General features: G+C 45.9%; 4 protein-coding genes and 1 long non-coding RNA gene across 5 annotated transcripts; 2 read left to right on the top strand and 3 right to left on the bottom strand.

Moving 5' to 3' along the window:
• Positions 1-19185: 19185 nt before the first annotated feature.
• On the bottom strand, positions 19186-76184 carry LOC135917256 (hepatocyte growth factor receptor-like). The gene is made up of 19 exons (XM_070539436.1): positions 75036-76184; positions 71010-71138; positions 59221-59369; positions 53732-53923; positions 52706-52817; positions 49042-49311; positions 47239-47375; positions 44579-44773; positions 43800-43911; positions 43150-43419; positions 42268-42423; positions 39298-39547; positions 38005-38151; positions 26138-26224; positions 24950-25134; positions 22367-22476; positions 21959-22121; positions 21705-21841; positions 19186-21426 (listed from the first exon to the last, which is right to left on the bottom strand). The coding sequence occupies exons 1-19, from the start codon at positions 76182-76184 to the stop codon at positions 21219-21221; spliced, it is 4158 nt and encodes a 1385-aa protein (XP_070395537.1). The 3' UTR covers positions 19186-21218.
• Positions 76185-89080: 12896 nt separating this feature from the next.
• On the bottom strand, positions 89081-155979 carry LOC139046727 (hepatocyte growth factor receptor-like). The gene is made up of 19 exons (XM_070539435.1): positions 155919-155979; positions 150813-151945; positions 148951-149130; positions 130277-130425; positions 128005-128143; positions 115021-115290; positions 113219-113355; positions 110443-110637; positions 109644-109755; positions 103387-103656; positions 102640-102795; positions 99573-99819; positions 98298-98444; positions 95972-96058; positions 94785-94969; positions 92214-92323; positions 91806-91968; positions 91553-91689; positions 89081-91274 (listed from the first exon to the last, which is right to left on the bottom strand). Exons 1-19 carry the CDS (start codon positions 155977-155979, stop codon positions 91067-91069), a joined length of 4086 nt encoding a protein of 1361 aa, XP_070395536.1. The 3' UTR covers positions 89081-91066.
• A 10625-nt stretch (positions 155980-166604) lies between these two features.
• LOC135917262 (peroxisome assembly protein 10-B-like) lies at positions 166605-168346 on the bottom strand. Its single transcript, XM_065450810.2, has one exon. The coding sequence runs from the start codon at positions 168156-168158 to the stop codon at positions 167355-167357; it is 804 nt and encodes a 267-aa protein (XP_065306882.2). The 5' UTR covers positions 168159-168346; the 3' UTR covers positions 166605-167354.
• A 1935-nt stretch (positions 168347-170281) lies between these two features.
• Positions 170282-178526, top strand: LOC139059968 (uncharacterized). The gene is made up of 3 exons (XR_011514534.1): positions 170282-170986; positions 171118-171413; positions 178417-178526. It is a non-coding gene; the product is annotated as an uncharacterized lncRNA (long non-coding RNA).
• A 12598-nt stretch (positions 178527-191124) lies between these two features.
• mof (males absent on the first) lies at positions 191125-212435 on the top strand. The gene is made up of 9 exons (XM_065450811.2): positions 191125-191359; positions 191461-191538; positions 191647-191816; positions 191892-191945; positions 192024-192188; positions 194931-195020; positions 199009-199243; positions 206894-207044; positions 212022-212435. Exons 1-9 carry the CDS (start codon positions 191170-191172, stop codon positions 212239-212241), a joined length of 1353 nt encoding a protein of 450 aa, XP_065306883.1. The 5' UTR covers positions 191125-191169; the 3' UTR covers positions 212242-212435.
• Positions 212436-219746: the final 7311 nt, after the last annotated feature.

Genomic DNA, 219746 nt, shown 5'->3' with positions numbered 1-219746 from the left:
GCGCCACTACTGGAAGAACCGGCATTATTGGTCCACTCAAGGATGTTCGCACTGAGTCTGCCATTTTATTTAAATGCAATTCACAGTGACCTGCTACCCTTAATGCCTTTAGAAAATTCAACTGTGGAGGAACTAATGTTAGAAACATCTTTAGTGTTGGCAAATTGGATGAAGCTGTAAGTGAAGTGCAGGCAGAAAGGGAATCTGTTATATTAACCACACTTATTGCACTCGAAAGGAGTTTCCGAAGCGCTAAAGTCATCGCTAAAATCTCAGCTTCAAAAACGTGAGTGAAATCTGGCAGTCTTCAGGAGAATGACCAGCCAAGCGCAAGCGAGAAAATGCCTACACCCGCCTTTTCGTTGTTCACTGAAGTGTCTGTAGCTATTATGTTATTTGTTTGTATGTGTGCAAGGTAATCTTGCAACAGGTTATTAAAAACGTGACTGACGGAAACTTACGGTTTAAGTGGAAAATGTTATCGAATTCTATCCTAATATTATGATTTGATTCAGCTGATGGAATTGCTTCTCTAATGTTCGCATTCAGACAATCTAATTGTTTTCGTACAAATACAATTTGTGGGGTGTGAAAACAAGGCCAATGAGTAGGAAATAAGGAATTTGAATAATTAAAAAAGGTATGTTCAGATCGTCTCAGCGGCAAGCTGTAAAATTTCGGAAATGTTTCAATTGTTAAGATGCGAAATCTGCAGGGCAATGTTAATGGGTGCACTTCTTGATAACATTAATAGCCACAACAAACCTGAGGAGTCCCAAATACAGGCGCAGGGCTTCACGCTCCAAAAGAACCACAGGCTTTGTTTTATAAGCAGGGCCACCTGCGAACAATACAGACCCGGATTCGGATATTGGGCGCATGCACATTTCAATATTTATTTGCAAGGAATCCCTACATAGTCCATATTGTCGGTTACTCATCCTGCACAGAATATCTAAAGCACGTTGTGCCTTACACACTACACTTTCTATGTGTGGACTCCAGTTGAGTTTTCTATCACATGTGATTCCCAAATGTTTTAGAGATGCCACCTGTGGAATGGGTTCTTGCTTATAATATATAGAAATGGAAATGGGATGCGTGAATGTGAACTTGTAGGATTGTGTTTCACCTTCATTTAATGGCATGCGGACTGTCTGAAGCCATGCCTCAAGCATGCTCATGTATCTTTTATTTTTCGTATAGCGTGTAAATGTCAGTGTTCCCCGCGGAGAGTGCAATGTCACCTACATACACACTGGAAAAATATTTTTTTCTGGTTTTACGGCAAATATGCTGGTAATGTGTGACCGAACGCTTTTCTGTAAATGAAGAATGATCATTTCAATAGAACGGACAGCCCTAAAGAGACCGTAATACAACATACGAGTGATTCCGCATCTAGAAAAAAGAAGACGCTGTATGCTGAATGCGTACTATAACCGTCAAAGTACAGCTGCTTCTTGTATTTCGTCTTACAGCGCATATTCATTGTTTGAAGAATGTGCTATCGGGGACAAAATGGCCCAGGACGCGCGAGCGTGGACGGAATTTTATTGGTGTGCTATCTGCTGGGATCAGCCACGCTATGATCTACGTTTGGAATGTGCGAACGTGACCCACTGTTTCCAGCGGTCTTGAATGCAGAGATGAAATTTGGTCGATGATCGCACTTCCAGGGTACTTTTGTCCTCGATAGTACACAATCGTTAATGCAAATCTCATGAAAGCAGCTCATAGCCGAAGCAGTAGGTCCCCACTGAGAAAATGGTCTTGCCAGCACACTGACATTGCTGAAAAGATAAAACATCTTGCACTTTGTGATTTGAATGCACTGCATAGCATATATACGAACAGATGCAATATTTGAGTTCTCAAGTTGTTTAGATAATAGAAGAAACTTTATTTTTTTCAATCACTCGTCTTGCACTCTTTCCTGGTGAAAGTTGTTCTTGACCCTAAACACCTTGCAAGGATAAACTTGCTGCTGTTAGAAGAAACAAATAGTACTCGTGAATTTCCATTCTAAATGAAAGCAGCAAAAAAGGATAATAACCGAACACAACAAAGCAGTAACTTATGTGTTAGAAAACATGTGCATAGGCCAACATTTTTGGAACAAAGGATTTTGGAACATTTCAACAAAAGTGCTTGTCATCAGGGTAGCAGCCCTTGGCAGCCTTTTTTGCGCTTAGCTTACTGGCCCCCACCCTCATTGGGGTGAAGCTGGTAGATATAATAGTTCAAGAGAAGCCGAAGCGCTAAAGGCAGGAAGGGGGTGCTTAGCAGTCGTGATCATGATGGAGCGGGTAGGGTCACTGCTGCCAGATCTTGCAAAGAGTAGGGGTTACCAAAACAGAAAACGATGTACACATGGAAGCAATCAATATTCCAGTAGACATAGCCTTCCCGGATGTCAAAATAGGAATGAAGGTTAACTGTTTGCACGTTTCGAAAAAGCAACGAAGAATTAAGAAAAATGAATTTCGGATCATGATGCATCTGGTTAAGCTCAGTGGAAATTATAAACAAAGGCTCCTTATGAATACACATTTTGTTGAAAGCCGATGAAGAAAACATATACTGACCAAATCTTACAAAATAAGAACATCGAAATTGTACTGTGTATGACAATAGAACAGTAAAGAACAGCTTGTGAAAAAAAAATGGGACGAGTAATACGATAACCAGGTGCAGAATTGTGAGAAGTTGAGCGCTGTTTATATTCATGCCGCTGTTGATGGCTTCACATTCTTGTATTCCTGTGGAACCTTCTCTTACTTGAACAAGAAAATGGGTCATTTTTAAAGAAGTCTAAGTTCAAATGCTGTTCACAGATTGAGCATCAATATGATAGAAGAAAATGCTATGGGCAGTTCTCCTACGTGGGCATTTAAGTTCAAGTTCATTCGCATTTTCTTGCGTGCATGATAACAGCATTAGAGATGTTATTATATTCGGTGGTTCCTTAGTCGTGACACTGTCATGGGGACCACCTAATACTATACATATAGAACAATTAATTTAAGCTGGAGAACATATGCAACTGAAGAATAGTGCAGAGCATGAAATTATTTAAAATAGTAAATTCAAAAACTGAAGAACAAACTCATTGAATAAAGCGGTGCTGCAAAAAGTGAAAGCTAGATTGATGGTTCCAGAAACAAGAGAAACACATACATTTTACACGATTTACACATTTATACGAAAGAAACAGGTAATATAGATAAAACATGAATGTCAGAGTAAATAATTAGTGCAATTCTTTGTATAACATTCCTAATAGATACTTCTTGTGGAGGTATAGAACGATTATTTATTTCGTATGGTATTGAATTGCAAAACGATGTCCCAGGGAACGCAGCATATAATTTTCCGTAGTTTGCTCAAACATGAGGAAGTAATAAATTATCGCTTGCAGAAAACCTGGTAATGCTAGTATTTTTGAGGAAATAATTTGGAAAAGCCGAGGTTAAGTTGTCATAACGTTAAGCTTGCAGATGAATAATGATAGCGTTTGTTTCAACAATACTGTTAGTGACGGAATATTCAGGTTCCGTACAAGGATTTAGGGTGCGTAAAACATTATTAAAAGATATTAGTTAGAATGCTTTTTTTTAAAGGCGCTGAACGGGTCTACTTGACAGTAATAAATGTTACCCCAAAACGATATACATAACAGCGATGGCTATAAATGTAGGAGTAATATATTCAAGGAATAATGTGTCTCTGAAAATAGTTACGGTGTTTACTGATTACATGAATGTCCAAAGAATCTTTCTGTATTCGTGAACGAGCGTGCAGATTATATCTTAAATGCTCGTCTAAAGTAACGCCCAAATACTTGGTGCTGTTAGTAGTCGGTATTCTTGTCCTATCGTGAGCGCCACGGGAGCCACTTTTATTAATTGTGCATGAAATATTACAAATGTAGTTTTTGATGGATTAATGCGCAGATAGTTATTCTTGCACCAAACACTGAAATTATTTAAATCAGCATTGAGTTTTTCTTGCAATACCATGATATTTTTGTGAGATGAGTATATAATTGTATCATCAGCATATAGTAAGCAGTAAGTGTGGCGAAGTGCTAGTCGCAAGTCATTGACAAATAATACAAAAAGAAGAGGGCCTAGCACAGATCTCTGAGGTACTCCTTAGTTAGTAATCTTGGCACTGGAAACGCTATTATCGACAACGAGAACATGCAACCTGTATTTAGGTAACTTTTTATAAGATTCAAAGCTGCAACAGTAATTCCGTAAGTCTTGAGCCTATGAAAGATAATGGTGTGATTAATAGTGTCAAAAGCTTAGTAAGGTCAATAAAAACTGGTCCGAATAGGATTCCATCATCAATAGAAGTTTAATTTGGTCCATGAAATTAATGAGTGCCAGTTCAGTTGACAACCCTGGATGGAAGCCAAACTTAAGGGGCGAGAGTAAGTCGAACATTTATAAGTATGACATTAGGCATTGGTACAGAAGCTTTTCAATTACTTTGCTAAAAAATGAAAGGATGCAGAATGGGCAGTTTTTATTTATACATTCGCGGTCACCATTCTTGAAAGCGGGAGTTATCCTCCCGTTTTTAGGGAGGCTGGCAACGTACCAGTCTTAAACATTTTATTGATGATGTTAGCAAGAACAGGTGAAACTCTATCGTTAAATAATTTTATTCTTGAAGGGTGAAGGGAATATAAACCCGCCCAGGTTGCTTTAAGTGATGATATGACAGAATCAACTTCTGCACTAGAAGCTGTGTGCAAGTAAAAAGAATAGAGGCAGCGCGACAAATGGGGAAATTAGAGGATGTGGTCTGGTAATAATAATAGCGACTCGCTGGAAAGGCGTATTGATTATTGGCTTGTTTCCAAGAGGTACACGTCCTACTTGGTGTTTTGGGACAGTCCTCTGACAAGTGTCTTATGATTTCATGAACCGGGTAACATCTGCTTGGACGCCATGCCAGTAGAATTCTTCAGAGACCCTGTCGGCCGTTCTCTTTGTCCCTCTATGACCAGAGAGGATCCCTTCATGCGCTATCTTCAGGACAGAACACCGAATATCTCTTCGAACAACAAGCTGCTCGATTTCCCTTTTTGTCGCAGATTTATAACGCCGGAAGAAGATATCATTCAGTAGTATAAATGTGGCAGTGGCAGATCGCGTGGTTTTGGTCTTTCCCAGTGGCGTCCTCCCTCTCGTGATCGTCTTAGTTGGTGCTGTTCCTTCCTGATTCAAGTATGCACCATCTAGCCCAAATGAATGTGGTCTTGCCCACATCCGCGAAGCAACCACTGAGATTTCGATCATCCTTCTGCAACTTTGCTAATGCATCGGGAGTGATGTCTAGCGGGTTCACAAGGGCTACTGGCAGCCTTTTTGTGAGAGAATGTGACGCACCAACTATAGTAGTATCTACAACTGGTAGATTTTCTCCTGGTGGTGCGGCCCGCCCTCAGTACTTTCTCTGCAATATATTGCGGTAGGTTCCGTCATCGCATCTATGTGTCCAGGTAACTCGAGAGAGGGGCAAGCACCGTTAACCAGAACACCAGAACCAGAGCCCCAGAACCCAGAACAACATCATACAATGGGCGCCCCGTGCATACGGCACGTACAGTGCTTCTAAATAATGGACCGTCAAGTTGGACTTCACCTTCAGGAAGGTATTGTGCGCAACTATCTGATAAATAGAGAATGTGCGTCTCCCCAGTAAAATTGTTGGCTGGCACAAGAGCGCGCTTTACTACGACAGTGTCGCTATCGGTATCTCTAAACACAGTTACAGGTTGTCCTTCTAGACGTCTTTTTGGTGTCGGCATTCCTTCTGTTCGTAGTTTTGGTCCAACGGTGCTTCCCGCACTTGACCCAACCTTTTCAGAACTGCTGGTTTCAGTGTTTGCATCATGTGTGCGCTCCTCTTGTCGCCTACCTCCTTCGGTTGGTTGACCGGGTTCAGAAAGAGAACACAAAGCCTCGTTGCGGTCCTTGGGGTTTTTGGTAAAGCCTTCCGATCCATTTCCATGCTTCTTCCCTTTCCAACCGGTCGCAGCGTTAGATCCGCTAGTCCTAGACCAGCAGGCTGATGGCTTGTGTACTCGCTTGTTGCATATGAAGTAATGGGGCTTCTCTTGACCCTTTGATGGCTCATAAGCTTACGTATCACTTTTCACATACATATTTTCTTTTCGACGTCTAGCCAGATTTGTCAGGCCTTGCGCTTCGAGATGGTGATCCGCTGTTTCCGTCAGCCTGTTAAGACCTTTGCAACCTGGCTCCTTCAGAAAGATGGTAAGGTTCTGGTCACATCGCAAGAATTGTTCGAAGGCAACCTTGTTCCTCAAGACGTGATACGTCTTTTTAGTTTTGGCCAACTCTTGCCTGTGATCAAAATACCCAAGCAACCTGCCTGAAAAGTGGTGACCTGTTTCGCCATTGTCTGGCCAATGCCTCCTTTACTAGATGCCCGCCGCGTTGCTCACTTTCCCATTGTAGCGGTGGTTCCCTTAGTTGAAGTTAGTTCAGCATAAATTCCGTGAGGTGGCGCTCGTTGCCTTTTCAACTTCCGGCAGATGTGGCAGCGGCGGCTGAATGCATCCGCCAGCGCGTTAAATGCGCGGGCGTCTGTCAGCGAGCGTTATAGCGGGCCTCCGAGACGGTGACAGATGCCACGTTAATCTCAGAGGCCGCAGGAAGTGATTTGCAAGTTGCAGGCGTTCGCCATGAAAGGCGCTTGTTGCCTTTTCGAGGAGGAAAGAAAAGGGAGAGGGCCCGGAATCGAGCTACCGGACAACGCGGCAGGCATCATCATCATCATCATTTATTATCCCTTAAGGGCCCTATTGGGCATTACATAAGGGGGGGGTTAACAAGAGAAGTATTCACGTGGTCATATAATTATAAAGCGAAATAAAAAGACAGACAGGCAAAGTAACGTTATACATTGTTATGGAACCGTGGTTGAAGGCAAAGACGCAAAGAACACACAAGCAGTTGAGCTCCGCATATGTTTGCAACTGAATAAAAAGGTTGCAATACAATTCAATATAAAATTCAATTCAATACAATATTCAATTCAATACAAAAATGCAATTCAATACACATATATATATACACAAGTCAAAGCAGAAAATGTGACATATGTTATGTCCCATCTTAAGGAAGAAACCACAAAGTGAAATACGCGTTGGATATATGAAAAAAGCAGGAAATGTTTACCGATTATGAGTTTATTTGGCAAAGTGAGCCGATATGAGCTGCCTGAATTTTGAGTTGTCACGTTCATTGACTAATGGTTCTGAAATCGAGTTCCATTCTTCAATCGCCAATGATAAGAAAGACTTATTAAATGTGTTTGTCGAACCAGTTATGCGTTGTATACTCATAGAATTGAAAAGACGTCGTGATGTCCGTATGGGTGGCACTAAAAGGGTGGTTCTCAGGTCAGGGCGATTATAGTATAGATTTTGAAACAGGCATAGCCGTGAAATTTTCCTTCGATGAGCTAACGACTCAAGATTAATGGATGATTTAATGGCACTAATGCTAACCCATCTATTATATTCGGAAACGATGAAACGAGCAGCCCGATTCTGAATGCTTTCGAGTGATTCGATTAGATATTGCTGGTGAGGACTCCATATTGAGCTGGCATATTCAAGTTTCGGCCTAACGTACGCCTCATAGGCGAGTTTTCTGATATAACAGGGGGATAAAGAAAGGGCACGCTTAATGAAACCAAGTGTTTTGGATGTCTCTGCCACTAATTTCGTGATGTGTTCAGACCAGTTGAGTTTGTCAGTGATAACAACACCTAAGTATCGATACGATTCAACACGTGATATGGCAGTGGAGTTTAACGAGTATGAAAAGTTGAAGGTGGAAAGCTTTCGAGATACTTGCATGCTCTTGCATTTGGATATGTTTAGATTCATCAGCCAGGTGGTGCACCAAGTTTCTATTATATCAAGGTCTTTCTGGCATCTAGTAAAGGAGGCATTGGTCTGGCTTAGCCTATCGAAACTTGGTTCGATAGCCCTCTTCCGTAAATCGAAACCTCTGGAGCAATGTTGCCTTAAGCTTAGCAAAATCAGTCGCGTCTTCAATGGACATGCGCCCGACGACAGAGCCTCCCCCGTTAGTCACAAAATAAGAGACAGGGCCCACTTGTCTCTAGGCCACCCTTGGTCTCTGGCCACTCGCTCACACGTTTGAATGTATGCGTCGTGCTCATCCAGAGTTTCATTGAACGCTCGAATTAATTTGCGCGGGCTTCAGAAACCTTGATTATTAACTTCCCGATCATTTGAGTCGGCTGTGACTGCTTGACTTGTCTGTTACAATTCATGTACGCGCAGCCGTTGTTCCAGCAACTAGTGTTCTCCAGCTTGCCGCTCTAATTCTCGTGCATGGCCCTCTTTGGCAGCCTCAGGCTCTTGTGAATGGTGTTCTCTTCCTCTGCTATGCTCTTCGTCCATCTTCTGCTGGAGTGCCCAGCTTGTGAGTCCCAACTCTTTACCGAGACCTATAATTTTTCGCAATCCAACCTCAACCACCGCCCCCGAGAGCAGAGTGATACTCTCAAAGGTGTTACGAGAGTTTAGCCCTGTGGCATACACCAGACAATGTAATCACGTGGACCGTCACGTTTGTTGACGTGTGGTGCGGTGAGAAACGACTCGAAGGCGGCAAAGGGACGGGTTACATAGGCGGACATATAATTCCCACTATTCTCTTACACATAAACAAGTAAGCTCCTCTTGCACAGATTATTTTCTGGCGTATAAAGTCTTACGACGCGGCATACTACGGCGTTCACTTACTCACCCAATAACGAAAGTCCGGGCGTCACGGCACATGCTACCCCCCCCCCCCCCGATTAGTGGTCGCTCAGGTGTGGTAGGAACTTTCGATGACACGCCGGATGCACCGGAGGCGGCTTGGGTAGGCAGTGGCAGGGGCACGGCGACAGCAGCTTGGTTGGTGGCTCATGACTCTGACGCCGGCACTGCGGGAGCACCAGACTCCCGAGTGCACAGAAATTGTAAGATCTCATGACCCGGCCACGCACGAGACACAGGCAGGGCCTCAGTTCGGTGGCTCGCAAGCCATCCGAAGCTGCCCAGCGGTACAACCGGGTAGCCCTCTTGGGACTCCTTCCCAATGCTTCCCGTTCGCCTACTGAGTACCGTTGTTCTGCGGAAGACAACGTACGAGAAGCAAAAGCTACTGTAACGAGCTCGTTTCCGCATTTTTGCTGCAGGATGGCTCCTATGCCAACGTCAGCAGCATCAACCATAACAACAATAGGAAGATGCGGTTGAAACATGCGTACTACCGGGCGTGATGCAAGTACGTCTTCAATCGCCTGAAAGCTGTATTCAGTATCCCGATCCCAGAAAAAACGACTGTCCTTGCCTTAGGAGTTTCCTTAGCGGTTCCACTACGTCGGCATACTGCGTGACGAATTTAGCACAATGTCCCACGAGGCCCGGAAATGAATGTAGAGTCTTTTTGTCCTTCGGCTGTGGTGCCTCCACGATTGCCTGAATTTATCTATCCATCAGTGAAATGCCGTTTCCAGAAATTTTATTTCCTAAGAAAGTTAATTCTGGGACACTGAATACGCACTTGTGGTTAAGCTGCATGCCTGCATTACTCATTCTAGACAGGATGGTTTACAAATTTCTGTCGTGGTCACGTTGTGTGTGACCCCATATAAGAACATCATCAGGGTAGCACAAGGTGCCTGGGCAGTCTTTTAAAACAGATGACATTATGTGCTGGAAAGCGGCTGGCGCAAATGCCAAACAGAAACACACACGCTTGAAGCGAAAGAGACCGTTATGAGTGATAAAAGCTGTAAGCTCACGGCTTTTCTCGGCAAATAAAACGTGATGGTAAGCGGACTGCAAGTCCAACTTACTATAGACAGTAGCACCAGCGAGTCGATGCAACAGTTCGTCAGCTCTCGGCAGCGGAAAGGCGTCGATGATGATAGCCTTGTCGGGGTCTCGGAGATTGACGCAAGGTCGAATGGAATTGCCCTTCTTTCGAACGACGACGAGCGGAGAAATCTACTAGGACGCAAAGACTCGTTCGATGGCACCCGCTGATTCGAGCCGTTGCAGCTCAGCGGAGACTTGCACACGGAGAAGCAGGTGTAAAAAAATTAAATCATGGGGTTTTAAGTGCCAAAAACACTTAATGATTTTAAAGCACGCCATAGTGGAGGACTCCGTAAATTTTGACCACCTGGGGTTCTTTAACGTGCACCTAAATCTAAGTACACGGGTGTTTTCTCATTTCGCCCCCATCGAAATGCGGCCGCCGTGGCCGGGATTCCATCCCGCGACTTCGTGCTCAGCAGCCCAGCACCATAGCCACTGAGCAACCACGGCGGGTGAACCAGAGGTAGAGGACGCAGTTTCGCCGAGACTGGTTGCACTGAAGCTCGGAGACGGACGTCGTGGATGAAGCTCTTTTACAAGTCCCAGTTGTCCTGAGAACAGATGGGCGAACTTTGTTAAAGTGTTGTGCGGAAGAGACGGAGGCTGAACGCTTGGGTCAGCTGGAAGTCCTGATACTTGATGACATGTGAGTGAAGACCCTTGAATGTCAATGCCCAACGCTTGTATTGCGTCTAAACCCAGAAGAGAAGTGCCTTGATTCGGGACGTGAAATGTCACTACTACAGCCTTGTTGCGGTACTTGACGCGCACGGAGAAGCGTCCTCAATGCAGAATTTACTGCTGCGAGTAATTCTTGAGTCGAAGATTCGAAGGAAATATTAGAAAAACTTTGAAATGTTCTTCGTATAGGGAGCTGTTTATCAGCGACACCATAGCTCCTGTGTCCACGAGCAACTAGAGTGTAGTACTCGCAATGAGGACTTCGGCGCGAATTGTTGCCGGACGGGAATTCGGTGCTTGAATTGTAAGCACAAACGGGACTGTAGTGGCTGATTCCGTATCAGCGGTAACGGAAACAAGCTGCGTTCGAGCAGGAGACTGTTGCTGCGTTCGGTTCCTCGAACGCAAACCGAACCGTAATGTCTCACTTTACCGCACGCACGGTAGGTAATGTGCTTTGCCAGACAGGCTGGATCGCATGCGATATGGTGAGGTGAACCACATCGGTAACAATGGGGTGCGAAGTCTCGACTGGCTTCGTAGAGTTCGGGCCAGGCGTCACGTTGGCCGGCCTCTCGAGGACGCGACTGTCCCCCATGGCGTTGATCGCCATATTGAAGGCACCGGGTTGATGGAGAAGGGGGGTAGGGACCGCCATCTTGCGCGCCCGGACGAGCAAAGAGATGGCTGGCGACGCCATCTTCACGTTGCATGGAGACGCGCTGAACAGACGAGCTGTTGAAGACTTGAACTTCCCTGTCAACTTGCTCCACGCTTCGTCCGATTTGCTCGGCTTTCTTGAGCGTGAGGAACGATCCTTCGTAGAGTAGCCTTTCTCGTATTCTTGTTGATGCGACGCCTTGGAGGATTTGGTCGCGAAGGGACTCGTCGTGCCGAGCTCCGAACGCACAAGCAGGCGCTAGCGTTTGCAGCGCGGTGACGAAGCCCTGAAAGGTTTCCCCAGGTAGTTGCTTCCTGTCCAGGAAGATAATGCGGTGCATCAGGGGATTGGTGCTTTCTGCGAAGGGCTGGTCGAAGATGCGAAGAATGTCTTCGAACATAGTAGCCATCGGGTCCGTTTGCGACGCATGGTCGTAGCGGAGACGCTGCCCTTCGAAGCCTAAGTTATTCAGTAATATCTCTTTCTTCCTCTCGTCTTGTAGTGCCTCGCATCCGATCGCCTGGAGAAACGTGCAAAAAGAACGTTTCCATGTGAGCCACGGTACCGAAGGAGTACCGGGTAATGCCAGGAAAGGTGGCATCGGGGGTACCAACGCCATGCTGGGCACCGAGAACAAAGGTGGGGGAGTTGAGGTGGACGACGTCGAAGTAGACGTAGCGTCTTGCATGCCGGAAGTAGAACAGCAGAAGTAGAACGGCAAGGGGTAGCAGAAAGTAAAGTAAGCGGTTTATCTGGACGCCAGTTTGTTGTAGCTTCGACGGGGCGGCCGGACGGAGAATCTACGGCATGAGGCCCAAACGGCAGGGACGCGCAGCGCCGCCAGGAAAAGCCGGACTGCTTCTGTCGGGGACCAGACAAAGAATGATTTTTATTTCCGTAAAGAGAAACGCTGCAGGCAAGTTACAGCGTTTGGCGCTGAGTGGCGCCCTGACGTAAACGACCCAAAACCGAAACCAGTAGCCATCATAGGATACCACACACCTCTAATAATATAACACGCCTTTTTACACAACAAAACACCTCACGTTAGTACCTTATTATCTTCAGTTGTTGTACTGCCTCTCTATTTGACTCTTGAATAATTTATTTCAATTTTTGGTTGAATATTGTACCACTATCCTTTCAGTTTTAACTGTTCTGTCTTTCTTCTTTCTCTACTGCAAAGGCGAGAGCTGTTCTTGAGCATTTTCTGAAATAAATGAAATGAAAAAGATTGTAAAGTGGGTTAGCTAAGAGCTGATATATCTAAATATAACCTCATTTTGTTGGAACATAACCATAACCTCGCAGGAACATGTTGCCCGGGGTGGTAGGGCCTCGATCGGTGAACAAATTTGAAGCCGCCATTGACGACGGCTGACCTCGCTTTTATGGTGAATATCCGTTTCGTAATGTTTGTTCTTCCATCGTTCCATAGATAACCCTTACTCGGGCGAAATTATGTACAAGATAAATAAATAAATAATAGACAGATAAATAAATAAATATAGCTGAAAGCTATGCAACACCGACCAGAAGCCACATTCGAGAGAGTAAAACACTCGGCTGGCTTGTGGGAGACATCAACCACGGAGGTAGTTGTTGTTGAGATACGCGGCCCCGGTTGATAAATATCATAGAGCACAAGCAATCGCCGGTAAGTCTACTTGCCCTGTACGATTGTCCGCAAGTCTCAGTGGGGATGGACACTAATTTCACCAGTTCCCGTTTCGCCGACATATAGACTCGGGCGGTGGTGTTGTTGCGAATGTAACTATCGGGCATGCGAGCCTACATGAGATGTACGAGTGCACATCGGGATGTACGAATGGGAACATCCCTTGTAAACGGTTCGTATACGAGCAGGTAGCCGGAAAAAATCGTTCGTGTCATATACATGACTGCCAAACGGAGGAGCATACTGGTGTGTAGATAGCCCTCCTACTCCGAAACAACATCTGCAGCGATGACAGTGCTGCTGTCAACGTAAGCGCACGACTGATATTCAAATAAGCTTCCTTCTTAGAAGCTTGTCGCCAACTTTTCCCTAAGCTACAAGAAGTTATGTAACATTCTAGCCCCAAAGCAGCAGCAAGCGAAGTAATCTTTGTGCTATCGCTCCAACTGAAACTCAGCAGCGAAAACACAGCAGGATGAGGTATGTGTAGGCTTGCTCTACAGATCGCTTTCCAGATTCTAGCGTTCGTCAGTTCCTCTTTTGTCACGCTTTGCGGAAACCGGTGTCTTTCGTCTATTAGTGTGCTCTTTCTTGGAATCAAGACAGCTCCTAGGCACACCTGCTTTTACTTTCTCAAGCCGTGAAATCCTGTATTCCTTGCCTCCGCTAAACTGCTCTCGCAACGAGTAGTGAGCCAGGACATTCACGTTTTCTTCGGACACTAGCCATGGAGGACGCTTCCCTTCCTTCTGCTGAAAGCGACGACGCCACGATTAATTCTTCTGTCATCGCCACAGAGCTTCAGCTTCCCAGCTTTCCCCCAGAGTCCTCGAGTTATGATTGCGCAAGTAGAGGCCAGTTTTTAACTCCAGCTCAGCACTTCACAGGCATCAAGGTGCCTGCATGTCGTCGCAGGGCTAAACTCCGGCATCGCACTGTCCTACAGCACCTCGAGCCATCGCGACAGATCATGGTCCAGCAGCTCCACTCCGAGCAATTCGGCGACCACTGACCGTCACAACTGCTGCAGTGGTTGCGTCAGTCACTTAGTGAGCACTGCGCAAACGAGAGACAGCTTCCAATTTTTTGTGAGCTGCTCTTGCAACGGCTCCCACAGTCCGCACGCATGGTACAAGCGCGTTTCGACGATATGAGCCTTGATAAACTAGCTGCCGTCTGCTACTGCTCGTATTCGGCCCAACTACCTATCGCCGTTGCGAGAGTCTCAGAGCCTGCAGACGAATTCTCGCGTCTAGAGGAAACAGTGGACAGCCTCAACAGTGCACTGCAGAAGCTGACGCATGGCGGCAATGCTGACGACTAAGTTTGGCGCCACTATTTAGTTGAAGACAGTCACGCAGTGCACCTAAAGGCTTTCACGGCCGTAACCCTGCTGCCCATCACGAGTTGCAAGAAAAGAAAAAGCCGCACTGAGAATAACAATAAGCAATAAAATAAGCTTTAAAATGAATACACACTTCGTAGATATTTGATGCAGGTCGTTAGTGGTTATCAAGATATGCAGGGGATAACAGCGAGAACTATGGTAACCGACTGACTGACGTAACTAAGGCCCACAGGATAAGCTTATCTTATCTACACCGATAATGCAGCACTTATTGTGCAATTAAATCGCCCGCCATGCGCAACAACCGCACTCGACTGAAGTCGCCAACGCAGCGACGCGCCATTTGTTGTTTCAGGACCATGAAAAACAAGGTATTAATCTAAGAATAGCGGCGGTTTACCTCTCGGCAAGCCGTTCATTCACATATGGCAAAAGCAAATGTCACGGAGCCGAAGCCCACGATTGCACAAGTCAAACTGCGCTTGCATGAATATCAGTCACGTCTGGGCCCTTTCGGCACTTACTAAAGTGCGCACAAAACGTCTTGAAGCCGACAGGACGGCAGTGGCTAATCAACGTTCGAGAGTAGCTGCTTCAAAAAAGCAAAAACAAGCAACAATGCAACGTCACATCCTGGGAAAAAGAGTTCTCCTTTCTCACCTACGCTGAGTCCACACTTGCATGGCGACCACGGAGCCCTCAGGGGCGACGTTCAAGTGCTACCATTGGTGCTACAGTGTACTAGAAGTCTTTGTACTTTGTGTGGGCTCACTTGCCTATACTTTCAATGCTCTCCACTGACGCGGCCACTGTCGCCTGCCAGTGCGCCCGCTAGAGGCGCTGCATCAGCTTCGTCCTGAACTCGCCAGTCCTCCCATATGGTCTGCCCGCCAGTTTCCGTCTCGCGTGCGTGGGATTCTTTCTGCTATGCTGCAGTGGCGGTCGGATGTCTGCGACATCGTTCGTTGCTGCCGGCATGTCTTTCGTGTAGTGCCTGTCTCTGCGTATTGCCCACGTTACAGACGTGTGTCCCAGGTAGGTGAAAATGCCTAACCGTCACCGCAACTATTGATCCGCGGCCGGGTGCCGCACGGGGTACAGCCGCGTGAAACCCGCACCGAAGCCGGCCTTGTTCAATGTTCCGAGAGACGAAGAACGAAGAAAGCAGTTGGAATGGAATTTTCACCTTGCAGATAAAGTATTGTACGATACATGTGGCGCTCTGCGAGCTACATTTCGAGCCGCGATACATAACCAGAGAACATGTACATAATCAGACACTATGTGCATGCAGTTGATGGCAAGGGAACACGTACTCCACGTGGAACGCGTCTGATATCGGAAAACGCCATCCCCATGATTCTCCCGAACCTGCCTGACGTCTTCCCATGACCACAACCAGCACATAGAGAAAAGCGACTCGCGGTTGGCATAAGCCGCTGGTTATGTCGCGCGAAAATGTGTAATAAAGGCTAAGTGTGAAGTTTGCAAGCAAACTTTGACAGTGCCAGCCAGTGAGGAGTGCTCAGAAGTCGCCGACTTCACGCGGCCCAGGGATAAGGGAGGGCTATTGTATCCACGTGGGGCACTGTTCTGCTTTGTTGAAGCACTTAAGAAATTCTTCACGAAATGCTTTAGCAAAAGCAAGCATGCACTCTGAAAGCATCTTGGATGTACTGAGTTTGGCAAAGGCCAAGTGCTCGAACCCGATTGGTTGCAGCGTAACACGCGGCTGAACTAACTTCAAGGAAGGAGGTCAGTTTCTACCTGGCTATTCCGCTGCACTTCTTCGTGAAACAAGAATGCAGAAAAGCGAGGCGACAAGGAGACAACGAAATTCCGAAAGATGAGTAGGTAGCTGCGCCAAAGCTATATATGCCACGTGGGTGGGGAGGGGGAGGAGACACGGTGGTTTGGAATGCTGCTTGGCTTCAGCAAGCTGTTCTGCTATGTTTTTACTCATAGCTTGTATTGTAAAGAAATGGCCTTGTAAAGGCGATCATGCACGAATGCCGTAGACAAACCATTTCAGATTGCTTATCCATAATTACTGAACAAATTCGTCTCCGATCCTATGCGAGCGCTTGACAAGTTTACTTTCCTGCAGCCGCGTAATGTGCCACGGCAGTTTAACAATCAAACTCGATGCCCAATAAAAAGAAATGAGCTGGGCAAAAGATTGGGCCAACGCCCATGGCCAGTTAAAAGTAGATGGCTCGATCTCTGACATCTGGGTCGGGCCGAGCTTCAAACAGACGACAGATCCATCGTACGTCGACGGCCGTATTGGGTGTCTCTAGCCGAGCGCAAGATGAGGAAAACATCACCGACACGCTGCAACGTGAGATAATCCGCCCCTCTGCTAGCCCTTGGTCGTCTTTCATCGTTTTCGTCCGAAAGAAAGATGGCTCCGTGTGTTTTTATGTCGATTACCGAGCGCTCAACAAGATTACGCGCAAGGATGCATGCCCTATGCCTCACATTGACGATGCTCTCGATTCTCTGCAAGGTGCCGAGTACTTCTCCAGCGTGGATCTGCGTTCAGGTTACTGGCAAATTACGATGCCCAAAGACCACAAAGAAAGGACTAGGTTTGAGAACCCCAGATTGACTTTACGACTTAAACATCATGCCCTTCGGCCTCTGCAATGCTACCGTAACTTTTGAACTCATGATTGACACTGTTCTGTGCGGCCTCAAGTGGAAAACATGCTTGTGCTATCTGGATGATATCGTTATCTTCTCATCGTAATTTGCCCAGCACCTGCAACGTCTGGACGAGGTTCTCACATGCCGCGCAAACGCTGGTCTTCAGCTGGTCTTCAAAACAATTTGATTATATATCATTGTCAGCAAATGTCAGCGTGTATCGAAACAAGTAGTGCTCCAGCCTAAATGAGAATCAAATTGACCCCTATTATAGAGAACGCATGCTTATGCCATTCTGCATTAGTGCGAAACATTCATATCCGAATCAACACAGTATTTATCCTGTATGCGGTATCTGGACGTTCTCACCGGTTGATCTCGGAGGTAGTGCAGTCAAGGACTATGGCCTACCAAGTATGTGCTGCCGGTTATGTGGTACTGGTTGAGCGGTGTTGGATACGGACCCTTTTCCTGGCATCACTCGAGTATCCCGACCACATCCAATCGCCGTCGCATTCCAATTAGGGTGCGCAAGGGCGCGTCTAACACGTTCCTGGACCTGTCAGACAAGTTGGGGACCCCCGCCTCGTGCGCCGCACGTCGCGATATTGTCTCCATCCCTGCTTGATTATTCCCGAAAGTGCCACGGGAGCCTGGCACGGTTCCAGGTGGTTGATCTCGGTCCCGAGCAAAGATGTTTTGCATCTTTGAAAGGTCGTTCGAAAACAACTCGTCTCCTCCACCTGAGCGATTTCAGGCGGCGAGGCAACAACGAGGCAACGCCGGTTATAAGTCACCCGTAAGTCACCCGTAAGTCACAGTGGAGCCCTTCGAGCGACCCCATCTGCCGACTGTGACGGCACTTGCACGGGTGCCTACCTTTGGAGGAAAATGACGACACCTGAGCGGGCTCGACGATTGGCCGAAAATGACGTGACCCTGAGAGACCGAAGAGGTTAAAAGCGAGAGACAGAGAGAAGAGATATTCATTCCGTCATTTATTCATTTTTTTTTCGTTCTTCTTGCAATGGGCCGCAGTGTCTGATTTGCTACCGGTCGTCAATGACTTTATGACTTTTAATTACTTTGTGTTATTACTGTAAATAATGTAAATACACATTTAGTTTCATGTCAAAATCCTCCTCAACGTCGGCCAACTCCCGCATTCAACGGCAAGATCCAATAGCAGGTATCACAATAAGCAACGCTTATCGTGCTGACACCTACGTACTTCTTTCGATTACGGTGGTCTATACAGGAGTTGAGTCTGCTAGAATATTTTTCGCGGCCATGTGTGATGCGTTTACCATTCGGTGTAACCACCACTACGCGTTATAAACTCCTTACAATCCCCTCCTGCCATGTTCTTCTGGTCGGGTAGTTCAGAGTTGATTCGTCGCGCGACGCTCCGGCAACCACACTCGTTGCGGTGTGTTCTCGTTACAATTCACCTGTGTCCACTGCGGTTCCTGCTCAGCCTGTTTGACGAGGATCAGTGCCCCACGCGTGAACTTGCCTACTAGTTCCTTGGCAATAAGATTCGATACCTGTTACCGAGAGCATACGTGTAACTTGCACACAGTATATAATAAACGCCTCTGCATTTTACTCCACTGCAGTGGAACCTCATCACCACGTACACACCCCCGTCCTGATGTAGTCGTCCTCGAAAGTGGTCTTGGGGATACCGCGGTGGCCTTACTGCTCTCTCTCTCTCTCTGGTTCTTCCAGCGCGTCGCGTACGTTCCAGTGGTGTGCCGTTGTGCTCGACAAACGCCATCCTCTCTGCCTGGCCCACTCAGCGACCTCACGAGGCGTCTGGAGTGGGCAGTGCTCGATCTCCATGCGTGACAAACTACAGCGGTGGAGAATGGTTCCACCTTGTCCCTGTCATGACAGCACCCTTCAGGAATCAAATCTGAATGTGCTGCAGCATTGTGTCGTTGCTAGGGTGGTTTTTCATGGCCATGGCCTCGGTGTTACCCGTTTTTGTTATATCTGATCACTCTTCACGTGGTCGTTCCGCGCGACTTCTAATTGAAGGGGGTGTCTTTTTGTTTGCGGTGAACCAACTTAAAGAGCACGAAGAAGCAAAGTGATCGCTTGCGTGCCCTCGCACCATACGAAACAATTGATTGATTCATTTATTTTCATAAGGGTCGTTTATTTTGCGACAATGAAAATGTTGGTCACTTTTATGGCCAGATATTTGACAGCATGTTGTTAAAAGTGCAGACCAAAATTACATGACTAGATAAACAAAGAAAAGCACACATGTTCGCACACAATGACGAAAGCTTAGCGCCGACAAGGGTGAGTCGATGAGCAACGTAGTGGGAGCGACAATGCATTTTGTACAATGTGACCGACGTGTTCAGAAAAAAAGAGCAAGCAATTTAAGCGCCAGTCACAAACACAGGCAAGGGCTCAGAAACTTACACAATGAATAAGTGAATGGTTAACAATAAAGACAAACCACGCATAGTGAGAACTACCGGTGAGTAAATACGTGGACACGGAAATGAACATGTTAGTGAAGATATGATAACAAAAGCCTGAAAAAAATATGTAAATAACCGTATACAATGCCGCTGTTCGTGAAGAAACGCAGTAAAGCTTTCAGCACTGTTATTTGCATTTGTGAATCATTCCGTGGTCCAAGTACTTCATATTTAAGAGAACGGTTATCAAGACCGCTGAGCGTTGATCTCAAAGCACTCTCTTAGCAATCGTAAAGAGGACGAGTCGTGAGGATGCTCCCATAGGTGACTACATTTTAACGTAAATTATCAGATAAAGGAATACCTACCTCTGCATGCCAATTCCAGTCTAAACAGGTGAATTAAAGGTCCGTGGCTGGGTGGTCACTGGTATGCGCCGAAAATAACAAGCTTGTATCAGTCGTATACAGAAAGCTAGCTATGCCTAGAATTTGTATCAAAGTGAGTGTTTTGCGTAATAAATTTGCATTGTTTCCGACAATATTGCCAAGAGCTATGAATTCCGTGAAGGGAAGAGAGTACAATGGAGTCGATTTTTTGTTAGACCATAATTAACACTGTAACATAGATGTTAAGAACAATATTGTAAGTTTAGACATTGAAGAAAACGTTTTGTGTGAATGCACACCACAAGAACCGGGTTAAACAAGTATAATACCAGATGAAATGCGCCATGCCTACAGAAATACATGACTTATAAATTCAGGCTGTAGTTGAAAAGTAGGCTGTGAGTTCTCTTCGAAAGGCTCTAACTTCGCAAATGCTAAGGATGTTTTCAGGGATACCATTACAAAGCATTACGGCGCGAGAGAGTGCCGGTGAATTGTAAGTGCATGTGTCACCTGAAATTTGTTGGTAGCCGACATGCTGCCAATATGCTTCATGAGGTGCATGTCGCGTGAGGTGGGGACATCGTTTAGAGACGGGAAAAGCAAATCGTTTTTGGCTGTTTGTTATTTCACGAAGCGGAAAGAAGGAATGAAACGTGGACCAGACGCATGTCTTTTTTGTTACCCTGTACTGAGCGAAGGGGTTAAAGGGACAACAAAGAGAAGGAATGCGAAATAAATAGAATCGGTTGCGCACATACGTGATTGTGCACAACGAATCCTCAAATGGCTGTACTGTCCTCTCGACTGGAGGAACTGTACTAATACTTCCTTTGCTTTTCACGCCACCCAGGCGCATGGCCGTGGTCAAGTATTTTCGTTTCTGAAAACGGTTTTCAGTACAACCGGCTTGATGTTGTCCAGAGAAGTCCGCGCTAGACGACGTACCCGTATACGAACAGAAAAGCGAAACATTTATGCGAGATTCTAATGAAGATAGCAATCATGATAACAGAACGTTTGTGTTACACGGTGTTGAAGAGATTGCAGTGAACGAAATGGACAAGCTTGATCAGACGACCAGAAAACGAAGTATGTACATGTAGTGGTCGTGGAAGTGATTTCTACTTCAGCCTGCGTATAATGGATAGCGCCCTTCGTGAAAGATGCGTTCTAGGTGAATATATAGCCTAGAGCAGCGCAGACACAGGATATAGAACGACAAGACACAGGGAGCAGAGCTTTTTGCTTTTGAACTCTTGTTTAGTCCTCTTCCCAAATATGCACTGCCCTTCTGACCTGATCGCTTTGTTGCAGTGTTATAATCCAGTGCACCGAAAATTTCTGCTTTGAACGTAAACGCTGTTTCGTACATTGACGTGCGTTGACAGAAACCCAGTCAACAGAACACGTGGTCTAAATAGGGCTAGATTCTGTCGATGACCCGGCCTCGTCGGCAGGCTCGGGGCGTGGGCAGTTGATGTAAGTCACGTTCAAACCTAGTCGCTTATTTCTCTTCTTCTTTTCGAGGCGGGCGACAAGGTTCGGGATCTCTGTGACGAGCTTTGCGAACGAAGGTCTCTTTTTAGGGTCCTCCTGCCAGCACTTGAGCATAATGTCGTACCTGGGTATATTGAAAAGAAAATTATTGAAACAACTGCAGGCAACATATAAGTATAAAGATGCTACTCAAGAAAGAGCCCTGTAGGAAACGACATGTATGCAAATAACTTAGATTTGGTCCACTAAGGTACTGATCACCGTAGTTTGAGCAGCATCATCGACGGACAGTATAGAAGTACATAACACAAAAAACGCGGGACAACACGTCATCCGTGTTGCTTACTATCTATCAACATTCCTATAGTTAAACTACAATTAAAGTCACGTAAATGAGTTTACAACTCATCGGGGCAGAAGCTTGGTTGCTTCATCCGGCGTCCTTGTTTGAGGAAGTCCACGATGTCCCAGTTGTCCACTTCAGGATAAGGTGTCACTCCGCGAGTTATCAGCTCCCATAAGAGCACTCCGTACGACCACTGCAACAGAAAGAACGCGCGGTATGTTCTGCAACTTTTTTCAGTATGGCTTACGCAAGCTCGGGTCAAAACCGAACGACTCATTGTACACTGCGCTTGTATACGGCGGGCACATACCACGTCGGTCTTGTGACTGTAGATTCCTTTCTCCAAGCTCTCTGGTGCCATCCACTTCACGGGCAGCTTAGTCTTCTTATTATCCCCACTGTAGTAGTCCTTCTCGTAAACATCGCGGGAGAGGCCGAAGTCGGCGACACGGACAATAAAGTCTTCGCTCAGCCTGCAATGGAAGTGCCACTGAACACTCGTGTTTTCATCCGTCAAAAACAAAAATGTCACGGAGAAATTTGAACTCTTCGCAGGAGCCGTACTGAGCAATGAGTCAAAGAACAACCAAGCCGACAGACGAGGAGGGTAGAAAACGACTATGACTAGTGCCTCCAGTATTTTTTGTTTTTTTTCCTCCCTCGTCGCCATGGCTACAATAAAGCTATATCACATGGCACAGTTAGAGTTCTTACTCACATGCAGTTCCGAGCTGCGAGGTCCCTGTGCACGAACTTTGTGTCCGCCAAGTACTTCATACCTTCGGCCACATGGACTCCAAATGTTATCAGTTGTTTTATTGTAGGTGTCTAGAAGTGCGCGAGCAGGAAAAAAGAATTTCAAAAAGAATGACAGAATATAAGTCGCACTTCATCGCAACAAGAAAGGTTCCCAAACTGCTACGTGCACATAAATTTGGGTTTTGTATTTAAGATAGCAATCTCTATATACTTAGCTTTTACGCTGATTTGTGGACCTTGCTGTCTGAATGCTGTTGTTTGTCATATGTGCCTTTAAGGTTTGCGCTCGTAGCTATAGCAAGGTAAAGTTCGTGTTTTGACCGTTGTCGTAATCCTGTCTGAAACCTTGTGTGTATCATGTATAATAATATTTGTTGTGGTGGTTTTACCAACACTTTTAGCCTATCAATTGCCATTTTTTCGATATTGTCAAACAGGGTATCTACATTGCTGCCACCAGGGGGACAGTTATGCGTTAAAATTTGTTTATTACTGATGCCATATAGTTCCACTTCCCACTTTGTTCATTTATCACTGTTGCCCACATTTACGAGTAGGCGTTGGAATGCGTCCACTTCTTCCTGCCTGTTACTTACATCCTTTATCACGTAATAAGCTTGCACTAGGATGCCGATCCTTTCCGCATGGCTTACCTTTTCAGTCATTCATGTCGTTAAACTTTCTCTCACTAGCACGCCTGTTGTTTCGACTAAATTCGTTTATGCATCCGGTTCTCTGACACGTTCTTGGTAATTATACATGCAAGTGGCCACGCAGTGCTAATGATGCGGCAGTGAGTGTTCAAGAGACTGTTGTGAGAGGCTGGCATAACCCGTCACCAATCTTTTGAGTAGTTTTAGTTTAGAAGAACCAAAGTGCAAAATATCGTATGTTTTTGTAGACTACTGTATAATCACCCGAAAAGACAATAACCGTGGGAAAAGATTGAGCGCGGATTGATATCTTGGAAGCAACAGCCATTATTCAGCGAGTGCATATACTAGATGACGCCAAGGCACTGCGCCGCAGCAAACACATGTTTCGCTAAGGAGCGTAGAGATTGGGCTTTGCTAATGCTAGTTAATAAGTGTGCGCACGAAACAGCGATTTATGAGCGAGAGCCACATACAATCGCAGCACCTTATGCGAGGGAGACCTAAACTTGCCATCCCAAGTCGTTTCTGTTGAATATTTATGCGAATAACCTTTAGTATTTATACCGATACCTTCGTAGCACCTACACTGTAATTTACACATGGCAAGCCACATAATATTTCGGAACAATCAAACGGCGACTATACTAAAAGTTAGCTTCATTGAGGCGAACGGACAGCAAAGAGCAGGCGCTTAGGCAGCGTGATTTTCAATTCCCAGCTGTAAAGGCTCGTTGAAGAACCATTAGCTTCTTTTTTTTTACTCTCTCTGTGTTCTGAAAACTTCCATGAGTAGATGCACGTACAGTGCCGTAAAGAGCGTTCCATGTTTATTGGAAATGATCGAACACATTCATACACGTGGCACGTGCTTCCCAAAGGCAAAATAGCGCCAATCTGAGCTGGCTCCTGCACATTATAGCTAAATAGAGCAGCAGCGCAGGGACAGAATTTTAATTTGTCCTGCCCTTGATCTGTCGTGTTCTCTACATTACACCAGCATACATATATATATATATATATATATATATATATATATATATATATATATATATATATATATATATATAGGCAACGCTAAACTACGCCGGCTGTACGACTACATATAGAACACGGCGCCAACCTTCAGCTGTAGCAGTTTCTTCTTCGATGCCCATAAGAGCGAAGTTAGTGGAGGAAACCTCTTTTCGTGGGAATAACTGCTGCTCTCACATATAACTGTGCCTCATGTTTTTTTTTGTAATCTGCACTAGAGCAGGCGTATATTTACTTGATCTAAGCAATGATAACATTATACATCAATAACATAAACGTAATTTCATACGGAGTATGATAACCTACGAGAATGGAGCTAAACGCCGAAGTGTTGTACCCTGAAAAGAATTTTTTCTACAAAGGTTATTAGAGGTCACTCTTCTGCTAGTGTCTGCGGGAGCTAGAAGCATGGCGTTCCAGCCAGCATGGAAACGATGATTAGTACATGTATTTACGTAAACTGCGCCCTTCTGGCTTCAAACGACCTCGTGGCTTTGCAAACCGATTATCTTAAACAAGATATTGCGCTATATTTGTAACAGTTCGCGATGATTATGTCTGCGCACAGAGTCATGTCGCCTTGCTGCATTCAGAAAAACTATGATAGCTCGGATATTTGAAAAATAGAGCATTGTAAGTAATGCCAGAAGAGCGTCTGAAGCCACAAACGCAAATATGAGACAAATGCATCCGTTTTGACAACAACTCGCGTGGTTTTCCAACGATCACAGTGCCAGAGTTCCCTGCAGTGATCTTTACAGGGAACGCTATGCATCGAAAGCAGTTGTCAGCATTCTCTATTGGCGTGCAGACGCTACTGCAAAATGATTGACGAGCAACGAAACAACCCTCACGTTTCTGTCGTCTCGTATGTAGGACAGCAGGTCACCGTATTTCATGAAGGGTGTGATAACCATGAGGCCATCCTCCTTGTCGATGCTCAACCCGATGAGCGGAAGCACATTCACGTGGTGAAAGTCCTTCATGATGAGTGCTTCCTCCAAGAACGCCGTGCTGTCAACTTCACCACCGCGAGAGTCTGCAGCGTCGCGTCAGAGAACATACCCGTCAGTCGGAAGGAATCGACTATACTTTGTGTTGAGTGAGAAAAGTAGGACTTCCATCACAAACAGAACTTTGGAAAGCAGGAGCAAAAATGACGGCCCGCGTACGCTGTTGCTTTCTATACTCAGAACGCCATTAGCGCTGTAAGCCGACGTTGCGTATCATTGGACTTAAAATTTTAAAAATAATAAAAAACTGACACTGCTTTAAGGAGGGCATTGTGTTTTGGACAGCTAATTTCATGTTATGAGCGCTACAGTTAACACAAGAAACAAAGAAAAGTGCAAAATATGTATTTTTTTTTCGACAGGAGAAACACACGAAGGCTTTCAAATTAAAGCAGTTGAGAACAAAGAAAGTGGTGAAATAAAGTTCTATCTTTATTGGCAAGTGAAAACATGAAACTGAGTATGAGAAAGTCTTAGTTTGACACCAGTTTAGTAAAACCTCAAACAATGCGTTTCACCCAACGTTTGCGAACGTTAGCAGACAGAAAATATAATTTCGAAGAGCAGATCTGAAATACTCACGCACATCGTGCATTAGCTATTTAAAAAATGGTTGTATATCTCAGTCGGCAGTTGTTAGTGCTAAGGTTACAAGGCGCATTCACTCGGTCAAAATATTTGTATTTTTTGGATGGCAGGGTCTCCTCTGACTGGAAGTATTTTGATGCCGCATCTCTCTAAAACTGAATATCTCGTTTTATTGGTTAGGCTATTTTGGTGCGTCGAGGCTTACATATCAACCCATACAATGGCAAAAATAAATTATGAAGAGAACTTGAATGTAAAATTTCACCTATGTTCTCCTTAGGTGCACAACTTGCCAAAACATCATACACTATTTGCGATCGCTAGTTTGCTGCGTGTAACAACTGTCCTTCAAATGTACTTTAAACGTTATGTCTATTTAAAACAAGAATATAATGTAAGCAAAACGCTCAGAATGAAAAGTGAAATGACAGGAATACACACTGTTATGCAGAGTTTTCACTGCCACCTCTTGAACTTGACCTTTGTCTTCTTGTTTAATAGTCCCACGGTAGACACAACCGAAGTGACCTTTTGGTGGAGAGAAAATGAATATATGGTTTTTATAACGAAGTAACTTCCGGCATTTAATAACATCTCCAAATGAAATTTATTTTTTGTCAATGAGTCAAAAGTGCCCTGCGCTCAACACTTTTCGTGACCGAATACTGAGTTGTAGATGTAGCAAGCGTTCTTTACCAACTTATAATGTTACATTACTACCGCTTTGAATCAGCGCGAAGTAGGGCCAGACAATGAAATCTTCCTTACCTCAGTAAGGAAGCCTTCATTGCAGTGAGGCTACCTTATGTCACTCTGAAAGGTTCCTTACTGAGGCGCCCTCGGTGAAGGCTTCCTTGGTGCTTCCTTGGTACTTCCTCAGCATAAGAAGCCAAACAATGAAATCTTCCTTACCTCACTAAGGAAGCCTTCATTGGGGTGAGGCTACCTTATGTCACTCTGAAAGCTTCCTTACTGAGGGGCCCTCGGTGAAGGCTTCCTTGGTGCTTCCTCAGCATAAGGTAGCTCCAAAGCTACCTTCATGCGTCCTTACGCCGCTCCTGGCCCTGAACGAGCGCTTCACCTCACTGCTTAACCACGTGGCATTCGCTTGCGCATGCGCACTGTCGCCCACCTGCGGAGAAGCGCGAGCACGGTACGTCTTGCCAGGCATGTTCGTTTCAGTCACGCGTGCGGCATGCAAGCATTGCTAGGCGTTGCTAGGCGTTGCAAGACGCCGGCGTGCCAGCGTTGCTGGAGCACATCAAGTTTTGCACTGTAATGCGCAACTTTTTTTTAACTTTAGTAAACGAAACTAGAAGAAAGCGTCCACACTTCTCTATATTAGCTATTCAATTTAAAGATTGTGCGACGATACAACATTTTTAATAGAATAATGGTGTTCGCGGAAAGATTTGAAGAGATAATCTCGAACCCAGGCACGCGGCAACCGCTCCTTAGGTGAGGACGGGTGAAGGGAGCTTTCAGAGTACGCTTGCTTCCTCCATCGGTCCTTCGCTGTAAGGAGGCCTCACGTAAGGTTAGGAAGCGCTCGAAGGAAAGGAACTAGGGGTTTGCGAATATTCGGAATTTCGAATACGAATCGAATATTTTCCATATTCGAAGCGTATTCGATTCGAGAAATGCATGTTCGGAAATTCACGAATATCCGAGGACGGCCGAATAACGGTGGAAACGGCGAATATTCGGATAGACTGCGAATAATTGAGCAATTAACCAATTGTATGCTTGCTCCGCATTCTCCTAAGAATATTTTTATTAACTGAGAACTTCGCATGATCCGCTCATTATCTGTATGCTCTGTTTCAGTCTATCTGCTTCAGGCATTTGAGACATGATCAGTTTCGGTTTCTTTTTCACCAAGCTTTATAATTCCAATTATTTTGGAATGCCCTATTGCCTTGAAGATTGTAAAGGCAACTCAGGGTTGCCTTTGCAACCCTGAGTTGCCATTATCTGTATGCTCTGTTTCAGTCTATCTGCTTCAGGCATTTGAGACATGATCAGTTTCGGTTTCTTTTTCACCAAGCTTTATAATTCCGATTATTTTTGGAATGCCCCATCGCCTTGAGGGTTGCAAAGGCAACTCAGGGTTTGCTAACATTGATTCAAAATGTATCAAGGCTCTTTGTGCGGAGTGGAAATTTGATGAAGTGGCCAGCCTAGGCATGTTTCTTGATCCGCGCTTTATGGCCACAGTTCATCAGGCATCTGGTCAGATGATCTGGCTGAAAAACCTTGTGACAAGGGAGCTCCAGGAAGCCGTCCTGGAACACCGTGGGGACACCGCCGTGCCAGCGTCGACTTCGTGTCCACTGGTGGCCTCGAGTGTATGGAATGCTTTTGACGATCTAGTGATGAACAAAGAGAAGACACATTTGGCATCTGCCCCTGAGAGGGAAGTTACAGACTACGCGCAAAAGCCTCTTCTCGAAAGGGGCATGAATCCTTGTGAGTGGTGGCAGTCCATTGGCCGCTTCAGGTACCCGCTTTTAAGTGCACTCGCCCAGAAGTACTTGGCGATCCCTGCCACTTCAGTTCCTAGTGAAAGAGTCTTTTCTACCGGTAGAAATGTGACAGTGCATAGAGAGCGTTTACTTTCTGGCCATATTGAGCAGTTAATTTTCCTTCACGACAATCTGTAACAAGCGTTTTACCTGACTGAGGGCATTACCTGAGTCCATTATCTATAATTGAGTACCTCTTTAATTTGAAACAACCTCGTAAAATGCAATGTTATTTTTAAAAGGGTAATAAAGCTATTGTTACCTCTCTTGCAATTTTTTAATACTACACATGTATTCGATATTCGATTCGATATTCGAAGAGAGTTCTTCGCCTTATTCGTATTCGATTCGTAATCGAAAATTTCAATATTCGCACACGCCCAAAAGGAACGTTTTATTGATTGGGCCAAGCTACCTTCATGCGTCCTTACGCCGCTCCTGGCCCTGAACGAGCGCTTCGCCTCACTGCTTAACCACGTGACGTTTGCTTGCGCGTGCGTGCTGTCGCCCACCTTCGGAGAAGCGCAAGCACGGTACGTTTTGCCAGGCACGTTCGTTTCAGTCACGCGTGCGGCATCGAAGCGTTGCTAGGCGTTGCACGACGCCGGCGTGCCAGCGTTGCTGGAGTACATCAAGTTTCGCACTGTAATGCGCAACTTTTTTAAAGTTTAGTAAACAAAACTAGAAGAAAGCGTCCACGCTTCTCTATATTAGCTCATCAACTTAGAGATTGTGCGACGATACAACCTTTTTTATTGAATAATGGTGTTCTGGTGTTCGCCTAAAGCTTTTAAGAGATAATCTCGAACCCAGGCATGGCGGCAACCGCTCCTTACGTGAGGACGGGTGAAGGGAGCTTTCAGAGTATGCTTGCTTCCTCCATCGGTCCTTCGCTGTAAGGAGGCCTCACGTAAGGTTAGGAAGCGCTCGAAGGAAAGGAACGTTTCATTGTTTGGGCCGTAGTGTTGCAAAGATGGGAGCATGCTGCAGGCACCGTCACTTCAAAATCCGGCGCGGGGTATGCACGATAAACTTTCAGCGGACCCTTGCGAAAAGTGACGGATATAATAATACAATTAAATAAAAAGGCCCTAGTTCCGCCCGAAAGGCGAAGCATTGATAGCAATAGTCAAGTATTATGCAATTACATGAAGTAAGCTTTGTTGTTTTATCGGCCATATAGATACAAGTAAACATTCGCTAATTAAATTGCGAGCATGGTTATTCCCGCGTGCACCGGCAAGCATGAAAAGATATCATTCGATGACTGCGAACACTGGTCCTCACAACGCTGGCATGACGAAGAGCGCCTACAGCGAGGAGCGACCACCTCTTGCTGCCTCTCACTTTAGTATGGATGGATGGATACAACTTTCGTGTACGTCCGGCAAGGTTCAACGTGACCTGGGCTCAGGTCTCGCACGGGGGAATGTCAAGGCCCTGCCTGAACGCCGCCTCACGGGCTTGCTGGGCTGCCCACGTGTGGATTCCGAGGTCTGAGCTGCGCAGAGCGGCGGCCCACCTCGACGACAAGGTCTCTGGAGCAACTGCCATGCTTCCTATAACTGCATTGCATTCCCACAGCATTTGTTTGAGTATTGCTGGTCCTTCCTGGCACAATTTGCACGTGTAGTTCTGATGCTTATCTGGGAAGATAGGATCAGGGAAGGTGTTCGTCTGGAGCTGTCTACAGGTGACTGCCTGCCTCCTGTTCAATTTAGGACTCGGAGGCGGGTATATCCTTCTGGCGTTTAGATATGCACTGGTTATATCGTTGTATCTGGTAAGCCTGTCCTTTTCTGTGCGAAGAGTGTTTGCTATCGTGCGAGAGGCTTTGCCCTGTTCGGCGCGGCGGGTCATGTCTCACGTCGTCCGGTATGCCGTCCTGTTTAGGTTCGGGAGCGCGTCGCCTTCAGTGGTGACGTGCGCGGGGAACCATATGATCCTCGAGCTCGGGGTTTTGGATCTGCCCGCTTTGGCAAGAATGGACAGAGCTTCCTTGGAAATTCTACCATTGTCGTATTTCTTTACTGCCGTTTGCGAGTCGCTTAGTACAACTTCGCATTCCTGTCTTGTGGGGGCCAGCGCGATCGCTACTTCCTCCGCTATTTCCGAGTGTTTGGTGTATACACTGCATGCGATTGTGATATTGGAATTTGTGTCTGTGACAACGGCGGTGTATTTTTGGCCGTTCGGATATTCGGCTTAGTTGACAAAGCGCGCGTTTCTCTCCCGGCCGAATGAATGGAGCAGAGCCTCGGCTCTTGCCTTTCTTCTACCTCAGTTGTAATCGGGGTGCACGTTTCTTGGTATGTTTGCCACCGTAATGATGTCTCTGATTTTGTTGTGTATTTGTATTTTCTGACCGTGCTGGTTGTGGTACGTTATGCCGAGCTTGTTCATAATGTATCTTCCCGTCGTGGTGGTCCACAGGCGTTCGAGCTGCGAGATGCGTTGTGCTTCGCCTATTTCTTCCAGGGTGTTGTGTATGCCCAGCTGGGCCAGGAGCTCAGTGCTCATCGATTCCGGGAAGCCCAGGGGTATCTTGTACGTTTTCCTTATGAGCGTGTTGAACTTGTGCTTTTTCGCGACGTACCAGTTGTAGGCGGCTACGTAGGCGATGTGGCTGACAACGAAGGAGTAGATCAGTCGAATGAAGTTTTCTTCCTTCATGCCCGCGTGTCTATTGGTTATCCTCTTCATGAGTCTCGTGGCGCTGGTCACTTTGCCTTCGATCTTCCTCACGGTTTCGCCGTTAGCTCCGTTGGCCTCAATGATCATTCGGAGGATTTTGATCTTGTTTACTTTGGGGATTGCGTTTCCGTCTTGGGTGTACAGGCCGACTTCCTCGTATTGCCGGGGTCCTGTGTAGCTCTTTGGCGGCATGCCTCTGCGCATGGGCCGGTAAAGGAGTAGTTCGGACTTGCTCGGGGAGCATTTGAGGCCCGTTTCTTGGAGGTACTCTTCGACTTTGTGAGTGGCCGTTTGTAGTGCGTTCTTAATTTTCCCGTCACTGCTTTCGGTCCGCCCAAGTTGTTATATCGTCTGCGTATATAGCGTGGCATATTCCTTCGATTTCCCGCAGTTTCCTGGGGAGACCTAGCATGACTAAGTTGAACGGGAGCGGATATATAACTGAGCCCTGGGGGTACTTGCACTTCCCTTGGTCCGTTCTTCGTACTCGAGGTCGCCAAACGTCAGGGTGGCTTTGCGATTGTTCAGAAACTCCCTCACGTCGTTGTAGGCCCTCCCCCCCCCCCCCCCCGTTCAGATTAGTCTTGTTTCAGGATCGACTCGTGAGCAACGTTGTCGAATGCTTTCTCCAGGTCTAGCTCTAGGATGGCTCTGGTGTTTTTTGTCTTGTCGTCAGGGATCTGGTTCTGCAGTTTTAACATTACGTCCTGCGTGGACTGGCGGGACGGGAAGCCTATCATGGTGAGGGGTTAGGCTTTCGTCTCTTCTAGATGGCTGTTGATACGGTTCAGGAAGGCGTGTTGCAAGACCTTACCCACGCACGACGTGAGAGAGATTGGGCGTAAGTTCTCCAAGCTCAATGGCTTTCCGGGCTTGGGTATGAGGATAGCCTTTGACCTCTTCCACTGCTCCGGGATGCGGCCTTCTTTCCAGCACTTGTTGATGTAGCCCGTGAGTTTGGTAACATATTTGTCGTTCAGGTTTCTGAGCGTCTTGTTGTTAACCCTGTCCGGTCCTGGGGCTGACTTGCCGTTGAGTCCTTCGAGTGCCGTTCTGATTTCCGCCTCGCTGAAGTCTTCATCTAACTTGGGACGGGGACTGGCAGTGTACCGGCTGTGCTCGACCATCGGTCGCTGCGGAAGCTACTTGCCGCAGAGTTTCATGACGATTTGCTTCTCGCTCGCCACCCCTTTCTCTTTGTGCAGAAATCTAGGCATGTCGGCTCTTTGCTTGTATTTGCTTTGGGTTTCGCCCACCATGTGCCTCAGCAGTCACCACGTTCTTCCGTTGCGAAGTTGGCCATCAGCGGCGTTTCAGACTTCGTACCACTGTTTCTTGTTCAAGGTTTTGCAATGCTCTTCGATTTGTTTGTTTAGTTCGGCTGTCTGTTTCCTCAGCTTTGGACTGAGCCGCTGGGCTTGCCATCGGGTTTGTATGGATTTCTTAGCTTTCCAGAGGTAACGAGGTGACTCCGTTAGAATTTTAGGAGTGATGGTTTGGGCGGCTTCCCCGACATCTCTGGTCAGGTCCGCGATCCATGTATCAATGTCACCGATCGGCTCATCATTTAGCCTGATATCCCGTTGCTTGCGGAACTTCTCCCAGTCTGTCCATTTGAAGCTTTTGACCGGGGGGGGGGGGGGGGGGGGAGGGGCGGTTTCCTCTCGGGGGATCTTTATCTCGATGATCATGTGGTCGCTACCTAGGTCTTCTAAGGTGTTTCTCCAGGTAGCCCTCCTTAACTGTTTGTCCTTGGTTGTGGTGTAGCCGTATCCCCAGGCATGGCACGGAGCGTTGAAGTCCCCGCCCACTATTACCGGGTTCAGGCCGGAGGGCTCGGCCACCTTTTTGAGCAGGGAGAGAAAACGCTGCCGTTTGTTGGATGGGTTACTGTATATGTTCAGTAGAAAGATGCTATTCGTTTGCATTCTCTTAGGAATAATCTCTGTGATTATAGGCTTCACCTGCGGGCCTTTATATCATGTTCTATGGGTACTAGGCCCTTTCTGATTTGTGTGGCGATGCCCCTATCACTTTGGAATTTAGGGACGAGGGCGCGGTAACCCGGGATGTTGGCCGACAAGCCCACGGTTTCTTGTACCATTATGACATCGGGTTTTGGTTGGTTGATTCTTACGTATTGGTGTAGGGCCGGTTTTTCCCGGCTAGACCTTTGCAGTTACACTGCCAAACCAATAGCTCTCTGTCGTGTCTGGCACCACGACAGGGACGGTGCCCACATCGCACATTCCTCGAGCTTGACCATCCTGGTTGTGAGACCGGATATGGCGTAAGACAGATTGCCTATTGCGATTTGCAGTTCGGTAAGCATGGCTTTTTTCCAAACTCGCCCGTTCGGCGCGGCTGGTGTCTTGGCTTTGCACGGCTCGCTTTTTCGCGGGTGGGGTTGCTTTGTCCTGTTTCTCGCCATTGTTGCTCGGAGCAGGAGTGCTGACGGGAATGGGTCTTGGGGGTTGCGCGGGAGGCGCGACCATTCTTAGTTCACGTACCTCTTGAGTTAGCTGCTGTACCAGGCTCCTGACCATGCCGTTCTCATGGTTTATTTCTGCAATAATCTTATTGTCTATGTTATTTGTGACTCGCGGTTCTGAGGCAGTTACTCTGTAGACCCCGCGCCTTGGCGCGCCCTTGAGCGCGTCTGCCCACCTCACCTTTTCGGGGAGAGCCTAGACCTCCTGAGCGCCTTGGCGGCGTCGGTTGGATCTGGAGCTGGCTCGGCCTGGTCCGGGGGTGCGACTGCGAGCTCTGCTCCTCGACCGGCTGCGCTGGCGGGATCGAGGGGTCCCGGTAACCGACGTCGATCTGGATGTAACCCAGCCTCTGGATCTGGATCTTGGCTCTCCTCTGAATTCCTTGACCACCTCGAGTTCTGCTTCCGCTTCGGCCCTTTTCCTTTCCTATATTCGTTTTTTGATTATACACGAGGTCTTGACGTTTGCTCGACAGGATTTGTCCGCCGTGCGGTGCTCCCCTCCGCACATAGTGGCTGTTTGGGGTACATTGCTGATTGGGGTCTGGATTCTTGGCGCCGCAATCCCTGCAGATCTTGCCCTGGAGATTTGGGAAGACGTCCATATGGTGCCCCAGTCTATCACATTGGTGACAAATGTCGACCTGCTTCCTGTAGAACGAACAGCGAAGCAGAGTGGATCCGTACCTGAGAAGAGTGGGCACTGTTATGCCTTCGAAGGCGATGATGACTGTCGTAGTGTTGCCAAGACACTTCGCTGCTAGGGCTGTCGGGTTCCTGTCGTTGACGATTTTGGAGTTAAAGGCTCTGGAGCCTTTTTCGAGGGGTATGCCTCGGATGACCCCTTTGGCTGCATGATCGGGAGGCGTTTCATACGCGTTGACCTCCTATTGGCGGTCGCCGATCACGATTACTTCGAGCTTCCTGCACTTTACGGCATTGGTGCCACTGATTGTGTTGATAACGACGATGTTTTGATGGGTGTTTGGGCAGACGGTATCTTCGCTGGCGTCTTGATCGGACGCTCCTGCAGCCTGGCATGTGACTGACACAATGCTGACTGCGCCAATCGTTGCGGTGTTGAGGCCGACCTTGGGTCTAGCGACGATCTGGATGTCGTTCCTCGGGAGGGCCGGCATCCTGCTGGCCTTGAGTACCTGTTGTTTTACGTTCCGAGGGCGTCGCGGCGGTTGTCGACCATCTGCCTCACTGGTGCGAGAGTAGGCTTCGTTCTTAGGTGTATCCAGCGATGTGCTGCGGCCGGACAGGGGTTTGGAGCCGATCATGCACCAGCCGGCATCTCCACGGAATTCTTCGGGAGACGTCTCCTCTCCTTCGACGTGGGCCTTCATGCTTGGCGAAAAATTGGTGCGTAGGGCTTGGGTATTGTAAGGCCTGGCGGGCGGTAGCTCGCCTAGGCTCGCCTCCAGGCGTGCGCAGCGTCTTAACGCGGCGTCGGCGTAGCTCGGGCGGAAATGCTTCGTAAGGTAGCGAAAAATCGTTTGCCATCATGAAACTTGATACCAGCCGGCTCCTGGCAGCTTGCTACATACGAAAATAGCTGAGCTAGAAAAATAGCGTTCTGGCTCGCAGTCACTACCCACTACAGCATGTCTCCAAAATTATGATGTTACACGACTCACAAGAATAGATGCGCGGGACCAGTGGCGTAGCAACAGGGGGGGCCGGGGGGCCGTGGGCCCCGGGTGCAAGGTGCCTGTTGGGGGGGTGTCATATACGCCTGAAGACACCCCTCTTTCCGCCGGCTTGACTGAGCGCAAATTGCAAAGAATGCTCCGGCATCCAGTAGCCCGAGCCCATGCACCCGATGCATTGCGCCGCAGAATTGTCGGCTGCAGCTCTATCAACACCCCCCGAAATAATTGCACGAATGTGCGGGCTAAAAAAATTTAATTCGTGAAGTGGTCGCTAAACTACTCGCCTTAGCGGAACGTTTCATGTGGGGTGCGCTCGCGCTGTGCGTTTATGCTGGGAGCAGGAGTCGCTAAACATACAGTGAGGCGTTGTAAGGCGTTGGGGCTCTTGGGTCCCTCTTCTGTTCAGAACGCGCAGCGAAGACGAACAAAGACAGCAGCAAGAGGGCGTTCAACCAGCGCGCCCGGCGCTCGCGTTTACGGCGAAGCGTTCGTTGAAAGCGACGTTCCATAAGTGGGGCCGTCAAAAGTCGCGAATTGGATTCTCTGGATCGTCTTCAGACTCGGTTCGGCCGCAGAGTTTGGCGGCGAATGACTCGACAGGCTGTAGTCACGGGCCCGCCGCGATGTCCGGCTCGCTTTTACTTCCCCTCTTCCGCTCGCTCCGAGAAGCCGCTGCGAAACCTGCCGTTATGTTTCACGCTTTCCTTCTTACCCTCGAAAGTTTCAGAAAACTGTTGCTGTGCGGCTTCATGTCACAAGTACAGTGTCTGTATCAGCTGCACAGAATTTTACAAAAAAAAGGTGAATTTTGTTAGGATATTTCCGATCGAGATTCTATGAAGTTATGTCTTTTTATGATTACTAGGAACTCGGTAGCGCGAAAAATAGGGCAGATAATTAATAACCATATCCTTAATAATCCCGTAATTAGTACTTATAGAGGAAGCACTTCAATTGGAGAATTGAGGACTCAAAGTCATATTATTAACTCAACCAAAACTTCTGAAACAATATCGTTTTGGGTGCTACAACCTACAGTACTTTGGCACTGCAGATGGCGCCCAGTATATGGCAGCAGCGAAAGAAATATGAAATAGTGGACCGGTGACGTTGATCGCTTAGTCCTCTCCACTGCGAGTGCAGACCAACAGTAGTGCAAACTTTCGCTGGCACGGGCTTCATCGCGGCTTTTTCTTTCTTTTTTTATGGTGACGCCAGAAATCGACGCGAAGCGTGCTCTATTCTGTTCCCAATCTTGCGGTGGTACCACAGCTCGGATAATCACATTTGTCCGCATAGCAGCAAATAAAAACAAGGCTTTATTGATCAGAATGAAGAGAACTCGTAATTGTCATAGCATTGGCGCCCGCGCAGTGGGGAGGCAGGTAGCGTTTTCTAATAGGGTGGGGAGATCAGCGTCCCTGACAAGCAATTTAATTTTCGTTTTCGTTCAGGGCTGCACACAGACAAAATACTGCGTGCCATAGTACCTAATACGATTTTTGTGAAGTTGTTGTTGGGAAAGATAGGAATGTCGGGCTTCAATCTTCCAAAAGCAATATTGCCGCTAAAATTGGTAATTAAAACATTATTATAAAGATATCTGTTTTTACTTGTGACGTGAGCCATATTTTCCACGATGCCGCATTTGTATTGGCTGCCAAGCCTTACAGTTTGACAGAAGATGGGCACATGGGCTTATCACACGTTATCAGTCCAGCACCCTGTGTTATTCGGCGCAGGAAAAACAGCGTGTATATTTGCTGCATTCGCGATCTCTGGGAAAGAAAGCGAAGGAGAGGGGGTCCCGGGGAACGTGCGCGGTATCCAAGGTGGCTGTACTGGAGCTGAGACCCGGAAATTGTCGATATCCTCGCCTTCCTCGACTACATCAGGGGGGGGGGGGGGGGTGACAGAAGACCTATGGGCCCCGGGTGCCAGACGACCTAGCTACGCCACTGCGCGGGACACAGAGCGCGTGATGCCACCAGATATCTCGGCTCGCCCTTGGCATTTGCGCGTGTCGCAGATTACCTCCGAGATATGGCGCAGGGGCCGCGTAGGCGCTCAGCGGCGCGCACAGCCACGCGCAGCCACTTCCGGCCAGTGGTAAGAGACGCGCGCTCTCATCGTCAGGCGCGAGCTTGATCACGTGATCTCCAACATTGGGCGCGCATCAAGCCACCATCCTTCTCAGCGTACCCTCGCATGCTTGCCCTCGCACTTACAGCATATGGTGCGCGAGACACTCGTTCTTATCGTAGTTGAACGTTATACCGATCATCACGAACGACGGCGACGGCGAAAACTCGTTTGAACTGTCCACTTATTTCCTACTATTGTAATAAAAACAAAACACACAAGCAGACCATAACGGACCACCTTGATTTTTTAGATAGCTGAATGTGGCAACGACTGCTGTGTTATTCCGTGGGGCAACGTGATTCCATTATATATTTTACTTTATTTCGGTACCTCCTCTTGAATATTATAACATATACCAATTCGTTATGTAATAGAAATAATTTGTTATTATGAGCATGTAGTGGAAAATGAACTGTGCAAAGTTTCATTCGCATCTCCGAGTTCCAGCGAAGCATGCTGCCTAAATTTTATTTCCAATTACAAAAAGATTGGTCAGTGTGAAGAACGCCAGATGGTGTGGCGCTTCGATGGTGTTTCGACCTAGTGTCCGACCAATATGAGTTCACCTGCTGAAAGAGTAGGTCCACCTGTATGATATAAATCACCTTAATTCATAATTTCTCCATCTACAACGCATTATCTTTATCTATCGGAACATACTTTTTTACCTTGCACTAGCCTTTTTTTCTGATTCAGTCGGCGACCTCCACAGAAGGGCAGAGCTACAACGATTCCAGAAATGGCTTTACGTTCTATGAAACAAGAAATGTTACTCAGAAAGTCAGGACTAGATACCTTGCCCGATGACACGACCCAAATGGAGCCGCCCTCGATCGACGAGCAAGTTTTCTCTTTGAAGCATCGTTCTGGTTTCTTCATCTATGTCAAATGGGGCCTCCATCAGTGCTTGTTGGGCGTCAACGTTGCCTTTTCGAACGTAGCCTGTACAAAAAAAATCAGAAAAACAGGATGACAGTTAGCGTTGCGACTGAATAGGACGTAAAAACGAGACATTTTCTTTCGAGCATGTCGTTTGTTTCTGTACTTTTCCTTCTATCTTTGTGTCTCCCCTTATCCTTACTTCAGTGAAGGGTAGCAAACCAGATGTTTCTCTCCCCTTAAAGAAAGGGCGGGGACCCCACCCTTTCTTCCCTTTTTTGGTGCAGATGTTGAAAGGCCGTTGCACAATGTCACTTCAACTGTAGACGTGTTGTATATAAGCAGCACTGAGGCATAAAAATAACAGTTCATAGAGTAACATTTCTGAAGGGTTAAAATGGCATGTAGAAGTACACTTTACAGACAGAATTTCTTTGTTTTTTTGCGTACATGCTTTAATATGATTCTGCTTAAAAAAATGTTCGCGTTAACGTATTTCTGGGTATGAAAATTTCCTCCAGCAATACAATTTTACAGAGCCTCTCCAAATTCATATCACTTAAAAGAACTAGCAAACAACTTTTCTTTTCTTCACACCGTTACTTGTTGCTAGCCTATATATCATTCATGGCCGTGGTGGTGTAAAAGGACGCTCTTTCCGGTCCTGTTCTTACTTCGTATTGTTTGGCGACCTATTGCGCGAGCATAATTTGAACCAAATAACCCGGCAACAAGTATCGATATTACTTTCCTTTATAGTAGGCCCTGATTTCTCTCCTTATAATAATAGCGCATATTTAGCCACTGCAATGTACTACGCATGGTATACCTGACATATTGTCTTGACAAGGAACAAGTGCTGGCTAAAGGTGCAAGCTATGCCCTATATTCGTGAAGGCTGTGTTTGGCCATGCGAAGAGGATTTGTCACGCACAGAAGTTGTAGTTGCCAACGCAAACCCGTTTAATGTGTTAGTTTAAGTGTGTGGGTTTTGTGCTTTCCAACAGACAAAAAGCCCGAAAAAGGCGCCTTTTCCTGTCATGTTCTAACTTCATATTCTTTCGCGTCTGACTACACCACAACACTGATTTCTTTTTTTTTTTGTCTCTTCGAAAGTTGCCTTCTGAGTTTTCGAAAAGTATGGAGTAGCTGGGTTAATCGAGAACCTCCTTTTTGCATATAGAATACTACGGACTCAAGCTCCCTCACGATTGGATGCGTTAGCCAAAGAGTCGCTCTTGTTGTGACGCTGGTCGAAGCTAACGACGTCGCTGGTTTGCCAGGTGCGTTTGTCCCGTTGACGTCGGCGGCGGCACAAGAGGAACCCCACGCCGGCGACCACTGCTGCAAGCGCGGCAGCCACCGTTGAGCCAGCGATGATACCGACGTGAGGACCTGGCTGCTCAGCTGTCATCAGCCTAACGGCACCAACCGGGTAGCTCTGTCCCGCGTAGACCACCTGCTCAAAACAACCGCGCGGGGAGCATTCAGTTTGACTTTGCGCTAAGCGTTAAAAATTAACAAAGCTAAAGTTGTTTGACATTTTCTATAAAAATTGCAGCGGCCACAGGGACCACATTGATGAATCTCCACTAATCTCCACTAGTACTACTGCATTTGTTAATGTAACATCGCTATAAGTCTCTCAAGTATATTAAAGAAAGGTTCCGAGCAATATTTGTAGAAAATTTAATAATGATTTTGTCTTCTAACTGTATATAAGCTCAATTAAACGTTTTCAGATATGTGTTCTATACCAGACAAGGAATATGGAGATGAAAAGCGAATAGCGCAATCTATGCGCAGAGAAGCTTTCACGAAGCGTTAAATTAAATTCCATAAAAGTGTTCTACAACGCGCCACTAATTTTACGTTACAACTCTTATACAGGAAGTTTTGTAGCATAACGCATACATAAAATAAATTCCGGGGTTTTATACGCGCCAAAACGACGGTGTTATAATGAAGCACGCCTAGATGCGGACGCCGGATTAAAGTACGGCAGCTAGCTGGGCCAGTCGGTACAACTGCGCCTTTATTACAGCGCGAACGAACCAACAAGCACAAAGAAGAGAGTCGTAACACGAGCGCTGACTCACGACTGAAAGTTTATTTCTTACAAACACCACATATACAGAAAAACTCGCACACCCGTATACCCGCACAACAGCCATTACCCTCAACCACAACGTGAACCATGATAGAATAACGGTATACACAAGATTGTGAGATTTGCGGGTTCCAAACATCCAGAAAAATCTTTTCTTTGCTGCTTAGCGCAAGTGGCGCCTTGCTGACGCACCTGTCACCACATTAACTTATCGAGTAGGCCTCTGACATGAGGGGGGCTTTTTCATCTTTATTTCTCCAGATTATAAGGGTGTGCAATCAAATGTGGGCGTGTAAGCACATGCTGTGCAATGTGTTGCCAAATGTGACAGACCTGCGTTCTTTATTCTGGAAGGCCGTTGCTGCAATGACAGACTCCGAATTAATTTTGACCACCGAGAGTATTGTAGACGAGTGCTTTTTCATCCCGGCCCCTTCGAACTGCGGTCGCCGCGGCCGGAATATAACCTGCAACCTTCTTACTCAGCAGAATAGCACCATAAACTATGGACCCTTTTCGCGAAGCAGTTTCCTCTAGAGGAACGAGAGGGCGCTTTCGGCGGGGCGCCGCACGTTGCCTCAGCGAAAGCGCGCGAATACGAAACTGTTACCTCTTCTGCGCTGCTTCAGCCGTCGGAAATGCAATTGGGTTTTCGCTAACGCACTGTACTCCGTTCACGGTGAAAAACATGGAGCGGTGGAGTGAAGACGTGCACAGTAAGCTGCAAAAATTGTAAGTGGCATATTCAGGCACGGAATGAATCCGTGCGTCAAAGTTCGCGAAGCGGTGCTATACATAACACCGGGTCCATGCTGTGAGGCAGAGGACGTACGCCTGGGGCTCTCTGCCCCACTCACCCATCCTCCGCCTCAGACCGTACGTGCTCCATGCGCCGAAGCATGCATGGGTGACGGCGACTACACCGACGACACGCGAATGTTCCAAGCTGAACGTTTCGTAAGGGACCACGTAGTAACCTAGTGACTAGCGATAATACGTATTTGCTACAAGCTATTGTTACAGCGTACAGAACATCTACGTTACAAGCCTTGTGTCCAGCAAGAACAAACCCATCCCAACTGAGCACACCCGCGAGCAATCAGGCATAAAATAAACAATCGGATAGTGAACAACCGGGGAACTTTACAGAGTCAGAAGCGTGACAGGCCAATGCTTATAAGTATTGGCTAAATAACGAACAAAACGTTTGACCCACTGATACTGATTTATTTCATAAGCGGAGAGTTAGCATATCTTGAAATACATTTTTAGCCCCGCTTTTATTACAAGCCCCGTATACGCTTATCGCGCCGTTTGGACAAAGCGTCCTGAGCTCCGAAAGTGCTTACGTGTTTTTTGCAGCTGTAGCCAAAGCTTCGCATGTCTAGTACCCTGTCGACGTCTACGATATCCGCCTAAACAGACGTTTGCGGAGGCATCATGTACACCCATTGTAAACACAGAGGCAACGGAGACAGCTGAGGTAACCATTGAACACGTCACCACGTGATAAAATATCACAGCGCCCACGGGATCGCCGTGAAAAGGGTCAATAGCCACCATGCTACCGCGGTGGTTGTAGTGATTACGTTCCGGCCCGACAAATCAGAAAGATACAGAAGCTGCAACCGCACCACCCACATGATCCAAGCGACCGCGGAGTGCACTATCTCAGAGATCAGCATCAGGCTATCAACGGGATCAGCGCTGTTTTGCAATTGCACGTTCTCTAGGGCCGGCCCACCTTACCCGGCGAGATGCGACTGAGAAGGTGCGGCGGCGGCAAGCGGCAGCAGCACTTTTGTTCGCGGGCCTGCAGGCTATTGACTTACTTATACTACCCGAGCCCAGTTTACTGTGCCTAAGCTATTCAGCACCACGGAACCGACATGATATAACAACAGAATATTCACATTCCAAACGCATATTTCTGCGTGCTCATATTTAAGTTCCGTTATATAAAAACAGTCACGACTTTTTGTTGATGATGAATACACTCAGTTACATTAGCAATATGAAGAACAAGATTGTTTGAAAATAAACAAACTGTTCGGAAGATGCTTACTCACTTCTAACGCGCAAGGTGAATCTTGTTCCAGAACGCCAGGCTTCATCTTGCAAACAATTGAGTGCGAGCTGACATTGGTGACATCGCATGCGTCGTCCAAGCCATTCACACGCAAGAAAACCTGCTCATCGTCCATAAAAAGTTCGAAGTGGTTTCCCTAAAACAAAGAACATGTCATCGACACACCCAAATCATCCACTAACAGTAAAATACCATCATCCGGCAATAGCAGTGGAAAAGCACCTATGTGGCACACGTACTCTTTAAATGGCATAAGGCAAGGCAATATATATATATATATATATATATATATATATATATATTAGAGAGAGAGAGGAGTTTTGCTTAGAGCAGTATTGCTGCGAAGCAATACTGCTCTAAGCAAAACTTAAGCAAAACTTAAGCAAAGTTTAGTCAAGGCCGACACTAGTAACTGATCAACGGCTTCAAGTGAAGCATAGAAATTATGGATGACAAAGGAAATTCATAAGGGCTGTGTCTGCTGATACGTTCACGAGCACGTTCGTCGGTAACGACATCAGCAAGTGGTCCAAAAAAAGAAACACTGCAATTGTTCGAAAATCATTTTAACGTCTTTTAGACATTGCAACACAACCTCGTATAGACATTGCGATAGTTACTCTAACTTGGCAACTAAATTCTGCAAAATTACGGGGACGTTTTTGACATTGAGCACGTTCAGAGAGACTGTAAGTGGCTACAACGACGACGACGACATCAAGAACATGGAAATAAGGTGGCACAGCGATGCTAATATTGTCATGCGGACTTAGCCGATACCAGTCAGCCGAATTAAACGGTCATATTGTTACGTGAATACCAGCGGCTTAAAACAAATGCGAACTTAACTAGAATCTCGCACCGTAATTTCAACTGCGAGTTCGCTGGGGTCGACGCCACGTTCCATTTCTGGAAACCTCATAAACTGTGGCTCCGGCTGGTAGACGAAGGTGAAGTGTCCATTGCCGCCGTCGATGGCCTGTGGAAGATGCAGCCCATCCATTTGAAAACTGATCCACACCAGAACCGAGTCATTCAGTCCCTTCAACTCGCTGGGGCTGATAACAGATGACTCCATAAGTGAAGTGCCAGGGCACTGCATCTTGAAGCCTCCCTCTATGGCACGGCATTCCTGTAACGCATGGCATATATGACCAAAACGTTTCAATGGGCATCTCCGATTATACAAACAGCGCGCATGCTACAATATTGAGGTAAGGTGCATCGTTTACCTTGAGCGACCTGTGTGAAGCTGAGATTGGGTTAGACTTAAAACTTGTCACTGGGAGATTGCAGCGAGACATGCAGCGCGTAGGTGACAATTGAAAAAAGACGATATATATATATATATATATATATATACGGAAGAACGGTGGGAGCCACGCAAAAGACATCGCTGGACGCGTTCGGCTCATCTTCGAGGGTGCTTTGGCGAACTTAATCTGCACGAACACCGCTTTCCTTCTATACGCTATACGAAGTACAACGTCACGAACAAAAGCAGCGTTTTACCTTTCTTATGTTCTCTTTCTGCTCTTGGTTCACAGAGGTCACTCGAGTGACGATGGCAGGCTGAGCCACGCTGTCCAAATGGGCGCCCGTCACCTCAAGAGAGAAGTTCCCGCTGCGAACCATCATTGAACCGATGGCGACCATCAGAATCAACGTTGCTAATGCCGCTCACACGTAGAAAGCTGCTTAAGGTTATTTTCAATCAGTTCAACTTAGCTCCGACCTCGTCCAACCTGTACCCACTGTAACCCTATGCCCATAGTAACGGTGTTCAAGGCTTTAACAGAAAGACCACAACTTATGAATGTTGATATGTTACTTTGGTGAATGCTGCCCCATGCACAGCCGACTCATTAACACTTATATGCTGTCTTCCCACCCTTATCTATTATTTTCTGCAGTAATTAATTAGACATTTCAGCCATAGCAGTTTGCTATTAATAAACGTGTCACCTAACTATTGCGTTTTAAAGTCACCTACCACAGGACGGCATCTTATCACTCCAGGAAGAAAGTAGAAGAAATCAGTGTATGGAAAACGCAATGTTTAACAGCACACTCAGACGTTCGCGTTAAAGGCCATAAAGTATGTGCACATATCCCCCAAATGCATTAGAAATGTCTGCCCGTTAAATTTAATTGCAGTATACTTGACGCAAGATGGCCTTAGTTGCCTCTGCACCAGAAAATATGGCCTACGCTGATCAAATTCATCAACATCCCAAATTTCAAAAACAACTTCAGATACAACATCCGCAATTCCCCTGTGTGTCACTTGCCTGAAAGTAGACCGCCTCGGTGTCACGTCGTCGATGATGGGGTCAGGTTTGTAGGTGAACTTGGAGCTCAGGTTTTCTTTTGGAATGAAAGGGACGTCCGTGCCATCTATGGTGAGGACGATCTGCATCTCCTGGTTCAAGTGACTTTTGTTGGCGACGGCGCTCGTTGAGCATTCCAGCGAAGTCGAGTTCATCCTGTCACGTCGTATAGCAGTTAAAAATAGAGTATTGGTTATTACGACATAGCTATATAGAGGCAGAACTGTTTCGTCACCGTGCCACAACGCACGGCTATACACCGAGCGTCCAAAGCTGAACGGGGGTTTAAATAACGTCAAGTAAAACTCTTGCTTGGGCTAGTTGGTTCATGCTTGAATGATTAAAGGCAAGGCGGGAAAGACAAGGACTGAAGGACTGTCGTTTATGTCCTTCTTCAGTCCTTGACTTTCGGCCTTGCCTTTACTCACTAAATAATGAAGCCGACGACGCTCGGTCGCGCCGATCAGCAGCCTCGGGGCCCCCGATCATCGCACGAGAAATTCAAAAATTACTTTAGAGCTGGTCAAATTGGATGATGGAAAACGCCAGCCTAGGCCGACCACGATTTCTGGGGATCGACCGGGTTCGACCGAACTCGCTGGGTTCAACCCAACAAGAAAAAGGCGAAGTCAACGCAAGAAGAAAGGGGACGGCCTCATAGAGTTCATTACGGATAAGGACGCGCATGAGGCCGTCCTACGTGGCCTCCGCAGAGAAACTGCTACCGTATCACCAGCTTCGTTTTTTGCAGGCAAATTTGAGCTTGTTGTTATCACTGAGTCATGATTTGTTTAAATTGTTGGACTTCAAGCGTCCACTAAGTTTTCATTAGGGAAATAATGATTCAATGTATTATTTATTAGGTATATTTCTTAGACCCAAGAGAAAACAGTGAGACGGCCGGACAACGAGTCGCACACCCAAACCTTCAGTAAAGTCTGTCACACGCATTCCATTGGAAGAAGAGACTCACAACGGCAACATCAGGGACCACGCGCCCTTGCGAGAAGTAGATTGCACCGCTTTCGCTAGATGACAGTACCTATGACCTATTTTCTCACTTATGCGTCGTTGTACGTGGTCACGTTTTGTACAGTGACCTTTTACAACCTCTTTCGAAAGCCAGAAGAGTAACAGAAACGCATCGACGACCTTACTTGGGACAATATTGCGTTTAAATTAGCCATGACAGCCGGGTCTTCGCCGTGGAAGAAACTCTTCAGCAGGCCTCACTGGAAATGTTGGCTATAGACTGGTTGTCGCAAAGAGACGTCTAGCTTGCGGCCTACCGCAAGAGATTGTGCCGCCAATAAAAAGAAGGTATAATAACCGCGGAGATAGAGACGAATGGAATGTTGAGAGGCGCTGGGACGAGGAGGTAAGCTAGCCTTATTCTTTGTGGGTGCCGAGAAGCCAAATGAAATTTCTGTCAAAAACCAAGCCTTAGTCTTTCTCTCTCTCTCCTTCTCAATAATTGTGGAATGGATTACTGGTCGTGGCTTTATGTGCTTTGTGTTCCATGAGAATGCCCGAGTTCTTGAACGTCCGAATATTTTTGTCATTCGGGAACCTTATTTATGTTTATATGAAAGCTTAGAACAGCCTATCAGGTACCAGCTGTCACTGCAATTCTGCCAATAAACCAACAAACGCCTTTGGCCTTCCGTCAGCTTAATCGGAAGAAAGAGCGAGCAGCAAAGAAAAAACTTCATCTGAAGAATGCGCCCAATTCATGGTACTCCAGCAGAATAATAAGGCACTGCGCATAATAAAAGAAGAAAAGAAAGTAGGTCAGAGCACAGCATCCTATGTTTCTTTTCGCTGTATCTATTCTATTTTCCGAAGTACATTCGTGTTCAGTATGAGCCAACGGTATTTCTAGAGCGCAGCTCTTAGGCGCCGTTCCGGCGTTGAGCATTGGCGTCCCTCGGCCTCTCTCGCTGTAACCGAGCGAACGAACACCACCAAGGATGAAAGAGTGAACGCGGAGAAAAGCGGGGGGTGAATGACGGCGATAGCGAAGAGAGCGCGAGGAGCAAATCGGAGGAGGAGGCTATGGCGAAAACGAGAGAAGAAAAGCGTAGTGGCGCGCAAGACGTGGTCTGCGGCGACGAATGCTATGAGATGGCGCCAGAGTAGCGCGCATCGGCTGCTCACCGATGACGCAATCGATGAGGCATGCGGCGAGTGCGTCCACCGATACCATATATGGAAACAAAGCGCTGCATGAGCGGAGGTCTGTTTGCGGCGGCTGCTGTGAATCGCGTCCGCGCGTCACTCACGCGCTGCCTCTCGTGATCTCCCAATTAGTGATGCAGTCGCGCCACACTTCACTCCGTTTGCAACGTGCCGCACGAGACAGATTGACCGCGCCAGCCGATATATCGCGAGATGAAAACACGTATAGAGCTGCACTCACATTTTGCAATAGGGAGTATCTTAATAGTCGGTCATATTCTTTTTATAGTCCGCAACAGGGTACTCCTCCAGAGTGTTGTCGTATTACAGTACAGACTGTAGCAGTATTTCTTGGCTAAGAGGCTTTTTTTTTCGCTCGCGTTTTGTAGCAAGTTCGTTTAGATGACACGTGCAGTTCGCGTGCATACCTAGATCGTGCATACCTGTAGATCGTGCATTTGCCTCCACCGATTATCACGCTTCTTTCTGTCCCAGTGTCGACGTTTGTTCCAAAGAGAGTGATGGTAGTTCCTCCAGATGCTGGGCCATACCATGGTTTAACACCAGCGAACGTTGCATTCTGCAAACAGAAACCCCAAAGTGCTGCTTATCTTAGAGTCCTTGTGGTTGAACAATGTAGCTAGCAGAACTAACCGGCAAGAATATTGTTTATTAAAATGTACACGGTTTGCTGTTTACTAATTGTTACCTAATGACGCGGAGTGAACAGCGATAATATGTTTACGGTGAACACAAATTTACGGGAATGCCACTATGATACTTTTATGATCAGACCTTTGCAAGATATAAAACGAAAGCGGGTCATCCTAACATAATCGTTGCAGCTGAGCAATAACGCGTGTTCCTCAACCATCACATGCTAATTAGTATCAAACCTAATTACCTAGTAACACTACATGTATTAAACAGGCGATAAACTGCGGTCAAGTAGTTCGTTAGAAATAGATAACGCTAACACATGCACTAAAAAAAAAAGGAGAGTCGTCCTGGCCATGTTTCGGAACTATCCCTACATAAAGCAGACCCAAATTCATGAATGTATTACAGCATATATGGTGACATACTCGCCGCTGCTCTTCCAGCAGAAAATTAAGAAAAATGTAGTTTGCCTATTTTCCCTGCTGATATTCGATTTCTTTTCCTTTTTCGCGATGGAAATACAGATATAGCTCATATTATAAGGAGTCCACTAGCGGTGTAAAGTGCGTTAGTATTCCTCTCTTAGGTTCAGTGAAAGGGTGTTAAAATGTCGAAGCAACACTTTTCATTCCACAGTCTTTCTAATGAGGCCTCTGCTGGCGAGTGTGAAACCTGTGACATCGAGAGCAGACAAATACACGAGGACTATCTGCTCAATGGCTTGCTGGAACGAACGCAAGCTAATTTCGGTGCATGAGTTTCTCACCTGGTCGCAAAGCGATGCTAATAAAAAAAATGCAATGTTCTCTTATTTTCCTACCCAGGTAATGTTATTTGTGTGTATATGTAAGGAGAGGTCACTCGCATTTAAAATATTTTCGACTGGTAGTATTCTCTGAAGTTTTTTTTTGTTTTGAGTTCGTGCAAAATGGGGGAAATGGAAATTTCACCCAAATGGTCGTACATTAACAGCGATAACGAAGTATCAGACGGCTACGCAAAGTAAGGTTTGTAACCACATTGGCAGTATAAATTGCAAGAAGGATTCGCTTCCTAGCCTAAAACAAGCGCGGTGTCCCTACGGTGAGCACTCGCCAAATATAACTTTTTTTTAACCACCATAGCCTCGACTAAGCACCTTTGCCGGCTCCTACAACTACATGGAAATACATTGTCACGGGTAGAGCTGGGAAAACTAATAGGGAGGAAGGTTTGCGTGTCTGATTGGATGGGGTTAAAAAACCAACTATAGCGGATAGCTGAGGTGTGACGAGCCGATACGACGGTAGATTACTCATTATTGTACACTATTAGTATACCATTATACTGAAAACTTCCGTAGAAACTCAACAATGCGGTATGTTTTGCGTACTATTTTTATGGAACACACGGAAAACTTATATAGAATCCATATATATTCCGTGACAACTTTGCGAAAAGTTTACGGAAAATATGCCGAATGACTGGAGTGACATATGGAACTTTAAAGTACAGCTCGGCTTATAATTAGTTCTATTTATCATACCACCAATGATCAACCAACAAACCAACCAGACGAAAACGGAAAGGAGAATAGGACTACGAACATCCGTTCGGGTAGTGGCCAGTGGGACGTTCGCAGAGGCTCCCTGCTCGGTGTAGCTGCCTAGTTCAGACGTCGGCAAGTAGTCAAACTTGAAGTATCCGCGTCTTCCGAGGTGGCTGGGAGGCAGGTGCAGGCCGTCCATGTGGAAGCTGATGAACGCTGGCACGCGAAACCGGTGCTTCCGCAACTCGGCTTCGGTGATCACTGAGAACTGCAGCAGCGACGTTCCGGGACACAGCATCTTGCGGCCTCCGTCCAATACGCGACATACCTGGATGGCAGTGCGGCAGACGATCGAGACACAATAAACGGAAGCACGTCATTTTTTGTTCTCCCTGTATTCACCGGAGCGCACGCTAACGACACTCGTGCTGAGAGCGATGGGTCGGGCTAAGAATGATTTTAAAATAGTTGCTCACGTTTTTTTTCCCGTTTTTCGTGCTATAGAGGGTGTCCCACATAACTTGATCCAAGAAATGAAGAATGAAAGTCACGTCGGAAGTGTAATGAACCGAATGCATACTATTCGCCATAGCCTATAGTAACTCTAGCCAGTTTTTTTTTTCTTTTCCCCATAACTCAATAATATTTAGGTTTTTTACCCAAATTTTTACTTATTGGCTGAGGACCCCGAGTATCATACGCAGATTTGTAGAGCGCCTTCAGAAACCACCAATCGAGTTGTTTTCTTTACGATACATCTCACGTTGTCCTTTTTTCCTGGTTTCCATGAAAGCCCGCAAAATATGAAAAAAGCCACATGACGGAGCGCTTGCACGGTGGTATCGTGCTAGTCTCAAGCGTGCGTTCGGTGAACAAGGTCGGCTCCCATCGGATGACGGCGGAAATGCACGCGGCTGGCCGGGCGCTGCCGATGAGATAAAGAACGCCCGGTGCCGCTTCCTCGTCGCCAGTCACGATGCAGCCGACCAGCACTAAGTAAATCGTGTGAGCACGAGTGCGAGCGAAGTTTTTCAAATGAGATAGCTAGATCAAAGAACGCAAGCTTTCCCCGTTCTGTCATTACTCCAGTACGCGAAGCCATCTTGCAGAAAGAAAAAATAAGTTCGGAACCAGCACAGCAGGAAAAGAATAAAGACAAGAGACCAGCGCATGTGGTGCCATACTTGCACAAGTTGTCACACAATCTAAACAAAGCTTCCAATAGACATCATCTTAATTATATGTTCAGTGCTCCGTGCAAGCTTTCTTCGATATGTAATCGAATGAAAACGCGAGAAAGGCAGCCGTGCACTACAAATCATAAATCTCCTTTCACTGACTGCAGGCGCAACGTTATCTATCAGATACCGCTGAGCTGTGGAAAGATTTATATAGGGGAAACAGGACTGTGTTTCCATGACAGAGCTCGTCAGCACAGCAGTAACCTAAAGAATGGCTATGGGAGTCATTTAGGAGGACATTGTAAGGAGTGTCCTTGCACTCCCATATTTGAAAACGACTAAATTCATATGGAAAAGAAAAGGGAAGAGGGAAAGGGAAATAATAGGGGCTTATTACATCAGAAAAAAAGGAGATAAATGTGCAAGCACTCCCTCTCTTGCCTTGTCGGAAAAAGAACTAGCTCTTTTTTGCATGAAAGAAGATGATGTAGCTGATATTGCAGATGTGTTTTCGACTGGTGTATGAATGTCTTGCTGGAAAAGGTATAAAATGGTTGGAGAATTTCAAACAGACTTCCAGTTGGTAGTCAGTGCTTGTCTGTGACATTTGTTTCCTTGTGTCCTTGTTTTATTCGCGCCGTACAACGTCAGTTCTAAATACTGAATAACTAACCCTCATGAAGATCTTACTGAGAGATGACAGAAACGGATGAAAAATGAAATAACATAACCTGTAATTGAGTAGTCAGCCTTGCCATAAACAGGAAGAAACAAGAAGAATTTAAACCTAAAGTGAGTAAAACAAGCTTTTTTTTATTCTTCTGCTTCATCTATCAGTAGGCGATGCGCTAGCGCCTAAGATGTCATGACCAGAATGATGACTTACAGAAAGCGTGCATCTAGTAAGACAGCATAGGCGAACGGCAAATGAGACTCAGGAGAAGCACGGTGTAAGAAAGGGAGAGAAATAAACAGGATATGAAAGGCGTGGAGGTTAACTGGAAGAAATGCCTGGTTGCCTGCCTTGAGCTGGGTAAAGGGTAGAATAGATGAGCCATTGAGGGGAAGGCAAGTTCAGGTGCGATAGAAGGAATTGATTGTGTACAGGCGGCAAGGCGCCTGCCAATAGTCTGCAATCGTACTCAACGCGTGCAAAAACACATCAGAGCCAAGGGACGTTTTCTTTTTGTTTTGTTTTTTTAGTAAACGACATTGCCCCCTCTCTCTCTCTCTTTCTATCTCTGTCTCTCTCGCTTATTTGCAACTATTTCATTTTTTATATATTGCGACTGTCAAATGAGGACATGGCAGGCAGACAACATAAAAGTGTTGCATACTGGGTGTCTCAGCGAACACATTGAAATGTTTTTTAAAGATTGCCTGTGCCAGAGACCACAATTCTAGTTTATGAGCTGGTCTTGCGAGCTTGCGAGCAAAACACTGTCTTCGCTACTTAAAACGCTGCTTTTTCTATTTGTTTGATAAGATTTGCAGTGAAACTAGCATGTTAGGAGGCTATGTGTCCTACTGTTATATCAAGAACAACGGCGGCGATAAGATTACTACTGTCGACCACACTGAACGAGCATGCACACGCAAGAGGAGATCTGCATAATTCATTTGAACCTCAAGGAAGGGAAATAAAAACTGAAGGGCAGTAACGAGAAAAGCAAAATTTAGTTGCATTTGCAGCGCATTGTGCCTTCTACAATACTAAAGAAACCATTACTAACTTGAGAGGGAGGCTTGGCAAGCCATAAAAGACGCACAATTTAAGGAAATCTGAGTGGCGACGCGGCCTTCAAGTTCCCGCACCAATTCGCACCATGACGTCATAAGTTTTGACATCCTCTTCTCGGATATAGCCAATTCGCTATTGGTAATGACGGCTTTCATTGCATTCCAGAAGAGCCGAATACAGAACTCAAGAAATTTCCACAACTTCTACTAAGTCACAACTTCCAAAATACGCCCCTCCCCCTCCTTACTATAACATCCATGACGCCCCATTGACGTACTGGCACTGGATTTCGGCACGAAATTTTTTTTAAAGAGGAAAGAAAATGCAAGCTTCACCTTCAATTTGTTCCTCATTAACACACAGTGTATTACGGAAAATTATGAAAATACTCTTTGTAAATAACACGTTAGCATCCTCAGAAACCTTGGTACCTTAGCGCCGGGGTTGCTTAGGCGCCGCTCCCGATTTCAAAATTTCTTTTCGAACACATGCTCTGGCGATGCCCCTCGTTACAGGGACCCAATCGCATCACAGAACAAGAATGGAGCTCTGCCATCCGGAGCTCAGAATATGCACATCAAACTTGGGCTGTCCAGAGAGCCCACGATGCGGCGGTTAGGCTCGGCCTACCAGTCCCCACGTGGGAGCGGCCCGCAGCTCTGCCCTAGGGCAAAGTGCCTCAGGACCTTGCTATTAAAGTTCTTTGTCTGTCTGTCTGTTTGCGCCAGGCTGGATACATAACGCGTAGGGCCAACAGAAAAATGTTTAATACGACTCATAATTTAACCGCGGCCTCTTACCTTCACAAATGTTTCCTTTTTCTTCAAGTTCAAAGAATCCACTCGCACTGTCATCGATGGAGCAGCAGCGCTGTCCAGAAAGTGGCCATTGACCTCCACGGTGAAATTCTCGCTGGAAATCATAAGCTGTTTCAGCGACAGAAAATTTAGTGAAGCGTTTCGCGTGAGGCTTTCTCCTATAATCTCCCAAAGAGTACAAATCTGTCATCTCGGGACGAGATAATGGTTCTGTTGAGTCCCAAAAGCGTTTAAAAGATTTAAGAGGATGTATGTTCGAACAATCAGCTGTCTTTTTTTATTCTTGAACATCAACTATTGCTGCCTAGTTCCAGCATAAATTACTGCGCTAGTGACCACGTTCACGATGTCTTTTGATTAGTGAGAAATTAATTTAGCGATAAGAGATGCACTAGCAAAATTAAGCCTGCACAGCCGCCACCGCTGAGGCGAAGAAAGACGTATGTAACAAGAACGCGTACATTCATGAAAGTTTTCTCAAAGCGGCATCACACTTGCCCAGCATTCAATCACGTGACTTTCAAGACCAAATAAAGCGATGAATAACATGCAGACGCTATTCAGGTAAACATACCAGCCTTCTCCGTTTCTTTTCTCTTCTCCTGCTTGCTTCTTTCGACAGAGTGGCGGAAGAAAAAGCTCACAAACATACTATCGCGCTCGTATATTCTAAGGTCCGACCAATTTAGCGAGCACGTCTCGGTACCTTTGTCAGAATTGTGATTTGCCTTCATTCGGGTCGAAAACGACCATCCGGAAGATGACGCACCCGGCGCCCGCGAATGGTCCAGTCGCGGTGCCTCAAGCAATAGCGCCCTCGTTCGGCGGTCAGTATTTCGATATATATATATCAACACACCTCCCATTTTCTTAATGGAATACTTGTTTCGCGGGCGCCCCCATAAACAATTCGCCTCTTCCCACCAGCATACCCTGCCCTTTCAGGAATCCCTACACTAATCACGGAACAATTCGTTCGCTGTCGGAGTTATTCACAGATACGTATACCTGAAAGTGGCCTTCCGGGGATGAATGTCGTTGATCACGGGATTCGGCTTGTACATAAATGTCGGATGCAGACTGTCCGCTGCGGTGAAAGGAACCTCAACGCCATCGATAGTCAGCGTGACGTTCATCTTTCGATACTCCGAGCTACGGCCCATGGTTCTCGTTGAACAATGGAGAAACTTGTTCTCGACTCTGTGATAACAAACCCACAAAGACGACTCGCTTGTCATTCATTCATTCATTCATTCATTCATTCATTCATTCATTCATTCATTCATTCATTCATTCATTCATTCACAGTTTCATGCAGCGCCGTCAAAAGGGTATATTACATAAATATAGGAGCATACACGGATAAGTGTGCTAATCGAAATAAATGAACAGGAATTTAAGAAATATAAGACCCATGCCTGACGTAAGAACCCTAATCACGCTGAAGGAGAGTATAAAGAAAGCGACACTGTTGAGAACGGTTGTGATATCACTCGTCGATAGGACTCAGATTCACAGTTATAGAGATTGCATTTATTTGGCGCTCATTCAGTGCACTAAGTACATGAGGTAGTGACGAAGCTTTAAAAATGTTTGTGGAATACTCGCGCAAATCTTTTATACATCGTTCTGCGGACTTGCAACAAAGGCAGGATGGCGAAGCCTTGAACGTATCATCTTTCTTTCTTACAGGAAATCTATATCTACTACAATTGTAAAATATGTATATGCCTTGTAGAATATGTTTTCGCAAAGGGAGAGTATCGCATAGGGATACCCGCCGTGGTTGCACACTGGCTATGGTGTTGGGCTGCTGAGCACGAGGTCGCGGCATCGAATCCCGGCCACGGCGGCCGCATTTCGATGGGGGCGAAATGCGAAAACACCCGAGTACTTAGATTTAGGTGCACGTTAAAGAACCCCAGGTGGTCGAAATTTCCGGAGTTCTCCACTACGGCGTGCCTCATAATCAGAAAGTGGTTTTGGCACGTAAAATCAAATCATTTAATTTTTTTCGCTTAGGGATCTCGTAACTGCGCAACTAAGGGCAGGTAATATACTTATTCGTTCTTAAGAACAAATGTTATCAACCTTAAAATATGTTGTCTTACACATTTCAACGCATAAGCAGTATACGCAGTGACAAATCGCGTACAATGTTAACGCCTTGCAAGCTTTCTTAGCGGTGGCTAAAAGCATTTTTAGAAATAATATCTGAAGTATTCAGTTACCTTCGTATCCGGCATTGGCTTCCGCCAATTTTCACTACGTGCTGTGAGCCAACGTCGAGGTTAACTCCTCTCAGGGAAACGTTCGTTCCTCCCGCTATTGGCCCATAATTAGGCGCCACTTCGCTGAACGACACAACCTGAAAAAAAAAAAAAGACCACGGGAAGCTAGTTAGGTGGCTTTGATAACACTTCTGGTGAAGGAAAAACACAGTATACAACAAGTTACGTGATACAATTTGTGTCTAAACGCAACACTGATAATTGCGTCGAGATTAAAGTTTCGTCACGGGCGCCAGCAAGGAGATATACCAACACCGGTGCAAGACGTTTTAGACTGTAACTTGTTTCTATAAGGCGCGCCGATCTTAAACGCGCATGTTGGTCAACTGTCTGTTTACTCAAGGCTACCGAACCTTGTCTACAACACACGACACACACACGCACACACATACACGCAATACACAAGCACACTGGGACAAACACGCAAATGCACGCGCACACACGCCATGAATGATTAGGACCTTATTGCTTTTCTGTTCTCACGTACCATGTATTCGAAGCCAGAGGGAATCGTATGATTTTGCAGAACGTCGTAACGTTTGCCGGCGTTACTGAAAAGATCGCTTACGCTTATCACAATGTCCACTTTCGAGCTGTACTGCACAGGGGGCGTTTTGCATTGAACTCTGAAATAGAAGAGATAAGACACGGCGTCAAGGCTTTTTTTTTTCTCTGAGTAACGAAACCAGAATACTGAGTTACTTTTTCTCTGAGTTTTTTTTTCTCTGAGTTTTTTTTTTCTCTGAGTTCATTTTCGTGATATATAAGGAAATTAACAGCCATAACGACCATCTCGATCTTTCTGATTCCCTTAACACGCTAGCCGAGTGGTGTTCCCAGTGGCAAATGTCTATTAACGTCAATAAATCAGTGGCAATGACAATAACAAGAAAAAAGCAACCCTCTCATTTCACCTATGTCGTTAATGGCACGCCTCTTTCCATGGTTGAGCAACAGAAATATTTAGGAATAACGCTGACATCAAACCTCAATTGGGAAACACACATAACTAATATTACAACTACTGCACTACGAAAGCTATTTTATCTAAAAAGACGCCTAAAGATCGCTCCAACGAACATTAAGCTTCTGGCCTACAAAACATTTGTGAGACCTATTTTAGAATACGCTAACACAGTCTGGTTTCCTTACACAGCAACTAACATAGCTAAACTTGAAGCTGTACAAAGAAAAGCCGCAAGGTTCATTCATAGTAAATATCGTTCTACTGACTCACCTTCACGTCTCTTAGCTTCCTCAGGCCTCAACACATTATCGACGAGAGCGAAACAAGGTCGATTAAAATTTCTGTTTCAAATGCTGCACCATCAGTATAAAATTGATATCACCCGGTACATTTCATATTCGCAATCTAGAATAACACGGCATCAACACGAACATACGCTAACTGAATATTCATTTTCTAATGACGCATTCAGGTACTCATTCTTTCCTCGAGTAATCAGAGAATGGAATGAACTTAACTCATCATTAACAGCGACAAATTCTTTATCCCTGTTCGTTTCACAACTGGAGCTCATCACAAGAGATTATTAATGATTTCTCATGTTTGTTCCCTGTTCTCTTTATGCTAAACTAACAGTGCTTAGAAAAAAATGTATACACTTCTTTGTTTCCAATACTTCACGTTTTTTGCTTTGACTATGATATGCCCCGGTTGTTGTTCATTTTTGTTCTGCTTTGTTTAGTGTTCTGTTGTATAGCTTATCTACCTTATCCTTTGTATTTTGTTGAATATTGTTGCTTTTTCATTCTTTGTGTAACTCGCAATGTATTTATGTCTGGAAAAGAAAGTGTTCATGCCCGTCTGCTAGGCTCTCGGCTGAGAGCGGCAGTATTGTAAAATAAATAAAAAATAAAACATATGTTACTTTGTTATATAACATATAACAAAGTACCATATGTAGGAAAAAAGAGAACATGCAGCTTCCCACCCCTTCCCTTCCCTTTCCTTCGCCGAGAGCGATATCAAAGGGAATGCCTGAATTGATTTCAAGAAGCCGTGCTGGCTGAACACAGACTCCACTGATGGTGTTCTATGATACTAAAATTATAATGGGAAAGCTATTATTGTCCCATATTAGCATGTAACATTCGGATCCACGCACCAGAAATAATTGTTGCATCGAACTAACGCGGTGTTGCTCTCTTGGTGAGCGTATAGACTTACTTTTTTACCGGTGGCCGTTTTTAAACCGGCTATCAATGCAATCAAGTTATCGTTCGGTAAAAGACGCACCTATTGCATCCAAAATTGTTTTAATGCTGCCGAAGGAGCCTTGTCTAATCAGACTGCGCGCGTGACGAGAATACTGATGTAAAATTCTCGAATGTACGAAAAGCACCAAATATTACGTCGGGATGTGCGGGATGGTTGTATAAGGAGTGCAATGGTAGTCGATTCGACCTTCAGTGGCGGCACCGTCAATTTTGGTGCCATTGAATTTTGGTCCGACCAAAGGTTGAGGATTCAACTCTCACCAAAGGTCGTGGGGTTGAAGTGTCTTAACTAAGCTTGCCTGATTTGACACGAGAGGTTGTGGGTTCGACTCCCACCAATGGTCGTAGGTGACACCATTAATTTTGGTGCTACTGAATTTTGGTGCCATAACGCCGGACTGCGAATTTTCTTCCGATGACGCCGGACAACGAATTATTCCGAACCCATGAGACACTTAGGACTATCGCCTTAATATACAGCACTTGCACTTTCCCTGCGGCACGCCAGGCGTCGCACCGTCGAGATCGATGTTAATAATAATATTTGGGCTTTTACGTGCCAAAACCACTTTCTGATTATGAGGCACGCCGTAGTGGAGGACTCCGGAAATTTTGACCACCTGGGGTTCTTTAACGTGCACCTAAATCTAAGCACACGGGTGTTTTCGCATTTCGCCCCATCGAAATGCGGCCGCCGTGGCCGGGATTCGATCCCGCGACCTCGTGCTCAGCAGCCCAACACCATAGCCACTGAGCAACCACGGCGGGTGAGATCGATGTTGCGTCCGCGACAACGTTCGCGCCCTTTCCCTTTGTACTTGCACGCCGTGGTGCTCGCTATGCATGTGAAGTATGTGCACTATACAGTGAAGCGTCACTGTTTCTTTTCTTCCTTTTTCCAATCTCTCAAACAGCGTTGAAATATAGAAGTATAATAACTAAAAGTAAACCTTAAGTAATTAGTAAATCTCCCACCTCTGATGAAACATAAAGTAACAGGCGGTGTTTAATACAAATATATATGTTTTCAGTTATTAGCGTCCCAAATTTCCTCCTCGTAGTACATGCGGATCCAAACAAACATTTCAGCCAGAAAATTGGGCTCAGTATTCTGGTTTCGTTATTGCTTCATGGCTACCATTATGATCATGATCCTCCACCGTATGGAGACAGTGCGAGTTCGGTCACCATAAAGCGATTACATAGGAAGCGAGTGCTCACCTTCGCAGGTAAGTGCACGGTGTCGTGTGAAGCGCATGTTATCCGGAAGTTGCTTTTTTTTTCTCGCATTGAAGCTGTAAGGACTGCGGAAACAGTGCTGGGTTGCCTTCAAGAGGAAGGTTATTTTAATTGCAGAGAGGATCGGCAACCATGCCACCACTTCCCTCCCTATGTGCCCTCCAAATCTCGGGGGACCTTGTTTAACATGCTTTTACGAAGTGCGCCATTTCGAACGCGCTCGATGGCACAGAACTAACCGTCCTGAGATTGTGCAACCGAGGACGTCGACGATTGAAGCAAGAAATACGATGCAAATAAATGTTCTGGCTGAGTTTCCTTCACACGAATTATACGCGGATGCAGCTTTTTTCGCCGTCCCCAAATTTCGTCTTGTATTATATGCGGGTTTTTATTGTATACCGTGTCTCTTTCTTTTTCGTCTCGCCGGTGTACGATGCCGGGCAGTATGCGCATGATGCTCTCTAGACCAAGCATCACATTTTCTTTTTATTCAGTGGGTCATTCGTTCATGAAATCTTTCGTCCAAAGTAAACACTCCTTTGTGGCTAACGAGCATTCCTTGCTTTTCATTTCTTCCTTTTTTTCATTGCCCCCCCCCCCCCAAGAAAAAGGAATTTCTGCGGCGCAAGGAGTTGTCAAGCGGTCAAATTTAGATTTTGTTACATTTTATTCATTTGAGGCAATCCAACCTCATCCTTGCTTTTGTACGCAACATACACTTACTGCTTAGGGTCCCAGTAAACTATGTCACAAGTGTGGTTCCCAATCATGATCTCAATGCTGCTGTAAGGTTTGCGCTCAGGAGAGCCGAAGTTGTCGCCGAGTATCGTGATGATAGTGCCGCCAGAGACAGGTCCGTTCAACGGAGATACCTGAAATGCCATAGAAAATTATTCAGCTAATGTTTTACTATATTTTCTAGTTAGATACATGCAACGGGACAGTATTCTGAAGTGTCGTGGAAAAAAAAAACGACAATTTTCATATCTCGCTTTAGCAATCAGGGCGTAAAAGTAAATTCCCAGCATTGTATACAGACACCTGCGCAGGCAGCTGCCTTCATTGTCCGTTCAGGATCTTGTCCAGGAATGTCCTACAGGACATTGACTGTCCTGCAGAACGGTTCAGCGTTTCTTTAGTAGCGACAGAGCTTGCGGGAGGCCGTTCACCTATCTAGCAGTTATCTTCGTAAGAGAGAAATTGACGTTTTTGGTTGCGCAGTAGCCGTCATGGCTACAAAACGCAAATACGCCAGTTTAACTACTGCCTCGTAGCAATTCTCGGTTGTCACTGCTAGAAGGATGAAACGTATGCTGGGACATCGAGGTGAGGGTGGGAAGGTGTATGAATGGTCTAGTTGGTGAGAGAGGTAGCGAACGGAAATTTTCGTGACCCCTCTGAGATTTGTACCTTGGTCGTTGTGTTGTAGACCCAACGCTTTGACTATTTGGTCAGGCTGTTAATCTGTATTCGCATCAAATATTGTCCTCCTCTTTAACTAACATGCCGAATATTGGTGGCAGTATTGAATGCTTTAACAAAGTAAAAAAAGGCAATTATAACTTCCGCAAGATGAACAAAAAACAAACAAACAAATAAGTAATAGATGCGCCACACTGTCTCGATAGTTCACTAAGGTTACTGTTTGGACATGTTAGTAGGACATGAATGCAGCTTTTTTGCGCACAAGACGAGCATGAAGAAGAGGCTGAGACACACGAGTGCGGTGTGTCTCAGTCTCTTCGTCCTCGTCTTGTGCACAAGAAGCTGCATTCATGATTCAGTAGCCTCAATTACTGCGCTAAGCCGCTTCCCTAAATTGTACCTCTTCACATGGCCTAGCAGCAGCAGTCATATAAACGAATAAATGTTTACATAAGCAATGGTCAAGACTGGCCTTGACTTGAACGCCGATGTGCACTGTTCAGTGACTACCTTCAATTTGTGCGCTCCTGCGAGCGGGCAAATGCACCCTAAGTGGCGATGCAGATTGTTGGTGACATGGTGCAATGCGTACAGTTTTCCGGCCCGCACGGAACAGAATTTGACGGCTGCGCATTCTTGTGTGGGAACTTCGGTTTCAGCAGAGATATATCATGTGTGCAGTTCAGGTACGCAGGAGTTGGGATGCGAGTGCCTAAGAAACGTACAGTGAGATGTCCTAAATCAAGAAAGTCATAAAGCATTCTACAGCTTCCTACATTTAGGTAATATTATTCTGCCCTCTCCATTTAATAACGTAGCGCATTTGCTCCCGGCCAAGATTAAAAAGGATCCAAACTCATGTGTAGTGCATCAAACATAATCTGCCTCGATGACATGGATATCACGCGTTCTTGGATCAGGGATAACTGGACGGGAGAATACGATTGTTGTTTAATCTGTTCTTGTTTGTTTTTAAGGCATCATCTAAATAAATGTTATGTCATTATGTCACGTTTAATGTGACCCAGTAAAATTATTTTATAGAGAATACGCAGTGGTTGCTTAGTGGCTATGGTGTTGGGCTGCTAAGCACGAGGTTGCTGGTTCAAATCCCGGCCGCGGCGACCACATCCCGATGGGGGCGGAATACTAAAACACCCGTGTACTTAGATTTAGGTGAGCAGTAAAGGACCTCAGGCGGAGTAAACTTGCGGAGTCCCCTACTACGGCACGCCTTGTAATCAGATCGGAGTTTGGCACGTACAACCCCATAATTTTATAGAGAGCAATAAGTATTGTGGGGTCTGATGGGGGATTCTCCTCCCGTACTCTTGGGACAAAGGAACGACAACGCAGTAGTGCAAACAATCACAAGGGCGTTTATTGCACCTTTCATAGATCAATGCCTGCTAGCCGAGTTGCTATCCACAAAACATGCCGATGGGCGCGCGACAAATCTAGAAGTCCGACTCACCGCGACCGGAAGCGAGCGAATATGTTCGCTCCATGCTGGATCCCAACGCCTGGTCGTTCGCGTGTATAGTCACGCGAATCGTGGCGCGTTCGAAGGCGGCCACGCGAGGCGGTCTCGCAGATGCATCGGTCGCCGCGCGCGTGGAATGTCCGCGCTGTTCGGCGACCCGCCGGGGAAGAGGGTTGCCGTACGTGCAGCACGTCCGTCCCACTTGCTGTCTCGAAGCCAAGAGAGCAAGCGCCTTCCTTTCGGAACCCAAGTAACCTCGAAGCGGCGCGACGCTCGCGCCATCTCTCGCACCACGCTTGTACCACTCCCACACCGCGTGCGCGGCGAAGCCGCACTACAGGAGACGCGCTATGCGGGAAAAACATCAGGGGAGGCGCGAGGGTCGCGCATCCCCACAGTATAGACCTGTTCCACGCCATGATGTCATCAGGATAGCTGCCCACCGCGAACCTTCTGGTTCTGGCAGGTAGGCGTGACTCTATTGGCCCTAAGCTTTTTTTTCATTATTGAAAGGAAAATGAAAGAAAGGTGTAGCCACATTTTATGGTGACGGCTACTGCTTTGCTCACAGCAGAAATACCAATATATGTAAAAGTATGTAGAACGAAAATTAAAAACCACGTCACAGAGTCACAAATCCACAACGCACTGTCCTATGCATCCACGGACATGTAAATATAAAAGGCAAATACAAGTCGCCCCCCAACGAGTTTGTAAACAAAGTCACACAAGCGGTTGCGATGTAGACGGCGATAAGCATGTGAACAGATGAGGAATTACATAGTTAAAATAATACACGCACAGAATATGACAATCAAAAATGACTTTAAACATATAATACGAAACATTAGGACACGTAATACATCGGCGCTAGTAATTACAAATAAAGAAAGCAAGTTCTAGTTACATTGTGTGTCTATTCAGTGCGATATATAGTACTTGTTAAGGATGCCTGTATCTTCGTAAAAATGTTCGAGTGCATTCAATGCTTTTCACTGTGTTATTTTCAATGGCCATGGGCTCAGCTTCGTGAAGACTCACGATCTGCAGGACTTCAATAAAGTTTTACCCTACCATACCATACCATGGGCTCAGCAATTTTGCGAGTGAAAAAGGCCCGTGAGGATCAATTGAGAGTAGTGCTTGTTCTAGCCGCCGGCTTTGTGTCGCGTGTTTGGAACATTCGAGGAGTAGAAGGCGAACATCCTCATCGTCGTTACCACAGAAGCAAACCGGATAAGAAGCCCGTTTTATTCGATATAGAAATGTTTGGTGTATGCTGTCCCGAGGCGAAGTCGATGAATTAGTGTCTCGGTACTTTTCGAAAGCTGTGCATCCAGCCGGTATTTGAGTTGAGGGTCCAATCCGTACAGAATCGATTCCTTAGTATGTTCATTGAGCCAGGTTGACATGCACAAGTACTTCTTTAGCTCTCTTAATATGCATTGCGTGTCCATTGGTGTTAAAGAGATGAGTTGAATTTCTGTATCCTCATGGGCCTATTTTGCCGACGAGTCCACTAATTCTTTCCCTGCTACACCAGCGCGCCCTGTGACCCACTGTTATATCACTTCATGTTTTCTTTCAGTAACCTGAGTTAAGCTCTTCCGTACTGCGTATGTTATTTGTGCGTGCGGTAGGTTCTCATCAGTATTTTCAACACATGCTAAAGGCGATAAGAAATCTGTACAAATTACCAACTTTTTGAAGTCTCACATGATTTGATAAAATACGTGGCTTGAAGAATTGCCACTAATACCACTATTGCGGGCGACGACATGCGTCCTAGTGGACCTGTATTCTACCTATAAAGATGGTATAACATAAGCAGCAGTTCTAGATGAGATTGCAGATCTACATTCCGTATCATTTAGTCGTACCTACTAAGTACAGGGAGGACCTTTTGAGTCTCTGTCATGGAGATGGGTGGTCCGGCCACCTAGGCATAAACAAATCAAAGGAAAGATTGTTTATGGAATACTACTGGCCTGGCTGGTTCAAAGACGTAGAAAACTTTGTAAGATCATGCGACGCCTGCCAGCACTCAGGTAAACCAGGAGAGACATGGAAAGCTTTACTGAAGGTAGTGCCCTTAATAACAGTGCCCAGGTAGTGCCCTTAATAACAGAGCCTTTCAGACGACTTTTAATAGACACGGTAGGGCCTCTACCGTAAACAAAATCAGGTTACAGGTACTTGTTTACCATGCTGTGTCCGGCTACAAAGTTTCCAGAAGCAATCCCTCTGAAATAGCTCAGCTCCTCAGGAATAGTAGACGCGCTTTTGACAGTGTTTGCACGAGTTGGGTTTCCAGCCGAAATTCAGGCGGATCAAGGGTCAGTATTCACCAGCGCACTGACTTCCACATTCTTGCAAACGTGCGGGGTAAAGTTAATACACAGTTTTGTCTATCACCTTCATTCAAACAGTGTAGAGAGGTGGCATTCAGTGCTTAAGCGAGTTTTGCGTGCGCTCTGTTACGAGCACAAGGAGGACTGGGAGAACTGTCTGCCGGCAACTTTCTTTGCTTTGCGAACAGTTCCACATGAAGCGACAGAGTTCTCGCCAACAGAACTAGTTTTTGGAAGGACACTCCGTTCTCCACTAAGAATGTTAAGAGAGGTGTGGGAGGAAAGAGGAGAGAGTCCTACAGTGGTTGAATACGTGCTAAATCTGCTGGAACGGCTAAGCGCAACCCAAGAACTAGTCGGAAAGAACATGGGAGTAGCTCAAAAGAACGCCAAATTCTGTTACGACAAGAATGCGAGGCTCCGTACGTTTAACGCCGGAGACCAGGTTATGATCCTCAAACCTTCAAGAAAGAACAAGGTTGAAGTTCACTGGGACGGGCCCGTTAAAGTGTTGCACAAACTTTCAGATACTAACTATGCTCTCAAAATGCGCTGAAACTATGCTCTGAAAAACTATTAAATATCACCGCAATTTGATGAAGCCGTATGTAGAGCGGAACGGAGTTGATAACTATACCATCAAAGAGCAGGATGGCACTAGTACCAAGTTTAAGGAGTATAGGGCTACCTCAAACTCCGGAAACGGCCTAGAAGAAGTAGTGAAACATTCGGTAAGCTCGCACGCTCTAAGACCCGAGCAGCTAGAGGACCTAAAAGGGGTGTTAGAGGAATATATCGACAGGTTCAGCGATCGGTCAGGTAGAACCGAAATAATAACGCATGAAATAGAGCTGACGTCGACCGAACCCGTAAGATCAAAGCCTTACAGGGTGTCGCCAAGACAGAGAGAGATTATGGAGGCAGAGATACAGCGCATGCTAGAGTTTGGAGTTATTGAGCCCGCTGAGAGTGACAACACGTCACCGCTAGTACTGGCAGAAACCCCTAACAAAAATCCTCGTCCAAGTGTTGACTACAGGAAGTTAAATGCCATCTCTAGGGATCAGCTGTACCCGATACCCAACATTGAGGAACAAATTGAAAGAGTTAGCGCTGCTAAATACATTTCAACTATAGATCTCATGCGGGGGCACTGGCAAGTTCCCCTTTCAATAGGTGCCAGCCTCTATGCCGCATTCATCTCACCTGTAGGCACTTTTCGCCCTCTCGCACTCAGCTTCGGGCTGAAGAACGCGCCATTTAGCTTCTCTAAGTTAATGGATATTGTCCTAAAAGACTTGCAGGAGTTCGCCTTGTCATATCTGGATGATGTAGCAATTTTTTCGGACAGCTGGGAACAACACGTATCGCACCTCAAACAGGTGTTATCACGGTTGAGGGAAGCCGGCTTAACGAAGAAAGCGGAAAAGTGCAGATTTGGGTGTTCGCAGGTTACTTATCTGGGCCATGTGGTCGGCCAGGGCGTGAGACGGCCGGCCGAGCTGAAAATAGCTACGATTGGAGAATTTTCTCAGCCGCGCACGAAAACAGACCTTCGTTCATTTTTGGGACTTGTGGTGTACTATCAACGGTACATTCCGAATTACTCGCAAATGGCAAGTCCATTACTGGACGCCCTCCGAAAGGGAGCACCGAGTAGCGTACACTGGGATAAGGACAAAAAGAACGCTTTCCAAAGTTTGAAAACACTGTTGGTTTCTCGTCCTGTGCTTCGCGCGCCAGACTACAAAAAGGAATTCATAGTTCAATGCGACACAAGCGACAGAGGTGCGGGCGTGGTACTTAGGTCGGCGACGATAACGAGGAGCATACTATCCTCTATGCCAGCCGTAAACTAAATGTAAGAGAGGAAGCCTACAGCGCTTCAGAGAAGGAATGCGCTTGTTTAGTTTGGGCCACCCAGAAGTTGTTTTGTTAATTGTACGGAGCGAAGTTCATCTTCGACACCGACCACTGTCCTCTGACGTGGCTCAATCAAATGTCACACAAAAATGGCCGCTTGCTCCGATGGAGTCTCACTCTCGAAGAGTACAACTTCTCCGTTAGATATAAGAAGGGAAAGTTGCATAGCAATGCGGATGGTTTGAGCAGGCTCATTTAAATTCTGAGTTTGAGGGTCCCACCTAAATTTTAGACTAACTAGTGTTAATTTTGTTAAAGAAAATCTTCCCTCATTTAGCAGGATTCCCTCCACGATTGCCGAATTTGTCAGCACGAAATTGCTTCAAAAATTGGCATAGCGAAATGCAGCATTTTTTGTTTCTGCCCTTATGTTTTCTTTGAAGCCTAGCGTGTCTATAGTGAGAGTCAATGTACGTTATCTCGGCACAGAGCCGTGTTATGGGGTTCGTTTTGCAGTTGCCTGTCCTTGTTGGATGTTTTGGGGCGGTGACATCATTACGCAAGTGGTTACTGCGAGCCAAGACATCACTCCCTGGCCACCAGCCACCAGGTGCAAGTGTTGCCAGCCAGTTGTGACGACGGTGGCCTCAACTTTCAAGGAACGACACCATTACGCTCTAGCCTCGTCGCCGTTGTGACTGAATGAGTTCGACGAAGCAGACTTTGTGCTGCAACACGACACCACCAACCGGGTCGGCCACGAGTGGGGGAGTTTCCGCGGGAACGTCGTCGGGGACCCCTTCCCACGCGCCGACCAAGACGCAGGACAATGGCTACCCGGGTGCGCTGCGAAGGTCAGCTCCGAGTTCTACGAAGTCGGTGTGACGTCGGTTCCGGACCGGACCGTGAACCTGTGTGTGTGTGTGTGTGTGTGAGTGTGAGTGTGAGTGTGTGTGTGTGTGTGTGTGTGTGTGCGTGTGTGTGTGCGTGCGTGCGTGCGTGCGTGTGTGTGTGTGTGTGTGTGTGTGTGTGTTTGTGTGTGTGTGTGTTTGTGTGTGTTTGTAGCCCTGGAGTAATTACTGAGTATCGACGACATGAACGTATCCAAGTCGTCTACTTGATTCAGTACCTCAAAATAATATTCTCGAAATAGTTACCAGTTAGTAACTTTAGTGACTCTAGGAGACCTTGAGGGATGCGTAAGGGGATGCGCTGTGAGTATTGGGTAGTGGTCACTGGCCCATATCTCATCATCTGTACACCATCTAATACCACCATGCGTAAGGTCACAGAAGGCGATAGCAATATCAAGACAATAGCGTAATTGTAGCCTCATAAAAATGTAATCGATCCATCATTAAGCACGACAAGGCCGCATGCCTCTATAGCCTTTCCTAAAGATTTGGCGCTAAAATCAGTGTGTCTAGTTCCCAAAGTAAGGTTATGAGCATTGAAGTCACCGCAGACTGTTACTGGTCCATGCATCCTTTGGAAGGAATGCACGAAAGTTGACTCGGTGATTCGCGATGTTGGTTGCATATAAACGCAAACAATTGTCATTAGCGGCTTTTTGAACGGAACTTTACAGGAAACGAATTCAGGCACATCAGAAAACATCGGAGTTCATGAAGATGAGTATATGACATAGTTCGAGAGGCGAAAATCGTGGTCTACCACGGCTTCGTTAAGGCGCACAACGAGGAACCTGTCTTGCGAAACAAGTTTCACTGAAATCAGCACTCCTAGATTGAATTCCATTTGCATTCCACTGAAGTACGCCTGCGTTTCGAAAACAGTTATCCATCTGGCGAGCCATCATGCTATGTTGTAATCTACCTCTGCAGTACCAACGGTTCTAACGGAAGAACTGAGCTCACCTCTGGAAGGTTCTTCGTTATACAAAATGTGCGCAGAATTGCTTTTAACGAGACAGAAAGCACAGACATCACGATATGCTGTTGAGATGATTCTGGTTCACGTGAAACATGAGCAGGTGCTCGTTTTCTCAATGTGATGAATGCCTGCCGAGACTCATGTTGGCGGTCAGCAACATTTGGTGACGTCTTTCCTTGGCTGTCTTTCAGGATTGGTTTGCCTTTCATCTCCTGTAAGCCATTAGCCATCATCTCATACATTTGTTTGCGCTCTGTTGATTGTAATGGAGGAGCTGCGTTCATGGGGTTGACAGAATCTACGTTCGGAGCAGGCGAGCCATGCTTCTTGGTCCGACCAGGCTAAATTTCTTGTCGCCTTAGTAATGAAGCCGCTTGGTGCTTGGGACATCCAGCATATGAGATTGTATGGTCTCCGTTGCAGTTGACGCACTTGGGTTGATTTCTAGAAGTGCATGCTTTATGATCATGTGTTCCAGCGCAGATCTAGCGTCCCAATTGGCCATTGCAGGACTTGGCAACGTGGCCAAGTCACTGGCACTTGTAGCACCGAGTTGCAGGTTGTAAATCTTCTTCTACTGGATGACTCGTGGACCAAGTAGAACGCGTGTTGGCAATGGTTTATCAGGCAAGAATTGTAGGATGACGGTCCCTAGGTGTGTGTGCGTCCGTGCGTGCGTGTGTGTGTGTGTGTGTGTGTGGTGTGCGTGTGCACAAAAAGGTAGAAAAGATACAAAGTAGCTAAAAACAACACAGAAACAAGCGTAGCAGTATGCAAACGGAGGACCTAGAGAAAAAAAACAAGCCAACTACAAAAACAAGTTAGACACAAATTAGAGAATACAGTGACAAAAAGTTATGCATGTTATTCATTAAAGACTGCCTTTTCCTCTTCCCACGGAGTAATACTTTCTTCTTCTCTAAACTTCATACTTCGTAACTTTCTGTAAATGCGTGGCAAAAGACGAAGTGATCTATTCTTCCACGGAATACAGAATGCATATTATATCAAACGCCAAGAACTTTCTTCATTGCGGTATTGGTATTTGGGACACAATATTTTTTCAGGGTGGGGGATATACACCGAACATGTTATACAGAGAACATTAAAAACAGACTTGGATTGAGGTATCTTGTAGTAATAAAAGACAAAAACTTGCCATGCGACCTCAATTTTCTTGTTGGATTGCGTAGTCTTTGGATGACAAAAATGATTTACAGAAATGCCGAAATACCGCGAGATACAAAATAATATATTACAGGAAGAAATACTTCAAATACGTGGGATATAGAGCGCTCCATTGATGCTCTGCATTTTTTTTGCCTTAATTTGTGTTTAAATTTCGCTGATCCCTGTATTAGGCTTTGTTTCGTACTACAATTGAGTACTGAAATAGAGAAAGAAAAATGTGGTTGTGAGGCAATGGACGATCACTTGCTTCAAAACTATGCGATTTTTGTTACCTTATTTTTTTTCATAGGTTTTGATGGTGATTGTGAACGTATTATTGATAGCTAGTCGATAAGTGCCTGGCGCACTAAAGCTTCTTAATTCATCAAACGTTAATTGTTTATGACGTGCTTCACCGTCTATTAGATTGAGAAAATTAAAATATGAAACTGCTTTCAGCAAGACCGATTTTTTTCGCAAAGCGGTACATTGACAATGGGATCAAATTTTGTCCTGAATCCGTCTTTCTCCGCAGAACTGGCTTGCTGCAGGCAGCAGATATTTTACTAAAAAAGCGAGAAGTTTCGATGAACCGACGATCCTCTTTTACAGCTCGATTTTTACCTCAAGTAAAAAAAAATGCAAAAGTCATATCTTTTGCATTTGTTGAGACTACCTGAAATTGCGAGTTGCGCTATAGTTCCAATCATCGCGAGTTGTTGAGAACACTTGATTTCTCAGATCAATGGCACTATATGTGGCAGAATGATGCCAAGGTATTGAACTATGTGGAGCAACAAATACTTCAACGATTGGAGCTGTGTTTGCCAGCACAGAAGCCCCCCTCCCTCCAACCCTACCCCCCCCCCCCCCATACACACACATGCGCGCGTGAATGCACGTTAAGCAGCCCGCATGGGGTGGTGACTGCAAGCCTTCTACTGTAATAGCGAGACAGGATGCGCTTCCGCAAATTTCTGACACACAATCAAACTTAGGAGAGTAGTGACGTCACTTTAGTGTAAGCACAAGGTAGAGTACTATTTGCAGCAGAAATGGTGAAAATTCTGCACTCACCCGCTCCACCTCTATGGGGCAACGACCAACGGAGAACTTTTCCCGATCAGGACATTCGGCGAAATGGGCGCAGTGATCTCCGCACCATCCACATTGGAGCGGGTCTTCTTGGTTTTGTATGCATTGCGAACAGCTTTCGTATATATTGCACGAACCGACTGGAAACCGTATAACCTGGAGACCAAGCACAATAGTATAACCGTTATGCGTGCCATTTTTGTTCTGCTTCTATTTGTTTCGAAACACAGCGCCGGCATGCATATTGTGTGAGGACGTGAAATAATCAAGCAGCGGAGCAGCTGAGTTACAAATGCATCGCAATAACCCTAAACCTGCAACAGGGCCACTAACACTGTCCTTCCGCTTTCTCTAAAGCGTCGACACGATGGCATATGACATGCATCTTTGGCATCTTCAGAGAACCGTGAAGAGGATTTAATGAAGAACGCACAGCTATCCCGGCGACCGATGCTATTCACAAGTATTTGGGCATGGCACAAGAGCGATGACAACAATGTTTAAACTTCACGCTCCACCTCTCCCCACCCCTCCAGAAAAAGGGTTCTCTCGGCCATGTTGTTTCGCCTAAAAGGCCATGTTGCCCCAGTGAATGTGTGATGAATATTTTTATTAAGATTAGCGCAACATGAAAAACAGGCCGAGTTTCTTAGTCACCAAGGGCTGAATCCACAAAGCTGTTCGTTCTTAATTGATATGTGCCATTGGCTGGCCACCGTTATTAATAATTCCAGAAATATGATTGGCAAGAATTCACTTTTACGAGTAATTCTAGTGTAAGAGCTTTTTGTGATGACAAGCCCAGTATCCTTCACAATCCCAATATTTTATGAATCGCCTCTACTTTGAATTTGGGATTACAAGCATTGTGCCTTGTTACGCAGAATGGCGTTCCTTTTGAAGTAATGCAGATTAAGTAGAATGAGAGAGGGAGAGAAAAGTTTAATGACACGAAATGCAGAGAGGTCGGCCTCGGCCCTAGGAACATTCCTCTAACCAGTTACTCTGTGCTAGGCGAAGGGGAAGAGGGAAATAAAGAGGGAATGAAGCGGCACATGATGGGTGACGATGGCGAGAAAAGGAAGATGTAAAACATGTAGCAAGCAATTTGGTCTACTCAAATACTGCAGACCAATCCCGTACTATTTAAAAAATCAAGTAAGGCCACGGTCTCAAAGCTCGATTTAACGTCTGACCAAGGGCCTAAAGTAGGACGGGAGGATGTGGCGCACCTTGTTGTCGATGATGAAATAACCATACGTTCCGTTGCTGTCTAGAGCTGTGCTCCAGTGAATTATGCGGCCCACCTTCGACAGGTCCAATGATGCGAGCAACCGTGCTGAGTCATCCCGCAGCAGCAGCTGCGGCAAACGGACAAGAATGCTTGCAGTCTGGTCACACTCGAACAACGTGTCTAAATAGAAGCCCCTTATTAAGTTGTTGCGCATGAAAGTAATAACCGGTGCTTCCTTGTTATACCAACATGGGCTCAAGGCAATTACACAATTATGTATAACAATTTCATTTGATTTGTTGTGCAAAACAGTTACGTAGCGAGAGGGGTCAAGGAGACAAGAGGTTCCTGGATGGCTTGAGAGAATTATTGATACCGTTTATGGCAGTCAGTTGCATCTGCAAACAATTGGAATAGGGAGGGGGGGGTTGAAGTGGCAGAGGACTATCTGGAGTTATAATACTAGGGAATTTGCAGTTATATATGTTAATGTCTGAACAAGAATGTTAAAACTTGCCCGTTGGAGCGGGCCCTGCAAGAAACGGACTTTTTCCTCCAATCAACTGTACAGGCCCATGAAAGCTGTCACTGGCGCCCCCTGGTAATGCCAAGGATGCCAGCACAGAATTCACTACAAGAATGGTTTCTTCGGAACTCTTGCAACCACTCTATAAATCGTACTGCGAACTACATGTGAACTACAAGTCAACTGCAAGTCAACTGCATGTCAACCGTAAGCCAACTGCAAGTCAACTGCGTTATATGTAACCGGCACTCTATTTTTCATACAATCTTACATTACTTGCTGGGCATATTGTGATTGTTGTATGGAACGTGCTAACTTCAACTGTAAGTGAACTATATGATGCCATGCTTCGACTTTTATTTACCTTTTTTGATATACTGCCTTGTTTGCTTGCTTGTCTGAGTCTTCTTTTTTTGTGTGTGTGCTAGGCAGTGTTTGCCGAAGACAGAAGGACTAGCAGGCTTTACACTTGATGCCATTCTTCACTAAACATGCATCTAATTTTTTTTTAAATATCTAGATGGACATCTGGCACAGGCGCCTGCGGGTGCCGCCAATATTGCGGGTAATTCACTCAGCCTGTGAATGCAAGCAGCATACATATATGTAGGTGCATGTCTAAAAGTTGATCTTTTTGGCCACGAACGACCTTCCAGTGATTGCTTATACTAAGCTGCCTCGAGCTCATCCGTCCTCGCAAACTAGTTGATTTAACGAAATTGCAAACAAGCTCTTCCAGTATCAAAAATACCACAGCTTATATTTTTACCACACAGGCAAAGTCTAGATCTGGCGACGGAATGCACTGGAGGGCTAAATCTGTGTCTCAATATGTCTTAATTTAAGTGAAAAAGCTGTTTCCTTGAAGTAAAACACATGGCAGTGTGACGAAAACACTCAGAGCAAACTATGCAACATAACTCAAATAATAAGAATAATAACACAACTCGGAATGACCATTCTAAACGATGACGTATCAAATTGAGGGCAAATAGTTCGCCAGACTCAACTACTATTGACTTCTACGTAATGCCAAGCACCTATGATTTATAAAGAATGGTTGTAGCAATAGTGTAACTGTTGTGTAGCGAAGACTTATGTAGGGATTATAGGCTGTAGGTGTTTATATTTAAAACAAGTAAAACAGAATATTTGCAATGACAAGATATAAGATTGAAAGCAAACTAACACACACCCAGTGGCACGTATACAGTTGGTCCAGTGGCACAAACCGAAATGGCAGCTACCGAGTCGCCCTTGTGGTATATAATTTTCGACTGCACTATCACCGTGATCGGCCAACGAAAACGGCGAATCATGCTCGCCTGCCAAGAAAATGGCTGCACCAGAGAACAATTCGCATTTATAAGTGTGCGACGTACTTATTTATCCCTGCGGTCGTGCTACTGGAGCGCCATATAGCAATCTTAAAAGAAGCTTTGTGCATTTGTCGGTGTGAATTCTCAGGAAACGCCGCTGGCTGTAATAAAAGGCACCGATAGCGGAGTGATCGAAGCACTGTATGCCATACAGTGCTGCATATTCCTTGCTATGCAAATGTCACTGATAGGTTTTCTTTTTCTCACATACCTTGTGGAGATACCCCTTGTTGTCGCCAACCCATACGACGGTGGAACCGTTTTGCTCCATAACGGTCACGGAAGTTGCGAGGCTTTTTGACAGCGTTATAGTTGCTCGCCCAAAGAGCGGGATCATACTTTCTACGTAGTCATTTGGTCCTGGTGTGCAAACGTCCTTGCGTTCAGTTTCCTGAGAGATAAACGCAGAATGATGTCGCATTTTTTTTAAAACCATGCATATTAAAGCTTGACAACCAGACACACACACACACACACACACACACACACATATATATATATATATATATATATATATATATATATATATATATATATATATATATATATATATATATATATATATATTGCCCGATATAGTCAGCGCTGAGACCTCGCATGGCTGGGCGAGGACTCGCCAAGCTGCACGAATGTGCCATCGGACCGCGGAAGAACAACGAGGAACTATGCCTGAATACTAACGTGCGGAGTGGAACCTTCCACCTCTCTCTTTCGAGCCCCTTCACTGTTCGAAATGAGCCTAGAGGCACGGCCGCTCAATGGAAACAAGGCGCAAACCTTATTTCTATTGAGCGGCCGCGCCTATAGCAAGGCCGCTCTTGCACGTCCTGACTTTGGTCACCTCTAGTCACCAAAGTCAGGACGAGTACACAAGAGAGACAGGAAAGTGCCCCGGTGTTTAAATTAACAGCAAGTAAAAATATGCCCGCAGTACCGTTAACGCTTTGATGCTACTGACATTTAACAGTTTTATTGCGAAGCATTCCTTGCCTCATTCTGAGCCAGCCTTTCTGAGGCATCTTATCCCTGTTTACAAACTTTATACCGCAGTGCTATTCCATCTGTCAGCCCCTTTCTTGTTTTCGCCTCTTTCTAGGCAGAAGGGCAGCGGATTGGGCGAGTTGGTGTTGCATGGTAACAATAAAAATTCAAACAGCGCATAAACGACGGGACCAGAATGTGTGAATGTGTTTGTCTCCTCCTCATTCTGGTCCCGTCGTTTATGCGCTGTTTGAATTTTTATTGTTATCATTCTAGGCACTTGGCAGGAAGGCATATATAGGTAGGTGTCATTAATCAGGTAACCGAGAAATCTGAAAGTACAATCAACGTCTCTAATATGACTTTCATAGATTATGAAAATGTATTTGATTCAGTAGAGATACCGGCAGACATGGAGGCCTTGCGTAATCATGGAGTACAGGAGGCCCCACAACCTTCATTGAAAGTAGTGATGAATACGACACAGACTCATTCCATAACTAGCAATGAAGTTAGGAAGGCCTTGCAAGACATGTCTCTGCGAAACCCTGCTGGAGAAGATGGAATAACAGTAGATTTAATTAAACAGGGAGGGTGCATTATGCTTGAAAAGCATGCGGCCTTTGGTATACGCCACGCCTGACGACCTCAAGTGTGCTAAAGAGCTGGAAGAATGCCAATATGATACTAATCCATAACAAAGGGGACATTGAAGAATGGAAGGCTTAAAGGCCCATTAGCTTGCCCTCAGTATTGTATAAAACATTCACCAAAATCACCGAATCAATCACCGAAGAGAAATGGCTGGCTTCAAGAAATGTTATTATACAACGGATTACATCCATGTTATCACTCAGGTAACTGAAAAATCTGCGGAGCACAACCAACTTCTCTAAGATGACGGTCACATGTTGTGAAAACTGTTAGTGCCGTCTATAATGCTGCATATTGGGCTCCTTACGCGAGGCCTACCCACAATATCGACACGTTCAAACGACTTTCTGCACACGGAAATGTGCATGCAGCAAGGGGTGGGACATCCACGATGATTGTTCTGCCTCTTCGACCACACAGCGAGAAGTCGCACTAACGTATATACGAATGCGAAAGAACAGTCAGCAAAGACCTATATGCTCACGTGATGGGAACACTTGAGATCGTCGCCATCGTCGTGGTAGAGGCGCGACAGTCTCGCGCCCGACCATCCCTTGTCGCAGTTTTGCACAGTCTCCCTGAATCTGTCCTCGACGCTTTTCATATCGAAAAAGCAGACCACCGAACTCGACGAACTCAGTCTCAGGTAGCTTGAGCTCATCCTGCCGGCGGGAACCCCTCCGAAAGCCACTGCAAGAAAGTCGGTGCTGCCGTTCCCACCGCTGCCACCACCGCTTGCAGACTTCGACGGTCCCAGGTAGGCACTGTTGGCCGCCGACATCACGCCGTCTGCCGGGGGACACATGATGGGTACCTCCACGTACGTGCGGAAGGATGACTCGTCGTTCTCGCATACGCGCACCAGCCGCGTCTCGAAGGAGAACTGAAACGCCTTCTGCACCTTCCGCACTACGACGAAGTAAGCGAAGCCGTTGTGGCTGAAGCCGTAGACAAAGCGAAGCGTCTGCGCCGCCTTTGGCCTGTTGCCCCCGTCCGCAGAGGTCGCCCGTGTGTGAGAAACCATACTGAAGGAACCCGACGTGTTGAGCACTCTGGCAGCCACGGTGAAAAGACGGTACTCCGCAGGCCGGCCATCCGGAACCGATGCGGAAAAGAGGACCTTTCTCCCGTCATCCCCGGTGCCGAAGAAGGCCACGGTGCTCTTCTTCGAAGCAACGTAGTTGTCCGTCAGGTTCTTGTCCATGGGCGTCGTGACATTCGGGCTGAGCAAAGGGTCGTGAATCGAGCACATGCCCTGCGACGTAACCCCGCAGGCCAGAATGAGCGGTTCGGTGCCAAGTTGCAGGAGGATACGGTTGTAGTTATCCGTCACACTTCGGCTGTGTTCGCACGGGAGAGGATGAGGTGGGCACAGCGCGCTGTCGTTCTCAGGGCCCGTACTGTAAAGCGCTCTGAGCGATAAGTTAGGCGACAGCGCGTAGAGGGCGTTTCTTGCACCCACGACCACGACACCGTCGCCTCGCGACAGATTGACGTACAGGAGCTTTTGTGCGGGTCCTTTGGGTAGCTGAAACGTCTTGAAGGAGAAGGCAGTTTGAGCTACCGCCACCGTACTAAGTGTCAGCAACAGGACAGCCGGCAGCTGTCTACCATAATTCTCTCGTTGATCCATCAATCTGTTTCGATTGTCACGTGTCTGCCCTGTTTCTGGTTCTTGGTAACCTGCCGATATGTGTATCGGCCGCTCCTGCAGAAGGCAACCACAATGTAGAAAGTCGTTAGAATGATATGAAATACTAGAATACCAGACACGATTTTCTACTTCCTTTTTTCCCCTTTCATCGTAATAAATGTGTAACTCGCCAAGAAATATAGCAGATATACGTCTGGCTGCATGTACCTTGACATTGACTGTTACTATAGAATTGAAGCAAACTCTGAGAAGTCATTGAATTTCAGTATATTTTTGACTAACAAACACAAACACATGGAACAGACGCGCACACACTTAAATGTTCATAACATATTACATACACTGCGGTTATAAGGTATTGGGCCATAAACCTTCCCGTGTCAATTTTCTCACTATTTCTTTTATGCCTTCATCGCCGTTACGTACTGATGGCCAGGAAAACTAAACCGATTATAGGGTATCTGTCTGAAAACCACTCATTTCAGCTGGACAACTGGGCGAAGCCGAAACCGGAAGAAGTTCGGGACTTATCCAGATTACAGTCAGTGGCGTAGCTAGGACGTCTGGCACCCGGGGCCCGTAGGTCTTCTGTCACCCCGACCTCCTCCCCCCCCCCCCCCCCGCCCCGAGGGTGTAGCCGGCAGAAAGAGGGGTGTCTTCAGACGTATATGATCCCCCCCCTCCCCCACTCGCCCCTTGCACCCGGGGCCTACGCCCCCCCCCCCCCCCTGTTGCTACGCCATTGATTACAGTTATACCACCCGCCGTGGTTGCTCAGTGGCTATGGTGTTGGGCTGCTGAGCACGAGGTCGCGGGATCGAATCCCGGCCACGGCGGCCGCATTTCGATGGGGGCGAAATGCGAAAACACCCGTGTGCTTAGATTTAGGTGCACGTTAAAGAACCCCACGTGGTCAAAATTTCCGGAGTTCTCCACTACGGCGTGCGTCATAATCAGAAAGTGGTTTTGGCACGTAAAACCCCAAATATTATTATTATTACAGTTATACCACTTAGATTACACGTGGACCACAGTTGCACGAGACACGACTTAGTGAAGCTGAATGGTAAATTAGGATACTTACAAATAGCCAGCACGCGCCACTCAACGGCGGTGACAGCGTTACGCGTGTATCAAGATTACGCTTAAGCAGAAACAACACGGACGCCATGTTTATCTATTCAATTTTTGGCGCAACGGCGGAGCTGCCATTTCACACCACACACCATCGGCGCCTTGAAATGAGATAACCAAGGTTTTAACTCGCAGTGCCAGCCACTCTGAAAGCATCTGAACCATAGAGAAAAAAATTCTGAGCTCTGATCGCCGCATCGGGACCGCGCGGAAGGGAAAGACTCTGTCAGCACGCGGAACTCTGTCGGAAGCACGACGCATGCAGGCGCGTCCTTACAGCACCAACTTCTGATTCCAATGTTAACATTGGTGCTTTCGGCGCACATTTCTGCTCGTCAAGTGCCTGTCGTCGCGAAGAGGTCTTATATGGGCTAGTTTTACCGGAATACAAAATTGTTCCAGCAGATAGATAACATGACCCTTGCTGTGGGACACAGCAAACCGATTGCGCGCGTTTTAGTTTTTGTAAAGACGTCGCAGTATATATAGTTGCCCGTTATCATCCTCGTTATTGGGACGGAGCAAAGAGGAAAGGTTCCAGGACTCATATTGGAATTTTATTCTCGTAATGCTATTTTTTCAACGTGGACGAATCCCTAAATGCCAAGAGGAAGCGGGTAATGTAAGTGATATGTGGATATGCTTGCAGAACCACAAGCCTGCTATAGCCAGTATATGCGCCATGAATAATCATAATTCATTGAGTTTCATGTCCCAAAGCTATACCCGCGATTTGGGGGACACCGTATTGGAAGTAATCTCTTTAATTTCAATCATCTTGCGTTAAAGACTGAGGAGCATCGAGAGCTGACATAGCTATTTTTGTATAGCGAGTTTTGCGATCCTATTGAAATTGAGCACGCGACCATGTTCCCAGAAACACACACACACACACATGCACACGCACATGCACACACACGCACACACGCACACACACGCACGCACACACACACACACGCACACGCACATACACACACACAATAACGGCATACACAGAAAGCGACTTCGTTGACAGAACGACAACGGCCGACAGCTATGAAATAAGCCATGGAATACATTTGGACACTCGATCAGTTGCATCGTGTCAGCTAGTTCCGCTTTCCCAGACAACAGGATGTGGGACGGCAGCACTCAAAAGCGGATCGCTCTTATCAGTTGGCCCTGAAGAACGCTTTTTCCGAACCAGGAAGTGTCGGTGCATGCTGTCTTTTGACGACGATGGGGGCTAAATGCAAAAAAAAAAATGCCCGTGTCCCGGCCGTGCAATGGGGACATGTTAAAGGTCCCCTGGTGGTCGAAACTAAACCGGAGTCCCCCCACTATACGGCGTGCCTCATAATCAAATGGTGGTTTTGGCTCATAAAACCCCAGAATTTTTTTGTTGTTGTTGTTGACGGCAGACAAATTTATAATGTGTAGTGCAGAAAGAGAGAGAAAGGACAGAGAAAGAAGTAAAAGCATACCCGGAGATATATCAAGTATAACGTGCGAAGCCAATTTAATATAAGGAGGACTTCTGCCAAATGAAAAGTTCGCTGAGACTGAAGCAGGACGCAAACAGATCATCTTGCAACGTTTCTAGCTCGGCGTGGCATTCACAAACTATTACGGCTTCTTTATTGGATGGCTGACAGCCCAGCGTGCAACGCATGAAGCTGTGAGAAGGCATTCGAGCATTTCTGTGTCTAACCGTGCTATAGTACCGATAGACAAATAAGGTGCGCAGTGTTTGATACACTGAACAAGCGTCCACTATGACAGAACAGGAAGTTTCAGGTCGGTGCGCCCGTCGGTGCGCCCGTCGGTGCTCCCGAAGCAACGCTATGCGCTCAAGTTAAAAAGTCTTCGGGCCTACCTAACAGACATTTGCAACTTTGGGAATGCTGCCTGTGCCACTGGATTGTGTACGTGGTTTTACTTCGTTTTGTGCTCATCTCACTTTCGCATTCTAACCCCTTACGCTTTGCCCGGGTAGCCAAACAGATGTATACACCAAGAATTAGCCCTCCTGCATGTCCTTTCTTCTCTCTCGCTCCTTTCTTTGTCTCGAAAAAGAAGAAAAACTCATATTAAAGAATAACATAGATAAAAATTAGAACGTCAAGTCTATCAAATAATTATCACTGAAAAAAAAAATGCAGGAACAGATAAAATGACGAACGCAGCCCCAACTCGGCAAGTGTTGGGCAGAAAAAGACATAAAAGACAGAGTATTGCGTACTAAGCAAAGAACGGCAAATGGCAGTTGAACGGAGTAGTTCACTGCGTCGGAAAAAGCACAACCTTGAGAATATGTGAGGGCGAGGCAAGCGTCTCGCACCTGAGGGCGTGGCGTTGTTTACTCACCCGATTGAGAGAAGGAGCACCTCGGTTGTCAGCGAACGAGCGTTGACTGGTGCAGCCGCTTTATCGGCAATGGCTGCGATACAACTCCGCAGGCTACAGACAGAGAAACATGGTGAAACGCTACAGGGTCAATACAAATGCGAGCCCTCCTATGTGAAGCACTGATCGCTGGCTCTATTGTTGGCCAACCGCGGCAACGATCGAGTTGCTCGCGGCGACGCTCAGTTCCGAGTTCCCAGGAACCATTGCAGGGGAAGTGAGGCGCCGATCTTGACGAGCTTCCAGCGGATGTCGCGCACTCAGCGGAACGCGTGTTCCTATCGTCTCAGAGATGCCCGATACGACGCGCTAATCTCACACAACAGCACCCTTCGTCCCCAGCAGAGCCCGTGCCATGGACGCAGGCATGTCAAGGCTCGATCCAGCAAGCTTTGTTGCCGACAAGGTTAAGAAGCAGACGACGCGTTTCTCACATTGAACTGAAGCCACCGGAAATGCGCGCACAATGGAGGTTTAACGCATGCCATCTTCAGCATAACGGCTGTCGGCGAGTGAATAATGGTCCGAGGTATGTGGCACTCCGCTCTGACGCAGCGTTTTCCGAGAGCCCATCGGCCTGTGGCGTGGCGAGAGAATATGAACACGTGCCGTACGGCGCATGACACGTATAAGGCGCCTCATGTTCTTGGATAGGCGGAAACCCCATCCAATGGATTCTCGCATTATTTTCGGTGTCGGAGAGTTTATTTTAGCTGCGCAGTGACCGCGTTTTAACCGAGGTAGATGTGTCACTGATTGAAACTCATAATAAAAGCTAAGCCTGTCTACGAGCTGAAACTGCATGTACAACTTCATTCACTGCAGGCTTTTATGTTCTCACTTGCGCTTTTAACTTGTCGGCTCGTGTTTCAGCGCCGATAAATTAAAAGTGCAAGTGAGAACTTAAATGCCTTTAGCGAATAAAGTTCGACATGCAGTTTGAGCTATTGACAGCGATTGATTATCGCACCGCACTCGATAGGGAGGAAACTCGTGATTCTCGTACGATGTCCGAGCTCGCGACGGCCAGCTCCGACTAATGAAAGAGCACAACAGAAACAGTCATGAAACTCAGCAGCCAAATCCAGTTGGCAAAACGACATTCATCGCCCACTGTATTCAGGAAATATGACATTTTCTCAACACAAACCACAAAGAAATTTCACATATATCTGAAATTAAAGTCCCTGATAAAAAAAAAATAAGGTGAGTAGCAAGATTCTCAAGACACAATCCAGAGCACTCGACACGCCCCCTTTACCTCTAGCCACCATAGAGGAGCTCAGCTGCATACGAGCGTATTCATACAGGATGCGTTTCCGCAGTGCGGCGCGTGGTTACATAGCTTGAGTACTAATCACATTAACGTAGACGTACATCGTGACATCGGTTCTGCCGAAATTTTTTATGGCGCAAGATTTTTTTAAATATTACTTTGCAATGTCGCAAAGCCGCTTCAAGCCAGAAGGACTATGTTCAGCTAAATGCTTGAACTAACCTTCATTCCCACGCTGACTTAACCACCATACTTGCACTTCCGGTAGTGTTCAGCGCCATAGTACCCTCTATATTCGAACACGACTTAAGTACAGTTAACTTAAGTCTGCAGTGAAGTCCTGCCCACGCTGTCATAACCGCCAGCCTCTTTTCGCGAGGCGGAACATAGTTCGTATTTCCAATTTTCCCTGTAATATAAATAATGCGTTAACCACAAACATTAATAAAAAGAGCGTAATTTTATAAGTTTTCACTCGTCTGTTATAGTGGAATGGTAAAAGCTTAATTCTTAATTAAAAAGAAATAAAATGCTTGCTCGTTGCTACTATTTGCTGTCAAGTTTCACTTCAGTTGGCATTGAAGTTTCAATTGTAAAACGACCTCAACGGTGAAATGAGTTGTACCGCGGACCTGTCATGACTGAAATGCTGACTCCATACACGTTGTCCATGCCTGTTGCAAACCTCATCGCTTCCGCCTATGGACTGCTCTTGTCCTGCCCACGGGCACAGAAGCTCGAACGCCGGCCTCGGGCAGCAGCCGGCACGACAGACGGGGGCGGCGTTCTGGCCGGGCAGCTGGCGTAGAACTCGGGCACGTAGCCCGACTGTTCTCGTGCTGCCCACGGGCGCAGAAGCTAATCAAAAACAGAAGACGCTCCGGACATCGGTGGCGACTACGAAGGATCTCGGGGCCCGAGCTCCAAGATCCCTCGAGGGGGCTCCGCCCTTCCGGACAACGCCGAAGCCTCCCCCACCCTTGCGCATACACACATACACACACACACAAACACACACACACACACACACACACACACACACACACACACACACACACGCGCGCGCGCACGCACGCACGCACGCACACACACGCACGCACGCACGCACGCACGCACCCAGTGCCATTACCAGAGCTTTGCCAACCAGGTCATTTGAGGTTTCTTTTGACTTTTCTCGACCTTTTCACTTGAAATTTTCCTGGGGCTACTATAGCTTACCGCATCATTGTTAACGCGGACGCGCCCGGCTTTTAATTCAGACTTACGCTTTCTTTCTGCAAATCCTGACAATAGGAGGGCACACGCATTAGAAGCACTAGCGGCGGCTGTCTCATCCGTATTTTCTCACTTCATTGTTTTAAATTTCCACTGTAAACATCATGTACACAAACAATATATCTACATATAAACACAGGACAAAGTTTATTACATTTTTGAAGGAGATGGAGGGAGCCAATTAAAAACTATTTCTAAAAGTGTGAACAGTTTCAGTTTATTTCTATTTATGATTACTGACGATGCTGAAAATCACCTGCACCCTTAGCAATACTGCTAGTTCTGGGTCCACGCAAATGAATACAAAACACCATTGTAACTCAGGTTAACAGGTGGTGCCAAATCTCACTAAAGAAAGAGTTACAGGCGGCTACTCCACTTTTAAGGAAACGACATGCACTAGGTGTTCTTCTAGCAACGTAACTGCTCTTTTTTTAAAGTCTTGGTGCTTGATAGTTGGGGAACACTGTATAATTACATCACTCAGTAATTATATATATATATATATATATATATATATATATATATATATATATATATATATATATGTTATCGACATGCATTGTGCACTTCATCATCTGTTAATTATCATCATCACGTGTGTGCCTGGCTTCATCGCACGGGTAGTCGCATTGTCATAGTGGACTGTGTCGTGGGTTCTTCATTACGTTTCTCCGGTTTAATAAAGGTCGGCCCTCACTCTGATGTCACAAGCGGTGAAGGAGCTTCTTGATCCCCCGTCCTCTGCACGCCTGGTATACTCTCTGGAGCATCGTTCAGGTCGCCGCTTGTGCCGTCTGTCAGCCAGCATGTCGAAGGACGAGCACCCTGGCGCTTCTACCATAACCATCACGACACAGTCAGCTGCAACTTCTTTGATTCAGTGGCCCGCAGCGTGATCCCCATGAGTTCGTTGGTCTTCGCGGTGAAGATGCTGAGAACTGGCTAGGCGATTAGAAGCGCGTGAGCTCTGCTAATCGGTGCGATGACCTACTCAAGCTCCGCCATGTCTCGTTCTATCTAACGGGTGCGGCGAAGACCTGGTTTTTCAACCATGAGATTTATCTCTCCGATTAGACAACCTTCAAGATGCAGCTTAGACAAGACGCCAACAGTTCGCTCCGTCCTCGCGAAAAAAACTCTTGATGCTCGCAAACAACACTCCGGTGACTACACATCGTACATCGAGGACGTGCTTGCACTCTGTCGCCGTGTCAATGATGCTATAGCTGAGTCGGACAGCGTACGTCATATTCTTAAAGGCATTGGGGCTGTGGCTTTCAACGCGCTCGATGTGAGGAACTCGGCTGCCGTCACTGACATAGTCCTGACGTGCCAGTGCCTCGACGATCTTGAGTCCGTGCGCTGGCAGCCGGACTGCGAACACCTTTCTACGGCGGATCCTGACCTGCGTGTAATGATTTGGGCGAATATCCGCGAGGAACTTCTATCACTTGGCTTTTCATCTCCGTTGGTCCTTCCTCCTCAGCCTTCTGGTGCAGCGTTGTGCGACGTCATCGAGGAGGAGCTCGCGTCCATGACTTCCTCCGCGCATGTTGTCACTCCTGCTCCTCGCCTCCCTACCAACATACGCCCAGGTTGCTACCGGGCCTCCAACCGGCGGCCGTTCAACGTTGTCTCTATGCATATACGCGCAGGTTTGTGTCGCTCCTCTGGCCAATGTCCCCTCAATGCCACTTGAGCCTTCATCGCCCCATCTGCCTGCAATATCTCCCAGCGTGTCGAGCGGCCCCTACGGCGACCCTTGGCGACCATCTTGTTCTATATGCTATTACTGTGGTTATCGCGGCGACATGTGACGTTTTTGTCGCAAGTGCCAGCAAGACGAGCGTCGCAAGTACGACAGGAGTGAACGCGATGCGTATTTTGGTGGGGCCACTTCGCAAAGACGACGTTACGCGACCCCCCCCCCCCCCCTCCCGCGCCGTTCCACACGTCCGGCCACCCTCAACAACCGAGACACCGAATGGTTACCGCAGCACCAGACGCCGATCACCTTCTCCCTTCCGCCGCTCTTCGTCACCGCTGCGGCCTGCCACGTTCACCCCTGACCGTCGCCCGGAAAACTAAGTAATTCAGTTTTCGGAGGAAAAACTGCATTTACCGACAAAACTGCAATTCCTCCAACGCGCCCTTGTAATATAATATCTGTGTTCGTTGAGGGTGTGCAAGTTGAAGCTTTGGTGGACACTGGTGCGACATTATCTGTTATGCATGTTGATTTGTGTAAGCCTCTCAGGAAAGTTACAACTCCTTACGATGGACCACTGCTGGTTTCAGCTCAAGGGGACTCTATCCGCCCTTCTGCGTTTTGTACTGTGCGTGTAATGATCTAGGCTGTCGCCATGTTCCCACCAGCACATTTTAGGATGGGACTTCCTTGCCTCTGCTTCTGCTGCTATATGTTGTGGGCAAGGTATCGTACATATGACCGATACCGAGTATTCGCTTGGCGATGAAAAGTACAAGCCACTTCGTCTGCTCGCTGCAGAAGATACCGTGCTAACTCCAGGCTGCCAGCAAATTCTGACCATCACGTCTGACGTCATCGACCATGGTGATGCGTTAGTATTACCTTCTGCGCGTTGTTAGGCCTAGTTAGATTTTCCAATTGGTCTGCGCTTCTCGCCGCAAGGAACACAACACCCGAGAAAATTCTCCTTTCTAAAGTTGCCACTTTGGCTTCCGTTGTTGATTCCGAGCCTTTCTATGCCGTTCCCCTGCAGTTATCTCATGCGACTTCGTCCACAACGGCTGAACTGTTCGCAATCCTATGTGGGGTAAAATTTATATTGTCAGTAACAGAAGCGCAAAAATGAATAATTTTCAGCGAATCACAGGCGGCTCTAACATCACTCTGCAGCACAAAGGGGAAAACATGCAGCGACAGTATAATATATGAAACACTTAAAAACCTCACAAAGGCAAGCGAAGCGAAACATGCAATAGCATTCCAGTGCATGTTTACTCGTGCAAAAGGCGTTGCAGGTTTGCTTGCTGAGCAGACTTGCTCTTCGAGTTCAGAACTGCTGGCTCAAAACACGCGAGAACGCCTGGTCAGGTACAATGACATCACCAAGCCCTACCAGCTAGGCAGGCGGTTGTTGCCCCCACCTCACCCCATGCTGAAACGTCGCCAGGCAGTCATCTGGCGACAATTGCAAACACAAACCTTCCCCAGTCCGGTGCGATTGCAGCACATTTTCCCCGCGCAATACCCGACTGCTCTTTGCAAATTATGTCAGGAGACTAGAGCGACGCTGTCACACATGTTGTGGGAGTGTCGGGTTACATCAGCTACAATGGCAGTAGCACCGGAGGCTCTTGCGTCGAAGTGGGCCGCCGCTCTGCGCAGCTCCAACCTCAAGACACAAGAGTGGGCTGTCCAGCAAGCCCGAGAGGCGGCGACGAGGCAAGGCCTCGAAGTCCCCTCATGGGAGACCTGAGCCCGGGTCGTCAAATTTGCCGGATTCAGAATAAAGTTGTTTCCATCAATCCATCCATTCCAGTGGATACCAGGGCATTGCAGCATTCCTGGCAACATAGCAGCCGATGAAACAGCACGACAAGCCCACCTGAACGATGATACGGCTCCGCTCCCAATATCAAAGAATGAATTACGCTGAATTATCAGGACGACGTCTTTCAACATGTCTAGAAACACTTGGTTTGGCCAGATTTCTAAGAACTCTGACTTATATCATATTGATCCATTTACTGAATTCAAATTTTCATTGTCATTAGACAGAACTATGGAAACGCTTATTCATCGATTAAGGCTAGGCACTGCCTACACAAAGCATTTCTTACACAGAATTGGCCGAGCGGAAACCCCCGAATGCGATTGTGGATTTGTAGATGAAGACATATATCACCTCCTTCAAGATTGACCAAGACGCCGACTTAAATGAGCGCTAAGTAAATTAGACCGCAGACCTTTCAATTTAAGGAAACTTTTGGGCCCTTGGCCAACAACGGCCTTGCAGAAGAGCGCCTTAAAAGCACTAAAGACTTTTTTTTGAAGACAGTGGCATCGTTGGACGTTATTAGTGCTTTCATTGTTCTGTTCATATCAATGTCACTCTATAAATCAATCTGTTTGGGAATTATGTTATGTTCACTGCTCTGTTGTGACTGTATGTGCTAATATATTTACACGATGTATATACCACCCGCTGACTAGACAATGTGTTATTAGGCGACAGTATCGTTTGTACTTTTGAGACTTTCGACTACATAAGTGTGGAGACATTTGCCATGTATATTGTATGTACCCGCTGACCCGCTGACTAGAAAATGTGTTATTAGGCGACAGTATCGTTTGTACTTTTGAGACTTTCAACTACATAGGTGTGGAGACATTTGCCATAGTCTTCCTGTGGAAACGTTGCTTTATAAGTCCTGGTGCTTGTGTGAAAAGATTATTTGGTATGTAACCGCGAACCCTGAATGATGTGTGACGGAACCACCCAAGAGATAAGGAGTAGCCGGTGCCTTAAATTGCGCGCCAACATCTTCTTATATCATATAAATAAAAAAAGGCGGCTTTCCCTAAAATCACGTTTATTATTATTATTATTATTATTATTATTATTATTATTATTATTATTATTATTATTATTATTATTATTATTATTATTATTATTATTATTATTATTATTATAACTTTATTTCCATCGGTGATGCAGGAGACTGCGGGTAAGTAGTGTCTGCCAGCCGAACTGAGAATCAAATTGACCCCTGATAAAGAGAACGCATACTTATGCCAGTCTGTATTAATGCGAAGCATTCATATCCGAATCAACCGTCTTTATCCTGTATCCGGTAGCTGGACGTTCTCACCGGTTGATCTCGAAGATAGTGCAGTCAATGAGTATACGCCATCAAGTACGTGCTTCTGGTTATGTGGTACTGGTTCAGCGGTGGTGGATACGGACCCGTTTCCTGGCATCCCTCGAGTTTCCCGACCACATCCAATCACCGTCGCATTCCAATTAGGGTGCGCAAGAGCGCATCTAACACGTTCCCGGACCTGTCAGAGAAGTTGGGGACCCCCTCCTGGTGCGCCGCACGTCGAACTATTGTCTCCACCCCTGCTTGATTATTTGATTATTCCCGAAAGTGCCACGGGAGCCTGGCACGGTTCCAGGTGGTTGATCTTGGTTTCGAGCGAAGCTTTTTTGCAGCTTTGAAAAGTCGTACGAAAACAACTCGTCTCCTCCAGCTCAGAGTGTTTAGGCGGCGAGGCAACAAGGCAACGCCGGTTGTAACTCACCCGTAAGTCACCCGTAAGTAAGTCACAGTGGAGCCCTTTTAGCGACCCCATCTGCCGAATGTGACGGCGATTGCAAGGGCGCCTGCCATTGGAGGAAAATGACGACACCTGAACGGGCTCGACGACTGGCCGAAAATGACGTGACCCCGAGAGACCTAAGAGGTTAAAAGCGAGAGACAGGGAGAAGAGGCATTAATTCCTTCATTTATTGATTTTTTTGTCGTTCTTCTTGCCACAGGCCGCAGCGTCCTATTTCCTACCGGCCGTCAATGACTTTATGACTGTTAAATACTTTGTGTTATTCCTATAAATATAGTAAATACACCTTTAGTTTCATCTTGAAATCCTCCTCAACGTCGGCCAACTGCCGCACTCAACGGCAAGATCCAATAGCGGGTATCACAATAAGCAACGCTTACGTATTGACACCTACGTAATACTTTCAATTACGGATGGTCTATACTGGAGTTCAGTCTGCTAGAATGTTTTTCGCAGCCGTGTGTGATGCGTCTGCGATTTGGTGTAACCACCATTGCGTGTTACAAAGTCCTTACAGTCCGCTCCTGCCATGTTCTCAGAGTTGATCCGTCGCGCGGCGCTCCCGGCAACCACACTCGTCGCGGTGTGTTCTCGTTCCAATCCGCCTGTGTCCACTACGGTTCCTGCACGGCCTGTTTGACGAGGATCAGTGTCCCACGCGTGAACTCGCCTACTAGTTCCTTGGCAATAAGATACGGTACCTGTTACCGAGCGCATGCGTGTAGCTTGCACACAGTAGATATTAAACGTACCAGCATTTTACTCCATTGCAGTGGCACCTCATCGCCACGTACACATCCCCGTCCTCATTTAGTCGTCCTCGAAAGTGGGCTTGGGGATATCGCGGTGGCCTCACTGCTTTCTCTCTGTCTGGTTCTCCTAGCGCGCCGCGTACGTTCCAGTGGTGTGTCGTGGTGCCCGACAAACGCCATCGTTTCTGCCTGGCCCACTCAGCGACCTCACGAGGCGTCTGGAGTGGGCAGTGCTCGATCTCCATGCGTGACAAACTACAGCGGTGGAGAATGGTTCCACCTTGTCCCTGTCATGACAGCGCCCTTCAGAAATCAAATCGGAATGTGCTGCAGCATTGTGTCGTTGCTAGGGTGGTTTTTCATGGCCATGGCCTTGGTGGTACCCGTTTTTATTAGATCTGATCACTCTTCGCGGGGTCGTTCCGCGTGACTTCTAATTGATCTTTTTGTCAATAATCGTTGACAATAATCTTTTTGTCTGTGGTGGACCATTTGAAAGAGCACACAAAAAAAGTGATCGCTTGCGTGCCCTCGCACCGTACGAAACAATTGATTGATTCATTTATTTTAATATGGTTCGTTTATTTGGCGACAATGAAAATGTTGGTCACTTTTACGGCGAGGTTTCTCACAACATTTGATTGCTAAAAGCGCAGACCAAAATTACATGACTAGATAAACAAAGAAAAACACACACATATACAGGTAATGACGAAAGCTTAGCGTCGATGAGCGTGAATCGATGAGCAATGCAGTGGGAGCGACAATGTACTTTGTACAATGTGACCTACGCGTTCAGAAAAAAAGAGCAAGCAATTTAATCGCCAGTCCCGAATGCAGGCAAGGGTTCGGAAACTTACACAATGAATAAATTAATGGTGAACAATGAAGACAAACCACGCATACTGAGAAATACCGGTGAGTAAATACCTGCACACGCAAATGAACATGATAGTGAAGATATGATAACAGAAGCCTGAAAAAAAAATATGTAAATAACCGTATACAATGCCACGTTCGCGAAGAAACGCAGTAAAGCTTTCAGCACTGGTAATTGCATTTGTGAATCATTCCATGGTCCAAGTACTTCTTTTTTAAAAGAACGGTTATCAAGACCACTGAGCGTTGATCTCAAAGCACTCTTCTAGCAATCGTAAAGAGGACGAGTCGTGAGGATGCTCCCATAGGTGACTACATTTTAACGTAAATTATCAGTTAAAGCAATAGCTTCCTGTGCATGCCAATTCCAATCTAAATAGATGAACTGAAGGTCCGTGGCTGGGTGGACACTGGTATGCACCGAAAATAACAAGCTTGTGTCAGTCGCATGCAGAAAGGTAGCTATCCCTAGAATTTGTATGCAAGTGAGTGCTTTGCGTAATAAATTTCCATTGTTTCCGACAATAATGCCAAGAGCTATGAATTCCGTGAGGGGAAGACAGTGCAATGGAGTCGATTTTTTGTTAGACCGTAATTAACACTTTAACATAGATGTTAAAAAAAATATTGTAAGTTTAGACATTGAAGAAAACGTTTTGTTTGAATGCATACCGCAAGAACCGGGTTAAACAAGTATAATACAAGATGACATGCGCCATGCGTACAGAAATACATGACTCATAAATTAAGGCTTTGCTTGAAAACTAGGCTGTGAGTTCTCTTCGAAAGGCTCTAACTTCGCGAATGCTAAGGATGTTTTCAGGGATACCGTTACAAGGCATTACGGCGTGAGAGAGTGCCGGTGAATTGTAAGTGCATGTGTCACCTGAAATTTCTTGGTAGCCGACATGCTTCCAACATGCTTCATGAGGTGCATGTCGCATGATGTGGGGACATGGTTTAGAGAGTGGAAAAGCAAATGGTTTTTGGCTGTTTGTTATTTCACGAAGCGGAAAGAAGGAATGAAACGTGGACCAGACGCATGTCTGGTTTGTTACCCTGTACTGAGCGAAGGGGTTAAAGGGACAAAAAAGTGAAGGAATGCGAAATAAAGAGAATCAGTTGCGCACAAACGTGCTGGCGCACAACGAGTCTTCAAATGGCTGTACTGAACTCTCCACTGGAGGAACTGTACTAATACTTCCTTTGCTTTTCAAGCCACCCAGGCGCATGGCCGTGGTCAAGTATTTTCGTTTCTGAAAACGGTTTTCAGTACAACCGGCTTGATGTTGTCCAGAGAAGTCCGCGCTAGACGACGTACCGTCAAACGAACAGAAAAGCGAAACATTTATACGAGATTCTAATGAAGATAGCAATCATGATAACAGAACGTTTGTGTCACGCTGATATGTCCGTTATGTGTTATGTGATGTGTTGCACGGTGTTGAAGAGATTGCAGTGATTGAAATGGACAAGCTTGATCAGACGACCAGAAAACGAAGTATGTACATGTATTGGTCATGAAAGTGATTTTTACCTCAGCCTGCGTATAATGGATAGCGCCCTTCTTGAAAGATGCGTTCTAGGTGAATATATAGCCTAGAGCAGCGCAGACACAGGATATAGAACGACAAGACACAGGGAGCAGAGCTTTTTGCTTTTAAACTCCTGTTTAGTCCTTTTCCCAAATATGCACTGCCCTTCTGACCTGATCGCTTTGTTGCAGTGTTATAATCCCGTGCGCTGAAAATTTCCGCGTTGAACGTAAACGCTGTCTCGTACAATGACGTGCAGTGGAGGAAACCCAGTCAACAGAACACGTGGTCTAAATAGGGCTAGATTCTGTCGATGACCCGGCCTCGTCGGCAGGCTGGGGGCGTGGGCAGTTGATGTAAGTCACGTTCAAACCGAGTCGCTTATTTCTCTTCTTCTTCTCGAGGTGGGCAACAAGGTTCGGGATCTCTGTGACGAGCTTTGCGAACGAAGGTCTCTTTTTAGGGTCCTCCTGCCAGCACTTGAGCATAATGTCGTACCTGGGTATATTGAAAAGAAAATTATTGAAACAACTGCAGGCAACATATAAGTATAAAGACGCTACTCAAGAAAGAGCCCTGTCGGAAACGACATGCATGCAAATAACTTAGATTTGTCCCACTAAGGTACTGATCACCGTAGTTTGAGCAGCACCATCGACGGACAGTATAGAAGTACATAGCACAAAAAACGCGGGACAACACGTCATCCGTGTTGCTTACTATCTATGAACATTCCTATAGTTAAATTACAATTAAAGTAACGTAAATGAGTTTACAACTCATCGGGGCAGAAGCTTGGTTGCCTCATCCGGCGTCCTTGTTTGAGGAAGTCTACGATGTCCCAGTTGTCCACTTCAGGGTAAGGTGTCACTCCGCGAGTTATCAGCTCCCATAAGAGCACTCCGTACGACCACTGCAACAGAAAGAACGCGCGGTATGTCTGCAACATTTTTCAGTATAGCTTATGCACTATCGGGTCAAAACCGAAGGACTCATTGTACACTGCGCTTGTATACGGCGGACACCTACCACGTCGGTCTTCTGACTGTGGATCCCTTTCTCCAAGCTTTCTGGTGCCATCCACTTCACGGGCAGCTTAGTCTTCCTATTATCCGCACTGTAGTAGTCCTTCTCGTAAACGTCGCGGGAGAGGCCGAAGTCAGCGACACGGACAATAAAGTCTTCGCTCAGCCTGCAATGGAAGTGCCACTGAACACTCGCGTTTTTGTCCGTCAAAAACAAAAATGCCACGGAGAAATTTGAATTCTTCGCAGGAGCCGTACTGAGCAATGACTCAAAGAACTACCAAGCCGACAGACGAGGAGGGTAGGAAATGGCTATGACTAGTGCCTCCAGTATTTTTTGTTTTTTTTTCTCCCTCGTCGCCATGGCTACAATAAAGCTATATCACATGGCGCAGTTAGAGTTCTTACTCACATGCAGTTCCGAGCTGCGAGGTCCCTGTGCACGAACTTTGTGTCCGCCAAGTACTTCATACCTTCGGCCACATGGACTCCAAATGTTATCAGTTGTTTTACTGTAGGTCTCTAGAAGTACGCGAGCAGAAAAAAAAAGAATTTCAAAAAGAATGAGTGATTACAAGTTGAACTTCATCGCAACAAGAAAGCCCCTCAAACTGCCACGTGCATATAAATTTAGATTTGCTATTTACGATAGGAATCTGTACACACTTATTTTTTACGCTGATGTGTGGCGCTTGCTGCCTGAAAGCTATAGTGTGCCATATGTGCCTCTGAGGTGTGCGCTTATAACACTAGTAAGTTAAAGTTTGTGTTTTCACGGGTTCGCGTAATCCTCTCTGAAACCTAGTATGTGCCATGTATAATAAGATTTATTATTGTGGTTTTCGGTGCAAAAAAGTTATTGCCATTTCTTTTGCGCTATCAATTCCTATTTTTGGGATATTGTCAAACAGAGTATGTGCACTGCTGCCACCAGGGGGACAGAGATGGATTAAATTTTGTTTATTACTGATACATGCTGTTCCACGTCCCACTTTGTCCACTTCTCAATGTTGCCCACATTTCCGAGTACGCATTGAAGTACGTTCATTTCTTTCCTGCCTGTTACTCACGTCTTTTATCACATAATAAACCTCCATTAGCATGCCGGTCCTTTCCGCATGGCTAACCTTTTCAGTTATTGATATCGTTAAACTTTCTCTCACTAGCACACCTGTATCGTTTCAGCCATATTCGTTTATTCGAACCGTTTTCTAATACGTTCATGGTACTTATACATGCAAGTGGCTACGCGGTGATAATAACGCGGAGGTGAATGTTCAAGAGACTGTTGTGGGAGGCTGGCATAACTTGTCACCAATCTTTTGAGCAGTTTTAGCTTAGAAGAACCAAAGTGTAAACTACCCTATCTGGTAGACTACTGTATGATCACGCAAAAAAAAACCAATAAAGGTGGGAAAATATGGAGCGTGGATTGATATCGCGGAAGCAACAGCCGTTATTTAGCGAGTGCAAATACTAGCTGACGCCCAGGCACTGCGCCGCAGCAAACACATGTTTCGCTAAGGAGCGTAGAGATTGGGCTTTGCTAATGCTAGTTAGTAAGTGTGCGCACGAAACAGTGATTTATGAGCGAGAGCCACATACAATCGCAGCACCTTATGCGAGGGAGATCTAAACTTGCCATCGCAAGTCGTTTCTGTTGAATCTTTATGCGAATAACCTTTAGTATTTATACCGATACCTTGGTAGCACCTACACTGTAATTTACACATGGCAACCCACAGAATCTTCCGAAAGCACTCAAACGGTGACCATACTAAAAGTTAGCGTCCTAGAGGCGTACAGCAAGCAATGGGGAGGCGTTCAGGTAGCGTGATTTTCAATTCGAAGCTGGAAAGGCTGGTTGAAGAACAATTATTTTCCTTTTTTTACTTTTTCTGCGTTCTGTAAATTTCTGTGAGTAGCTGTATACGTACAGTGGCGCAAAGAGCGTCCCATGTTATTGGAAACGAAAGAATGCATTCTTACAAGTGGCATGGCTGCTAAGCACGAGGTCGCGAGATCGAATCCCGGCCATGGAGGCAGCATTTCGATGGGGTGAAATGCGAAAACACCTGTGTATTTAGATTTCGGTGCGCGTAAAAGAACCCCGGGTGGTCTAAATTCTTGGAGTACCCAACAGTGGGGGACTATATATATATATATATATACATATAACGCTAAACTACAGCAGCAGTACGACCACATAAAGAACACGGCACGAACATTCACCTGTGCGCATTTTAATCTTCGATGCCCTGATAGCAGTTAGTGAAGGAAACCTTTTTTTGTGGGAATAAGTGCTTCTCTCACATGTAACTCTGCCTCATTCTTTTTTTTTTGTAATCTGCACTGAAGTAGGCGTGTATTTACGTTATCTAGGCTATGAGAACGTTATCCAACTATAATATGAACATAATTTCCTTCGGAGTACAATAACCTACGAGAATGGAGCTAAACGCCGAAGTGTTGCACCCAGACTTCGATAAAAGTCATTAGAGGTAACTCTTCTGCTAGTGTCTACGGGAGCTAGAAGCATGGCGGTCCAGTCAGCATGGAAACGATAATTAGTACATGTATTTCCTTAAACTTGGCCCTTCGGGCTTCGAACGACTTCGTGGCTTTGCAAACCGATTATATTAAACAAGATATTGCGTTATATTTGTAACAGTTCGCTATGATTATGTCTGCGCACAGAGTCATGTCGCCTTGCTGCATTCAGAAAAACTATGATTGCTCGGATATATGAAAAATAGAGCATAATAAATAATACCACAAGAGCGTCTGAAGCCACAAACGTAAATATGAGACAAATGCATTCGTGTTGACAACAACTGCCACGGTTTCTGAACGATCACAGCGCTAGAGTTCCCTGCAATGATCTTTACAGGAAACGCTATGCATCGAAAGCAGTTGTCAGCATTCTCTATTGGCGTGCAGACGCTACAGCAAAATGATTGACGAGCAACGAAACAACCCTCACGTTTCTGTCGTCTCGTATGTAGGAGAGCAGGTCACCGTATTTCATGAAGGGTGTGATAACCATGAGGCCGTCCACCTTGTCAATGCTCAACCCGATGAGCGGAAGCACATTCACGTGGTGAAAGTCCTTCATGATGAGTGCTTCCTCCAAGAACGCCGTGCTGTCAACTTCACCACCGCGAGAGTCTGCAGCGTCGCGTCAGAGAACATGCATGTCAGTGAAAGGAATCGACTATACTTTGTGTTCAATGAGAAAAGTACGACTTCCTTCACAAACAGAACTTTGGAAAGCAGGAGCGAAAATCACGGCCCATGTACACTATTGGTTTCTATACTTCCTTCTATACTGCTTTTTATAGTGCAACTGCCCGATGTTGCTTAATCATTGGACTTTAATGAAAAAAAGGCTGACGCTACTTTGAGGAGTCGATTTTCTTTTGCAAAGCTTATTTCATGTTATGAGGGCTACAGTTAAAACAAGAGGCAAAGAAAAGTGCAAAATATTTTTTTTCGAAGGGAGAAACACACGAGGACCTGTAAATTAAAGCAGTTGAGAATAAATAAAGGGGTGAAATGAATTTCTCTTTTTGTTCTCAAGCGAAAAGATGAAACTCAATATGAGAGTCTTAATTTAACACCAGTTTAGTTGAACCTCTAACAATCTGTTTCACTAAACCTTTTCTAACGTTAGCACAGAGGAAATATAATTTGGAGGAGCAGATCTGAATTACTCACACATGTCGTGCATTAGCTATTGCAAAAAGCGGTTGTATATCTCAGTCGGCAGTTCTTACTGCTAAGGTTACAAAGCGCATTCATTGGGTCAAAGTATTTGCATTTTTTTTTGGAGGGCAGGGTGTTCTCTGACTGGAAATATTTTGATGCCGCACTTCTCTAAAAGTGAATAGCTCGTTTTATTTCTTAGGCTATTTTGGTGCGTCGTGGCTTGCATATCAACCCATGCAATAGCGAAAATAAATTATGAAGAGAACTCGAATATAAAATTTCACCTATGTGCTCCTTAGGCGCACAAATTACCAAAACATCATACACAATTTGCCATCTCTAGGTTGTTGCGTGTAACAACTGCCCTTCAAGTGTGCTTTAAACGTTATGTCTATTTAAAACGCCACCAAAATGTAAAAAGAAAATGCTCAGAATGAAAAGTGAAACGGCCGGAATACATACTGTTATGCAGAGTTTTAACTGCCACCTCTTGAACTTGACCTTTGTCTTCTTGTTTGATAGTCCCATGGTAGACACAACCGAAGTGACCTTTAGGTGGAAATAAAATGAATATACACTTTTATAACAAAGTATTTTCCGGCATTCAATAAAATCTCAAAATGAAATTTATTTTTTGTCAATGTGTCAAAAGTGCCCTGCGCTCAACACTTTTCCTGACCGAATACCGAGCTGTAAGTGTAGAAAGCTTCCCTTACCAATTCAGCATGTTACAATACCACTGCTTCGAAGCAGCGCGAAAGAGTGTTGAACAGGATGGGAACATACTGCAGGCATCAGCACTTCAAACCCGATACGGGGTATGCCCGATAAACTTCCCGCAGACCCTTGCGAGAAGCAACGGATATTATAATACAATAAAATAAAAATGCTCTTGGTTCGCCCGTAAGGTGAAGCATTGATAGCGATATCCAAGTAGTAGACAATTACATGAAGTAAGGAAACACACAAGGAAACATGAAAAGATATCAATCGATGACTGCGAACACTGGATGTCACAACGCTGGCGTGAGGAAGCGCACCTGCAGGCAGCGAGGAGTGACAACCACTTGATGCCTCTACTTTTAGCTTGTCTCCCAAGTGGTGAGGTTACACGACCCACAAGACTAGGTGCGCGGGAGACAGGGCGCGTCAAGCCACCAACAGACATCTCGGCTCGCCCTTGGCATTTGCACGTGTTGCAGATTACCTGCGAGATATGGCAGGCGGATTCCAAGGGAAGGGAAGCGTAGCAGGGGGAGGCAGAAGGTTAGGTGGGCAGATGAGATTAAGAAGTTTGCAGGGACGACATGGCCACAATTAGTACATTATCGGGGTAGTTAGAGAAGTACGGGAGAGGCCTTTGCCCTGCAGTGGGCGTAACCAGGTTGACGAGGATGATGATGATGATGATGATGATGATGATGGCGCGCGGGCAGCGTACGCGCTCAGCCGCGCGCACAGCCATGCGCAGCCACGGCTGGCCAGTAAGAAGAGACGCGCGCTCTCCTCATCAAACGCGCGCTCGATCACGTGATCACCAACATTGGGTGCGCATCGAGCTACCATCTTTCTCAGCGTACCCTCGCACGCTAGCCCTCGCACCCAGAGCACATGGTGCGCGGAGGAGGAGGAGGAGGAGAAATATTTATTAAAGACTAGGAAAGGACAAGCAAGTATCTTTCTGCTTGTGCGGGAGGCGCCCTTGGTCCACGGCTCCTGCGGCTCTTGCTGTCTCCCGGGCCCACCGTTCCAGTCGCTGGTTGTTGCGAGGGTCCGAACTAGTAAGCACGGCCTCCCGTAGCTCGGGCGTGGGGTTGGGTATTTGCGGAGCTGCCTGACACTCGTTCTTATCGCACTTGAATTTTATACGTAGCATCACGGCGACGGCGACGGCGACGGCAAAAATTCGCCTGAAGTGTCCGCCTACTTCCTACTATTGCAGTAAAAACAAAACACGCGAGCGGACAAACACGGAACACCTTGATTTTCTAAACAGCTGTGCAGGGCAACGGCTGTTGTGTTATTTCGTACATTGGGCCAAGTTTACATTTTTGCAGGTCCACCTAAATTTTTTAACTTCATTGAAAACAAACATGTTCCAGAATGGTTACAAGTTTCTGTGAACATAGCCGTAAAATTAATTTCGTGCAGTGGAGAACGTAATGAATCCATTGCCATTAGCTTGCGCTCCGAGTGACTAGTACTCAATAACAAATCAACCAGAGGTCCTATGCGGATCGTTGCTTGTGGCTGCATAACAAGGCGAGAGGAGGGTATGTACGATGACGAAAGGGCAAATGTGGTAACGTGATTACATTATATCTTTCACTTTATTTCGGTATCTCCTCTTGCATATTATATCATGTACCAATTCGTTACGTAATAGAAATCAATTTGTGATTATGAGCATGTAGTGGAAAATGAACTGTGCAAGTTTCATTCGCATCTTCGAGTTGCAGCGAAGCATGCTGCTTAAACTGTCTTTCCAATTACAAAAATATAGGTCAGAGTGAAGAGCACCGGAAGGTATGGCGGTTCTATGGCGTTTCCACTTACTGCTGAAACAATAGGTCTACCTGTATAATATAAATCACCTTAATTCATAATTCCTCTATTAACAAAGCATTATCTTTATCTGTAGAAAAACACACTTTCACCTTTCACTAGTCTTTTTTTCCTAATAATTCAGTCGGCGACCTCCACAGAAGGGCAGAGCTACAATGATTCCAAAAATGGCTTGACGTTTTTTGAAACAAGAAATGTCAGTCAGAGAGTCACGACTAGATACCTTGCCCGATGACACGACCCAAGTGAAGCCACCCTCGATCAATGAGTAAGTTTTCTCTTTGAAGCATCGTCCTGGTTTCTTCATCTATGTCAAATGGGGCCTCCATCAGTGCACGTTGGGCGTCAATGTTGCCTTCTCGAAAGTAGCCTATACAAAAAAAATCAGAAAAACAGGATGATACTTAGCGTTGCGACTGAATAGGACGTAACAACGATATATTTTCTTTCGAGCATGTCGTTTGTTTCTGTACTTTTCTTTTTATCTATGTGTCTCCCCTTATCCTTACTTCAGTGGAGGGTAGCAAACCAAATGTTTCTCTCTCCTCAACACCCCCTCCCTTTCTTCCCTTTTTTGGTGCAGATGTAGAAAGGCCTTTGCGCAATGTCACATCAACCGTAGACCTTTTTTATGTAAGCAGCACTGAAGTATAAAAATAACAGTTGAATGAGTAACATTTCTCAGTTAATGAAATGACATTTAGAAGTACACTTTACAGGAAGAATTTTTGTTTTTGTGTGCATGCGTTAACATGATTTTGCTTAAATAAATGTTCGCGTTAACACCAATTGTGGTTTCGAAAATTTCCACCAGCCGTATCATTATGTGCAGCCTCTCCGTTAAATTCATATCACTAAAAGGAACTAGCAAACAACGTTTCATTTTTTTTTTCATCGTTAGTTGTTGCTAGTCTATAGATGATTCATGCCTGTGGTGGTGTAATAGGACGCTCTTTCCTGTGCTGTTCTTACTTCGTATTGTTTCGCGACCTATTGCGGAAACACAATTTGAACAAACTAACACAGTAACAAGTTAAGATATATTACTTCCCTTTATAGTAGGCCGTGATTTCTCTTATAATAATAGCGCATGTTTAGCTTCTGCAATGTACCACGCGCAGTACCTGACATATTGCCTTGACAAGGGACAAGCGCTGTCTCAAGTTGCAAGCCATTTTCTGGATGCGTTAAGGCTTCGTTTGGCCATACGAATAGGATCTGTCGCGTATGGAAGTTGTAATTGCCGACGCAAATCCGTTTTATGTGTTAGTTCATGTGTGCGGGTTTTGTGATTCCCAACAGACAAAAGGCCAAAAAATGACGCCGTCTCCTGTCATGGCCTATAATGATACTCTTTCGTGTCTGACTACACCAGAACACTGGCTTTTTTTTTTCTCGTCGAAAGTCGCCTTCTGAGTTTTCGAAATGTATGGAGATAGCTGGGTTAATTGAGAACCTCGTTTTGCATATAGAATAAAACGGGCTCAAGCTCCCTCACGATTGGATGCGTTCGCAAGAGAGTCGCTGTTGTGACGCTGGCCGAAGCGAACGACGTAGCTGCTCTGCCAGGTGCCTTTGACTCGTTCACGTCGTCGGCGGTGCAAGAGGAACCCCACGCCGGTGGCCACCGCAGCGAGAACGGCAGCTATCGTTGAGCCAGCGATGATACCGACGTGAGCATCAGGCTGTTCAGCTGTCATCAGCTTAACGGCACCAACCGGGTAGCTCTGTCCCGCGTGCACCACCTGCTCAAAGCAACCCCACTCAGAGCATTCAGTTTGCCGATGCGCTAAGCGGTATAAATTAACAAAGCTATAGTTGTTTGAAATTCCCTATAAAAATGGCGGCGACCACAGGGACCACATGGATGAATCTGCACTAATCTGCACAAGCGCTACTGTATTTGTCAATGTAACCTCGCTATAAGCCTATCAAGTATAAAAGCAGATGGTGGCATCTATGCGCAGAGAAACTTTCAGGAATCATTAAATTAAATTTATTTAAAGTGTTCTACAACGCTACCGGTACACTACTTCTACGTTACAACTTGTACACTACAACTTCTGTACAAGTTTTGTACCGTAGTGATTACGTAAAATAAATTCTGGGGTTTTACACGTGCCAAAACGATGATCTTATGATGAAGCACACCGTAGCTGGGGACTCCGAATTAAAGTGCGACAGCTGGCTGGGCGAGTCGGTGCCACTACGCGTTTATCACAGTGCGAACGAACCAACAAGGACAAAGAAGAAGGACGTAACACGAGCCCTGACTCAGGACTTACCCACAAACACCCCATAAACAGGAAAACTCGCACACGCCTACACCCGCACACGAGCCATTAGTCTAACCAGAACGCCAACTATGGAAGAATGCCAGTATACTCAAGATATTGAGATTTGTCAGTTAAATCGATCCAGAAAGATATTTTCTTTGCAGTGTAGCGCAAGTGACGCCTTGCTTACGCACCTGCCGCCACATTTACTGATAAAAGGCCTCTGACATTACGCGGGCTTTTTCGTCGTTATTTCTCCAGAGTATATTGGTGTGCAATCAAATGTGGGCGTGTAAGCCCATGCTGCGCAATGGGCTGCCAAATGTGACAGACCTGTGTTCATTATGATGGAAGAATGTTCCTGCAATGACCAACTCGGAAATAATTTTGACCACCTAGAGTATGGTAGAGGAGCGCTTCTGCATTCCGGCCTCGTCGAAACGCTGTTGCCGCGGAATCGAACCTGGAACCTCCGTACTCAGCTGATTAACACAACACACTACTGGCCCTTTTCACCTACTAGTTGGCTCTAGAGGAACGAGATGGCGCTTTTGGCGGCGCGCCGCACGTTGCCTCAGAGAATGCGGCCGAATACGAAACAGTTACCTCTTCTGCACTGCGTCTGTGTGATCAGCCATCGGAAATGCAACTGGGTTTTCGCTTACGCACTCTACTCCGTTCACGGTGAAAAATATAGAGCGGTGCAGTGAAGACGTGCACTGTAAGCTACAAAATGATGAGTGGCATATTCAAGAACGGAACGAATGCGCGCGTTCAAGTTCGCGAAGCGCTGCTATACATAAAGACTGGTTGTGTTGCCGGCACTTGGAGATGCACGGCTTCGCTCGAGGATAAAAGAAGTCGATGCATCGGCCAGCGTTGTAGCGCTAACCTGCATGGAAATGACTTCAACCGTGGAACATCCTCACGAGTGAGTACCGCTAGTTATACGATGACAAAGGGGGTAGCGCCGCTTCTTGGCACATAGTAAGGTTAGCGCTAGTTATCTACACACATTCACCCCAAATCACATGCAAACTTACACCCACTCTATCGTCAATGTATCAAGAAACAGTGAACGGGCGCATACTTGAATCAATGCGCGGAAGTATGCATGGGTGACGGTGACTACACCGACAGCGCGCGAATGTTCCAAGCTGAACGTCTGGTAACGGACCACGCAGTAACCTAGTGACAAGCGATAACAAATATTTGCTACAAGCTATTATTACAGCGTACAGAACATGTATATGTTACAAGCCTTGTGTCCAGCAAGAAGAAACCTATCCCATCTGAGCACACCCGTGAGCAATTAGGCATAAAATAAATAATTGGATAGTGAATAACCGGATAACTTTACAGAGCCAGAAACGTGACAGGTCGACGCTTAAAAGTATTTCCTAAATAACTAACGAAGAGCTTAACGCAATGATACTGATTTAATTCATAAGCGGAATGTTAGGATAGCTTGGAATACATTTTTAGCCCCGCTTTTATTACAAGCCCCGTATACGCTTTTCGCACCGTTTGGACAAAGCGTGTTGAGCTCCGAAAGCGCTTGCATGTCATTTGCAGCTGCAAACAAAGCTTCGCATGTCTATTACCCTGTCAACATCTACGATGTCCGCCGAAAGAGACATTTGCAGAGGCGGAATGTGCACCCATTGTAAACACAGAGGCAATGGAAACAGCTGAGGCAACCAATGAGCGCGTCACCACGTGATAAACATGACAGCGCCCACGGGATCGCCGTGAAAATGGTCAATAGCCACCGTGCTACTGCGGTGGCTATATTGATTACGTTCCCGCCCGATAAATCAGCAAGATACAGAAGCTGCAACCGCACCACCCACATGATCCAAGTGACCGCGGAGTACACTGTCTCAGAGATCAGCATCACGCTATCAACGGGATCAGCCCTGTTTTACAATTGCACGATCTCTAGGAGTGGCCCACCTTATACCCGGCGAGATGCTGACTGATAAGGTGCGGCGGCGGTAAGCGGCAGCAGCACTTTTGTTCGCGGGCCTGCAGGCTGTTGACTTACTTATACTACCCGAGCCCAGGTTACTATGCCTAAGCTATTCAGCAACATGGAACCGACATGATATAACAACAGACTATTCATACATCAAACGGATATTTCTGCGTGTTCATTTTTAAGCTCCGTTATATCAAAACAGTCACGACTTTTTGTTGATATGGTCAATACACTCAGTTACATTAGCAATATGAAGAACAAGATCGTTGTTCGAAAATAACCAAGCTGTTCGGAATATGCTTACTCACTTCTAACGCGCAAGGTGACTCTTGTTCCAGAACGCCAGGCTTCATCTTGCAAACAATCGAGTGCGGCGTGACATGGGTGACCGCGCATGCGTCGTCCAAGCCATTCACACGCACGGAAACCTGCTCATGGTCCATAAAAAGTTCGAAGTGGTTTCCCTAAAACAAAGAATAAGTAATCGATACACCCAAACCATCCAGTAAAATACCATCATCTGGAAACACCCGTTGAAATGCACCTATGTAGCACAGATACCATTTAAATGGCATAAGGAGCAGTATTGCTGGGAAGTAGTGTTTAGTCAGGGCCGCCAGTAGTAATTGGTCAAAGGCTTCAAGTGAAGCATAGAAATTATGAATGACCAATGAAATTCATAAGGCCTGTCTCTGCTGATGATATGTTCACAAGCACGTTCATCGGTAACGACGTCAGCAAGTGGTCCAAAGAAAGAAACGCTGCAATTCTTCCAAAATCATTGTTGAACGTCGTTTTAGACAATACGAGAGGTTACCCTAACTTCGTAACTTAATTTTGCAAAATTACGGAGACCTTTATGACGTTGAGCACGTCCACAAATATCGTGAGTGGCTACAACGACGACGTAATCAACAACATGGACATAATGCGGCACAGTGATGCTAATATTGTTATGCGGACTTAGCCTATGCTGGCCAGCTAAGTAAACGGTGATATCGTTACATGAATACCAACAGCTTAAAACAGATGCGAAATGAACTAGATTCCCGCACCGTGATTTCAACTGCGACATCGCTGCGGTCGACGCCATGTTCCATTTGCGGAAACCTCATAAACTGCGGCTCCGGCTGGTAGACGAAGGTGAAGTGTCCATTGCCGCCGTCGATGGCCTGTGGAAGATGCAGCCCATCCATTTGGAAACTGATCCACACCAGAACAGAGTCGTTCAGTCCCTTCAACTCGCTGGGGCGAATAACAGACGACTCCATAAGGGAAGTGCCAGGGCAGTGCATCTTGAAACCTCCCTCTACGACACGGCATTCCTGTAACGCATAGTATATGACCAAAACATTTCAATGGGCATCTCCGATGAGACAAACAGCGCACAAGATACGACATTTGGGATAAGGCGTCTCGTTTAACTTGAGCATCCCACCTGTGTCAGTTCAATCCCGCGACGTCGTGCTTAGCACCACAGCCGCTAAGCCACCACGGCAGGCCTTCTAGCTGCTTTCTACCAATTCTTTTCACACACACACACACACACACACACACACACACACACACACACACACACACACACACACACACACACACACACACACACATATATATATATATATATATATATATATATATATATATATATATATATATATATATATACACACACACTGTTAGACGAACGTAATGGCATGTGTTTTACTGAGGTTTCGGTCGGTCGGAGGACCGGCCTTCGTCGGAGTGAATGCAAGTGTAGTCGCGTCACAGTTATGTATTTCTACACACGATACTTTGTCTCTTTGTCCCAAACGACCATGCGCATAATCAAGCCGAAGTCAAACAACATGAAAAGCGAGTACATGGTGAAAAAAAATGTGAAAATATCCAGGCAGTTCTAGAAAACACAGCAGAACGAAAATGTCGCTACATGTATTCACATAATCATGCGGTGCTAGCGAAGCACAAGCTGCACACGAGTAAAAAATTGAACGCTAGCGTTGTATTCCGCATTGCTGGAGAAAGCAGGAGTCACTTGTGTTTTGCAACCAATTGCGCCCAACGACGACTATCAATATATATGCATCACACTTAAAAAGAACAAACTCTTGTTAACTCTCATAGGCGTACATATATCGCCTTCCTGCAATTTCGACACTAAAAGATTAGCGGATATCTTGAGTGTTTGTCCCGCCGCATGAGTAACCATAGGTGATTTCAATGCACACCATCCAGCATGGGGAAGTACAAGGGGAAATGCAGGAGGACGAAGATTAGCAAGCATCGCCTGGAACTATGGCCTTACTCTCCTTTCTTCGAGGCATGACATACGGCAGCTGCCTCGACTTTGCTTTCGTCTCCAACTCTCTCGCCAGATGTGTGAAGTGGTTTCCAGATACTGAGACACATGGGAGTGACCACATTCCTTCCTATCTGAACATGAAAGGCTTGTTGTCTAAATCTGGCCAACGGAATACCATTCAGACGATTCAATGGGCCAACTTCAAATCTGATATAGAAGATGCCTGCCGCGAGGGCCTACCCTCTGGTTTAGAGCAAACAATTAAAAAGACACACAGGCAGAGGCAACTTTCACCGCTTTCACGGTCCGACGCAGCCAGCAGACTTCGAGTGCTTTCACGGGAGATCACGCTCTCTCTATGGTACACACCAAGCAGCCAGACCAACCGGAGAGAGAGAGAGAAAGGCAAAGGAAAGACAGGGAGGTTAACCAGAGATTATCTCCGGTTGGCTACCCTGTACTGGGGGAGGGGATGCAATAGGTGAGAAAGAAAGAAGGATAAAAAAAAGGAAAAGAAAAACCTAAGCACACACACGCACGTACACACGAACTATTTCTGTGGGCACTGTCACGCAACCCGCAAAGGCATTCCTAGTCTTACGCAGTGTCACCGTACAGTCCTGCGCCACACAATGTACTGTCACAATTTGTCAGAAAGTCCCGTGTCTTTCAAGTATCGCAGCAGCGCCTTCATAGCGGATCGCGCTGATGTTCGCGTAGGCCAGGTTCCAAGGGTCTTGTTTTCTGTCATTGGGCGCTTGTCCAGTTTGTCTAAGGTGGCTGAGAGGACAGTTCTTTGTGGGTTAAAACGAGAGCACTGGCAAAGAAGATGCTCGATCGTTTCGTTGCACCCGCAGAAGTCACACAGTGGGCTGTTGGCCATTCCGATAAGGAAAGAGTAGGCATTTGAAAATGCTACTCCAAGCCATAGACGGATAAGAAGGGTGCAGTCACGTCGTGGAAGCTCGGGCGGAATATGGAGCTGTAAATTAGGGTCCAGAGTATGGAGGCGTGCATTTGTGAAATCGGATGAATTCCACTGGGCTAAAGTCAGGTCGCGCGCCAGTGCGGCAAGTTTTTTCGCTGCGTCGGCTCTCGAAAGAGGAATGGCAACGCAGTTGACGCCGTCATGGGCAGATCGGGCAGCTGCGTCTGCTCGATCATTGCCATGTATGCCACAATGACTAGGCAACCACTGATATATTATATCGTGTCCTTCGTCAACTAGTCGATGGTGGACTTCTCTGATCTCTGCGGCGAGCTGCTCATGTGATCCATGGCGTAGTGCTGAGAGTACCCTCTGTAGGGCTGCCTTGGAATCACAGAAGATTGACCATGCCTGGGATGGTTCCTCCCTAATAAAATGAAGAGCCCGGAGACCAACCGGAGCAATCCTCAATGGTACCTGCCCTCTTTTATACATTTCTGTATGCCAACTGGACTCCGCCGAAGAGAGGCCACTCTGCTTTAACGCTTATGGCTAGGGGTGGCATCCACGAAATCTTAACCATTTCGCATTGGAATGGGCAACAACGCTCTCAGCAATGCCTGTCTTTGCGAAGAGACGCTATAACATATTCTGTGCGACAGTCCTGAATATAATGTTCAGAGACAGTCTCTGGCGTCCATTCTGGTGCACCTTGACAATAGACCATTGTCAGTTTCAACTATTTTCACATATCGCAGACAGAAGACATCGCAGCCGAAGGCGACGAAGGGACTGCTTCGGTTTTCGAAAGAGACGGGCTTGGACAAGCGGCTGTGACATTGATGTCACGTACCACGCAAGAGTGACGGACTGTAACTGACGATGTGTGTGCTGTACTATGTGCTCTCTCTTTCTTCCCCCTCCCCATCTATCATCCCCCCATCCGGCTCCCATGTGTAGGGTAGCAAACCGGTTGAGCTAAACTCGTTAACCTCCCTGCCTATCCTTCTCCACTTTTTCCTTCCTTACCAACATAAAAAAACCTCGCACAAAAGGCCACTGTCAGCAAGTGCACAAGTGAAAACATATATAAAAGCTGGTGAAACTGAAATAGTGATGTAGGTTAGTTTTCCGATGTTTTCGCTAATACCACAAGAAAGAGCGTTGAACTTGTATATCAGGTAATATTCACGGACTCAATGATTGTGATGGGAAGGAAACCAGATTCCAGTATGGTCACTCTAATACCATAGAAAGAGTGTCCTCTTGTACATAGGTGTTTTGACAGCGGAAGGTGTGGGAACTTCTTTGCATGAGAATGAGGATTATTAAATGGGATTCTAAACGGCGTTACTGTTTGACCAATATACTGTAGGTGGCACGTACCACACTCATGCAGATAAATGGCGTTCGAAGTGTCACAGTTTAGGGGGCCTCTGATGCGGAGCGCGAAGTTTGAAGCCCAGCTTTTCGCTATTTTTGTATAGTTACCATATGTGGACATACTTTACAGGAATACAACCTGCAGGTACGCGGGCGCCGACTTCAGAAGAGTCATCAAATCGCGAATGTTTCTTTTTGAGCGTCGGTACACTACTCACTATGCCTCTGTAAAAATTTTTATAAGCCTTTCACTTTGGTTTAGAATTTTTTGATGCCATTTAACAATGGCGGAAACATTCGGAATCGACGCGGACGGCGTCAAAATAAGGCTAATTGTAGGAGCGGTCACCGTCGACTTTGACTTCACGAGAATATCTTCCCTTTTCAAGTTACTGGGTCATTTTATTACATCATCAATAATTTCCTCGGTTTACTGGCGGTCCACGAGTGCACGCTTTAGCTCCGCGCAGATAGCATCGAAATCTTTTTGTTCGGAGCATATACGCCTAAAACGGCCTGCCTGGCTATAGGCAATTGCGGTTTTACAATGGCGAACGTGGCTGCTTTGGTAATGGAGATATTGACGCCTGTCGGTTGGCTTTTTGTAAAGTTTTGTTGACAGATTATTTCCAGTTATTGACACTGTAACATCGAGGAAGTCGATCTATGAAGTGGAGTGGCTATGTGAGAACTTAATCCTCGGGTGAGCGCTATTGAAGGCAGCTATAAAGCTAAGCAGTGTCAATTCGCCATGGGACCCCGCCAGAAACACGTCGTCAATGAAACGCTAAAGGGTTCAGGGCGCAGTTTTCTAGAAATTCACTTCCGAGTTTGGTCATAAAACTATTGGCATAATTCAGCCCAATCCATGTTCCCGTAGAAGTACCACTGACCTGTACATAATGGCTGCCAATAAATTCGAAATTATTTATTTCAGTATGAGCTTTAATAGGGTGCTCAGTGTGAAAACGCTGATGGGCTTGTCAATCCCAGCTTGTCCATAGGCAAGGCACAAAGCACGAATGCTATCTGAATGCGGAATGCTCGTATAAAGGGATATGACATCCAGCGTCACAAGCACTGAAATAGAGGTAATGTGTAGGTCTACTATTTTGCTTAAGGAATGGTTAGTGTCTTTTATAAAAGAGGCGGAGTATTGGGGAATTGGTTTGATTAGCGGATCTACATGCCAAGAAAGTTTCTCGGTAACAGATATGCCTGAAACAATTGGACGCCCTGGGTTCCTTGGTTTATGAATTTTTGGTAATAAATAAAGCGACCTGCTACTGGAGTGATTTAGGACGCATTAGAGACCCCGTACGTGTCTTTATCGGTTTTCGTTGATATAGCTCGGACAGCGTTTCTTTAATCTTGACCTTGAAGTCACTGGTCGGATTATTGGGAAGAGTTTGAAAAAACACAGTGTTATATAACTGTCCATTCGCTTCAGTGATATAGTGTTGGCGGTTCACTACTACGAACGCTGCTCCTTTGTCGGCTGGTTCCAAGGCGCTGGTTTCATTTCGTTATACGTTGGGACGAAAGGGGGCGTGCAATGTATAGACGTTAAGAATATTCCTCCGAACCACGCGGATAAATAAATCTAACCATTTTTCTCGCTGTGGTGGTGGAGTCCAATGTTTTTGAGAGGGAAGTATATTACGAGTACCTTTTTCATATGATCGTTCATGAAAGAACTCCCGTAACCGGAAATTTCGCGCGCAATTATCTAAGTCCTTGTGTAGCTGGAATTCGCGTAAACCACCTGTTGCTGGGCAAAATACTTATTTTTGAAAGTACAGCAATTTCTACTGACGGCAAAGACGCGTTCAAAAGGTTTATGACATTGCTATCCTGCAGCGACGCATTTTTTCACGTAATGAAGTTCCTGGCAGTCCGAATTTGCCGTAGGCGCCGAGCACTGTCGGAAACCTTGTCGCGTAAACATCTTTGTAGATTTTGTTTTACTCGGTGCTTCGTTTTCTGTGCTTGATAATGTTCTAGAGAAGCTCTTATCCGGGGAAGAAAGCAAACATAATACTCTCTTTAAGCACGTTGACACACAGGACTCGCAGTGGCATATTAAGATGCGGATCAGTGCAAGCGTTGCAGTCGCTAAAGAATGCTACCATCCAATGTCATTGGCACTGCATACCTCAGAGCTTTCTGGCCGGAATTTGCTTCTCAGACCATGTGGTATAATTGAAGCATCTAGATATATCTTCAGCGCATCAATATGGGATTCGGCATACTCACTGACGTTTCGGCCGGAGGACCAACCAGCCTTCGTGTCGGAGCGAGCGTCTTCGTTTTGTTTATATATATATATATATATATATATATATATATATATATATATATATATATATATATATATATATATATATATATATATATATATATATATATATATATATATACGCCCGCTGTGGCCTGGCTTCGATCCCGCAACCGCGTGCTGAACCGCTCAACACCACAGCCGCCCAGCCATGGCGCGGGCCTTCTAGCTGCTTTCTAGCACAACCCCCCCACACACACACACACACTTAGCCGCTCAACACACACACACACACACACACACACACGCACGCGTTTGGCTTTTCTTCGAGGATACTATATGCGAATTTAGTCTGCACAAACACACCTTTCCTTCTCTACTAAAAACAACAACGTCACAAACAAAAGCTGCGTTTTACCTTTCTGATGTTCTCTTTCTGCTCTTGGTTCAGAGAGGTCACTCGAGTGACGATGGCAGGTTGAGCCACGCTGTCCAAATGGGCACCCGTCACTTCAAGAGAGAAGTTCCCACTGCGAACCATTATTGAACCCATGGTGACCATCAGCATCAACGTAGCTAATGCCGCCGAGACATAGTAAGCTGCTTCCAATTATTTTCAATCAGTTCAACTTAGCTCCGACCTCGTCCAACCGGTACCCACTGTAACCCTATGCCTATAGTAACGTTGTTCAAGCCTTTAACAAAAAGACCACAACTTATAAATTTTCAAATGTTACTTTGGTGAATGCTGCCCCATGCACAGCCAACTCATTAACACTTATATGGTGCCTGCGCAACCTTATCTATTATTTGTGCAGTAATTAAGTAGGCATTCCTGCCATAGCATTTGATATTAATAAACATGTTAGCTAACTAATGCTTTTTAAACATGTCATCATTGAATTCACGCGCGGCGACCGACCAGAGGACGGTATCTTATCACTCCAGGAAGAAAGTAGAAGAAACCAGTGTATGGTAAACGGAAGATTTAACAGCACTCTCGTAGGTTCGCGTTAACAGCCATAAAGTCTGTGCTCAAATCTTCCAAATTGATAAGGAATGTCTGCATTTCAATTTAAGTGCTGTATGTTTGACACAAGATGACCTTAGTTGCCTCTGCGCTAGAAAACCCGACCTACCATTATCATCAACATCCCAAAATACTCTCAAAAACAACTTCAGATACAACAGCCGCAATTTCCCTCTGAGTCGCTTGCCTGAAAGTAGACCGCCTCGGTGTCACGTCGTCGATGATGGGGTCAGGTTTGTAGGTGAACTTGGAGCTCAGGTTTTCTTTTGGAATGAAAGGAACGTCCGTGCCATCTATAGTGAGGACAATCTGCATCTCCTGGTTCAAGTGTCTTTTGTCGGCGACGGCGCTCGTTGAGCATTCCAGAAAAGTCGAGTTCATCCTGTCACGTCGTATAGCAGTTAAAAATAGAGTATTGGTTATTACGACATAGCTATATAGAGGCAGAACTGTTTCGTCACCGTGCCACAACGCACGGCTATACACCGAGCGTCCAAAGCTGAACGGGGGTTTAAATAACGTCAAGTAAAACTCTTGCTTGGGCTAGTTGGTTCATGCTTGAATGATTAAAGGCAAGGCGGGAAAGACAAGGACTGAAGGACTGTCGTTTACGTCCTTCTTCAGTCCTTGTATTTCATGCCTTGCCTTTACTCATTAAACAACGTAGCCGACGACGCTCGGTCGCGGCGATCAGCAGCCTCGGGGCCCCCGATCATCGCACGAGAACTTCAAGAATTACTTTCAAGGTAGCCAAATTGGATTATGCAAGACGCCAGCCTAGGCCGACCACGTTTTATGCGTCTCTGCAGGAGAAAAAGAAACCAAGCGAACGACCGAACTTGCTGGGTTCAACCCAAAAAGGAAAAAGTGAAGTCAACGCAAAAAGAAAGGATACGGCCTCATAGTGTTCATTACGGATAAGGACGCGCAGGACGCCGCCCTACATGGCCTCCGCGGAGAAACTGCTACCGTATCACCAGCTTCGCTTTTTAAGACAAACTTGAGCTTGTTGTTCTCACTGAGTCAGGATTTCTTTAAATTGTTGGGCTTCAAGCGCCTACAAAATTTTCATTAGGGAAATAATAATACGATGCAATATTATGTATATTTCTTTTAACCAGGAGGAAACCGTGAGACGGCCGCACAAGGACTCGCCTGGCCAAACTTTATATGAGTCTGTCGCACGCATTCTATTCGAAGAAGAGACTCGTGCGGCCGCATCAGGGACCACGCGTCCTTGCAAGAAGTAAATTGCACCGCTTTCACTAAATGACAGTACCTATGACCTATTTTCTCACTTCTGCGTCGTTCTACGAGGGTACGTTTTCTGCAGTGACCTTGTACTGGCCCATTAACTTAGATTCACAACCTCATTCGACAGTCAGAAGAGTAACAGAAGCGGATCAACGACCTTTCTTAGGACAATACTGCATTTAAATTAGCGGTGACAGCCCGATCTCAGCCGTGGAAGAGACTCTTCATCAGGCCTTACTGGAAATGTTGGCTATACATCGGTTGTCGCAAAACGCCATCTATAACTTGCGGTCTACCGCAAGAAGTTGTGCCGCAAAGAAAAAAAAACAAGGTATGGTAACAGCGGAGATAGAGACAAATGGAATGTTGCGAGGCGGTGGGACGAGGAGGTAAGCTATCCTCCCCACACCAGACGTTCTCTTCGGTTAGCTCGACGAGCGTCCGCAAGTGGCATTTCTACTCTGCCTTATTCTTTATTGGTGCCGAGAAGCCACATGACGTTTCCGTCAAAAACCCAGCCTTCAGTCTTTCTCTCTCTCTCTTTCTCTCGTCCTCGATAATTGACGAACGGATTACTGGTTGTGGCTTTACGTGCATTATGTTTCATGAGAATGCCCGAGTTCTTGAACGTCCAAATATTTTTGTCATTTGGGAGCCTTATTTACGTTTATAGGAAAGCTTAGAAAGAGACAGCCTGTCAGGTACCAGTTGTCACTGCAATTCTGCCAATAAACCAACAAATGCCTTTGGCCTTCCGTCAGCTTACTCGGAAGAAAGAGCGAGCAGGAAACAAAACTTAATCTGAAGCATGCGCCCAATTCATGGTAATCCAGCAAAATAATAAGGCACTGCGCAAAATAAAAGAAGAAAAGAAAGTGCGTCAGAGAGCAGTATCCTACGTTTCTTTTCGCTATTTCTATTCTATTTTGCGAAGTACATTCTTGCTCAGTATCAGCCAACTATATCTCTACAGCGCAGCTCTTAAGCGCCGTTCCGGCGTTGAGCATTGGCGTCCCTCGGCCTCTCTCGCCGTAACTGAGCGAACGAACACCACCAAGGATGAAAGTGTGAACGCGGAGAACACCGGGGGTGAATGATGGCGATGGCGAAGAGAGCGCGAGGAGAAAAGCGGAGGAGGAAGGTATGGCGAAAACGAGAGAAGAGAAGCGTAGTTGCGCGCAAGACGTGGTCTGCGGCGACGATCGCTACGAGGTGGCGCCAGAGTAGCGCGCATCTGCTGCTCACCGATGACGCAATCGATAAGGCATGCGGCGTGTGTATCCACCGATACCATACATGGAAACAAAGAGCTGCATGAGCAGAGGTCTGTCTGCGGCGGCTGCTGTGAATCGCGCCCACGCGTCATTCACGCGCTGCCTCTCGTGATCTGCCAATTAGTGAGGCAGTCGCGCCACACTTCACTCCGTTCGCAACGTGCCGCAGGAGACAGATTGTCCGCGCCAGCCGATATATCGCGAGGTGAAAACACGTATAGAGCTGCACTTAAATTTTTCAATAGGGAGTATCTTAATAGTCGGTCATATTCTTTTTGTAGTCCGCAACAGCGCACTCCTCCAGAGTGTTGTCGTATTACAGTACAGACTGTAGCAGTATTTCTTGGCTAAGAGGCTTTTTTTTTTGCTCGCGTTTTGTAGCAAGTTCGTTTAGATGACACGTGCAGTTCGCGTGCATACCTAGATCGTGCATACCTGTAGATCGTGCATTTGTCTCCACCGATCATCACACTTCTTTCTGTCCCAGTGTCGAGGTTTGTTCCAAAGAGAGTGATGTTAGTTCCTCCAGATGCTGGGCCATACCATGGTTTAACAGCAGCGAACGTTGCATTCTGCAAACAGAAACCCCAAAGTGCTCTTTATCTTAGAGTCCTTGGGGTTGAACAATGTAGCTAGTAGAACTAACCGGGAAGAATATTGTTTATTAAAATGTACGCAGTTTGCTGTTTCCTAATTGTTACCTAATGACGCGGAGTGAACAGCGATAATATGTTTACGGCGAACACAAATTTACGGGAATGCCACTATGATACTTTTATGATCAGACCTTTGCAAGATATAGGTCATCTTAACATAATCGTTGCAGTTGAGCAATAGCGCGTGTTCCTCACACCATCACATGCTAATTAGTATCAAGCCTAATTGCCTAGTAACACTACATGCATTAAACAGGCGATAAACTGCGGTCAAGTACTGCTTTAGAAATAGATAACGCTAACACATGCACTCAAAAAAAAAAGGGAGAGTCGTCCTGGCCACGTTTCGGCACTTTCCCTACATGAAGCAGACCCAAATTTATGAATGTATTACAGCATATATGGCGACATGCTCGCCGCTGCTCTTCCGGCAGCAAATTAAGAAAAAAGTGGCTTTCCTATTTTCCCTGCTAATATTCGATTTCTTTACCTTTTTCGCGATGGAAATACAGATATAGCTCATATTATAAAGAGTCCACTAGCGGTGTGAAGTGCGTTAGTATTCCTCTCTTAGGTTCAGTGAAAGAGTGTTAAAATGTCGAAGCAGCATTTTTCATTCCACAGTCTTCGTAATGAGGCCTCTGCTGGAGAGAGTGAAACCTGTGACATCGAAAGCAGACAAAAACACGAGGACTATCTGCTCAACGGCTTGCTGGAGCGAACGCAAGCTAATTTCGGTGCATGAGATTCTCACGTGGTCGGAAAACGACGCTAATAAAAAAATGCAATGTTCTCTTATTTTCCTAGCCAGGTAATGTTATTTGTGTGTATATGTAAGGAGAGGTCGCTCGCATTCAAAATATTTTCGAGTGGTAGTATTTTTTGAAGTTTTTTTGTTTTGAGTTCGTGCAAAATGGGGGAAATGGAAATTTCACCCAAATGGTCGTACATTAACAGCGATAACGAAGTATCAGACGGCTACGCAAAGTAAGGTTTGTAACCACATTGGCAGTATAAATTGCAAGAAGGATTCGCTTCCTAGCCTAAAACAAGCGCGGTGTCCCTACGGTGAGCACTCTCCAAATATAACATTTTTAACCACCATAGCCTCTACGTAAGCACCTTTGCCGACTCCTACAACTACATGGAAACATATTGTTACGGGTAGAGCTGGGAAAACTAATAGGGAGGAAGGTATGCGTGTCTGATGGGATGGGGGCAAAAAAAGAAGAACTATAGTGGATAACTGAGGTGTGACGAGCCGATACGACGGTGGATTACTCATTAATGTACACTATTAGTAAACCATCATACTCAAACGTTCCGTAAAAACTGAACTACTCGGTATGCTTTCCGTACAATTTTTATGGAACACACAGAGAATTTATACGGAATCCATATATATTCCGTGACAACCATACGGAAAGCTTACGGAAAATATACGGAATGACTGGAGTGGCGTATGGAACTTCAAAATAGAGCTCGGCCTATAATAGGTTCTCTTTATCATATCACCTGTGATCAACCAACCAACCAACCAACCAACCAGACGCAAACGGAAAGGACAATAGGACTACGAACATTCGTTCGAGTAGTGGCCAGTGGGACGTTGGCAGAGGCTTCCTGCTCGGTGTATCTGTCTAGTTCAGACGTCGGCAAGTATTCAAACTTGAAGTATCCGTCGCTTCCGAGGTGGATGGGAGGCAGGTGCAGGCCGTCCATGCGGAAGCTGATGAACGCTGGCACGCGAAACCGGTGCTTCCGCAACTCGGCTTCGGTGATCACTGAGAACTGCAGCAGCGACGTTCCGGGACACAGCATCTTGCGGCCTCCGTCCAATACGCGACATACCTGGAGGGCAGTGCGCAGACATGACACAATAAACGGACGCACGTGATTTTTTTCTTCTCGCTATATTCACCGGAGCGCACGCTAACGACACTCGTGCTCAGAGCGACGAGTCGGGCTAAGAATGATTTTAAAATAGTTTCTCACATTCTTTTTTTTTCTTTTTTCGTGCTATACAGGCTGTCCCATATAACTTGATCCAAGAAATTAAAAATAAAAGGCACGTCGGAAGCGTATTGAACCGAACGCATACTATTCGCAATAGCCTATAGTAACTCAGAGAATATTTTGTTCTTCCCATAACTCACTAACTATTTCAGCTTAATTAGCCAAATGTTTAATTATTGGCTGAGAAACCCAAGTATGATACGCAGATTATTGGAGCACCTTCGGAAACCACCGAGCGAGTTGTTTTCTTTACGATACGCCTCACGTATAGTCCTTCCTTCCGGGTTGCAAAGAAAGTCCGCGAAATATGAAAAAAAACCGCGTGACAGAGCGCTTGCGAAGTGGTATCGTGCTGCTTTCAAGCGTGCGTTCGGTGAGTGAACAAGGTCGACTTCCGTCGAATGACGGCGAAAATGCACGCGGCTGGCTGAGCGCTGCCGACGAGATAAAAAATGGCCTGCCGCTTCCTCGTCGCCAGTCACTCCAGCGACGATGCCAGTCACGATGCAGCCGACCTTGCTCACCGAACGCACGCTTGAGAGTAGCACAATACCACTGCGCAAACGCTCCATCACGTGGCTTTTTTTCATATTTCGCGGGCTTTCTTGGCAACCCGGAAAAAGCGACTACGTGAGACGTATCGTAAAGAACTCGATCGGTGGTTTCTGAAGGTTGTCTACAAATTTGCGGTCATACTGGGGGTCCTCAGCAAATAATTAAGATGTTGGGTAAATAAACTTAGTTAATTAGTTAGTTATGGGGAAAGAAATTATCTGAGTTACTATAGTCTATTGAGAATAGTATGTGTTCGGTTCAATTCGCTTCCGACGCGCCATTCATATTTAACTTCTTGGCTCATCTTATGTGGGACACCCTGTATAGGCAGCTAGTGAGAACAGATTTTGTCAGGCTGATGGCTGTAAAGCTTGTCACCTATTATTCTTCTACTAATGGTATCTGTTGCGTGCGGCTATGCAAGCTATACACGTACGTTTACTTTAACAAAAACGAGAAAAGTAAAACATGACACAAAGTCGCCTGAAATGTTACATGTCTTAGACCACAAACAAGTATGTGAGCTAAACAGAGCTTCTTGGCGCAGGCTTACAGAGCGCAGGCTTTCTCCGTTCTGTCATTACTTCAGTATGCAAAGCCGTGTTGCAGAAAGAAAAAAGAATAAGTTCGGAACCAGCACAGAAGGAAAATAATAAAGAAAAGAGACCTGCGCATGTGGTGCCATACTTGCACAATTCGTCACACAATCTAAGCAAAGTTTCCAATAGACATAATGGTAATTTGCTTTTCAGTGCCCCGTGCAAGCGTTCCTCGATATGTAATCGAATGAAAACGCGCGAAAGGCCCCTGTGCACCACAAATCATAAATATCGTTTCACTGACTGCAGGCGCAACGTTATCTAGCAGATACCTCTGAGCTGTGGAAAAGCTTATATAGGGCAAATGGGACAGTGTTTCAAAGACAGAGCTCGTCAGCACAGCAGTAACCTAAACAATGCCTATGGGAGTCACTTAACAGGACATTGTAAAAAGTGTCCCTGCACTCCCATATTTGAAAAAAAATTAAATTCACAGGTAAAGGAAAAGATAAGAGGGAACGATAAATAATAGAGGCTAATTACATTAGAAAAGAAGGAGATAAATGTGCAAGCGCTTCCTCTCTTGCCTTGTCGGAAAAAGAAATAGCTTTTTTGCATGAACGAATATGATGTAGCTGATTTCGCAGATATGTTTTCGACTGGTGTATGCATGTCTATGCTGGGAAAGGTATAAAATGGCTGGAGAATTTCAAACAAACTTCCAATTGTCAGTCAGTGCTTGTCTGTGGTATTTGTTTCCTTGTGTCCTTGTTTTATTCGCGCCGTTCAACCTCAGTTCTAAATAGGAACTAACTAGCCCTCCTGAAGGTCTTACTGTGAGATGAAAGAAATGAATGAAAAATGAAATAACATAGCCTGTAATACTGCAGTCAGCCTTGCAATAAACAGAACTAACAAAAAGAATTTAAACCTATAGAGCGAGTAAAACAAGTTTTTTTTTCTTCTTCTGCTTCATCTATAAGTATAGGCGATACACTGGCGCCTAAGATGTCATGACAAGAATGATAAATTACAGAAAACGTGCATCTAGTAAGAGAGCATAGGCGAATGACAACTAAGACTCAGAGGAGAAGCAACGTGCAAGAAAGGGAGAGAAAGAAACAGGATTTGAAAGGCGTGCAGGTTAACTGGAATAAATGCCTGGTTGCCTGCCTTGAGCTGGGGAAAGGCTAGAACAGATGAAGCATTGTGCGGAAGGCAAGTTCAGGTGCGATAGAAGGAATTGACGGCGTACAGGCGGCAAGGCGCCTGCCAATAGTCTGCAATCGTGCTCAACGCGTGCAAAAGCACATCAGAGCTAAGGGGGCCGTTTTCTTTTTGTTTTGTTTTTTAGTAAACGACATTGCCTCTCCCTCTCTCTCTCTACATATATATATATATATATATATATATATATATATATTTATATATATATATATATATATATATATATATATCTTATTTGCAACTATGTTATTTTTTATATATTGCGACTCTCAAAGGAGGACATAGCAGGCAGACAACATAAAAGTGTTACACACTGATGTCTCACCGAACACTTTGAAATTATTTTTTTAAAGACTGCCTGTGCCAGAGAGCACAACTCTAGTTCATGAACTGGTCTACTCGAAGCGGGGGACAAGAATTGCAAGAAACATTGATATGCAAAATCTAGTAATTATAAAAATAGTATCTAAATAATTTCTAGCTAATTACCCTATGGTCCATATTGCTAATTCTAGCCGCGGGGTTCGCAAGGCGGATCCACTTGGAACGAATTTTCAAGATGACACCAGTTTCGATATATGAATTCCCGAATTTCGCGGAGGAATGCATTGGCGATCCAGTTAGTTTGTTAACAATAGGTCGTTTCACGCATTCACGCACGAAGGTAACTGGAACGCCGATGCATTTCTTCGCAAAGCTCGGGAATTATTATCTCAGAACTGGTGCCATCTTTAGAACTCGTTCCAAGTGGATCTGGCTTGCGAACTCCACGGCTAGAATTTCTAAATTGCACTATGGGCCATAAAAGAATTAGCTATAACCTAATTTGTGCATTTTTGTTAATTAGTTGATTGATTAGTTGACTACTTACTTCGATTTATTTTGTGCAAGCAGTGTCCGCCCGTTCGAGTATACCACTTCAGAAACTAGAATTGTGCTATCTACCACAGGCAATCCTAAGGATTTTTGAAAGTTTTCACTGAAACATCCTGTATATCTGTAAGTTAAGTTAAACGAAAGCGCATTCTAAAAGTGACAATGGAATTGTTAAGTAATACCGATGCAACGTGCCTAACACAGAATGTAGCGACTGCATTTAGACCTAATATGCGGCAAGTTCTATTTAATGAATATGATGAAAGATGGATTGGAACTACATTCTCTTAGACACTTACATCGTACAAAATTCGTAGCTATGCCACGAAGTTGCATACAATGTGCAACTTCTGTATAGAAGCTGTCATTATGTCATTACACAAAGACCATGAGCCACGACAGACAGCGCACCAGTGTACTAAGTACAGAAATATTGAGAAAAAACAGGATACTCAAAACAAACTAAGAGCTGAGATAGCGCTGGCAACATTTTTGGAGAGATTAACCGCTTATCCAAGCTCTTGCAGGTGTCAGTGGAGTACGTTCAGTCTGACTAAATGCAACCTCTTTAGTGCGCGAAGAGCGAAACTAATTTTTTTATTATACGGCAAGCGGTTGCTGCTACATAAAATGCTTGCAAGCAAAACACTGTCTTCGCAACATAAAACGCTGCTTTTTCTATTTGTTTGATAAGATTTGGAATGAAACTAAAATGTTAGGAGGCTATGCGTCCTACTGTTACACAAGCCTCACAAGCCTCACAAGGTGCTAGAAGGAACCAAGCTGGCACCGACGAGCACCCCGCCATGACCTCCCAAGGGCTGACACCGGGTCAGAAACGCCAGCTGGTTTGTACAAGCCAGCCTGACTGCAAACGACAAGACACTGGTGAATCTGAAGACGAGTCAACTATCATCGAGGGCAACAACGTGGCAAACCCTTCAGACCTGGACATGGACGAGGGTGGTTTCCGAATTGTGCGCCATCGTAAAGACAGGGCGGAGGGCATTCCACTGTTAATCACTGCAACATCCGAAAGAGCTGATCTAAGGCAAGTAAACCCTATTGCCCTGTATTCTGAGCTTGAAATGATCCTCGGTGGAGCACCAGTGAAGAGCCACTTCACAGCACAGGGAGCATTGCTATTAGATGTAGAGACAGAAGGACAAGCCAGCGTCCTTCTAGAGACCAAGAATATCGGCGGCATAGACATATCTGCCCATGTCCAGCACAGTTATATGAAAAACACGTGCATTGTTAGAGGAGTCCCTAAATGGTACTCGGATGAAGAGCTGCTCACCTACCTGAGACCTCAGGGAGTATTCCATGCAAGAAGAATCACCCGTCGGGTCCAAACCTCGTCATCTGAATGGGAGTCAAGGCCCACGAACTCGGCGATTCTCACATTTGCTTCATATTCTGAACGCCCGGAGAAGATCAACCTTGGTTTTACCAGACACGAGCTTATCGACTACGTGGAGACACCACCACGCTGTTTTAAGTGTCAGCGCTTCGGACATATCGCTAAGTACTGTCGTGGAGAACAGAGGTGCAAGCGCTGTGGGGGACCTCATGACTTTAAGACTTGTGCAACTAAAGACAACTTTGTGTGTGCAAATTGCGGCGGTGACCATCCTGCTAGCTACGGTCGATGTCCTGCGCGGACAGCTGCTCAGCGGAGAAATAAGTTGTTTGTTCTGGGTCCAAAGAGTGCAAGCGCACCATCGAACACGAAGAAGACGTCCAGAGCGCCACAACTAACTGGTTTGGAAACAGAGTACGCATCTCATTTCCCGCCTCTCACACCGATAAACGAAGTTATTGAGCCAACGCAAACGGTCACAGCGGCTGAGAAACCTGTTCGAAAAGAGTCCGAAAAAACGCACCTATGCGGCCGCAGTAAACCGACCTCAAGTACCACTTGGCAACAGTCAGCAGGAAAACTGCCAGCATGTGATACGCGCCTTGTTCACGGCACTACGTTCCCACGTCGCGAAGATGCCTGCTAGTTCAACGAAGGATATGTTGGAAGCAGTGCTGGCTCTTGAGTCACTAATACTCTGCTCTACTTCCCGGTACCCTCAGTAACATAATGGCAGCTTCTCGCCCACTTGGTCCATTCCATCGTCCAAAAGTGCCCTTAATAATGCAATGGAACTGCGCCGGCATTCTATAGTGTCTTTCCGAACTCAGCCTTTTCCTTCGAGACATACCTATACCAATTCTAGCCCTCTCGGAGGCCGGTCTCCCAAATGGAAGGACGATCCCAGGGTACATCAGACATGGAAATCCGAGTATACCATCATTTGCAAATGGAAGTGCGATGATATACATCAGGCGAGAAATACCTCACCTCACCTTACCAGTGCAAGACCTTTGTTCTACCTTCTTGGAAGTCGCCGCTGTGCAAGTGTGCCTAGTGTGGTGTCGGTGTATATACTCAGTGTGGTGTCGGTGTATATAAGTCCGCGCAGGAAGGTCTCCATGGAGGCGTTCATAAAGGACCTTTGCATTCGTTGCCCCTCTCCTATAATAATCTGTAGCGACTTTAACGCACATCATTCGCTTTGGGGAGATAAGACTGCAGATTACCGAGGCAAGGAACTTGTCGCAGCCACGGATGCTGCTGACTTATGTATCGCGAACGATAGCAAACCAACTTTCTTCAGACCACCAGATTCATGGAGTGCCATAGACCTCGTGATCCATTCTACAGACCTTGTCGTATCGTCAACAACGGCCCCAGACAGGATAGGCAGTGACCACTTTCCGATCTTCACCACCATCACCGGCTTTCACACTGCCGGGCGACAATTCTGTGCTGTGACCCGCTGGGACACATACAGAGAAGCGTTGGATGAATCCCCTGGTGAGCTGTTCGCAGATATGCTGCGGAGCAAAAGAGTGGCTACCTCAATGTTGAAACTGCCAGACCATTTCCCTACTCCTGATTTGAAACTAAAGAACCTCTGCGCAGCGCGTAGGAGAGCGGAACGAAAACTAATGAGAAAAACGGGAAATCCATCTGCGAAAACTGAATACAACAGGATAAACGCTGTCATCCGTCGTCACACAAAAAGATTAAGACGAGTTCAATGGGCTGCTTTCTGTGAGAGTTTATCAGCGTTTACTCCCATGACGAGGATATGGGGAGTAATGAATAGCCTATCTGGAAAGATTCGCCTACACAGGCCATTCGAAGCACTTGCTTTAAAGCAAGGAAAAGATTTGCAAACCCTTGCAGAAGATTTTGCAGACGTATACACATCTGGCAGATCAGCAGGAGTATCGAACCCTCTATTGTCTGCAGCATTCCATACCATGGATACGCCATTCACCTTTCGTGAGTTGGATTTGGCGCTTAGCAAATTAAGAAGACGCTGTGCTGTGGGTCCCGATTCGATCAGCAATCAGATGCTGACAAATCTGCCATATGAACGAAAACGAGCCCTTCTGGACATATTTAATCACGTCTGGAGCACAGGAGAGATCCCAGAAGCGTGGAAGACAGCATGGGTGGTGCCAGTGCTCAAGTCCGGAAAGGATCCTGCAAACCTCACCTCATATCGGCCAGTATCGCTCACATCATGCGTATCAAAGTTGATGGAAAGACTAATATCTACGAAGTTAACATGGTATCTTGAGCAAGGAAATAGACTGCCATCATGTATGACCGGATTTCGTCCACGGTTGAGTGCCCAGGACAGTGTCTTGGATCTACTAAGCCATATCGAGCACCATCGCGTAGACGGCCTTTCCACACTCGCCATATTTATGGACGGTGCCAAGGCATACGACTGTGTGCTTCACACAGGCATCATCAACGGACTCCGAGCCGTGGGCGTCTCTGGAAATGCTCTTCGATTCGTTCATGAATTTCTCAGTGACCGATGTGTCCAAGTTAAGCTCGGAAGTATAATGAGTGACAAACGACGAATTTCCCTCGGCGTCCCACAAGGAAGTGTCCTATCCCCCTTGCTTTTTAACGTTGCCATGGCCAGCCTCCCAGATGCCCTGAAAGTAGGTCGCACGGCAGTTAAAATGTCCATCTACGCAGATGACATCTGCATTTGGATCTCGGGGTACCAACACAAACGTTTGGCCCGGATATCCCAGGCCGCAATCTCCACTATCGATCGCCACTTATCGACGCTTGGCCTGTCTTTATCAGCAGAAAAATCTGCCTTCATGCTTTTCCCGGGAGTGAGACGCAAGTCAACACGTCTGACGCTGAATATCAGAGGTCATTCAATTCTTTGTGCAACTCATGTTCGATTCCTGGGCGTCACCATCGACAACAAGCTAATTTAGCGTGGTGCCGTCGAAAGTGTTGTGGCTGCATCAGTGCAAAGAATCAACGCACTTCGTCGATTGGCAGGTGTACGTTGGGGAAACAATCCTATATCCATGCTTAAACTGAACGCTGCACTGATAACAAGCCGCATTCTCTATCAGCTCCCTCTGATATCACCGTCATCGAGTCAATTCGAGCGCTTGGAGGCAGTGCACAGAAAGGGACTTCGCTTGGCGATGGGAGTTCCAACGGCGGCTTCAAACAAGAAAGTCACTAATGAGGCAGAGTCTCTCCCACTCCACCTCTTGGCATCTCAGGCCTTGCTGACGCAGCTATTAAGGCTGGGCGAGTCACGTGCAGGCACGGCGCTTCTCCGGCGGCTAAGAGCAAGAACTCGCTCACATTTTCATGCGGCGCTGAACACCTTCCGATTTTTAGGATTGCAATGGCCTAAACAAAGCCGCCTTGACCCGCCATGGTCTTTTCCGGACGTTACCTGTAGCCTTAATGTACCGCACCTACCGACGAAACGCACCATTTCAACTGCCGAAGCCAAGTTTCTTGTGCTGAACCACTTGAGCACTGTGTTTCAAAGCGACCTAGAAGTATACACAGACGGTTCGGTGTGCGCGCAAACAGATAGCTGTGCAGCGGCATTCTGCATACCATCCCTTGATGTGTCATGGTCTGGCCGACTGGATCGCGTAGTTTCCTCTACAACAGTAGAAAGCGCCGCAATAACCACGGCTTTGCGGAAACTACGGGCCTTTTCTGCACCTGATGTCGTGGTGCTGACGGATTCCAAGTCAGCATTACAAAGATTACATCGGGGCCTACCTCCAGAGAAATTTACAAGGCAGTCTCTGGCACTGATTGACGACCTAACGAGCAAAGGATTTAGCATAAGGTTTCAGTGGATTCCATCACACGTAGGAATTGATGGAAACGAGGAAGCTGACGCCCTTGCACGCCTAGCGCTGACATGTGTCCCAAAAGGGAAAGCTCCAAAACCTTTTCAAAACTCTAAGGGTGCAATCCGCCTTCACTTTAGAGAGATGCACAAGAATCCACACGAACCCTGTGTGACTCATGGATTTACACGCGAACAAGCGACGCTTTTATACCGCATCAGGACCGACTCCGCGTACACCCCAGCTTGGTTATTCAAGACTGGGCTTCGTGCTTCCCCACTCTGTGCTTTCTGTGGTGACATTGGCGACATCGAACATTTCATTTGGCTATGCCCGCAGTTTGACCCAGAAAGAAAAGCGATGGTCGACAAGCTACAAAAAAGCGGTCTCACGCACAGGACTTTTGAGGACGTTGTTTTCCGCGGAGGGCCCACGGCATTCAGGAAGAGAGCGCAACGACTGCGGATAGCCTTCCTGCAAGACACGGGGCTCATCGACAGCTGGTGACACACCCCTGATCTCAACTCGAAGGAGGATCAGGCGGAACAATTGCCGGCTATGTATGCCAGGCTAACCCCGCCTGCTTCAACATCACCACCACCACCACCACCACCACCACCTACTGTTACACCAAGAATAACGGCGGCGATAAGATTACTACTGTCGACCACACTGAGCGACCACGCACACGCAAGAGGAGATGTGCGGACTTCATTTTAACCTCAAGGAAGGGAAATAAAAACTGAAGGACAGTAACGAGAAAAGCAAAATTTTGTTGCATTTGCAGCGCACTGTCCCTTCTACAATACTAAAGAAACCATTACTAACTTGAGAGGGAGGCTTGGCAAGCCATGAAAGACGCACAATTTAAGGAAATTTGAGTGGCGACGCCAACTTCAAGTTCCCGCACCAATTCGCACCGTGAAGTCATAAATTTTGACAGCGTCTTCTCGGATATAGCCAATTCGCTATTTGTAATGACGGCTTACATTGCATTCCAGAAGAGCCGAATACAGAACTCAGGAAATTTCCGCAACTTCTTATAAGTTACAACAGCCCAAATACGCCTCCCCCCTCCCTCCTCATTATAATATCCATGACGCCCCATTGACACTGGCGCTGGATTCCGGCACGAATTTTTTTTAAGAAGAAAGAAAATACAAGCTTCACCTTCAATTTGTTCCTCTTTAACACTCAGGGTATTACGAGAAATTATGAAAATACAGTTTTTAAAGAACACGTTAGCATCCCCAGAAGCCTTGGTACCATAGCGCCTGGGTTGCTTCAAGCGCCGCTTCCGATTTCGAAATTTCTGTTGCGCAAAGGTGTTCGTTAGTAGCTGTTGTTAGTAGCCGCATACATACCGAGTGGGGCCAACACAAAAATCTTTAGCACGACTCATAATTTAACCGCGGTCTCCTACCTTCTTAATTGGTTCACCTTTCTTCAAGTTCAAAGAATCCACTCGCACTGTCATCGATGGAGCAGCAGCGCTGTCCAGGAAGTGGCCATTCACCTCCACGGTGAAATTCTCGCTGCAAATCATAAGCTGTTTCAGCGACAGAAAATTTAGTGAAGCGTTTCGCGTGAGGCTTTCTCCTATAACGTCCCAAGGAGTACAATTCTCTCATCTGGGGACCAGATAATGCTTCTGTTGACTCCCAAATATTTAAGAGGATGTATTTTCTAACAATCAGCTGTCTTTTTTTATTCTAGAACATCCATTGTTGCCTAGTTCCACCTTAAATTCCTGTGCTTGTCACCACGTTTAAGAGGTCTTCTGATTAGTGAGAAATTAATCTAGTGATAATAGATGGACTAGCAAAATGACGCCCGTAAACTCGCCACCGCAGAGGCGAAGAACACGTATGTAACAAGAACGCATACATTCAGGAAAGTTGTCTCGAAGCGGCATCACACTTGCACGGCATTCAATCACGTGACTTTCAAAGCCAAATAAAGCAATGATTAACATGCAGACGCTATTCAGGTAAACATCCCAACCGTATCCGTTTCTTTTCTCCTCTCATGCTTGCTTCTCTCGACAGAGCGGTGGAAGAATACACTCACACACCAACTGTCGCGCTGGTATATTCTGCTGTCCCACCAGTTTAGCGAGCACGCCTCAGTACCTTTGTCAGAATTGTGATTTGCCTTCATTCGGGTCGAAAACGACCGCCCGGTAGATGACGCCCCTGGCGCCCGCCTACGGTCCTGTCGAGGTGCCTCAAGCAATAGCGCCCTTGTGTGGCGGTCAGTATTTCGATATAAATATATATATATATATGATGAAGGCCGGACCCCGGCCGAAACGTCAATAAACCGCTTCATACGCGCGTCTACTTCACTGTGAATATTTACCCGGACCCAGAACTGCTTTTTTCTGGTATATATATATATATATATATATATATATATATATATATATATATATATATATACCTCGCATTTTTTGATGGAATACTTGTTTCGCAGGCACCCCCATAAACAATTCGCCCACCACCATCCCCTGCCCTTGCAGGAATCTCTACACTAATCACGAAACAATTCGTTCGCTGTCGGAGTTATTCACAGATACGTATACCTGAAAGTGGCCTTCCGGGGATAAATGTCGTTGATCACGGGATTCGGCATGTACATGAATGTCGGATGCAGACTGTCCGCCGTAGTGAAAGGAACCTCAACGCCGTCAATGGCCAGGGTGACTTTCATCTTTTGATGCAGAATGGCACGGCTCACGGTGCTCGTTGAACAATGGAGAAACTTGTTCTCGACTCTGTGATAACAAACCCACATGGACGACTTGCTTGTCATTCATTCATTCATTCATTCATTCATTCATTCATTCATTCATTCATTCATTCATTCATTCATTCATTCATTCATTCATTCATTCATTCACAGTTTCATGCACCGCCGTCAAAAGGGTATGTTACATAAATATAGGAGCATACATGGATAAGTGTGCTTATCGAAAAAGAACAGGAATTTAAGAAATATAAGACCCATGCCTGACGTAAGGAGCCTAATCACGCTGAAGGAGCGTATAAAAAAAGCGACACTGTTGAGAACGGTTGTGATATCACTCGTCGATAGGACTCAGATTCACGGATATAGAGATTACATCTATTTGGCGCTCATTCAGTGCGCTAAGCACATCAGGAAGGGATGAAGCTTTAAAAACGTTTGTGGAACACTGGCGCAAATTTTTATGCATCGTTCTGCGGACGGGCCACAAAGGCAGGATGGTGAAGCCTTGAACGTATCACCTCTCTTTCTCACAGTAAATATTCTATTACAATTGTAAAATATGATAATGCGTTGTTGATTATGTTTCCGCAAAGGGAGAGTATCGCTTGGGGATTTCGTTACTGCGCGACTAAGGGCAGGTTATATAATTATTCGTTCTTAAGAACAAATGTTATCTAGCTTAAGATACGTTCTTACACATTTCAACACATAAGCAGTATACGCACTGAGAAATCGCATACAATGTTAACGCCAAGCTTTCCTCCCGTTAGCGGTGGCTAAAAGCACTTTCGGAATAACATCTGAAGTATTCAGTTACCTTTGTATCCGGCATGGGCTTCTGCCAATTTTCACTACGGGCTCTAAGCCAACGTCGAGGTTAACTCCTCTCAGGGAAACGTTCGTTCCTCCCGCTATTGGCCCATAATTAGGCGCCACTTCGCTGAACGACGCAACCTAAAGAAAAAGACCACGAGAAGCTAGTTAGGTGGTTTTGATAACACTTCTGGTGAATAAAAAACACAGTATACAACAAGTTACGTTAAACAATTTGTATCTAAACGCAACACAGACAATTGCGTCAAGATTAAAGTTTCGTCACGGGTGCCAGCAATAGGATATACCAACGCCGGTGGAAGAAGTTTTAAAGTGTTACTTGTTTCTATAAGGTGCATCGATCTTAAGCGCACACGCTGTTCAACTGTCTGTTTACTCAAAGGAACCGAACGCTGTCTACCACACACTACACACACACGCATGTTAGACACAAAAAACACAAGCACACTGAGACACACAAGCAAATGCACGCACACATGTTGCACGCACACGCACACAACAAGTTCCTCATCATGAATGATGAGGAACTTGTTGCTTTTTTGTTTCTTTGATTCTCACGTACCTTGTATTCGAAGCCAGAGGGAATCGTACGATTTTGCAGAACGTCGTAACGTTTGCCGGCGTTACTGAAAAGATCGCTTACGCTTATCACAATGTCCACTTTCGAGCTGTACTGCACAGGGGGTGTTTTGCATTCAACTCTGAAAGAGAGGAGAGAAGACAGGGCGTCAAGGTTTCTTTTTCTCTGAGTCATAGAAAAGTAATATATGTAAGAGGAAAGAGAACATGCAGCTTCCCACCCCTTCGCTTCCCTTCTCTTCCTTTCGTTGGGAGCGATATCAAAGGGAACGCCCAAATTGATTTCAAAAAGCCGCGCTGGCTGAACACAGACTCCACTGATGGTGTTCTATGATACTAATGTTATTGTGGAAAAGCTATTATTGTCCCATATTAGCACGTAAGATTCGGATCCACGCACCAGGAATAATCGTTGCATCGAACTAACTCGGCGTTGCTCTATTGGTGAGCGTAGACTTACTTTTTTGCCGGTGGCCGTCCTTCAACGGGCTATCAATGCTATCAAGTTATCGTTTGGTAAAAGACGCCCCTACTGCATCCAAAATTTTTGTAATGTTGTGGAAGGATCCTTGTCTAATGAGAGTGCGCGTGACGCGAATACTGATATAAAATTCTCGAATGTACGCAAAGCACCAACGATTACGTCGGGAGTTGCGGGATGGTTGTACAAGCAGTGCAGTGTTGTCGATTGGACCATCAGTGGTGACACCATCAATTTTGGCGCCATGGCGGCATTGAATTTTGATCCCACCAAAGGTCGAGGATTCAACTCTCACCAAAGGTCGTGGGGTTCAAGTGCCCTAATTAAGCTTGCCTGATTTAACACGAAAGGTTGTGGGTTCAACTCCCCCCAATGGTCGGGGGTAACACTATTAATTTTGGTGCTACTTAATTTTGATGCCATAACGCCGAACTCTGAATTTTCTTCCGATGACGCCGGACAACGGATTTTTCCGAACCCATGAGACACTTAAGACTATCGCCTTAATATACAGCACTTGCGCTTTCCCTGTGGCACGCCAGGCGTCACACCGTCGAGATCGATGTTGCGTCCGCGACAACGTTCGCGCCCTTTCCCTTTGTACTTGCACGCCGTGGTGCTCGCTATGTATGTTCGCGCCGACCATACGCTTGCTCGTAACCCGAGTTCACGAAGTGAAGCGTCACTGTTTCTTTTCTTCCTTTTTCCAATCTCCCAAACACCGTTGAAATATAGAAGTATAATAAGTAAAAGTAAACCATAAGTAATTAGTAAATCTCCCACCTCTGATGAAACATAAAGGAAAAGGCGGCGTATAGTACAAATATATGTTTTCAGTTATTACTGTCCCAAATTTCCTCCTCGTAGTATATGCGGATCCAAACAAAAATTTCAGCCAGAAAATTGGGCTCAGTATTCTGGTTTCGTTATTGCTTCATGGCTACCATTATGATCATGATCCTCCACCGTATGGAGACAGTGCGAGTTCGGTCACCATAAAGCGATTACATAGGAAGCGAGTGCTCACCTTCGCAGGGAAGTGCACGGTGTCGTGTGAAGCGCATGTTATTCGGAAGTTGCATTTTTTTTTCTCCCATTGAAGCTGTAAGGACTGCGAAAACAGTGCTGGGTTGCCTTCAAGAGGAAGGTTATTTTAATTGCGGAGAGGATCGGAAACCATGCCACCCCTTCCCTCCCAATCTGCCCTCCAAATCTCAGGGGACCTTGTTTACCATGCTTTTACGAAGTGCGCCATTTCGAACGCGCTCGATGGCACAGAAGTAATCGTCCTGAGATTGTGCAACCGAGGACGTCGACGACTGAAGCAAGAAATACGATGTAAATAAATGTTCTGGCTGAGTTTCCTTCACATGAATTATACGCGGATGTAACTTTTTTCACCGTCCCCAAATTTCGTCTTGTATTATATGGGGGTTTTTATTGTATACCGTGTCTCTTTCTTTTTCGTCTCGCCGGTGTACGATGCCGGGCAGTATGCGCATGATGCTCTCTAGACCAAGCATCACATTTTCTTTTTATTCGGTGGGTAATTGGTTCATGGAATCTTTCGTCCAAAGTAAACACTCCTTTGTGGCTAACGAGCATTCCTTGCTTTTCATTTCTTCCTTTTTTTCATTGCCCCCCCCCCCAAAAAAAAATAAGAAATTTCTGCGGCGCAAGGAGTTGTCAAGCGGTCAAATTTCGATTTTGTTACATTTTATTCATTTGCGGCAATCCAACCTCATCCTTGCTTTTGTACGCAACATACACTTACCGCTTAGGGTCCCAGTAAACTAGGTCACAAGTGTGGTTCCCAATCATGATCTCAATGCTGCTGTAAGGCTTGCGCTCAGGAGAGCCGAAGTTGTCACCGAGTATCGTGATGTTAGTGCCGCCAGAGACAGGTCCGTTCAACGGATATACCTGAAATGCCATAGAAAATTATTCAGCTAATGCTTTACTATATTTGCTAGTTCGATACATGCAACGGGAAAGTATTCTGAAGTGTCGTGGAAAAAAAAAACGACAATTTTCATATCTCGCTTTAGCAATCAGGGCATAAAAGTAAATTCCCAGCATTGTATATAGGCACCTGCGCAGGCAGCTGCCTTCATTGTCCGTTCAGGATCTTGTGCAGGAATGTCCTACAGGACATTGACTGTCCTGCAGAACGGTTCAGCGTTTCTTTAGTAGCGACAGAGCTTGCGGGAGGCCGTTCACCTATCTAGCAGTTATCTTCGTAAGAGAGAAATTGACGTTTTTGGTGGCGCAGTAGCCGTCATGGCTACAAAACGCAAATTCGCCAGTTTAACTACTGCCTCGTAGCAATTCTCGGTTGTCACTGTTAGAAGGATGAAACGTATGCTGGGACATCGAGGTGTGGGTGGGAAGGTGTAGGAATGGTCTAGTTGGTGAGAGAGGTAGCGAACGGAAATTTTCGTGGCCCATCTGAGATTTGTACCTTGGTGGCTGAATTTTAGGCCCAACGCTTTGACTATTTGGTCAGGCTGTTAATCTGTATTCACATCAAATATTGTCCTCCTCTTTAACGAACATGCCGAATAGTGGTGGCAGTATTGCATGCTTTAACAAAGTAAAAAAAGGCAATTATAATTTCCGCAAGATGAACAAAAAACAAACAAACAGATAAATAAGTAATAGATGCGCCGCATTGTCTCGGTAGTTCACTAAGGTTACTGTTTGGACATGTTAGTAGGACATGAATGCAGCTTTTTGCGCACAAGACGAGCGTGAAGAAGAGGCTGAGACACACGAGTGCGGTGTGTCTCAGTCTCTTCGTCCTCGTCTTGTGCGCAGGAAGCTGCATTCATGATTCAGTAGCCTCAATTACTGCGCTAAGCCGCTTCCCTAAATTGTACCTCTTCACATGGCCTAGCAGTATCAGTCATACAAACGAACAAATGTATACATAAGCAATGGTCAAGACTCGCCTTGACTTGAACGCCGATGTGCACTGTTCAGTGACTACCTTCAATTTGTGCGCTCGTGCTAGCGGGCAAAATCACCCTAAGTGGCGATTCAGGTTGTTGATGGCATGCTGAAGTGTGTATACTTCTCCGGCCTGCACAGAACAGATTTCGGCCGCTGCGGATTTTCGTGTAGGGACTTCGGTTTCAGCAGAGGTATATAGTGTGTGCGCTTCAGCTACTCAGGAGCTCAGATGCGAGTGCTCAGGGAGCCTACAGTGAGATGTCCTAAATCGAGGAAGTCATAAAGTACTCTACAACTTCCTAGATTTATGTATTATTCTTCTGCGCTCTCCATTTAATAATGTAGCACATTTGCTCCCGCTCAACATTGAAAAGGATCCAAACTCATGTGTGGACGGGAGAATACGATTATTGTTTAATCTGTTCTTGTTTGTTTTTAAGGCATCATCTAAATTAATGGTATGTCGTTATGTTACGTTTAATGTCACCCAGTAAAATTATTTTATAGAGAATGCGCAGTGGTTGCTTAGTGGCTATGATGTTGGGCTGCTGAGCACGAGGTCGCGGGTTCAAATCCCGGCCGCGGTGACCACCTTCCGATGGGGGCGGAATACTAAAACACCCGTGTACTTAGATTTAGGTGCACAGTATATATAAAGGACCTCAGGCGGTGTAAATTTGCGGAGTCCCCTACTACGGCATGCCTTATAATCAGATCGGAGTTTGGCACGTACAACCCCATAATTTCATAGAGAGCAGTAAGTATAGACCTGTTACCTGTTCCACGCCATGATGTCATCAGGGTAGCTGCCCACCGCGCACCTACTGTTTCTGGCAGGCGGGCGTGACTCTATTCACCCTAAGCTATTTTTTCATTATTGAAAGGAAAATAAAAGAAAGGTGTTGCCACGTTTTATGGTGACGGCTACTGCTTTTCTCACAGCAGAAATACCAATATATGTAAAAATACGTAGAACGAAAATTAAGAACTACGTCACAGAGTCACAAATCCACAGCGCACAGTCCTATACATCCACGCACACGTAAATATAAAAGGCAAAGACAAGTCTCCCCCCAACGAGTTTGTAAACAAAGTCACACAAGCGGCCACGATGTAGACTGCGATGAGCATTTGAACAGATGAGGAATGACATAGTTAAAATAATACACGCACAGAATGTGATAATCAAAAATGAGTTTCAACATATAACATGAAACATTATGACACGTAATACATAGGCGCTAGTAATTACAAATGAAAAAATCAAGTTGTAGTTACATTGTGTGTCAGCTTTTCGAAAGCTGTGCATCCAGCCGGTATTTGAGTTGAGGGTCCAATCCGTACAGAATCGATTCCTTAGTATGTTCACTGAACCAGGTTGACATGCACAAGTACTTCTTTAGCTCTCTTAATATGCATTGCGTGTCCATTGGTGTTAAAGAGATGAGTTGAATTTCTGTATCCTCATGGGCCAATTTTGCCGACGAGTCCACTAATTCTTTCCCTGCTACACCAGCGCGTCCTGTGACCCACTGTTGTATCCCTTCATGTTTTATTTCAGTAACCTGAGTAGGGCACTTCCGTACTGCGTATGTTATTTGTGCGTGCGGTAGGTTCTCATCAGTATTTTCAACACATGCTAAAGGCGATAAGAAATCTGTACAAATTACCAACTTTTTGAAGTCTCATATGATTTGATAAAATAAGTGGCTTGGAGAATTGCCACTAATACCACTATTGTGGGCGACGACATGCGTCCTAGTGGGCCTGTAGTCTACCTATAAAGATTGTATAACATAAGCTGCAGTTCTAGATCAGATTGCAGATCTACATTCTAGATCATTTAGTCGTACCTACTAAGTACAGGGAGGACCTTTTGAGTCTCTGTCATGGAAATGGGTGGTCCGGCCAACTAGGCATAAACAAATCAAAGGAAAGATTGTTTATAAAATACTACTGGCCTGGCTGGTTCAAACGCGTAGAAAACTTTGTAAGATCATGCGGCGCCTGCCAGCGCTCAAGTAAACCAGGAGAGACATGGAAAGCTCCATTGAAGGTAGTGCCCTTAATAAGAGAGCCTTTCAGACGACTTGTAATAGACACGGTAGGGCCTCTGCCGGAAACAAAATCAGGTTACCGGTACTTGTTTACCATGCTGTGTCCGGATACAAAGTTTCCAGAAGCAATCTCTCTGAAAAAGCTCAGCTCCACCGAAGTAGTAGACGCGCTTTTGACAGTGTTCGCACAAGTTGGGTTTCCAGCCGAAATTCAGGCGGATCAAGGGTCAGTATTCACCAGCGCACTGACTTCCACATTCTTGCAAACGTGCGGGGTAAAGTTAATACACGGTTCTGTCTATCACCTTCAGTCAAACAGTGTAGAGAGGTGGCATTCAGTGCTTAAGCGAGTTTTGCGTGCACTCTGTTACGAGCACAAGGAGGACTGGGAGAACTGTCTGCCGACAACTTTGTTTGCTTTGCGAACGGTTCCACATGAAGCGACAGAGTTCTCGCCAACAGAACTAGTTTATGGGATGACACTCCGTTCTCCACTAAGAATGTTAAGAGAGGTGTGGGAGGAAAGAGGAGAGAGTCCTACAGTTGTTGAATTCGTGCTAAATTTGCTCGAACGGCTAAGCGCAACCCAAGAGCTAGTCGGAAAGAACATGGGAGTAGCTCAAAAGAACGCCAAATTCTATTACGACAAGAATGCGAGGCTTCGTACGTTTAACGCCGGAGACCAGGTAATGATCCTCAAACCTTCAAGAAAGAACAAGCTTGAAGTTCACTGGGACGGGCCCGTTAAAGTGTTGCACAAACTTTCAGATACTAACTATGCTCTGAAAATGCTCTGAAACTATGCTCTGAAACTATGCTCTGAAAAACTATTAAATATCACTGCAATTTGATGAAACCGTATACAGAACGGAGCGGAGTTGTTAACCATACCATCAAAGAGCAGGATGGCACTAGTACCAAGTTTAAGGAGTATAGGGCTACCTCAAACTCTGAAAACGGCCTAGAAGAAGTAGTGAAACATTCGGTAAGCTCGCACGCTCTAAGACCCTAGCAGCTAGAGGACCTAAAAGGGGTGTTAGAGGAATATATCGACAGGTTCAGCGATCGGCCAGGTAGAACCGAAATAATAACGCATGAAATAGAGCTGACATCGACCGAACCCGTAAGATCAAAGCCTTACAGGGTGGCGCCAAGACAGAGATTATGGAGGCAGAGATACAGCGCATGCTAGACTTGGGAGTTATTGAGCCCGCTGAGAGTGACTACACGTCACCGCTAATACTGGCAGAAACCCCTAACAAGGACTCTCGTCCGTGTGCTGACTACAGGAAGTTAAATGCCATCCCTAGGGATCAGCTGTACCCGATACCCAACATTGAGGAACAAATTGAAAGAGTTAGCGCTGCTAAATACATTTCAGCTATAGATCTCATGCGGGGGCACTGGCAAGTTCCCCTTTCAATAGGTGCCAGCCTCTATGCCGCATTCATCTCACCTGTAGGCACTTTTCGCCCTCTTGCACTCAGCTTCGGGCTGAAGAACGCACCGTTTAGCTTCTCTAAGTTAATGGATATTGTCCAAAAAGACTTGCAGGAGTTCGTCTTGCCATATCTGGATAATGTAGCAATTTTTTCGGACAGCTGGGAACAACACGTATCGCACCTCAAACAGGTTTTCTCACGGTTGATGGAAGACGGCTTAACGAAGAAAGCGGAAAAGTGTAGATTTGGGTGTTCGCAGGTTACTTATCTGGGCCATGTTGTCGGCCAGGGCATGAGACGGCCGGCCGAGCTGAAAATAGCTACGACTGCAGAATTTTCTCAGCCGCGCACGAAAAAAGACCTTCGTTCATTTTTGGGACTTGTGGGGTACTATCAACGGTACATTCCGAATTGCTCGCAAATGGCAAGTCCATTAACGGACGCCCTCCGAAAGGGAGCACCGAGTAGCGTACACTGGGATAAGGACCAAAAGAACGCTTTCCAAAGTTTGAAAACGCTGTTGGCTTCTCGTCCTGTGCTTCGCGCGCCAGAATACACAAAGGAATTCATAGTTCAATGCGACACAAGCGACAGAGGTATGGGCGTGGTACTTAGGTCGGCGACGATAACGAGGAGCATCCTATCCTCTATGCCAGCCGTAAACTGAATGTAATTGAGCAAGCCTACAGCGCCTCAGAGAAGGAATGCGCTTGTTTAGTTTGGGCCACCCAGAAGTTGTCTTGTTACTTGTACGGAGCGATGTTCATCTTCGACACCGACCACTGTCCTCTGACGTGGCTCAATCAAATGTCACACAAAAATGGCCGCTTGCTCCGATGGAGTCTCACTCTCCAAGAGTACAACTTCTCCTTTAGATATAAGAAGGGAAAGTTGCATAGCAATGCGGATGGTTTAGCAGGCTCATTTCAATTCTGAGTTTGAGGGTCCCACCTAAATTTTAGACTAACTAGTGTTAATTTTGTTAAAGAAAATCTTCTCTGATTTAGCAGGATTCCCTCCATGATTGCCGAATTTGTCAGCACGAAACTGCATTCAAAAATTGGCATAGCGAAATGCAGCAATTTTTGTTTCTGCCCTTATGTTTTCTTTGAAGCCTAGCGGGCCTAAAGTGAGAGTCAATGTACGTTATCTCGGCACAGAGCCGTGTTGTGGGGTTCATTTTGCAGTTGCCTGTCCTTGTTGGATGTTTTGGGGCGGTGACATCATTACACAAGTGGTTACTGCGAGCCAAGACATCACTCCCTGGCCACCAGTCACCAGGTGCAAGTGTTGCCAGCCAGTTGTGACGACGGCGGCGTCAACTTTCAAGGAACGACACCATTACGCTCTAGCCTCGTCGCCGTTGTGACTGAATGAGTTCGACGACGCAGACTTTGTGCCGCAACACGACACCACCAACCGGGTCGGCCACGATTGGGGGAGTTGCTGCGGGAACGTCGTCGGGGACCCCTTCTCACGCGCCGACCAAGACGCAGGACAATGGCTACCCGGGTGCGCTGCGAAGGTCAGCTCCGAGTTCTACGAAGTTGGTGTGACGTCGGTTCCGGACCGGACCGTGAACCTGTGTGTGTGTTTGTGTGTGTGTGTGTGTGTGTGTGTGTGTATGTGTGTGTGTGTGTGTGTTTGTGTGTGTGTGTGTGTGTTTGTAGCCCTGGAGTAATTACTCAGTATCGACGACATGAACGTATCCAAGTCGTCTACTTGATTCAGTTCCTCAAAATAATATTCTCGAAATAGTTACCAGTTAGTAACTTTAGTGACTCTAGGAGACCTTGAGGGATGCATAAGGGAATGCGCTGTGAGTATTGGGTAGTGGTCACTGCCCCATATCTCATCATCTGTACACCATCTAATACCACCATGCGTAAGGTCACAGAAGGCGATAGCAATATCAAGACAACTAGCGTAATTGTAGCCTCATAAAAATGTAATCGATCCATCATTAAGCACGACAAGGCCGCATGCCTCTATAGCCTTTCCTAAAGATTTGGCGCTAAAATCAGTGTGTCTAGTTCCCAAAGTAAGGTTATGAGCATTGAAGTCACCGCAGACTGTTACTGGTCCATGCATCCTTTGGAAGGAATGCACGAAAGTTGACTCGGTGATTCGCGATGTCGGTTGCATATAAACGCAAACAATTGTCATTGGCGGCTTTTTGAACGGAACTTTACAGGCAACGAATTCAGGCACATCAGAAAACATCGGAGTTCATTAAGATGAGTATATGACATAGTTCGAGAGGCGAAAATCGTGGTCTACCACGGCTTCGTTAAGGCGCACAACGAGGAACCTGTCTTGCGAAACAAGTTTCACTGAAGTCAGCACTCCTAGATTGAATTCCATTTGCATTCCACTGAAGTACGCCTCCGTTTCGAAAACAGTTATCCATCTGGCGAGCCATCATGCTATGTTGTAATTTACCTCTGCAGTACCAACGGTTCTAATGGAAGAACTGAGCTCACCTCTAGAAGGTTCTTCGCAATACAAAATGTGCGCAGAATTGCTTTTAACGAGAAAGAAAGCACAGACATCACGATATGCTGTTGAGATGATTCTGGTTCACGTGAAACATGAGCAGGTGCTTGTTTTCTCAATGTGATGAATGCCTGCCGAGACTCATGTTGACATTTGGTGACGCGTCTTTCCTTGGCTGTCTTTCAGGCTTGGTTTGCCTTTCATCTCCTGTAAGCCAGTAGCCATCATCTCATACGTTTGTTTGCGCTCTGTTGATTGTAATGGAGGAGCTGCTTTCATGGGGTTGACAGAATCTACGTTCGGAGCAGGCGAGCCATGCTTCTGGGTCCGACCAGGCAAAATTTCTTGTCGCCTTAGTAATGAAGCAGCTTGGTGCTTGGGACATCCAGCATGAGGTTGTATGGTCTCCGTTGCAGTTGACGCACTTGGGTTGATTTCTAGAAGTGCATGCTTTATGATCATGTGTTCCAGCGCAGATCTAGCGTCCCAATTGGCCATTGCAGGACTTGGCAACGTGGCCAAGTCACTGGCACTTGTAGCACCGAGTTGCAGGTTGTAAATCTTCTTCTACTGGATGACTCGTGAACCAAGTAGAACGCGTGTTGGCAATGGTTTATCAGGCAAGAATTGTAGGATGACGGTCCCAAGTTGTGTGTGCGTCCGTGCGTGCGTGCGTGTGTGTGTGTGTGTGTGTGTGTGTGTGTGTGTGTGTGTGTGTGTGTGTGTGTGTGTGTGTGTGTGTGTGTGTGTGTGTGTGTGCGTGTGCCCAAAAAGGTAGAAAAGATACAAAGTAGCTAAAAACAACACACAAACAAGCCTAGCAGTATACAAACGGAGGACCTAGAGAAAAAAAACAAGCCAACTACAAAAACAAGTTAGACACAAATTAGAGAATACAGTGACAAAAAGTTATGCATGTTATTCATTAAAGACTGCCTTTTCCTCTTCCCACGGAGTAATACTTTCTTCTTCTCTAAACTCCATACTTCGTAACTTTCTGTGAATGCGTGGCAAAAGACGAAGTGATCTATTCTTCCACGGAATACAGATTGCATATTATATCGAACGCCAAGAACTTTCTTCATTGCGGTATTGGTATTTGGGACACAATATTTTTTCAGGGTGGGGTATATACACCGAACATGTTATACAGCGAACACTAGAAACAGACTTGGATTGAGGTATCTTGTAGTAATAAAAGACAAAAACTTGTCATGCGACCTCAATTTTCTTGTTGGATTGCGTAGTCCTTGGATGACAAAAATGATTCACAGAAATGCCGAAATACCGCGAGATACAAAATAATATATTACAGGAAGAAATATTTCAAATACGTGGGATATAGAGCGCTCCATCGATGCTCTGCATTTTTTTTGCCTTAATTTGTGTTTAAATTTCGCTGATCCCTGTATTAGGCTTTGTTTTGCACTACAATTGAGTACTGAAATAGAGAAAGAAAAATGTGGTTGTGAGGCAATGGACTATCACTTGCTTCAAAACTATGCGATTTTCGTTACTTTATTTTTTTTCATAGGTTTTGATGGTGATTGTGAACGTATTATTGATAGCTAGTCGATAAGTGCCTGGCGCACTAAAGCTTCTTAATTCATCAGACGTTAATTGTTTATGACGTGCTTCACCATCTATTAGATTGAGAAAATTAAAATATGAGACTGCTTTCAGCAAGACCGATTTTTTTCGCAAAGCGGTACATTGACAATGGGATCAGATTTTGTCCTGAATCCGTCTTTCTCCGCAGAACCGGCTTGCTGCAGGCAGCAGATATTTTACTAAAAAAGCGAGAAGTTTCGATGAACCGACGATCCTCTTGAACAGCTCGTTTTTGACCTCAAGTAAAAAAAAATGCAAAAGTCATATCTTTTGCATTTGTTGAGACTAGCTGAAATTGCGAGTTGCGCTATAGTTCCAATCATCGCGAGTTGTTGAGAACACTTGATTTCTCAGATCAATGGCACTATATGTGGCAGAATGATGCCAAGGTATTGAACTATGTGGAGCAACAAATACTTCAATGATTGGAGCTGTGTTTGCCAGCACAGAAGCCCCCCTCCCTCCAACCCTACCCCCCCCCCCCATACACACACATGCGCGCGTGAATGCACGTTAAGCAGCCCGCATGGGGTGGTGACTGCAAGCCTTCTACTGTAATAGCGAGACAGGATGCGCTTCCGCAAATTTCTGACACACAATCAAACTTAGGAGAGTAGTGACGTCACTTTAGTGTAAGCACAAGGTAGAGTACTATTTGCAGCAGAAATGGTGAAAATTCCGCACTCACCCGCTCCACCTCTATGGGGCAACGACCAACGGAGAACTTTTCCCGATCAGGACATTCGGCGAAATGGGCGCAGTGGTCTCCGCACCATCCACATTGGAGCGGGTCTTCTTGGTTTTGTATGCATTGCGAACAGCTTTCGTATATATTGCACGAACCGACTGGAAACCGTATAACCTGGAGACCAAGCACAATAGTATAACCGCTATGCGTGCCATTTTTGTTCTGCTTCTATTTGTTTCGAAACACAGCGCCGACATGCATATTGTGTGAGGACGTGAAATAATCAAGCAGCGGAGCAGCTCAGGTACAAATGCATCACAATAACCCTAAACCTGCAACAGGGCCACTAACAATGTCCTTCTGCTTTCTCTAAAGCATCGACACGATGGAATATGACATGCATCTTTGGCATCTTCAGAGAACCGTGAAGACGATTTAATAAAGAACGCACAGCTATCCCGGCGACCGATGCTATTCACAAGTATTTGGACACGGCACAAGAGCGATGACAACAATGTTTAAAATTCACGCTCCACCCCTCCCCTGCCCTCCAAAGAAAGGGTTCTCTCGGCCATGTTGTTTCGCCTAAAAGGCCATGTTGCCCTAGTGAATGTGTGATGAATATTTCTATTGCGCTATCGCAACGTGAAAAACAGGCCGAGTTTCTTAGTCACCAAGGGCTGAATCCACAAAGCTGTTCGTTCTTAATTGATATGTGCCATTGGCTGGCCACCGTTATTAATAATTCCAGAAATATGATTGGCAAGAATTCACTTTTACAAGTAATTCTAGTGTAAGAGCTTTTTGTGATGACAGGCCCAGTGTCCTTCACAATCCCAATATTTTATGAATCGCCTCTACTTTGAATTTGGGATTACAAGTATTGCGCCTTATTACGCAGAATGGCGTTCCTTTTGAAGTAATGCAGATTAAGTAGAATGAGAGAGAGAGAGAGAAAAGTTTAATGATACGAAATGCGGAGATGTCGGCCCTAGGTACATTCCTCTAACCAGTTGCTCTGTGCTCGGCGAAGGGGAAGAGGGAAAGAAAGAGGGAATGAAGCGGCACATGGTGGGTGACGATGGCGAGAAAAGGAGGATGTAAAACATGCAGCAAGCTATTTGGTCTACTCAAATACTGCAGTCCAATCCCGTACTTTTAAAAAAATCAAGTAAGGCCACGGCCTCAAAGCTCGATTTAACGTCTGACCAAGGGCCTAAAATAGGACGGGAAGATGTGGCGCACCTTGTTGTCGATGATGAAATAACCATACGTTCCGTTGCTGTCTAGAGCTATGCTCCTGTAAATTATGCTGCCCTCCTTCGACAGGTCCAATGATGCGAGCAACCGTGTTGAGTCATCCCGCAGCAGCAGCTGCGGCAAACGGACAAGAATGCTTGCAGTCAAGACCTGGTCACACTCGCACAACGTGTCTAAATAGAAGCCCCTTATTAAGTTGTTGCGCATGAAAGTAATAACCGGTGCTTCCTTGTTATACCAACATGGGCTCAAGGCAATTAAACAATTATGTATAACTATTTCATTTGATTTGTTATGCAAAACAGTTACGTAGCGAGAGGGGCCAAGGAGGCAAGAGGTTCCTTGATGGATGGATGGATGGATGGATGGATGGATGAAAAACTTTAATAGGGTCCTTTAGGGCGCGCACTAGCGCGCAGCGGGCCGCTCCCACGTCGGGACAGAGAGGCCGAGTCTCTCCGCCGCGTCGCGGGCCCGTTGGACAGCCCATAACTGTTCTTCGAGGTTGGGGCTGTGTAGGACCGCATCCCAACGTGAAGAAGTGTTGTTTTTATCGCTGTGTAACGCGGGACATCGCCAGAGCATGTGAGGTAAATTCGCTAAATCATTGCATAGTGCACATGCATTTGTTTTCTGAATTTCGGGGTACACCTTGTGAAGAAGTAGGGGGTTTGGGTAAGCCCCCGCCTGTAGAAGCCTTAGTGTCAAAGCTTGAGGTCTATTGAGTTTGCAATGTGGGAGGGGGTAGATCCTCCGAGCCAAATAAAAGTGCTTAGTAATTTCGGTGTAGGAGGAAGGAGAGTCCCGATTGTCAGTAGCCCCAGCGTCACGCTGCCCGGTAGCTACGCGGCTGAGGATCCCTCGCGCAGCTCCGTGTGCCGACTCGTTGAGGTTGGGCGGGGCACCCTCGATCTGTCCCATGTGAGCTGGAAACCAGATCAATGTGTGTGGCTTGATCTCCTTGCTTCCTAGTATCCTTAGGGCCAGCTCGGATATGGTCCCTTTGGCAAATGCCCTAACAGCTGATATGGAGTCACTGTAGATTGATGTTCTCTTGTCGTCCAATAAGGCCATCGCTATTGCAGCCTGCTCTGCGATCTCAGGGGACGTCGTCCGAATCGAGATTGCGTTTGTTATTTGCCTTTCATGATCTACGCTAACTACTGCGAAGGCCTGTCCGCCGGCGTAGCGCGCTGCGTCTACGAAACTGTTCTCCGAAGCCCGTTCACGAGCCTTTTCCAGGAGAGCCTTGGCGCGCGCCCGACGTCTTCCCACGTTGTGCTCTGGATGGACGTTTCGTGGGTTCGGGGCGACAATGATGCGGTCCCGCTGCTCTCGAGGGATGCTACAGAATTTTGTTTTGATTACTGTGGGGGGAACGCCCAGCTCCTGTAAGATGTGTCTTCCAGCTTGTGTGGTAGATAGCCTGACGAACTGGGCCCTCTCCTGTGCTTCCGCTATTTCCTCTAGCGTGTTATGCATGCCAAGTTGAAGTAAGCGTTCCGTGTGAGTGTATATGGGGAGGCCGAGAGCTCTCTTGATTGCCTTCCTGATTAATGCGTTCAGCTTATCCCGCTCCGATCTTTGCCAGTTGTGCATAGCCGCGACGTAAGTGAAATGACACATTACGAACGCATGTACCAATCTCACGAGGTTATCTTCTCCGAGGCCTTGCTGCCGGTTGGCCACTCTTCTGATTAGTCTGATGGCATTGTCCGTCTTCTTAGTGAGTCGCAGCACTGTCTGGTTGTTTGAACCATTCGACTCTACCATCATGCCGAGAATCCGGATAGCATCCACCCTCGGAATATATCCTCCGTCGTTTGTGCGCAGTTTTATGTCGCAATCGGCGAGTGGTTTCCACCCCTTTGGTTTCGGGCCTCTTCGCTTGGGTCGATAAAGTAGCAGTTCCGACTTGTGCGGTGAGCACCGAAGGCCCGTGGACTCAAGGTATCTCTCGGTAGCATCAATCGCCTCTTGCAGGGCCGTCTCTACCTGTCCGTCACTACCTCCCGTAAACCAGATGGTAACGTCGTCTGCGTATATGGTATGACTGATACCGTCGATAGCAGAGAGTGTCCTGGATAGTCCAATCATGACGAGGTTAAAGAGGGTTGGGGATATGACTGCCCCTTGTGGCGTCCCCTTAGACCCCAGCTTGATCATGTCTGAAGTCAGGTCCCCGATCTTAAGGGTGGCTTCTCTGTTTGACAGGAAAGATCTCGTGTAGGAATGAAAGTGCTTCCCCAGGTTAAGACTCGAGATTGTGTTCAAAACGAACGAGTGATGAACGTTATCGAAGGCCTTTTCCAGATCTAGACCTAGTATGGCTCTCGTGTCCCGCGTATTACAGTCAATAATGTGATGCTTGATGAGCTTCATCGCGTCCTGCGTCGACAGTCCGACCCTGAAGCCGATCATGTTGTGCGGGTAAATGTCGTGGTCCTCCAGGTAGCGTGAAAGCCTGTTTAGGATTGCGTGCTCAGCAACCTTTCCCACGCACGATGTGAGCGAAATTGGGCGGAGGTTATCGAGGCTGGGCGGCTTGCCTGGCTTGGGGATGAGAATGGTGTTGGCCGATTTCCACATTTCCGGGACTTTACCGCTGCTCCATGTTTGGTTAATGATGTCCGTTAGGTATTCGATTGACTTTTCGTCCAGGTTCCGTAGAGCTTTGTTTGTGATCTTGTCCGGACCCGGAGCCGATCTGCCGTTGAGGGCATGGAGCGCCTGCCTGATCTCCTCAATCCCGAATTCTGCGTCGAGCTCAGGGTTGTAGGAGCCTTCGTAGTCAGGGGAAGGTGGTGTAGGGCCCGATGCGACTGATAGGTACTTCTTCACTAGTTTGGATAAAATTTCATTGCTCGAATATTCTCGCTTTGCTGTGTGTAGGGTGCGCGACAGTGTGTTGCGTTGGTTGGTTTTAGTGTTTGTCTCGTCGAGGAGATGCTTTAGGAGGTTCCAGGTGCCCCCGTTGCGCAGCTGCCCGTCGATCGAGTTACACACCTCATCCCATTGTTGTTTAGAAAGGGCTCTGCAGTGTTCCTCTATAGTTCTGTTGATTTCCGATATCTTTTTTCTTAGCCTACGGTTGAGCCGTTGTCCTTTCCACCTGGCGAGGAGCGACTGCTTCGCCTCCAACAGGTGAGCCAGACGGCTGTCCATCTTTTCCACTGGAAGATCGGTACAAACCTCTTTGGTAGTAGCTTTCATGTCTTGTCTAACCTGTACAACCCATTGTTCGAGGATAGGCTTCCCCACACACTCCGTTCGCTCTTCCCTAATTTTGCGAAATTTGTCCCAGTCTGTGTATTGGAACATACGCTGTCTCTTCTGCTCGACTTGGAGGTGCGTGACCAAGATATAATGGTCGCTACCAAAGTCTACCCCGAGGTTCGTCCACTTGACGGCTGCATTGCTCCTGACAAAGGTGAGATCTGGTGTCGTGTCACGGCTCGACGATGTTCCACATCTGGTGGGGAATGCTGGGTCCGTGACTAGCATCAAGTTTAGGTTTGTAGCCTCACGCCAGAGTTCCTCCCCCTTGTTAGTGTTATATGGGTAGCCCCAGGTGTGGTACGGCGCGTTAAAATCACCAGCTATGATCAAAGGGGAGTCGCGCGCTAGTTGCGTGGCCTTGGTGATTAGGGCTTTGAAGCGTTGTCTTGGAGCTTTGGGACTACTGTAGACATTCAGGATGAATATACTTTCGCGGTTAGTTGGGCTAGAAATTATCTCTATCATCATGTATTCGATTGTACTTGCGGTCATGTTAAGGTCGTGAGTGATGTGGGTCAGCTTGTTGCTAATCAGTACGGCGATCCCCCGTCCTTCTTCGTGTTTTGCTACGGGCTTGTAGCCAGACAGCGTGACGTTAGATGTTAATGTTTCTTGTAAAACGATAACATTTGGCTTCTCTGCATGTGAGCGAATATATTGTTGCAGGGGAGCCCTCTTGGGAAGGAAACCCCTGCAATTCCATTGCCACATTCTGAATGAGCTAGTTTGAGTGGCCATCGTATTGCTCTTGAGGTGCTGTGCTAACCTTTGGAGGGCCGATCGCCCCCGAGCTGTTACTAGTCGATGCTGTTGCTGGGAGTGTAGAAGCTTTAGGTACCAGCACAGGTGTTACAACGTTTTCTAAGAAGGATTCAATTTTGCTGATCCGCTGATTAGTGCGCTCCTCCATGGACGCCATGTTGCTGTGGAAGAGCGAGAACTTTTCATTTATCTGCTTTATGCTGTCACTTAGAGCGGAGAGCAACTCGCGAATCTCCGATTTGGCTCTGCCTGGTGCTCTTTCTTGCTCGTTAGCGATTGCCCTCTTCTTAGCGGGCCTCTCTGTATCGATCATCTCAACCATGGGGACTTCCATTGGCTGAGGAGCTGCCGGTTGCTTATCCGAATCGCTCTTCTCAACCATGGGGACTTCCATTGGCTGGGGAGTGGCTGGCTGCTTGTCAGCCATGACGGGTTGACTGCCCTTCTTAATTTCGGCAATTTCTGTCATCAATCGAGCTATGGTGTTCTTCATCATCTCGTTTTCGCGCTCAAGTTGTGCTAGTCTGTTGTTACCTCTATCATGCTCTGGCGGTGAGCCCCGCGTTACCTTTTTCGGCGTTCCTCGAACTCGGTCGACCCAGGTTGGGTAGCACTCGGGTCGGCGATCCCTGGAGCAGGACCTCGAGCAGGACATGAACCGGACTTGACTGCCTCGGCGCCAGGATCCGGAGCGACCCCTGGAGCGTGATCTGGTCCTGGTTCTGGAACAAGAGCGCCCTCTGGATCGAGAGCGACTCCGTGGGCTCCCTCTGGAGCCAGAGCATCCCCTGGATCGGGAGCGCCCCCTAGGCTCTTGCGGTGGAAGTTGCTCGAAGTGATTCTTGATGTCGCTGCTATGTGGTGTTGATGAAGCCCCACTTGTTGAAGCTTCCACCGTCGCACTCTCCCATCGCCTCCTTCTGACGATGTATGGGATCTGGAATCTCTCCTTGCACGTTTTGTCCGCCGTAGGGTGTGGGCCTCCGCACAGCCCACACTTTGGCGTGCACTGGTGTTGATCGTCCGGATTGACTGCCCCACATCCTCTGCAGGTGGACTCTTCGGGAGTCGGGCAAACGTCGGCACGATGGCCGAGTTTGCCGCACGCGTAGCAAATATCAACTTGTTTGCGATAAAGAAAGCATTTCACAAGGACTGGGCCATAGCGTACGAAGTTCGGAACCTTGAGTCCGTCGAAAGCAATGATGATTGTGCCTGTGTTCTTAATTCCCTTGACCGCCAAGGCCAGCGGGTTTCTCTCGTTGATGATGTTACGTTCCAGGTCCGATGGACTGTCGTTGAGGTCGATGTGTCTGATTACCCTTTTACACGTGGTGTGGGGGGCGGCCTCGTATGCACTGACTTCAAACATTCTTCCAGCCACATGAATTGCCCTGATTCTTGTGTATTTTGAAGCGTTGTCTCGGTTGGGCGTGCTGGCCACCAGAATGTTTTGTAGTATGTTAGGACAAATGATGTCCGAGCTTATCTGCGTAGGGGTAAGACCCGCCGCTTCCACGATCGCCTTGCCGATCACGGTCGGTCCTGTCTTGGCAATATTCAGCCGTATAATAATTTTGGCATGTTCCTTGGGCATGGGAGGCATCCGTGACGCCCCGATGATTTTGCTCTTGAGCTTATCTCCATTTTCCTGAGTTCTGAATGAGGCGCCGGCGTTACGCCTATTCCCCCATATGCCGCCGCTAGGCCGGTTGACAGAGTCCGCCTTGGCGGCCATACGCTTCGAAACTGCCGACTGCCATCCAAATTCTGCTGAAAATTCTTCAGGAGGAAGATCCTGGCCTTCAACCGTCATCTGCATAGTTACTGAGATCTCAGAATTCTTGCTCCAGCTACACTTGGCGACGCCGATGGGCGCTACGCCGGGCTAGGCTTGTCGTTAGGGCCAGAAAGGCGGCGACGTAGTACGAGCACAAAAACGTTCATAAAATGGAAGAGGCCACCCACCAGAGAAAATCCGATATCGATGTGATCCTCTTCCCCTTAGACGTGCGTTCGTCACAACATGATGGAGATTAGAGGCGAAAATCTTGCCAAAATCATTCAAGAGAGCAGGAGCCGAGATGGAACCCTGGCGCTTGCGACCATCGTCTTCTTCACCAGAGGTTCCTTGATGGCTTGAGAGAATTATTGATGCCGTTTATGGCAGTCAGTTGCATCTGCAAACAATTGGAATAGGGAGGGGGGGGGGGTGAAGTGGCAGAGGACTATCTGGAGTTATAATACTAGGGAATTTGCAGTTATACATATTAATGTCCGAACAAAAATGTTAAAACTTGGTCGTTGGAGTGGGCCCCGCAAGAAACGGACTTTTTCCTCCCATCAACTGTACAGGCCCATGAAAGCTGCCACTGGCGCCCCCTGGTAATGCAAAGGATGCCAGCACAGAATTCACTACATGAATGGTTTCTTCAGAACTCTTGCAACCACTCTATAAATCGTACTGCGAACTACATGTGAACTACAAGTCAACTGCAACTCAACTGCATGTCAACCGTAAGCCAACTGCAAGTCAACTGCGTTATACATAAGCGGCACTCTATTTTTCATACAATCTTACATTACTTGCTGGGCATATTGTGATTGTTGTATGGAACGTGTTAACTTCAACTGTAAGTGAACTATGTGATGCCATGCTTCGACTTTTATTTACCTTTTTGATATACTGCCTTGTTTGCTTGCTTGTCTGAGTCTTCTTTTTTTGTGTGTGTTCTAGGCAGTGTTTGCCGAAGACAGAAGGACTAGCAGGCTTTACACTTGATGCCATTCTTCACTAAACATGCATCTAATTTTTTTTTTAAATATCTAGACGGACATCTGGCACAGGCGCCTGCGGGTGCCGCCAATATTGCGGGTAGTTAACTCAGCCTGTGAATGCAAGCAGCATACATATACGTAGGTCCATGTCTAAAAGTTGATCTTTTTGGCCACGAACGACCTTCCAGTGATTGCTTATACTAAGCTGCCTCGAGCTCATCCGTCCACGCAAACTAGTTGATTTAACGAAATTGCAAACAAGCTCTTCCAGTATCAAAAATACCACAGCTTATATTTTTACCACACAGGCAAAGTCTAGATCTGGCGACGGAATGCACTGGAGGGCTGAATCTGCGTCTCAATATGTTTTAATTGAAGTGAAAAAGCTGTTTCCTTGAAGTAAAACACATGGCATTGTGACGAAAACACTCAGAGCAAGCTATGCAACATAACTCAAGTAATAAGAATAATAACACAACTCGGAATGACCATTCTAAACGATGACGTATCAAATTGAGGGCGAAGAGTTCGCCAGACTCAACTACTGTTGACTTCTACGTAATGCCAAGCACCTATGATTTATAATGAACGGTTGCAGCAATAGTGTAACTGTTGTGCAGCGAAGACTTATGTAGGGATTATAGGCTGTAGGTGTTTATATTTAAAACAAGTAAAACAGAATATTTGCAATGACAAGATATAAGATTGAAAGCAGACTAACACACACCAAGTGGCACGTATACAGTTGGTCCAGTGGCACAAACTCAAATGGCAGCTACCGAGTCGCCCTTGTGGCATATAATTTTCGACTGCACTATCACCGTGATCGGCCAACGAAAACGGCGAATCATGCTCGCCTGCCAAGAAAATGGCTGCACTCAGAGAACAATTCGCATTTATAAGTGTGCGACGTATTTATTTATCCCTGCGGTCGTGCTACTGGAGCGCCATAAAGCAATCTTAAAAGAAGCTTTGTGCATTTGTCGGTGTGAATTCTCAGGAAACGCTGCTGGATGTAATAAAAGGCACCGAGAGCGGAGTGATCGAAGCACTGTATGCCATACAGTGCTGCATATGCTTTGCTATGCAAATGTCGCTGATAGCTTTTCTTTTTCTCACATACCTTGCGGAGATACCCCTTGTTGTCGCCAACCCACACGACGGTGGAACCGTTTTGCTCCATAACGGTGACGGAAGTTGCGACGCTTTTTGACAGCGTTATAGTTGCTCGCCCAACGAGCGGGATCATACTTTCTACGTAGTCATTTGGTCCTGGTGTGCAAACGTCCTTGCCTTCAGTTTCCTGAGAGATAAACGCAGAGTGATGTCGTATTTTTTTAAAACCATGCATATCAAAGCTTGACAACCATACACACACACACACACACACACACACACACACACACACACACACATATATATATATATATATATATATATATATATATATATATATATATATATATATATATATATATATATATATATATATATATATATATATATATATATATATATGTGTGTGTGTGTGTGTGTGTGTGTGTGTAATATGGATATGCATATGCATGTATATATGTATATATATATATATATATATTGCCCGATATAGTCCGAGCTGAGACCTCCGCATGGCTGGGCGAGGACTCGCCAAGCTGCACCAATGTGTCATCGGACCACAACGAGGAACTATGCCTGAGTACTAACGTGCGGAGTGGAACCTTCCACCTCTCTCTTTCGAGGCCCTTCACTGCTTGAAATGAGCAAAGAGGCACGGCCGCTCAATGGAAACAAGGTGCAAACTTTGTTTCTATTGAGCGGCCGCGCCTCTAGCAAGGCCGCTCTATAGCACGTCCTGACTTTGGTGACCTCTAGTCACCAAAGTCAGGACGAGTACACAAGAGAGACTGGAAAGTGCCCCGGTGTTTAAATTAACAGCAAGTAAAAATATGCCCGCAGTACCGTTCACGCTTTGATGCTACTGACATTTAACAGTTTTATTGCGAAGAATTCCTTGCCTCATTCTGAGCCAGCCTTTCTGAGGCATCTTATCCCTATTTACAAACTTTATACCGCAGTGGTATTCCATCTGTCAGCCCCTTTCTTGTTTTTGCCTCATTCTTGGGCCTTGGCAGGAAGGCATATATAGGTAGGTGTCACGAATCAGGTAACCGAGAAATCTGAAAGTACAATCAACGTCTCTAATATGACTTTCATAGATTATGAAAAGGTATTTGATTCAGTAGAGATACCGGCAGACATGGAGGCCTTGCGTCATCATGGAGTACAGGAGGCCGCACAACCTTCATTGAAAGTAGGGATGAATACGACACAGAGACTCCTTCTATAACTAGCAATAAAGTTAGGAAGGCCGTGCAAGACATGTCTCTGCGAAAACCTGCTGGAGAAGATGGAATAACAGTACATTTAATTAAACAGGGAGGGTGCATTATGCTTGAAAAGCATGCGGCCTTTGGTATACGCAACGCCTGACGACCTCAAGTGTGCTAAAAAGCTGGAAGAATGCCAATATGATACTAACCCATAACAAAGGGGACATTGAAGAATGGAAGGCTTAAAGGCCCATTAGCTTGCCCTCAGTATTGTATAAAACATTCACCAAAATCACCGAATCAATCACCGAAGAGAGCTGGCTGGGTTCAAGAAATGTTATTATACAACGGATTACATCCATGTTATCAGTCAGGTAACTGAGAAATCTGCGGAGTACAACCAACTTCTCTAAGATGACGGTCACATGTTATGAAAACTGTTAGTGCCGTCTATAATGCTGCATATTGGGCTCCTTACGCGAGGCCTACCCACAAAATCGACACGCTCAAACGACTTTCTGCACACGGAAATGTGCATGCAGCAAGGGGTGGGACATCCACGGTGATTGTTCTGCCTCTTCGACCACACAGCGAGAAGTCGCACTATCGTATATACGAATGCGAAAGAACAGTCAGCAAAGACCTATATGCTCACGTGATGGGAACACTTGAGATCGTCGCCATCGTCGTGGTAGAGGCGCGACAGTCTCGCGCTTGACCCTCCCTTGTCGCAGTTTTCCACAGTCTCCCTGAATCTGTCCTCGACGCTTTTCATATCGAAAAAGCAGACCACCGAACTCGACGAACTCAGTCTCAGGTAGCTTGAGCTCATCCTGCTGGCGAGATCCCCTCCGAAAGCCACTGCAAGAAAGTCGGTGCTGACGTTCCCACCGCTGCCACCACCGCTTGCAGACTTCGACGGTCCCAGGTAGGCACTGATGGCCGCCGACATCACACCGTCTGCCGGGGGACACATGATGGGTACCTCCACGTAAGTGCGGAAGGATGACTCGTCGTTCTCGCATACGCGCACCAGCCGCGTCTCGAAGGAGAACTGAAACGCCTTCTGCACCTTCTGCACTACGACGAAGTAAGCGAAGCCGTTGTGGCTGAAGCCGTAGACAAAGCGAAGCGTCTGCGCCGCCTTTAGCCTGTTGCCCCCGTGCGCAGAGGTCACCCGTGTGTGAGAAAGCAATCTGAAGGAGCCCGACGTGTTGAGCACTCTGGCAGCCACGGTGAAAAGACGGTACTCCGCAGGCCGGGAATCCGGAGCCGATGCGGAAAAGAGGACCTTTCTCCCGTCATCCCCGGTGGCGAAGAAGGCCACGGTGCTCTTCTTCGAAGCAACGTAGTTGTCCGTCAGGTTCTTGTCCATGGGCGTCGTGACATTCGGGCTGAGCAATGGGTCGTGAATCGAGCACATTCCCTGCGACGTAACCCCGCAGGCCAGAATGAGTGGTTCGGTGCTGACTTGCAGGAGGATACGATTGTAGTTATCCCTCACACTTCGACTGTGTTCGCACGCCAGAGGATGAGGTGGGCAGAGCGCGCTGTCGTTCTCAGGGCCCGTTCTGTAAAGCGCTCTGAGCGATAAGTCAGGCGACAGCGCGTAGAGGGCGTTTTTTCCGCCCACGACCACGACATCATCGCCTTGCGACATATTGACGTAAAGGAGCTTTTGTTCGGATTCCTCGGGTAGCTGAAATGTGTTGATGAAGGGGGCAGCTTGAGCTACCACCACCGCACTAAGCGTCAGTGCCAGCAACAAGACAGCCGGCAACTGTCCACCTTAATTATTTCGTTGATACATCAGCCCGTTTCGATTATTGTCACGTGTCTGCCCCGTTCCTGGCTGTTGGTAACCAGCCTGATATGTCTATCGGCCGCACCTGCAGAAGGCAATCACAATAGAAAGTCGTTAGAATGATATGAAACACAAGGATAAAAGGCGCTATTTTCTACGTTCTCCTTTTTCCCTTTCATCGTAATAAATGTAACTCACCAACAAATATAGCAGACTTACGTCTGGCTGCATCTACCTTTACATTGACTGTTAATATAGAATTGGAACGCGTGTATCAAGTTTACGCTTAAGCAGAAACACGGACGCCATGTTTATTTATATATTTTAGTGCGCAACGACGGAGCTGCCATTTCGCACCACACACTATCGCCGCTTTGAAATGAGATAACCAAGGTTTTACCTCACAGTGCCAGCCACTCTGAAAGCATCTGAACCACAGAGGAGGAAATTCCGAGCTCTGATCGCCGCATCGGGACCGCGCGGAAGGGAAAGACTCTGTCAGCACGCGGAACTCTGTCGGAAGCACGATGCATGCGGACGCCTCTTTAAAGTAGCAACTTCTGATTGCAATGTATACAGTGGTGCTCTCGGCGCACATTTTTGCTCGTCAGGTGCCTGTCGCCGTGAAGAGGCCTTATATCGGCTATTTTTATCGGAATACAAAATTGTTCCAGCAGACAGATAGCCCTTGCTTTGAGACACAGCAAACCGACAGCGCGCGTTTTAGTTTTTGTAAACACCTCGCAGTACATATAGTTGCCCGTTCTCATCCTCGTTATTGGGACGGTGCAAAGAGGAAAGGTTCCAGGACTCATATTTGAATTTTATTCTCGTGATGCTATTTTTTCAACGTGGACGAATCCCTAAATGCCAAGAGCAAGCGGGTAACGTAAGTCATAAGTGGATATGCTTGTAGAACCGCAGGCCTGCTATAGCCAGTATATGTGCCGTGAATAATCATAATTCATCGAGTTTCATGTCCCAAAGCTATACCCGCAATTTAGGTAACACTGTATTGGAGGTAATCTCGTTAATTTCAATCATCTTGCGTTAAAGACGTAGAAGCATCGAGAGCTGACACAGCTATTCTTGTATAGCGAGTTTTGCGATCCTATCGAAATTGAGCACGCGACCATGTTCCCAGAAACAGAACGCCATGTATGCCATCGAAGAGAATAAGCACAAAATATAGAACACATGCACGCGTAACGTAGGTCTGTGCCAACACACACACACACACACACACACACACACACACACACACACACACACACACACACACACACACACACACACACACACACACACACACACACACACACACGCACACACGCGCGCGCGCACGCACAGACACACATACACACACAGACACACATACATACATACACACACAAACACACACACACACACACACACAAACGGTATACACAGAGAGCGACTTCACTGACAGAACGACAACGGTGTTGCCGACAGCTATGAAATAAGCCATGCAATACACTTGGAGGCTCGATCTGTTGCATCGTGTCAGCTAGTTCCGCTTTCCCAGACAACAGGATGCGGGACGGCAGCACTCAAAAGCGGATCGCTCTTATCAATCAGCCCTGAAGAACGCTTTTTCCGAACCAAGAAGTGTCGGTGCAGGCTATCTATTGACGACGATGGGGGCTAAATGCAAAAAAAAAGAAAAATAACGCCCGTGTGCCGTGCAATGGGGGTACGTTAAAGATCCCCTGGCGGTCGAAACTAAACCGGAGTCCCCCCATTAAACGGCGTGCCTCATAATCAAATGGCGGTTTTGGCACGTAAAACCCCAGAACTTATTTTTTTTTTGTTGATGGCAGACACATTTATAGTGTGTTGTAGTGCAGAAAGAGAGAGAAAGGACAGAGAAAGAAATAAAAGCATACTCGGAGATATATCAATTAAGTACAACGTGCGAAGCCAATTTAATATAAGGAGGACTTCTGCCAAATGTAAATTTCGCAAAGACTGAAGCAGGACGCAAACAGATCATCTTGCAACGTTTGTAGCTCGGCGTGGCGTTCACGAACTATTACGGCTTCTTTATTTGATGGCTGACAGCCCAGCGTGCAACGCATGAAGCTGTGACAAGACATTCGAACATCTCTGTGTCTAACCGTGCTATAGTACCGATAGACAAATAAGGTGCGCAGTGTTTGATACACCTAACAAGCGTCCACCATGACAGAACAGGAAGTTTCAGGTCCGTGCTCCCGTCGGTGCTCCCGAAGCAATGCTATGGGTTCAAGTTAAAAAGTCTTCGGGTCTACCTAACAGACCTTTGCAACTTTGGGAACGCTGCCTGTGCCGCTGGATTGTGTACGTGGTTTTACTTCGTTTTGTGCTCATCTCACTTTCGCATTCTATCCCCTTACGCTTTGCCAGGGTAGCGAAACAAATGTATACACCAAGAATTAGCCTTCCTGCATGTCCTTTCTTCTCTCTCACTCCTTTCTTTGTCTTGAAAAAGAAAAAAAAAACTAATATTAAAGAATAACATAGCCAAAAATAAGAGCGTCAAATCTATCAAATAATTATCACTGACAAAAAATGCAGTAACAGGTAAAATGACGAACGCAGCCCCAACTCGGCAAGTGTTGGGCAGAAAAAGACAGAAAAGACAGAGTATTGCGTACTAAGCAAAGAGCGGCAAATGGCAGTTGAACGGAGTAGTTCAGTGCGCCCGAAAAAGCACAACCTTGAGAATATGTGAGGGCGAGGCAAGCGCCTCGCACCTGAGAGCGTGGCGCTGTTTACTCACCCGATTGAGAGAAGGAGCACCTCGGTTGTCGGCGAACGAGCGTTGACTGGTGCAGCCGCTTTATCGGTAATGGCTGCGATACAACTCCGCAGGCAACAGACAGCGAAACGTGGTGAAACGCTACAGGGTCAATATAAATGCGAGCCCTTCATTGTGAAGCACTGATCGCTGGCGCTATTGTCGGCCAACCGCGGCAACGATCGAGTTGCTCGCGGCGACGCTCAGTTCCGAGTTCCCAGGAACCGCTGCAGGGGAAGTGACGCGCCGATCTTGACGACGAGCTTCCAGCGGATGTTGCGCACTGAGCGGAGCGCGGGTTCCTATCGTCTCAGAGATTCCCGATACGACGCGCTAATCTCACACAACAGCACCCTTCGTCCCCGGCAGAACCCGTGCCATGGACGCAGGCATGTCAAGGCTCGATCCAGCAAGCTCTGCTGCCGACAAGGTTATGAAGCAGGTGACGTGTTTCTCACAATGAACTGAAGCCACCGGAATTGCGTGCACAACGGAGATTTAATGCATGCCATCTTCAGCATGACAGCTGCCGGTGAGGGAATAACGGTCCGAGGTATGTGGCACTCAGCTCTGACGCAGTGTTCTCCGAGAGCCCATAGGCCTGTGGCGTGGCGAGACAATATGAACACGTTCCGTACGGCGCATGACACGTATGAGGCGACTCATGTTCTTGGATAGGCGGAAACCCCATCCAACGGATTGCCACATTATTTTCGGTGTCGGAGAGTTTATTTTAGCTGCGCAGCAACCGCGTTTTAACCGAGGGCGACGTGTCACTGATTGAAACTCATAATAAAAACTAAGCCTGTCTAGGAGCTGAAACTGCATGTACAACTTTATTCACTGTAGGCTTTTATGTTCTCACTTGCGCTTTTATCTTGTCGGCTCGTGTTTCAGCGCCGATAAGTTAAAAGCGCAAGTGAGGACTTAAATGCCTTTAGTGAATAAAGTTCCACATGCAGCTTGAGCTCTTGACAGCGATTGATATCGCACCGCACTCGATAGGCAGGAAACTCGTGATTCAGATGCATTGAGACATTTACACAATGGACCACTGTCGGAGGACCTCTTGCTAGGCGCATGGCCACAGAGTTCGCAGACGACAGAGACAATGCGTGCACTTTCGCGTTTCCTAGGTGACACGGGCCTGGACTCACGCCTGTGATACCAGTTGTGTAATGTGTCCTTCACCTCATTCCTCCCATTATCGTCCCCCATTGTGACCATTTTTCTTCCCCTCTTCCCCTTCCCTTACGTAGAGTAGCAGGCCAGATGCTCCATTATCCGGCCGACCTCTCTACATTTTCCAATCATTAAAATACTTCCTTCCTTCGTGATTCTCGTACGATGTCCGAGCTCACGACGGCCAGCTCCGACTAATGAAGGAGCACAGCAGAAACAGTCACGAACCTCAGCAACCAAATCCAGTTGGCAAAACGACATTCATTGCTCACTGTAATCAAGAAATATGACATCTTCTCAACACAAACCACAGAGAAATTGCATATATAACAGAAACTAAAAGTCGCTGATAAAAAAAAAAGGGTGAGCAGCAAGATTCTCAAGGCACAATCCAGAGCACTCGACACAATTTTAGCACCTTCATTCGCTCCCGCGTTTCGTCCCATTTCGCGTTATGAGACTTCACGCAGAAATGGAGCCTTGTGAGCGCATACAACTTTATGGTTCTATTCATAAGTGCTGTTATGTGTTCAGGGCCACCAACGAGTTTCAACTTGGTAAGCTGAAGAAAAGATACCAGATCCATAAGGCTGTCGCTTCTTGATTGCTTCACACTGAATCGGTGGGTGAAAATGTTTTCTAATGAAGTCACAAGTGCATCCAGCTGATCTGGCGGATCTAAGAGTCCTCCCTTTTCAACAGCAGTGGTGAGGGCTGCTATCTCAGAGAGGTGCGATGGAGCATTTGGGTAAATTGTTGGCACTGCGTCGCTTGTGTAAGCACGGGTCGATCACGGGTAATCTTGACTGTTTCGCCGTTGACCACGTGCGTGAACTGACGCACAATCCATTGTTCGTGAAAGTGAAGCTCACAGAGGGCTGATCTCTCGTCGAGAAATTTGTAAGCCCAGCCCACCACTACGTTTCAAAACGCTCGGCATCCTTTGGCACAGAAAACAAAGTGACATGCTTCCCGTCTTCCTTGACGATACGTAACCGGGTGTGCTGTGAGGTTCAAAAGAGTACAGTTGCTTCGCTTTCTTTACGCGAGGAACCATTTGGCTGGAACAGGGCACGAAGCTCATGCCTACATGCTAACGAGCAATCTTTCACCACGAAGAAAACACCGCGAAAATCACGTGCGCACCACCTCGAACCGAGAAGACGATAACCACACCGAATTTCTTTCTCTGTGATCACACGTGCTCATGCACAGATTACACTCTAGCACAGAGAGCGAGTGAAAGACGCGGAGAGGTTAGGAGAGACATCGCAATGCTGACCGCAGCGCCACCACGGCCATTGTGGTGGCGGCATGAATCGAAGGAGAGCGCTTTTGCCCGAACATACGGGTGTTGGAGTCCCCTCTACCTCTAGCCACCATAGAGGAGATCAGCCGCATACGAGCGTAGTCATACATGATGCGTTTCGGCTGTGCGGCGTGTCGCTACATTGCTTGAGTGCTAATGGCATTAATGTAGACGTACATCATGACATGGGTTCTGCCGTAATTTTTATAGCGCAATATTCTTTTTAAATGTTAATTTGCAATCTCGCAACGCCGCTTGAAGCCAGAAGGACTATGTTCAGCTAAATCCTTGAACCAACCATCATTCCCACGCTGTCTGAACCACCATACTTGCACTTCGTGTAGACTACAGCGCCATAGTTCCCTCTATATTCGTGCACAACTTAAGTACAGTGAACTAACTTAAGTCTGCAGTGAAGCCCCGCCCACGCCCTCATAACCGCCAGCCACTGTTAGCGACGCGGCAAATAGTTCGTACTTCAAGCTTTCCCTGTTCCTAATTAAGGCGTTTACCGCAAAAATAAATTATAAGCGCGCAATTTTATACGTTTTCACTCGTCTACTATAGTGTAATGGAGAATGCCTAATTCTTAATTGAATAGAAATAAAATGCTTGCTCGCTACAACTATTTACTGTCAAGTTTCACTTATGTTGTCATTGAAGTTTCAATTATAAAACGGGCTCACCGGTGAAATGAATTATACCGCAGACTTTTGAAGACTGAAATGCTGACTCCATACACTTTGTCCATGCCTGCTGCAAACCTCGTCGCTTCCGCCGATGAAAAGGCTCTTCGAAAACCTCAGAAGAGCGTCGTTAACAGATCGGCGACGTATTTCCGGGCCCCTTTAAAGCTCTCATAGCTTTTGTCATGTATTTTTTATGCTTTTCTTACAGGGACTGCTGCGACAGCTTTTTAAAAAGTTTTCTATGTGTCTTCTTACGACATGCAAAAAAAGCTATCACCATCACGTACGCACAAAACTGGGAATGATGAATATTGAGGAAAAAAATTACCGCATTGACGACAAATGCGGCTTTAGATTTTGTGGCGAACGGACGTGCTTTTCGGGGCTTCGTGGCGGCGACAAAATTAAAGTTTTTGTGCATGCATTGAGCTTGCTTCTGTTTTTGATTTGGTGGTTTCTTAGCCTTTAAATGGTAATTGGGTGGTTTTCTCCTTTTTTTTTTCTCTATCTTATATCGTGTGCGCGGGTGTGTTTCGTGTACATATAGTTTTTCAGGATGGTTAGAGCGTCCTTTCGCGCCACGTGCTTCAACATGTGCGCCCGGGTGGTACGTTGAGTGTTTGTAGCCTTTAAATGGTAGCTCGGAAATGGCAAGACTAATAGCTATTAGTGGTTTTACTGTGTGCGTTTTGGTAGGAAAGTGAGAGCGTGGCCGCGTGGTTGAGCGCCTGCGAGAGCGTGTCATACCTTAGGTCTCCGCGCCAGTGATTGCTTTCGAAGAATTGGTGAGAGTTGCTTTGCGACATTTTGAGGATTTAGACCCTGTGCGTATGTTTTTGCTGAAAGGCACGTGCTCTGCATTATTATAGTACATAGTATTTGCATCAGGAAAGAAGACGTGCAATACATGGCAACAAAGCCGGAAAAGCGGGCAGGGTGTTGGGTGTCCCTCAACATAGATGAGTGGCGGATGAGAATGGAGAGGGAATCGAGTCAACCGGTGCACACTGTGATGTCGATACTAGGCTGCAGAAAATGGAGGCTTTCCAGGAAGAGCTGGTCAAACAGGTGGAAGAGTTCAAAAATGAGCTAAAGAGGGAGCGCGATGTACGGAAGGTAGTTGAACAAAGATTTGAAGCAGCCGAGGAATAGCTGAACAGGACCGCCATTGTGAACGAGATCGAGTGGTAGTGGCAATGTAACGCAGTCCCCCGACTTGACAGGAGGGAGTGCTAGCAAAGTACGTGGAATGCGTGCAACGTGGTGAAGGGTTAGCTGGAAAGAGTGGCACCTACCTTGAGGCCGCCATTCAGAAAAGCAGGAGCACAGGGGAGAATGCCCCTTATCGAGTCCGAAACAAGCGGAAAAGGACAAAGAGAAGCAAGGATAAGTGGGAGAGAATGAAATGGTGATTATCGCCGGTGACTCAAACCTGGCTAGGTGCTCAGAAGCAATTTTGGAGAGGGTGAAAGGCAATAAAAGAGTGGCGGTAGGGAAATTTCCAGCGCAGACACTGGGTTCTGTCATGGAGCGAGCAAAAGAAAAGCTCACAGAAAATGTCCATGTGTGCACCCTTGTCATAGTAGCAGGTGGGTTAAATGACGTCCTAAATAGGAACGGGACAGGACTAGCCCGGCACTTGGCGAAGGGGGTGGACGACTTGCGCGAGCTATCCCCTCAGGTGCAGATCATAGTGTGCACGGTGCCTGTACGTGACAGCCACGAACGAAGAGCCTTAGTGGTTGCTAATGAGGCGATATGGAAAATGAGCCGAGAGAAAGGCTTCGAGGTTGTCGAAGTAAACAGGGAAGTGAGAAGGTGTGGTGGTTTTAAACGAGACGGGATCCACTTCAATTACAGGCTGGCACGAGAAGTGGGCTGGCGACTTGGTGGTCGCGCTGTTGCTTTCTTAGGGGGCCCTCGGGCACTCAGGAGGCCAGAGTAGGTAGTAATGAAGAAGGTCCCCTAAGGGAACCTCAGAATGGCATCGCCGTCAATAACAGTAAAAGGAGGAAAGGAAGAAAGAGAGCTCACCATGCAATAAGCTACATAAACATGCAGGGTGGCAGAAGAAAGGAAAAGTGGGCAGAGATTGAGGAGCAGTTAAATAGAGAACAAATAGGGGTGTATGTGGTTACAGAAACGCACCTTCGAGACTCGGAAGAGCTGCCAGTGATTGAGAACTACTTCAGGAGAGCACGTTGTTGGGCGAGTCGGTCGTACATACTTAAATAAGGGAATTGCGCTAAAAAAGACACGGACGAGTAAGGACATGGACGGGCGCAAACTCGCGACTGATTTATTCAGAAGGAACACAAATATATATACCTAGATCCTTATGCCTAATCATTGCCTAAGCGCACATGCCAAGAACGTTTTTTCTTTCTTATACAAATTTATACTGGAATCACTTACACAATCATCACCTGACTTATCAATGTAAAAAGCCTCTGCGAGTTCACGTGCGACCTGGTTACGACTGGCGCCGGTACTGGCTAATATTTTCCTGGCCAGCATTGATCGTGATCTGGTGTGTTATTTGGACGACAAGATGGTTCTTAAAGTTTTTAGATACGTGGACGATTATTTGGTGATTTTTAAGAAGAAACCCGGTTTGACACACACGGTTACCGTGCAAGAGACCTTATCTGTCTTTAAACGACACGGGAGGGGTCTAACCTTCACCCACGAATTACCTGAACAAGATAGATTGCAGTTTTTAGATATTAACATCACTTTAACACCAGATCACACGTGTTGGATGTACTCACCACGAGCCCGGAAAGACCTGTTGCCTTTTGAGTCCGCTCATTCTAAGACGGTAAAACGCGCCATTGTTATGCTGTGCCTGAAGGAAGCCCTGCAGAAATCATGTGTTCACCTGGTAAATGACAGCCTCAACAATCAGATTGGCAGGTTACAGAAGGCTGGTTTTCCCGTTTCCGTCGTGGCTGCTGTGGCAGAGAAGCTTCTGCAAAGCTTGAAACCTAGAACACCTCAAGATGGTGGCGGTCAACCGAAGACCAGACCGGCGGTTCTCCCCTATATTCATATATATATAGGGTCTCCCACAACCTGAAGAATGTAGCCAATCGCTACGGTGTGCCGGTGGTATTTTCTGCCCCGCGCAAGTTGGCCTCTTTGTGCCCCCGGATTGTCTCCGGCGAGGAATGCGTGCGAGACTGCACCAAACGTCACGCCACCCAGTTTGTCAGGTGTTCGGTCGGGGTTGTATATGAAATTCCCCTGACATGTGGAAAAGTTTACATTGGCCAGACGGGCCGTTGTATAAATGAAAGACTAAGGGAACACAAGCTCTCTATGGTTAACGAAAAAGGGTCAAATTTGCCCTTACATTGCGGCGCATGCCCTTTGGCTACGCCTGATAAAGCATGCCAGCCTTTGCTGGCTAGAACCAAAATCTTAAGGCGCAGTCGTAACCAGGTCGCACGTGAACTCGCAGAGGCTTTTTACATTGATAAGTCAGGTGATGATTGTGTAAGTGATTCCAGTATAAATTTGTATAAGAAAGAAAAAACGTTCTTGGCATGTGCGCTTAGGCAATGAATAGGCATAAGGATCTAGGTATATATATTTGTGTTCCTTCTGAATAAATCAGTCGCGAGTTTGCGCCCGTCCATGTCCTTACTCGTCCGTGTCTTTTTTAGCGCAATTCCCTTATTTAAGTATTGAGAACTACGTTTGGGAAGGGTGCAACAGAACTAAATCGGAAAGAAAGGTAGGGTGAGTGGGAAAGCTCATCCATCAGGGAGCCAAATGGAAAAGAGTAAATTTAAGATGTCAAGAGCATCTTTGGTTATCAGGTACAATGAGTGGGAAAAAACTTGGCTGAGCGTTAAGCATTTGTGAACCAGAAATAATTGCACAGAGAAGAATAAAGAGTTAGCGGAATGAATAAGTGCTGATATTAAGGATTTCGAGAATGATGCTGAAATTATCCTATTAGGTGACATGAATGCCCACATACAGGATTTAGATTGCTATACCGACAACAAGGGGAAGTCGATGCTAGACCTTTGCTAGCAACATAACCTTGTTATCGTGAATACAAGGCCTAATTGTGAAGGGCAGATCACGTGGGAAGTGGGAAACCAGCAATAAACCATTGATTACTGTCTGATGAGAGAATGAATTCATGATAAGTTGAGAGAAATGGTCATTGATGAGGAAGGGTATAGCAGCATAGGGAGTGGCCATAAATGCATCATTTTGAAAATGGGATACGTAGTTGAGAAAGAGAGCAAGGGGTGCAAAATGGCCAGTCCAAATTTGAATGCTGACGAATAACAAATATAGTCACTAGAATTGAGGAAGAACTTGGCAAATGGCCAAGAGTAGGAATACAGTGAGCTTCTACATGTAATAACAACAGGAATAGGGAAAGAGAAACATGTTTGTTGGAATGGAAAAAAGAAACCGAAAAGCTGGTGGAAGAGGGAGATACGAGAAGCGATCGCCAAACGACAGAGAGCATGCTGGGAGCACATGCAGGCAAAGAAGGCGCAGTTACCGCAGGATGAAGTAGCCAGTAAATAGGAAATATAGCAGGAGAAAAAGTCTCTGGTTCAAATACTAGTGCAAGCCAAGATAAAAGGTGAAAGTGAATGTTGGCTGTCAGAAATACGTGAGAAAAAGAAGGCCGCACCTAGAATATTTTGGAACCACCTAAACTTATTAGGCAGGAAGTCAACAACAATACAACAACATATCCTAGACGAAGATGGAAACAAACTGGATGGGGAAGTGGCTTTAAATTACATCCAAAAAATAACAGCCGAATCTTTCCAAGCAATGATGAGGTTGCATTCGAAGAAAACAAGAGCATGAAAGAGAACCACATGGAAAAGGAGCTGGTGCTGACAAACTTCAACTAGAAGAAAGTCAATGAGAAAATTCCTAAGCGCACAGCCACAGGGCTAGACGAGGTTCCCGTTGGGCTGATTAATGAACTATTACCAAGAAGTAAGGAGGCTCTGTTGAAAACAGTGGAAAAAACTTAAGATAGACGAACACCAAACAGTTGGCGACAAAGTAGAATGAATTTAATTCATAAAGGTAAGGGGGAGAAAGCTCAAATTCACACGTATAGAGCATTGACCATTACACCGGTAACATACAGGGTAACAATGCTGGCAATCAAATCAAAGCTTCAAGCATGGGCAGAGAATAATGGCATTTTGGGAGAACTTCAGAATGGCTTCAGAATAGGTAGGCGTTTAGATGATAACTTATTTGTTCTTACTCAGTGTATTGAAATATCAAAAGTAGAAAGCAGACCGGTATATGTGGCCTTTTCAGACATTACAGGAGCCTATGACAACATAGACCGTAACATTTTGTGGGATATTCTGGAAGGGGAAGGCTTAGGTGACGATTGTCTGCAGCTTTTGAGAGAGATTTACCTAGAAAAGACTGCATGTGTTGAATGGGAAAGGATGAGGAGCGACGAGAGAGAAGATATCAACAAGGGACTAAGGCAGGGGTGCCCTTTATCCCCACTGCTGTTTATGACGTACATGGTGAGGATGGAGAAGGCACTAGAAGGAAGTAATATTGGGTTTAATCTCCGATACAAAGAGGCGGGTACAGTAGTAGCGCAGCAGCTTCCAGGTTTATTTTATGCAGACGACATTATGTTGCTAGCTAACAAGCAAAGTGATTTGCAACGTCTGCTAATATCTGTGGACAGGAAGGCAAGAATTTAGGTTTGAAATTTAGTGTTAGAAGATCAGGTGTTATGGTATTCAATGAAAACAGTGAACAGACAGTGGCAATACAAGGCCAGGGAATACCTCGGGTAAGAGAATATATATACTTTGGTATACGGATAAACGAAGGCAAGAGATATATGGAAACACAGGAAAAAACTATAACAGTGAAGGGGAGGAGAAATGCAGCCATAATGAAGCACAGAGCGCTATGGATACAATAGGTACGAGGTGCTCCGAGGTATGTGGAAAGGTGTAATGGTTCCAGGACTTACTTTTGGAAATGCGGTTGTTTGCTTTAAATCAGGGGTGCAATCAGGACTCGATGTGAACCAAAGGTCAGTGGGTCGCCTCGCATTGGGCGCTCATGGGAAGACTACAAATGAAGCTGTGCAGGGTGATATGGGCTGGATTAGTTTTGAAGTGAGGGAAGCTCGCAGTAAAATTGATTATGAAGAACGACTGAGGAATATGGAAGAAAGTAAATGGGCTGGAAGAGTGTTGAGGTATCTGTACAGAAAAAACATTGATTCATAGTGGAGGAAAAGAACTAAAAAGCTTACCAGCAAGTATGCGGCTTGTAGGGTGGGCAACACAGCAACAAGGAACGTCAAGTGGAAAGTCAGAGAGGCTGAAATAATCTCATGGGTGGCAGCAATGCAAAAGAAACCGGCCATTAGTAACTACTCAAGAGGAAAAAATGAAATCAGGAAAGATACAATTTATGATAACTCAAAGGGAAGCTCATTACTTTTCGAAGTGAGATCGGGATGCCTTAGAACACACACCTATACAGCGAGATATAAGAGGGAAGAAGCATGTGCTTGCTGTGGTAAATCTAGGGAAACGATGAAGCATGTTTTATTAGAATGTGAAGACATCTGCCCAGCGGTCGATTTAGGCACCACTGGCCTCCTTGAAGCCCTTGGGTTCAGCGAGAGTAGGGGAAAAGTGAACATGCCGGCAATAGAGATTAGTAAGAGGCGATTAGAAGATTGATGGAAGTAGGGAAACGACAGAAAACAGAGACGTACAAAAGCAAAGTTCGCAATAGGTGGTCAGAAAATTTGATTGTGGGAGTTCATATTCGTTTTTACCTCTATTTCTTTTTTAATCTAGGTAGGACATTTGGCAGTATAATAGCAAGAGCTTGATGGCGCAACCCACTGCTCTGTTCCAAAGGGGACGCTCATAACATCCATCCATCCAGCGATGAAGCTGCACGATAACATTTCGGAAGCGAGAGCAAGCGATTTTTCACAGCTTTTGGCACGAGATTGTAATTTCCTGCTGCATATCATTTGGCTCACATGTTCAGTGAAGCGTTAACAGATCGGCGACGCATTTCTGGGCCCCTTTAATGCTCTCATAGATTTTGTCATATTTTTTAAAATCCTTTTCTTACAGAGACAGTTGCGACAGTTATTTTGAAGCTTTCAATGTGTCTTCTTATGACATGCAAAAAAAGCTATTGCCATCACATACACACAAAACTGGGAGTAACGAATATTGAGCAAAAAAAAAATCACCGCATTGTTGACAGGATTGCTTGTAATCAGTATGCTGTGTACATCTTCTTTTGCTATGCAAGTTTGCCACTATCACCCCATTTTTAGCAAGCATTCCTGAATCAATCATAGTTTTGCCAATTTTGCTGATGCCGGTTCTAATTTACAAGACAGTGCATGACATCTTGTTCCTTCTTTGCTGCTGCGTTGATGTGCTACCAAGTATCAGCCACAAATGCATTCCAACTTGCCCACCTTTCTGTTTTCTTGTGGCTTCACAACTTCTTTTACTAGCCACATCACATATAAAATATTCAACATAATATTTTACAACTGCATACAGAGAGAAGACACAAGACACTTCTGTGTTACAGGGGACATTAGCCCACAAACTTCTTCGAAGTTCCCAAAAGATATCAAGACAGCATGGCTGTCTTGCTTTTTTTTTTTTCATCTGGCTTTACCTGTGCAACTGGTGGAAGACAAATAGTCACAATCACTAATTCATCATAGGTAACATATCTTATTCATAGTCAGCCATCCAGCCCCGATTTGGTGTGACAAGTTCAATTCCCCCTATCTCGAGCTTCTACAAAGCACTGCTATTCAAGATGCCAGTCTCCCACTAGGAATATAACACTAATACCTATGGTGCAAGCACAAGCTTTGATTGTGTACTAAAAATATACAGTACACCTTTTCCATTCTGTCACTTTTATGAACTAGCACAGTCGTAGATGGCCCAAAACCTGCCCAGTTCAGCTTTTAGTTTGGTAAAAGAAGCATTTATTGAGTGGCTTCAATATCCCAGTGCTTCACTGAGTTACAAAATGCTGAAAGTCTCAGAAGTAGCCAGGGAGGAGCTGCACACCAAACATATGTTACCCCCCTCTCCACCCCAAGCCACATAGTAAAGATATGGATTCACTTTGATTGGCTGAGGTTCTTCTATGTGCACCTAAGGTTACATAAAAGAATGTTTTCCCATTCTACCACAACCAGGATGTGGCTGCCTTGAGGCAAGTATTAAAATCTACAACCTCGTTTTCATTAGAAACAGAACCACCATGAAAAGAATTAAGAGAGCCATAGTGGCCCAAGAAATTTCTGATCTATCATGACACGAGCCACCTTGCATTGCACACTTGTAATATGGGTGGTGGTTGTGCACGTGCTACAGCTTCCTCAAAAAGAAATTGTCTTGCCTGGTACCTATCGCTGCATTGGCTTTGGCACTCAAGTACTGTAGCTAGAGTGAACACTGTCCAGGGTAAATGTGTTTGAGAAAATTTTATTCTATAAGTTCGAATAATGCTACATATTTGCAAGTGGTCCTTGGATCACCATTTTGAACGACCATTTAATATGCATGCATTACTTATTGATTCACTCGGTTTAACAGCCCAAAGCAGCACTGTGGCTTGGAAGTACGCTGTAGCAGATACATCAGGATTAATTCTGATGTCCTTGGATTGATTGGTTACAGTGTTTATTACAAACTTGGGTTTTTCCACTCAGACCTATACCTAAGTACATAAGCGTTCTTGCATTCCACCCCGATCAAAATGTACCCACCATGGCTGGGAATCAAACCTGCAACATCGCTCCCAGCAGCAGAACAATGTACTGATTGACCAACTGCACTGTGTATGCCCTGGTGCGTACTAACAGCAGCAGCGACACTACTACTGGGTGAACGCCACAGAAATAGCAACATTGCCTGCTTAAAATAACTTCATTTTGTATGCTGGGAAGGCACGTGCTATGCCAAACCAGACTTTCTTGCCTTATTGTTCATGTGACCCACAGCGCATCACGCTGACACCATGATTAAGAATATTCAACAAATATGTCAGAAAATCTTGCACATAATTTTGTCATTTCATCAATGCGGCACTCCTTGAAGCTGGCCAGCCAGAAAATCTCCAAAATAAGCTACATAGTGCGGGTTAGTTGGCTTTTAACAAGTAACTGCTGTCATCAACATGTAAATGGAAGAGGAACTGCAAGGTCACCTCGGTATCAAAATCTCATGATAACTCTTCCGTCCGAATGCTTCAGTACCATGTTAACATTTTTAGGACTTGCGAGTCTCTACAGAAGTTTTGGCCATTTACTTTTTAGTAAGTGGTTTCAGTCAGAAGAGATGTGTTCGCATCATGTACTGCATACAAAGTCACCATACATTCCGAAGCAGCACTGTTTGTTGCGGTTCACAAGGCACTCTGCACAAGGGGCACTGTTTGTTAGTTCTTAACCAGCCCGTGATGCAATACCAGCAGTAGACGTGGCCACAAGGTATCACAGAAGCATTCTTCGCAGAGTCGACGCACATGCAACAGCTATACTTCGATAACTCGCAGTGAACATTATCACTGGTTCCCGATGTTTTGAGCGATCTAACAGCTGATTGAAGTGACACCCCGAACTCAATGAGCGACAGCCAACCTAACACTTTGTAGTAGCGTGCAACATCTGGCGTAGAAAGCCAGTTTCTTATCAGCACATATCTTATTCCTGTCAACCTCTTGGCAGGACTGTAGTATCCGCCGAGAAGATAGAACAATATCGTGTGCACTTGCAACGCTCGCGTAACGAGCGTGCTCAGCGCTTCACCGTCAACTTTTCGTTCTTTCTTGATGAGCTTTAACGTCCCGCGGATCAAGTTACTTCCGAATGACTGCAAGACTACGAATGTGAGCCTCTGAGCAAGGGTGGGGACCGTCTTGAGGGACCGGTCGAGTTGTAGAATGTGCACGTATTCCTCGCCCAAAGTCTGGAAGCCACTCAGCGTCGTTGCGCAGTAGTATATGAGGCTGGCTAATGCATCCACCTCTAAACGCCACCGCATCCATGGTCGCATTCCGAGCACAGCACGGGCAATTTCTGACACATCCTTTTGCAGCGACAAGATATGTTGCTCGTCTTTCTGGTGAGCCCGCAAAATCTCGGGCTGAAGCGCGGGTTTAAATTGCGACATTTGGACAAAAATTCGGGCAACTGTCACACAACTGAAGGCATCCGTTCACAGGGCAAAAACTTCAGCTGCAGAACTCAACACAAGGACCAGGCACTGCAAGGACACATTCAGTTTCCGTATTTCCGCGTCGCAACTCATCGAGACTTGAAAGTGTCTGCGTTCACCCGGTGAACGCAGCGCAAGCGTTAGGTTCACCCAAACGTCACGTCCGGGACGCCACATCCGGTCTTTGTTTTTTCACGTCCGTGATGTCACATTCGGCCTTTTTGGCGGCATAATATGGCATATGGCAGGCTCGGAGTGCACGAAGCGGTGGATCGCTTATTTTTCGGGCTTTTGCTTCTCGTAAGTACACTTCGTCTTTGCGTTTGATGTGCATCTACTACGCGTAGCTAATCTTTCGACTGCATGATGCCATATATAGGTGTTCTGTGATGATACTTTATAGCCAGGTTCCTCACGAGCTTTTGTGATGCATTGCAGGGACCGCCACACCGGCCATAATGCAGAGAACGTATATTACACGGAACTGCGCTCCTTCAGAGTTATTTAGAGTCTTTGTCAGAAGCACGTAACAGTAACATTACTTGATTACGGTGCTGCTACATGGCAGAATATTTGAATGGCAGATGTCCCGAGTTCGGCATGTAAGTACGTACGTACGCGCGCTTGTTTAGCCTATTGTTCCCCAATGGAAATGCACATTCCTGATGCATGGTTCAGATCTGCCGGCTAAGGGCGGTAGTGAATAAAGTCACCAAATTGCGGCCTCGTTGCGGTCTCGCATTGCGGCCTCATTGCACGGTCGGGAAAAATTGCTTTAGAACCAAAATTTCGCTGCGCTGTCAGTAGCCATTCACGGTAGTTCTGAACTTAGTGTCACACATTCCTTCCCCCCCATTCTTTGGCCTCTGGATTGGATTGGCGCGGCTCGCTACGTGCTTGCGCGCGCTTTTCCGACCGCAGATTGGTGTGCGCCTGGTTTCTGCACTAGGCTGTTATGCGATCGCTTTTTCGAGCGCAGATTGATGTGAGCCTGGTTTCTGCACTAGGCTTTTGCACGATCGCCTGCTTTTTGCACTGGGCTTTCAAAAGGCGAAGTGAGCGTCGCTTACTGCAGGCGGCAAGTGATTTGGCTCACGTACTGCGTGAGCAAAAACATAGGCACGTGGCTCATGAAGGAGATGACCGGCGACTTGCTTAATCTGTCGGACCATGTCATCGCCGACTGGAGGAACTACGCTCGTGAGGTCGTGTGAGACGAGCTGCTGGTGCGACCCCCACTCGGTGGCCCCGGGAGGATTGTGCAAATTGATGAATGCCTCCTTCGCGGCAAGCGAAAATACAATCGAGGCCGCCTGATGACGGGCGACAACGTTCCGCCGAGCCGCCAAAATTACGGCGGCATTGCAGATCGTGGACCATGGGTATTCGGCATGATCTGCGTGACCACCGGGGAGCTCCGACTATTCAAGGTCGACCGACGAGACGCGGCGACGCTAGGCCCCATTATTGCAGCCAACTTTGAACCGGGAACCATCATCAGCAGTGATGAATGGGCCGCATACAACTGCATCCCGAACTTAGTGGGGACTAACGGAGCAAGACTGAATTTGCAATGAGAGGCTGTTAACCGCAGCATGAACTTTGTAGACCCAATCACGGACGCTCACACCCAGAAAATCGAAAACTACTGGCAGAAGGTGAAGCGCCACCTCGTCTCCGCCGGCTACAGGGTGACGCCACAGCTTCTCGAGTCGCACCTGATATGGCTATGGTGGGCATCGATTAATGGGCACATGCGCTGCAAGGACTCGTTTCTGCGTTTATTAGAAGCGATCGCACGGCGCTACCCAGTGTGACATAGTAAGGGAAAATAAAGCGCACTTTTCTGACCCTTTGCTTTTGTATGAATGTTTCCCGGCATTGCTGCGCGCTTCCATACACGGTACGCCCGCGGCGCAGCACTTCCGCGGTAAGCGACGCTCACTTCGCCTTTTGAAAGCCCAGTGCAAAAAGCAGGCGATCGTGCAAAAGCCTAGTGCAGAAACCAGGCTCACATCAATCTGCGCTCGATAAAGCGATCGCATAACAGCCTAGTGCAGAAACCAGGCGCACACCTATCTGCGCTCGGAAAAGCGCGCGCAAGCACGTAGCGAGCCGCGCCAATCCAATCCAGAAGCCAAAGAAGAGGGGGGAAGTAATGTGTGACACTAAGTTCAGAACTACCGCCATTCACTGATAAGCTTTCTCCGCAGCGTAATGCTCAGTGCAGGTGTGATGGGGGTTGTGTGTGCGGTCGGTATGTGACCGATATTCCTGAACGCAGTGTCATTCAGCGATGTGCACAGCTGTGGCTGATTGTAGAATGTGGGCTGTGACAGGAGTGATGGGGACCATGCTCCTGCCTCGGCCAAGGTTGCAGCGATTTCAGAGCTGCAGGGAGCGCCCAGGCAGAACCTAATCTCGGCCCTATGCTGCAGCTCCAGCTTCTTGAGACGGGCACGTGGTAGTGCCACGAGTGGGAGGACGTACCGCAGGCGTGAGGTGGCTACTGCATGGTACAGCCGCAGAGCCCACCTAGTGGTGCAGCTCTGTCCTCGGGCAACAAGCTGGGAGACTGCCTTGTGGACCCAGAGGACCTGGACATGCAGGGTCTTGACAGCAGGCAGCCAGGTCAGCCGGTGATGAACGTGTAGCCCCGGGTACGTCACTGCCGGGCTTCAAGGTCGCCTTCCAGTTGCAGCTGTGCAGCGGGCGGTTGCTCTTGGTTGGAGCAGCATGGCCTCCGTCTTCCTTGCCGAGATGGCAAGGCCAATGCAGCTCAGGTAAGCAGCGGCGGTGTCGAGGGCTCTTTGCAGAGCCGAGCGCGCACTGCTGTGGCTGTGTGGTAGATTTCGCACACATAGGGCGATGTGGTCCGCGTTGATGGAGGTATTCACGTGGTTGTGGGGGTCAGTCTGCAGGACAGCAGGCAGTCGGGCCAGGTTGAACAGGAAAGGGCTCACCACTGATCCTTGTGGGACGCCCTCTACCAAATAGGTCCAGGGCCTGCTGAATGACTGGATAGGACAGGCCGTTAAAGGCCCCCTTCATGCCGAAAAGCACCAGGAGCACGGCGTCACTGCAGGCCTTGGCCTCTTCCAGCGTGGAGACCACGTCCACGATGGAGTCCGCACTGCATCAGCTCCGCCGGAAGCCTATCTGCTCATCGGCCAGAAAGCAATGGCCTCCATCAGCTTGCAAGCAGCAGAGGTGAGTGAGACTGGCCGATAGGAGCTCACGTTTTTCAGCCGGCCTTCAGGATGGGGGCCACGTAGGCTGTGCGCCATGACTCCGGCACCTGCCCTGACTGCCAGATGTTTAAGCAGTCAAGCAGGTGCAGGTGCTCGTTGGCGGCCAGGTTGCGAAGCATTTGGGTTCCTGGTGCACTGGGCTCCTGGTGCACTGCGATGCTTGGAGCTCGTGCAGCGTCAGCGGGTCCTGGTAGATAGCCATAACCTGGCTCGATGGCCACCCTGGGTGGTGAGAAAGAAGGGAAGACGGAAAGGCAGGGAGGTTAACCAGGCTGAGTCCAGTTTGCTACCCTACACGTGGGGAGGGGAATGGGGAGTGAAAGAGGAAGAGAGAGAACTTAAGTGTAGGATGTCTATAGTCGGGCACTCAAGTCTGTTGCCCTCAGGCAGCGAAAAAGCGCTCGGACTGCTTTCTGGGCCAATGAACTGTGAGGCCAGGCTCCCAAGACTGGATGACAGGCCATTTACAGAAGCGAAGACCCTGTGTGGTGGTTGTGCAGGCAGCTAGGCAGGCTGACGGAAGGCTGCCCTACCTTCTGGATGGCTGCAGTGCGTGGTACAGCCAGCGCAAACTGGTTGGCGAGGAGCTCCGCAAGGGCCTCTTCGCCGATGCTCAGCGTGATGGCCACGGCGAGGACAGGTTGTAGGCTTCCTCTCCTGCTGGGGGATTTGAGCAGTCTCCAAGCCAGGGGTCCCCTGGACCTGCCCTCGATGGCAGAGCAGAGGCTCCTCCTGCGCCGGGCTTGGCGTCTGCAGCGGGCATCTACACGTCTGTACTCGGTCCAATGCTCTGCCTTGCCTGTCCGGATTGCTCCACGCTCCATACGGCGCCTGGAGGCACGAATGTTGAGCAGGTGGAGGTCCGGAGCGGGGGTATCTGGTTGGGTAGAGCACTGAACGGTGGCAGCCTGAGCACAATCCACGATGGCGCTCAGGAAGTCACGGCCATCGTCCAACTTGCTGCAGTGCTTCCGGAACAGGGACCAGTCTGTGACGTAAGTTCTTGACCTAGGCCTTCTCCCAGACCTGGGGCTGATCACAATAGGGAAGTGGTCAGACCCCCATTTGTCCGAAGTTGTGGCCCAGGAGTAGGAGCACTGCTCAGTGTTGAGGGAGAGGTCAATGGCCGTGCGAGCTCTGCGGTAGACGTAGGTAGGCTCCCTGGTGTTCCAAGGTCAGCAGGCCAGCTCAGCTGATGGCATCTGTGAGGCCTTTGCCTCAGCGGGTGTAGCTGCGGCTTCCCCAATCCGTGTGGTGTGCGTTGAAGTCACTGCACAGGACTGCATGCCCACCAAGGCGAACAGCCAGCTGGATGAGGCTGGAGGGATCCCACGGCTTTCCTGGACGGATGCAGATGCTCGCCACAGCCGTGTCCTGGCTGCCAAGGCGTACCACAACGGCGCATGACTCCAAGGGGCCACCGGCGATGTCAGCAACAGGTAGAACAGCACGCGCCAGGGTGCTGCGGACATAGATTGCCGTGCGTGGCTTTCCTGGCTTATGGACTCCATCTAGGCAGGGTGCCGCAGTGCAACTGCGTGTGGCACAGGTGGTGGCACCTGAGTAGTCGGGAAGCCGTAGGTTCTCGGCCACGGCATATGTCTCCAGCAGTGCGAGTACCGTATAGTGCGGAATATAGGTCGAGGTTTTTTCCAAAAAATATTACTGAAAGTTCACCCCTTGACTTACATACCGGCCCTTGGCACAGCATGAATAGTCGTCTGGCAGCATGTAGGAGCGCAGACCTTTCGGCATCCACATTGTTATCGCCCCCTTGGTGACCGACGCGGCCCAACTCGCGGGCGCTGCGCAGTTCTTTATTCTGACGAAGTTCTTTATTCTATGGCGCAGTGCACCCGGAGCTCAAAGACAGGGTGGCGGATTTTGTCCGCGAGCATCGTGCCAGATCTTTGCCAGTCACAGCAGAACTCATCTGCATCAAAGCTATTGAGATCGCCCGAGAATCCGGACTGCCCAAGGAACAATTCAAGGGCTCCATTTATTGGGTTCGTCGCTTCATGCAACGCAAGGGATTCGCACTTCGACAGCACAAATAAATCTGGCAGAAGCAGCCAGAGGCATACGAGGAAAAGTTGGTCGAATTCCAGCGTTATGTTATCCGTCTGCGGCAGCAGCATGGCTACATGTTGGTACAGATCGGCAACGCTGATGAAATGCCGGTGTGGTTCGACATGCCGTCGCTCACCACAGTGTGCGAACGCGGCACAAAAGAAGTCGAGCTTCTTTCTACGGGGAACGAGCATTCACGGTGATGCTCGCGTGTACCGCAGATGGCAGAAAGCTGCCCCCATACATAATATTCAAGAGGAAGACGCTGCCGAAAGAGGCTTTCCCACGGGATGTCGTTCGCGTGAATGAAAAGGGCTATATGGACGAGGCCCTCATGCTCAATTGGATTAAGACCGTCTGGAATCGGCAACCAGGGGCACTCTTGCGGTGTCCGAGCATGCTCGTCTTGGATGCCTTTCGCGGGCACTTGACCGCAGGATTGAAGCTGGCACTCCGCGACGGGAGGACGGAACTCGCCGTCATTCCGGGAGGCATGACGTCAACACTTCAGCCACTGGACGTTGTGCTCAACAAGCCTGTTAAAGACCGTGTCCGTGAACAATATAATCAGTGGATGGCCGGCGACAACCTGATGACCCCAACCGGCCAGCTGCGCAGGCCGCCTCTCGTCACTGTGGCCACATGGGTGTCGCAGGTTGTGCTCGCTGCCCGACGATACGGTGGTGTGGGCATTCAAGAAGTGTTGCATAAGCAAGAAGTGTTGCAAAATTTTTTGCATAAGCCAGGAACGCACACAGGAGTCCAAAGAACTTTGTCACCAGGAGAAAAAGTTACAGCACAGTGGGTCGAGTCGTAACGAAACTTGCGAGCGTCCTGGGAGACGTCGGTGTTAAGCGGGGCGAGGCGTCTGCACTCTGCGAGGCGAGACACAAACTGTTCCAAGAAAGGAACTGATGGGGGTACAGGAGTCGAAAGGAATGATACATCAAGAATGAAACTTGGTGAACAGCCATAGATGAAGAAAAAATGTTAAAATCCAGTGGTACGTTGCGTAGCCATGTTATAGGCGAATGTCATGAACGACAGGATTGCATCCCCGTTCGTGTGGCCAGGGTAGATGTACAGTCGCATGCAATATGACTTGCAACACTCTTGTTCGTTGTTGAAGGGGCTCCACGGCTGCGCAGCAGCTCTGACATTCGAAATAGCAGTTTAATAGACACCACTAATTGAAGCTGTGTTTCGGTCTGGAACTTACCATGTGTCTGCACAGCTGTACAGCCTTGGAACCCCTTCGACCACGGGCACCGGTGTTGCAATTCATATTGCACGTGACTGTACATCGCAATCATCAAGCTGTTGGTCTGCGGATGGTAACTGGAAGTCGTCTTGCGAATTGTGTTAGAGGCGCACAGAACTTCGGTAAGGATAGAAGAGAGGAAGACTGCTGCGGTCACTGAGGAGAACGCGCGGAGCGCTGCGGTGTAAGATAATGTTGTGTAGAAAGAAATCGGCGACTTCAGCAGCAGTCCAGGATGGTAGAGATGCTGTCTCCACATAGCGTGTTGGATGGTCTATGGCCGTTGCAATCCAACGATTTCCATGTGAGGTCATGGGAAGAGGACCGTACAAGTCTATTCCAACTACTTCAAAAGGCGAAGCGGGACAAGGCAGAGGTTGTAAAGAGCCAGAAGGAGCTGTTGGGTTTGCTTTGACAATGAACGCAGGGTGCAACATACTTCGCAACGGCTGAAGATGGGCCAGGCCAGGAGCAGCAACTTCATATTCTGTTGTAAGTCTTGTGGTAGCCTAGAGGACCAGTCGTCGCATGATCGTGAAAGGCTTCAAGCACCTCACATTGCAGAGAACATGGTATGACCGGGACCCATTTGTTGCCATCGATGTGATAAATGTTGCTATGTAAAACCCCATTGTGCAGCTTGAATTGATTAAGTTGTCGACGAAGTCAGGCGTTTGGAGGTGACGAAGAATCTTCCATGCGTTGGAGAATAGTTCAGCAGTATGGGTCGATGCGTTAGTGGGACACAAGGACAGATGGGCTGTTGTGTCTTAGCCATTCGAGGGCTACAATGGGTAAAGCCGATGAAGAGGACTAAGGACGTACACAATCGCGGAGAGGTTATGGTGAATCGTCATGATTCGGCAGAGGGTAGCAAGAGAGAGCATTGGTGTCTTGATGCTTCTTTGCAGCCCTGTAGGTGACATTGAAATCGTACTCCTGTAGGTGAAGCACACAGCAACCCAGGTGACCTGATAAATTCTTTAGCGATGAAAGCCAGCACAGTGTGTTATGGTCGGTAACAACTGTGAAATGGCGGCCATGAAGACATGGGTGAAATTTTTGCACGGCCCAACAGCAAAGCACTCCTGCTTGGTTATGGTGTAGTAATTTTCTGCACTGGTTAGTGCACGACTAGCCTAAGCAATTACTCGTTCGCGGAATGTGTTGTCGCATTGTAGTAGAATGGCACCGAGACTGACTGCTAGCGTCGGTGTGAAAGATGGTGGGCGCGGTTGGATTAAAGTGGCGCAGTACTGGGTCTGGTTGCAAAAGCAGGAAAGCATGTTCACATTCGTCGGACGAAACAAAGGGTGCATTACTGGGGAGGAGTTGATGGAGCGGGTACGTAAGTGTAGCGAAGTTGCATATGAAGTGCCGGAAGAAGCAAGTCCAAGAAAACTGTGCATGTCTTTTTGACGCAGTGGACACAAAATTCGAGGATGGCAGTAAGCTTCTCGGGGTCCGGACGAATACCTTCTTTGCAGACTATGTGCCCCAGAACTTTGATGGCCTTGCTGGCCAAACTGCATTTGTGTGTGTGTGTGTGTGTGTGTGTGTGTGTGTGTGTGTGTGTGTGTGTGTGTGTGTGTGCGTGTGTGCACGCGCGCACACGCGCGTGTGCCTGTGTTGAGCTGCAAACCAGCATTTGCAAGACAGGCAAGGACTTCATCAAGATGTTGCAAATGTTGTGAGAACATGGTTGAAAACACAATGTCGTCGAGATAGCACAGACAGGTTTTCCATTTCAAGCCACACAAGACTTATCGATCATGCGTTCGAATGTGGCAGGCACATTGCAGAGTCCAAAAGGCATCGCACTGAACTCGTAGAGCCCATCAGGGGTAGCAAATGTCGTTTTTGCTTTGTCGGATTTGGACATCGGTATTTGCCAGTAGCCTGGTCTAAAGTCAAGGCTAGAAAAATACTCAGCACCGTGGAGTGAATCTAGTGCATCGTCCATCCGTGACACGGGGTGAACATCTTTGCGCACGATTTTGTTCAGCGCACGGTAACAGACGCAAGAACACACTGAGCTGTCTTCGTGACAATTGCAACGACATGAGTCTCAACAGCTCAAGTGACAGTTGATCCACGAGGCAACAGTTGGGGTTCGATTTGGTTTATTGCAGTAAGCAATGCAGACCCCTCAGAGAAGCGAATAAGGCCAGGGGTAATCAGAATTGCTCGAGATAGGGTATGGTCATAGGGTAGAATGAATACGCCGCCATCCACAATGTTACAGGAGTTGACACCTATAATCTTTTCTCTAGGTGGCCAAAGAACGTAATCGGAAGAGGTGACGAGACGAATGCATTCTTCGTGGTTAGGAAGAGAATTGCCAGTGGCATCATCCAGTTGTGTGAGGCGCTGACGACAAGAGATAGAAGCAAACGCCAAAGATAAGAAGTCCCACCCCAAGATGAGTTCATGGGTCACTCACGAAATACCGCAAAAACAATGTGGTGAAGAATTTAGTCTATGGACACACGAACAGGACACGGTGCGATTGGACGAATAATAACCTTGGCTGCTGCACAAAGAGAAAGGCCGGAGTAAGGCAATTCTTGTGTTTTATAGAGTCCCAAACAGTCGCATGGCAATAATCGCCAAGCGTCTTGTAACATGGAGCCACCTCAGAATTGCGCCAAACAAAGATGATGGATGCAGCCAGTCTTGCCAGATAACTACATTTTGACTATTCTGTATTGTTTGCATTTTTTGTGTAAAAGGAATTGTCGCAGAGAGTTTTATCTTCAGTGGCCTTCAGTTGACGTCATCTGCTACAACTAGCACATAAGTTAACTCCATAGCACCACTAGGATGGAGACATTGTGTCGTGGGGTGCTTCCTTAAAAGTGGACAAGAAGATTCTAAAGGAAAAGTGTGAGATGGTCACAGTAATAACCAAGGCATTTGGCATGGGAATGACCCAGCTATGAAAGTATTATCAGATGTGGACAAGCATATAATACTAAATGGCGCCTTGCACGAGTCCCAAGTGTCAAATGTAATGAGTATTGTGCATTTAAAGGGCCAAAAATGTTTTGTACATGCAAGGGAACACTATGGGCATTTGATAACAGTTGCTTAGATGTACTACATTAACAGGAACCAAACGAACTCCCTTAGACATAAGCATGCAGCAAATTCAAGGACTAGATGAAGCTTCAAAGAAGTAACTGCATTTCATGTAGGATAGGTGTGAATGACCTTTGTGCACGAGATCAGTGACAAAAACACTAAATGAATGCAGTACAGTGTCTGTATCATATCTTGTGCAGACCAAACTAGCCTGGAGTTTCAGCGTTCCTTGTCAGTTCATTTAAATGGCACTACATTGTTCAAAGTGCAATATTGTTCTACAAAACATAATATGCAAGATGTAGCATGCTAACCCTCGTGGCTCAACAACTACTGAACCGAAACCTCAATGAGCAGTGAAGCTTCCTTGTAATTTTCATCGTAACCATACTTTCGCTCTTGAAAGTGAACCTCTTTAGTGAATTTGCTTGTGTATTAATTTTTCTTTAGGCAAGTATTTTTTATACATGTTAATGTCTCAATCCTGCTTTTTCTTTCCGGGGCTAAAACAAAATGCCTCTTATTTCACTTTGATCTTTTGACCTAGGAAGCCATCATCTGGTGCTGTGTACAGCAAGCACATGCTTCGGGCAAGGAGGGAGCCAGCACCATATCTACATCAGCAAGAACCTCGGTGCTCAAAATAAACATTTTCTGTGCAAATACCTGTCTTTTTATACTTCCAGCATGAATTAATAAGTTTCTTTTGCCTTCACATGCAGGAAGGTTTATAGGAATAAATAGTGACTGTTGAATGCCCAGGAAAACCCTTGAAGCCATTCTACTTGTACAGTGATAAAGTACATGTGTACTTGAACTTGATAGTACAGAAACGAAAGGCAAAGTAACAGGCAAAATGCTCGGGGCAGCAGTCGTATAAATGGTAGATGAACACAGCTAATTGTGCTGTCCAGTTTCATTCAGTTTGACCAAATGTTGCAAGAATTGCCTTCAATATGAATCATTCAGTTTAGCCAGCTAAAGTCGAACCCGTACAAACTTCGGAATGTCTGCTGGGAATTTTAGCATAAATGGTATGTGTGCATCCTTCAGCAGCACCACAAGCCCAGTAAGGTTTTTGCGTTACTGTCCCCCCTCCCTTGGGGTTATTGCAGTGTCTACTTCAAGTGCTTGAGGGTATAATGGAAAATAACTCCATTCTCCAATGAGAAGGCTATATAAATATGCAGGACAAGAGCTTGTAGGCCTGGTTATAAGCATGAATTAGATATGCATAGACCAAAGGCAATATGAATACAATATGTTAAATTGCATCCATATGTGGGAACTGCCCACATCAAAGGAAAGAAAGTGCAATACTTGCAACCTACCAACATAAACGTCAGTCTAGGGAAGGATTCTGTAAGGATCCACTAAGTGGACTGTTTCAGCACACACTGATTAGGTAGAGCTATAAGCTGGTAGAGCAAGTGGCAATCATCACCATGGGCTCTCGTGCTCTATTCATTCAGCGTGTACTGGAATGGACAGTCCACTTAGTCAACACTTACAGACTAGCCCCCTAGGGCTGTGGAAGCACGCAGTATATTAAGCTTAAGTCTGGAGTGCTACCTTCTGCTTATGTGGCAAGTCCTCCTGTTTACCTGTTCCTTTCAACTGAGAGCTGAGCACTGCCTAGGTTAAGTCAGAAAAAGCAACCAGCGTCCATAGAATTCAAACTATTACTATTTGCCCTATATAAGGGGACAGTGAAGCCTAAAATGACACTTGACTTGGGCCATATTTTTCGCGATATGCCCGAGAATATTGGGATTTCCCATCAATTTTACCCTTCCTACATCACATAGTGAACAACCTGAAAACTTAACACTGTTGCGCAGAGCGATGAAGGGTCAGGATTTGAGCGAGAAAACAACACATGACACCTGAGCGCAAACTATGAACTGGTTTATTTTTCTGCAAGTGAAGCGTACATAAAGCCTACACGCATGCACAGGAGTCCTCTTCCCGGTCTACCTACACCCTCTATTGTCAGTGATTATGCTAATCTCTTTATTGCTGAGTGAAATAGACGGCGGGCTGACACATGAGCCCTGTGGGTCCACCTTGAGGTTGTATGCTTCCACAACTTGTCTTTTCCTTTGGTTCCTACTTTTCAGCAGAATCATTGCCTTGTGATAATCACCAGTTGATAGTTTGTGCTCAGGTGTCTATTGTTTTCTCGCTCAAGTCCTGTCCCTTCGTCACTCCGCACAACAGTGTTAAGTATGTTGAACCAACTAGCACACTGCACAATTTTCCTGATCTTGAAAACAATTGTAAACTAAAGTCCGTGAGAAACAAAGTGTTCTGTCATGACATGCAGATTTATGCATGATCACTTTGCTATATAAAAATACAATTTTAGCCAATGTTACGAAGAGCTTCACTTCTGGAGTTCACTTAAATAATGTCTATGATGCATTGTGACAGTACGAGGTCCTGGAGATCCTACTGTGGAGATATGTCAACATTGAGCCTATTCCTGTTTAATGTATGGATAGATGCCTTCACAAAGAGTTGGAGAAACTGCACAATACGATGTTTTATATCACATGTAATAATTATGCTGTGATAAAGTGTACACGCTGAGCTTAATGTTTTAGAAAAGCTCAAGAAAAGGCTCCAGAATAGGTATGATGGATACGCAACCTTTTATTTGGCTCTCTTCATAGTGAAATCTAGACGCATCACCTCAGCCACACTTAGTAAAATCTGTGGGCTCGTACTGCCCATGCCTTTACTGCACAAGTTGCCTTGGTGCTCCCAGTCTTGACAGGTAACACTTAAGCACACTCTCATGCACGTGTTTGTTCCAAAGCTACAGCTGCTAACTAAAGTAACTCCCACATGCGATTCTGTAACTCTAGACCTAACTGCAAAAACGCATGCAGTACTACGAGTTTGGCATGGAGTCCACATGACATGTGCACAACTTCAAATTTCGTATAGGCAACAGATAACTGGTAACCTGTTAGAGTAACAAAATGGATGCCAAGGAAAATTCACCCAAAGCCTTAGGCAGGAAAATGAGGTGTTGTGATGAGATAAATAGCAATCACATTTGATCGACTGACTAAAAGCTGGCAGGGGTATTGCATTTGACATGATTGAAATGAGCTGCAGCATGGCATGGTAACTGTGGCAGCCTTTACAGTGCCGCGCTCTCTGAATTACACTTATGTGCATCCATATGCTGCAGCGACCAACTGTTTTTATTCAAGAAAGCCAGGTTTGTGGTTCAGCACACATCATACGCTGGCAAACTCACTGATGAGTCAACTCCCTCAGATCATCCCATGAGTCTGAGTGAGCCCAGCTGAGCAGTATTTTGGCGAGTTTGAGCCCGAGTGAGCTCGGCTGAGTAGTACATTCTTATGAGTTCAAGTGAGCAGCTAAGTATAATTTTGGCGAGTCTAAATAGTGAGTTCCGATTATTTTGCCAACATATATATGGTCCGTGTACTTTCGAAATTCAGGTACGACACTTGCGCATAGGTTGGAAATTAGGCTTCTCGCCAAGTGACTACTGCAGAAATGATCATAGAGCTATAGAGAAGAACGATACGCCTTAATGATGCAGCGTGCCGCGCGGGATCCATGTGTGCAGCGTGCCAGTGGATGGGTGCGTGTTTGGGAAATTAGGGGGTTTCGACCCATCCACAGATAATTTACATAGTACCTAAATTTCTCCATAGTGTATTATTGCGATAGCAATTTTTGGACACCCTAAGCGAATTTTCGCCATCGCCCTGATGTTTGGTTTAAAGTCCAAGTGTGACAAAAATTATAGTGCCCCGTTGCATCCCGCATGCTGGGGTTAATTGCGAATGAAAGGGTGCGAGGGTGAGCCGAGAAGGATGGCAGCTTTATGCGCGCTGTCCACGTCCCGCAATCAAGTGCGCGCTAGGGTAGGAGAGCGCGCGACGTCTCTTGCCCGGCCGTGCCCGTGCATATGGCTGTCCGCGCGCAGCAGAGTGCATTACACGGCCCGCGCGTGTCACATTTTTTAAAAGTAATTTGCGGCCGGTGTAAAGGCGGCAAGCCGACGTGGCTGCTGGTTTCACGAGTGTTGGAAGTAGCGATATCTAAGTTTCGGACGAAACTTAGAGAACAGTGACTTAAAACGGTGACTTCCTTAGAGGGGCAAAAATTTTGGGGCGCATGAGCGGCACGTATAGTAGAATGCAGTGTTCCATTGTAAAAAAAAAAACTTTGATGTAACAAAATAGAGTGCTGAGTGTTACGTCTTTGTTACATCAAGGTGCAACAAAAATTAAGCGCTGGAAATCAGCGCTGGACGCATATGCAACTCCTTACTCCACACTGAAAACATTTGAGAAAACATTTTTTTTTTAAATACTCTGTACATTTGTATAAATCCCTACCTGCAGATATTCCTCTGGTTTAGCCTGATTATGTGCTGCCTACTTAACTTACTGACGCAGCACACATATCATTGCGAAATTTATTATTTTTTTGCTTTTAGCAAAAGCATATATGTATTGAGTTATTGAATTTTGCGAACAGAAAAAAAAATTGCAACTTCCAATATAGCGCGCTTCCTAGGCTATTAAATAGCTACAGTGTTCAAGGAACGTACTGTTTCCATGAGTGGTTTACTCATGCAGTAAGATGTACTGCTCCTACACCTTGTAATAAAAAGCATATGCATCAACACATATAGCAGCTGATATTCTTATTTTCTCATCACAGAGGTAGATGGGGCACATGAACCAATATGCTCACACAAATCAACGTGACCAACTACTGCGGAGACATGGCAACGAATTCTTTGTTTACCTTGTACACCACAAGTGCGAGGTTTGCGCATTAATTTGACTTCGTGAAACCCTATTTATACTACAGGCTTTACGGCAATGCTTGCATGCAGTGCGGTGAAGCGCTCGACAAAACTGCACATATTATATGGTTTGTTTGATATTAACTCGAGATGCAAACGTTTGTGCAGGCAGGCAAGCAATGTTTCCATTCACGCAGCGCACCAAAAGAGCGTGGTATATGCATTGATCTGGTTTCATGACATCGTACTTTTGCCACTAGCTTTACGGCAGTACTTGTGTATAGTGCTGCGAAGCACGACGGAACTGCACGTTATTATACGGTGTGCTTGAAATCCACTCGAGATGCAAACGTTTGTGCAGGCAGGAAACGAATGATTTAATTCACGTAGCACAACACGAGAGCGCGTTCTATGCAGTCCTTTGATTTAATAAAACTCTATTTCTGCCACAGGCTTCACAGCAATGCTTGTGTAGAGGGCTGTGAAGCTCGACGCAGCTGTAACAACATCCCACGGTACACCCGATTTTTACCGAGTTTGTTTTAAAGGGCCCCTCACAGGCTACATAACAAATTTTGGTTATACGCTGAAAGTTGTTACGTGCCCTCTAAGAAGTGTTCTACCGCAAGCATTTTTCAAATTGGTTCATTAACAGCACAGAATGATTGAAGTGCCGCGAACACATGATTTCAGGAGGCGAGCGTCGCCGCCTATATAAACACTCTCTCGACATTCCCCGTTTCGCCTGTGTAAGCAAATTTCCTTCACTGCGTTCTCCCATACCGGAGCCGAGGGGTCGCGCGGCGGGTATACCCTGCCGTCTTCTTTTTTTCACCGTCACCGGCACGTACACTTCCGGTGACGGTGTCGCGCGAGCTGTTGCGCTTGTCTCGTTTCCTGTAGCGGACGATAATGCGCGCTCTACACGAGAACACGTGATTAGCGGTATAAGTCAGTGCCCCAGCACTGAGGCAAACGCGAGAGGATAAAAGAGCATGCATGATCGCAATGCTGGAACACAGTAGACGATGACGTATAGTTTCGTTCTCTGCGCGCGTGCAAACGTCGGAAAAAGGAGACGAAACGGAAATTCATCTCTCTTGCTACAGTGCAAAGTAAAACAAAAGCACCCAGACATTCGGGTTGTATTTTTCATTATTTCTCTAAACTTTAATTAGTCCACTGAAGCAACAGATTCAACAAATAACTGATGCTGCCTTGAATTTAAGTCACGTGTTACTCTGAGTGCCATCACAGCACAGCCTGTGCTCCTATGCAGCAGCAAAGTTACGGGCATTCATCTGCTTGCTGCTGCGATAACATTATGACACTTGAACTCAGAGGTACGATTTTTGTTGTGTGAGGTTATAGATAGCCAGTAGACTACTTGTCTGATGTTAAATGCTATGACCCACTGGCAATCCACAATGCACTCAATGAAAACGTTTTTATGCTGTGTGTGGCGTGACTCAGCAGTGACCTACATGCAAGAATTCTCGCTCTTGTGTTGCCATCTGAGGTTTGAAACTGCAACTAATATATATATTTATTGCATTGGACATGGGGTGGCATGTTTGTTTCGGAGAGTGGAGTGACAGCACATTTCTCAGTTGGGTTTCTTGCAAACTTTCGCAGCAGTTTTTGAAATACATGCCATTGGAATATAAGTACCTGCATTTTTCTTGCTACTCCCAAACTTTTCAGCGTGTCTAATAGATAGATCCTCATGCCCCTTATGGATGAAAAAAAAAGAAAGCATAATGCAGAGGAAGCAAATTAACTTAGTTTTGGGCCAGAAGAATGCACCAGCAACTTCGCGATCACCAGCGGATGAGTCAAGTGCTTCAGTGTCAGATGTTCAGCAGTGGACAGTGAAATCAGTGACAAAGATAGTGTTTACGAACCATCACAGACCTCAGCCAGCATGTCGAATGGAGAGTCAGACCTGACTGATGATTCTGAGGTGAATGATTCAGGATACAATGCTCTCATTTGTCTCAGCCCATCTCTAGAGAAATGGACACCGGCAACAACCACTTCGCCTTGTGCGACACCACACTCTAGGCCGCCCACTATCATTCAGTTGCCATCTAGCCGTTATGCCCCATGTTCACTGTTTATTACGGATGAAATTTGGCAAATGAAGGTCAATGAAACAAACAGGTTCACACAACAAGTGTTGAAGCCAACTACTCCTAAATCTAAATCACGCTTGAAAAATTGGACGGAAACCAATGCCAAAGAAATTAAAGCATTTATTCGAATACTGATTTGTATTGGTCTCCTCTGTCTTCCTACTCCCAAATCTAAATCAAAGTTGAAAAATTGGATGGAAACCAATCTCCAACAAACGAAAGCATTTGTTGGAATACCAATTTGTATTAATCTCGTCCATCTTCCTATCTGAGTCACTACTGGGCAAAAAGTAACCTGTATGGTGTTGAACTCATTCGTCAAAATATGAGCCGTGATCGCCTTTTCCCTACTTTCGAGGTTCCGGCATTTTGCGGACAATTAAGTGGTTGCAGAGTTGCAGGATCATGTCTTTAAGATCCATCCTCTGGTAGAGAAATTGAACCAAAATTTTTGCCACTGTGCTTGAGCCAGGAAAGGAGGTTGTGATAGATGAAACAATAGTGCCATGGCGTGGCAGACTTTCGTCCTTACAGAGTCAGGCTGTTCAAGGCATGTACCAAAGACGGTTACAGGCTAAAGGTTGATGTATATGCCGGAAAGTGTGACTGAACAGTTGGCATCGGACATGCCGAAGATGTATGCTTGAAGCTCCTGCAAAATTACAAGGAAGTTGTGTGCCCGCTGTCCTAGACAACTTCTACATGAGCTTGCCGCTCACTTTTCGCCTTCTAAAGGAAGACACTTTCATTCGTGGCACAGTTCACTCAGTGAGGAAAGGGCTGCCAAAAGATCTCACTGAAGTAAAGGTTGCAAATGGCAGTGTTACCGAACTTCAGTCCAAAAAATGGAGTGAAGGCACTGAAGTGGATGGACAAGAGGCCTGTTCTGATACTCACATCTGTCGCCAAATATGAAGCAACTTTGGTGGACAGTGGGAAGAAAACAAGGGACGGCGCACCAATCATGAAACATCAGGCCGGTCTTGATTACAATGCAGCAAAAAAGGGCGTCGACTATAGCGACCAAATGACGTTATACCACAACTGCTTTAGAAAAGGACTCAAATGGTACAGAAAGGTAGCTGTTGAGTTGCTTGTTGGATGTGCCATCATAAATGCGTGGAACATTCGTGGCATGCTTGAAGGAAACTCTACGCCAATTATTAAATTTCAAGATGAACTGGCTCATTCACTGTTCGGCCCTCGTCAAGACAACATCGAAGAAACTCATGGGAGAAGTGTCCACATGCTAAGAAAAACTGGCACATCGGCACACGACACTCAGTGGCACTGCACTGGCTGCTATGCGGCCAACAGTACCAGCAGTAGCCCAAACACTACGGTACGTGAGAGTGAGAAAAGTGACCACTTTCTGTGAATAATGCCCCGGCAAGCCATTCATCTGTTTGTTGTGCTTTAATTCTAAGCACAAGTAACCTGAGAAGCAAGCTAGCTTCAACTGTAAAATGAGTAGGATGAAAACTTCAAGACATAGCTAATGTTCATACTAAATTTTAGCCTTTCTCTAACTAATAAATATTTCTAACACAAAAACTGATTTCTTGTCTTTTTTAATGGCAAGCACTTTGTAGTTCAACATAGGTTTCTAGCATCTTGAATCCATTGAGGGGCTACAGAATGCATTAAAGAAAGCAAAAAATGCATAATGTTGTGCTGAATGTGATCAAGACACATGTACAAGAAACTATAGTCATTAGTTCGATGAGGAAAGTAATGTGCTTTAGCAAGTTAGAACTTTGTTACAAACTTGCCCACATTCACATCTTAACAGATTTAACAATGTTTCCACTACGTGGAGAACATTGATCTACAGTGCTTTTATCATCCTGATGAAGGTTGGTGTTCCTATTATAACACGTGTACTTAAGAAGCTCAATCTCTCAAGATTTCATGTTGTTTTACTTGACATAAGCTTACGAGGCTTACAGATTACGTGCTCGTATCTCAACGTAAACACTTACCTCCTTTTCAATGATTTTCATTTCTGTAAAAGCACAGTAAATTTCGTCAGACGAGAAGTGCAAATGCGTTTTTTAATCTTTCATACTTGGTGCTTGCTATTATACAACTTACTTATATTACAACTTGCTTGTTTAGAAAACTCATAAAAAACACTCCCCTCACCTCTTTTTTTCTTCTTTTACTTTCCATTGACTCTGACTTTCATTATGCTAATAAACTTCAGAAGAGCTTGCTCTCAGGCTAGTTTGTACACACTGCTAAGAATGAAAAAATGGAGAGACAACGGGACAAGAAAGAAAGGCCTACAGAATGCTGATTTGCGCGCGGCAATCTATATCAAGGACGGGGTGCTGGACCAGGGGAGCTAAGAAGCCGCCACAACAAACTATGGGAGCTAGGTGAATGGCTTCGATGTCCACACAGAAACATAAATATAGGAATGTTATAGAATGCTGTGTCATTCAACAACCCCGTGAATGTTGAAAAGTGGGACAGTGATTAGCTGAAAAGAGTTTCAGAGAGCTCCAGGGAGTGGGGAGGATGATACGGTAAGGGGGCTACTAGGGTGGTGACGCGCATTAAGGGCATCAAGAATGAAGTGAAAAATTATGGAACACAGGGGGATTGTCTCATCACTGCTCGATCGCTCAACGCCGGATAGCCGTGGCCAGTTGCCTTAGCCGAGATTCACCTACCCCGTCATAGCATATGCTGTGCTTGCTGCTCTGCAGTCTTTAGAATAGGCAGGTGTCAGGGAAGCATGCCCATAATGCCTGCAATTAAGTAATAGGCGACTTGCAAAATAGTGCCCGCTCTCTTTTATACACAGCCATGGCTGAACCACTCACTAGCAAATCTGGTAAGAAAATAACGCTGACTTTCACTGTTACTTGGGCTGCAACAAGTCTGGGCTGCAAACAAGAAGACACAAGACAGAGCGCTGTCATGTTTTTAGCACGGTTCGCTTTCCTAAGTAATGTACCAACAAGGTCATAATATACATTATACAAATACATCAATTTGTAAACAAAATGTTATTTTTAATATAGTCATTTTTAAAAACAGCACAAGGATGATAGCATAATTTTAGGCGTAGTCTTAGCAATGAAAAACTTTTGTCAGAAGTTAAGCAAAGTTTTGGCAACGTAAAAATGTGCATCCTCATTGCTAAAGTATTCCTGTCCGGGGAGTGCTAGGAGTTTGTCTTGGTGTGATGTAAAACCCTCCACACATTTATATAGTGCTAGAGAGAGAGGTGATGGGGGAGTGGTAGTGGCCAGTGGAGAATCCTTCCCTGAAATGAATTTCTGGCTACGTCACTGAATGTCTGCAATGCCTTGTAATAGCAATAGGTCTTGGAGGGAAACACTATAGATGATACCAGTGAACCTATTGAGCCTATTCTTGTTTAGTGAGGTGATGGATGTTTTCCCAAAGAATTATAGAAACTGTACAATGGAATGTTTTGTACCACCTGTAATAACCATGCTGTAAGAAAACAGAAAGGCTGAGCTTAAATTTTGTAGGAAATCTCTTAAGAGGCTCGAGGATAGGTAAAGATGACTAACTCCTGTATTCTCCACTCAACCCTCCACGTGGATTCAAATGCACAGTAGCCCCACTCCTTGACACAGGCGGTTGCTTAGTTTTAATTAAACTTCATGTCAATTACTGTGAAACACAGCGTCGTCTTCAGTCAAGGGGTGGCACTGCGCTCATCTCAGTGGAATGAAGCTTCCAGTCATAGATGGTTTCAGAATACAGGGTAAGTGACCTCACATTTTACTCTCTTCGTCGTGAAATCTAGACACCAAAGCCTCGGTTTGAACAAGTAATGCTTTAAGCGCTCTCTCATGCATATGTTTGCTTTAAGGCAGAGTCAGCTTACTATTTCCTGCTTCTGCCACATGCAAATGACACAAAAATATCTCAATAAAATGATTGTGATTTAAGTGGTACACACTCTCTGCAATGTGATTATATGTTTGTAATAAAAGAAGCACTACTCATGTGCTGGTCAGCATCTGCAGCAATATGTTCACCGAGATAGCTTTTTTGTCTCAATATATTCGATATTGTTGCAAATTTAAGAGGTTTTGCAGCTAACATGTAGCTGTTAACTTGTGTCTCGAGAACATACAGCTTTAGGTGAGAGGAGCGCTATATTGCATGATACAAAGGAACATTTTCAGACTGCTTGTTTTATTTTTGTGCGAAAAACAATTGAGAAGGTTTTAATTGCAAAGTAATACAGTAGGTGTTGGCAACGCGAACAAGCCATGCAAAGTGTATGCATCAGAAATGAACTATCCAGATGAGGACCCCCCACCCCACTGATATATGTCAATGCTATAATATCAAATGCTGCGACATTTAACACATATGGTGACTAAAAAGAAAGGATAACTAAAGCAAGAGCAGCATTAATAAAACAACATCAACTGCAAAATTTATACAATCTTTCTCAAAACTTTTATCTTCGCATAAACTGTGGCCTCACACACTGTGGGCACTTTTGCTAACAACCTTCACATTTCACTAGTGCTAATTCTAGCTTCCCTCTAGCTTCCAGCTCAACTGCAATGTTTTGAACGTCAGGGCATGTGCAAGTGAAAATTAGTTTGTGATGGCCATGTGGATCTGTTTCTCTGCCTGAATAATAGGGAGAGGAGGGCAATATAATTGCCTTGAGAACTATTAAGCAGAAGCAGCAGGAGCAGTGGCCGGGATAAAACATCTCAGGAGTTCAATGTAGTAAGGATACAGGAGTAATATGATTAACTTCGCAAGAATATGAGGCCATTATAACACTAAGGGAAACAGACTGGCCCATCACAATGAATTTTCAAATATTGTAACTGATCTAGAACACCTTGCACAGCTGCTGTAATTAGGAAAAAAAAAGTAGGATTGTCTTAAAAAGACAGCTTTCTTGTTTGTTTACTCTGCTATGCCACTGTACACATTATTACTATTACTTTTTTTTCTTTTGGAACAGGAAGTCACCATATGCCTGGAGGTTTTAGATCACCTTCTTGGTGTGCTCCCGATATATTAACAGTTCGAAAACATTAACATTGTTGCTTGGTTTATTGCCCAAGTAGACCGGCACGTAACGACTGACTAAGGAACCAGGCGTGTGAATATGCACACCCTGTATCCAATCAACCCCTATATCAATCAATTTTGTACAATTAGACCTCCATATATTGAACTTTAATGTAACAAACCGTTTTACTTTGCAGAACTTATTTGGTGTGCATATAGAAATCTTCAATTTATTGAATTCTGTTTATCTGCAATTTCAATTTACTGAAATTATAAATTCTTCTAAAATTTAAATGAGGATATGTGTTGCATTTGAACTGTAAATTCTATGGACGTACAAGTGCTTTTCGGGAGTAAAGCTTCACGATTTTCTTCCCAAGTTTATTCGACTTAAGGACAAAATTCTGCAGCAGTTATAAAACGACCACAGGTGACAAGCAGCTGAATGCGAGGTATCTGGTACAGACCAACGGGGGAAAACTTACAAATCACAATAGCACACATTCAGGCGAGTATGTAAACAGGCGAACTAAGCAGGGAACAAAAACAACACAGCACTGCTTTCATAGGTCCCAAATGATCAGAGTTTCGTCAGAGTTGGTGCAAGCACGCATCCGCAGATAAAACGGGCTCCCACCGTGCATTGACCAATACTTCGAGAGCTGACGCCTACACAATAACCAGGGTAAGTTACAGCACTTGTTTCTGCTCTGATCGTAAAGTGTTCGAATGATGTCGCGACAACGCAAGTACTTGCAATAGGGGCGACGAACTTCCACAACTCCAGAACATCACAAAAGACCGTTTGTACATGTACTAACCAGCCAAACAAACTAACCACGGCAGCGAAGACCACTTAAATCGAACATACAGCGCAGAAACACCTCGTAAAGGTTTCACCATAGAGAAAGGTTACACCTTGTTTGACAGACGCTCACAAGAAATTCAAGAAATGTCCGAAGCGCACTACCGCCGCCTTTTAAAAATCCAACGGGAGCCAAGCCAAATCAGTAATAAGTTGGCTATTTGGGTGAACGCAACGTACCCGTTGCGTTCACCGGGTACGCCCAACGCCGGCCTCGAGACTTTCCAGCCAGCCTTAGCCACGAGCCAGTCCTTTAGCCAACGGCAGCCAGCACGTAAATTGTATTTGTTTGATGCGTTTTTTTTTTGACGTAGTAAACTTCCATAAAAATGCAGTTCCAAATAAACTATTTATAAAATAGAGTTAGTATATGTATTATAAATTTAGTGTTGTAGATTTATTTGCAGGCTACTCGAGGCAAGCCAAGCTTTTCGAATCAAGCCAAGCATCTGTAGTCTTCGTGTCATGTCGGAGGAGAATCGCACTTCTGTGACTCAAGCGAAAGATGGGCCTGCTCAAGCTGAAAACACGATTTCAGGCAAGACATTCGGAGGTTCGGAAAGAAGCCGTAACCGACAAAGTAAAGAACCTATCATGGAAGGAGCGCTTGAGATAGGAGATCACTACATGGTCCGTCGTTCCGATGACACTTGGCGTAAGTTGATATTTACGTCGCAAAAGTTTGTGTCAGCTGTCCTTGCGCCTCTCAGAATTCGTTTTAGGTTGTACATTGATGCCTTATTTGTTGTTGTACAGATCCTGCAGAGATTATTCAAGTTCGCCCGTGCGATCACGACGTAGGAAAGTGGGAGTACTACGTTCACTACGAGGGATGTAAGTGACAAGTCGTAATACGTCAGAAAACTGTATTGCCGCGGCCCGTGGTGTGAACTGGAACTATTTACGTATCTTGTGGCTTTTGCCGTGTGTTTGTCGATGCAGATAACCGTCGTCTGGACGAATGGGTTGACCGTGACCGGTTCAACTTGTCGTCGTCGCAAAAAGAGGAGCTGAAGAACCCGATGGCGCAAACAGACTGCATAGAGCAGTCAGACCGAAAAATTACACGCAACCAAAAGCGGAGACATGATGAGATCAATCACATTCAGAAGGTGATTTTTACATTGTCAAGGCTTATGTACACTTTGTAAGGCGATGCTGGTATTCATATTGCTGCTGCTTTTCAGACATACGCCGAAATGGATCCGACGACGGCCGCGCTTGAGAAAGAGCACGAGGCGGTAAGTGCAACGACGTAGTGTATTTCTTCGTCTTTAAACTAGTATCACGCTAACTTTCGTTCCTTTTTTTCCCAACAGATCACAAAAGTTAAATATGTAGATAGGATACAATTTGGAAAATATGAAATTGATGCGTGGTACTTCTCACCCTTCCCCGAGGACTATGGAAAAGTGCCAAAGCTCTGGATTTGCGAGTTCTGTCTGAAGTACATGAGGCTCGAGAAATCTTACCGTTACCACCAGGTAATTGTAGCAGTGCTGTGTAAGTCTAGGTTAAGGTAGTTAGAAAAATAGTAACCATTTCAGATGCTAGGCCCTGCATCGTGTAGATGCAAGCTGTTATCTCAGTATCGTAGAGCAGAATGTTTCCATCATGTTGATACACTGTAATCAACGGGAGCTGTTGGTGTGTTGCAGGAAGAACATACATACTGTTACTATCGCCACTTGGCTCAGTAACAGATGAACAGCTTGCTTCTCCACTGAGTCTGTTTGATGACCCTACCAATCCCGTGCGCGCAGTCGCATGGTATTTTTCGTATATTGCGGGCTGTCTTTCTTTGCTGGAAAAAGTAGACACGCAAGTGTACTTTGCTGAAAACACGTCTTGTGTGAAAGAGCAGAACAAGTGACAGCGATTCAAGGACACAAATTTTGTCCTCGTGTATTGGTGTTCTTGTCTCACTGTCAAACATTTCACACAAGATGCTTCAAAACCAACTGTCCCGATCAGTTGCGTTACTTGGAAAGACCTGATTTTGACATCTATTATGGCTCTCTACTACCCCCTAATCAACACCTTGATAATTAGAACAACCAATGAAAGGTCAGCTAACTACTTTTAATTACCTAATTGGATATCAGGGACTAAAGAAATTGCCACCAGTTTATCAACAAAACTTTAAACAACATGAACTTTCTTGAAAATTTGGTGCGTGATTGCTGGGATGCCCTATATTAGTACTGCCATTTGTGTTTGCATCCGACAGAAATCTGAAGGTAGAAAGTTAGCATGAGCACATGAAGTCGTAGTATCGTGGAATATGTTGGCAACCATATTGATTTCTCTGTCAGGACTATGCATTTACACAGACCCTACACAGTCCTGCATTTTCCCTAAGCATGTCTTTTAATGTTAAATTAGAAATTGCAGTTCAGCCCTTCACATCTATCCTTACTTAGTGTGTGCCTGTGTTCACTGTAGTGTGTGCTGCATAATTAAACTAGTAAATTATGAAGAACCATACAGTCCTTCAGAGCCTTCCAAAAATAAAAGCATTCTAACCTTTAATGTGCAATTTCTTTTTAATGGGAAATCTCCAAAATTTCTCAAATTATTTCATGACTGATTTATTGTGAAGAGCTTTTGTTATAGTATCAATATAAGCAGTTAATTTGTTATTTTCTTTTGTCTATTACTGTAATTTTTTTGTATTAAAGTCGCAGATAGGCGTGGCCACAATAAATCTGTGCGAGACTTGTCACTTTTTGGAACACATCCTCGATGTGGTGTACTAAGAGCAAACTCTGTGTGAGTGATTTTGTGTGTGACAGCAAGGCGCGACAAAATAGGCCGTTGCATGACCAAATCGCTCGTTCTTGCTGCTCGATTGCTTGGTCCTGAAAGTCTAGAATTCATCATGTGGACCGTGTGAGAGCACCTTGAGCAAATAGCCAGTTACACGTCTGCAGGCCAGATACATGCCTTCCTACGTCGCCACTTCTCCATGTGTTGTTGTGGCACACATCTTCTCCTTGATAGGTGTTGCTCGGTTTGTTTTGCATGCTCATTGCCACTGCATCTCAAGACGAAATAACTGTTTCCGTAGGTTCTACCATTTAGGCGTTGGTTGTATGCACTGTTGAAAAGTCACCAAAGCTTTTTCAGTTCGGTGTCCCAGGGGGTGCTAATATTAGAAGACTTTGTGTGGTTAGTTGTGCAACGGACAATTTTTTTCACTACGATGTTCTTCAGTCACACAATTCTTGAAATGTGGCTGTTTCGGAAATAGACATTTCATAGGTCGGAGCACAGCTGTCAGCAGTAGGGTCCAAACTCATGGGCAAATTGCAGCCCAAATTGCAAGCCACTGTTAACCTTTTACTAATTTAAGCAGATGACCAAGCGTATCGCACTGCCATCTCCTTGTCACCTGCAGCTGTCGCTCGTATGGGATTTCATCGTCAAGCGACAGACTTCGGCGACAGTGATCTGCAACGCATTGCTTGTCACCATCACATGCAAAATAGCTTACACGGGGTTTATACTTTATTCAGGGCACTGCGAGAAAAGAAAAACACAGAGGCACAGGCGGCAAAGCATTTTCGCTGAGCAGCACCTACATAAGGGAGGCTGTCGGAGGCTCGAACTGTTCCTCACAGTTGTCAATACTATGTTGAAGCACTAAACATGACTCACTAGAGTTTTCTAGATCTTCTACTTTTGTGCTATACCACGTTTCTGGCATTGAAGAGGGTGGCCGTCGTCACCACACCTACCTCCACGCCACCATTATCAAAACCCAGGGGAACCAGACCTATGCTACATTTATGCCAACTGCACCCATAATAATACATCTTCTGGAAATGTTGTGCCACTTAGCAGGGGAGCATTCAAACAAAAAATGCTAAAATGACTGCAATTTTTTGGTGGCGCTTATTAGACAAAACGAAATCCCTAGGCATATATTGGAGAAAACACCTGGGCTAGTGAGACTTGCCTGTGGCATGTATTAATTGCAAGAGCAGGCTTCATCATAGGGGGTCGACATGGCTTTCAGACAATGGAGACAGCATGTCAGCTCATGTTCAGCTTAATTATCTATCTTGTGCGCTTGCTGCACGGTATGCACACTCCTCTCCATTTTTTTTCTCTCCTTACACTGCGGTGTGTAGGAGACAGTGATGCTTGAAATGTGCATTTCAGCAAACCTGTTGTGTTCTCATCATTGTGATGATAGTCCCATTTAATGTTGCCCTTTTCAGAGTGAGTGCATATGGAGACAGCCACCTGGCAAAGAGATATACAGGAAAGGCACCATCTCCCTGTGGGAGGTGGATGGCAGAGATCACAAGGTATGTAATCGAAGCCTTTCCAGGCATTCTTCACACTAAATGCCAGTGCAGTTTCATGAAATTGACGTGAGTGATGTGTACTCAAGCATCTTAGCCGGCTTTGCTATCTACCTTGCAAAAAAAGTTATGAATTTTTACCACTCCTCCCAATTGGACAAATGCAACTCAAAATTTCCCAAAAATTGCTCCTGCCTTTCATTAACAGCAGCCTATATTTATGTTTACTGCCCAGGATGAAGGCCCCTGCTTTTAGTGAGACACTATTTGTGAAAATAAACTTACTGTATGCATATACCTACCGTATTTACATGATTGTAAGTCCACTCTAATGTAAGTCAACCCCCATATCGCATGTGAAAGGGGAAAAAAAAAATAGAGCATACCTGCAGGCACATTCCATAATGAAAATGTATTAGTAGCTGGCATAGTCACTGGATTACTAGTCCTCACTAGTGCTGCCATCGCCATTGCTGTTACGATCCTGAAGCACATCGCTGTCCAGCGAAATTCCGCATTTGCATACACAACTGCATTTGCATACACAGATAAGTCCATGCCAAAAGCACTCAACCACACAGAGCCATCAGGGAGACTCTTTTGACATGTCCAGTTGGCGTAAGTTCGCGGTATTCTGCCATGAGCCACTCGTACTAACGGCAGAGCAGGTCCTTAAAAAGCGAAGATCCAGGCTTGTCTCATGACCATGTCGCACCTCACTGGCAGGGACCGATCATGCATTTCAGCGACGTACGCCACAAGCTTGGCCTTCAGCTCCAGAAAGCAGCCTGACTTCGGACCGTGGAACCCTCTTTGCTAGCTGTCACAGGTGAAACTTTTGCTTTGCTGCCGTCGCCACTCTTGCACCATCCATTAAGAAACATGAAACTTGCGGCCCACTGGACAGTTATTTGTTTCTTCAGCGTAAAGGATGGCAGCCCTCTTCAACGCCGCTGTGAATGAGCACTGAATGTTTAGTGTACTTGGAGCACTCATGACGATTGAGGAAGCATGAAAGTAGCATGTGGCCGGCAGTCAAATCGAATGCATGAGAAACTAAAGAGCTACAGGGAAACAAAAACACGCGAGCCACGAGCGGTGTCTGCACTTCCATGAACTATCGACACCCCACATGAGTGCTGTGTGCGCTGTAAAACTATAAAAAATGTTGAAAAATCCTTCCAAAACTTCCCAAAAAGTGAAAAGCTACGGGTGGGGCCGTAGAGCAAACATAAAATTGGAACTACATTGTAGCTCCCCTGATATCCCGTTGGTCTCGCTTTTTTTTCGGTGCCGTGTTTTGGTTTCGATTGTAAGTTAACCCCGCCATTTCATATCTTCAGATTTTAAAAAAAGAGGTTGACTTACAATTGTGTAAATACGATACCAGCTACCCCATATTAGCTGTACAGTGTGTGGATTTTTACTATATTGTTTGGCTGAGAAAAGTCTGTCCTAGAAATCAGACTATGTGCTACTATGTACTATGCAGTTTACTAATGCCTGCCTTCTGTTTTCTTTTTTTTTAAATAAAATAAACACTGCTCTTCACTATTGAAACTGGAATAAGTCGTTTTTCTTTTTAAATATTTAACGCGCTTACTAGAGAGTGACAGCATTGGGCAACATGGTGTCAGCCCGTCTTGACATAAAATAGAGTTCTGTGTCACTTAGGGAATTTGGAAATGTAAGCTTAGTGGATACCCTGGAATACCTAAGTGCCATCCATGTTTAGTGCCTTCACTGTTAGTGTGCTCTCTACTGCACCAGTTGTGGCACCGCTAAGTTTGATAATGACATCAACCTTTCTCACCTGTTGAATTATTTCGGATGTTTACAATCTAAGCTATAACTATCTGCAGTGGCAGCGCTGAGAAAAGTTTCAGAAACAGTGACAAATATTCAATAAATGTAATTAGGTTATTCAAATGAATAGGTGTGTCCAGTTTGCTGCTTTTTTTGCTTGCTTGCTTGCTTGCTTTATGGCGAATGTACCCAAATTCTCTGGCCCTGGAGAACCCCACCTGCCTTCCGAGCGTGCCACAGAACCCGCCCTTCCCTGCCCGCTTATTTTGCCCACCAATATGCTCTTATTTATGGCCTCACTATGAATGTCGTCATTAATCAGTTCAGCGGCTATAAAAGGAGAGCGAAAGTGTGCAAGTTATTGAATCATATAAATAAGAACAACTACAAGTTTCATTGTGTGAAGTAAGAATGCGATTGGATTAGTATTAGAGCTGTTCGTGGAACCCCTGGGTTCCACGGAAATTAGTTTGGGAACCCTTACTTTACAGGATCACACTAATCCTTCGCCCACTTGACAATTCTCCCTAAGTCTTGTTAGAGGATCACACTAACCCTTCGCCCGCTTGACAAGTCTCCCTAATTCTTGTTTGTGGACTTTGGCAGTTGTGTATTTTATGGACAGTTACATGTACATCATGAATAATTCTGCTGGTTGTACCTTATGCAGTGTGTGTGAAAGTGGTAGGTAAAACCAGCTTTTGGAGACGTTGCTTAAAGACACTTTGTAAATTGTTTGAATGGCTTGAAGAGTCTGCAAACACAGTTTCAAGCTCTTCACGTCTTCCATGCAGCTCCATAGCCTGACCTGGATTCCCGAAGCTGTATTCATGCTTGTGTGATGCAAAAAGCATATGACTATTGTGAAAAAATTGCTATGAAATGGCAAGGTTTTAGAATTCATTCAGCTATTTCTGCCAAAGTAAATGTTTAGAGAAGTTGACTGTAACTGGGTGCATGATGACTACTTCCACTGGTTAAAGATAGTGTTGTCAGCAATCGACACTATTGACCTTATCTGTACTTACCTACCTTCAAGCTTGAGATAAACCACCCCATGTAATATGGATGGAAACTACATTGCAGCCTTCAGGGCCAACTTCCTTGGAGTAAAGTAGAGCTGATCAAGCCTGACCTCTGTGTTGTAAAACGTTCACGCTTGTTCCTGTCACTCATTTTGAAGTACTTACAGTGCTTGTACTGTGCTGCTGCATTTTTTTGTATGCTACCATTCTTTTACGTTGCGTATATGTAGTACTCTATTGTTGCTTCACTCCAGTAGTTGTCTGAATTAACCAGTGCGCGGCCATATATCTCCGAATCATAAAGTGCTTGCTCGCATAGAGTAAGGCACATGGTATAGCGGGACTGGATGGCAAGTCCAAATTATCAAATTGTTCTAATGATTAACGGGAAACATGACAGATGAAAGTTCTAGCCGTACATACCTCCCCTCACCATTCTTTTCGTGCTGCATTGTAGTCAAGTGCCTTAACAGCACGGGCAGCAGGTAAAGCCAAAAACACATTAGCAAATGCCTGTTTCAACATTGGAGCATTGCATTTGGTTTGGAACTTAAGATCACTGCCAAAGGTGACTAATAAAAAAAGCAGCAATGTTATGTGGTACTGAAGGAGTGCTGACACATGACTTTCAGTTTTTGAATCTACACCACTCTCTTCTTGCAAGTAAACATGAAACTTGCACATATGAAGGTTGAGAAACATACAGTTGTTTGATACTGAAGTTTGTCTTGGAATGCTGGACTTGGTATCACCAACATGGTCATGGTGTCATGGCACAGAGTGAAATTAGCTGATGTTGTGTGCCAGTACGGCTATGTATGATGACATTGAACAGAAGAAAACAAACAAGAATGCTACGCACGCTTCTGGCTGTGCTTGCAAGTGGTAGCCATAGCAATTTCTGGAACGGAGCAAGCCATTGAATCATGACCTCATTGTGTAGTCACCCTCAGGTTACTGACTCTGAAAGCAGGTCCTTAGAAACAAATACTATTACAGTAAATTATTTAGGGTGCACTGATGCTTGCCAGTGTTCTTTGTAGAGTTTAGAAGCCTTGGACTTTCCTTTAACACAAGAGAATGACATGTTAAAAATATCAGCACTATCTTATTTTAGCGCTCTCAACTCCGGTTATGTTAATTGGTTTCTTGGGGCACAGATCTACTGCCAGAACCTGTGCCTCCTGGCCAAACTTTTCCTGGACCACAAGACGTTATACTTTGATGTGGAGCCGTTCATCTTCTATGTGCTGTGTGAGGTTGACAAGCACGGTGCACATCTGGTGGGCTACTTCTCCAAGGAGAAAGAATCCCCTGATGGGAACAACGTGGCCTGCATCCTTACCATGCCACCATACCAGCGCAAGGGTTACGGAAAGTTCCTCATCGCTTTCAGTAAGTTAAAAGTGCTTCTTGCAAATGCAGTTGTTGACATTGTTGGACAATAGTTGCCTGGTACTTGTTTTTGCAAGAAGTGGAGAAAATTGTGTCCATCATCTGCTGTGGTTGCTTGGTGGCTCTGACGTTAAGCTGCTAAGCATGAGGTCAAATCCCGGCCATGGCGGCCGCATTTCAAGGGGGGCAAAATGCAAAAACGCCCATGTAGTGTGTATTGGGTGCACGTTGAAGGAGCTCAGGTGGCCAAAATTAACCCGGAGTCCCCTACTACAGCGTGCCTCATATAATCAGATCATGGTTTTAGCACGTAGACCGCTAGAATTTAATTCTAATTGTGTCCGTTATGAAGGGAAGGTGTGAACGGGTTGTGTTCTAGGTGTTAGCTCCCCCTGGTTATGAGTGAAACGTTTAAACCCACAACGCCCAACATCTCTTCCTGGATGCACTGAATTTGTAACCTGAATGCCGATTTGAGCACAGGAAACTTTATGCAAAACCCACAGTATCGTCTTTGATGTGCTGGAGTGAAGTTTCAGCTGTCAGTAGCTAAGGAAACCAATTACTAATTAATTACTCACTATACTAATTCATTTAAAACTCAACATTTTCTTCTGGCACAAACGTACTCTCCTTGGCCAGAAATAAAGTTGTATGCAATGGTGTTGGTGTTTTGTGGGGTTAATCAAATTGAATGAAAACCTTAAAGTCTTCATAGAAACATAGCATGCAGTACACTTGATGCATAACATTCCCACTCATGTCATCACGTGTGCACTAGTGCTAAGAACTGAGCTGAAGGTGTTTAAAATAGCATAACGTTCCTCCACGCTGCTGATAGTTGTTTTATGGATGTTCTGATGCGGCTGAGTAACATCTTCTGATTGAGCAGAAGCCTGGGTGAGTTGGCATTTGTTCACATTGAAACAGCATGAACACAATAGCGGCCACAAGAAAGAATGATTACAGTGCTAGTCCCGTCCTTTTTTGCAGTCACAGTGTAACATTTCAGTGGTGAAATAGACCATTGCTGGAATTGACAAATTGAGTGACGTTTATAAGAAGTGATGTTGTGGAACATACTACTGAAGAGGCAAGCAGTTATTGAAACTGAGAAAGTGTAGGAAAACTGGAGTATCTTAACAGCCCACTCATTTGTACAGCTTCTTTGTTTTGGAACAGACGTTTAAAATTGGAACTTGGTAGGGTAGAACAGTTGAAGAACATTCTTCCTCTATAAGATGTACTACCGCATTTACTCAAATCTAATGCGCACCTTTTTTTCAATAATACGAATCTAAAAATTGCATGTGCGTTTGTTAGAATCGAGTACTACCCTAAATCCATGTTACCATATCATCATCGGCATTCGAAAAATGGCTGCCTCGTACGCGTTTCTAGCCTAGCTGCCATAGCTTCCTTCATGTGCATGCCTCCATATGCCTCCATGTTGTACATGTAACCGGGCGCTGGTGTAACCTAATCTACCGCCTGTCTTCCCGTTTTCTGCATTTATTTAATCAGCATGGAAGCACCGACTGCGAAGACACGCTGAGTCCACCATGATGCCACTTTTAAAATGAAAGTTGTCATGTGCGTGGAGCCGGACGGAAATCGGACCGCATCACGGGTGTTCAGAGTTCCCGAAACGTGTGTGCGGTACTGGCGCAAAAAGAAGAATATTTTCGCCAGCAAAGCAACAAGGAAGGGTTTCAGTGGAACGAAGCAGGGCCGCTTTGCCGAAATAGAAGAGCTGCTCACGGAATACGTGCAAGAGCAGCAAGCAGCACAGCGGCCTGTGACAACCGATCTGCTGAAACTACAGGCAACGCAGTTAGCCCTACAAAAAGGACTAATGTGGAGTGACTTAAAAGCAAGCAGGTGCTGGCTATAAAATTTTATGAAAAGAAAAGGCTTTTCTCTTTGAAGGCGGACAGGGATATGCCAAAAATGGCCCGATGAATACGAAGAGAAATTGCACAGTTTTCAGCCCTAAGTTTTGAAGTTGCGCCATAGAAATGGCTACCACTTCGAACAAATTGGAAATGCCGATCAGACACCGCTATACTTTGACATGCCTGCCACCACAATCGTTGAAAGGAAGGGGGCGAAGCAAGTGCGCATTTTGTCTTCTGGCCACAAAAAAACTAGAGTCACCGGAATGCTTTGTTGCACTGCGGATGGGCACAAGCTGCCCCTATATCTTATGTTCAGATGGAAAATGCTCCCGAAAAGAATCGTGTTTCCGAGTGGCGTGATTGTGTGCGCGAATGAAAAAGGTTGGATGACCACGGTCTTGGTCACTGACTGGATTGATAACGTTTGGCGGAAGAGACCCAGTGGCAGTTTAGGTCTGCATGGGATGCGTGTGCTCGACGCGTTCAGGTGCCAACCTTGACCAGTGCATCAAAGACAAGCTGACTGCATGCAACACCGACCTTGTCGTGATACCCGGCGGCATGACATCGCAGTTCCAGCCGCTTGATGTCTGTTTGAACAAGCCAGTGAAAGATAGAATTCAGGTGCTCTACGCCAAATGGCTTGTCAGTGGCTGCCATGAATTCACGCCCACCAATAAAATGAAGCGTGCCTCATTGCAGGGCTTTACTGAATGGGTGAAAAATGCATGGTGCACGATCCCGTCTGCCATGGTTAACAAGGCCTTTAAAAAGTGTGGGATTTTGAATGCCATAGATGGCACCGAGGATGAAATGCTTTGGTTTGTTGATAGCGATAAGAAATTGTCTGATAGCGACGAGCGATACCTATTGCCCCACACGGCTTGTACTGGCACAATGAAAGTCGTGGTGGCAAGGTACGCCATTTTTATTCATCACAACTTTAGTGTATTGGAAATAAATCTGTGTTTTCCAAATGAGAGAAAATGGTATTTTCTATATGAAAGCACAAAGTGTGTGGTATTGAACTCTTTTTTTTTTCTTGGTCATGGAAAACGGGTGCACGCTACAATCGAGGTTTTATTATTACTATTCTTTTTGGTCACGGTAAAGGTGCGCATTACAATCGAGGGCCTGTTAAATCGAGTAATTACAGTAATGCTGCACTGTCATAACCTACATAAAATATACATCAAGTTCGTTCCTCCAGCATGTTTTACTGGATGCGGCTTCCCTGGTCGCTGAGCTGGGTGCAGTTGAAGTCGCCGAAAGTGTGACGTCATGCTGCGGACTGTCTTGAAATTAGGCCATATGCTGCACTTACTAATGCGCACGGTCGGATAATATTGCAGCCGCAGCAATTTTTCTTTGGATATTTCCACATTTTAGGTGTGTTGTTGTCTCTTTATGGCCTGTAAGAGCTTTTATGATAAACTGAAGCGGTATGTAATATTTTTTTCATGTATAACACATTTTGTCATCTTTCGTGCCTGCTTTGTTTGTGGCACTTGCTTCTAAAGGTCTTCTACACAGGCCTACAAGCTGCAATGGGTCTAGTTTGTAAAGCTTTGCTTTGGAAACCCTGCAGCTTGTTTTGAACATGATGCAAATAAACTGCCCACTTGCCGTACACTGTTGCTGTGAATACCTGTATGAAATATTTCTGTACATGCAGCACGCAGCCTACAATTTCGCCTGTCTTTTTCTTGAAGTTCTTGACATCCCTGCCACTACTTAGGTTTATTATACCAGCACAGATAAGCAGGATTGCTGTTGGACATATTGGCTATCGGTCCAGATATCTGTATAACCATGATTATGTAAAGAAAAATAAAGCACTTGCACTTAAAAAAAAAAAACAATGACATAGTCACATCCAGTGTTCAGGATGTTGTATTTACCTGATTTTAATGTGTTCTTTTCTGACAAAAAGTGGATCCGAAAATTTTCTTTGCATTACACTGGGATACGAAACCACATTTGCAGTGTTGGCAAGAGATGGTAACAGCCAGTGTCATGAGAACATGTTGACAGAATGAATTTTTTGTCGGTTGGCGTCAACTACGCATCTTTTGTTACAAAATCGCATTCAAAAGATGTTATTTTACATGCTAAGCTAGCAGCAGCCAAGCTGTGTCACGTGATTGTGGTGCTGCACAGCTTGCACGTGTTGCAGGACGAACTGGTGAAGCGGCCAGTCGAGGCCTGGGCCACCAACCTATTTGTGATTGTTGTGGAACTCTTTAAGGAATGTGGAACATTAAATACGTTGGGCCACACGGTGATCGGCATGTTGCAGCCCATTGACAACGATAAAGAGCTGACAGTTACAGCTGTGGACATTAGGTGCGAATAAATTTACATCCTAAACGATAAATTCTGCAGCCCGATATTGCATTGCAATCGTTTTCTGCTGTAAAATTGAATGTGCCTTAGACTTGGGTGTGCATTCTCTTGCTTTGAACAAAATAACTCTGCATATTAGAATCTGATAAACACAGTACCTTCAGCTACAATTTGCTCTGCTAGTAATTGTTGAGAGGGCCTTATTTTGAAGATACAGTAAAAGCTTGTTAATTCGACACCCGTTAACTTGGAAATTTGGATAATTCGGACGGCTCTATTGGTCCCGGCCAAAGTGCATGTTAGTCAATGGGACCAAACCTTTGTTAATTCTCCAGAATTTGGCCCCACACCGCTTAATTCCGACAAATGCTGACGGCTGTTGCTACATGAAAGTGTTGTAAACCAGCGCTGGCACCACTGGAGCGAAATCAAAACCTGAGAGGCATCGTCATCAATTGGGGGGGTGCGATCGCAGTGTCACTGTACGTCGGTGTCTTCTTTCTTCGCTCCACTGCGCCTTGCGTTGGCGAGTTGGCATCATCTCTTCTTGCAGAGTTTATTTTTTCGTTGTCACCGTGTTTCGCGTGCCACCACCATCGTGCACTACGGTGATGGAAACGCCAGAAAAGCGGCAGAAGTATGAAGCCAAGAACTTGGCAACTAAAGTGGAAATTTTGCAGGCTTTGAAGAACAGCGAATCGCGACAGCATGTTATGGCAAAGTACAGTGAAACCTCGTCAAACCGTAGTTGGCCGGAGCTCGGAAAAAGTATGTACTAAACGGTAGTACTGCTTAACCGACATGGCTTGAGATCGCCCACTTACCTGTCAAAAATGGAACTCAGAGAGAGTGTGATGAAAGGGGGTAAAAAACATGCAGTATTTATTTACATCGCGTGACAAACATGTTATTTTCGTTTGATGCCGCCGCGGCCTAGCAGCGACAACAGCGGCCTCAAACTTGCTGAAGCTGTGAGCCAGCTTTTCAGCCAGCCCCCTCTTCTCAGCAAACACTCGCATGGCAGATTCCTCTTTGGCGTTGCATACTCTCCGTGCATAGGCGCGGTAGCATTGCAGAAGTCACAGGGCACCTTTTCATTGCGGGGTACTGTTCTCATCGCGATGATTGCATTCCTGAGGCAGACGTAATGCGCAGCTTTTGCCACTTTCAGGCCTGAATCGTCCGTGCTGTCGCTTTCCGTGTCTTCCTTATCACTGTCGCTAGGTAACACTTCAACAATAGAGGCAACTTCTTCGCATTCCAAATGCCACACACCGTAGTCAACAGTATACCCACGTCGCGTGCCAGCGCCGACTTTTCGCATCATGTTCAATAGCACAAACAATGTCTAATTTTTCTTCTATGCTAAGCACCCGGTGTCTTTTTTATCAGAGTTTTGGCATAACGTGAATTCTCGCTTGCACGACGCCACAATACTCTCTGGCACGGTGCAGAAATGACGTTGATGTTTATGTTGATGTGGCTTCACGTGCAAACGCACAAGGCGCTTGGAGGCCATTGTGCTGATCTCTGAGGCTTGTTGTTCTGCCGGGCCGCCCAATGGAGACGACGCATCACTTGTTTGCGCGACGAAAAGTGGAAACACTACGTTTTAACTGATACATTCACAATAGGCTGGTATGGTTTATGTGGATACAAAACACATTATGTTCAATGGCTGCTGAGTTGGGGATTTGACTTTACTACATTTAAAGCGAAACTACTGTTTAAGCAGGGACGGTTTAACAAGGTGTCACTGTACAACGTGAAGCGGAGCACATTGAGAATGTTTGTGGAAAATGAACAACAGATTCTTCAAGCCTTCGAAAGCGAGAAGTTTCACACATCAAGAAAGCAGTTGCAAACTGCAGCTCATCCCCAGCTCGAAGAAGCTTGGCTCCAGTGGGTTATGACTGTCGCAACGTGCATCTGCCTTTGAGCGGACCTCTCATCATGGCATAAGGTGAGAAGTACGCTGCAGTAATGAACATTGAATCATTCAGAGCTTCAGAAGGGTGGTTTGCGAGGTTTTGGGAGAGACACGAACTCGTCTTCAGAAGTGTGTGCGTTGAAAATGTCAGCGTTGGTGAAAGAGTGACCACCCAGTGGAAAAACATGAAGCTGCTTGAGCACATCGCTGCATATGAACCAAGCGTAATTCAGTGCAGATGAAACTGCTCTATTTTTCAGAGCTCTGCCCGACAAGACGGTGACTTTCAAAGGGGACCCGTGCATTGGTGGCAAGAAGTGCAAGCAAAGGATAACTGTGCTTCTTGCCGCCAATATGACTGGCACGGAGCACTTGCCACTTGTTGTCATCGAGAAGGCACATAAGCCACGTTGTTTTAAAAACATCAAAAGCCTTCCTATCGAGTACAGAGCGAACAGGAAGTCTTGGATGACCTTGGACATTTTTCGAGGCTGCCTGCAGCAGTTAGACTGGCACTTCATGTCTAAATACTGCAAGATAATTATGGTTGTTGTCAACTGCAGCGCACATAACTGTGGAGTCGAACTGAAGAGTGTCAAGGTAGTTTTTTTGCTGCCCGGCACTACATGTGTCCTTCAGCCGATGGACCAGGGTATCATTCACTAAGTGAAGTCGAAGTACCAAAAGTACCTGCTACAGCGAATGATCTGATGCTCAGAAGTTGGAAAGCTGTATGAACTGGACTTACTCAGCGCAGTGCACATCATTGCCCTTGCGTGGAAAAATACACCTCTGCAAGTCATCGCCAACTGTTTTCGGCACAGCAGTTTTGTGAGGCCTGAGCATGCGGCAGTAACAGACGAGGTGTCAGCCGAGTCCACCGATGATGACTGCCTGACCTTCAATGCTGTCCTTCCCACAGATGTGTCCCTTCAGGACTACATTGTGATTGATGATTGTGTCACCACGACTGGTCTCCTGACCAATGAAGAAATTATTAATGATGTCACGGGTGCCGGGGAAGACTATGATTCAGACTAAGAGTCATGTGAGGAGGTGCAGCTGTGACCTCATCGCATCTCACGAGAAGTCACGGAGGCGCTTTTGATATTGGAGGACGTTTGCCTGAGCACTTCCGACAGTTTGTGGGCTGTTGGTCACTTGGAAGAGTTAAGAAAAATTGTGATGTCAGCCGGAATCTGTGCGTAAAAGCGGATGACTATATCAAAATACTCCAGTAAATAAAGGTATGCTTCTCCAACTTTATTTTAAGGATGTTTTTCCTGTTGATTTGTTAATTCGGCATTTGGATAATTTAGACATTTTTCCCAGTCCCATGACATCTGAATTAACGAGCTTTTACTGTACATAGTGGCATACCAGTTTGGTCACATTTGGGTTTTGTCCTCGATGTCCCCGTAAGTGCACATTATGTTGCAATAATTGTGCTGATTTTCACTTCTACGTTTTCTCCAGGCTACGAGCTGTCAAAGTTGGAAGGCACAGTTGGGTCCCCTGAGAAGCCTCTCTCTGATCTGGGCAAGCTCAGCTACAGGAGCTACTGGTCCTGGGTGCTCCTCGAGATCCTCCGGGATGTCCGTGGAGCCTTGTCAATTAAAGACCTTAGGTGAGAATGAAAATCGTTTGCCGTGGTTGTGTTAAAAGTTGGAGTGAAAGCTACTGCAGACACACGTGTACGCACGCATGCGCAGACAGACAGACATTTGTGCAATGCAGACCTGTGCAACCTTGCTTTAAAGGTGCAGTTTATAAGCATATTCGTATCTTCTCTTCTTTTTGCATAACAGCACTATGTTACTGATGAAATATCATTCATGGCATCTCAGTTTCACTACCTACTAACTCCTGCATATGTGCCAGAGACTAGCAGAAAGAATGCCTCTTGTTAGATTAAAATCACCACGGCACTGCTAGTGGCTTGAGTCATGTGCTTTGAATGTCTCGAGTGAAATGTTTTCGAGAGACTGTATTGCGGTGTCACAGTTTTGGGGCTGCAAGCTGTCTTGCCGTGTTTTTTCATGTGGCAAGCAAGTGTACTCTGAAGTTGGAGGCAATTCAGTAACCTAAATGTGGCATTTAAAATGCAGTTCTTCATTTACTTGGCAAAAGCTTTAGTGCTTGTCATTATTCATGTGCAAGTATTCAGTATTTTCAAATACCATTTTTATTGGAATCTAGGCCGATAGCCTTTGCAAATAATCATATACCAAACTCTAGGGTCAGCTTAGATTCGAGAATTTTAAAAAATGCGCCAGTCTGTAACTCCATATGATAAATATGGTACATAGCTACTGCCATCTAGAAAAGTCAGTATCGCAGCCGCTGTTAGCTGCACCAGTAGCCAACCGAAGTACACTTGCGACATCGCCATTTCGACCTGTGTCGTATCGGTACGGGGGCTAAGCATCGGCGTGCGGTGTGCAGCATGGCGTTATTGTAATGGCACCAAACAGGCGATGCCACAAACGAAAAGTTATGCTAGCCACAGAGGCACCATCAAACGTTCGTTCAAGCCGGGCGGTACTTCAGCATTGATGAGACAAACGTCCGTCGTTGGAGGGAGCAACAGGAGATACCTTTTGCGTGTGCCGCAATGGGCAGATGATAGCAATAAGCACACGATAACAGAGAAGTGCTCTTCACCGAAATCACGCCGTGTTTCGACGCACAGGAGCCACGCCGCATTGCCTGCACATGCGTGGGTGCACCAACGTGAGGTTGCGTGCATCCTCAAGCGTACGAAACTAGCAGCAATGATGACGTCCAGTGAGCTTGGCATGTTCATATTAAATAAATGCCGCTTTCATTTTGTGAACGCTGTCCTCACTTTTTTGTTCAGCTTACATTCGAGGTAAGCTTTTTATTTTTTCTGGCTTCAGACATTCGGGGGCCGGCTTAGAATCGGGGCCGGCCAAGATTTGAGTATATACGGTACCATATTTGCACAAATCTGACAAGCGTCTTTTATCCCAATAAAATTGGACTGAAAATTCCCGGCATGTTACAATCGGTTACGACGCCGAAACTGCGTTTGTGCCGTTGGCAACAGCCTGCTGTTAGAGCTGTATCAGCAGCATCATCGTCGTCATGAGATGGCAGCAGAGCGCATTTTCTTGAAGGTTGCTGTAGGTCTACTGTGGCTTCATTTTGTGCACAGCTACGATCGCTTTCGGAGATGCTATCACTTTCGCGAGATTTCACGCGATTGGGTCCCTCATGCGTTGGTGCATACTGCCACCAGCGTCTCTGACACTGTGCTGAGCTCACTATTTAAGTAGACTGTCAGGAACGCTGTATGCTACAATATTTTGACAAGTTTGATGTAAGTGATCGCTCAAGAATACTGTCTTGTTTGCTTGGTGTTTGAGGCCAATGAAGCACGAATGGTGACGACGACATGCTGCTTTCATTATGAAAGCTCATTAAAACAAATAAGTTTCCATTCTGTGACAATTTTACATGTCTCGTTTTTTCTAATCGCAAACGTGGGGACATATTATACTTTTCTTTTATAAATCTGGCACATATTACAGTCAGGTGCATGTTACATTCAAATACACTTTTATTTTCTTTAAGCCTGCAAAAATTGGCTGCTTGTTAGATTCGGAGGCTCGTTACATTCTGCATGTACGGTATTCAATTGAATCTTATGCTTTTCAATGTTCACTTCGGTTCGTATTTCAGTATTTGAAATTTTCAAAGTACAGTTAAACTTCGTTATAATGAAGTTAGTCAAATTTGCACTTTGCTTTGATACCGTATTTACTCGCATAATGATCGCACTTTTTTTGTCAGAAAAATTGAAGCAAATTCAGGGGTGCGATCATTACGCGGGTTAAATTTCCCGGGAAAAAAAAAAAATTTTTTTTCGTCCGCGTTTGCTGCGGGATGCGAGATTGCGGGTGCGGGACACCAAAACAAAAATGGCGGCTAGCGGAGCGAGCCGAACGCGCCGAACGCGATTTTTTTGTTCTTCTCGTGAGTACATCGCGTGCATTGAAACAGTTTCTTCCGTATTAGTGATGAATAATATCGTTAATATCAGCAAGTTTGCGGCAGTAACGTAGCCATGTCCACTTTGAGGAGACAGAAATAGGTGGGCGCGCTTAGCTGCCAGTGACAGAAACACATGACGGGCATGCTGCGGAAACTGCGGCATCTGTCTTCACTACTTTCCGCTAAGGGTGGGCGAATATCTTAGCTGTGTTACAAGCGTCGGCGTATGAATCGGGTACACTTTTAACGTATCAGAGTAAACGTGGCTACTATCATTGCCGCGCGCGATTTGTTGCGTGCTCACGAGTGCAAAAGCAGATGAAAATAATCGAAATGCGCCTTTATTGTTTTTGTTGACATCAACCATTATAAAGCCAACCCATAATAAAGGCAAGTTTGGTTGTACCTCATTTTGTCATGGAAGTGCGGAAAGTGATGAAAGTAATGAAATGAGGCATTTACTTAAGAATGTTTAGTGCGTGCAGGCCGCTTGGCTTGTCTTGAAGAGTCGTTCACGTAGCATTCGACAGGTGGTAAGCGCGATCATTATTCGCTAGACTTAGCACACGACGACAGGTGGTAAGCGCGATCATTATTCGCTAGACTTAGCACACGACATATCGCTGCGGCAAGTTCGGGGTGCGATCATTACGCGGGAAATAAAAAAAATCGAATTTTGACGACAAATTTTAGGGGTGCGATCATTACGCGAGTGCGATCATTATGCGAGTAAATACGGTATATTGAAATTTTGTTATTATTTAGCCCATTCGCTGCCGCCCGTTGTGCGTGCGTGCAGGCGATCTGTATCATGCATTTTTTTCACTGAAAGTGCGCAGTTAGTTAAAAATGGTTGAGGTTTAAATACATGGTGTTCTATGGACAAGAAGTTATTAAAAGGTAAATACTTCATTATATCGAAAATTTCGTTATATTGAAGTTCGTTATACAGTTAAGCCTCTAAATGATAGTACAGTCAAATCCACTTATAACAATCCCCGATATAACACTGTAACGGTTATAATGACCACATTTCACTGCAATAATGATTTTCTGACCCTGCCTTTTGAAACTGCTTCCAAGTATAATTAACATTCTTTAAATTGCCGTACTTTTACAATGAACACTTAACCTGGTCAAGGTAAAAGCGAAGTACCAGAGCGCGGGAGCTTGACGAAACTGGGCACATGGCAGCGCACGCCCTTCTCCAGTCCAACTGTGGCAATGATACGGCCTTCGAGATGAGTGGGCAACTGAGTGCCGCATGCAGATTTCGACTCGCTTTCAAGGCACGCTTCCAGGGAAAGGCAGCATAACAGCATGGCATTGGGCGTACAGGGGCACGTGCGCCGGTGCAATATTGTATGGCACAACACGGATTTTCTCGTTTTTACACAATTGTCCATGCTGCGCAACATGTATTGCGCCTATTTCACCGATTCGGAACGACCATCTATGTGCCTCTATCATGGGAACAATCGTCACTTAAGCGTTTCCGTCGTTACTGTCGATATTCACGTGGCCCGAGTTGGCAATAACGTTGCACCACGTGCTGCCTCCACGCAATGTTCCTAAGGATCGGCAGTTACTGTGCCGTTATCAGGAGATCAAGGTTTGGCAGCGCTTGATTTGTGCATTGCCAATTGCTGCTATCAGTTCGCGGTGATGTTCTACCTTTTGAACATCGCAGCATAGAAACGCATGATTTTACAGCTCTTGTCTGGCTGACATGCAGTTGTAATGCCGAGACCATGATGTCCGAGAGCTTCACTGAATGGTGGCGTGCCGCAGTAGTTTTCAAGGTTTACAGTTCCTGCCCACAACGATACTTTGCTCTCTTGTGTAGAGTGCAGTCATATTCTGCTGGTAGTAAAATATATCGCAAGCTCTCGAATTACTAATGCTGGCTGCGCTTGCAGTTTAGAATGGCAGGTGATCGAAACCGGGCACTGTTTTTAAAGAGTTATACGACACCGTATTTCGTTCCTTAGGTGAACATATCTAACAAAAATTTACGGCTAGGTGCGGCAACGCACCAGGAACAAGAAAGACACTGAAAATCTGAATTTAGGACCAAGGTGCTGCCGAATTGCAGCTGCTGACACTAGCTTCAGTGCGATAAATATTCAGTGGTTTTTAAGGACGAGTTCGTATATAACGAACTACTGATGTAATGACCAATTTTTTGCAGAACTGTTGAGTTCATTATAAATGGGTTCGACTGTATGCACTAGTACAGTCAACCACGAAAGTTTACGGACCACGGTATCTCAGAAAGCGTCCGATTTCCAAGCAGCCTGTTATGGCACTCAGTAAAACCGAACATCACAACGTTGTTCACATATACCGGTAGAGGCTGTAAATGTAAATACGAGGCTGTGTTGTGAGGCTGCGCAGATATTCAGCTTTTTCTCAGATTTCGTGTTCCGTAAAATTTCGTGCTTGACTGTGCAATATACCGAAGCCTTATGCAAATTCCTGAGGTGAAGTAAATGCACAAATTGAAAAATGCAGTGTAGGGCCTTGAAGACTCTTCGCATTTGTGATTTCATGGATGCTGAGTCGCTTGAATGTTGGTTCATTTCAGCCAGATGACCAGCATAACCCAGGGGGACATAGTGACGACACTGCAGAGCCTCAACATGGTGAAGTACTGGAAGGGCCAGCACGTGATCTGCGTGACACCCAAGCTTGTGGAAGAACATCTGAAGAGTGCCCAATACAAGAGGCCGCGACTTCAAGTTGACATCTCTTCTCTGCGCTGGACACCTCCGAAAAAGCGACCCAAGCAAGGAAAGAAGGCCTAGCTTTTCACATAGGACATGCTCTCGTGTAAAATGGGCTGGCATATTGGCACAATACTGCAATGCGCACAGGATTGAATATGCACACCTGAGGCACATCTTTCGCTATTTAAGAATCATCGTCATTATCTGCATCATGAATTTGTACTATTTTGTAATATAGAATATAAATAAACTATCACATGTTGATTCGTTAACCACTGTGCTATTGAATTGATAAAAGTGATGCGATTCCTGTGTTCATTGTGTCAAGCTTCCTAAACGCGCTACATCAGGGTGCACTCAGGCATAATCTGAATAATTTATGCTGAGTCTATGCTAGGATTTTGTCTTTGCTGTCTTTCTGGAAAACACTCAGTTACTCGTGACTTTGTAATGCGATTTCGTGCTGTCATAGAGGAGACTTGTGTTCTTTGGACCTAGAGAAAATGAACTGGTAGTGTACTGTTGTTGGTATGGACGAGTGGCATTCAAGTATTGTGGCGTGGCGCTGTTGAACTGAGGGTAACAACTAACGAGGCTGTTAATGACGTACGACCGCACTCTAATTTTTTGCAAGAAAGGGTGTGCATTGTCTAAAATATTGAATGTCAAGGTATCTTATTGACCAACATGTACAACAGTTAAGGAGCATTTACTGCACCAACTATACCGACAGAATCAGCGCGGTGGCTGCAGTTTTCATGATCTCATGCAATTTGCAAATTATGCACTCGAAACGTGTTGGGTGGACTCATACAAAACTGCTATAACAAGAAGGGCCTCTTCACCTTCACAGTGTAGAAGTTGCAGCAATGTCATACAAGCTTCTTCTGCAAGCCTCTGCAATCTGCAAAGGCAGTGCTAAATGTACGAAAGTTGTAGTCGGGCAATAAGTTTGCTAAATTGCAATAAATATCGTGTGGACCTTTAATGATATCAGAGAGACAAAGGAAACTTGGTATGATTGTAAGTTTCATTAAACACAACTTCACTGTATTTGTGTGCTGTTTGTTCGAAATCGCATATATAGTAGGACTCTGAAAATATTTACCGAAAGATTCGGTCCTAATCGTGCCCCTCACAGAATACAAGAGATGTAGTCAGCAGCGACAGTTCTGGTTGCAACATCTTTTGATGCTTTGTCCAATCACAATGCACTAGAAATGTTTTTGCTCTACATGGGCCTTCTTGTTTAAGAAAAAAAATTACGCTGACCCGACACAAGTCTTGGAATCTGTGGTCAATCAAATGATGTAAATTTGCCCATTTCATTCCTGCGTCTTTGGTGTAAAGGAAATTGGCATGCTCATTTGCTCTTGCGCACCTGTGCTGCACAATGTGATACATGCGGAAATCATATAAAAGAGCTAGTTGGTGTCATTACAATCATAAATGTGATTGTGGCATAATTTTTCATAAAGGTTTCATAAAGAAAGCTTCGGTTTAAGCAGAAGAGAAAGGAGAACTGTATGTTAGCCATTGCGTCTGTGCCAGTGCTTTACACCAGCGGCTAAAATATTGTTGGTCACTGCATCCATAGTGGCAACCAGTGTGTGTTCAGATGCATCTGGCATTACTGATTAGTGCAGTGCATCTGCAAACACTGTGTTGAATGCAGTCGAACCCGCTTATAACAACATTCAAGTGCCACGAAAATTCCATTGTTATAACCGATAATTGTTATAACCAGGTTGCATGAAAAGAAAGTCAAAATGGGGGATGGCATAGCTGTTTAAAAAGAACTATAATGGCGGGGAGGTCAGTTCTCCTCCCCACCAGCTTCCTCCATGTGGCTTCTTGTTGTGTTGACTCGTTTTAACTGTTTAACTCTGCTTCCTGTATGCTCCGATCGCATGTTGTTAACAAGCCGTGGCTGTTGGCATTCAAGAATGGCACTGCTATAACAACTGCAAATAGAGGTCATGGGCGGCAAGTGACGTATGAGCTCTGCTGAGGCAACGCTTTGGTGGCCCCAAAAGGCGCCTTCCAAAATATACGAAAAGGTTGTTGCGGCAGCATCTCAGCTTGAGAAATCCAGAAGAACTGCTGGGATATGATCGCCACAAGCATCTCGCCGTATACTTCCCACGTGCTTGCGCGAGAAAACCGCACGTCCGTCAGCCTTGCTTGCTTTATGCAAAGCTTGCCGACATCCTTCTCCAAGGCATCCAGGTGCCTCACGCAGCCCATGAGGGACTGAATCATCTACAGCACCTCTTGCGCGGACAATGTTGAGGCAGCCTGCCCTACTGTGTCAGAGCAGCTGTTGTGGCCGGCACTATGGCTATCCAATGCAGGCACGTTTGCGACGATTGCCTCATTGGTTAGAAGCACTTCTTTTCCAAATCTGAAGCAGTGCACTTTCTTTTCAGTGGTAACATCAGCATTGCCAATGATCAGTGTGCGGATCAGCCATCTTCCGTTTTGGCGGATTTTGCTTTCCATTACCGTTCAGCATGGACACCCAGCAGCCAGATTTCATTGTGTTAACTGATAATGCAGCATGGGGACATTGTAGTAAGCGGGTTATTTCCTTATAGGAAACATACGAAAGTTGACTGTGCAGCAACTTTGCATTGTTATAAGCGATATAGTATTGTTAAAACTGGTATCGTTACAAGACAAGACGTTACAGGACTGCACACAGAAGTTGTAGTGAGACAATAATTTTGCTAAATTGCAATAAATGTGATATTGATTTTAACGAAGACAGGGAGAAAAAGGCATCTCTTTTCCATTCAAATCCTACTTGGTGCTCTTTAATCAGAATGTTAGTGAAAGCTTGCTGCATAAACTGCACGGAAGTGCATTTCTGACGAAAATATATTGTTGCAACGTCAAAAACGGGGGTCGTAGAGCACTATTCAGGAGCCACAGCAGCAGGTCACTTTCTAACAATGAGCGTAACCGCGACTTGCTTTTCCCTGTAACTTGACGAAAACACTCACGCATACTCGCATTCTCCTCTTCTTTATCAGAATATGCGCATGGCATTCGCATCCCTCTGAAGGCAACATTGTCCCAATGCGCAATTTAAGCGTATGAGGGCGGTGCACAATGGCAGAGAGTAACACATGCAAAAAGGAAAACCAAAAAACAAAAAGCAAAAGTTCGTTCGACAGGTACGGCTTCATCCGTACCCCATGCACCACTTCGGGTGTGTGCTTGCAACGACAGGAGCTATTGTCAATGTCAGGAACGACCTCGTAATTTACGTCGCTCAAGTGGCAGATCACTCTGTATGGCCCAAAGTACCATCTTAAGAGTTTTTCGGAAAATCCACGACAATGTATGGGTATCCAAACCAATACTTTGTCACCAGGACTGAAGAAAACGGACCCGTATCGAAGGTCGTATCATTTGGCATCTTGGCCTTGCTGACTGCAGATACGTACGCGGGCAAGCTGTCTGGCTTCTTTAGCATGCTGAGTAACTTCGTCAACATCGGTAGGGATGTCGTCAAACTCATGCGACAGCTTGGCATTTAGTGTAGTCGTGGCTTCGGGACCGTGAACCAAGCTGAACGGTGTCATTCTACTAGTTTCTTGATGAGCAGTTTTGTAGGCGAAGGTTACGTAAAAGCAAAACCTGGTCCCAATACTTATGTTCCACATCAACTTACATGCATGGCATGTCAGCGAGGGTCTTATTAAGACACTTGGTTAGTTAGTTCATCTGGAGATGATATGCGGCTGTTTTCCAGTGGCTTGTACCACTGAGTCTGAGAACTGAGTCGAGGAATTGGGCAGTAAAGGCAGTTCCCCTATCTGTGTTGACTGCTTTTTGGGGCACTGTGCCTAAGGGCGACGTTTTCAATGAAAAAATGAGCTGCCTCGGCTGCTGTGCCCTGCTTGTAGCTTTCGTCTTCGCACAGCACGTCAGGTAATCGGTGGCAACAATGATCCATTTATTGCCAGCTGTAGAAGTTGGAAAAGGGCCCAGGAAATTCATTCCAACTTGGGCGAATGGCTGACCTGGTACCTTGACCAGATGTAAGAGACCTGCGGGCTTGCCCGGTGCGCTTTGCATCTTTGGCAGTCGGCACAAGTTTGCACGTGGTGTTTTAGAGCAGCAGGTAGCTTCGGCAGTAGTACTTGCATCGGAGATGGGACAATGTTCTCGTGTAGCCTAGATGACCGGCGGTGCTTTCATCATGGCATGTTTTTAGTGTTTCTTTTGGAAGTGATGCCAGTACAACAAGCAGGTACGTGCTCCCACTGGCAGAAAAGTTGTTATAAGAAACAAAACGACGTCAGTCCCCTGACACTCGCATTCTCTTCTTTATCGGAGCACAGGTGCGGCAATATGCATGAAAGGTGGCCCAGGCTGCTGGGTTCAGTGCCAACGAAAATAAATGATTTGTAGGGGCATAGGACATGCATAACTACAGGCATATACCGATTTCTTTACAAGCACATGGCACGACTAAAATACTTACTGTAACTATTTGCAAAATTACATGCCTGTTGTCTAGTCCAAAAGGAAGCTTTGCTGCTCCAAAGTGAGCTTGTAGCTGGTACAAACGTGCTCCATGGAGCTGTGATAAGGAATCAACTGATGTATCCAAGTATTATAATATACAAACTGAGTATCATATTGTATACAGTTAATCCTCTAGCATTCTTCTCGCTTCTATATCACAATACTCTTTTGAAGTATCTTTGCCCAGCCCTGCTTATGAATTACTGTGATGATATTTAATTAATGTAGCCATACCTATTTGGTTGGACCAGGTAGAAAATTTTTTAGTTTGCTAGCATGTACCCCTATAGGGCAACTCCAGTGCTTCAAATGGTATTGACAGTGCTGTCACCGGCAGTGTGGTTCAATTTGCTTAGAAACTCAACAATAACATTAAATAACCAATAAACGAGGTCACGAAATCAAAATGGGTAGCTGCTTTGTGTGACATCTATGATGAGTCAAATGACGTCAGATCCTACACTACCGTAATGTAAACATGCGGTACATGTGGTGCTGCCGCCAAAAATGTGAGGCTGACAATGTCTTCTAACAAGATGGGGAGCTCTTTCAAACTGGACAGCGGCAATTTCAGCGATGATGAGTGCTGAAGGATCACTGTTTGCTTTTGACCCACCGCTGCACGATATGGCTGACTGCCCCAAGCTCAATGCATTGTGTTGCGGCAACACGAAGAGAAGTACTGGTTACCATGTCTGTCAAAACGATCATTGTCAGCCATCATCTAGTAGAAAACGAGCCAGCTTCGTTGTCTTTGGCAGATGTGGCAGTATAGGCTCTGACGTCACAAACACAGGGTGGCCAGTAAAAAGTCATACATTCGTGGGCATGAGTCAGAACATCCAACCAATCTAGAAAATTCATTTTTGGGAAAACTAAATGACTTGCATTGATATTGTTTGGTACAGATTTTCAGAGTGAAAAAAGGTAACATATATATTCAACATTTTACAAGGTCAGTGGACATTGAAAAATTGCCAGAGTTGTTCGTTAATGTTTCCTGCTGCTTCGCTTGGATGAATTACTGAGGTGAGCATGATCTCGTGAAGATTTGGTAATATTACTGTCATGGTGTCATTTGAGATCAGATCTTGATCGAATTTTAACAGTGCATACAACTGAGTTTTAAGCGACAACTGCTGCTCTTTCACGATGCAAATCTTAACAGTTGGCATTGAAGCATGCTGAACTGGAGGGCTCCAGATGCTTTCAGACCATATGCCTATTTTGTTTCATTTTCTGTCTCCTTAAATATAAGGGCGCAAACACTTATGCATTCAACACCTGCTGATTATGCATTGAATGCAAAGAATGCCTATATGTTTAGTGCAGGCATACAATGGCAGGGTATTGTGCCTGTGACTTCATTAGCCGTAGCGACGACACCCTGCTTTTTTATGCGTAAGGAGGCTCACACTGGCCTCATGTGAAACGACATGCTCAATTGGAGGGGACCACATGCTCAAGCTGGTGAAAAACAAACTTGTGTGGTTCAGGCTTTATTTAATTGGTCCAATTTCATCTAATTGTGGTGATCGGATGTACTACAAGGTAGGATCAATAGTTAACTGAGCTACTCACGTTTATATGGATGCACTCACAGTGAAAGAATTGTTTCACTGCACTGTTATTCCAAAAGCGCAGCTTCATGATTGTTGGTGTTTTCCATACAAGCTTTGCCATGCTTCTTCCGCATGCATATGCATGAGTGTACGCCCTTGGCAGGGCTATCAAACCTCCTTGTATCAACACCCTGTTTCATTCTTTTGTGCTGCCAGCAAGTTGCACATGCGCGTACACACTATCACATAATAGTACAAAGCCCAGCTTCTCATAGTAGATGCCATTTGACCTACTGGTCTTTACTTTCTTTCTAGTAAGCTGTGCTACATGCAAGCCCGCGTGCCATTGCGTGTCTATGGCTTTGATGTACCGTCAGGTGCGACTTGTTGCACGTACAGCCATCGTGCCCATGCCTCAGATATGCTGCTCTCCCCACCTGCCAATATTACATCGCACGTGCATTAAGTGGGTTCCAGGGTCCCAGAGTCGCCCTACAAGATACCCATCAGATCCACTGGTAACAGGAGTCATACGACATGAACTGACATGTAATGCTCCATAAACAACACGTCAATTTCATTTGACACTCGTCTCTGAGTGGTGGAGCCATAGCCAGCTGTAGTGTCATCACCACGCATCATGATAACATGATCACCATGAAGGTAAGAAGCGGAAGGTTAGGAGGAAGCATTGCATAACAAAGTTTGAAGCCTAGTCATATAATATATGAAGGAAGGGCTCATGGAAATAAGCCCTCACCATGTGATTCGCAAGAAGTAATATCTAGCTGCCAAGCACGTGGGAAGTATGGAAGGGAGTAGAGCGGAGCACGGGCAGCAAGGATCGATCATGACAAGGGTGTTGCTAAGAGCTACCTGCGAACCAACTGTCATCTTAAAAGGTGCGGCAACCACAGAGGGCCTATTCCCCAAGAGTCAATGTGCAGAGAGGCCCTGGAGGGAGGGAGGGGCGGCATCAGACAAGGTTGGCTTGCTGGAGCGAGCTGCCTGCATGACTGATGTACCATGCTTCCTCTCACTTTTTGTTTTCTTCCTCCATGATGATCGCCATCATGCCACAAAATGGAAGAATGAAAAAAAAAAAAAGACGTGACATTACTCAATCATTTTGCAAGCCAACCCCATGCAATGACGCTGTTTTTTTTGTCCTGTGCTTCCAAAATTCAGGCTACCACGTGTATTCTGAGCATACGTGTAATACTTGCTGTTGTATGTGGTGCAAGTTGGGCATAAATGAATTCAGCACCAAAAACAAGATCACAGTGTGGAGGACATAAAGAGAGGACAAGTGCTTCAAAAAGCACTTGTCTTGTCTTTAAGCCTTCCCCTAGTAGTATTTTTGGCTTTAAATATATTATTTGTTGAGTATGCGAGGTATTCGCATACTCGTGCAGCGAGTCAGCAAGAAAGTGGGAGTGTGTAGCAGTGCCTCTCTCTTTCACTCGCTCCCCTAGAGCAGAC

Source organism: Dermacentor albipictus, chromosome 5, assembly GCF_038994185.2.
Source record: "Dermacentor albipictus isolate Rhodes 1998 colony chromosome 5, USDA_Dalb.pri_finalv2, whole genome shotgun sequence".
Taxonomy (NCBI): domain Eukaryota; kingdom Metazoa; phylum Arthropoda; class Arachnida; order Ixodida; family Ixodidae; genus Dermacentor; species Dermacentor albipictus.
The sequence above is the reverse complement of the archived record's forward strand: the minus strand, read 5'-3'. Positions and strand labels throughout refer to the sequence as shown.

Bases quoted from the DNA above. Each gene is read 5' to 3' on its own strand.
- LOC139046727 (XM_070539435.1), bottom strand. From the start codon at position 155,979: ATGGGGGACGATAATGGGAGGAATGAGGTGAAGGACACATTACACAAC. The intron at 91,969-92,213 runs GTGAGTAAGAAC...CTTCCATTGCAG, and splicing joins CTCGCAGCTCGGAACTGCAT to GCTGAGCGAAGACTTTATTG. The intron at 91,690-91,805 runs GTAGGTGTCCGC...TTTCTGTTGCAG, and splicing joins ACAGTCAGAAGACCGACGTG to TGGTCGTACGGAGTGCTCTT.
- LOC135917256 (XM_070539436.1), bottom strand. From the start codon at position 76,184: ATGGATCAACGAGAGAATTATGGTAGACAGCTGCCGGCTGTCCTGTTG. The intron at 49,312-52,705 runs GTAAGAGGCCGC...ACTGCCATCCAG, and splicing joins AAAAGGAAACATTTGTGAAG to GTATGTCGCGTATTGGACGG. The intron at 21,842-21,958 runs GTATGTGCCCGC...TTTCTGTTGCAG, and splicing joins ACAGTCACAAGACCGACGTG to TGGTCGTACGGAGTGCTCTT.
- mof (XM_065450811.2), top strand. From the start codon at position 191,170: ATGTCGGAGGAGAATCGCACTTCTGTGACTCAAGCGAAAGATGGGCCT. The intron at 191,817-191,891 runs GTGATTTTTACA...GCTGCTTTTCAG, and splicing joins AGATCAATCACATTCAGAAG to ACATACGCCGAAATGGATCC. The intron at 199,244-206,893 runs GTAAGTTAAAAG...CGTTTTCTCCAG, and splicing joins AAAGTTCCTCATCGCTTTCA to GCTACGAGCTGTCAAAGTTG.
- LOC135917262 (XM_065450810.2), bottom strand. From the start codon at position 168,158: ATGTCGCAATTTAAACCCGCGCTTCAGCCCGAGATTTTGCGGGCTCAC.